The following is a 288,358-nucleotide window of genomic DNA, read 5'->3' as shown; positions in this document are numbered from 1 at the left end:
TGTCAGTGCAGAGCCTGACATGGGGCTTGAACTTGGGAACCGTGAGCCAAAGCCAAGACATTTAACCCATTGAGCCACCCCGGTGCCCCTAAATATTTTTAAACATACAAAAAAGTTGAAACACTGGTACATTGATCATAAGTATTGTCACTGCCTAAATTCAACAGTTAATATTTTTGTTAACATTCGAATATTAGAATATGTTAAAACTCAAATATTTGCTTTATCAGTGTGTGTACTGATATATCTACGTATGTACGTATGTATGTACATATATGTATGTACTGAACCGTTTGAAACTGAAAGCATGTTGCCAACATCCTGGCCCTTTATTCGTAATTACTTCAGCTTAACCTCTAATAGAAATTAAAATGTTCTCCTTAAAGCCTCCAATACCATCATACCTCAAAAAATGAAGAAACATTTTAATTTCATCTAATATCTAAATAATATTCAAATTACTTATATTGTCCAAAAACATATAATCAAGATCTAGTCTAAGTTCAACTTTGCACTCAGGTATTATATCACTTCATTTTATTTTATTTTTTTAATGTTTATTTATTTTTTTAATATAATTTATTGTTAAATTGACTAACATATAGTGTGTAAAGTGTGCTCTTGGTTTGGGGAATAGATTCCCATTGTTCATCGCTTACATACAACACCGAATGCTCATCCCAACAAGTGCCTTCCTCAATGCCCATCACCCATTTTCCCCTCTCCCCCACACCCCCATCAACCCTCAGTTTGTTCTTTGTATTTAAGGGTCTCTTAGGGTTTGCCTCCCTCCCTCTCTGTAACTTTTTTTCCCCTTCCCTTCCCCTATGATCTTCTGTTAAGTTTCTCAAGATGCACATATGAGTGAAAGTATACGGTATCTGTCTTTATCTGCCTGACTTATTTCACTCAGCATAATACCTTCCAGTTCTATCCACGCTGCTGCAAATGACATGATTTCATTCTTTCTCATTGGCCAAGTACTATTCCATTGTATATATAAGCCACATCTTCTTTATCCAATCATCAGTTGATGGACATTTAAGCTCTTTCCATAGTTTGGCTATTGTTGAAAGTGATGCTATAAACATTGGGGTACGTGTGCCCCTATGAATCAGCACTCCTGTATCCTTTGGATAAATTTCCAGTAGTGCTATTGCTGGGTCGTTCTATTTTTAATTTTTTGAGGAACCTCCACACTGTTTTCCGGAACGGCTGCACTAGTTTGCATTCCCACCAACAGTGCGAGAGGGTTCCCATTTCTCCACATCCTCACCAGCATCTGTTGTTTCCTGAGCTGTTAATTCATTGAAGAAATGGGCAGAAGACATGAATGCTTATTTATTTTTGAGAGAGAGACACACACACACAGAGTGTGAGTGAAGGAAGGGGAGAGAGAGAGAAAGACGCAGAATCTGAAGCAGGCTCCAGGCTCTGAGCTGTCAGCAGAGCCTGATGTGGGGCTCGAACTCATGAGCTGCGAGATAATGACCTGAGCCATAGTCAGACACTCAACTGACTGAGCCACCCAGACATCCCTATTTTTTTTTAATTTTCTTTTTATTGTAATATAACATGAATAGAAGAAAGAAACAAATTACAAACGCCCAGCTCAATTTTCACAAAGTGAAAACATATGTGTAACAGATCAAGAAATAAAATATTAGCAACATCTCAGAATCCTACCTTGTGTTCCCCACCACCACCAGTGTGCCTCTCCAAAGGTAACCACCACTCTGACATAAGTTACCATTAGTGATTTTTGCCTGGTTTTAAATTTTATATAAATGGACTCATACAGTTCACATTTTATTTTGTCTGCTTATGAAATACATCAATATTGTATATATGGTAGTAATTCCTGTATTCTCATCTTTTGTATACTGTTACATTTTATTAATAGTCTACAATTTATTTGCCCATTGTTGATTGGCCATTTGGATAGCCTCTGTTTTCAAATATATGTTAAGTCTATGCACATGTTTAAATGAGTTTGCCCATCATTTTCTTATTAATTTATGAGTTGTTTTTATACAGAGAACATAAGATCTTTGTTAAATATATATATTCCAAATATATGCTCTCACAATGTCTGGCCTTTCATTCTCTTAACTGTGTGTTTTTCTGAGGAGCTATTTATTTTAATGAGTTCCAGTCTTTCCCTTTATGGCTCGTGCGTTTTGTGTCTTTTTTTTTTTTAATGTTTATTTATTTTTGAGAGAGAGAGAGAGCATGGGCAGGGGAGGGGCAGAGAGAGAGGGAGACACAGAATGCGAAGCAGGCTCCAGGCTCTGAGCTGTCAGCACAGAGCCTGACGGGTGGGCTTGAACTCACAAACCATGAGATCATGACCTGAACTGAAGTTGGATGCTTAACCAACTGAGCCACCCAGGTGCCCCTTGTGTCCTTTTTAAGAACTTCCTACCCGGGGTGCCTCGGTGGCTTAGTCGGTTAAGCGACCGATTTCGGCTCAGGTGACAATCTCACACTCCGTGAGTTCGAGCCCCATGAGCCTGCTTCGCATTCTGTCTCCCTCTCTCTCTGCCCCTCCCCTGCTCAGACTCTGTGTCTCTCTCTCTCTCTCAAAAATAAATTTAAAAAACATTTAAAAAAAAAAAAGAATTTTCTACCCTAGTCCAAAGTCTTAAATATATTCTCCTTTGCTATCTCCTGTGAGCTTTACTGTTTTATCTTTTACACTTAGATGTACAACCCATCTGGATTTTATTTGTGTGTGTGAAATTAGGTAAGAGTAAGATTCACTTTTTTCCAAGTGGATATACAATTGAACCATTACATTTATTAAAACTACCATTCTTTTCACCCTTCGCTACTATGTCAATGTCATATATCAGGTCATCATATATTGATAGGTCTATTTCTAGACTTTCTACTATTTGATCTACTTGTTTATGCCCCAGAGAATACAATATTGTCTTAATTACTGTGACCTCATAGTAAATATTAAAATTTGCTAGTGCAAGTCTCCCAGCTTCTTCTTCCCTATTCCCATAACTATTCTTGATCCTCTGCATTTCTATACGTAATTAAGATTCAATTTTTTAATTTTTAGAAAAAATATCTTCCTGGGATTTTGATTATGCTTTCATTGAATCTATAGATCAATTGTAGAGAACTTATTTCTCTATAATATTGAGTCTTCTAATCCACAAACTTTGAATAATCTTTCATTTCTTTAAGTATGCTTTCATTTCTCTCAGTGTTGTATGTTTCTATATAAAGTTTGTGTGCATTTTTTGTTGGATTTAATTCTAGGCTTCTGATTTTTTTGGTATTGATGTAAATAAATCATATATTATTTTATTTCAAATTTTTGTGTTGCTTGTGTAGAGAAATACAATTGAATGTGTATATTCACTTTTTATCTAGAGACTTAGTTAAATTTACTTTTTCATCTAAGTTGTTTGATTGTAGATTCTTTTGTATTTTCTATAATTTTTGGATTTCTTTGTCATCTGAAAAAATAGTTCTATTTCATCCTTTCTAATACTGATAAACTTTTCTTGCTCTATTGCTCTGACTAAAAATGTCTAGTACAATGCTAAAGGGAAGAGGCAATAACATAATTTTTCCATAATTTCAATCTCAAGGGAATCTTCAGTATTTCACCATACAGTGGGAAATGTACTATATGTATTTGACAGACATCACTTATCAGATTAAAGTAGTTCCCCTTTAGTCCTAGTTTCCTAAGAGTTTTGTTCGTAATCATGAATCATTGTATTTAATCAAATACTTTTCTGCATCTATTGAGATGATCGTGTGATTTTTTTTTTTCATTGTTCTATTAATGTGGTTTATACACTGGTTATTATAGTGTGAAACCACCTTGCATTCCTGGAATAAACCCAATTTACCGTAATGTCTTACCCTTTTATTTACATTACTGATTCAAATTGCTAATTTTTTTTAAAATTTTTTTTTTTGTATCTATATTCTTGAGAGAGATTGACCTCTATTCTGGTAATATCTTTGTTGCATCTTGGTTATTAAAGTTATGCTAGCTTCATTCATAAGCTAGAAAGTGTTCCTTCTCATTCTGTTCTCTGAAAGAGATTGTTAAGATTGATGTTATTTCCTCTTTAAATGTTTCAATACTTTCATTGATGAAGCCTCTGGACATGGATAGTTTTGGGGGGGAACTCATTTATTTACAAATAGACATAGAACTATTTATAATTTTATATCTTTTTGTATAGTTTTGATAAATTCTGGATTTCAATGGATTTGTCCATTTCACATGTATATCAAATATAGTAATAATATATTATTGTTTTACTATCTTTTAACTATATTTAAAATACCTATAGGAAATGTAGTTATGTCTTCTCTTTAACACCTGCTTCTGGGAATTTGTACTTTTTTTTCTTGATCAATCTTACTTGGGTCTATTAATTTTATTAATCTTTCAAAGAACCAATTTTTAGTGATTTGCTCTATTTTATTTTATTAATGTCTAGTTTCATCTTTATTATTTTAATCTTTCTACTTTCTTTGGGTTTAATTTTATTTTTTTCTTCTAACTTTTGTGATGGATACTTAGATAATTGATTTTTAGCTTTCTTTTATAATAAAGCATGGATAGCTATAAATTCACCTCTTAGGATGGGGTTTAGCCATATCCCACAAGTTTTAAGATGCCATATTTTCAGTTCAAAATATTTTTTTGAATCATTCAATTCAAAATATTTCTAATTGCCCTCGTTATGTCCTTTTTTACCCATGTATTATTTTCAAACATTTGGGGATTTTTCATTTATATTTTTAATATTGATTTCAAACTTAATTATAGGGTGATCATATATCATACTCAATGATTTCAATTCCTTCAAACGTGTGGAGATTTATTTTATGACACAATATATGATCAGTTTTGATAAATGTTCCATATACACTTGAAATAATGTGTGCAGTTACATTGTTGAAGGCAGCGCTTCATATATGCTGATAGGAATGTCAAAGAAAGAAATGTGATCATAGAAGCAGAGAAGTTAGAGAGATGTGATTGCTGGAATGTGCCACAGCCAGGGAATGCAGGTGGCCTCTAGAAGCTACAAATGACAAGGAACAGATTTTCCCCTCGAGCCTCCAGAAGGAACTGCCATCAGCCCTGCTGATGCTTTGATTTTAGCCTCATAAGATCCATTTCAGACTTCTTGCCTCCAAAACTGTAAGATAATAAATTTATGCTGTTTGATACCATGTTTTTGGTAATTTGCTACAGCAGCAATAGCAAACTAATACACTCATCTTTTTGCCTTCTTTTACTTCCAGGCTTTGTGTATACTTATACTTAAGTTATGTCTCTTGCAAATAATGGTCTTTGTTGGTTTTTATCTTCTTACACATCTGACAATTTTTTGCCTTTTTAAAAATTTTTGTCTTTTAATTGGAGAGTTTAGATGCCTTTCATTTATTACTTATATACTTCAATTTGTAACTTTCATATAACCATTTGTTCTTTTTTTATTTATTCCATCTGTTTTTCTTCCCTTTCATTTTTTGTTTTTCTTTGGATATATCCAGTATTTGGTTTATAATTCCACTTATTGTCCTCTGTTAGCTTCTTATATATACTTTCTTTTATCCCTGAGATTATAACATGCATTTTGAGTTAAAAGAACCTAACATCAATTAGTACTATTTTCATTTCCTAGACCATGCGGAAGATTTTTATATTTCCTCCAGCTTTCTGAGCCATTTTCATTAGAAGTACTCATCTGCCACAAGCTGCTCTTTCTTGACCAGCCTTAGGATTGTTTTTCTATGACTCTCCTGCTGTGATGGTATTGCCGCTGGCCCTGTTTCAGCCCCAAGCATAAAGCCCACCTGGTTCCTATCTTTCCTCTTCCTCCAAAGAGCCAGTCCTCCTGGATGGGGAGAGGAAGAGGCAGCAGAAATGCCGCCCTTAAAGAGATTTAAGGCTACTTTCCACATACTAGCTCTGTTCTATATTCCCAAACTTCACATACTCACTCTATCTTCCTTCTGTGATAAGAATGTATTTAATCACACACCAAAAAATTAAGGTATTTGAATCCAATACTCCTTGGGCACTCATCCATCTCATTTTCTCTCTTACAAGGAAAAGCATTTAGCCACACTGAGTGAAATGGAGACAATAATCCGAAGCGTATTCACAGCTAACCCTGGGTATCTAATAACCGCAATCAGCTCCTGACCTAGGGAGAAAATTTGGGGAAGATCCCAACTGTCTTCATCTGTGGGATACTCCGCAAATAGGAACATGAACTGCAGTGGCCCGAGTGGGCTGAAGACCATCCATTGCTAATTTTTAATTATATGATCTTGGGCAAGTCGCACATACTCTCTAAACTCTGTTTCTTCTGTAAAGTGCTCAAAGCAATAATGCTCCCCCCTTTTGTTTGCCATAATGCTTAAATGTGATAAATCAGATAAAACAATACAGTGCCTGGCAAATTATGTATAATCAATAACTACTAGCAATATTTATCTTAACCCTAGCCCACTAACATGCTGGGAGTGACTCCTGCAGAGGCACTGAAAGATATAGAGGAACGAAATCACCAGGTAGGACAGTAACCAGTAAACTTTACTGCTTTTGACACTCTTGCTTTGAAAGCAGTTAAGAAATACGAGGTTAATTCGTGAAATTTTCCTGATTTTTTTTCCCTACCTACTGAGGGTAGGTAGGTGGTGGACACGGAAAAAAATGTATCTGCTGCATTAAGATAAAGAATCCCCTCTCCCCCACTCGCACTCTCTCTCTCTAAAATAAAAAAAAATTAAAGAATAAATTCATGTGTCTCCAGCCTGGTGTCTCTAGCATTTCTGGTGTCCCATGATTTGTACACATAAGAAATATAATCAGCTTGTGGCATCTGGGTGGCTCAGTCAATTAAGCATCCAACTTTGGCTCAAGTCATGATCTCCCATTTTGTGAGTTGGAGCCCCGTGACAGTCTCTGTGCTGACAGCTCAGAGCCACAGCTCAGAGCCAGAAGCCTGCTTCAGTTTCTGTGTCTCCCTCTCCTTTTGCCCCTCCCCCGCTCGCACTCTGCCTGTTTCTCTCTCTCAAAAATAAATAAACATTAAAAAAAATCTTTTAAAGGAAATATAATCAGTTCCTTGTCCAAGTAATTTTAATGGCCTTTTAGTGAATTAAGCTGAAATTCTTTCAAAATGCTATTAGGTATACTAATGTAACTCTGGTATAAAAAAATGTGAAGTGTGCAAGTATAAGTAGATTAACAGATAATTTTATTGCAAGTGGTGTTAAGAAAGCTGGAATAGGGGCGCCTGGGTGGCTCAGTCGGTTAAGCGTCTGACTTTGGCTCAGGTCATGATTTTATGGCTTGTGGGTTCAAGCCCCGTGTCGGGCTCTGTGCTGACAGCTCAGAGCCTGGAGCCTGCTTTAGATTCTGTGTCTCCCTCTCTCTGCCCCTTCCCCAGCTCACACTGTGTCTCTCTCTCAAAAATTAAAAAAAAAAAAAAATCGGGAATAATGCGTATTCACTTAGCAAGAAACTTGAAGCATAACTAAAGTTTAAGAATGACTAAGATATAAACCATAATATGTGAGAGGATATTTAACCACTATAAAATAAACTTAAAATTAAGTGCAGTGCCTAGAAACACATGATTCAGAATGTTGCTAATTAATGTGCAATCTTGTTAAGAACACTGTATTTTCAAGCATGTGTGTGGCATGATTTCCACATTGAGAATTTGATCATTGTTGATATAATGGGTGGGTCCAAGGAGACTACATCTGTCTTTGAACTTTAAAATGCCAGTACTACATTTTTAAGATGTAATATAAATATTGCTTTAAAGGAGATCATTCTTGAGAAACCACAGCCATGCATGAAGGAAATGTTGCTAGGAGCCTGGAGCTGGAGAATATAGCTTCCTAGAGTTACAAAGGACCTTGGAGTTTCCTCAGGATTTGGGGGTAGAGAGAGCTTAAATCAATAAATATTAATAAACTATGATCTGACTACCTACTCTGTAGGCAACTATGCTTCAGGCTTAGATGCCTCTTCATAACATTTTAAACATCGTGTTTGTGGTTGTGTTCTGTGTTTTCTCTTACTCCTGCCATTCCCTCCCAACACACACACACACACACACACACACACACACGCTAAAATATAAGGAAAAGATATGTTTTGTCATGCCTGTAGTACCTAGAAGAATGTCCGTAGTCTGTGATCAATACATAATTGATAGATGAATATATGAAACAAAAAGATGGATGAGTGAACACAAACCTGGTGGCTTAAAACAACAGAGGTGTATTCTTTCCTAGTCCTGGAGGTCAGAAGTCCTTAATCAAGATGTCAGCAGGGCCACACTCCCTCCAGTGGTTCAAGGGGAGGTTTCATTCAGCATATCTCCTGAAAATAAGCATCAACTAGACATCCCCCACTTCCCCTAAAGAAAGTTCATCAAATTCAATTGTATCCACACCTCAAAGTACACACGGCAGTCCTGACACCCCACCCAGCACCCTCCTCTTCTGGCTGACCTGCTCTGAGTCTCTCCGAGGCACTGGGCCAGATGCTGGGGCAGCTTGCCTAGGAAGTGGATGGGACAAGATAGGGAGGAAGGGCTGAGAAGAGGTGATGGTGCCCTCGGGGCCTGTGGACAAGAAAAGCAAAGGCTAAAAGTGTGTCTACACTTTATTAAGCTGCACACTATGTAGTAAATTTTGAAAAAACTTTTTTAACATTTATTTATTTATTTTTGAGAGAGAGAGAGAGAGAGACAGAGTGTGAGCTGGGGAGGGGCAGAAGGAGAAGGAGACACAGAATCCAAAGCAGGCTGTAGGCTCTGAGCTGACAGCAGCTAAATTTTGGACACGCTTATGTAATCCACTTCACTCATTAATCCTCTCGACTACAATATGTATACACATAAGAATCATCATTTCTACTGTAGAGATAAGGAAAATGAGGCTTGGGGAGGGCAAATAATTGACCCAAGTTAACAAGTTGATAAATGTTAGAAGTGAGATTTTAATACCAAGTCCCATGTTCTTTTTACCACGCTATATTTCTCATTTAAGATAATTGACTTTTTGTATCCCTTGCAAATCTAAAAGAGACTCCATGATCTCTATAAAATCACCATTTTCATAAATTTCAAAGAATATCTTTTCTTTGTCAGATTTCTTTATTTGAGTTGCTTTTAATTTCCCAATCTGTGCTCTTTCCAAGGGAATGTTTTCAGCTCATGCTTGAGAACCTTGCTTTCCACTGTGGTTCCTTGTTTTATACACCAAATGCTTTCCCTAGCTAAGCCAGGTTCCATAATATTATTCTCTCAATTATGCAGGGCTGCACACAGGGCACTACCCAATGGAGATACTAAAAGTGAGTGAAGGGGTGACTGGGTGGCTCAGTCAGTTAAGCATCCAACTTCTGCTCAGGTCATGATCTCACAGTTTGTGAGATCAAGCCCTGTGTCAGGCTCTGTGCTGACAACTCGGAGCCTGGAGCTTGCTTCCAATTCTGTATCTCCCTCCCTCTCTGCCCCGCCCCTGCTGTCACTCTGAATCCGTCTCTCTCAAAAATAAATAAACATTAAAAAACAAATCAAAAGTGAGTGAAGAGGTGAATTCAATATGAAGAGTTCAGGAAGCATGAGAAGCAAGTAGCATGGATAAAACAGACGGAGGAGACTGGTCTGTATGAGGAGAGCTTTGCCAGGCAGGATATGGTCAGTTTAGGAAGGGCACAGAAGGCCATGAAAATAGTTTAAATTTGATGTTTCAGACAAGTACAAGCCAATGAAAGCCTTTGGCTAGAGGTATAACAATGGTAAAGGCAACATTTCAGAAAGGTTCTCCCCTGCAGTGTGGTCTGGATACACTACAGCTAAAAAGAGAATGGAACCAGAGGTACCAGCCAATGATGGGTACAGAAATCCAAGCATGACAATCCAAGCTTAGACAGGGACGATAGAAATGGGAATGACATCTCAACACTGGACTTAGCTACCTTTCTTGTGTTTCCTTAGGACACTTAACCTGTTTAAGTTACTTGGCTTAAGTGGTGAAGTAGTTGCTGGTGCCTTTAATAATGAAAACGACCCTGATAAATTGCACTGAAAATTGCCTTCTTGATCCTTGCGGTCCTTTTCGTTTCATGTGCTGGAGTCATTATCTATTTGACACTTTCCCAAAATATATATTTAGGAAAAGCTAATACTTGGTAGACAATTCAAGTTTTCATTACAAGTTGATGAACAGGTGCAGCTGTTGTGGGGGGTGGGTGGCTGGCATAAGAAGGCCTGAGTTTTGATCTCATTCCTGCCAATTAGAAGCTGTGTGGCTTTAGGCAAGTCATTTCACCGTCTTGAGCTTCAATTTCCTCAGCTGTGAAATGAACATGGCAATACCTATCTACAGGAATATGATCGCATTTAAATGAAAAAAAAAGTACATGAAAGTACTTCATACATTTTAGAATGCAATATGAGCACAGAATTTTATTTTTGTGAGCAATTATACGTAAATCGAAACTAAATCTCTCACTCCTTCAAAAGGAAACATCATTAAAAGTCTCTACAGTTACTTAATTCCTGCAGGTTTTGGGGTGTGCCCACAGCAGCAAAAAACAAGAGAAAATGGCATGTTACCAGAGGCAGGTTACAAGAAAAGAATTGGGCATAAGAAACAAGGCCAACAATTTTGTTATTGAAACCAGTTATGGTGCTGAGCTGCCTGAGCTATGGGACTCAGGTTCTGGAAATTTCCCCTCTACTGGCGAGGTTGATAAGCTTTTAAACTTAAGTGCAGGAAGTTATATTTATACCTGTTAAATTTCATCTTGTTTCTTTTGGCCCACCAGTCCGGCCTGTCAGTATCTTTCTGAGTCTTGACTCTGTCATCCAAGTAATTAGTTGCTGCTCCCAGCTTCATGCCATCCTCAGATTTGATGAGTGAGCTTCCCATGCTCTGCCACCGGTTTGTTATAAGTTTGACTGAACCCTGTGACACACCCCTAAAGTCTCCCTCTAGGGGATAGCCAACTTCAAAAACACTGAAGACACTCTCAGCAAGCCCCCATTTCTTCGCCTTTCTACAAAAGCATCCAAAAAGGTACTGTCAGCTGTCTTGCTAAAAGCTCACAATGCTGGCAGTCATAGCTCTGCCCTAGGTTTTCCACTCTCCACTCCCCAGTCATGCAGTCAGCTACCTGTACACGCATGCTCACCTCCTCCTCCCACCTCGAAGTTACAGCTACTCCTTCTGCCACAGAAACCACCACCTGGGCCATGAGGAATCCCAGCACTTCCAATCTCCTGTGTGCCTCTTAATGCATCATTTTTCCTCTCTCTGTTTCCCACCTGCTCCTTTGTACCACCTCTTCCTGAGCCTGGCACAGTGGTTCTCAAAGTTTAGCAGGCATCAGAATCTCCTGGAAGTCTTGTTAAATCACAGGTTTCAGGGGCCCAAGATTTTGCATTTCTAAATTCCAGTGGTCCTAATGCATTCCTTGGACCAGCAGCATCAGCACCACCTGGGAACAGTTAGACATGCACATTCTCAGGCCCCACTCCAGACCTACTGAATCAGAGATTTGGAGGCTAGGGCCAAGCAGTCTATTACACACACACACACACACACACACACACACACACTAACATCTCAAAATCATTGGTCGGCATTTTGAGTAAAAACAGGGCTTTATAGCCAAGGAAATTTGAGTTTGATCCCTGTTGTGTCCCTTCTTGGGCACACAACTTGTCCCTTCTTGTCCCGTCTTGGTCACATGACTTACCATCCCTAAGCCTCAATATTTTAATCTATAAACTGGGAATGATAATACCTGCCTCTGTGGATGGTAATGAAGATTAAATGAGATAATATAAGTAAAGCTCTACTTACCATGCCTAAATATTCAATAAATGGAAGCTGTATTTAAATAAATGGAAGCTGGAAGAGAAGTCCCTCCCTTGTCCCACTCTCACCTTTACAGCCAAGCCCAGGAAAGTCTCCATTGCCTGTCTCCATTTTCTCACATCTCATCAGTCTTGAGATTGCTGCAATTGGCTTCTGTCCCCACACTCCACTAATGTGGCCTTGCTAAGATCATCAACGACTAAATTCCAAAAGTAGTGGACTCTGATTGTCTCATTGTTCTAGTCTCTGTATTCTTTCTTTAGGGACATTTCTCTTTTGGCTCTCTTGTGACTTGGCTTCCACATACCCCCCCTTTCATGATGTTCCTTTTACCTTCCTGCTAGTTCTGTCTCTGTATCTTTAACTGGTCCCTCCGTGCCACTACCTGCCTTTCAAGTGTCCTGCATAATTCACCTTCATTTGTTCTCACTCAAGACCACAGCTTTACTCACCACTTAACTACCTTTCCAGACAAGATCTCCCTGGACCTCCAGACATCTCCAAAGGGCAACTAGACATCCCAAAGTCAACACAACCCAAAGACCAAACTCACTGTGCTCTTCCAAATCTATTCCTCCTTCTGGATTCCTTTAGTTCCCAGATAGACTATGAGTTCTTAAGGTCAGAGTTGAGGCCTAATTATCTCTGACCTCCCATACCTGACCTCAGAGCCAGGCAAACACTTAATAATGTATTAGTGTATTGAATGCATGAATCAACAAAGTGAATTATGTCACATGGTCGAGTAACTTTCATAAAAATAGATTAAATACTCACACAAGAAAAAGAAAATGAATTATTTCCTAAATCCACACTGCTGGTAGGAGTCATCACCTCCCTTCTCTATCGTGATTTCAAATTCACCTTTAAATTAGTCTTTCATGTCTGAAATCCACTTTCTGTCCTTATTAATAATTAATAATATTTATCCAATCTGGACTTTGCATGCTTCTCTTCATAAATCCTCCAAAATCACCAAGAGTATTTTCATAATCACACAAGTAAGCACTTTAATTCTGCTAGAATGCAGTTTGCCCAGAGGCTTGAGCACCTTTAAGGGATCTAAGTGTTCTCTCACTATTCCTTCCCTTTTCTCAGGTTTCTGTTCCTTTTTAACTATGTTTGTTCTGCTCTTTTTAGTTTGAAGATCATTCTCCAGGTAAAAAAGACAGAGGTGAAATCAAAGTTTAGTAGGCATATCCTTTCAATCATTTAACCTTATGCCATCCATCCCCATTCCATCAAGCCTTTATCCTAACCCAATTATTTAGTTAGAAATATGGTTTTGACTGTCCTTTGCTATTATCTTTAGCATTTTTATCATGATAAGTTTTAGACTTGCTGATTTTATTCTTACATTTTTAGTCACTATAGGAATATTCACTTTTGGCAATGAGCTCCTCCTTCAATCTTTTGTGTTCTGGCCAAGGGAGACCAGAGTACCAATGGAAGAGGATAGGGAGCTGGGCTGAGAATGGAGCAGTTGCCCCCTGCCCTGGGGAGATCCCAGTAATACAAGCAGCACAGGTGACAGAAAGATACAAAAACTGACATTGGATCTCAGTAACCAGAAAAAACAAGGTCTGGGCTGGCCACATTGTCTCCTGTTGAACCAAATACTCAAGTATTTTAGCTTCTTATCTGAAAACATGAACATTTCAAATTTGTTGTTATTTTAATTTTAGATTTGCCTTATCTTAATTCCAGATTGCTATTTAATCAGCAGTGGTTTGGAACACTTCAGCTTTTAGTTTCTCACTAAGTTAAGTATTTAATGATCTGTAAACAAACACTTGAAAAGATGCTACTTAAAGGGACTCTGATCCCTCTGTACTTTGTTAAGGGAATGAATCCACTCTTAAATTTATCTTCCAGTTTTCAAGTAAGCATTCTGCTATTAATGTCAAAAAAAAATGGGCTGGGAATGAGGGGAGTTGAAGGGAAGGAAGCATCACTATAGAAAGCTTTTGGGCTTTTTAGCCCCAACCCCAACTGGAGGTACAGTCTTTTAATGAATCCTCTCTGGCCATTGTAACTGGGAGAGTGGACTAAGGAAGGGAAAAAGAAAGCAGGGAGAAGAAAGTATCAGACCAGGAGCACCCCAGGACTGTAAGGGAGAAAGAGGACACACGTAAGTGTAGGTTGAAATCCAAGAAGAGAAACCACAAGAAGAAATTACAGGAATGAGAGAGAGAGAGAAATTTAAAGACAAGGTGAATTCACAGGCAGAAGGAAATCAAAAGATGGAAGAAACATTAAAAAGCAAACATGGGAAACAGAGCAAAGTGAGTAGGGAATGTAACTCATTATTTATATCCACTTCAGATTCTAAAAATGGGATTGATGTTCTACAGGTTCTGATGCTTGGAGCACATCCTTCTGAAATACGCACTCACCTGATAGCTCCTTATTTCTTTGGATAACTAAAATTTATCCCTTGTAAGAATCATTTCTCACAGGACTGTCAGAATTTTTTTTTTTTGATAGTCACTTGTGCTTCTTGGGCTCTTCCAGAGTCTTGGATTGGGGGATTATGCTTTTTGAAAATCTGCCTTTCCCTAGAAATTAGGGTTCTCTCCTCTCCGGAGGATATTACATATTGAATATATCATATATTACATAGATGACAACATGGTCACTTGCACCTCAGCAGTTCATTTTTCCTTATTCATCAGAAATTGGTTCAGAGCAACAGTTCCCCTTTCCACTTCTAAGAAATGAAACGGTCAGGAGGGTGATTCCAGTATCCTCAGATGTTGTTCTCTGAATTTGTTATCATTGTCTGATCATATTTGAAAATCTGTCATGATGAGGTTTCAGCTACAATCCCCAAAAATGTTTCCACATAATTCCCCACCGAGATGGTAGAAAAAGAAACAACCCACATCACTTCCAATCAGCCTCTGTTATCACAGAAACCATTACCATTCAGGCAGGCAGCACGACAAGATTTCTTGGCCTCTAAGACTGCCAGGGCACAAAGAGATAGAAGTGGACAGGTTTCTTAGGACTAAGGTCACCAGCACTAAGTCCCAGCTTGAAGCAATGGGGAAAGCATAAGTCAAAGGGAAGAGCAAAACTGGAGAATATGAGGTGTGCCAAGATGCCAAATGCCTGGAAGGGAGTGTAAAAAGCATCAAACATGGTGTGTTGCCCAAATGACAAATGGTCAGAGCCCACATTTTGGTGTAGAGCCAAGAGTTCATTTAAAAAAAAAAAAAGCCAAATACAAAAACACTTGAAGCAAACCTATGGTTTATTTTATTTTATTTTTTACTTTTGGGACAGAGAGAGACAGAGCATGAACGGGGGAGGGGCAGAGAGAGAGGGAGACACAGAATCGGAAACAGGCTCCAGGCTCTGAGCCATCAGCCCAGAGCCTGACGCGGGGCTCGAACTCACGGACCGCGAGATGGTGACCTGGCTGAAGTCGGACGCTTAACCGACTGCGCCACCCAGGCGCCCCCCTATGGTTTATTTTGATCCTGGCTTTGATTCATCTAGTTGTGTTGTTTTACAAGTTCATGAGCTCAGAAACTCATCTGTTTAATTTTACTACTGTGTCCCTGGTGCCTAGGACAGCCTCTGGCATATAGTGAGTGCTCAAGAAATTAATAGTGCATCAATCAAACATCCATGTTTTCAACTCTTTTTGTTTGTTTTCTTAAATGGACCAGCATGGGTGTGTACACAGTGATTAGAAGTGATTTAAAGGGCAACTGCCAAAGTGAAGATTATGCTACAGCACTGAGTCAACCCATTTGGCCACAGTCTATCCTCTGTCAGAGTTACATCAGTTCATAATTCTCCTGCGGTTTCAATACACTAAGCAATCCCTACTACTAGAGATGAGAGAAAGAACTGCATTATGTATAAGTTTGCTTCTCACATGAAAAACCTAGCATTACTTAGGCTGCACGGGAATGCTAATGTCTTCTGTGCCACAGGTAAGGTTAAAAAAAAAATAGACAACCCCTTTGAAATTATAATAAAATACATTTTGAATTACCTAAAAGCTTCAAACAAACAATTACTCTTTTGAAAGGTCTTCCCTCAGAAAAATTAGTCCGAAGCCTTAGATCACAAAATTAAATATATTTTCACCTTGGTTAAAACTGTTAGTAGTGGGAGTCTTTAGGAAGGCATTAATGGGCTTTTTGTTTTGTTTTTCTTGGTTTTGTCCTGCAAAAATGAATGGATTCAATACCTATCTGAACTGTATAATAATTTAACAATTCTCAGATTCCAAGCTAAGATTTCTTTCAGAGCAGTGACCCCACTCTCATCATTTATGTTGAAGTCTGCCCAGTACATTCAAAAGATTTCTGCTTATTATAACACTGCAGAGCAAGACACTTCCATTTGGTAATCTTTGTGGCAATAGAATCTCAATATCTAACTCTTTGCAACTTTAAAATGTTCTGAATCTGGGGCGCCTGGGTGGCTTAGTCGGTTGAGCGACCAACTTCGGCTCAGGTCATGATCTCACGGCTTGTGAATTCGAGCCCCGGGTCGGGTTCTGTGCTGACAGCTCAGAGCCTGGAGCCTGCTTCGGATTCTGTGTCTCCCTCTCTCTCTGCCCCAACCCACTCACATTCTGTCTCTGTCTCTCTCAAAAATAAATAAACATTAAAAAAATTAAAATATTGTGGATCTTTGAGCCCCACTTTGTAAGGATGCTGAGCGCTTTCTGTGCTGGTTTGCCTGATCCTGACCTCCAGCTTTCTGTGCCTCTCAGGGGAGCATAACAGGCACCATGTAAATCTCCAGAACATGTGGCAAAGGGAGAGCGCTCAAGAGCATGGTTGCCACAGATGGATGGGCTCTCCCAAGTTCCTCTTCTGATTTTCACTTCCCTTCAGGATGGTAATTTGGTGGCCGTGTCCTTGTTGTTGAGAAAGCTGAACACAAGGAAAGGCCAAGGAAGGCAAATGGAGAGCAGCACCTTTGTTCAATGTTTCTCAAATCGTACACACAGAGGCTACATTTGAGTGGGTGATAATAAAAGATAAACACAAGATATGTGGAATGTTCTACTTTATAGAATGAAAGGAAAGAGGACTTGAAATGAGTCCTAGGTAAATGGATAAGAAAGCTCCTTTCTCTAAATCTCTTTCCCTCTGGGATATCCACAGAATGCTCACAGATACCCACGGCCATGACTGGAACAAAAGAAAGAAGAGAAAAAATGTTTTATTTTCTCCACTGATACCCCTTCCCTCAGATCTGACCCTGGTCGCAGTCTTGGGGCCATGGCTGGTTATAGGAGTAGGCAGCTGGCTGCTGGATGAGGAACAAAGAAAAGTAAACACTGATGCCAAGTAAATGTGTAGGTTTCCCATGAAGGCAAGACGTATGAGCAAAGAGGAGCAAGCATCCTAGATACGATACAATTCTGACCAGTTCTACTGTATGCGGGTTTTTCCCACACCATCAAGCAATTCTTGGGCACCAGCTGGGTTTCCTATAATTCAACTCAGTTCTGACACTATCTATCAGGCTCTTGGAATTAAGAAATTCCAAGGGTTTTCGGATCTCTGTGCCGGAAACAGGGATAAAGACCAAATGTATATTTATTATAACTCACAGTATCACATATGGACATTCTGGAAAGCAAGGGAACATCGAAAACATCAAGGCTAAAGCCAAACAGCAAAATGGAATCTGAAGTCGAAGTCTAAAAGAATGAGAACAGGCAAGACCAAGAGGGTGAGTTTAGGAGACTGAGCCCCCAAATGTCCTGCATACAATGCTACAGGACAGGGTGTGAGAATCTGCATTCATGTTTTCTCAGGCAGGTGGTTGGGAAAGAGAAGGGTATCATGCTAGTCAGGACATGTTCAGTATTGTATTCCCAGTTCTTTACATGTTTATATTAAGCATATAAAGTGTTTACATGTTTACATGTTTATATTAAGCATATAAAGTGTGTGTGTGTGTGTGTGTGTGTGTGTGTTGAGAAGTGTGTTTCTACCTGCTTCCTTAAGGATCACAATGGTACCCAACAGTCTCCGTAGGTAGCAAGTCACATTGAGCATAAAGTAAGGCCCAGAATTTGGCTAGAATAAGTGCTGTTCTTCTTACCAATAATCCATGCTCAGAGGATTTATTTTGTTCAGCAAGGAGAGACAAGTGAGCTAAATAAAGGCTTTTTTTTCTAAAGAGCTTACAACACTTGAAGAATGATGCAGGTTATTGTTAATGCCATGTAAGCACCCTCTAGAAGCACAAGAAAAGTTCTCGAGGAGACCTGAATTACACGTATGTGGAATGCCTCCCTATCTGCTTAACTGGTCTGTCATGGGGAAGGGATGATTGGGGAAATAGAACAGGAAACTTGAAACAAAACCATTTATAGCACATGAAAATGAGCGAGCAAGAAGGTTGGCATGCATGAGCTGTAGTTAAAGAGTGTGTCTGTGCCTCATGCTTCCAATGAATTGTTCAAGAACGCTTCATCCTTGAAGTAGGATTTCCTCTAATTCTGTCAAGGTTGGTGTCTGCATGGGTTATGTGCCAAGTAATTGTCCAGTAGCAAGTTAACAGTGTCGAGAGGCTATTTTAAAGATGAATGGGAACATAAAACATATTTTGTCCTATTCTCCACTTTGAATATGTCTCTGGAACAAAACTTGTACTTGAAATGAAATGGAGAAATGTGATTTTTATGAGTTACAGGGTTCTTTTTTTTTTTTCTTTCACACGACTGACAGAACAAAAACATTTAGAGGAAGACAGCCCAATGTCATGTAAGTATTTGTGTATTTGTTCTTGCCGTGGCTCACAAGGGACACAGCGAGCCCCCTCCCTGACTGAATGCTGGATATTATTTAAACTCTGCCATCACACTCCAATGCTTTCCAATAGCTAAAAGAATTTTGCATTTCTTCCCATAGGGACTGTAAACTCAAAAAGAAGGATTCTCCTGCAATAAATTGTATCTATTTTATTTTCTGAAATAGTTACTTTTAAAAAATATATGCTAAGAAAAAATGAAAGGGGAAAAATAGGGCCTCCATTTATGAATTGTGCTCTTTTTTATTCCTACTATTTCCAAGACCAGGCAAATTATCATAATTTTCCTACCAGAGATACACAATTCCACCTAAGAATTGCTGTTTTCCAAAACCAGTGAAAAGCAAAGTTTCCAATAGATGCTGAGATAAATCTTCTGTATGTACTTGTATGTGTACCCTAGCAATCCTTTTGAATTTCAAGGTTATAAATAATTCCCAAACTCAACTTTCTGTTGGTATTTTAATGTGGATTATTTGTACCCCTCTGTTGGTGTCATTTCTTTTTACTTAATGATCCCTTCCAAGCTGGCACCAGTACATTCAGTATTCTGATGGGACCAAGCCACCATCCCACCTAAGAATATCAATTATGTTTTGAAAGCAGACAATTTGATTTCATGCAGAAACCACTGTATATGCATGATGGTGTTTTCATAAAGACTCCCTTATTTACTCTAAACAGTGTCATGGCTTTCACTGTATGGCCACATAGTAACTGTTTAACCATCTTACAGTCTTTTCAAGAAATCTTAAACAAGAAAAAGGAAAGCTTGGTTTCAAGAATACATTTTCTGTTCTTATAAAAATCAGCTCCTCTATGAATAGCTGAAATGAGGCAAAGCTTCAAAGCTGCAGCCTAGAGTACCATAAATACTGTACTGGAGAAATGGCCTCTCAGCCATGTCTGAATGGGAAAGGAAAGGAACTTTCTGCCAGCTGAATGTGTGTTTCCCAACTTTTTCTTCTCATGCATATCTAAAAAGGACACTGGACTAGAATCCCTAGTAGATTTCGTATTTAAGGCTTGTTAGTGAGGGATTCCCACAGTAGAATCTGGAAACACACACAGCCACACACACAGGCACACACACACTCCACCCCATTCCTTTGCTCACTCAGGATTATCAGGACTTCACCCTGGGCCAGTTCTGCTACCTATGCTGCCTGTTTTCTAGAAGCACAAAGAGGCTCAAGTGAGCTTATCATCTGATCAAAAAAGCCATCAGAAACAAAAAAGCCTCTCTTTTTCTATCCCTATGAAATGAGATCCTGGTGGGCAAGATTCACCCACACTGCTCAAGCCCTTTGATCCTATAGACTGAACTACTTTCATCCTTTTCATACCGTGAGTGTACCCACAAGGCACAAACACATGCAGGTGCACATGCTCATGTGCACACATGCAGTGACATCAGGGGTGGCCACCTTTTCTTCCATATGTCCACTCACCATGTGACAGAGAGGGCAACAAGGAAATAAACATTACTTCACCTCCCCAAATCAATCCTGGTGTCCTTGTTCAGTAGGTATGGCACACATTTCTACATGGGGCCTCCTGTGTAGGAGCCAGAAACTCTGTGCTTCTCCAGACACATGCTCGTCTCAAAATAATGAGCACAACTGTACAGTGGAGAATGCATATAAACAATCACAGTACAGTTGAAAACTGCTCTGTGCAGGCTGATTATCCACAGTGTACCACGCTCTACCAGGATCAGTGTGGCGGAGGGGAGCTGTCTCCCCTCTGCCATTCTTCTAGGATCAGCTGTTCCAACTCACAGAGAACTCCTCATTAAAAATAGTCAGAAACAGAAACTGATATTGCACCTGAGAAGACTTGAGGAAATGCCATGCATATACTCATCCTTGGAGTTCTATAGCATAGTTCGCTCATAAATTGCTTACCATACTCCTTAGGATGGGTTTTGAAAGGTAGTAAGATGGTTTTAAACATTTTCCCTCACTTTAATTTCTTCAAAATAAACAAAAATTTTTGTGAATATTCCTCCAGTGTTTTTATAGGTACATCTATGAATTTTTTTTTATTAAGATCATACTATATAGACTTCTGTTAAACTTTTCACTTAAACATTTTATGCTCTCATTAAATTTTCTTTGGTAAGAGTTTTTGTAATTACTCTTTTTTAAAAATTTTTTATGCTTTTATTTTATTTTGAGAGAGAGAGAGAGTGCAAGTGGGGAAGGGGCAGAGAGAGAGGGAGACACAATCTGATGCAGGCTTTAGGCTCCGAGCTGTTGGCACAGAGCCCGACGCAGGGCTTGAACTCACGGACTTTAAGATCATGACCTCAGCTGAAGCCGGACGGCCAACTGACTGAGCCACCCAGGTGCCCCTGTAATTATTCTCTGACACAACTTTTTCGACATCTATTAATTTAATTAGACATTAAACATTTAGATGTAATTTGGGGACGAATTCATCTGTGGTGTAGATCTGATAAAGCCTGCAGAAGTCTAGCTCCCATTGAACACCCAGGAGAATTATTTTTCTCTGTTTTATAATCCATGTTTAAGAAATGGATTTGTGTGTTCTCACTGATGGTTTCCAATTCTTGCAAACTTGTGTATTGGGCTTTATTAATTTTAGGCATGATATTAGCTAGCTAGGTGTGAGATATTACCATCTCACTTGGGAAAAGAAAAAATTCTTTACTTCTCCACAGCTACAGCCACATTTGTTATTAAACCCTCCATATAACTCTTATGGCTATTCTAACTTTTAGGCTACAAGAGCATAAGCAGAGCTGATGGTCTACAGCATCCCCTCTCTCCTGTAGAACCCATTAAGCTCTAATCATCTTGTGAAAACATTTGTCAAGACAAAAGTACAATGCACTACTGGCCACGTGAGCAGTCATTCCGGTACAAATGAAAGATTGTTGACTGTCTTTGGCCTTTAATTCTGCAGAACAAAAGCAGTTACAGGTTAAGCTGTATATCCCCAAGCTGGTAAATCTTCTTTTTACCACCACCATGAGACTTGGGGTCTGTAGAAAACTTCCTATATGACCAAATCATAATCCAAATTTCTTTTAAACTTATACTTTAATAAAATAAAACCTATTTAGGATGATCTGAAGCACATTCTTCACTACAGAGAGAAAAATATCCCTCCTATATGCTAATGACATAGTTTTATTGTCATGAACTAATAGCAGCAATAGACAATTAATTGGTTCAGCTGTCTAATGATTGTTAGAAAGGATGGGTTATGACCAATAATTCTGAAGGTAAAAATCACTATTTTTGGCAGCTACTCCCTGGTTCAATTAGTTTATATTCAATAATTCCATGAAACAAATAATTCATGTGGTTACTTAGGACCTTGGCAGTTTCACTGGGAATCTCTCTTGCTCGGTTTTGCCAAACCAAATGTTTCTTGAGCAAACTACTAAGAGCTCTCTCTGATTGTGACAGGCTATTTGCAGCTCCTCCTTTGATAATATTCCAGGATATATTATACCCACCGCATTCTATAGTGTAGAGCTTTGGGGAATTGATCATTCATTTGTTTTTGTTAATGGTTCAGATAGAATGGTGTATATAGAGGAACTTTCTATAGAAAATTGTACGTTCCACCCATATATCTTCTTCTGAGCCATTTCAGTGGAATATTGAAATGACCATTCATCGAGGCGTGAGTTTTAGTTAGATCACAACAGGAGCATCAAAAATGAAACTGGCTGACAATGGAGGAAAATGGGGTCAAGAAAGATTTCTAGAGAGTATGACCCTTGATATGATCCTGAAGGACAAGTAGGCTGGGGCTTGATGGAGGAAGGGGAGGAATGGCATTCCAGGTAGAGGGAGTAGTGTGTGGAAACAGCTCTGCAGCGTGGGGCAGCATAATGTACTCAAGAACTTGCATGTTGCTGAGCAGGAATGAGGGCCAGAGGTGGGGAGGGTAGCATGAAATGAGGCTAATGTATGGTCAGGAGACAAACCATGAAGGACATTCTGTGTTAAACTGTTTTTACAGTTTGATCCTTATTCTGAAGTATATGGGAATGAATTCAAGGATTTTAAAAGCAGGCACATGACTTGATACGATTTGCCTTGTAGAAAGGTTACTCTGGCAACAGCGTGGAGAATTAGGGCAGGTAAGACCAGAGGCAGAGAGGGTAATTCTGAAGGTATTAAAGGAATTCCAACAAGAAAGCTAGTGACGATAAGACCAGAGAGCAAGAGAGGGATGTACAACAGTATTTGGGAAGTAGGATTAACAGCATAAATTGAAAATAAAAACGTAGAAAGAGTGGAATTAAGACCAGTATTCAGGTTTCTGGCTTGGGAGGTTATGCGAATAGTTGTGCCAGTCTCTGACATGGGGAATACTGGAGTAAACTGAGAATCTTACACCAAGATAATAGTCTGGCTACTGGTATGTTGAATTTGAAGTGCAGAAATGACATCCAGGTAAAGCTGTCTTATAAGCAACTGGGTTACATGAATATGGAGTTTGGGAGAGAGGTCTGGGCTGTGGGTATAGGTTTGGGAATCATCAACATCTAGGTGACAGATAAAGGCCAGTGGGTTGAAGGAAGTCACCCAGGGTAAATGAATAGTGATAAGGCAGGTCAGAGACAAAGATCATTGTCTATTAGAAAATCATCAATAACCTTAATGACAGCACTTGCTTTAGAGCCCTGGGGAACAAGAGGCCCAGAGCAGTGAGTTCAAAGTGAATGGTAGGTATAGAGGTTGTCAAACCTTTGGACTTTGGTACAAACAGCCAGTACAGAAGTTTGAGGACAAACATGTTCCTTATCAGGGATTTCAGTCATCATTAAGAAAACTAGGAATCTAGAATGAAGTCAATAAAATAACTGTTGCGATCATAGGCTGGATTAAGGAAGTGTTATGCCTAGAATAGAAAAGTTCTCACATGTAGTTTATTATACTCATTTCTGGGCACTGTGCCATAAATTCTAGCTTAATGGGGCTTTAAGTTCAAGGATTTGCTCCTCTTTTTCATCACTGTTGCAAAGGATGAAGACAAGATGTGAGGAATTAAGCCAAAGGAAAAACCAAAGAATTAGACTAATTAATTGTTATAACAAGTATTGGGCTCTTTAGAAAAATAGGAGAAAGTGGTGAGGCCTCCTCACTCTCACTTACTCTAAATTAAAAACAGCCATGTTTTACAGGGCATGGGTGACCTGACCTACTCACCCAGAAAGCAGGGAAATTAGAAATTAAAGCAATATCAAGGAATTTTTAGCTGCCTCTACAAGACAGGGTTGGTTTCTGCTTCAGTGTGCTCACTGCCTGGAAGCAAGAAGGGGAAAGTCAGGTCTTCTGTGATCTGTGAGTCTGAGACTGGCAGTGAAAGAGACAGAACCTGTTTATCACCTATGAGGTAAAGGAATCCTGGCCATTTTGAGAACCTTGTCCCAAAAGTTATGGTTCTCAACAATCAGATGAGCTGTGACTCTTCCTCTCAGTGGAATAGGAGGAAAAGTGGGTAGAGAAACAACAAAAGTGTTCCTACTTACCTTCTCCCCACCCACCCTTCCCCTGCATGGAGAGAGAAGTAAAATTCATCTCCTCTATGAAACACATGGATAGAAATGGGAAGTTCCTCCCTCAACAGAGGACCATACATTCTGAGGAGACCATGTGGAAAATGCAGTATCTAGAGCTATGCCAGCTGAGATTTTTGGAACAAGAGAAATATACCTGAAATGTGTCGGAATGGACATCATCTGAAGGAAATAATAGCACTTTTTTGCACAGCCAAAGATGGAGCAGAGGGCCAACATATGGCAACTGAAGATGGAGTGACCAACTGTCTCTGTTTGCCCAGGACAGAGGGGTCCTCCAGGATGCAGAATTTTCAGTTAAAACCAAGACATTTGTGGGCAAACAATAACAGTTGGTCACTTGGGATGACAGATTCAATGAAAGGAAGATACCTTTTAACAGAACTGTCCAATGGGAGGCAATGAGTTTGTTGTCTGGACATGTTCAAGCTCAGCTCAGCACGAGGCTGACACTCAAAGGGAGGTGGGTGTTGATGACTTTCAAAGAAAAGCCCATCTATGGAGTCTGGAACTTCATACACATAGAAGGCATATGTGAAATGAGATAAATTCTGTGAGCCGCCAAGGAAAAGAGTTTCTTTAATTCCAAACATGTCTTATAGTCTCAGTATTCATAGCTTTTTCTCATGGTTGACTGCTCACAACATAAAGCCAGTATGGAGAACAGTGCTGGTGCCCTTGCTCAGGGCCAGCCTTAGGGCTTCAGTTACAGGAGAATAACCAGGATCAGCTGACAGGAGTCACTCTGAAGGAGGGAGAGTGTTTCAGTGTCCCCACCTTTTAAAAATTTTATTGGAATATAAACATTAACAAATTATTGGTTTGGTTTTGGCATGTATATAATAACCTTTCTCTAAGAAATTCATGGTTTTTTTTCATGTGTTTCATATATATAGGGATAGAGATAGAGATAGAGATGTATGTATGTATGTATGTGTGTATCCGTCACACACACATTTTGCTTCTGTTAGAAATTGCAAATGCATTGAGGGTAAGATGCTGTCTGAAAATGACTCAATTTTATTTACCATAGCAGACTATGTGTTGAATTAAACAGTGGTTGGGCTGGGGAAAGGGAAGTTAGTTCATAGAAGCCTCTCTCTCAGTTCCTTCTTTCTCAAAGGCGTGTATTGAGGGCCTGCTTTATTTTTTGAGAGGTAGCGTAAGAAACACCAAAAAGGATATTGTCAGTGTGATCACAAACTTAGGAGATTATTTAAATGCATTTGTAACAGCTAAGTAAGTCCCTAGTTCATGACTAACAGTGCCTGTACACCTTTAAACCTGTGGACCAAGGGCAGCAATGAGTTGCAGCTGCAGACAGAGCCTCCATTTGGCTTGCAGGAGACTGGACTGGTCTACAGTCATCATAAGAGCTTATGGTTGGAATGACTATCTGTTCCCATTTTCTCAGGACAGCCCTGATTTGTTCCTGTTATTCCAGAATAATTATCAATAGTATTCCAGTTAGGGTGGTAAATTAAATTATTACCTTGGATATGGATCCTTTATTGGGTATGATCAAAGTAGGAGCTGAAGTTGAATAGCCAATGACACTTAATTGGCCTCGTGGTCCTTAGGTTTCTAAAATGCATCTATGCTGAGTCCAGGTATCAGGGAGATGATTATACCTGTGTGTATATGACAATATTTTTATCATCATTAAATTATGATTCAAAGGAATTTATGACCACTTGAAGAAAACTTTTAAAATTAGAATTCAAAATGTTTCTCAGTAATACCCTTTTGGGTGTTGTTTTGCTTTCATGTTTGTTTAACAATAGGAGAATGGAGAATAACATTGTGTGCCTGGAAGGTGGTGACTTTTTAAATTTCGTATTCTTTTTTGCACTGTAGGACTGGGCAAACTCACCCTACAAAAACCTCTAGGTTAGACATTGCTTCTAGTTTTCACTATCAATGTGCTCTACCAGGTGATCACAATAGCTTAGTAGCTGGATGAAAAAAACTCAAGTCTGCAACTAACTTTGACCCAGACACTTAGGATTTCAGAAGACTAGAGACAAGATCTGGAACTTAGCCAGCTGGCCCCAAACAGGGAAGTTTTCCAGATTTATAGAGCAAGTATAGGGCTGTGACACTCCCAAACTGGCTCAGAGATGCCCACCAATCACCACCAACACAGCCACCTGTGTTGTGAAGTTATTTTGGGAAGAATAAGTTTCTAAAACTGGGGATCCTATTGAAAAAGAAAAGAAGAGACTAGAAATGTGTGGCCAGAATGGTACAGATGGGTGGGAAGAAAAAGAGGAGGAGAAAGATGGGAAACACATGCCCAAAATAAAGCTGGTCCTACATGGATTCAGACCTGTCCAAGAAGGAAGGAACCCACCAGGAACTCTTTTGAGGGACTAGATGGTTACACCAATATTAGAGAGAGTTAGGCAGACAAACTTCATCCAGTTAATAATAGCTTAGTTGTTGGAGGGCAGAGAAGATTCTAAATACAGCATTGTGTCGATCACTCAACAAATACTCATTGAGCATCTGTGATGTGCCAGGCACTGTTCTAGGTGAGGACATGAGATGCACAGTCAACAAGTGAACAAATAAATGAACACTATAAATTCAGATAATAAATGCTATGAAGACAATAAAGCAGAGTGATGTCATGGCACCATTATGGGGGAAGGGAGGAACTATTTCAGCTTGAGTCATCAGAGCAGATCTCTCTAAAAAGATGCAATTTGAATGAAAAAAAAAAAAGCCATCCTGTGAGTGAGTAAACTAAAGAATGGATAGCATTCATTGGGTTTGACAGCATGGAACTCATTGGTGACCTTAGAAAAAGTTTCAGAGAAGTGGTGTAAGTGCCAGGTGGGAGCAGGCTGATAAGGTGAGGATACAGTGAATGTGAGATAGGGAAGCAGAGATAAAGATTGCAGACAGCAGTCCACTTCAGATCTAAGTTTCCAGGAATTGGAAGGGTGTGTGCAGCTGTAGGAGGGTTTCATCCTGGAACATTGCTGAGAGGGCTTTCGACATGCAGAAAAGAGCAGGAGGAGTAGGAAATCGGATCTGGCTGGCCTCTAACAATAAAGGTGACATTTCCTTTGTATTAATAGGGAGGGGGAAGAAAAGGACTAATGCAGGGGTGGTTTTATGGGTCTGACAATAGGAAGTTGAAGGAGTTTCCATCTTGTTATCTCTGTTTTCTTAATGAAGTAAGAAATAAGGTCATCAGTGAGAGTGAGAGGAGGTGTGCAAGAAGTGAAGGGGGGGAAAGTGTATAATACTTACCTCGACGGTGGTTCAGTTTACTAGGGAAACACTACACCATCGTGCAGTGCACTTAGATATGATGATGAATTCATTTAATGTCAAAATCAGGCAGCCTAGTTATTTATTTTTCTCTAGTCATACGCAATTGCTCAGATGTAGGAACAAAGAAGGAAAATAATCGTGCTCAACAAGTGCCTAAGTTCTGCCAAGTGAGTGCGAGAGGCAGAGAGGTAAATAAGGAGTTGAGCGTCTCCCCAAGGACATGGTTATGATTTGAGCCATGAAAACTAAACTGGGCAAAAGAAGAAGTGAAGGATCGTTGATGGATAATAGAAGTGTGGTAGCATTTATGGGGTAGGTGTCTCAGTGAAGATTCACTGTGTGTGGGGTGGTGGCGAGATAGTGAAATACACTAGTAGTGATTTCAGAAGAAGTGAGTTGCAGGATGTGTTGTGGCAGTGGGTGGCTGAGGTAATGTGAAGAATTAGATGCTAGAGATCTTGTTTGTAGTCTTCTGAAATCCTGACTATTTGAGTCAAAGTTATCTTCAGACTTGAGTTCTTGCATCTAGCCACTAAGCTATTGTGGTGACTTGGTGAAGCATACTGATGGTGAAAACTAGGAATGTCCCTGTGACACTGGGGTACTTTGGGGCAGAATGACAGAGCAAAGTGTCATCAGTGCAGATTTCCACATTCACTCTCACTGATGACCTCATTTCCTACTTTGTTAAGAAAATAGAGATAACAAGATGGAAACTCCTTCAACTTCCCATTGTCAGACCCATAAAACCACCTCTGCATTTAGCCCCTTTTTTTCCCTCTTAATAAAAAGGAAATGCCTCTCTTCTTGGTAAAGACAGATTCTAAATGTGTTCTGGATCTGATTCCCTGCTACGAGCTGCAGCAGAGGAGACAAAGGAAATAGGAGCAAGGGTGGAGTGAGCCAGCCCTTGCACTATGAAAAAGCCTAGGACAACTGAAGCAGAACTGGCTTTAAAGGCTGTGTCCCAAGGATATAACTATCAAATGAGGAATGGTCAGTAGAATGTCACCTTGCCATGCATAATGATCACTGATGTGTGTTCCAGAGTCAGACTGCCAGGGTCTGAATTCCAGTTCCCTCACTTTCTCACAGAGTTCCCTCGGGCAACAAAATAACAGAAAGCACTTGCAAGGTATTTACTGAGCACCTTACAAATAGAGATACCTCACAGCAACCCAATGAGTTAGGCATTCTCGTATCATAAAATGAGAACAAGTTCCTTGGCCTCTATAAACCTCATGATGGTTTGATAATGATAGATTCTACCTAAATGGTATTATTGTGAGTTTTCAGTGAAATGACCTAGGCAAATGATTAGCACACTCCCTGGCTCAGTGGAAATGTTCAGTAAATGTTAACCGAGAGGGTTAGATAGGAGGAAAAAGGTTAGCCTCAAAAGAGTAGGGTTTTAATGAGAAGGAGGTCTACGAGCAACATTCAGAAGCAAAAAGGACACTGGCCCAACTTCTGGCCTTGAAGAACACAGAGCATGAGGCAAACAAACAAAACACAACATCAAAGTTGGAAATTCTCTGTAAGTGATGTACAGAATTGTTGAATCAATATGTTGCACACCTAAAACTAATATATCATCATATGTTAATTGTACTCCAATTTAGAAAACACAATACAATCCGGTCCAATACAATAAAAGTCCTGGCTCAGAGTGCCCAGCTGGGAGTCAGGCAAGGAAAGGAACTGGAAAAAAAGAGAGAAAAAACTACAAATATTGAAGAGTTTGCTATTCATAAAAGAGGAGTTTTAAAGCAGGGAGCAAGGGTGGGGGTAACAAGATGGGTTGAGCTGAGCTGGGAAGAGAAAAACACAGAGGAGGGTGGTGGAGCTAAGAATTCGGTGGGGACTCATCATACGCACACACTTATCTCAGGCTGCCTAGATCTTAATCCTTGAGGAAGTTGTGATTCCACTTAAGGGTCATAAGACCAATACCCATGAAAGTGACACCTGTTCAGAGAGGAAAAGCAACTAGGAAAAACAGGAAACAGGTGGCCTGTTTCCAAAGAAGAGTGTATACATTAATCTGATCAAACAAAATTTAGCCTTGAATCCAACAAACATTTTTTTGAGCATGTACTGTATGCCAGAACCTGAGCTAGGTACATTCATGTATATTATCTCTCTTAATCCTTATACCACCACAAATCAAACAGTATGTGTGTGAAGACTGTAAAGGTTTAATATTGAAACATTGCAGATTAGTCAGCAGATAAACTGGCACACTTCAGAAACCTCCACCTGTTTACCACCAAGGATATAATGATTACCATGAAGGAGACAAGACCTATGTATTTCCCCTTTGTTCCTTCCTTTTGTTTACCTCAGTGGTTCTCAAAGAATTGCTGTATAGAACTATATCCTCAAAACCAAATGCACTATCCTGTGTGGGTAATTTAAAGGATTTTCAAGAGTAATCCTGATTTTGCCTTAAACACTACCTATATAACCCATATAACCCAACCCCCAAGTAGGATGTAGGTCCTCTGTACAAGAGTTTAGTGATACTTGGAGAGACTTGCATTTTGAGTGATAACCCATATAACAAGGATGACAGGCAAGATGGATTTTTTTTCTACCCCCATCTCCCATGGTCTAAGAGTTGGTTGCCTTAAAAGCCTCATTAAACACTGGACACAGGCAGTGGTAATTGGCAACTTTCTAACAGAATATTACATCAAAATAAAGAAAGGATGTCTCCTCAAACTGGCTTAAAGAAGACAAACTTTGGAAGGTAGAAGAGTGAAGGTGGGGCTACTCAGTAACTGATGAGTATGTGTGTATATAGGTCAGGACTTCCAGAAATTCTTGGGGAAATGGAATTTATTTTTTTAAGTTTTTATTTAAATTCTAGTTACTTAACATGTGGTGGAATATTGGTTTCAGGAATAGAATTTAGTGATTCATCACTTGCATATAACACCTAGTGCTACCCTGGGAAAGGGAATATATAAGAGACTAGAGTCCTACATAAGCAGGTAGGATATGGTTATTGATGGAAATTCTCAAAGGCAAGAGAAATGTTTGGGTGGTGGATTTCAGAAGGATTTGTGGGTTTTGTGGTAGTTGCTTATCTTTTCGTTAGTTGTTTACTTTTGACTTTTTAGATCAAAGAATCATTAGGCCTATCAGTTTATTAAAGTATTTTTCAGATTTACTTTGAATTATAAGAATTTTTTAACCATTCCACAGAGATGCAATAATGTCCAAAGAATAAACACATGAGTGCATACAACTGCAACACCTAACAACATGTTTTTATCCCCTAAAAATGATAGGGTATCAAAATTACTGGCTGATTTACTCATGATTCCAGGTAACACAGGCAAACATCAAACCCATTGTCTCAAGTTAAGTAGACCAAACATTTGAGTGACTTATTTTGTTTCCTTTTTAACCATTACATTTGTCAAGGTAGAGACATTACAATGGCAGTGGAAACTTGTCTGTGGTTGATAAACTTAAGGAATTTCAGAAAACTGAAAGTAAAAAGGGAGAATTTTCTTCCTTTGGATTTTGAAACTATATAGTTAAAAGATTGTCTTGCTTGCTTTTACGTACTTCACAACACTGAACATGCTTTAATAAGCAAGAATGGTTTCAAGAGTAATTGTCAGAGGATTTTGCATTTTGTCTTTTAACAATGCTTATATACTCGTATATTTATTGGACGTTATAAGATCTAAAATATGTGTGGCTAGTAGACACCACCTGAATTTTTAAGGCACATTCTGGTTCCAAAATTCTATACTTAGGAAATTCTATTGTCAAAACCTTTCAGAAGGAAAACTGGAAATCATCATCACAGTAGATTCTATCTCCTAGATAATAAAATTGAGTGGCTCTCTCAAATCTCAATATAAACTAGACCAGGATCTGAGTTCTTTATTTGGCTCTAACAAAACAGCTGATTTTCTTTCTATCTTCATTCATTCTTTTTCCATTTATTGAGCACCAACTCTATCACTTACTGTGTTTCCAGCCACTGAGATATCAGAGATATAGGTCCCTGACCTCTAGGAGTTTGAAGAGGAAAATAATTTCAATATAAATGAAAAAGTGCTATGAGCTAAGCACAGGACTTAATATGAGCTCACAAGACAGACAACTAAACTGCTGGAAAATTTCTCTGAGGAATCGATGATCAGGCTGGGTTTTGAAGGATACATGGGTGTAAAAGGGACAGGAAAGATGTACCAAACAGCAGTAAAAGGATTCACAAAGATACAAAGGTGGGAAGACACTTGGCCATTCCACAAACAGGAGACTTACCATGATATGAGTGAAGCATGCAAGAAATAAATGGCAGAGTGTGTTAAGAGGTGGATTTGGAGAGTCAGTTAGGATCCAAATAAAGGAATTTCTTTACTGTACTAATCAGTCAGGATTTTTTTTCTAAAGGCATTAAAGAACTATTAAAAGTGTTAAAGTGAGAATGACAAGATCTGATTCATATGTTAGAAAAATGGTTATTTTTTAAGATAAAGAATGGATTTTATGACATCAGGACTGGATTTAGAAAGATTAGTAGGGTGACTGTCTCTACCTAAGGATGAAAATGGTCAAAATTCAACCAGTGAGAAAAATTCAACCAGTGAGCAAAATTCAACCAGTGAGCAGAGAGGGGGGTGAATTCAGAAGATATTAAAAGCATAAGTTTAACAAGGCTCTTCCACTAACTGGCCATGACTTGAAAGGAGAAGGGAAAACATAGAGGGTCCCAGTTTATCTTGGGTAACTAGATATCTGCTGGTCCAGTAAACAAGAAAACACACAGAAGGGAACCAGATTCAGTGAGGAGACTCCACTTTTGACCACATTATGTTCGAGGTGCCTGTGACATGATCAAGGACAAAAATCCAGAAGAGAAATCTAAGATGTGATGTGTCTGAGATTCATCAGCATGTAGGACACAGCTAAAGCCAGCAAAGTAGAGAAGGCTTTTCATAGAACATGTGTAGATTCAGAAGCAAAGAGGTCTGTGCATAGACTATGAGGAAATACCAGTGTTTAGGGGAAAGATAAACAAAGAAAGGTGCCAAAAAGATATCCTGAAAACCATGAAAGCTTATTATAATGGAAAACAAGGTGAAAACGTTTCATAGACAAAATGGACAATAATGCTAAACATTGAAGAGTGATGCAGTAAGAAAAAGATAGAAATGTCTCAAATTTAGCAGTGAGGACCCTGATGACTTGTAAATAAAATTTTTAGTTAAATAATGGGAGTGGAATCTGCAATGGATTTAGGTACAAAAAAAAAAAAAAAGAATTGGAAACCAGTGTTATCTTCTTGGGAAATTTTCAGTTATAAATGAATTAGAAAAATAAGCTAGTAGATAGAGGGCGCTGTAGAGGTAATGGGGGACCTGAAGGGGGGTGAATTTTTCCCTTTGTTTTTATGTGATACAGACTTTAGTGTCTTTATAGACTGAGGAGGGGATCTTTAGAAGACAAAACACAGGAGAGAAGAGAGAATCAGCAGTGCAAAGAGGAATAGGACCAACAGAACAAATGGAGAATAAATTTGTGGCAAAATTTTTAAAATCAATTCCTCTAAAGTGGAGGGAATAAATTATATCCTGGTCTAGACAGAGCTATGTTAGTAGAAGGGGGTGAAGAAAGAAATGGGAAGTTGAGGAAGTTGCCTTCAGATAGATGCTCTGTGATTCAGGAGGTAAGAAAATCACCTGCTAGGAGCAATGGGGAAGCCATGGAATCTGGTCCAGGTAAGAATGTTAAAGGTCTGAAATAGCTGAACATATTATGGATGTGCTTGTTTGCTTGTTGTAAATAGCTTGCTGGGAAAACAACAAAAACAACAATTTGACAAATAAAAACATTTGTCAAAATGAGTTAAAAAAATATTCTTGTGAATATTTTCACTCCCTAACTCTTATTTCTGAATTCCATTTGGGTCCTTATTCCCTGCCAGTAAGTGGCACCACCACTGTAAGAATATTCTACACATTCAGCAATATGCTTTCTATTAGGCAAATTGCAACGCTATTGGAACAAATATTTTTTAAAAATCTTGTCCTAATATATTTACCTTGTGTTTACATTTACTGTAAATTCCATTCTTTTCCAAGACAGTGGAATTCTTTTGTAACGGTAGTGGTGGGAGACAGGTCTAAGTCTATGGTAATAGGAAAACTGTAAATTCATTTTTTTCAGGAAGGGAATACAGTGTAATCACAGTATACCTAAATCCTTAACACAGAGCTACATTATAATACACTTCTACTTGTAATTTTTTTCTTATCCTGTCATTTTGTTTTAATTCCACTTTCATTGCATTTTGATTATCTGAAAGGGAAGAATACAATAAATGACACAGTGATTTAGACACAGCACTAGTTTAGCTTGAATTGCAGTTCAGTGATATATAACTGAGGTAATTGAAATATGCTACATGAGTGAGATTTCAAGGAAAGAAAACAACAACAACCTGTATTTCATATGTGGTTAATAGTTGAATTCCTACAGACTCACATTCTTAAGCCAAAAGTAATGATCTAAATCTGAGCAAAAACTTTGGTGGAAGTCTCCCAATAATTCATTGGGAATGTAAATGCAATGAACTGTAAATTAGTATCACCTACAAAGATTGAGCTGGACATTTCTCTAAGTAATAAATTGATTCAATACATTTTTTAAAATCTGTTTCATTCCTATAAAAGACAAATGGCTACTGAAAATGACAAAAGATCACTCAATCGGAGTAATACTGATACAAAGTGATATGTGTGTGCCAAGTAAGCTTGCTGTTAGATAGATTGAATTCGGTGATACCCTTCCGAAGCACTTCTGTAACTGGACTATATTAACTTGAATTCAAACCATTTTCATTTTACAACAGTCAAGGATTAGTCATTGGCAAAAAAATTTTAAACATCTAACCCCATGCCTCTTTCTAGTGTTGACAAGAATTGCACTACATTGGTGAACAGAAAGCCCTACACAAACAATCCCCTAATTATAATTCAATGTCTGGTGATAGAATAGAATTTGTAATTTAACATGGGCAATCTGTTGATTAACTTTACCTAATAAATACTAATGCATAGTTTAAGCAAAATGGTTAATTTCAACTAAAATTCCTCTTTTTAAAAATGTTTATTTATTTAGAGAGAGAGAGAGGGTGTGGGAGCAGGGAAGAGAGAGAGAGAGAGAGAGAGAGAATCCTAACCAGGCTGTGCATTCATCACAGAGCTCACGAGATCATGACCTGAGCTGAAACCAAGAGTGAGATGCTCAATGCTCAACTGACTAGCCACCCGGGCTCCCCACCTTTTTAATTCCCTAGCTTTTATTATTTATAAATGTCAAGATACTTTTTTAAATGTCAGAACAATTACTTGAAATTTTTGAAAGCAGAAATGAAAGGAGAATGGGGAGTTTTGTTGTGTGTTTTCTCTTCTCAACCTTTAAACTTAAGAAAATTAAATAGTTGTGCTTTTGGCACAAATGACCTATCCTTTAGGTTTATAAAGTTGTCATAAAGGTACACCATTTAAATATTCAGCGTGATAGCAATGCCTTGAAACATTGGGCAAACATCCAGAAAATAGGTGTCCAAGCTAACCCATGTAGTATTAAAACATATAATAGACAAAATAGATGTACATAAGGGAAGGGAAACAAAAATAATATAAAAACAGGGAGGGGGACAAAACATAAGAGACTCTTAAATATGGAGAACAAACTGAGGGTTACTAGAAGGGTTGTGGGAGGGGTATGGGCTAAATGGATAAGGGGCATTAAGGAATCTACTCCTGAAATCATTGCTGCACTATATGCTAACTAATTTGGGTGTGAATTAAAAAAAATTTTTTTTAAATAATAAATAAAAATTTTAAAAATTAAAAAAAACATATAACAGAAGGAAAGCTAACTGGCTCAGAGAAAGACAATAACTGCTAAGTTTGGGATTAAAATTAAGTTTAAGGCCAGGGTTAACTTTATTGCCTGCTCTAACTAATTGAGCTAATCAGCCATTCTATAGTTTTTACTTTAAGATTTTAAAATTTAATTGTGATTAAAAAAACATTAAAATTTTACCATTTTGACCATTTTTAAGTGTACAGTTCAGCAGTGTTAAGTGTGTTCACATTATTGGGCAACAGATCTCTAGGACTTTTTCTTTTTGCAAACTGAAACTCTACCCATTGAATACCTCTTTCATGCACCTCTCCCTCATCCCAGCTACTGGCAACCACAACTCCACTCCGTTTCTATGAGTTTGACTAGATATCTCATGTAGATGGGAATCATACATTATCTGTCTTTTTGTCACTGGCTTATTTCACTTAGCATACTGTCCTTCATGTTCAACCATTATATAACATGAGACCTGACTTCTGTCTTTTTTAAGACTTACTCGTACTAGATTTAATGCATGTACCATGTTCTCTTTATCTTTCATCCCTTGGTGGACGTTTGGGTTGCTTCTACCTCTTGGCTATTGTAAATAATACTACAATGATCCTGCGTACACAAATCTCTCTCCCAGATCATGCTAGTGTTTACCTTTTTTTAACCAAATAACTGTAGACTACATAAAATCTGTAGTCTATAATAGAACTTTGTATTTATTCTTTAATAATCAGACAGATCTTTTATAGAGAAAGGGCCCAAACAGAATTGTGAATAACCACATACATAAACCATCTTCACCGTTTAACTGGGCAATAACATTAAAAACAAAAAGTACATCTCAGAGATCTGTGAAGTTTTGTTTGTTTATATCTTTTAGGCTCTTGTCCAGTTGTTTGACTCACTTTAGCAATCAAGATAATTAGTACAGTTCAGTTTGTTTCTCTGGCCCGTGTCCTGATGGAGCAGATGCCTGAATGCCATTCTGGGAGAGGTTTGGACGAGGCTTGCATTAAGGATAAGGGTGGTTATGAGCAGCAGGATGGAGAGGCTGCCCACCACCCTGCTTTGGAGGCAAATGAATCAGGAGGGAAACAGAAACGTGAGGTTCCCAAAAACTCATTCATAACATTTATCTTTGGGGTCCAATTTACAGGGCTATGACTTATTTTCTCATTACTCATTTAAAAACTTACTTATCAATGGGGTGCCTGGGTGGCTCAGTTGGTTAAGTGACCAACTCAGTCTCAGCTCAGGTCATGATCTCATGGTTCATGAGTATAAGGCCCACATCAGGCTTTGTGCTTATGGTGCGAAGCCTGCTTGGGATTCTCTCTCTCCCTCTCTGTCTGCCCCTCCTATACTCTCTCTCTCAAAATAAATAAATAAACTTTAAAAAATGTTTTTAACTTATCAAAAGACAGTAGGAAGTTCAGGGTTAAAATAATTTATTCTTAAAAAGAATGAACTCCATCCTAAAAGATTTTAATTTTAGGGGCACCTGAGTGGCTCAGTTGGTTGAGCGTCCAACTTCAGCTCAGGTCATGATCTCACGGCCAGTGAGTTCGAGCCCCAGGCTCAGAGCCTGGAGCCTGTTTCAGATTCTGTGTCTCCCTCTCTCTCTGACCCTCCCCCGTTCATACTCTGTCTCTCTCTCTGTCTCAAAAATAAATAAACGTTAAAAAAAAATTTTTTTTAAGATTTTAATTTTAAATAACCTCATACAATGAGAGAAAATCAGTAATGGTAAAATGTCTAAATTAATCATCTTGGTAATTAACTTCCAAAAATTCTTATTCATATGTTTGAATCAAAGATGAATGCTATATATTACAATCGCTCTAAATATTAAGTAAAATGGATTCACCAAAATTAAATTTCAAAAGGCATCAGAAAATTTGTCCAAAAATACATAGGTTTTTTTTTCCTCTAAATTTTCTGCCATGAAATCCTCTTATTTTCCTGTGAAGGAAAAAATGTAATAAATATTACTTTTAAAATACACAGGGAATCAGGCCAAACAGTCCATTGATCAGCAAGTGTCTAAGAATATGGATCAGGAAAATGCTTCATATTCATAGTTTGAGCTTGATATGGTCAGAACGAGTGGAATTTCAAGGCTTGACCTCAAAAAGCACTGCAGTCAGGTGAGCCAGGGGCTTTCAGGTGTCAGGTAGACTTTTCATCAGTGGAGTGCTGGCTGAAATTGTGTTCTGTGCAGTCATGAAAAGCTGTTTCTTTCTAATGGCTCTATGGTGAATTAGCCTCGATTAAATATTTAATGCTACAATCTTAGCACAACTAACACTAATTATCTTCATGTTCCCAGTCCCAACAAGATCCTCAAGAAGACAACAGTCCTGTCACCCTCGATCCAGGGCCTTTCCTTCCACAACCAGATTACCATGTGTTGGTAAAACTGTCTGGGAAGCTGAAGCAGTTTCCTGTCTTGAGGTTTGGAATATAAACTAAATATATATGCCTACAGGACTGTCAGCTAGCACTTCTCAAAAACCTATAAGTCATGGATGAGGATTCCATCTTTTCTGATTTGCCAGGGTGTTGACGGGATTGGAGGAAATGTTTGAAATTATGAGGGCAATATTACTCCTCTTAGTGGGTCTAATTAGTTAACAGATAGGGGGTGCATTGCCTCGACTTAATGAGAGATGAATAAAAATAAACATAAATAAATAATGCCAGAATGAACAAAGAAAGTGAGAATTCTTAAATCCACAATTTAGGCATATTTCCAAATAATTAACTTGGAAATAAGACAAAACTGCCTAATATATTTTACATAAAACATTTTTAATTATGAATGCATTTTCCGCACCCTACCCCCATTGAAATAAAAGCCAAGAATTCTGTTTTAAATCTTTCAACAAGCAAAGCTGCCCAAGAACCTGATGTCTTGACTCTCTCTCCCAGTGGTTCCTTGGCTTTGCAAACTTTGTGAAAGAATTAATTGGATGTTTTTAAAAATGCTGATTCAGAGGTCTTAGCCCTACTGGGTCTCATACAGTAGGAATCTGATTTATAATACATATACCAGGTGATTCTGAGGCAAATGGTCTAGGGAGGAGGTTCAGCTACAGAATTTGTGGAGCCCAGGGCAAAATGAAAATGTAAGCTCCTTGTTCACAAATAATTAGAAATTTCAAGATGGCAACAGCAGAGTGTTAGACCAAGAGCAAGGCCTTTCTAAGTATGGGCCCTGTGTAACTACATGGGCTGCATGCCCATGAAGCTGGCCCTGCTCAGGAGTTTATAAACACTACTCCAGATAACATTTAAACCAGAACTCGATGTCTCCAGAGTACTTTGAGACTGAAACAGAAACTACCCCCACTACACCTAAACCAGGTCTTCACCAGAAGAGACAGCCCAAAATGGTTTCTCTTTCTCAGAAATCTTTGAGGGATGATAACTTAGGACCATCTAGAATGAAAGGATACCTTTTAAAACCCAGTTTTGGGGGAAATTTAGGTAAGATTCAACTGTTATATCCCAATTTGGGGGCAAATCTGTTTATTTTCATTGTTTTCTTTAATAACTCTTCTATAATCCTGTCTCATCAATGAGACCATTTTGCAGTATAAACAGAGATGAAGGACTGAAAAATACAACATGGCATGAAGCTTTTCTCCAGCTGTTCACAGCACTGGCCATGAGCCTCAGCATGGTTTTAATGGGCCACATGTGGAAACATGGAGAAAGAAAAAGACTATGGACAAGGATGCCCGTGTTTCCTCAAATACTGTCTGTCCAGAGGCATTTCCTCCCCACCCAAAACTCAGGCACAGGAGAACAGCCCCTCCCTTTATGGTAAAGGGGAGTCCATGTGAATCACTGGACACAGTTCACAGTAGAACACCACAGAATAGTCTGAGCTAAAATGGTAGTGCCTGGCAACTAAATCAAGGAGGCCTCAGACCTTCTTTCTGAGCTCAGGAAGCTAAAGAGAATGTGTACACTTAGGTTACATAGCTCAGCACAAAACAAGCATGAGGGAAACCCAAGCCCAGCAAAGGGCTTGCAACACAGAGCCCAAAAGCTCAGAGCAGAAAGCAACAGCAAGTTGTTTAAACAGCAGACAGTTTATTTGAGGCAAGGTAGCAAGTCATCATACTAAACCAATCAGGAAGGAAAATGGCCCACAGGAAAACTGAAATTCTCTGTCAACGGTGAAAAGCATGTGAGGACCAAAGGAAAACAAAGAGACCCTGTCTAGTATTCAGAACTGGCCTTTAGTCCTAGGATGAGGAAGGGGAAGGGAAGAATGGAGATAGATATTAGATAGATAGATAGATAGATGGATAGATGATAGAAAATCCACATTATCTTGAGAAGGGAATAGTAATTAAATAAGGCCTTCTTTGTTATACCTACTACAATGAGTTCTCAAATAATTTCTTTGTTTTCTAATACCCTGAGTTTAAAAGACAGAGAGCCTTAAGCATTGTATATGAACATATTAAACCAAAATGAACCCCACAGACTATATCATGCTCTCAGCTCCTAATTGGGGAATTAAATTTTCCAGGTCACAAATTAATCCCTGCTACACTCTTAATTAACTCAAACCAGGTGTGGTCCTGACTGAACATTTCCAGATTATTTTGTTCTCTAAATTGTGTCAAAATAAAACATCCCAATTTGGTTTTATCAAAGCAAGCTTTTAGATATTGACATCAAGTAGTGCCTGGATGAAGTAGCCTATATGTGGTACAAGTTAATGAGACAAAAAGAGAGGGAGTGGCAGACAGAAGAAAGGAGAGAATAAAGCATTGGAGTTACATTGGAATGTGGACAGAAAAAAGAATTTGCAATAGAAAAAAATCTCATGTTTTTCTACTTGCTCATAGGCTTCAAAAACTCTACCTTACTACTTCATTAGAAGGAAGCGTTTCGTTAGAACGAGGCATTTGGGGGTTTTCACAAGATCACAATCAAGTCATGTAATTTTTCTGAATTGCCGTCTCACCAATAAAATGGGAATAACCTTTTGGAATTGTTGGATTAAATTAAGTAATATGTGCATTAAGTTATTTCAAGTAGCAAGGGAAAAGCGTGCATATTCTGGTAGCTTCACTCTCATCAGCTATAGTGCTAGGCCTCCTGGAGAGGGAGGCAGCTGACTCTCAAAAGTGAGTTCCCCTGCTCCTTCCTCCAGCATCTCTAGTCACTCTACTAGCATCTCTCTCTGTCTCTGCCTCCACAGCATTTTTCCCTCTGATCTGTGACTTTCTGTCTTTTCCTAATAGCCTCTACTATCTCATGACTTCTGCTTTTTCTTTTCTGGGTACACATGTGTTCTAAACTACTTCTACCTATCCTGGTAACCTACATTCAAACTCTCTCCAGAGAGAGATATTGTATGGGTTACTCAGACACGATCCAGAAAGAATATTCTTGCTGAACAGAGTTCTCTTGCCAGGCTCACTCAAGGTCACTGACATGCTATGGATGGTGCCTTCAGATCAGTCCTTTGTCCAATCAGCTGTTGAGCAAATCATGAGAAATCACCTGTAATAGCATTCCTCAGAATGCTAATCATTGGGCAGGCACTCAGAGCCTTCAGTCCTGTCCTTTGAATGGGTAAGCTCTTAGCTCAGTAAGGAGCAGAGTGTCGATTCTTAGCTGTGCCAAAAGTATAAAGTGAAGGGTCAGTGATGGAATCAGCCACTCTGTTGTCACCATTTTCAAATAGCACATACCAGATCTTGATAAATATCAATCTTGATAAATAGCAGGAGGCAAAAACAATGGTGTGGGTGGGCTTCAGGGGACAGGAGAATGTGAACAATAGAAAGTGATGAAGAAGGAGAAAAGAGAAACTATGTGTGTGCAAGGATACGGAAGTCAAAGAATAAAAACACCAGCAGAAAATGTGAGCAAAGAAATGAAGAGATAGACCCAGGGAAAAGTGGGGAGGAGGAGAGCAATCCTAAGGAAGGGGATGTGAAATAGGAATGCTTGATTCCAACATCCCAGAACACGGCTCACTGTGTAAGGTCAGCCTCCTAGACATTATGATCTCTCCATTTTCATCTTTACTCCCAGACAACCTCGGAGTCAAATGAAGGTAAAGACAGAAGGCAAGAGTCTGAGTCGGCTTCTCACTTCCTGCAGCTTAAAATGCTATTGCTCTTCATAGCTGAATCTATTTCTCTGATGTTAGAAACATCTCATCGGTCATACATTAATTAGAAGAAAACATAATAATTACTTCCCTTTTTGCTGTGCTCAGGAATCGAGGACATAATAAAGACATAGCTGACAGTGCAAAGAGAGATCGAAGACAAAAGGCTCCTTCTGTCTTCTACCTTTCTGTCCTTCTTACACTCATACTCTCACCTCAGTGCCCTTAAATTTAGGGATTATCAGAGGTGCATCTTCAGCCCACCCCCTTTAAGGATAGTTTCTATACCGTGTCCCATTCAGAAGATTCACCTATCTGCCCTCCAAACATAGATGAAAAGTAATTAAAACCTTTACTGCAGTCTTTCAAAGATGGCGAATAGTCATGACATTTATAATAGAGGGCAAAACTTAAATTACCCCTCACTCCATCCTTCTCCAATGCTTCAGATAGCACGAAGAGCCTTTTTCTTCCTACTCTCCTACTTCCCCTACTCCCAAACTCCCCAAAATATTTCCCCTCAAAACCAGTCCTTGTTGACTTCTTCTTTCTCCCTCCTTTCCCAGATCTAGTCTTTTTTTTTTTTTTTATCCTGAAGAAATTTTCGGCTCTATCCATTTTAAATCAAGAAAATCTAGGTCACTTCTATCTGCGACCTAAGACAATTACCTGTTGTCCCAATTCTACAAGAAAGCCCCGGGATGACCTAGCCAAGGCCACGTGGCAGAAAGGAAGGGGGAGAATTTGAGGATATTCAGACATCTGTTATATTCTCCATCGTAGTTACCATATTTTTTCATTTCTAATCCCTGACCTTACAACTATAGATGGCTTAGAGCATGAAAACGGTTCTTGTTCTGTCCCTTTAAGTGATACAGGCTCAGAGAACAAAGGTCACCACTAGCAAGTCAGCTCAAAAGAAGAAACTTCTTTAAAACCTGGCTTGGGAAACAGGAGATTTTTTTTCCACCCCAGCTTCAAATTTATGCACCCCAACAAAAATTATGGCTCAGGTTTTGTGTTTTGTTTATGTGTTTGAGAAATCTTCTTGTGCAAGTAGTTTATTTGAGAAACTGTCTTCTTTCTAGTGCATTTGTCCTGTCTACCAGGAAAAAGTAGCAGGCCTGGTCTCTTTGGTTGTCTTATGTAAGAACAAATAAGTCAGGAAAATGTAACTGCTCAAGTCTTTAACAAGCTTACCAAACAACCAGCTGGCCCAACTAAAAATTTTACCCAGATTTCAGGGAAGACAAACTAGATAAAGCAAAGCAAATAGGTTTATCAAATGTGTTGTAAAAGATAAAAAAAAAATTTCATGTTATTGTTTTTAATTTTTTTGTTTATTTATTTATTTTGGGAGAGAGAAAGAGAGAGAGAGTGAGCAGGGCAGGGGCAGTGAGAGAGGGAGAGACAGAATCTGAAGCAGGCTCCAGGCTCTGAGCTGTCAGCGCAGAGCCCAAGGTGGGGCTCGAACCAATGAACCGTGAGATCAGGACCTGAAGTCAGACATTGAACTGACTGAGCCACCCAGACACCCCTTCATGTTATTTTTTATTTGAAAATTTGAATCACTTAAATTCACTAAAACCATCAACTCATCATCTTTATTTTTTTCCCTATAAAATAGGAAATTTGCAAATTGTTCCTCTATCCTGTGGACCAAGTTTACTATAGATGAGAAACAAATCCATTATTAGAAGAGTAATAAGAATGTAGAGTAAAATTAACATATTTCAGCTATCTAGTGAAAAATCTACATAGTTTTCCACATCCATTCTTCTCTTTAGACAGGACAAGAAGTAAGCTCGTTACAGGCACGTGTGTAGGGACATCTCTCCTTCCAGTTCATTTTCAGAAACTCACAAGATTTGCAGATTCCCACGACACAGGACAGCAGGCACCATTCCATTCTCATCACGTCCTGTGTACTACTTCTGAGTATCGAAGAGACTGCATTTCTTCTCGGCTTCCTGGGCTCCCAGATCGTATTTCCCTGTCACAGAGGCACCATTGGCAGAAAACAAGACTGGTAGGGATTCCCAGAAACGTAGGCATTAAAATCACATGTAAGCCAAGGTCTTCCTGCTGGTGCAGGTGCCAACAGCTGTCCCGGTGCTCACCTGCCTTGTCCATATGCTGAGCTGGCCTCTGACCTGGGCACACACCCAGTCAGATCTGCCTGCTAGGCTGTGGGATTTAAAGGATGATGTTGCTGTCATGCTTGCAACAGAGAAAGTGATTTTTTTCTAGCTTATAATAACAAATCAGGATGTCCTGAAAGTCTTTTCAATAGCTTGTTTTGCCTTTTAAAAAAAAGGGGAAATTATAGTTTATTTTTAAAGTTTATCATATAAATACAACATACTCTAAGTTCAAATATACCAAATAAATAAATAAATAAATAAATAAAGTCAGAGAAAGACATCCTTAGTCTTTCTAGATTATCAAAAATTATAAAGCATGAGGAAATGTTTGTGATCAAAATTAGGTTAATTGGGGCGCCTGGGTGGCGCAGTCGGTTAGGCGTCCGACTTCAGCCAGGTCACGATCTTGCAGTCCGTGAGTTCGAGCCCCGCGTCAGGCTCTGGGCTGATGGCTCAGAGCCTGGAACCTGTTTCCGATTCTGTGTCTCCCTCTCTCTCTGCCCCTCCCCCGTTCATGCTCTGTCTCTCTCTGTCCCAAAAATAAATAAATGTTGAAAAAAAAATTAAAAAAAAAATTAGGTTAATTGACTAAAACAAGAAATAAAGTCACTGATCCTGTCCTTGCTGGTTTCCTGCACTTCACATTCAAATCAACAGAAATCAGACTGAAGTCACCCTCCAAATACAATTGGTAATATTTTGGTATAAGTCTTTCTAGCCTTCTCTGTTTTTAAAATCAAAGTGGCAAAGGGGCGCCTGGGTGGCTCAGTCAGTTGAGGGACCCACTCTTGGTTTCTTGGTTTCGGCTAGGGTCATGATCTCGCAGCTTCGTGGGTTCCAGCCCTGCATCCCCTGCTTGGAATTCTCTCTCACGCCCTCTCTCTCTGCCCCTCCCCCACTGGTGCTGTCTCTGTCTCTCCCAAGATAAATAAATAAACTTAAAAAAATTTTGTTAAATAAAGTAAAATAAAATCAAAGTGGCAACATGCCATGCTAACAATCTTGCACTCTTACCATTTGTTAGAAGTCCCTCCACCTTTCTCCTCAACTATGATATTCCTCATTCCTTGCTGTTCTTTATAGTTTTGCCCCATGGTAATGTATCACTAAACATAATATTGCTCAATTTTGCCTCGATTTTGAACTCTATTTAATGAAATCATATTTCCTGTATTCTTTTGTGGCTTCTGTTTTCCCACAACCTTTGTTTTTGAGATTCATCCATGTTGGTATATGTTATACTAATTCATTGTCACTGTTGTGACAATCTATGTTATCCATTCTACTTTTGATGGGATTGAAGTGGTCTTCTGTTTTGGGCCACTATGAATAATGCTGCTATGAATATTCTTGTACATGTCCTCTTCTCTCACATATTCTTTTTTACCCCTTTTTCCTCCCCCCCCCCTTTTTTACAGCCTTTAAAAATGTAAAAACCATCAGACAGACTATGCAAAACTTACCTCAGGCTAGGTTTAGCCCAGGTACCATAGTTTACCAGCCTCAGCTCTACTGGACATGGATAACCAGGTTTTCTATATCCCCTTGAGTCAACCTGATAGGTGTCATTTTCCTGGAAATGTGTTCATTTAAAAAGATTTTTCAATATATTTGAATAAAATTGTTCATAACATCCTCTTATTTTAATTCCTGCACACTGAAGTTATGTCCCCCTTTCCATCTCTAATATCGTTTATTTGCCTTTTGCCCATTTTTTTTCTGATCTTGGTGCCATAAGTTTATCAACTGTATTGATCTAACAAAGATCCAATTTTTGTCTTTGTTGGTCCTTTCTAAGTAATGTTTGTTTGGTACTTCACTAATTTCTACTATTACTTTCATTATGCATTTCCTTCTTTCTTGGGTTTACTCAGCGCTCTCTCTTTTTTTTTAATGTTTATTTATTTATTTGGAGAGAGAGAGAGTGCACACAAGTTGGGGAGGGGCAGAGAGAGAGGGAGAGAGAGAATCCCAAGCAAGTTCCAAGTTGTCAGCACAGAACCAGACATGGAGCTTGGTCTCATGAACGGTGAGATAATGACCTGAGCCAATATCAAGAGTTAGACGCTTAACTGACTAAGCCACCCAGGTGCCCCAGCTCTCTCTTTTCTAACTTCATCTTGATATAAATGCATAACTCCATAACTTCCAGTCTTTCTAAAGAAGTCCTTTAGGCTATATATTTTCCTTTAATAATGCTTTAGCCATTTCCCGTAAGTTTTTATAGACAGTGATTTTGTTACCATTTTGTTTTACTATCATTCAGTTTTACAAATTTTCTAATTTTATTTATGATTTCTTCTTTGGCATATGATTTATTTAAAAATGAATTTCTTGGGGCGCCTGGGTAGCTCAGTCTCTCATGACTTGTGAGTTGGAGCCCCACGTCAGGCTCTAAGCTGACAGCTCAGAGCCTTGAGCCTGCCTCGGATTCTGTGTCTCCTTCTCTCTCTGCCCCTCCCTCCCCCAAAGTAAATATACATTAATAAATAAATAAATAAATAAATAAATAAATAAATAAATAAAATAGAAATAGGTTTCTTCATTTCCTATCTACAGGATTTTTTTTTTTATTTTTCAGATAATCTTTTAATTAGAATTTCCTAGATTAATTTTATTGTGGTCCCAGAATATGGTCTGCAAAATGCCAATCTTTAGCAAGTTTCTCAAACTTACTTTAAGGCCTAGTATGTAGTAAGTTTTTTAAATGTTTCACGTGTGTTTAAAAAAAAAGTTGGGGGCGCCTGGGTGGCGCAGTCGGTTAAGGGTCCGACTTCAGCCAGGTCAGGATCTTGCAGTCCGTGAGTTTGAGCCCCGCGTCGGGCTCTGGGCTGATGGCTCAGAGCCTGGAGCCTGTTTCCGATTCTGTGTCTCCCTCTCTCTCTGCCCCTCGCCCGTTCATGCTCTGTCTCTCTCTGTCCCAAAAATAAATAAACGTTGAAAAAAAAAATTAAAAAAAAAAAAGTTGATGATTGGAGAGCCTGGGTGGCTCAGTCATTTAAGCATCCGACTTCGGCTCAGGTCATGATCTCACAGTTCATGAGTTCAAAACCCACACCAGGCTGTGTGCTAACAGCCTCTCTGTCCTCTCTCTCTATCCTTCTCCCTCTCACACTGTCCCTGTCTCTCAAAAAAGGAACAAATGTTAAAAAAAATTTTTTTTAAGTTGACGATTCAGTTGTGAGACACTTTGATCATTTTATTGTAAATCTGTTAGTCAACTCTTCTATATATTACTTTTTTTGCCATATTTGTCAGTTACTGAGACAGGTATATAAAAATATCTGAAAATAGTTGACCCTTTTTATTTATTTTTATGCTTTTTGACTTAAAATCTGTTTTGTATGATAAAAATAATAAAGCTACATCAGGTTTCTTTTGATTAGGTTTTGCCTGAAATAGGTTTCACTTTTGAGCCTTTTTTTTTTTTTTTTTTTTTTTTTTTTAGCTTTCAGTGTGTATCTTGTAAGCAGCCTATATCTCAATTTTACTTGGTTTTGTTTATAGTCTAGCCTAATTATCTTTGATTTTTTAACAGGTTCATATACTTGAATTTCTTTCTACCCCCAAATTTTAAAATGTATCCTGTCTTTTCTGTTTTTTTTTCTCTTTTTTCATCTTATTTTAGATTGCAGAATGTTTTATCATACTACTAACTTGAAAATTACATACACATTCTAGAAATTTTAGCAATGTTTAAAGTTAATCAATCTTTGCTTTCCATCTGAAAAATAAAAGGGTCTTAGAATACTTAATTCCATTTAATCCCCTCCTAATTTATATGCTATTATCAAACATTTTATTTCTTTCTTTTTTTGTGTGTTTTCTCAACACGGTAGGTTTTTTATTGGTACAAATATGGCTTTACAGGCTTAGATTTACTCATATTTACCACTTTGTCTGCCTTTATTTTTTTTCTTGCATCTCAAATCTTCCTTGTTTGTTTTATGCCTGGAGTAAAACTTTTCAGATTTCCTTTAGTTAGGCTCTGGTGGATGTAAACTTTTTCAGTTTGTGTTATCTAAAATGTCCTTCTTGCACCCCCACACAGAAGGTACAACCTATATTGTTCCTGCGTAATGAGAGATGCTTTCTATTTAATCCCACATCGTAGATAGGTCCTAGGCCCTGTTTCCTGGTCCCAGAGCCACAGTCCAAGATTACTACTCCAAATGCAGATTAAAGTCCAAGTTCACCAAATTAAAAATACCCCAGCTTCAATTCTTTGCTTACTTTCTGGGTTCCTGATCTTATTTTACTTACTTTCTAGCTTATGGATATTTTTCAAAGATTTAAAAATATATAGATAATCCAGTATTTTTTGGAATGTCAGTGAAGTTATTGAGTGTTAAGTTTTCATTTACTCATATACTTACTATGACTTGAAGAGACTTTTCCCATGTTATGTCCCAGCCTTTGTAAATATTGTTTATAAAGAATTTAGCTTACACAGAACAAATGTATTATAGTTTACATATCATTATTCTACTTTTGGGCATTGGTTTCCATTATTTACCACCATAAATAATGCAAAAAGAGAATCTGTCATAAAACATAAGCAACAAACAGCATAAAAAGATATGAACATTTTAAAGACTTTTGATACATATCTCATGATACATTGGCTTTTCTTCAATTATTCAAAAAGGTGAACATCTTTCTATATGTCTCATTTCTTCTTTTTTCTTTATGGATTTGTCTATTAATGTCTTTTTTTAAGTTATAAGTGAGATCTGCTTTTTAATGTTATTTTTTCTTGTAAACATATTGAGTAAGAGCAAGCTGAATTAAAATGATTTGTGCAAAACACTCTATTAAAGTTCAGTTTCTATATCCATCCTACCTCTTCACTCCTAAGCACAATGTACTATGGGTGACAGCATTGTCCTGAACTATTTTTGTCACAACTCTGTGAATGGATGGGTGACATTCTCACCTTGTTTCTCATGGTTGGCTAAAACTAAAGGCTGTGCATACAACAATTACAGAAAACAAAGTAATTGAATGTGCAAACATCTTTTTTTTTTAGACATCTTATTCTTATTCTGTGTCAATTCTTCTGTATGTAACTATATTATCAAGAAAATTATATGGGAAGAATCCTGGATTATATTGTATAAATTGGTATATATATACATATATATACACACAAAAAAGAATTAATCAGTAACTGTCCTCCTAAGCCTGTGCATTTCTAACTTTACAACCAGCCTCTCAAAGTCACATATGATTAGCATCAGAAGGTGCCTGGCTCACTTTGGGAGCCAAGCTAAAGATCATTTCGCTCCAACAGAGCTTGGCCTCTTCTCAAAATCTTGGGCCAGAAGAGACCATTGCAGGCAAAGAGGACACATCTGGGAGGCAAAATGCCTTACTTTGCCACCAATTCCACTGGAAAGAACTTTAAAGAAGAGCTAATGGGGGCACCTGGGTGGCTCAGTCCGTTAAGCATCAGACTTTGGCTCAGGTCATGAACTTGCTTTCGTGAGTTTGAGCCCCGTGTCAGGCTCTGTGCTGACAGCTCAGAGCCTGGAGCCTGTTTTGGGTTCTTTCTCCTCTCTCTCTCTCTCTCTCTCTCTCTCTCTCTCCCCCACTCTGTCTCTATCTCTCTCAAAAATAAAGATTTTAAAAAATTTTAAAAAGACGATTCTTTGTCTCCCTCTCTCTCTGCCCCTCCCCCGTTCATGCTCTGTCTCTCTCTGTCCCAAAAATAAATAAACGTTGAAAAAAAAAATTAAAGAAAAATTTTAAAAAAGATAAAGAGGAGCCAATATCTGAATAAAAAGGAAGAAAATGAGGTGAAATGACCAAATCTAGTTCAACTGGAAAAGAAGCCAGTTTTTCTGAGTGCTAGTCCAGGGCCCTGTTGCACACACTCGTGCTACCTTCTTTTTTTTTTTTTGTATTTTTTTTTCCAACGTTTTTGTATTTATTTTTGGGACAGAGAGAGACAGAGTATGAACGGGCGAGGGGCAGAGAGAGAGGGAGACACAGAATCGGAAACAGGCTCCAGGCTCCGAGCCATCAGCCCAGAGCCTGACGCGGGGCTCGAACTCCGCGGGGCTCGAACTCCGCGGGGCTCGAACTCCGCGGGGCTCGAACTCCGCGGGGCTCGAACTCCGCGGGGCTCGAACTCCGCGGGGCTCGAACTCCGCGGGGCTCGAACTCACGGACCGCAAGATCGTGACCTGGCTGAAGTCGAACGCTTAACCGACTGCGCCACCCAGGCGCCCCTCACTCTGCTACCTTCTTAAGCCTTAGATAATAACTATATTCCCTTTGAGCTACAAGATCTATGATACGCACACATTTATAAAATGAAATCTGTCTTCTTTTTTTTTTTAATTTTTTTTTCAACGTTTTTTATTTTATTTTGGGGACAGAGAGAGACAGAGCATGAACGGGGGAGGGGCACAGAGAGAGGGAGACACAGAATCGGAAACAGGCTCCAGGCTCCGAGCCATCAGCCCAGAGCCTGACACGGGGCTCGAACTCACGGACCGAGAGATCGTGACCTGGCTGAAGTCGGACGCTTAACCGACTGCGCCACCCAGGCGCTCCGAAATCTGTCTTCTTAAAGTAAGAATTATAAATTCACAAATCAACTACATTAAAGAGAAGTTGAAGGATGACTTCAACACACTCAGTCTCAAATTACTTTTATTAAAAACCTCCTAGTAGCTGGTGACTTTCAGAAAGTGTATTTGAAGGTAACATAATTCCTAATGGATCCACAAGTTGTACTAAAAAGATAAAAGTTGTACATATTTGTAAACTGAGAAATGAGCATATGTAAAAGGAAAAAGGTCTGTTCTCTTACAGACATTATGCTAATTTAAAATAACACCAGTCTAGGCCAAGTTGAATAGTTAGTTCAAAACTGGTCCATGAGACAGCACCTTTAAAGATTGCAATAATTTAACTTTTAAATAAATATTTCACAGGCTTCACTGTCATGATTTTAAGCATTTTAAAACCGTACACTGTATTAAAAATGCAAAGGTATATTTAGTAATATGTGATAAAATTTTACTACGATCGATGTTAAATGGTTTAAAACAATTTATCATTATCTCTCATAGTTCCAGGGGTTACCTGGGCTCAGGCGAATGATTCTCACTTGAAGTATTTTATGTAATTGCACTCAGTTGGTAACTGGGTCTAGAGGCAGCTGAAGGTTCAACCCAGTTAGCCATGATGGGTGGATGCCAACTGGGAACGCAGGGGGAGCTGTCAATGGGATTGTCTTCATGTGGTCTTCTCCATGCCTTCAGCTTCTCACAGAATGGCAGCTAATTTCCAAGAAGGTGTCCCAAAAACAAGCATTCCAAAGACAAAAAATGGAAGCTGCAGATTAATTAACGTTCTGCCCAGAACTGGTGCATCATCTTACTTCCACTTTAACCTGCAATTACAAGGCCAATTCAGATTCAAGGGGACAGAGAAATAGACTCTACTTCTGGATGTAGCAATAGAGAAAAGCATATGCATTAGGAAATATTATTTAAGGCATCTTTGGAAAACATAATCTGTAGCAACTTGATACTAAGTCTTGTAAAACAAAAAACAGCTGTATCATTTAGTAATAACTGACACTTACTATATATTGACTAAGTATCAGTCCGCGTTCTAAGTATGGATTTAGTATGGATTATATTTCATTTAATTTTCAAAAATAAGCTTAGGAGGAAATTCAACATGTCTAAAATCATGTCTGTAGCTTATGTGTATGGGTAGGACAAGAGGAATATATTACTAAGATAAATATTAAAAAATTTATGTTATTAGGTGGGGCGCCTGGGTGGCTCAGTCGGTTAAGCGTCTGACTTTGACTCAGGTCATGATCTTGCAGCTCGTGGGTTCAAGCCCCGTGTCAGGCTCTGGCCTGACAGCTCAGAGCCTGGAGTCTGCTTTGAATTCTGTGTCTCCCTCTCTCTCTCTGCCCTTCCCCTGCTCTCTCTCGCTCTCTCTCTCAAAAATAATAAATAAACATTAAAATATTTTTAACTTATGTTATTAGGTACTGAATTGAATCATGGTATTCATAATTAAAATGTTTTTAAGTAATAATTCAAGCCGATTTACCTAAAAATCAATAGGTTCCATGACAGAAAAATTATCAAATTGTTTTTTTGCTTTTGTAACTTATTATTCTTATAGAAGCAATATTCATTGTAAGCAGTGAAATGATGAAAAAATTATACTTTTTCATTCCCATCAACAACAATGTATGATGACAGTTGATATGAATCTTTCCACACCCTTCTCTATGATCACATATACAGTAATTTATTATGCATAAGGGTTTGTTGTTTGTTGCTATAGAAAATAGGATTCTATTATATCACCCTCAAATTTTCTTTTTTTGCAAGATTATAGTATAGATATTCTTCCAGGTCTATAATTATAGCCCTAATTAATTCTTTTTTAAGAATTATGTGATATTACAAAAAAAAAGAATTGTGTGATATAACATAGAGTAAATGTATCATATTTATTCAATTGATATATTAGATTATTTAAAACCAAAATTGAAAGTGAAATCATCTTTTCAAATAGGAGAAGCACATACAACAAAATGGTCATGATAGATGTAAAATGAAGTAATAGATCAAGTTTAACGTTTCAGTGAAAAAATTGTTAAAAATATAACTCTGCCTCCTATTTAACATTCAGGTAGAACAACTTACTTTACCCAGAAGGAACAAAAGTACATGTATCAGAGCTTTATTAAAATATATTTTAGGGGTACCTGGGTGGCTCAGTCAGTTGAGCATCAGACTCAATTTCGGCTCAGGTCAGGATCTCACAGTCTGTGGGTTCGAGCCCTGTATCAGGTTCAGGCTCTGCGATGAGAGTGCAGAGCCTGCCTAGGATTCTCTGTCTCCCTCTTTCTCTGCCTCTCTCTCTCTCTCTCTCTCTCTCTCTTTCTCTCTCAGAAATAAATAAACATTAAAAACTTTAATAATAAGATAAAGTATATTTTAATCCCTATATTGAAGCACAATTGGCATACAATAAACTGTATTAGTTAAAATGAACAATGTGATAAGTTTTAACACACGTATGCACTCAAAATATCATCACAATAAAGGTAATGAACATAACCATTTCTCCCAAAAGTTTCTTTATCTTTGTCCCTTTTGTAATTCCTTCATCTTGCCAGATTTATCCCTAAGTAATTCATATTTTTGATGCTATTATCAATGGTATTATCTAATGTCAATTTCTGATTATTATCTCCTAATGTATAGAGAAGTACATTGATTTTTATATCAATCTCATGTTCTGTAATTTTGCTAAGCTCGCTTATTACTCTCAGTATCTTTTTTTGTAGATTTCATAAGATTTTTTTACATGATGATCATGTAAATCATTTATCTGTGAATAAAGAGAGTTATTCTTCCTTTCCAATCTGGATAACTTTTGTTTTTCTTGCCTTATTGTCTGGTTAGAACCTCTAGTAGAATGTTGAATAGAAATGAGTGGTAAAAGCAAAAATCCTTGAGTTTTGGGGGGAATGCAAGCAGCCTTGCATCATTTTGCTGAGATTTTTTTTTCTTTTTTTAACCAGGAATGGATGTTGAATTTTGTGAAATGCTTTTCCGCATCAGTTGGGATGATCATATACTTTTTTCCTTTTTCATCTGTGTTATGAACTGGATGTTTGTGTCCCCTCAAAATTTATATGTTGAAGCCCTTCCCCCATCACAACATGACTGTAGTTGGAGGTAGAGCCTGTAAAGAGATCATGAAGGTTAAATGAGGTCATAAGAGTGGGGCCCTAACTTGGTAGGACTGGTGCCCTTATAAGAGGAAGAGATAACAGATAACAGACCTCTCTCTTTTTGCCACATAAGGACACAGAGAGAAGACATTATCCCCAACCCAGGAAGAAGGTCCTTACCGGAAACTGAATTGACTGGCACCTTGATCTTGAACTTCCTATCCTCTTGAACTGTGAGAAATAAATTTCTGTTGTGTAAGCCACGCAGTCTATGGTATTTTGTTATAGCAGCATAAGCCAACTAAAACAGTCTATTAATATGTTGAAATGCATTCATTAGTTTTCAAATGTTAAGGAATGAACACCACTTGGCCATAATGTATTTTAATTTTTATATATTTGTATGATCAAATTGGCTAAAATTTTCCTAAGAATATTTTCATCTTTGTTCATGATGGATATTAATCTATAGTTTTCTTATCTTGTAACATCTTTGCTCTTGGTTCCAGTATAATATTAGCCTCATTGAATAATTTAGGAACTATTCCTTCCCCTCCAGTTTTCTAAAACAATTTGTGTGGAATTTACATTATTCCTTCCTCAAGTATATAATTCATCAGTAAAGACATCTGGGCCAATAATTTTCCTTAAGGGAAATTTTAAACTACAAATTCATTTTGAAAGCAAATTTAGGAATATTGAGGTTGTCTCTTTTTTCTTCAGTGAACTTTGGTAGTTTGTGTCTTTCAGGGAATTTAAACATTTCATCGAAATAGTCAACTGTATTTTTATAAAGTTCTATATATAGAATCTATGGTGGTATCAGTTCTCATACTACAGTGAACTTTGGTAGTTTGTGTCTTTCAGGGAATTTAAACATTTCATTGAAATGTATTTTTATAAAGTTCTATATATAGAATCTATGGTGGTATCAGTTCTCATACTACTGGAGTTTAGATCTTCTATTATTACCTTAATCAGTCTAGCGGGAGGTTTATCAATTTTTTTATCTCAAAAAGTAACTTCGATACCATTGATCTTCTCTATTGATTCTCTATTTTCTAATTCATTGATTTCCACTCTAATCTTTATTATTTTCTTTCTTCTACTTAGTGTTTCATTTACTGTTAGCTGACGTCATTGATTCAAGACCTTTCTTTTGTCTAATATAAATGTTTTATACTAGAAATCTTCCCCTAATTACTAGATTAGATACATTCCACAATTTTTACTTGATATTTTAATTTTCATTCAATTCAAAATACTTTCTATTTTCTTTTTTTGATTTCTTCTTTGATCCACAGTTTATGTAGAAGAGTATTACTTTCTTTCCGAATATTTAGGGATTTTCACAGTATCTTTCTGTTTTTGCTTCTTACTTAGCTCTACTGTGGTCAGAAAACATACTGTGTATAATTCGAAATCTTTTAAATTTATTGAATTCAGTTGTTTAATCACACAGAATATGACCAATCTTAGTAAATATTCTCTGTACACTTGAAAAGAATGTATGTGCCGTTGTCTACTGGAATGTTATACACATGCACATGTCAGTTAGGCAAGTTGATAGTGCTGTTCTGGCCTTCTACATATTTTCTAATTCTCTATTTCTTTCTATTAGCTAATGAAAGAGGAGTTAAAATATCTCTGAATATAATTGTGGATTTGTCCATTTTGCATTGCAGTACTATCAGTTTTTGTTTTACGTATTTTGAAGTTTTGTAACTAGATACATAAACATTGAGGATTGTTATGTCCTCTTGATGAATTAACACTTCTTTGTTCTTCATAATACTTCTGGCTCTGAAATCTATCTGAAATAATATAGTCAGTCTAACTTTCTTTTGATTAGCCTTAGCATGATTTATCTTTTTCCATCCTTTTATGTTCAACCTATTTGTGTCTTTATATTTACAGTGGGTTTTTTATAAGCCATGTGTAACTGGGTCTTGCCTTTTTACCCGGTAACCTCTGCCTTTAAATTGGAATAATTAGACCATTTACATTTAATGATTATTGATGTGTTGGGTTTAATCTACAATATTGCTATTTGTTATCTGTCTTTCACATTTACAAGATTGTTCCCTTTCTCTTCTGAATTAATTAGGTTTTTTGTGGTTCCATTTTATCTCATTTGTTACTTATTAGCTATAACTTTTTGTTTTGTTATTTTAGTGGTTGTTTATGGCTAATAGTATACATTTTTAAATAATCAGTTTACATTCAATTACCATTTTACCACTTCACATATGATATAATAATCTTATAGTAGCACACTTTCATTTTTCCTATCCCTGTTTTTGTGCTATTGTTTATGCATATTTTTCTTATATGTTTATTATAAACTCCAAAGTTATTTTTGCTTTAAGCAATTTTTTCAAATTCTTAAATGTAAAGAAAATGAAGTTTTTTTATATGCAGCCACCTAGTTATCATTTCCAGTGCTCTTTGTTTCTTTACATAGATCTAAGTTTCTACCTGGTGTAATTTTTCTTCTGCCAGAAGGACTTCTTTTACTAGTGTAAATCTGATCACATCACTCTTTTCATAAAAACTCTTCAAAGGATTCCAATCACACTTAATGTAAAGCCCAAATTTCTAACCCATAACCTGCTGGATTCTACATCATCTGGTCCCAGGCCACCCTTCAGATTTCATTTTTTTCTCTCACTCATACCTTAAGTTTTCTTCAATCACACTGGTCCCCTGTCAAGTACATGTTTCTCAAAGCCTTGAAAGTTGCTCTACACTTTACCTGGGCAGCTCTTTCTGCAATTTATCACTTGTCGTGCTGTCTCATTTCATGGAAACCTCTCCTCCAGTATCACCTCATCAGAAAGGACACACACACACACATTTCATTTCTTATGTTTTATATTACTTTATTTCTTTTCAGAGCACATAGTGCTACTTGAAATCACAATATGTTTTTGTTGATTATCTCTTAATCTCCATCATTAGAATTAGGCTCCATGAAGATAAGAACTTTGTTCACCCACACATCTTCAGTGCCTTGAACAGTGGTGGCTGACACATAGAACTGGCTTAAGAAAAAATTGCCCTTCAACAACTGCCTGGATTAATTCTGATAACCATTACTACCTCATATCAAAAAAATTCTGAAAAAGAAGATTTAGAGTAGGCTGGATTCTGGAAAGAATTCAAGAATAACACACAAGTTTGGCAGTCTTGAAAGTACAGTTCCTTTTATATTAATCTAAACAAGCTAGCTTTTAATTTCAAAGCTATAATTAAGGTTCCACCTCAGGGCAATAGAGGGTAAAGAACAAAGGATAAGAGAGCCTTTTTCTTCTTAATTGCCCCTCATCCTCCCCAAACCCTGCCCATTTATTGAGTACACAAAGGCATTAGGAAGGAGGGAAGAGAGAGGAGGATGAAGCGCCAAACTTCCTTGGAAGGAGGAAGGAGTTGCCAACCCACCCCTACTCCTACCATCATAATCCAACAGCTTCCAACAGATTTGAGTCCAAGAATTTGGGAAGTGGTTAAAGTCTGTGAAGCTGCTCCATATTTGAGAGGCTTGTTCAATTATTTTATCCACTCAACTGACTATGAATTAAGTGATGACCCAGCCAAAGGACCCAGCACCAACATCCTCTGTATGAGGCATCTATACCCATCTATTCTGTGCTCTGGGTCTGCTGCTAAGACAAAGTGATCTTAATGTAGAGTTATCTGATAAGTCCCTAATTCATGCTTAATATTTTTGGCTTACACCATTCTCTGTCATCATTTTCTATGATTTATAGAGATGAGTTTATGCTGCATAAATTGTGTCTAATGCAAATAACTTCCTATTTTATGTTTTTCTTTTTACCCACAAAAATATCTATACTTAAAACTAGAGGAAAAACCATTATATACTACAATGGTAGTAAATTTGGGGTAGGCCTCCATAAGCAAGAATTATCTCCCAAATTCCTTTTACCATACCATGTTTTCATAATTTATATATGTCAGAAGTATTATGCAAAAATTACTGCAAGACATAAAGATAGCAGTTTTACATTGGAATCTATTTTTTTTTCCTATGCTACAGGAATATTCATGATTACAATAGAAGTTACATATTTTGACTACCCTATCCTTTGTTTATACAGAAATTGTCTAAAACTATTCCTATACAATCACAGTTTACTCATGAGATTATTTTGAAGACAAAAAATAATGTATATAATGAATTTAAATATAATAAGCATTAATAAATATTAGGTATTATTGACTAATAAGTGATGGTATTCCATGTACATAGATTTATCTTATGCAGAATATTGTAAAATGATTCTCAAGACACTTCTTTCAGTTTTCACAAACCTAAATTACAAGGAATGGCTGATCAAAACAATATACAATATGCAAAGGAGGACAATAGGGTAAAGTAACTCTTTTAGGTACAATAATAATTATTATATTATATTATAACAGTATTATTCTATAGTGAGAGAATAATAGAAACATCTTTCATTCACCCAACAAGAACATACTGAGCATCTAATATAGACCAGGTGCTAGAACATAGACAAAGCTTGGTTAAGAAGCATTTTGTTCACATTGATCAGTGGAGAGGAGAAGTTCTGCTGCTCATTTATGAAGCAAAGAGTGGGAATTTGGAGGGACATTGTCTGGACTCACTTTAGGTAACTGGGAGGCCATCTGTAATTCTTATTTAAGTCTCATGGGGAAGACTCCTTCTTTACCCTTCCATTTCCTCTTCTTCCCCAAGGTTCCTGAACTCACTCTCATCCTGAGCCAGCACACAACCCACCTCAAACAGGCTGGTCTCAGGGTAAAACTTTCTCTGAACCACCATCAGGTCATGCCCCTCATCCACTTCTCCCTTACCTAATTCTTTCCAGCCTTGCTTATTCCTCTCTATAAAATAAACGGATCCTTTCTGCCTCCCTCTTGAGATGCTTGCCTTCTCCATTTCACAATAATCCTTTCAAATTAAGTCCTTACTAATCCAGATTTGTTTTTTATTTGACACTACTCACTGGACACCAATACAGTATCTCTCAATAAGTATAATACAATCAGGTTTTACTCCAGCATTTGAAGAGTTTAATATTTTCTCAGTTGTTCAACAGCTAAAATATTTTGTCAGTAATGGGGCATAAAAGATACATGCCTCTGGACACTACAATCACAAAGCAAGATACTGGCATAATAAGAGCTCTGAGAGTATCTGAATTTGAAGTAGCAACATAAGCCTGTCTTCCCTCCCCTGCTGCTGCCAAAATATGTGCTCACTGAATGAATGGCTGGTAGAAAACCCACCAAGATTTTTTTCTTCTTTTTCTTTTCTTTCCTTTCTCTTTTTCTCTTCCTTTGGCCTGGATACATATAGTTGAATCCAGGTAAGTGAAATGCAAGTGGATACATCTTTTCCATACTCTAAAACACTACAATAGAGAGATAAAGGAAAGAAAATGTAATGAAATCTATCAGCACCCCTTAGAGGATGTGTCTCCCTGAAATGTTGAAGATTTACTCACTTAAATTTCTCTTTCTAGAAATCTTTCTGAATAACATCGCATATCTTTTTTTTTTAATTTTTTTTCAACGTTTATTTATTTGTGGGACAGAGAGAGACAGAGCATGAACGGGGGAGGGGCAGAGAGAGAGGGAGACACAGAATCGGAAACAGGCTCCAGGCTCTGAGCCATCAGCCCAGAGCCTGACGCGGGGCTCGAACCCACGGACCGCGAGATCGTGACCTGGCTGAAGTCGGACGCTTAAGGACACTCTTTCTCCTTCTTCCCCTTCTCCTCCTCCCTGACCCCTACCCCCTACTTCCCTTCCCCTCTTCCTCCTTCCTCCTCCTCCTCCCCACCCCCCACTTCTTCTTCTTTCTTCTTTTATGGCTATGGTCTCCTTTATATTAAGAAAGGCCCAAGAATTTTTTCACCTCTGTCATTTTATTTGCCTGTGACAGGAACTCTTACCCTATCAAATGCTCCTTTTTATATGCTTTAGATTTGGGGAGAGATGAAGGAATGAAAGAAACTTCCATATTTCTAGGACCTGTTCCAGAGTGTTCCAACTCTCAGGGAGAGCTCTACGAGCTTTTCTAGGTAAGAGACTATTGATCTATGAGTAAGTTGTATAAACGTTGGCATTTTGATCTTGTTCCCACCTTGGTTATGCAGATCTTTCTTTATTTTGACTTCTAGCCATGTTTCAAATGTCAAAAAAAAGTAAAGCATACAGAAAAGAACATCTTAGAAGAGCATGTTGATGATAGGGTGAAAGCTGTTTTTTGGAGAATTTGAAGGGGCAAGCTGACAAATTACGTGAAATGATTTGATTGAAATGATTCCCTCTTAGGTAATACAGTTTCTAAATCCATATTTTTTAATAGTTAGAAAGGCCTGAAAATGTGACTTAATGGAAAATAGCACTGTACTTGGGGCAAAGTACTAATACTTACACTAGCTGTGTAACCTTAAATAAGTGATTTACCTACACTAATTTTTAGTTTCTCAGCCATAAAATGGAAATAGGAAAATAGTTTTCTGTGACTCCAGCCTAGTATATACTCCAGTTTCCCTAAATTCCCTTGTGATACAAGCACCTAAAACAGTGCTTCTCAATTTTGATACAAATCATGTTAACATGCATTGTGAAATGCAGATTCAGATTTGGAGGGCTGGGGATCAAATGGAGATTTTCTTTTCTTTTTTTTAAATTTTTTTCAATGTTTTTTTTTTAATTTGATTATTTATTTTTATATTTTATTTTTTTTAATTTACATCCAAATTAGCGTATAGTGCAACAATGATTTCAGGAGTAGATTCCTTAGTGCCCATTGCCCATTTAGCCCATCCCCCCTCCCACAACCCCTCCCATAACCCTCAGTTTGTTCTCCATATTTGTGAATCTCTTATGTTTTGTCCCCCTCCCTGTTTTTATATTATTTTTGTTTCCCTTCCCTTATGTTCATCTGTTTTGTCTCTTAAAGTCCTCATATGAGTGAATTCATATGATTTTTGTCTTTCTCCAACTAATTTCACTTAGCATAATACCCTCCAGTTCCATCCATGTAGTTGCAAATGGCAAGATTTCATTCTTTTTGACTGCTGAGTTATACTCCATTGTATATATATACCACATCTTCTTTATCCATTCATCCATCAATGGACATTTGGGCTCTTTCCATACTTTGGCTATTATTGTTAGTGCTGCTATAAACATGGGGGTGCATGTGTCCCTTGGAAACAGCACACCTGTATCCTGTGGATAAATGCCTAGTAGTGCAATTGCTGGGTTGTAGGGTAGTTCTATTTTTAGTTATTTGAGCAACATCCATACTGTTTTCCAGAGTGGCTGCACCAGCTGGCATTCCCAAAATGGGGATTTTCTTAACAAGCTTCCAGATGATACAAATTGAACTCACCTGGAAGCAGTTTGCTACTTACCTGGTAGTTTCTTAGAACTGCAAACTCCCCAGCCTCACCCAGACCTATAGAATCAGACTCTACATTTAGCAAGATGACCTGGGATTTGCATGCACCTTAAAGTTTGAGATGCACTTTCATAGCTTATAGTAGTGATTCTCAAAGTTAGAAATGCAAATTCTCAAACCTCCTCCACCCAGACTGCTGAGGTCTGAGAGGGAAATGAGGAAAATAGGTTTCTGGAAACTGAAAGAAAGGCGGTCCTTATATAGTGGCAAAGAACTTAGCTGAATTATGTTCTAGTGTTTTGTGAGCAGTAAAATTGGACATCAGTGCAGGCTATTTCTGAGCAAAGTATTGAAGGTGCAGCTTGGGTTCTCCTTACTGCTTTAGTAAAATTCAAGAGGAGAGAGATGAATTGAAGAAGGCATTGTTAGGTATAACGGAACCAGAACTTGGAGATTTGGCACATTGTAAGCTTACTCATATTGCAAAAAAGTGAAAAAGTTTGTTCTGAAGAGAACACTAAGGGTATGACTGAGCAACCACTTGATAAAGAGATCATAGATGTGGCTTGTGGATCTCATCAGTCATCTCAGCAGAAACCAGGAATGGAGATAGGATTGTATGAGCAGAGATGCTGTCAGTTTGGACCAAAGGGGGCAGAGAAAGTGGAACAGAATGACGGAAGGCTGTCAGATTTCTTGGATTCTATAGGATGGCACCATAGAGGCATTTGACTGCAATCATGCTTTATCCTTCAAAAAAGGGGGAAAATTGTCCTAAAGGTGATTCAGGGATCATCAGGGTCGCTAACACAGTTTCAACAAGTCAGATCGCCTCTGCCTGACATGAGGATGTGACCCCTGATTAGGGTCCAGAAGGCAGGGAATCAAACCAGAGAGGATTACCCTCGAGCTTTAAGATCTAATGGAATTTGCCCTATGAGGTTTTGGAATTGCTTGGGATTCATCATCCCTCCCTTCTTTTTCTCCTTTTGGAATGAGAATGTCTATCCTTTGCCTGTCCTGACGGTACTTTGGAAGGACATAACTTCTCTGGTTTCACAGGTTCACAGCGGGAGAGGAATTCTGCCTCAGGATGAGTCATACCTCGTGTCTCACCCATATCTGATTTAGATGATATTTACGTGAGACTTCAGACTTTAGACTTTGGAAATGATGCTGGAATGAGTTAAGACTTTGGGGGCTGTTGGTATGGAATAAATGTGTTTTGCAAGCAATAAGGACATGAATTTTGGGGTGCAGGGAAAGAATGCTACAGACTGAATTGTGTCCCCCAAATTCGTTTGTTGAAGTCAGCCAATGTGACTATATTTGGAGATAGGGTCTTTCAGAGGTACTTAAGATTAAATGAGGTCTTAATAATGGGGCCCTAATCTGATAGGACTTGTGATCAGATGAAGAGAACCCGATGTATGTACATCAAAGAAAAACCACTTAAGGACATGATGAAAATTCAGCTGTCTGAAAACTAGGAAGGAGGACCTCACCAGGAATTGAATCAGCCAACACCTTGATCTTGGACTTCTCAGTTTCCAGAATTGTGAGAGATAAATACCTGTCTATGCTTAAGCTACCCAGGCTATGGAATTATGTCCTAGCAGCCTAAGATAGCAATCACCAAGAAAGGAGATGTGACAAGATGTGAAAGATGAGTAGGAGTTAACTATGGAAAGTCAATAGGAGAAGAAGAGAGTTCCAGGGAAAGGGAACAGCATGTGCAGAGACCTAGTGGTAAGAAGCAGCAAGACACATTCCCAGGGGACTGAAAGAAAGAGGAATTAGCTGGGTAGTGGAGTATTATATAACATGATCAGATTTTACATTTAGGAAAGAGTGGGTTAGAAGAAAGGAAAAGTAAAGGTAGACCAAAAATGTTGTAGTCCTGGTGAGATATAATGGTGGCTTAGGCTAGGGTGTTGATGTTGATGGTGATAAAGCTGGAGAGAAGTAGATAGACTCAAGGGATACTTAGGAAATAAAATCAATACAATTTATTGGTAGATTAGATGTTGGATAGAGAGGGAGGGATTGTCAAGGATATACTCTGGACTTTTGACTTGCTTAACTGGATAAATGATGTTGTTGTTCACCGAGCATTTAAGTTCTGTGTCTATTAAGATACAAGTAACATATGCAAGTTATATAAGTGAATTCTGGCTATCTGAGTGCAAGGAAATGGAGAGGAAATGCATCATGAATCCACCAAATCGAAGGATGCTAGAGCACAGGACCTGGAAACGAGGCAGGAATCCAAGCAAGTCCAGAAGTCCAAGAATCAGCAGTAATAAGAAGTGTCTTTTGACAAGAATCATCTGGCCAGAATACCCCTGACACTGCAAGAATCATGCCACTATAACCAAACATGAATCTTCATCCTATCTTCATTTATGTGGTCCATTTTCAAATTTTACAATCCAAGGGAGCAGTATCTAATTCACTAGGTCATATGCCTAAGCTTTGTCTTCCAAGAGCAGGTAAGAGAGGAGCTGACGTCTTCAATGTCATTAGTGGGAGGTGGGGCACTTATCCTTTCCAAGACTATATTCGTTGGGGACTGCCCCAAATAGCAATGTGGTAAAATGCTAGAGTCAGAAATGAAATGAAAATACATACACAATGGTGCACACCTTTGGCAGACCAATATTCACTCATATCCTTCTTCCTAAATTGTACTTCCCAAAAGACAGTTCCTCCTAACATAATGTATATTTTACTCATACCACAAAAACACACTTCTTTTCCAAATGAAATTAATCCCAACTCTTTCATCACTCTATCAAGTTACAAGCCTGAACTCCAGGAAATGTTCCTCACTCTTCTAGTTTCATTGTGATACATATTATTTACCCTGAAGACTAAATTTTAGAATTAACCATCACTGATAAGCCATATATATTATACTCTAGTATAGAGTATAGAGAAAAGAACTCTTCACCAGGCCAGTAGTTTTTGGTTGCAGAAAAAAAATGTGATCTTAAGGGACTAATCTTATATTTGAACCCCAAAGATTCTGTGATCAATTAGTCACTGGCAAAGATCCCTATAGTCACCCCCATTTCATATGCTGCTGCCATTATACTAATAGGCCCACCATTCCTCCAGAGATGAGTGACCTATCTGGCTTCTACCACCTTACAGACTCACTGTTCCTACTGAAATCAGAAAACCCATTTCCATTTCAGCTTCTCCCACAGCCTCTAAAGAACAACCACTACTCCTCTTTTGTAATATGCCAGAGCTTCAATCACAATGTATGTCTCAGAGCCCTAGAAAATGGAATGTCTTCTAGGACTGCTTGAGAAATGTATTCATTGGATGGGTGAACAGGACCAGGACACCTATGATAAATCAAATCCAGTATTCCAGTCTCCCTATCATTTGAGTTATTTTCTCTATGTTATTCTAAGACATTTCTGACGTGTCAAGTTCATCTGTAAGCCTAGCTTAGTGTTACTCAGCCCATCTTCTTTCCATCACATGGTATCGGGAATTAGGAATCTCCAATAGGTGAACTCATATCAATAATTATATTCAGCCTAATCTAAAACTGTTCCTCCATCTTTGGCCATATACACTAAAATTATGTGTTCTCCAAATTTTTAAGATTTTTTAATGTTTATTTTTGAGAGAGAGAGAGAGAGAGAAAAACAGTGTGTGTGTGTGTGTGTGTGTGTGTGTGTGTGTGAATGTGTGTGTGAGTGTGAGAGTGGGGGGAAGGGGCAGAGATAAAGGGAGAGAGAATCCCAAGGAGGCTCCACACTGTCAGCACAGAGCCCTTTGTGGGGCTCAAACTCATGAACCGTGATGAGATCATGACCTGAGCTGAAACCAGGAGTCAGATGCTTAACTGTCTGAGCCACCCAGACACTCCCAGATTTCATTTTTATAATTGGTGTCCTGGAGCTCTTGGTATTCTAACTGTGAATACAAGTCTGCAAATAATTCCAGTTCCCTCTAGCAACATAACCACTTTATATAAGGGAATAATAGTCACATGTTGTTTCCATAAACCCTATTTATCTTTCTAATAAATCCCGTTCTTCCTTTTATTGTTGGCTGAAGGAGACCAGTAATGCTTTCTGTTGTTTGCAATCAAAAGCATCTTCTAAAATCAAAGAATTTAGAACCAGGAAGTAGGGAGTTACAGAAAATCATGAAAGCCTCCTTGGTGTTACAGGAAGATAATCTAGAAGTTCATGGTATACAATAACTGAAAGGTAATTAAATTATCATCTTTGGTCACCTGCACTCCAGTACCCAACTGCTATAACAATCTGGGGGGACATTGTTGCCACCACCAGTAAATGATTTGACCAATTCAGTGACTATGTTAGTGTTAGTGTTTTTAATAGCATTAGAAATCTTTAAAAAAAAGAGATCATCAGGGGCGCCTAGGTTACCCAGTCAGTTAAGCATCCTACTCTTGATATCAGCTCACATCTTGATTTCAGGGTCATGAGTTCAACCCCATGTTGGTTCTACACTGGGTGTGGAGACTACCTTTAAAGAGAGAGAGAGAGAGAGAGAGAGAGAGAGAGAGAGAGAGAGAGAGAATTAAATTCAAATACCTAAATGTTTGGCTCACAGTATGAACTAAAACCTGGGAACATCTAGTGACTGTTCTGGAAGTGACTATTCCAGTTCTGACTAAAAGAAACTTTCATCTCTAGCAAAACCTAATCCCAAATCAGATTTTCATCACCCCTGGCATGGATTTTTTGGGGGTTTGTCATGGTTTAATGTCCAGTTAGCTAGTTCTCACATGGAAATAAGATTGCAAACAAGTGGTACCAAAAGAATTTGGATGAGAGCAGAGGGAAGGACCCCTTCCAAATAAGCACCCTTGTCCTCAAAAACAGGCTTGGGAAATCAACAGGAACGGAGATCCTTCTGGAGGTCCTAGAACCACGAAGGACTGTAAACATCTTTTAGGAGGAATAATCTGGCCCCAAGACTAAAACCACTGCATTAGAATACCATTATTGCCATCTAAGCTTGGAATAAATGCTAAAGACATTTTTGTGTTTTAATCAGTTACTTGAGAGGCAAGGAAGGAATAAGAAAAGACTTGATCATGTGCTATGAACTGGCTGCCTTGACATTGGAGAGAATGAAAAACAGGCTCTTCTAGATTCAGTAGTAGAGAGTTGAGAATTTCCCCCTCTTGGGACTGAGGAGTCTCCCCTAGATTGGAAAGGCAATGTTGGAAGGAGCAGGGTCTAAGAAAAGAGGCAGATGAAATTAGAGATATGTTGAGATTGACACGTTTTGAGACATACGATAAAAGAAGATCTGGATACACAGATCTAAAACTCTGAGAGGCCTGGACCAGAAGTATTAATTTGAACATTTTTTACATAGGTATGTTAAATGAAGCAGTGATCCTGAATGACATTAGTCAGGAAGAGAGTGAAAGTAAGAAGATAGGAAGTTCCAGAACTGAGCCTTAAGGAAATGCCTACATTTAAAGGTCAAGACGAGGCTGAATAAGCAAGAAACAAAATAGAAGAATTGGTCAGAGGTGTTGAAAACCAAGAGATTGTTGTGTCACAGAAATCAAGGGAAGAATGTTTCCAAAAGCAGGGAGTGATAAACATTGTTGAATGCGACTGAGAGGTGAAGTCAAATGAAAATTTGAAATTATCTCAGGAATTTATGATATGGAGGACATTGGACACCTTCATTAGAGCTTGTTTTCATGGAGTGACAAGGCTAGAAGCCAGACTGGAGTAGGTTGAGCAATGAGTGGGAGGTGAGGAATTGTGGACAGCTGGTGTCATTAACAACTATTGAGGAAATGTGGCTGCAAAGAGAGAGAAGGACAGGGTAGTACTGGACCTGGTTTTAAGTTTTGGGTTTGGGTTTTTTGTTTGTTTCTTTGGTTGGTTTTGTTTTGGTTTTTGTTTTTTTGTTTTGTCTTATTTTTTGTTTTGTGGGTTTTTGTTTTTTGTTTTGTTTTTTCTTTCTTTTTTTGTGTTTTTTGTTAGTTTGGTCTCTTTAGTTGAAGAAACTTTATCGCGTTTAAAATCAAAAGGAAGAATATAGAAGGCAAGATCAAAATACACAAAAGAAAACAAATAATAAGTAGTATAATGTTATGGAGAAAGTGAGAGGCTTTAAAGTCCAAAACACAGGTGGTGGGTTAGTCTCCGGCAGGAGGAGAGAGTCCCTCTGTTGTAATGACATGAGACCCTGTGCACAAGTGTATATTTTGTGTTTGAAATAGACAAGCTGAGGGAGATCTTAACAGTTGGCTGCTGTTTTCTCTGTAAACGAAGAATAGCATCTGCTGAACACGAAGGTGCTAGAGTCAAGTTTTTCAACCTCAGTATTATTGACATTTGGGACCAGACAATTCCATATTACGTGGACTTTTCCTGTGAATTATAGGATGTTGAGCGGCACTACCCCAGCCCTGCCCTTCCAGCTGTGACAATCAAAACTGTCTTCAGACACTGTCAAATGTCCCCTAGGGACTGGGGACCTGGGCAAAAGGATTGGGAGTTACCGAGCTAACGAAAGTAGAAGAAGATGGAGAAGGTCTGAAAGTGTTGTGTAGGGTGGGAAAGTAAATTGACCAAACAGACCAGAGAGGCTCGAAGGGCAGTTGGGAGGCCCACTTGAAGTTGGATATGGATCCTGGTGCAACCAGTCTGTCATACTGGAGTTTTTCTACCAAGGACTGGCAGCTGGGGCACAGGCACTGAAAAAGTAGATGTTTGTGTTCCCCGGGGATTGAGGTTTTTGCCAGAGAAAAGTTACAAAAAGACAGAAGGACAAAAGGTTTAGAATATTGGTAGGATATTTATTGAAATTATGAACCGCAGAATCTAAGCAGGTCGTGGGGAAAAGGGCAGATGAAAAAAATTCTCTTCTTAAAGAAGAATGTTGTAATAAGTTTAGGAGCTAGAAATGAAGTTTTGACCTAAACATCTTTAAGATGCACAGACACACACACACACACACACACACACACACACATTTTTTTCAAAAACAGTTTTACATCATCGCTTCTTCATGTACTAAATGAAGGAAATGAGAATAAATAGAAAATAATATGAGTTCTGGGGGTGCCTGGTTGGCTCAGTCAGTTAAACCTCTGACTCTTGGTTTTGGCTCTGGTCACAATCTCACGGTTTAGGTTCGAACCCTGAGTGGGGATCTGTGCTGACCATGTGGAGTCGGCTTGGGATTCTTCTCTGTCTCACTCTCTCTCTGCCTCTCTCCTCCTCAAAATAAATAAATAAACCTAAATTATCACCATCACCATCATCATCCTCATCATCATGAGTTCCATTTACTTTGTATCCCAATTTCAACATATTGTTTCTCTTTTCAGTTTCTCCTGAACTAGATCTGAAAACTGTTGCAATTTTACATTTGCATTTCAAGTTTCCAAATCCCTTGTTTTGCTACAGGTAATGTTCAAACAGTGAGGCACTTATGAAATGACTAAGGACTCTGTTTTTACTTAAAGATTGGTCACGAAAATGTCTTGAAAAGCTGTTGTAGAGCAGTGCCCAGAATTAAATCTTTATTTTCTAGAAAGCTCGGTAACACTGAAGGGAGAAATGAACAACGGCAAAGTCTATTTTGAGAGGTGGGAAGAACCAATGAGCCAGTTTCTTTTAACTGGATATAGCCTGTGAGGGGTAAAACAAAGCAAAACAAAACAACAACAGCCAAATAACAATAACCTATTTTGAATTGAACTAAAAACTTTCAAACAAAGAGGAAAGCAAATCATAACCAAAACTGAAATGTAGCTACATCTTTTAGTCAACCAAACAGGGTTTGGATCATTTGAAGCTACTAAAAAAAAAAAAAAAAAAAAAAGCAGAAGCGGCATGGCAGAACAGACCTCAGCTAAGAAAAGTCCTCTTTGATTAGTGCAGATAATTCTCTCTACATGCCAGTTTTCTGTAGCATGTATTCTCTCTACATGCCAGAAATTGCACCTGTTTTACATTTACGTGTTTACATTTTTTATGTTTGTTTATTTTTGAGAGAGACAGAGACAGAGACAGAACGCAAGTGGGGGAGGGGCAGAGAGAGAGGGAGACAGAATCCGAAGCAGGCTCCAGGCTCTGAGCTGTCAGCACAGAGCCCAAGGAGGGGCTGGAACTCAGCACTGCAAGATTATGACCTGAGCCGCTTAACCGACCAAGCCACCCAGGCGCCCCTACATCTAGGTGTTTAGAAATTTGTGCCTTTATGTGTGTTTTTTTAATGACAAGGAAAGATACAGAATATATTAAATTTGACTGTCTATGAGGAAGGAAGAATGATTTCTTATTTTCCTTAATATTTTTTCTTTTTTTTTCAAATTTTTACAAAAACATGTCTCTGTACTAAAATAAAATTATTACATTTTAATGATTTGGTATCAAAAGAAAGTAGAGAAACAGGTGGTCCACATAAACAGAAAATGATAGTGATTAGAAAGAGAAAATCAATGATAAAACCTCTTCCATTTTTCATTTGTTTCCATGTTTTTAAATGAGAAAATTTAGAGGTTTAACAAAAGCATTACACATCTGCCTTCAAGGTCAAGTAGGAAAGAGAGATATTACTCACTACACTACAAATAAAGTTTTTAAAGGCAAGACAGAGAAGGGAGGAAAACCAGGAAAAAATGTTTATTTGAACATATGAAAGAGAGCACAACTATGCTGCTGTATGAGATAGGTACAAACAGGCTGTTATTGGAAGAATTTTCAGTTTTCTTTTTTTTTATTGGTCCACATCTTCTATATTTTCTGTAGCATGTATTATATTTGTGCTAAGAATGTAAAATTATAAAAATACAAAAAGCAAAAATCAATTTAAGAGGGAAAAAAGTAAGTTTAATGGGAGTATGAATACTGTAAGAAAGCGGAAAAACAGAAAATTTCTTACTATGTCCTGCTTTTTATTATTTCTTGAAGGCGTGGAGCATAATGGTTTTTATTTTGGTAGGATTAAGTGAACATAAAGGAGTCATACATGGATTCTGCTATAAACTTGATAATATGTCCTATTAAATACCCATAATTTCTTTACAAAATAGAATAGTCAGTTCTTCAAAATATTTCAACTTTTTCAGTTAAAGATATTGGAGATGATAGGTAGGTGGATAGGTAGAATAGACAGATACAAATTCTATCTCTTTGGTCTTCCCGGTGATTACTGTATTGGAATTCTGATACCAGGTTCCCCAAGTGCTTAATAATAATAAACTAATATTAATAAATAATACTATATTAATACTTATTGTAATGACTGTACTTAATCTTGTATTGAATTTAATTAATGTAATATAATGTAATATTGGATTAATCATAACTAACATTTAAATAATATGACATAATTAATATTATTGATTATTAATAGTTGTTATACCTTACAGTGGTAGAGTATTCTCTTATATGCATATGATATATAATTTGATCCTCACAACATCTCTTTCAATTAGGAGTCGCCATGATTTTACAGAAGAAATTGAGGCTAAGTGTTTAAATAATCCACAGAAATCAGAGCTAGTTTTAAAAATAGGTCTTCTGATTCTTAATCCAAATCCTCTGCCCCTGCATCATTTTGCCTAGTTTAAGCTGTCTACTTGGAGCAAGTTAACTTCTCCCAGAAACGTTTTGGTCACTACAGTGCTGTGAGGTACATTTAACTTAATAGTAATTTTCCATATGTCAAAATATGAATGATATTACTTGTCTATGTTTTACTTAATAGGAAAGAGTGTATACAAGTGATTCATAACTCAAAAACATTCCCTTGGTTTGACTACTCAATAAAAATATGTATTTCTCAAGATGAGAAATTGTAGTATTTTCCTCTGTGGACTTGAAAATGTTTCTTGACATTATATTCTCTACTTACTACTTTTCAAACTTAAATATTTAATAATACTATTTAGTACCATGTCACTTCATCTTGCTATTTTTATTTTTATTTTTTGCTTAAGGTATTTCATGGTTCTTGAGAAATATTTTTTTATAAGCTAGTTCTGAAAGGAATACATTCTTTTTGTAATAGCCTTATTCACATATAATTCATATATCACAAAAATCACCCATTTAGAGTGTACAATCCAAAATTTTTTGAGACAGAGAGAGAGGGGGAGCATGAGCTGGGGAGGGGCAGAGGGAGAGGGTGAGAGAATCCTAAACAGCCTCCACGGCCAGCATACAGCTCTCCTTGGGGCTTGATCTCACTACTGTAAGATCATCACCTGAGCCGAAATCAAGACTTGGACGCTTAACCAACTGAACCACCCAGGCGCCCCAATTCAATATTTTTTAACGTATTCAGAGTCAAGCAACTGTCATGACAATTGACTTTAGAACCTTTTTATTACCCCCCAAAAGAAATCTAATACCCTTTAGTGGTGACCTTCCATTCCTCCAGGACCCCAGTTCAAGACAATCACCAATTTACTTTCTGTCCCTATAGATTTACATGTTCTAGACATTTCTGTAAACGCAACCATACCATATGTGGTCTTTTGTGAATGCAATCTTTAACTTAGCATAAAGTTTTCAGGTTTCATCCATGTTGTAGTATATGTCAGTACTTCGTTCCTTTTTATTGCTAAATCATATTTCATTGTATAGATAGATACACTGTATTCTATCAATTTATGGACATTTATATTGTTTATACCTTTGGCTATTATAAATAATGTAATGTTGCTGTGTATTATGAATAGTGCTGTTATGAACAGTTATGGACAGACTTTTATGTACACAGATACTTTCGTTTCTCTTGGGTATAGACTTTAGTGCTAGAATTGCTGGTTCATTTGGTAACTCTATATTTACCCTTTTAAAAAACTGCCAGACTACTTTCCAAAGCAACTGCACCATTTTACTTTCTCACTAGCCAGGTATGTGAATTCAAAATACTTTTGCAAGGAGAGGGAAATGATGATGCTACATACACTTAATAAAATGTACTTAATGGAACATTATATATAGCCTATTAGTTAATTGAAGTTTCACAAATTTACCTTTCCTAACTTTCTTCTTTCAGTGATTTATTCTACCCTATAAACACCTATGGAATAAAAGAAATTTACTTGAGAAAACTGAATTCCTTATAATGGCTACTTTTTTTTTTTTTAAGAAGGAGAGGTAGAGAGAATATGAGCAGGGGAGGGGCACTGGAAGAGTGGGGGGTGAAAGAGAAAGACAGAGAGAGAGAATCTTAAGAAGGCACCACAACCAACGTGGAGCCCGACTCGGGGCTCAATCTCACTACTCTGAGATCAGGACCTGAGCCGAAATCAAGAGTCAGATGCTTAACTGACTGAATCATCCAGGCGCCCCTAATGGCTACCTACTTTTAAGAATATTGAAATTAATTTTTTTAACTTATTTATTTTTGAGAGAGAGACAGACAGAGCACAAGCATGAGCAGGGAAGGGGCAGAGAGAGAGGGAGAGAGAGAATCCCAAGCAGGCTCTGCAATGTCAGCACAGAGCCTGATGAGGAGCTCAGACTCATGAACAATGAGATCATGACTTGAGCTGAAATCAAGAGTTGGGCATTTAACCAACTAAGCCACCCAGGCGCCCCGCAATTAATTTTTTGATAGAGATATATGTGGTTTTCGATATTAAGAATATAAAATGGGCCCTCTGCCCCGTCTACTGCAAGAATGAAGAACATTCTCAGCAATCAGACTGTTGATATTCCAGAAAATGTTGACATCGTGCTGAAGGGACACACTGTTATTGTGAAGGCCCCAGAGGAAACCTGCTAAGGGATGTCAACTACATCAATGTAGAACTCAGTCTCCTTAGAAAGAAAAAGAAGAGGCTCCAAGTTGACAAATGGTGGGGAAATAGGAAAGAACTGGCTACTGTTTGCACTATCCGTAGTCATGCACAGAACATGATCAAGGGTGTTAAACTGGGCTTCACTACAAGATGAAGTCTGTGTATGCTCACTTCCCCATCAATGTTGTAATTCAGGAGAATGGTTCTCGTTGAAATTCGAAATTTCCTGGGATGAAAAATATATCAGCAGGGTTCGGATGAGGCCAGGTGTTGCTTATTCAGTATCTGAGGCCCAGAAAGATGAGTTAATTCTTGAAGGAAATGACATCAAACTTGTATCAAACTCAGCTGCTTTGACACAGCAAGCCACAACAGTTACAAGCAAGGATATCAGAAAATTTTGGGATGGTGTCTCTGTTTCTAAAAAAAGGAACAGTCCAAAATGCTCATGAATAAGATCTGAGTTGTCCAGATGATTTTTCAGACTTATTTGTGATATGTTAAAGATGCAATAAAAGCTGTATTAATTTGAGGCTTTTTCTTAAACCCAATATTCTTTACAACTATTTGGCAAGCAAACCATTCAGAAGTAAATTGTAGTGTGCTAAGAACAGTAACAGAAGGAATAGTACAGGAATTTTTTTCCAGTAAAACTTCATGGGATAAGTGGTTTGAATGTGATTTTTGAAGGAATATTAGGAGTATTTCAAGCAAGAGGAATATGGTACCCATGACACTCAACACCACATGGCTGTTCATCGCTGGATATAGAACTTTTGGGGGAGATCCTGAAGCCATCTAATTTGCAGAGGCATGAATTTGAGTATTTGTGAGGTAGGTGTGCTTGAGTCACTTGTCTGCATACCAGTAATTTTTTGTGAAAAATCAGTTGAGGAGTGGAACAAAGTGATAGGCCTTAGTAAGGGTAATTTGTGTTCATGATAAATGTGGTTGTTGTGTCCAAAATCCTCTTACTCTCTACTTTACCTCAGCTATTTATTCCCATACGCTAGTCCTTGATATTTTTAGAAATTGATAACCCTTCATAATTGCTTAATTCCATGTGCCACACTTTATTTTTTCATAAAGTTTTCATGTAAGAAAACATTTTTTTATGTTTATTTGTTTTTGAGAGAGAGAGAGAGACAGAGTGCAAGTGGGGGAGGGGGAGAGAGAGAGGAAGACACAGAATCCTAGGCAGGCTCCAGGCTCTGAGCTATCAGCACTGAGCTTGATGTGGGGCTCGGACCCACCAACCATGAGATCATGACCTGAGCCAAAGTCAGATGCTTAACCGACTGAGCCACCCAGGCGCCCCACCGTGTGCCACACTTTAAATATGTTACCATGCTAGACTATTTTTAATTTAGCAGGGTTGCCCCCCCCCCCACCCAATTCCTGCAGTCTTCCGCATCTCACTCGATGGAAACCCTAACTCTCTGATTTCTCAGGCAAAATACAACACTACACATTCAATCCATCAGAAAAGTGCACATTCTGCTTTCAAAATAAGGTATGTTTAAAGATTTAAAGAAATTTAAGAAAAAGGGGTGCGTCGGTGGTTTGGTCGGTTACACTTCCCACTTCGGCTCAGGTCGTGATCTCATGTTTCATGAGTTTGAGCCCGGCATAATAAGGCTCTGTGCTGTTGGAGCCTGAGCCTTCTTCAGATTCTGTGTCTCCCTCTCTCTGCCACTCTACTGGTCATGCTCTGTCTCTGTCTCTTTCTCTCTCAAAATAAATCAACATTAAAATTTTTTAAATAAATAAACATTTAAAAAATTAAGAAAAACAGCAACCACTTGTAATATATAGATCTTACTGAGGATCTCAATTTAAAGTGAACCAACTAGATTGTTTATTTTAACGAATTGATCTTTGATTTGATGATAATGGTTAAGTTTTTAAGAAATATGAGTGAAATGGTCAACTATAGTTTGCTTTGAAATATTTGAAGTGGAATTGGGGAGGGCATTAGATGGAGTTCTAAATGAAACAGATTACCTATAAATTGATATTTGTTGAAACTGAAAAAAAAAGAATGGATGGCAAGTTTAGGCACTTGATATTTTAATTTCTTGTTCATTACTGTTCAAGTGACAATAGCATCATAATAGTGGAATTCATTATACACATTTAATATTTGAGAGAAACTGGAAAACCTAACAATCTCAGTGGATGTTCAATAACTATAATCTAAGAGCCAGATTAAGTATCTCAAACTCAACACATTTTAAGTTTAGTAATTTGTAGAAACCCTATCTGCCAGTTCCAGACCATTAAGTCTAACAGATATATGGGTCACTGATTTGGAATTCTTCCCTTCGTTTTTCCTATGTTAATTTCAATATGTCCCTCTCATTCCCACAGGCAGGACCAGCATTAATTGTGCTAAACAAATAGACTACCTGTTGTGCTTTCAGTAGAAGCAATTTGTTCAGATACAATCTGCAACAAAGATCTGCTTTTACCTTAGCCCCTCATGAATCTATTAATTGCAGAAGAATGCTCCAAGTGAACTTGAAAAATAAGTTCAGTGGACAAAGAACTGTAAGTGAATTCCTATCTGTTTACAGAAACCCAGGGCTAAGACAAAATTCTGCCTTGAAAGATAAAATGAAAAACTGAACACATAGTGCAAACAGCACAATTATTTTGCAATGAAATTGGGGAGCAAAGTGCTGTCGTGTCATAGTTGTAGATCATTTCTCCAAAACAGGAACAAGCACATGTGGTTTCATTTCATTTAATTTCATGAAAAAAATTTTCAATTGGGCAGAATAATGTATTATAACTTTTCTAAGTTTATTTGGCTTTTCTGGAAAAGTGTATGATCTTTTATGGGACAGAGAATGAAGAGGAAAAAATTTTTGAAGAAAAAGTGACTCCTTTTAAAAATGTACCTAATGAATTCAAAACTAAGGAAACATTTTGTATTTTCTCTCTCCATAGAAAGAAACTTTTTCCTTTCATTTCACTCAGTTGAAATAGTATATGCTCTTCAAGTCATAAAATTCAAACATTTTATATACAAGGACTTCTAAGGGTTATTGTTGGCCTTCTCTGCATAGCCTTTTTGCCCTGAATCTTTGGTTTCCTGATTCTTTGAGCACTAAGCAGTAATATTCTCCTCACTTGGAGACTTTGCCATCATTCACATTTTCTAAAGGCTTTAAAGAACTATAAAGTTAGTTAGTTGGCAAACTTTTTGGTCCTATTTATATAGAGAGTGGAGACACATTGTAGGACCCACTGCCTACCAAACCTGAGACTGTTCCCCCAGTTCCTCTAATGAGTATTATTTAAATAGAAGACGGAAGTTAAAAAGTGACAACCATGTGAAGAACCATATAATCCTAAATTTCTTGCTTGCCATGCTTTTCTGGTTTCTTCCTTTTAAGCATCCTCTAGACACTGTTCTTTGACTATCTTGAACATTAATTCCCTTTTTAGGGAAGGAGAAAAATTGAATTAAATTTCTCAAATACCTATTGTGCCAGACACATTAGTTATACCATTTAATCTAAGAGCCACAGCAATGTTACAGATGAAGAATGAGAGATGTAGGAGATAGGTAACTTATCACCCATGGTCATACAACCAAGGACATGCATGTCCTGTATAATAAATTATTCTCTCATTCAAACTTTTGCCAACTTAACTCAGAAAAATTTCTCCCTGTACTTATCTCTTTCAGTCCTTTTGTTAATCAGGTCAAAACAAAACAAAAACAAAAACATCATAAAGGTAATTCTAGTGATACACTTGAAACCAAAAGAAAGCTATATGTATGTAATGAAGGAAAACTCTACTTAAGATCTTCCATCAACCTTTGTGACCTTGAAAGTAGGCTTAGAATCTTTCTGAAATAATCATTCTATCTCCTCTTCTTCCAAATAAATGTTTGTCCTCAGGCTCCAACATTCAAGATAAATAAAACACTTTCTAATTTAATGCTGCTTTGATTACTAGCATTGCCACAGGACTTTTCCAACATTTTATTCTTCCCTAGGGTCTTAGATCTTTGTAGAGTAGACTAGCAACCCAAAGCACCATTTACAACTTTGTTTCTATGGAGAGAAGCGCTTTGAAAGTTCCAAAGAGCTAATGCACAAATACTTGGTGGAACACAATGTTTTTAAGTTGGGGACTGCTAATATTTATGAAATGAGTGTTCAAAACAAAAACAGATGTTTCAACAGGAACATGCAGGGACAGAGGGGTCTCATTGATTTAGCCTCTTACTGCCCCCTCCCACACATACACAAAGGTGATTGGAGTCCTATAAAAATAATCTATTATACAGATATAATATATAATCTACTATTTAATAATAATCTATTATACTCCAAAGTAAATTGAGGAGTGGGAGAAAAAGAATCAGGGTATAACTGTAGACCTTCACATGACCACAAATGTTACCGACACTTTACTTTAAAACTTTGGTTAGTTCCTATCTTAATAAACTTCATGTAAAATTCAGAGCTGCCCAATGAAGTATTGAAAATTAAAGATTAATATTAACAATGAACTATTTTTTTTTACATGTTACATTTTGTTTTTTTAGAAATAAAGGCCAAAACCTATTGTGACATGAAATTTGAAGATAATTAGAAAATCAGCAACAAGATTGTATCAGAAATCTAACATGTTGGACAATTTCAGTAGTTAAATGCTACCCGTATATATGAAGTGCATTTCTTTTGTCATATTACCTTTTATTTTTAAATCAAAGAAAAAATTTCAAAAGGATTCTTCCATAAACTTCTACATAGTACCTTCTGGAAACTCCCTACTAAGAAATACTTTTGCACTTTAATTTTCTGGGATTTGAAACTTTAAAAAAATATTCATTCACCACAGTTTTAATAAAAATATTATCACTTTTCCCCCCTATAGCCCTGTTTATAATTATTACTACATATAATTTTAGGCACGTTAATATAAGAGTTAAATGTACCCCTTGTTAAATATTATTTTAAAAACAGACAAATCCAAGCAGCCAAATAAATTGGGGATTTCTTTGTGCCTTGGGGGGATATCTCTAACCAAAACCAGGTTTTAAAAAATTAATTGTAAAGATTTTATCTTGACACACAAAAATTTACAATTTACAAAAAAAGATACAGAGATGTAAGCATTGAAAAAGGAAAAAGTAAGAATTAGGTTTGCAGGCAAACCTGAAAAAAGTACAAGAGACACATACTTCAGTACTAGCTCGTCAAATTGGAAAACACAGCAAGAATTTAAACAGAGAAACCACACAGAATCACTAAGGTTGCTAAGTTCCCATTAGACTACTCATAACAACAACAACAAAAAACAGCAACTTTATCACAATCATTGTACTCACAAAGATCATGACATATCTTCAGGTAGATGAGGTGGGCGAGTATGGATTTATTGGACACAGTCAAGGTTATATTATCTGGGGACCAGAACCATAACCTGTATTTTTACTTTTTGCCTTATCCCAACATATAAAACATTGTTTTCCACCTGTACAATGAGAAGTGTTTATGGTATTGAAATCAGAGCAAAGTGTCAGATTTTGCTTCAACAAAATGCAATTTCTAATTTATTGACCATCCTGCATTCCTCCTTTACCATGAATACACAGGACTTTGTGTGGTTATTTTAAAGGGTTTTACTAGGTTAGTTTCTATTTAAATTGGTATGTCTCTTTAAATACTGTCTGATTTTTTTTTTAACCTGCTGTAGCCCAAATATGAGCACTCCCACATATTTCTCATCCTACCTAACACAGACTGGCCCCATTTAAAACATATCCTATAATCAACCACTTATGCTACTTTCTTATTTAACAAATCATTAAAGCCAGGCTTCACTCATAATAAATCTCTGTTTTATAAGAAATACAGGTATTAATAAAGTAATCTTAAAGTAACCTTCATAAAGGGAAACAGAAATAAACAGAGCAGTCACTTCAAACACAATATAGATAAATCAAATTTAAAATTTTTAGGAAAAAAATAATCTTTAAGACCATATGCTAAATTTTGAATAGTTCCACAATTTCAATGGGTTAGTTGCCCAAATTGTTTGGTGTTGAAATTGAAGAACGCCAAAAGTAGAATTAAGTCTGTAACCCCCTTCCAGTACCATTTATTTTAAACATGCACTGAAAAGTAGTTTTTATTACCTTTCTGGAATATTTAATAATACTAATTTTAAATTAAAGTTTCTAAATATTTTTGTGGCTATAAGAAATAATTCCATTCCTAAAACATAATAATTAAAATAATAAGTCATTCCGGAAAAGATGATCACAAAGGGATTGGCGTTTAGGGTACTAACCCTAATTATTATCTATCTATCCATGAGGTACTGAACTTTAAAGCTGTTGAAAATAAGCAATATTATTTCACACTGATTCCAACTCTTCAGTCTATCCACAACTAGCAAATGTAGTTTGAAACAAAAATTACTATTCCATCACTTAATTTTTAAAACATCGTTGTTTTCTTTTTCAGTCCTTCTAAACTTTGTTACCCTGCTTGGATATGCTGCACTCTTCTGGGCATAGAATTTCACAGCAGTTATCAGAATAACTAAAGCCATAGGTCGGTTTTATCAAACAACAACCTCCCATCAACAGAAACAGTGGGCATGTCACTCATTTTACTCAAAATAAAGACACAACAAATAGTGATGGTTAAAATGAACAGTTAGATGAAAACTGTAATGAGACTTTTTATATTTTCTTATGCAGTCTAACACCTGAAACAACGGTACTGTGGGCACCTTCCTGTAAATTGCCAGCTGTTTCCTTTGTTTTTAGGCAAGCAGAAACAGAGCTAGTCACGCTTCCAGAAAAGGGCGAGGCATAGGATAAGGCTGCTTCAAACTAGCTTTCAGAAATGAGAAGTCAGTAGTCAACTTTTTCCTCTCTGATAACCCTTCGGTTGCAGAGTAACGGGGAAATTACAAACACATTTTGGAAAATAACGCTGTCTTGAAAACCATCTCTATTGGACCAAGTCCTTACTTCCCTGGAAGTAGTCACAGCCAAGACTTAATTTCAACACAGTGTTGAAATTTATTACTTGAAGCTATGGCATAAAACTGTCTTCTTTAAATGGAAAATTTGACTAACTTCTATGAGGTAAATGAATTTTGAAAGTGGGAGTGGGTGGAGGAGGTACACAACTTTTTTTCTTTAAGTGGGAGGGGGAAGGATGCAGACGAAGCATCCTGAGCAACCACAAAACGATGAGTCTCTTAGGACGCTAAAGGATGTTGGACCACAGAGCTCAAATGCTCTCGGATCACAGCTCCTCGGCGAGGGACTTTTGGTTTGACTGCCACCGGGCACCGGGGGAATCCCCGCCTTGGGTAAAAAGAGGGAACTGGAGAAAAGACACGTTCTGAACAACCCGGCGTCGGACGATTCTCCGCGAGACGTGGCCTTCCCGGGACCCCTCGGAGCGGGCCTGGCGTGGCCCGGGGGGGCGGGTCCGAGGGCCGGCAGGGAGGTCCTGCGTCAGTCCGGGCGCCTCCCCGGCCACTCGAGGCCAAGGAGCCCCTGCGACCCGGGCCCGAGGACCGCGCGGGATACACTCCCCGACCCCGAAACCCCTCTCTCCCCACCCGCTTCCCTGCGCCCCGGGCCTCCGGCGCGGGTCTGGACGGCCAGCCAGCCGCAACTCCCGCCAGCCTCGCGCCTCCCAGACCCGCGACCTCCCCGCCCCCGGCCGGGCCCCCGCGAGGCTGTGCTTCCCGTAAACTCCCCGCCCCGCGCGGCCCCCTCCCCGCCTCGGCCCCGCCCCCGCGGGACCCTGAGCGGTGCGTGATTGGCCCGGCCGCGCCATCACTCTCCGGACGCGTCACCGCCCTCGTTTCCGAAAGCCCGGAGACCGGCAGTGGTATTAGTGCTCGCGGGGCCGAGGTGGAGGGCGTCGTGCAGCCCTGCTCGCTCCTACTCGCCCGCGGGTCGGCGCGCTAGCCCTGCCGAGCCGCGACCGGGGCTGCGGGGTGGCCGGGCTGCGCGCTCAGCCGCCGCCGGGGAAGCAGAGGCAGCTCGTCCCAGCTCCGAGATGGGGAGCTGGCGAAGTTGACGAGCCCCCCGACCCGCGCTGCGTCCCTCCTGCCCAGAGGCGCGCTGCCCTCTCCAGGAGGTGCCCGCACGCGGCCCTGCTCCAGGTGTGCGCAGGACACCCCGCCCCCCGGGACCCGAAAACTTCCCCCCAAGTCCAAAGAGGGAGCTCTGAGGGCGGTGCCCGGAGCCGGACTCCCCACTCCGCGCTGGGGGAGCTGTCCCGGCGGTTCGCACGGCCGTCGGAGGGCGGAGACCCTCTGGAAACTTTATCACCATCATCGTAATTACCACATTTTACTGTTTCTCTCCCCGCAGGGGCTGCAGCCAGCGGTCTGTCGCGCGTGCTTGTTTGCCAAAGGAGCTGCCCCTGGGAGAAGACCCACGGAAGAGTTGCTTCCCCAGCGCATACCTGCAGCCCAGCCCAGGGGCTCGGGCGGCCTGGATGCTCAGGACCCAGCCCCGCAGCCGCTGACGCCGGGCGGCGGCGAAGTTTGGCTGCTGAGCGGCGCGGCGCAGGGCCACTGGACAGCGGGCACCCCGGCGGCCGCGGCGGCTGGAGGGATGCCGGTGGGGGGCCTGTTGCCGCTCTTCAGCAGCCCGGCGGGCGGCGGCCTGGGCGGCGGCCTGGGCGGGGGGCTCGGCGGCGGCGGCAGCGGCGGCAGGAAGGCATCCGGCCCCGCCGCCTTCCGCCTGACGGAGAAGTTCGTGCTGCTGCTGGTGTTCAGCGCCTTCATCACGCTCTGCTTCGGGGCGATCTTCTTCCTGCCCGACTCCTCCAAGCTGCTCAGCGGGGTCCTGTTCCACTCCAGCCCCGCCCTGCAGCCGGCCGCCGACCACAAGTCCGGGCCTGGGGCGCGCGCCGAGGACGCGGCAGATGGGCGAGCCAGGCGCGGCGAGGAGGGCGCGCCCGGTGACCCGGCGGCCGCCCTGGAGGACAACTTGGCCAGGATCCGCGAAAACCACGAGCGGGCTCTCAGGGAAGCCAAGGAGACCCTGCAAAAGCTGCCCGAGGAGATCCAAAGAGACATCCTGCTGGAGAAGGAGAAGGTGGCCCAGGACCAGCTGCGTGACAAGGCGGTGTTCAGGAGGCTGCCCCCGGTGGACTTCGTGCCCCCGATCGGGGCGGTTGGCCGGGAGCCGGCCGACGCAGCCATCCGCGAGAAGAGGGCAAAGATCAAAGAGGTGAGTGCACCGTACTGGGAACCCCTCCTGCCTGGCAGCGTTTTTCTGGGAGAAAAGACAAACCTTTGAAACTCTTAAGACTGTAACATTACAGTGTAAGGGTACATAGAGGTTTTTCGCTTCCACCAGGTGCAATGTCAAAGGCTCTTTCGTTTTCCTTTTTTCGTGATCGTAGTACAAGTAGCCAGTTACGATATGAGGTTGAATCCCGTTGCTTTTAACTTGCATGCTCTGGTAAGCATAAGCCACGAGAGGTACGTATTACATACATGGGCAGGTGGTGTGCAAACGTCGTCTTTTACTGGCCACTACACGGTTAATCGTCCCTGCGAACTGACAGCGAAGGTCCCAAACAGCCCCAAAATAAGGCTCGGACATGGCTTGAAATAAATGCAAAGCATCAATCGCGCAGGATAACAGAATTCTAACAGCAAGCCAGCACACCCTGGTGTGGCCTTATTCTGCCAGGTGGCATCCTGTGTATACTTACAGACTATAAAGGTGAAACTTGAGAACTCCCTATAACAGGGGACATGCTGTTGTTTACACTTTAAAAAATGAAACATTTAAAGAGCCAGCCTATTGTCTCTTCTTCCATTTTTAATGTAGCCAGAAAAAGAGTATTTTATGTGATGCAACAGGTTTGCCTCCACAGTAGCACAGAGATGACAAAGTTAATCCAGGACAAACATGGACTTTGATAAGTCTTTCATAATTTCTTTCTCCTACTTGTAACGTATGGTTACTTCACTGGCTTAAAGCTGAAGGGGACCTTAAAAGTCATTTAGGGCTGTCAATTTAAAGATGAAAGTTGAGAAGCCCAAAAGCCCCAGAACCAGTTAGTGACCAAGTCAGGACTTGAAGCCCCGTCACTGTCACCAGTCAGCAGGCTCTTTGTGGACATGCTTCCTTCCACGGCTACTCCCCTGTGTAAAACTGTGCCTGCCTGGATTCTTACACAATCCAAGAGCTGTAGGAACCATATTAAAAGCATTTCATCCCAAATCATTCTAAAACGCATTATGAGAGGAAGTAATATTGTTATTTAAAAAATTTCACAGTCTCTGAAAATAAATTTTGTGTTTTGATATTGTGTGGGTATTCAGGAAAGGAAGCATCCTCATTCCCCCACTTTCAGAGAATAAACAGAATGTTCGAGTTGGTGAAGAGGTATTTAGCGTGAGTGACTACAGAACAGAGGCAGCTGGATTGTCACAGGATTTACGACCTTAACTATAAGACCAGGTGAATTTGGTTAAGCTGTAATTGAGCAAGTTAAAGTGGATTTGAATCCCTTTCAGTTTACCCTAGGCACGAGGAGGGTGCCTTCTTCCTTTTGTGCAGGTAGCTTCCTTCAACAGCCCATCAGCGTTTCTACTTTGGGACTCTTCCTTAGGCATAGAACCCCAGACTTGAGGGAAAGGATTTTATGTACCTGGACAACTTCTGTCATGCAGATTCCCTTCTCTGGGAAGCCCTTCAATCCTGTCAGGGCTACCAAAGCAGGAAAATGGGGGAAAAAGCTCTACTTCTCACCAGTCTCCCTCTCCTCTTCATCTCCCATCCTCCTCAAAAATCTCCAAATGAAACCTGTATGTAAATTAACCCCAAATCTGTATGTTTACGTTTCCCTTAGGTTTAAAACAGTGTAATTCACATGTTTCACGCCTTTAAATTCCTATGAGCTGCCACTTAGTGCAGATCACAGTTGTCCAAAGAAATTATTTCAAATACTAAAGATGCATGGAAGTTAAAAAGCGATGGTACTGACCAATAGCGATTAAAAGTGCATTTAGAGCAGAAGCAGTGGGAATTCAGGACAGCATATTAACAGTATGGGTATCTGCCCGTATTAGATCCATGTTATCTGTCTCTCTAAATCAAAAGGTCTTAATTAGCCTTATAAGGAAAATTTATGTAGCCTTCTGTGTCTGTGTGGTGCTAACATCTTAGCAGTTAGATGTTTTGAAACTGCCCAGTCTTGCATAAAGTGGTGAAACTAAATGTGTTCTTTAAAATTCCATGTTGCCGTGAAAACCCAAAAAAGCTGACATAATTAGCTTCAGTGTTTAGTCAAAACTAATGGGAAGAAATGGATTATGGTTTTTCATCAGATTAGTTCAGGCAGATGTGCTCCTTTGTAAACCACTCCCCCCCGCCCCCCCAAAAAAGTAACTCATGCCATTCTGAAACTGTGCTGAAAATGTTCAGGTTTAGAGGGGAAAGAGTGGTTATCCGTTGTGAATAGAGTGAGTACCCTGCACTTTAACTTCACACTTTTAGAGTCTGTTTCTGGCACCACCGTGGACATTTGTCATGGACCAGTGGATCTTTGCCTTGGTTTTGATCTTTGTTGTTCGTGTATTTTCTAGTTTTCTTTATATACTTAGGTTCTCTATCACACCTGAATGTACTAACAGTTTTATAGCTAAAATTTAGAAGGTATAGGCAAGTCTAATATGTTGAGAGCGTAGACTGTAATTTCTGAGCCAAACATTTATTTTGTAAATTTGGTTTAAAGGCAGCGAATACTATTTTTATACTGCCAACACAATTGTTACTGGCACTTTGGTAAATTTTTAACAAATTTGTGCCACGTGCAGACAGCCATAATTTCAAATAGGATATTGCCTAGCACCCTTTACAAAAAGGCATTATATGCTGTTCAATACTAATTTGACTGATGGTAAATCTTTGACGTAAAACTTAAAATTGAAACCAAGATACCCTCCCCAAAACAACTTTGTAAACCAACTCTGGAATTTCCCTGAATTTTATAATACATAATACATATTTTCATGAGTTTGATCTTTTTAAAATTGTACTCAGGTTGTGCTTAATGTAAAAAGCAGTGTTAAAATAATGAAGTACAGAAGTTAAAATAGCACCATGGAATTTTTAGAAGAATAGTTTCTCTTCTACCTTGACCCTTTTTTTTTTTTAATCGGGAAGCTCTTTTCCTGTTTTGTTTTGTTTTGTTTTGTTGAGTCTATACAAAGAAGTTGCACTGTCCTTTAGGATTAGAGCCGTATTCCTAATTTAGAGGATGAATAATTTCATTTTTCATCTATTGGAATTATGGAGAGTCCTTGAGTAATAGGGGCTGAAGACAGTTAAGTTGTCAGAGGGATTCCTCCTTTCTCAGACTGGAATCTCCAGCTGGAATCTCCACCAACCTAAAAGGGGTAGGGATGAAGGGGCTGACAGTCAACTTTGGGTCTATCAGGTAAGGCTTTAGGACTGGTTAGCCATGGGTCACAGTTGTCTCTAGGCTTCTCAAAGCAGTCTTTAGTTTTTTATTCCAGACCTGTTTATATGATTGTAAGTTTAAAGAAAATGTTCATATTGATAGCTAATGGTTAAATACATATTTTTATGCCTTAGTCTAGTCTTACGCTGTTCTTGAGTCTATAAGTCAGCTATTGACGATCAACCCCTTTTTATTAAAGATCAGATGTAGGAATAATGTACCTTGACAGACTAATACTTTTATTTTGAAACTCAGCTTTACAGTTTATTTGTATGGGTAGTTCTGATGTGGAAAATAATATTTGCATAATACTAAAAGTCACAATTTGAAGACCTGACTCCAGAGGAACTGAAATACTCTCAGGTTACCTCACCTATCCTGCTCATCCTGGTCTGAAACACACTTGGTATAAACAATGGGCAAATGCCAGATTCCCCCACTCTTAGGTCTTTCCCCAGAGCAGGTAGGTCATAGAATGTTAATAAAATCTTTTTTTTCTCTTTAAATAATGAATAGATGAATAAATTCAAATTTCAATGGTCTAAGTACTAGAGTAGATGCTGACTGTTGAATATTAATACATGAAAGCAAGAAAAGACTGTGAATGGATAATCAATTACGTTCAGCTTAATTTTCTGGAAGCTGTTGATAATTTGAGAGGAGTATTCTGTCTTCCTCTTTAAACTAGGCCTGGGAACCTAGTTAACGGTATGAAAAGTGGTTAAAAAGTGCATTTTCAAGTCAATGCTTCTGTATGTCTTCGGTGAGCTGGTAAAATAAACCATCCTAAGAAATATATCTTAGTATTTCACATATGCCTTTGTATGACATCTGAATTTTTGGATTTCAGTGGAGAGCTTACATATTTGTATTGAATTATTCCATAAACTATGGTAGTACAAATTCTTCATTAAGGAGAGTTTAAAGCATGTGTCTCAATGTCAGAGAAGAGGAATACCCACAGACCAGTATGAGTGATGAGGGATAAATATACATGGGTAGATCAACACTACATTGGAACCTGATTATACCCTCTGGCCCAATAGAGAACCTGTGGCCTTTTAAGTTCTTTATGGTTCTACAAAACCATAAAAATGTATGTGTTTGTCAAAGATGAGTTTTGAATGGTCAAATAGGAGCATCTACCTGGTGGACTCCAGAGATAGTATGAAATGCTTGACCCTAAGCAGATCTACATGGTAAAGGAGAAACCAGCATTTAGTAGTTTAAGGAAGAGATTCTTTCTTTGGGGAAACTAAGTCATGACTTTTCCCTCAGTTCTTAGCCTACTGTCTTGTTTAGTGTTAAGTAATTGAACTACCTCTAGCTAACCACGCCCCCACCCCTTTACCCCCACTCCCAAACCTGTTTAAAGATCGTTTACGCAAACTATGCAAATTTTTTTTTCTGTTACTAACAATATGCCGTAAAAATGATAACTCTCTGATTTTTAAAAGTAAATATATTCTCTGAGCCATAAAGTGTTCATTCATCTGTATGAATCCTTAAAGATAGCTCAGCTTATTCATTTTACAGTAGATGAAACTGAGACGCAAAGATTCTTCTGGAAATCACATTAGAGTTGAGGATGGAAGAAGGCCTATCTCAACATGCTCACTGTCTTACCATGGTTTGCCTCCTAAATCAAATGCCACTGAAGTGTATAAACGGACTGGCCATATTCATTATTTGAGGGCCTTAATGTAGGATGAGTACAAAACACAATTCTGCAGTATTATAAATCTGAGTTTATATTAGTTAAGTTACATGAACTGTAGTCATTGTTTTTTTAATCTTATTAGTGGCATGATTTAGAAGACCTCTTCTTTTTAAAGCCACTCGGGAAAAGTTTGATGCGACATTTTTTTCTCTTTGTAAAGATCTGTGGGAAGCCGAGGCATTTGTAATCATTCAGTTGGACATTCTTTACAAAGAGAGGTGGGGAAGCAAAAGAGAAGAGAGACAGCTTAGAGAAAAGAAGTGTGACTGTGTGGGGGAGTGCTTTCAAACTATAAATGTGCATATTCTTTTGACATTGCATCATGTGTAACAGAAGAATTGATAGCTGGCCTGCAGGACTGTATTTTTCAAAAAGTAGACATACATGTAAACATTACACCACTATGGGTTCTATATTGTGGGAGCACAGTTCTCTTTACCCAAGTAGGTCCTGAAGAGTCTCCAGATGCCCTTGCCTGTTCCTGCTCTAACCACTTGCAGTGCTGTGGTGGTGAGAAGGGCTGGTCTGGAGGCAGATGACCTGAACCTGAATCTCTTCCATTTCCAGCTCTTTGACCTTAAAGGAGTTACAGTTTAATCTTTCTGAGCTTCACTTTTCTCATTTGTAAAATGAAGATAATAATGGCACCCATTTTGTTGGATCAGAGGTCTCAAATGAGATCATCCACACTGAACACTTCGAATGATATTCAGCGTGCCAGGTGTGTGTATGATAAATGCCACTTGCTATTATTATTATTAGTCGCTACCTAAAGCTATCAATCTAAGATTACATTGTTTCATACTGTTTAGTAAATCAGGAAGTGGATAATGAAGTTTCAAAAAGTTACCAAAAACAGTTCAAATTAAGTTTAGTGCTTAAAAGGATACATTTCCAGCTCATCAAGATGATCTTTCCAGACAGCTATGATTTTACTGTGTTACTGTCAACTCTGATTTTCTCAGATTCCTTCCGAATTCCAAAAAAACTTCAGGTATCTTTAAAATGATAGACTTCTTCAGCTTCTGTACTTCAAGTATTTGTTAAAGAATTAGTTTCTTTCTCATAGTCAAATGTGCTTATTGCTGAACTGCCATCTTCTCAGAGCCATCACAGTCCTTGAGTTACCTCTTAGGCATTGAAACTGTTCCCTGAAATAGATTGAGTTAAGTGTGTTTTAAACAGTTTTACCTTTGGAGGAATGTTTTTAAGAAATGAGAAGAAAATTAATTTAGACTTGACAGAAATTTACTTCATCATGATCAATGCTATAATCAGAGCTCAGTCTATCCCCTAACAATCAAAATTCACATAAAGCATTTATACTTTATAACTCAAAGGTTTTGCCCTTCTTTGAAAGCCATGAATTGAGATTTATTAGGGTTTCTGGCCCAGAAAGACCTCTGAGATCCTGAAGCCCAGTACTCATTTTCCATGAGACACAGGGCCCAGCAAGCTGTGACTTCCTGAAATTCCCCCCAGTGCACTAAAGTCAGAGCTGGGAACTGCGTCTTAGCCTGAAGGCCCCACTCCGCCTGTGATTTCTTGACTCTAATGAGATCATATGTTTTGGAGGCTGGCTGGCCTGGCCCTCCCTCCTCCTCATCCCTGAATGGCAGACCAGCAGTGAGAAGCCCCACTGAGACCATCTGAGAAGGACAGGAACATCTTTGCTTGGTAAGGTATTGCCTGAGAAAGCAATGCTGACTAATTCCTTTGCTCCAAAGAAGGGGGCAGCACTGCCCTACTCCCACTGGGTCCTGACACAGACTTCTGTGATCATTAGGTACTTGAAAGAAAACCAGATGAGATTAAGGCTTAAGAGCATTTAAAAGGCGCAGCCCTCCTTTCCATCTTGAATACTGTGGCAGTTGCTTTAGGTACGTTAATGCCCAGGAGTCGAGCAGATAATCCAGAACAGAGATAATAAAATTAAAAGGCCCGCTATCCTTTGTAGTCACTTGTCTTTTGTAACTAGAATGCCTGCCTCCATCAAGTCCTTTTTTTTCAGTCCATTTGTGTCCCGGTTCTTAAGCTTATCAAAGGCCCGGTTCCTGATTTGCCTCACTGCTTTCCCATCACTCTTGCTCTGCATCTGTTCATTTAGTGACAGGCCATACTATACTAACTTTCCTTTGCACTTCTTCACACTTTGGTATGTGGGTCCCCCACTGGGTTGTCCTGTCCCCAGTCCTTAGTTCGGTGAGGGCACTTGGTGTGAGAGGAGGCATGGAAGAGAGGGATGAGGACATGAAGAAGCACACCAGCTTCCTCCGGGGGGGTCTAATAACAGCATGCCATATGCTGACACCCTCTTTGCTACAGACTAGCAGGGATACCTGTTTGCCGAGGGTGTGGGTTTATGAGGAAGGGTGTGGCCAGGAGGCATGTAAACAGGCTGTGAACTGATGCAGAGGGAACTTAAGCCATGCAAAGTCCATGAGCTATTGCTGGAATCTATCTACCAAGTCCTTTCTCACTGAATGGTCTTTTCAAAGTCCTATGAGGAGCACTTGATTTTTCTAAGGGTCCAGAAGGTCCAGAGACAGGGGGCCAGGGCTCATGATCCCTGCTGGGGGTAGCCATGTCCAAATTCCCTGAGCTGATGTTTGGGCATGACTGTCTGACCCTAGTTCCCCTTTCACAACAGTATGTGCTGGAACTGGGTAAAGTGTGTGTTTCCTCACTGACTCTCTGTCAGGGCATAAGGCTAAAGGACAGCCCTGTGGAATGATTAAGGAAGTGCAGGGGTGTGTTCCCAGTCTCGAAATCTCATTCCCAGCTGCCTGAAATTTTGCCATCAGTGCCTCCCTTTCATAGATGTATTGCTTCTTAAAGGCCGCTGTTAAAAGTATATCACTCAAGTTGCCCAGCAGAAATTATTATACTTTGAGATTTGTCTTAGCAAGGGCGAGAACAGGTTTGTAGAAGAAGGAAATATCTTTCATTGTCTTATTTCATTACAAACTAATGCTGGCCAGGGGTGGGTGGTAGTGGGGAGAACATTTAGAAGTACACAGGAATAGAAAAAGGAAAAAAATATATCCTTCACAGTCCTATCATTTAGTCACAGGTAATATCAACACTACTTCACCCCAATATATAGGGTTTTTTTTCCCCCACAGTTATAACTGTGTCATTTTATGATAATATATGTAATTGAAGTATCATAGTTTGTTTAACCATTCCCTTGGATCTGAACATTTAGATTATTTCCAGTTTTTATTTTCATACAAAAAATGCCGAGATAAACACCTTTGTCCATTAAGTTTCCATATCATTTTTTATTGCTCTAACCCCCCATAAGTAGGATTTCCCCTTGAATTCCTAGAAGAGGAAATGAATGGATCAAGGGATCATAGTACATTTTGAGGGCTATTTTCCAAAAAGAATTTATGCTTCCACTTGTAATATAGTGACTGTAGTCTACTGAATCTTTGTAAATTTCATAGGTGATGAAACAGTATCTTTTATATTTAATTTGTGTTCCTTTGAACAACAATTTCTTCTGTATTGGTTGACTAGTTGCATTTCCTCATTGTGAGTTGGATAGAACAAGGAAGTTATTAAAGGGCAGGATTTAGGGAAAAGGCAAAGCCTGGAAGCCCAAGGAGTGGGGTATCCATCAGAGAAGGTGGATCTAACAAGCTGGCTGGTTAGACATGGGCTCCCAAAGGAGGCAAGGTCCTATAAGGTGATAGACAGCATTTTATTAAAAAAAACAAAAAACAAAACATACAAAAAAACTTACAATAATATTTGCTCCCTCCCTGAGTTGGACCCTTAGAATAAAAAAGTATTCTTTTTTTTTTATTTTTTTTTCAACGTTTTTATTTATTTTTGGGACAGAGAGAGACAGAGCATGAGCGGGGGAGGGGCAGAGAGAGAGGGAGACACAGAATTGGAAACAGGCTCCAGGCTCCGAGCCATCAGCCCAGAGCCTGACGCGGGGCTCGAACTCACGGACCGCGAGATCGTGACCTGGTTGAAGTCAGACGTTTAACCGACTGCACCACTCAGGCGCCCCTAAAAAAGTATTCTTTATCGATAGGGGTACTTACCAAGAACCTTGGAACAGTCTGCCTTTCCGCAGCTAAGACCCAGCCAGCTTCCATCAGCTCATCTTCATTGTTAAGTTCTAGTTGGGCTTTTGCATCAGATATTTGAGGAAAGTATTGGCCTCTTTAAAGATCTGGGGAAGGAGGGAGACATCCTTCTCCTTCTAGAATCATCAGGATGGTTTCTTAATATTTTAAGATTATAGTTGAAGATCAAAAATAGTCCAAATAGAATTTCAGAAGTGATTTTAGTGATGCCAGAAAATGGCAAGTCTTAACAAAGCTGATTTCTTACAGAAGAAAAATTATGCTATTTATTTTACAGGTATTTAATGTTTTAAATATGATAAATATGCATTTTGCGTAAGGTATTTTGAGAGTGCAAGAAAAGCATGATATGCTTATGAAATTTGGGCTTTTTGTTTTTTGCTACTCCTTCAAATAACGTGCTTTTAGTCATGCGTTTTTAAGATAGTGAGGAGCTGCACATTTCAAGATGTATTTTTACTCTGACCTTGGTTAATTCATAAAAGTCTGCCAAACGCCAGAACTGTTTCAATTTGGCTCTGAGACTGCGTTAACATGGTGAATAACGATTGACATAAATGTACTATATTATTTTTATAAATTGTGGTTTAAGATGATAGTAATTTTAGAATGTTTAGGATGCTGTTCTCTGAGACATGTTATTTTTGTAGTCAACTAGCAGTGTTGAATGTTATGATGTATCTAGTCAACTACAGGTTTTCATCTCATAATTAGAAATGTTTCAACAGTCCATACTGTGTCCTCAGGAGTTATTAGCCCGAGTCAGCAATTTTATAAGGCATTCTTATTAAGTATAAAAGGACCTCTACTTAGTAATTGGCGTGTATTTAATACATTGTGTATATTTACTCATATTAAGCATTTTGGTTAGTCTTCATTATTTAATCCTCCTAGGGATTACTTAACTTTGGATATGTGATGAAGAACTTACTAGCTTAAAAAAACAACAAAAAGGAAGCTGGGTGGGGTGGGCAATTTGAGGAGCATAAAAAATGAAGATGATTTATTAACTACTGCTTTAAGCTGTTTTAGCAGTTAGGGTGAATAAAAATTATGATTTAGTAAGTGGTCTATCAATAATAAGATAAAGCCATAGCATAGGTTAGAAGTACTTTCTCTTACTCCAAGAGAACTGTGATGTTGGCTCTTCATTGTTGTGAATTGGTTCCAGGACTAACATGTTGAGAGCGGGACAGAGCTTCCCCCTTATGTACCTAATGGGTCAGCTAACTCTGGGCCTTGCCCATAATAGGACTCCATAAATATTTGTTGAATGAATGTGCTTATTTAAGCAAACATACCAAGAGGAGTTACTCAAGTGTGACACACCTACCCCCACTTTAATTTTTTTTTTTTTTTTTACATTTATTTATTTTTGAGAGACAGAGCACAAGTGGGGGAGGGGCAGAGGGAGAAGGAGACACAGGATCCGAAGCAGGCTCCAGGCTCTGGGCTTGAACTCAGAAACTGTGAGATCACGACCTGAGCCGAAGTCGGATGCTTTACTGACTGAGCCACCCAGGCGCCCCTACCCCCACTTTATATAATCACATAATCCAAAAATGGTGTCCACTCATCTTTGAAGCCCCTTCTATGAATCATCATAGGCTACAAGCCATTGTCTTTTGAGGGAAAGCTTGATACTTTTTAACAGTCAAAAGTCATTCATAATCAGATCTAGTGAATAGAAATTAATCAATGTAGGAAATACCTTTAACCATTTTAAAGTTTTTTTCACAATCATTTATAAAACGAAAACCTGTATTCATTTTCTTATATGATTCATAAACTGGCTGTGAAGATTTTTCATAAAAAATCTTTTGACCGGATGTAACAGTGCTGAAATCAATGTAGGTACTTGTGAGATATTTTTGGAAGTCAACACTTAATTAAAAGTTTGTGTTTGTTTAAAAGTTAGTCTGCTTTATGTTCACATTCAGTATTTTATTTTTCAGGTATGTGACTTTTAAATTAGGTAGGGTCCTCATTCATTTCTATTCATTATTATCTAGAGTTGTGGACTACATTTATGAAGAGTTGTCATTTTTCTTAGATTTCAATTTTATACATGAGACACCTAATTAAAGTTGGTTTGGGTGTCCCCCTTCCTGCTGCTCCTGCCAGCAAATATTTTTGAGACAATGATGTTTTTATAAGTAATGTTTACAGTACCACCCTGAAATGAAAAGTAATAGGTTAGGGGTTATTTTCCACTAGAGAAATTAGAATTTAATAAAAATTTCTCTGTAAGAAGGTGTGATATTTTGCAAAAGAACCTTGGTCTCCTGTTTTCCAATTTAATATTTTGTAGCTCCTGAAAAGGGCCGTCTCATATAAATAATTGCACGGTAGAAGCTCTGTGAACTTTATGAATTTGCAAATGGTCCCTTTTCTAATTCATTCTGCAGCTCACTATTAGATGAATTTTCCTAAAACATCACTTCTCTTAAGTCACCTATCTCAGAGGTTTTAGTGGGTCTCCATTTCCTGTGGAGTAGCAATTCAAACTTTAGCCAGCCTCAGAATCCTTTGGAGGGCAAATTAACACAGATTGCTGGGCTCTGCCCCCAGAATTTCTGATTCAGTAGATCTGAGTAGGCCCTAGAATTTGCATTTTTAGCATGCTCCTGGTTGATGCTGATACCACTGGCCAAGTGACTAGAGTGTGAAAAATATTGCTCTAGGAGAAAGTCTCCATTCCTTGGGCTGGCATTCATAGTCTTCTATAAATCGGGCTCTGCTTCTTGAATCATACATAGCTCTTAAATTGGGAGAGACTTTAGCTTTAGTTAAACTAAACTAAACTGCCTTAGCTAAACTTGCATAGTTACTGTCTCCAAAACACTTGTTTTGCCTTGTTTAGTTTATTCCTCTCAGTTGGCATGTCCTCTTACTTGCCCCATGTTCCCCATGAAGCCCTTTCTCACATTCCCAGCCTTCGCTGCTCTTCCCTTCTCCAAATTCCCATGGCATTTGTTATCTCTGTCTTTGCCCTGTGGGTTGCTAATTCATGAGCATACATGTTATCTAACTAGATGTTAGACCCCTGAGTATGAAGAGACCTTTTTCTATTCCATCGGTTCGTGGTCCAGAATTAACAATGGAAAGAAATTTGTCTTAAATGTAACCAAATTGAGAAACAATTCAAGTCTATCACCAAAATTCTAGTCAGACAGTGAAGCACTGTGGCAGAGCAGAATCCCTTCTGAGCCTCCCTTTCTACACCCGTGAAATGGGGCTAACATTTCTCTTGTGCAGAGTCCTTGTGAGAATTAAAGTAGAAAATGTATGTGAATCTCTCTGTGTAATACCTGACACATAGCATTCATTATTAGTATTTATATTATTTATTTGTCAGTAACTAGGGATTGGTTGGAGTAGTAAGCTTGGACTTTTGTTAAGAAAGGGATTGTTGGTAAGTAAGTGGATTCGAGAAGTCATTTCCAGGAAAGAAGGGGAAGCTTTGGCCGCAGTATTGTTGAACTAACCAATGCTAGTCGCTTGTATTTTCTGCTGTTACCCCTGTACTTTGTTGTTGTTGCCAAAATTCCTGCTTCCTGTGGCAGGAAAGTAAGCATTGTTTTGCCTTGTTTCAATTGTTATCTCACAGAAGTGATGTTCATCCTTGGGAAGACCATAGAGGGGGTGACTATTTATCAGTGTCCAGTTACCTCTAGCTTCCTGGCCTGGTATGTCACACAATGCTCAAACTGAGGGAGGAGAAAAAAAGCAGGGGAGAATGAAATCTGGAGAAATACCTTAAAGGCATGAAAAGAAATATTTTGTGAGCTGCAAGGCTGAAAATGTTTCATTCAGAGATAGCTACATGTATAAATTTAGCTCAATAATTAGGCATATGGCGCTTTCATTTAGGAAGTATCTACACCCTTTGTGATAAGATCCGCTGATTATTAGAGCCGCTGCAGCTTTAACCACGTCTGCGGCTGAGATTCCTAGTGCATTTAAAACAAGAATTGAAGAGTGAAATGGAAAACGGAACTAATAATTTGTTCTTGGTTGGTTTTAATCTGCTCTTTATTAACTTTGTAGCTTATGCCTGGAGGATTAGATTTGGAAACAGAACATCACTAATGTTCTAAAAGTTTACTTCCTTTTATTGGAACATTATATTCTTCAAGGTTTTCTGAAGAACATTTTAACTGAATTTAATCTTAACCTAAGAAACAAGACATAAGTTCTTATGATTCAACCTAAAATAATAGAAGGCTTTTGACTTATGGTATTATTTTAATTTTTAAGTCATGTCACGTTAGATTTCAAAGTAGGATTCATTTGATTAAAACTGATTAGTGTAGAGAGCTAAAGGTATTCTTTGCTGACCGTATGTTTTAGTCTCCTTTTTTTCTAGCTGTTTTTTGTTTGTTTGTTTGTTTGTTTGTTTAACGCCCCGCTCCCAATCTATTTGTTTCAGTCTTAGAATTTTAAATCTACTTGACTGACATTGGTGGTAAGGAAATAGGAAAAGCTAAATTCAAAAGAATCTTGCATTTCCTATGCCTTGACAGTGTTTCTAAAGTTGATTGAAATTGAGTAGACAATAATTTTATAAATAGGAGAGAGTCCTATTCCAAGATATAGCATAGTGTGATGAACTAAAACACAAAAAGTTGCCCTTGGGGGAGATGCTGTGCATCTATTTCTTTCTTGATGCTTCTTTAATGTAGTTCCATTAGAATATGCCTGTAAATCTGGGATTCAGTGTAGTTGCTTCTGTGGTTGTAGTTCTCCACCCACCTGTGATCTGTAGAATTACACTCTAGGTTTTCATAAAGTAAAGGCACTAGAATTTAGGCATTTTGAAGGGACTTCTTTGGGGACTAGAAGTTTTAACAAACTATATTACCAGGTTTGAGTTAACTGACTATGGATTTCTCATTAGGAAAACGTATGTATTCTTGATAAGTAAAAGCTCTGACCTAATTCCTCTAACTTGTCTTTGATGTTGTAATAGAGGTTTAGAATTTTAGAGCTGAATATGCCGTAGATAATTAACTATTAATTTTAGCTGAATTAGTTTAGCTTAATTTAGCCATATTTTTTCTTTCATACTTTTTTAGTGTTCATTTAGTTTTGAGAGAGAGAGAAAGAGAGATAGCACGAGTGAGGGAGGGGCAGAGAGAGAGGGAGACACAGAATCCTAAACAGGCTCCAAGCTTGGGGCTGTCAGCACAGAGCCCCACGTAGGGCTCGAACCCATGAACCATGAGATCATGACCTGAGGCGAAGTCGTACGCTTAACCAACTGAGCCATCCAGGCACCCCTTTTTTTTTCATACTTTTTAACCCATGCTATTAGTCATCTTTGATCCTTTTGTGTTTTCTCTCACAGAGAGGTGGTGCTAATGACACAAAGGTAGATAACAGTAACAGAAGTGGGATGTTAACTAGTCACCTTAATCATCAAGAAGGGACTATGTTATCAGCGGGGACTCTTGCTTTCCTGGAAGTTTAAGAGGTGAATTCCAGACGTTAGCACTGGTAGATCACCTTTTTCCTGACCTGTGGGGCACTTGCTGCAAGGTTTTAGAATTCCTTATGGAGAAAGCTGTCTAGTTACATGATTGGTTGGCGTATCTGTGGGCCTTTGGCTCTCAGTGGAATTGCTGGAAGGCTGTCTCAGGAAGGAATGCCTTTGAGTCAAAATCTCAGGCATCATCACCATAGGGTTGTTAGGGCTTTCCAAAGCACTGGGGGATTTTTGCAGTCAGCACTTTCAAGAGCTGATCTGAAGGTGGTAAACTAAACTGGTAAGGAGGGAAATCCCTCTTCCATCTCTAGGTGAGACCACTGCTCTTGTACTTCACTCTGGAGTACCCGGTCTTCACAAACCCCAGAGGCACAGAACACATTAGTGATCATAAAAGAGAATGTCTGTATATAATGCATTCTAGAGTTTTCCATCATTATATAAGAAGCCCCCCATTAGCTGTTTCTTTCTTAAACAGAATTTTGCCTGCATATTTGAGATAACGCATTTATTCCTTAAATGACTCTTAAACTTCAGCTATTAATTTGCAGATATATTTAATTTATGAACAACAACAACGATAGCCATTAATTTTCTCTTTTTCTCTAGGTTTAAAACAGTGGTAGCAGTTAGGACCACACATTTAATAAAAAAATATACTTTCTCAGTTACACTCTATAACATGCTTCCTTCTTTCTCCCAATAGAATGCATGTTATTCTTCTTGTTCTGAGAATAGCCCCTTTAAGTGATTTTCTCTGTAGCTTGATCTATAGATAATTAAAACAACGAATAACTAGATTTTTGCAATCTCATCTTTGTATGGATTTTGTCTCTTTTATCTGTAATTTTAATTCTAGAGGGATGAAAAATATGAAAGTAATTATAGCATACCATTGTTGAGTGTTTACTTCTTATTAGGCACTGTGCTAACCACTTTACATACATAAACTTGCTTAATTCTCAGAACAGCCCTGTGACTTCAGTCTTATTTTCCCCATTTTACACATGAGAAATTGGGGTCAAGAAGGGTGGTGAAAACTGCCTGGGGTTACAGAGCTTCTGGGTGGTTCACCTGGGATTTGACATTGGCTCTATCTGGCCCTGGCACAAATCTTCCCAAGACTGCATTCACTCCTGGTGAATGCACCTCCCTCCCCTTGCCTTGGCGTCCTTGAGGATCTTACCTGTTTTGACTAAGGAACTGGGAGTCACTGGAGTCACTCCTTTGCCTGAGAAGTAAGGGGGAAACAGGAGCATGAGGGTTGATATTCCATCTCAGCTTGTGGCAAACAACCTGCTGGGTTTTTGTTTTTGTTTGTTTTCATTTTAGTTTTCAGTTTGTGCTGTTGTGTCTTGTTTTTACACTTAATTCTGAAAGTAAAACCCATGATCAGTTTGTTTGCAAAGGCTTCTCTTAATGATATTGTGGTCCACATTAAGCACATGTTTATTAGTGTATATTAATGTAAGCATATACACCTTAATGATATGTTTATACATAATGTATACATGATTATGTGTATGTATATAATTATCTCAAATTATACGTTAAGCATTAATGAAAATAATTGGAAGTCCTGGAAAGTTGTTTAAGTCAAAATGGAGAAAAAGAGGACAGTCTCTGAAAAAAGTCTAAATTTGTTTCCTTTCTGGGGCACCTGGGTTCATTGGACTGTAGATTTCAGCTCGGGTCGTGATGTCACAGTTCATGAATTTGAGCCCCACATTAGGCTCCACATCGTCAGTGTGCAGACTGCTTGGGATTGTCTCTCTCCCTATCTCTCTGTCCCTCCCCTGCACACACACACACACACACACACACACACACACACTCTCTCTCTCTCTCTCTCGTTCTCTCGCTCTCTCTCTCTTTCTCAAAGTAAATTTAAAAAAAAAGTTGCTTCCTTTTCTCCCCTTAGTCTTGGGGCAACTATGACTCCTAAATTTTAGAATGAATAATCTTGCAATTATTTAATTTTTAAGGGAGACATTTCATAAAGTATGACCATAGTAACACAAGTGAAATATTAATTTTAAAATTCATGACGAGGTATATTGCCAAAAAAGATTTGAGTCAAAGTAAGCATCATTACTGACTTGACGCTCAGATTTTACATAGAAGTAACAACAAAGCATGTTTAATTGGTCCTTGATGATGATACATTGGACAGTATAACTCCTTCTAAAGTATATTCAGGTGGAGCAGTACAGTAATCATTCATATCCAAATGTTTTTAAAAAACAACTTTAATATTAATTTTCTAAAATAAGCCAAATGAAGAAACATTTCCAACAGTGCTCTTTCCAGAAATATTTAGGAGTACTTCCTTGTACAGAGCACTGGAAAGACAACAGTAAGCAAGGTATATGAGACCAGTGCCAATCTGGAATCCACAAGGCTAGGGAGGAGAAGTGTGATAAGTGTTCCAGTAGGGGAAGTTTGGGGTGCAGTGGGGGAGTGTGATAGGGACCAGTAGCTCAGGTTTAGGAGTTTCAGGAATACTTTCTAAAAGTAGTAGAGCATTAGAGGTGAGTAGAGATTAGCCACTTGAAGAACAGGAGGAAGGGGGCACAGAATAGGGAGAGGCCTGTGTGAAGGCCCTGAGGGTAAGCCAAAAACTGAACCAGCTAACTGAGCAATGAACCAGCAATTGAGAAGCCAGTGCTAATAAATAAGCCAGAGAAGTAAAGCAGAGAAGGGATCTCACAAGGTGTGTGGACTTTATCTTGAGATCTCTGGGAGCAATGAAAGGGTTTTAAATTGAGGAAGTAATCTCAAATTTGTATTTTGGGATAAGGTTGGAGTCAGGCACGTGTTGGGCTTTGCAGTAATCCAGGTGAGAGGTGATGATGGCTTGTTTAACATGGGGGCAGTGGGGATAGCCAAAGTGGACAGATTGTTGAGATATTTAAAAGATAACATTTACAGAACTTTGTGAACACTTACACGGAGACAGATGAAGGAAGTAGAATCAAAGACAGTGCTTGGGTTCCTGGTTTTTGTGCATGGGGTAATGGTGGGGACCTAGGCAAAGCAGAGGAATGGAGAGGCATGATGGATTTGGTTTGGCGTGCTTTGCATTAAATGAGAAAGATGTCCAAGTGTGGAAGGTCTCTCACAGGCAAGTGGAAATAAAGAGCAAGCACTGCAAAGACAGGACTGAACTAGAGATACCAATCTTAAGACCGTCAAGCTGCAGAAGTAGATAAGCTCTCTCAGGGACACAGTATCCTACTATGAGAGTTCAAGACCTAAGGCCCGAGGAACATCAACATTTAAGGGATGCACAGGGTAAGAGACACCAGGGAAGGAGCCATCAGAAGCACAGAAAGAAAACTAGCAGAATATGGCACCCTGGGTCATTTTTGGATATTTAACATTTTAAGTAGTGAGTGTCAGCAGTGTCAAATGATGCTGAGAAACAAGATAAGGACTAAGAATTGGCCTGCAGATATGGTAACAGGCAGGCAGAAATAGATCCCTACTAGAACATATTCAGTGGTGTATTTGGAGTGGAATCCGTAGTGCAGGGGAGGGAAGGAAGTACAGAGACCTTTCTTCCAAGAAGGCCAAAGTGGTTGGAACTGGAGGGGTGGGATGGTAGCTGCAAGATGAGTAGGGGCAGTGCAAACATTAAGTACAGAAACAGTCAGCTTGCTGGGCACTGCCAAGCACACATTTGGGGCTGGCGGCCGTGGATTTGTGATGGCTCCATCTGCTCACTTGTTTGGTTCTTCTTTAGCAGGATTCAGCCACTCTGACATAGTTGAAGAAGGCAGACAAGTAGATTGACGTAGTCTTGGGGTTTTCCCAAGTTTTGTTTGTTTTGTTTTGTTTTGTTTTGTTTTGTTTTGTTTTGTTTGAGAATTTGATGCAAGGATCATTTTTTTTGTAAGAATATAAATCCACTCAGTTTAGGTTAAAGAAAGTGGGTAGGGATATTTATTGCAAGATAAGAGAGATTATGTCATGGATTCAAGTCAAGAAGTGCAGCAAGATGCTACAGGGCCTAGAACTATCAAGGGATCTGGAACCAAGACTGCTATGCCTCTAGTTTCTTATCCTGGGTTACTTGATCTTTTGTCTGTAGACATATCTGTTTTATTCTTTCCTCTGCAAACAAATGGTTTCTTTAGTTTCCACGGCCAATGAGTTAAAGTACTAATATTCCAAAAAGTGTCTCAGAGACTAAATTCTAAATTACCAGAATGGAGAATCTGACCCAGCTGTAGTTAGGTGTCTAATCCACTATGGCCAAGTGGTAGAGTATTGATTTTTAATACCAATATAGCCGTGACACGGAGCCCCTTGAGTGTTGGAGAAGACAGGGTTGCCTGGATACACAGAGGTCTCCCTCCATCTCTGCTGCATCCAGCTGCTTTTCTTTTATTGGAGGTTCCTTTGTCATGGGACTACTTGTTAGAGGCGGATTGTCTGGGGTTCTGCTATATATATTCACTACAGAAAATTCTGCCTCCTTGAAATGACAGTTTACCAGCATTTTCATGTTGTTGTTCCACTAACTATGATACAAACATGCCTGCAAAACACTAGTTCATGAATCAAACATACCTGCCCAGAGATGTTCTCTATTTAACAGCCTCTCATAGTGCTGCTTCATAATGGGATAAAGTTCAAATATTTTAACCTTAATGGTGGCCAATTCACACACACACACACACACACACACACACACACACACGAATTTGATTCCATGTTTCTAAAAAAAATATCAGGTCTTAGCATTCTTTGGAAATTCTACCTGTCCATCCAGACCCAACTTAAATCTTATTAGTTCCACAAATTCTTACCTGTTTCCCTTCAGCAGAAAATCGTTTGTCTTTCAGCGCTTTTATGGCTTGCTTTGTTTAATCCTTTGTATTTACTACACATTCACTGTTAAAGGCAGCACATGCAAAGGCAAAGAGATAAAAGATCTCATGGCTTTGTCACTTATTAACAGTCTAACCCTGTGTAAGTACACAATGTCTTTGAGCCTTTCTCATCTGTAAAATGCTTTCATGGCTGTTGTGAGGAGCCTGCGAGTAAACGGATGCAAAACCATTTGCTTCCAGGATGGTGCAGATATTTATTATTTAAAGAAATAGTTTGGGGGTTGAAAGACTGGGTTTCTAAATCTTTGTCTGCCACTTGATAATTTATGCTGTGGCAGTGGGTAAGTTACTGTTCTTCCTTGTTCAGGCATGTTGCATGCTCTGTTAGTTTTCTGTAGTTGCTGTAACAAATTACACAAACTTAGAAGCTGAAAACTATATAACATTAATGTCTCACAGTTCCTTAGGTCAGAGTGAGTGGGCTTCTTTGATGTCTCTGCACTGGGTGGCCTGGTCTCTTACCTGGAGGCTCTGGTTGAGAATCCACTTAGAGGTTCATTCAGCTTGTTGGCAAAATTCAGTTCCTTGCAACAGCAGGGCTGAGGTCCCAGTGCCCTTACTGGCTGTTAGCTGGGAGCCTCTCAGCTCTTCAAGGCTGCCTGTATTCATGTTCACAGTGCCTCTCCCATTTTCAAACCAACAACACCTCACTGAGTGCTGCTCAGCTAAATCTCTCAGTCTCCCTTCTGCTGCCTCTCTTCTGCCTCCAGTTAAAGAACTTTGTCTGTTTTCAAGGCCTCAGGTGAGTAGATTGGCTCCACCTTGATAATCCAGGCTTCTCTCTGTGTCTTAAGGTTACCTTACCTGTCCTTGGATAATTAGGTGTAACTTTCGTTACATCTGCAAACTCCTTTTGCCTTGTAAAATTACATTTCACAGGTACCTAGATTAGGGAGCGGACATCTTTGGGGGGATTTCTACCTACTACTTGTGGATACTATGTGTGTGCGGTCTGGGAAGCCTGGTGCAGCCCATATACAAGAGCTACTCAACAGCCACTGGCGAATCATGTGGCCTGTTGCTATGGTTTATGATCAACCAATCAGGCTGTTACCCAGGAGGTACTTCGTGCTTCAGATTACTGGTAGGGATAACCCAAAGCAGAAGCAGCATTTTATAGTAGTTTCTCTGTGTAACCGATTCTAATTGCTATATGCATATAAACAGGGAAGAGACACCAAAGACACATCCACATGTAAAGAGTATGAATAAATAAGAATATTCTATTCATTATTCTTAGAACTTTTTTTTTGAGGCTTTCCTAACTGCTTTTGATAAATTATCTTATTTTATCTCATTATTGTTCCTGTTTTACCAATCACTATTCTGAACTCACTAGGGGTATGTAAGGTATCTGATATTATAAGACTACTAAAAATCTTGAATGAGAAATAATTGTAAGTTGTGTTTGTTCTCCCTATGTCATCGCAGCTATCGTGTGGAAATTAGGAGCCAGATTCCTTAGATTTGACTTCCCTCTCTGCCACTTATGTGTCCAGTGACCTTGGGCAGTGACTTCACCTTTCTGTACTTCAGTTTCCTCATCTGCAAAATAGGGGTTAAAATAGGCTCTACCTCAGAAGAATTGTTATTGAGGATTAAGTTGAATTGTGCCTAGTTCATAGTGCTAAAAAAGTATTAGGATGATTATTTTAATTTAACCATTTGTTTCAACCATTGTTTCTCAACTGGGGCTATTTTGCCCTCCCGCAGCCTTTGTCAGGAGACAGTTGGCAATGTCTGGAGATATTGGCTATCGCATCTGGGGGTATGTGCTACAGAGCATCTGATGCGTAGAGACTAGGGATACTGATAAACTTCCAGCAGAGCACAGGACAACTCCTACAGCAAAGAATTATCTACCCAAAATGTCAACAGTGCTGAGGTCAAGAAACCATGTTTTAAACCAGTGCCCTTTTATGGTTTTAGTAGCAACTTCATTTGCAAATAAGATAATCACGTTTAATTAGTGACTTTTAACACTGAAGATACTCATGCCTGACAGACATGGGGCTCTGGGTTTACAGTAAAATAGAGAAAACATTTTCTGGTGTTAAAAAGACAAACCTTTGTGTATCTATTTTTATATGTAACAGATTCTACAAGGGTGTGCTTAACCCCTACAATACACAATTAGGGGTTAGAAATACTCGGTTCCTGTGAAAAATTGGGTGAAATTTTTAATTTTCTTCATTTCCTAATTTTCCAGTGAGCTTTCTTCTGGAGATCTTAGGAAGGAAATTATTTGAGTTTGGGGATTTGCTGTTGCAATTTACATTGAAACTCAGTAATAGGCAAGATAAGTACCCATTGTAGTTACCTATTTTGAATTTACCTTTATTGTAGTGTATTGTTTGGAAACCCTGAAATGATTTTACCAGTGTCATTTTTATTTCTATTATATAAGGCTTGTGTATTTGCTGTTTTCATTCCCTCCCATTCCCTTCTTATACATAAGTAATGATTTAGAATATTCTCCAATTACTTTTTTCTCGCTATCATCCCTCTCCCCTGTCACCTCGGTCTCAAGTTTAGCTAATTGAGTTGTCTTTCTCATTATCCATTTGTCTCAGAATTTGTCCTTCTGATGTTTGGGTCAGTTAGTCATCAATACCTGAATTACCACTGGGTACAGAGAGCTGATTAGCCTGACATCCTGGGAGGGAAAGAAAAGAATCTGGGTACATTCCCATATCTTCCACTGTGTTTTGTACGTGGAGAAACATAACCAGAAGACACAAACACAGCAATAGCTTGCAGATCTGAATTGTTGTGGCTAAAGCAGAAGGAAACTGACATGCTGAGCACCAATTAGGTACTCAAAAATACTTAATAATGGATTTCATGTTACATGAGACAGTTGCTAAGTATTGGTAAAATACATGATTGCGATCATGTTATAATGGAAATATATTTTTCTTGTAGCTAACAAATTCTTGGTTTTTACAAATGTCAGCAAAAAGGAAGTGTTTGCTGAAGTGAGGATGACATCTACTCCATCCTTTTTGGGTCATTATATTACAACTTTGAATCTACAGGTACAAAGAGAAACACCCAGGCACTTCATTTAAAAGGAGCAAACAAAACATTTTCCATACAAACCATATCGGCCGTACTTTGTCGTCAGGGCTAGAAACTGGGAAAAACAGATAACAACAGAATTACATTTTTTAATGTGGTCTTTTGTTAAACTTCACAGGTTCATTTTTGTGGCACTTTCTAGAAGTGGTGGAACAGTGATAACTACTTCTTCACAGACTTCATGATTAAGAGGAATTCGATTTAAGTATAATTGGCATCTTTCAAGGGTTTGGACAAAGTCCAGCTTGTTTCCTATGATCTCAGGCTGTTAGAATAGAGACCCTTATCTGTCAGCAGCTACCTCACTGTAGACTTGGTTACACCCTTGAGCACCGTGTTAAAAATCAAGCTACATAATAGTTGAAAACTAGTTAAAGCCCCCCTTCAATTTTGAAATGACTGTCACCCAAATCTTATTTTGCCACTTCATTATTTAAAGTCTTGTGCTGAAGACATTTTGGAAAAACTCTTAGCTTTACTTTGCTACTTCATTATAGCAAAACTATTAGCTTTACTAGTGAAATGTGGAGGGATGCCTAAGTTTCTCTATCAGGAATGACTTGAATTAGGGGAGGATACCTTGAATTATAATGAATCAGCATTTAAATATGTTACTCTATAGAAAAAACTTGTAAATTGGATTATCTCAGTGGCAACCATCACAGCATTGTGCTTCTAGTCTTGTGGAACTGTACATGTATCGTGGCATTTTATTTGGTGGACCAGGCCAATGGCTAATGGGGCCCACAGACTAGAGACCATGCATGCTAGGAAGGCAGTTCCTTTACAAAGGATGGTTACCAATAATCCTGAGAATGGAGTTGAGGCATGAGTCTGGGTTGCAAAGAATATCAGCAAAGTATGTCGTGTTAGTCATGGATCTGAGTGGAACAGAGCCCAGTACCCAAAGATCCAAGTCAGAGAAAGGAGAAAAAGCAGAAGTGGAATCAGAATTGAAGCGCTTAGTAACACCGATAAGAGTCATGGACATACAGCTGTGTAAAGTTTAGCCACTGGTGGATAGGAATGGAATGTAGTGTTGACCACGTAGCTATAGGTGCTCAGATGTTTGTGGAAGGAATGAACAGTTCAGCTGGGCACAGAGCAACAGGTGGGAATGGAGTTGGAATTGGAGTCTGTAAAGTCCAGTACTGGAACAGGCAGGCAGTCGCACCCGAGGCCACTCTGACACCCTCACCTTTGCCCAGCTTCTTTCCTGGGCAAACAAAGATAAACATTTACAGGCCATGCATTTGATCCATTAGATCAGGACCTTGGATCTTTGTCGGTGAATTCAAAGGTGAGTAATTAGTTGCTGGAAGGGCATCCATCTTCTAAGACAGGGCTAAGGAAGCAGGTAGGGTGGACAGATTCCTCTTAAATACTGACAGAGCATCCTGGGAGAAGGCAAAATATTCTGCTAGTTCTGAGGAACATTTTAAACAAGGATATTTTAAATCAAGTTAAAGAGTCCTAAGCCAAGGACAGTATTTTATATTCAGTGCTTGGAAGGTATTTTCTGTCAACTGTAGAAGGTCATACTTCTCTATTTGGAACAACAGTCTCGTTTCCAGAAACGAAGGATATGGAATTCTAATATTGTACAAACAATGAGAAGAAAATACATGGTAGAAGAGAGTCAGTTTATATGGAAATTGATAGTTGAAGATCACAAGTATACTGACCTTTTAAACCAGATTTGGTGTCGTTATAATAAAACATAGGAAAAATTGTATTCTTGTACATATAAATATATAGACATATTTGAGGAAGAGCAATTTTACATTGAGAAAAAGAAATTGTAACTCAGCTGTGTAACTCTATAAAAGTAGACAACAAATATTTCAACTAGTGTGACTGGTTTTACTAACAGGAAGCATAGTATTAAGTAAAAATACCTTTTACATGTTTTTTTTTTTTTTTTTTTTAACCAGAGGCCTTTTCAGATAGCTTAAGCTATGTAATATAGTTAACGATAACGGGATGCAAATATTAGAGTAATTCAGTTTTTACCAGCACTGTGGATAAATTCTATTATAGAAGATACCTTAACTAATATTTGAGATTTTCATTCAAAAATATAACATAGTTATCTTTAATGGCACTACTTACTTGAATAATTTATTCCACTTAGAAGAAATATTTTCCTTTTTTCGAGCAAGGTGGAGGAAAAAATCTCACATTCTTCAATAAAGTTACTGTTTTCTAGGTGAATCCAGAAACCCTGATTACATACCTATTATTTTTTTAACCACTTATGGCTCTCCCCATAAACCCTGCAACACACCATCCATTTAAAGCTTGGACAGAGGACTCCGGTACCATAATTTCTTTGATAAATTGTATTATTTATTATTTTGCAACTATTTGGATCAAACCTTTGGAGTAGTTTCAGCTAGCAAACAATATTGTGAAAGTAAATAATGCAAAGAAAAACTTCCTGTTTCCCCTAATTGGAGGTATGGCGTAAGTCCAGTTCTGATCTGATTACTCAAAAAACAACCAAAGGAGAGCTACTCAAATGTCAAATTCATTAGTGGTGTTTGGTCTATGAGTTAAGTAGCAATAACCTTAGTTTCAACTTATAGCTGAGGGGCAGGCCATGGTTGTCCATTCCATCAGAATGATGCCTCTGCGGTGCTTCTGAGTTCACACTCATTTATGGTAGCAGAATGGCCACTCTGACAGCTCATCTACCCACATCTTGCCTTCATTTAGGGCAGAAAGAAGAGGTAAAGCAGAACTACCAACAGACGTCGGCGAATATCTCACTTGTCAGAACTTTGTCACATAGCCACCTCTAGCTGTGGAGAGGCTAGGAAAGCACACATTTGGCTTTCATATCTTATGTTCTAGAGACAAGCAAGAGAGAAGGAGACTTGGGTGTGGTTAAACCAACCTATGTTATCTGCAATATGTAGAATATATATTCATTTTTCCCCATTTTTATTATTGTTTTTCATCTTTGTGTCATCTTTTTAAACAGTAAAATAATTTGACTTCTGCTAATAAACTTGGCATCTTTTTTTCCCTTCTTCTTAGATTTATAAAGGTCTTTGCCTGCTTTTTAAGCTGTAAAACAGCTGAAGAAAATTGGAAGTCATTTGTACCCAAAGCTAATACTAAGCAATGCAGTCTACTTTAACAGGTCACTGAATTTGGCATATATTTAATTCTGGGCACTTGCCATCCTGCAACAGAAAGAATGATTATTATCTTTTTCTACCATTCGGGGGAAAAAAAAAAAACCAACCAAACCCAGGCTTTGTCAGATTTTCAAGCTTTCACAGAATGGTTAGAGTATGCATTTTCAAGCCCAGGAAATACTTGCCATCACTTACAAAACATTTCAGATGATCTTCTGCCCATAGAGAATCATAGTTTATAGACTGGTGATAATACAAGCGTATGAGATGTTAATGCTTACTTTAAAAATCATATCACTTACAGGCCAAGATAATTGTTTTCCATCTTCAGTAATAGTAAAACTCTAAAAGAAGCTAGTAGAAAGAGCATTGAAAAATAATCAGTATCTCTTTACTTTTTTTTTTTAATGAAGGTGTTTAGTGAGAACTCTGATGCTGCCAATTTAGGAGCAATTTATAGAGTGCAACTGACATTTAAATACATTTTGAGCAAGATGTCTTTTTTCAGTAGCCACAAAACAAAATTATTAGGGTGTTCGGTCGGTGATAAAATGTCATCTACTGTGAAACCAAGAACAAAATGAGCTAACACTATAGGGTGTCCAAATAAACACAAACTAACATTTTTCAAAGGAAGGAAATTTTAGATGTTAAAATTAATGTAAAGCAAAATTCTTTTTCATTGTACGTAAGACATCTTTATCCTACAGGGCACTAGAAGCAAGAGGTAGTCTCATTTTCATTTCAATTCCTTAATCTACCAATATATTTAATGTTTCTCCTCTATACCAGCAAGGTTTTCAAAAATAGAAAAATTAAAAGGTGGTTTTGCATGTCATGTTTCTGAAAATCTTTATTAAAAAGTTTAATTTCTCTAGAGTAATTAAATAGGTAATAGAAAACATACAAAGATGTCTATCAGTGACACATGAGTTAATAGTTTTTTGGAAGTTTATTTGGAAGGCAAAGTCCCCAGATTGCATGGGTCATATGTTTACCTCAGGACAGTGTACAAGTCAGTATGTCATAGGCTTCAGAGTCAGCCCAAATTGAGAGCCAACCTCTACCACTCATCAGAGGCCTGACCCTGCAAAAATTACATAACCTATTGATTTCTTCATCTGTGCAATGAGAATCTCAGTCAGGAGACTGACTATCTTCTTGCAGGGTTGTTATGAGGCACTGAGAGAGTATGTAGGTGCTTCACATATTTCCTGACATAGAAGTGTTCAGTAAATGCTGGTTCTATTATTAAGGATGATAACAAAGTGCCTTACGTGACACACCAATTATGGATAATGTCTTATAGAATCACTAGTTGCTACCCCAAGAGTATATTAGGAACCAGCACTTCTGATATTTAGTATATATAAATATTACTTTTCACAAGTAACTTATAATACCTTTTTTTTTTTTAATTTTATTTTATTTTTGAGACAGAGAGAGACAGAGCATGAACGGGGGAGGGGCAGAGAGAGAGGGAGACACAGAATCGGAAACAGGCTCCAGGCTCTGAGCCATCAGCCCAGAGCCCGACGCGGGGCTCGAACTCACGGACCGCGAGATCGTGACCTGGCTGAAGTCGGACGCTTAACCGACTGCGCCACCCAGGCACCCCATAATACCTTTTAATACAACATTTTTATTATTGCTGTGCCCAGATAGTAGTGTCTAAAACTATTACCTCCAGAATATAGAAGAATTACTTTCAGAATCATATGAAATCATGGATTCTGGAATGGTAATGGGCATCCCAAGTATTAACAATGGTCAAATTTTAAGGATAATTTAAAAATTATTTTCTTATACCATGTGACACTTATAACTAATACACTTTTTATGAATTCTACCTTCAAATAATAGTAACTTACAAAATTACAGTTTGTAATGCTTTAGCTGGTTTTAATTTGAAAACAACTGTGCCCTGCCACTTTCTTTTTGATGGCAACTTTATTTGTAATTGCCAAAACTTGGAAGCAATCAAGATATCCTTCAGAAGGTGAATGGATAAATAAACTATGGTACATCTAGACAATGGAATATTATTCAGTCTAAAATGAAATAAGCTATGAAGCCATGAAAATTCAGATATGGAAGAACCTTAAATATATATTTACCAAGTGAAAGAGGCCAATCTGAAAAGGCTTATACTATATAATTCCAACTATGTGAAATTTTGGACAAGGAAAAACTGGGGAGACAGTAAAACGATAAGTGGTTTTCAGGAGTTGGGTGGAGGGTAGGGATGAATGGCGGGAGCACAGAGGATTTAACGGCAGTGAAACTCTTCTGTATGACACTAGAGCAGGGGATACAAGTCATTATGCATTTGTCAAAACCCATGGAATGTACAACAACAATGAACCCTAATGTAAACTGTGGACTTTGGGTAATTATGCTATGTCTTGTAGGTTCATTGATACAGCAGATGTCCCATGCTGGCACGTGATGTTGATAGTGGGCATGGTTGTATGGTGTTCAGGCAAGGGAGGTATATGGAAAATCTCTGTACTTTCTGCTCAATCTCACCGTGAATCTAAAACTGCTCTAAAAAATAAACTCTCAAGGCTCCTGGGTGGCTCAGTTGGCTAGGTGTCCAACTTCATCTCGGGTCAGGATATCGCAGTCTGTGGGTTCGAGCCCTGCGTCTGGCTCTGTGCTGACCACTTGCTCAGAGCCTGGAGCCTGCTCCAGATTCTGTATCTCCCTCTCTCTCTGCCCTTCCCCTGCTCGTGCTCTGTGTCTGTCTGTCTGTTTGTCTCTCTCTCTCTCTCTCTCTCTCTCTCTGTCACTCAAAAATAAACATTAAAAAAATTTTTAGAGATAAAGTCTCTTTAAAGAATATACACACAAAAGAAAAAAAAGGAAACACCTGTGCCCTGTAACCCTCTTGCTAGCTGAAGCAGAACAGGGTTTGCCATCTAGGGCTAGTTTGTTTACTTAAAAAATAATAAGAAAATAATATACTAAAAAAATAAATATCTGATTTTTGCCCATTTTTATATAAAATTAAAGCTAATTTTTTTCATTTATCATTAATTATGTTCTAACTCATGGTATTTGTAAAGTTTAAAAAAGGAATATTAAATAACAAATAAAAGGTTATCTGTCTTTATGAACTTGACAAACCCATAAACAAATCCCTTGAAGAGAGTGTATGTCAGTTTGAAAAAATCATTGTGTCACTAATGCAAAAAGGTAAATGCAGTGAAAATTTGAAACTGTAGAATGACATGCATGAGTTAAAAAGATGTTTGGACTTGCTTTTTTATTACAAATATTGAAATTTTGGGGCGCCTGGGTGGCTCAGTCGGTTGAGCGTCCGACTTCGGCTCAGGTCATGATCTCGCGGTCCATGAGTTCAAGCCCCGCGTCGGGCTCTGTGCTGACAGCTCAGAGCCTGGAGCCTGTTTCAGATTCTGTGTCTCCCTCTCTCTCTGACCCTCCCCTGTTCATGCTTTGTCTGTCTCTGTCTCAAAAATAAATAAATGTTAAAAAAATTAAAAAAAAAAACAACAAATATTGAAACTTTAAAAAATCTTTTGAGATGAGACACTCCATGAGAATAGTATTTGTTTTCTATGGAATAATATTTCAGATCTCCATCTTAGAATAAAGAGAGCTTCGTGATATCCCAGCAGGGGATACCAGTTTGTCTTGATGGCTAGCAAAGTTCTGTAGCTGCTGATGCTTCCCAGTTTGGAAAACCCTTACCAACTCTTTGCCTGGGGACCATGCAGGGAAGATCGGCTGGTGTCCCATTGACCACAGAGGTCTTAGCAGGGGTAATCTAATGAATGCAATTTTAGGTCAATTAAAAACCAATCAGACAGACCCAAAACCCTGAGGTTGAACCTTTGAACTTGAGTGACAACTTCCGTGTTAAGAGACCATAGACATTAACCACAAGACAGATATTTTTGATGAGGAAATAACTGCAAGTGATAGGCCCTGGGCTGATGCAGAGCTCATTGATGTAGAAAACCTTCTCAGTAATCTCAGTAATACTGCTTCTTTCCAGAAAAGGAAGGTGCTAGATATTCACATATCAACAAACCTTTTCTTAGCCTCCAACTTTTTTTTATAAGTTTTTTTTTCCGTCTATTTATTTTTGAGAGACAGAGATGGAGCAAGATCAGGGGAAGGGCAGAGAGAGGGAGACACAGAATCCAAAGCAGGCTCCAGGCTCTGAGCTGTCTGCACAGAGCCTGAGGTGTGGCTTGAACCCAAGAACCTGACCTGAGCCAAAGTCAGATGCTCAACCAAATGACCCACCCAGGCACCCCCTAACCTCTAACTTTTGAGATGCTAACCTACTATCCCTTAGAATATTTTAGAGACATGTATTGAACTTTTAGTCAAGTTTGGGGGTTCTTTTTTTTGGCTTGAGGGTTTTTGTTTCTTTGTTTGCCCTGTACCCTCTTCCACTCGATAACTGCACAGAAGTTTTATAAAATAATGTAGAATTTTGGTCACAAAGAAAGAGAACCATTAAAAAGCATATGATCGAGTTCCCTGAGCTGGATCTAGAAAAACTGGCTCTTTCTTAGGGAATGGGATACTTCTTAGAAAAAGGACAATCCATCCTCACAAGTAGCGATTAACTTGAATTCTCATTTTTTAAAACTGGCTTTATCAGGCATTCTGACTCTTTCTAAAGAGATTGCTACTGCTAACCACTCTTTCAGTTCACTGGGGAATTAATGCTCAGTGGCCCACTGGGGTTCATACAATAGCATTAAATAATTACTCCTCCTTTATGTATCTCCTGCTGTCTTAAAAAAATAAGTATACTAAAATTGGCTGTGGGAGAACTCAGGACATCTAACTGTGAAGAAAATATGCACACATATATATCCACTCGGTGGTTAAGAGGCAGCTTCAAGTATCTGTAACAAGCAAATTGTTCACACAGAGACAAGAAAGAAAAGGAGCGAAGAAAAACTGGCCACAGTAGCCCAAGTGGTGGTGATAAAGCTCAGGAACTAGTGGAGCTGAAGGGAGCAGGTGAAGGTACAGCCTGCAGCTTGGTGTGAAGGAGAGGGATCCACAGTTCTCCCTAAATCCAGTGACAAGCATGGCGGCCATCTTCTCTGCGCAGGTAGCCCCCAGCACTAGGAGGACAAGAGCAGGGATAAGGTGGAGGAAGCCCTGATATGGAGGGGAAGGAAGGTCATGAAGGATGCAAGGCAGGCGGGGAGAGGCGGTGCTTTAAGCTTCTTTCCTTGAGCTGACTCACAAACCCGGTTTGATTTGGTGAATGCCATTTGGTGCCAGGCCTGGCCTTGTCTCCTTAGCAGATAGGGCCGCCCTGTGTGCCTGGAGCAGTGGGAGAGTTGTCTTAAGGTTGACAAGCAGAAAAAAAAAAAAAAAAAGTTGAGGCTCTCTTAAATGTTGTAGTGGCAAGAATGAGAACTGGAGAGTTTGTAGCCTTGCTGCTCCTCTGCGCTGTGCTTGGCCTCAGCTTTCTCATCTGTAAAATGGGGTACTTGTACCCCAGAGGGACATTGTGAGGTAAATTGTTATCAAGTTCCCCTCAAGGTGCCTTGTGGTAGATGATTGACAAAGTTAAGCCACTTTCTCCTTTGCAGCTCCTGCAGTTTCATTTGTAAAACAGAGCATTTAGAATTCTAAATGCTTTCTAAAATGTGAAATCCGGCAGAAGAGAATTGCTGAGAAGTGTATGCATTATGGTTTACACATCTCAGGTCTCAAGACCTCGCTAATTCCACTAATTCTTGGCAAAGAGTCGGCAGCGAAGGTGAGGTCAGGACAGTCCAAGAGCAGGCAGTGAGGGCAGCCTGTGCCATGGAGCTGCCCATTGAGGGCATGTGGGTAAACAACATGCCCACAGACCTAAACACAGAGCGGTGTTTAGACATGTGCCTACAAACCAGGGACTGCGTTGCAAACTGCTGTCTGTGGGCTATCTGTGCCTCACAGATTTTTTTTTCCCTTAGCTAGCATACTATTTTTTTTTTTTTTTCTAGAGCTCTGGAAAACCTGGCTCAAAACCTTAAAAGCAAGCTTAGTTTTTTTTTTTTTAGAGTAATTTTTATAAATGGCTTTAGTTAGGGCCTTCACTCTTGTTTTACCACATTCCCTGTCATTTCCAGTTGCTCTAGACATGGCCATTCTGTTTCTATCTGGCCCATGAGTGTTTAGTCCCTCTTTCAGGGCCAAGGCAAGGCAGGACACAAGCGAGGGACCTGGCCCTGGACACAGAAGCAGCCATTGAATGGTTCTCTCCCTCTATCTCAGGGTTTCTGGATGAAATACAGGACTCTGTTAAATTTGCATGTCAGGTAAACCTAAGTATATATATTTTATGTAAGTATGTCGCATGGAATCTTCTTATTTCCTAAATCTGGCGTCCTACTCTATCCTCACTTATAATTCACATCATGGCACCAAAAGTACTCCGTAAGTAGTAATTGTCATTGTAACATTTGGAAGAGGAATCTTGGAAACAGAACACCTTAGCAGCCTTGGAGAAAGGGAGAGAGAACTAATATATTTCAGCATTTGAAAGAGATAAATTGAGCAAGGCTCATGAGTGAATGTTTTAATTTGATATGGGGTAAAATTGGAAACTGTCATAGCTAGGAGGGTTTTTCTTCATGCTGGGCAATGACAGATAGAAGGTTACTGGACTCGGGCCTTGCTCAGTGAAGAACTGTGTCAGGAGGAGCATCATTCCGAGGACTGTCTTCAGTGCATCTTGATGCCTGTTAGTGAGAGGATGCTAAACACTGTAATTGTGTTAGACTCCAGGCCTTCAGTCTCTGTGAATCCTGTCATACATACCAAGCTCTGCATTCTGTCACCTCTAGGTGACATTGGCCTCTTTCCTTTTCTATCCTGTTAATTCACTTCTCCCTCAGTTGCCTTGCCTACTCCGAGTGTAGCTGAGTTTCCTCTTTTTTCAGGCTGTTCTCCCTTATCTCTAATTCTTGTGGCCTGGGAGGGCAATGAGGAGGTAGTGTGGCTAGAGGCCAGCAATATTCATTGGACGTCTCCTATCAGACAGGTGCATTATCCAATTTGATCTCTTGACATGCTGTAAGGAAGGTAACGTTATTCTTTTCTTAAATATATGCTTTATTTTTTAGAGCAGTTTTTTTTTCAGAGCAAAATAGAGTGGAAAATATAGAGAGTTCCCATTTATCCGTGCCCCAACATACCCTACTATTAACGTCCTGTACCACAGTGGTACCTTTGTTACAACTGACTATTGTTATTTAAAGATGAGAAAACAGGGTTTGTGAGGTCAGAGTCAGGTAGCAGGGCTCTGTCTTTGCCGGTGGAAGCCTGCCTGCTTTGCTTCCACAGCTGCCTCAGCACCAAGTCTCTCCCTGGTCTGGTGCTCCTTCTGGTCCTTTCAGCCTTCATTCTCACAGGGAAATGTAGGCAGGTGTAGCTTTAGATAAGAGGAAGGTGTGGGTAGATTGTTGTCTCGTGTTCCCACATCTAGAGATTCTTCTCCAGTGGATAAGAATGGGTTTTCGAGAAGCTATGACTTAATTCCCTGAAGTTACTTTTTATCTTTTCCTCCTTCCACTTTCCAGTCCACAAAGATTAAAAGAAGGAAGGTGGATAAAGTGATCCCCAAAATTTTCTGTGTTGAGATTTTATCTGAAAGTTCCAGAAGTTACTTTCATGGGACAATCAAGTTATTTCAGGCAAAGTTTGGTGGAATCTACTGTCCAGCTTTAAAATCCATGTTTTTCAAAACATCAACTGTAAGTATAATCTTAAGAGCTAACAATCAGTGAGGTTGATTGACCTCACACCCTAGACCTCACCTCAACCAAACATAGCCCTCCGTGTCCTCTAGAACAGGGGGAATGTGAGTGTCACTGGATTACAGTTTCTTCCCTTAAGTACCACATGGCAAGCTGTCACATAAATGAGCCAGAGATGGCCTCTGAGTTATTCATGTGTCCACTGTAGTCTGAAATATTGTTAGCTCAATAGCCCACTGACACTAAATTCAGGTTTTTACACATGCTATTATTTAAAACAAACAAGCAGAGTTTTAGCCATTTAGAGCCTGCCTGCTTTATATACTCTATGAAACCTTACCCAGCATCTGTTGACCATTGATAAGAGAGGGCCTTGTGGTTTTAATACCCCAGGCTACTACTGCCTTCTGAAGTTCTTTCACCCACAGACTTCCTCCCATGCTTCTGAGTGAAGTCACTTAGCACGTAAGCTCCCTTTCTCCTGGGAGTTCCCTTGCCGTCCTTCCTTTCAGGAGGCTGGCCTCTTTTCCTTAAGCCTCTGGACAGTCTCTTGCTGTCAGGGACTTCCATCTTCCATGAGCCCAGTCCAGGCAGCACGCAGGAAAGCTTATTGTGCATTACTGTTTATTGTGGGCATATCGATGCCCTAGATTAGCCCCCACATCCCTCAAGAAAACCCCCTACACAAGCAGACCTGGCACAACTAACATTTCAAGAAACCAGGCACAAGAACCTTCAGAACTAAAATTGACCCATACTGCCTACATCTGGAAAAGACCCTTTGTAGAAAAGGTTCTCATTGTCTCTTCTACCTTTTGGATATCAAATAGTTATATATATTTTTAAGTGTGTATATTTATAGTTTGTGTACTAAATAAATTTGCCTGGCTTTATGTATATTTGCCCCCTCCTATTTGTATATGTTACTAGGAAAAAGTATGATGCTTTTTCAGATTACAATGATCAGAGACATACTTAGGTTTTTAATAAAAATAAGTATAGTGCCTACAATTTATCATGTACTTACTGTGTGTCAGGCAATATATTAAGCTCTTTCCATGCATTATTTTACTTAATCATGAGAGTAACCAGTGAGGCTAGTACTTGTATTTCTTTATATTTTATGGGTGTGGAAAGTGGGTTCAGAGAGATTAGTTGCCTCATTTAGAGTCACATTAATGATGCTGCCATTGGATATGAAGCCAGTTTGTCAGATGCCTACACCTGTGGCCCGCTCTCTTACATATGTCTTCAGTAAGTGAGAGGGTTTTCTATAAGGACACATGGGAAAGTAAGTAAACAGCCTCGGTGGGCAGAGCCACACCTCATGGAGTGGAGGAAAACAATTCATCAACATTCAGGATTCAACAGCACTGTTTGTAGTTCTGCAGTGGCTCAAGGACCTAACCTAATTCCCCTGGGGCATCCTGTCTGCCTCCCAGCCTCTTCTTGCTTTTCTCTCCTCACCTTCCATCTCCCTCATGGTTTCATCTGCCTCAGAGCTCCTTTTTCATGGCTTTTCTTTGTATTTTTGTACTTCTCTGTTTCTCCCTCACTCTGGCCTCTGGATTCTCTGTGAATATTTCTGTTACACTTTCATAGGTAGAGTAGATGATTGGGTTGGTCCAGCCATTACAGAGAGCTTCATATCTGGACACCTCACCTCCAGGGCTCATGGCCAGCCCTTAGTTGTCTGCCTTTGGGTCAGGCACCAGGCCCTGGATCAGTCAGCTGAGACCAGGGACTTACTTCAATCACACTGTACAAATGATGGAAATTTTGTGTAAGACCACACAGGACAAAGCTACAAGTGAGACTTGAACTTGCAGACTTTTGTAAGGAGGCAGCAAAAGCCCAAGTCTTCATAAGATCTGTCTGGCAAAAACAGTGAGATATTCAAAAAGATTTTTAATATATCTATTTTGAACAACCTAAGATTATATGGTGAAAGCATCAGCAAATAAAAACATTTTCGAGGGTAGTTCCTAGCAACAAAAATGTAAGCTGTGAAATCTATATTTACCTGGGGAAATTCAAGCATATTTTTGTTTATTTGTGGCTTCTCGTGTCACTGATTAGGTCAGGACATAAAATGGAAAACAGATCATTGGTTGTGATAGCAGAGTTACATACAATGTTAGTTCTCTTCTTCTGATACATTTATAAACATCTATGAGTATGTACGAATGGATAATGTTAAGGTTCCATACATTATCTATTAGATTATAAGTGTGATAGAGTCATGTACACTTCCCCTTCTAGTGCTTTAGCATCTTATTACTCATTTATTGAGCAGACACTCAATAAATGACATTGCCTAATTACTTCACTCTGTTGCCAATTGAAAAGAAAGTGCTAGTGGAAGAATCTTCCATAAGAGTAGAGTTGAGGAGAAATAAAGCTACTTTTATGGATATTTTATGTCTTAATTCCAGTTTCTCTGGGTCAAGATAATAAATTGCTGTAATGGAATTTTGTATCGTTCTCTTCTGTTTGTTCCCATTCACACCATGTGTTAGCTGTGCCTCTCACTAATGCAAATATAAACATTCGGGAAAATATAAATCTTTGGTATGCTTTCATTTTTTTTTCATGAGGGCTTCAGTACTGTGTTTGAAGTCCTAATCAACTTCTAGTTTAGGCCTATTTTAATCCTTCTACTTGGGATGTCAAGCTGTAGAACTCTAATTAAATTGATGAAAGACTACAAAACAAAATTAAGGAACATGTGAAGATGGAGATTAATCCTGTCCATGGACTTCTTTGTTAATAGTTGAATTTTGGAAGTGACCTTCTGTCCTGTCAGCTCACAAGCTCACTGAGTCTAGAGAGATTAAATGCCTTCATCCCCAAGATCCCTCAGCTGACTAATGGCTTAATACTATAAAATTAGAAGCTATAGCATTTTGATGTTTCCAGATATTTGTATAAGTCATAGCCTTAGTTACAAAGTTGACTTTATATATGACTTGTGAATTCAGTCTCACTATTATACACACACACACACACACGCACACACACGCGTGTTGTCTTCTGTTTGGCTTTAACTTGGTAAATCATTTCCAGAGGTGATCAAACACTGGGATCATTTAACAATATGGTGTTTCCTCTTCATTTCATAAGTTCCTGGAGAAGCCACTCTTTATGCTCCATTCAAGGCATTTTGACCATAGAGTTTTCTTTTTTTCCCTCTCTCTTTAACTCCTCAAAATCCCATGGGATGAGGAACCCATTCTGAGAAATATGTCACAGCAACTTTTGAAAAATAGAAAGCCAAGCAATTAGTGTCAGATTTTCCCTTGGGGATAAAAGATTTTATATATATATATATGTATGTGTGTGTGTGTGTGTGTGTATGTGTGTATATATATGTATATATATATATGTATATGTATATATATGTATATATGTATATATATGTATATATATATATACATACACACACATATATATATACACATATACACACACACACACATATACACATACATACACACACACATATATATATGTGTGTATATATATATATATATATACATACACACACACACACACTACAGAGGTAACTCAAGGAAGTTCTGTACTAGTGGTACATTGTATAAATGATAACTTTTGATAAAGCAACAATCTATCTTCTCTGGGAGAGATTTATGCCATCTTTGAGTCATTAATAGTATATGACACTGGTTTCCACTCAGAGCTGAAACAAATCATCGTAAGAGTTTTTTGTTGTTCTTGTATCAGGTATATTTCAAAAGCTTTTGAATTTATAAAATGTCTGGAAATTTACAGGAATGAAGTTGACCAAATGTACATTTAATGGGAAAACCAAATCAAACTCAGATGTAATCTCAAGGTGTTTTTGTGGACTTCATATTCCTAGTATTTTCAGAGGGGCATTGGTTTCTTTTTCTGTGATGTGAATTTAATTGGTTCCAGTATAAGTTTAAATTCAATAAACAGGTGATTACCCACCATGTGCAAAGCCATACACTAGGTGCAATCATGGGCTGTGCTCATGTAATCCTTACATATACCCAGTGAGGAATATGATCCTATTACTTCAAAGAAAGTCTTGTAAAAACTATGACTCATCCATGATTATGTGACTAATCAGTGGTATTATAGGAATCATAAATCATGTTATTTTATCCTTAAATCGATTATACCTTCCAATAAAATTATAAGGAGAAAAGTCTTGAAAATACTTCCTTGTCCACATTCTATTGATTGTTGCAGGATCAACAATCTGATTCATCAAAGGAAGATTCTGTTGCTGACTCATTAAAGGAAGATGATATTGGTTAATGCCATGACTTTGGAGTCAGGCCAACATGGGGATGAACCCTGGCTCTTCAGCTGTGGAGAAATGTCATGACTTTGAATAAAGTTGTTTGGGTTTTAACTTGCAAGCCTCAATTTCTTTACCAAACAATAGTAATACAACATTTCATAAGGTTGTAATGAGAATCGAGTACAATACTGAACATAGAGTATTTATCAGAGCACCCAGCAAATTGTACAGATTCTTAGTAGTTATTATTCATAGAGATAGTGGTGGGATAAGAAGATAGTATACGAATTGGCTAACAAAAGATATTTATTGTGTTCAGGGACTTATGAAGAATTTTCTTATTAATAAAATTGTATTGATCTCACTGAAGATGTTGGTGATAAACAGCCCGCATAAAGTATTTGTCAACTTTAGGTGATGCTTTTTTAAGATATTTTAAAATATGGAACCAGAATAGAACATTTTTAGGTTATGTCCGTATTTTAATTATTTTGCTAATGGATTGGGAATAATGGCATGAATAAATTCTGACAGGTGAAGAGTTCCCAGCCCTCTTTAAGAAATGCATACAAAACTAATTATATATATTCTTTGAGTCATTAAAAAAAATTCTACAGCTGTTATACAGTGGTTATACAACTATTTTGACAGGCTCTTAGAACAATTTCTCTCCTTAAAAATCATTCACTTTCTACTAAAATTAATGTCTAGCACAATAGGTCAGAACTTTATCTGTAAGCCAGGAGAAATTAATTTGGTTTTCATTATATGTAGATAAATTAATTTTGTTACAATTAATAAAAAATAATTTATATAACGTATGACAGAGAAGTTTGGCTTTAAAAATACTCCTGGTACAAGGAATCTAGATTGGGAATATACAGAATCAGTCTTTATTATACAGGTACACAGACATCTATACAATTCAAGATTGATTATATTAAAACAAGCTGAAGTTTCCCCAGATTTAAATATAACCATAGAGTTTCATTTATTTCCTGTAGACTTCTCCACATTAACTTGGTCAACATACATCAAAGTGTTTAAAGTGATAACCTTGGATATTTGTCTATATACTATGAGGTTGACAAAGTACAAAGAACCTTGTGCAAGAATCAGAATCTTAAATATAGTCTTTGCAGATTTAATCTTTCATGAGAATAAAATAGATAAATGTAAGAATGGTTCATCCTTTAAGGGCAAGTTAAATTTTGTTACTGGGAAATGACTTTTGAAAATGATATCTGTGGATTCAAAAAAGAAATCTCCATTTGTAAATATAAAGGGACAATGTGTGTGTGTGTGTGTGTGTGTGTGTGTGTGTATTCTAGTTTATTCATACCATTGTCACCCTTTTAATTAATCATCATCTTTTTAACTAAACGATAAGTTTTAAGGCTTTAACCTTTAGGTCCTCAGTGAATGATCTATTTCATAGCAAAAACATCTTAAATTCAAATTATAATCCTATTTTCATTTCTTTTTCTCAGATGATGAAACATGCTTGGAATAATTATAAACGTTATGCCTGGGGATTAAATGAACTGAAACCTATATCAAAAGAAGGCCATTCGAGCAGTTTGTTTGGTGAGTAGAATGTGCTTTGGTTTCTTAGTGACAGTAACTTTTCTCCGATTGATGGAACTTGTGGGTGGTAAAGTTTGTGTGCCCCTCCAGGCCATGTTGCTAGGAAACTTGCATACCTGCTGCAATTATCTGCAAGGACTGGGCATAGTGTGTCCTTCAGACAGAGCACTCTACATTGGAATCACTTGAGTACCTTTAAAAAAAAATACTGATGCCTGGGGAACAGTCCCAAAGATTATCATTTAATGGCTATGGGTGCAGCATCAAGATTTTTTAGCTCCTGGGGTGATACCCAGCAGAGGAGCATTTGGTCGGCTGCATTAACTGCTTCTTGTCAGGTAAAAGTTGTGTCTTTATCGATAAGCTTTATTGATCACCAGCCTGCCATGGTGATCTTCACTGTATCTTGGTGACTCTCAACTTTAGCTCTGGGTTTCTCCTGTTTGTGCTATGGAAGAGAAAGTGAGAATGGATGGTCAGTTATTTGAATGTCCATTTATCTGCGTTGGCATGCTTCATTGCATTTTGTCCTCACGGCATCCTTTCATGTTTGGTACTGTGGGTATTAATAGCAATCCCATTGTGACGTGAGGAAGCTAGGGAACAGAAGTGTTAGGTGGATTCCTTGGGTCACAGAGCTACCATTGCCATTCTCCTCACACTTGATTCTTTTTTATCCTGCACAATTTTGCCTATAAGTAATAGGATGAAGGGGATAGAGTCTTATTCCAACACTTCTTAATTCCGCATAGAAAATGTGACTTTTTATACTTTAACTGAAGGTGTTAAATAGTATCAAATCATATAACAAACAACAGAATCAACTGATATTTATTATGCATTAAGTACCATTTGTGTGTCATCTCCCTTAACCTCATTATTATACACATTTTATAGATGAGAAAGATGCAGCTCAGAGCATCCCTTGCCCATGTGAGCCACCTACTAACAGGCTGAGCTAGGGCAGAACCCAGGTGTGTCTAAGGTCAGAGTCTGTGATCCTCTTTTCCATTTATTCAGGATCTTCCATGTATTTGGCTCTCCTTCCAGTACTGGTGTTAACACAATACAAATCTTTGCAGAGTTCATGGCCTTGGGCAGAAGAGCTGTGTGTAAACAGTGAGTTGTCAGAGCATTAGAAGGGTCAGTAGATATTCATCTGAAGTTCAGATATTCATATGAAGTTGATTCCAGGTGGGGAGAAGAGAATTGTAAGAACAGTTAGGGAGAGCTGGCAGAGTAGAAGAAAGACTGGTTGGTCCATCACAGTGATACAGACCTGGAAGAGAGCCCAAACCTGGAGTAGTGACAGAAGTGCTTTCAGATGTTTTTATAAAGTGGTGTTTTCAGGACACAGTGACCAGTTAACATGAGTGTTGAGAGTTAGGAATTGAAGACAAATTTAGAAGCTTCAGTCAGACTCAGAGGCCTTTGTTTTTTCATTGTTTCCTATAACTTTTTAAAATCTAATTCTGTTTTTGCTTTTATCCCTATAAAAGTTGCTTGTATAATTAATAACCCGGTTTTGTGTAAATTTGTCAAAATCTTTGTCAGAGAGATTATTTTGTTCTTTGTTAACATGTTGATGATTTTTTAAATTATTCTTAAGCATCGAAACATACTAAGTCTCTTAGTATGGAATGTGCATATGAAGAAGACAGGTCTTTTCCATTCTGAGGAAGTTTATAGGCTAAAAGAGATGCGTACAAGTAATTATAATGGAAGGCAGAAAGTGATGAACGCAAGACCAGTGTAAAGTCTTCATGTCAAGGGAGTTCGAAGGAAATGAATCATAAAGTCAAGATGTAGTGGGTGGGTGGAAGGGGAGGTTAGGATCAGTCAGGCCTTCAAAGAGAGTGAATTCCATTTTAGAATAATGGCTTCTTAGAGCTATCATAATTTTAGATCTAACTATATTTAAAAATTTTGCACAGGTGCACTTTGATGTGATTACATTCAAATTAATATGTGTGTTGCTCCTTTGTTTCAGATCTACTTTTTGTTGCTGGAGAATTCAGTCACAAATGAAATGTCTAAGAGATTATTTTCTACAAGTTCAGAAGAAACTTTAAAGATTAGTGTATCAGTTCATAGCCTGTGATTATTGTTAGTTTGGTTTTGATGCAGCTTTTACACTCTCTTTTACTGAAAGAAGTTTAGACTGTGTTCATTATTACTATTATTAATAAATTCTGTATTCTCCTTTTCCAAGGATGGTCAATTTGCTTGTATGTGTGTCAGATATTTTAATCAATAAATGTTTTTCTGATATTTTCAGGTAGTATTAAAGGAGCAACAATAGTAGATGCCCTGGATACACTTTTTATAATGGAAATGAAAGATGAATTTGAAGAGGCAAAATCATGGGTTGAAGAAAATCTAGATTTTAATGTGGTGAGTTAAACAAAAATTGCCAATTCAGTTTTTAAATCTCAGTTTAACATGGACAGATTCTGTTGTGGGGCCAATTATTGTGCTATATACCATAGCAGAAACAAAGAATGCATGTTTAAATAGTACCATACTATATTCTTGCCCCCGTTACTGTGGAAGTACATGTTTTTGTTTTTTAGCAAATTAGGAGTAAGGAAAAAGAAATTCAAATCTGTCAAGGCCAACATGTGCCAAGTGTTGGTGTTCAAGTCCCATAACCACCCTATGAGATGGCCATTATTTTCACACTTGTACAGGCTATAAATTGGAGCCTCAGAGGCTTATCCAGATCACACAGCTAGTTGTGTGTCAGAGCTGTGAGTCTAGCAGAAATCTGTGTGGCTCCATGCTCATGCTTTTGCACCGTGGGCCATGGCACATTGTTTTCATTTTATTAAATTAACTTTTGTTAATTGGAGTACAGGGTACCAGGTGGTGAGCTGCAGTCCAACAAAAGACCACAAGAGAAACTCCAGTAGAGAAGCTTATTACTCACGGGTCCTGAGGAGGTACGCAGCAGGCCTCCAGGGGCCACACAGGGAGGTCAGACAGAGTATAGACAGAACCTGGGGCACATGCCTTTAGTAGGGTGGGTATAGTGCTTTGGAGTCAAATTGGTCAATTTGTACTGGAAAGAGCTACGTTTTGGTAAGGTCCACAGGAGTCTTTTCTAAGGTGTGCACAAGGGGAAGGCCCTGAGGGGCTAGGGAGACGATTGATCACAAGGGCGATTGGGGGAGTCATGCCAGGAACTTGGATTTGCTTGTGACTGCGTGGGCTTAAGGCCCCCCCCCCAGGCTATGTGGCTGCCAAGGCTGCAATACCAAGGAGACCTCCACTAAACTCTCAATATGCATCCACTGTCACATAAATAAGGCTTCAAAATTTGTTAGTTCTATACCCTTGTCTGCATAAAATGTTGTCAATATGTATTTGAAGCCTTTAAAAATCTTTGCGCATGTACTATCATTCTTAACAAATACATCAAAATCTATTGTATACCAAGGAAAAGGTTCAGAATTAAAGAGAGCGGACACTTCAGAACTTCTTGATAATTTTGATTTGGGAGGACAGCATCTTGTCAGAGCTCCTCTAATTCCATAATCAGTATTTTTCCTCATGATGAGATTGGCAAAAAACTTGTTTAAAAAAGCAGAAGAGGGGCGCCTGGGTGGCTCAGTCGGTTAAGCGTCCGACTTCAGCTCAGGTCATGATCTCGCGGTCCGTGAGTTCGAGCCCCGCGTCGGGCTCTGTGCTGACCACTCAGAGCCTGGAGCCTGTTTCTGATTCTGTGTCTCCCTCTCTCTCTGACCCTCCCCCATTCATGCTCTGTCTCTCTCTGTCTCAAAAATAAGTAAACATTAAAAAAAATTTTTTTAATTAAAAACATAAAAAAAAAAAAACGGAAGACTGTTGGCCCAGCTGTGTTCTAGTCATTCATTTACGTTTGCATTATTAGTATTTTTAATCAGAGATTGTTTCACAGAAAGCCTTATAAGCTTCTTGGCTATCTGGTAAGCATTCGATAGTATCTGTAAATCTCCATAACCAGGCACAAGCAACATGCTGTATGTTCCCTCTCAACACCTCCACTTTGTGGAGCTCTTGTTCTCTCACAGACCCAGTGAGGACAACAGTGTCAGAATATTAAAGATCAATAAAACTAAATCTTTTTCCTAACTCTTTGCATTAAAAACCTATATAAATTAAAAGTTTGAATATTTTGTTTCAAGGCTGCATGCTGAGCTTAAGATCCTCTCCCTCCATCTGTACTCTCTCCCTCTCTCTAAAATAAATATATATATATATATATATTTTTTTAAAGAATGAATATTTTGTTCCAGCCTTCTTATTAATTGCCTTGTATGCCCCATTTTGGAGATCACTGCCTTAAAGGACATTTAGATAAGTCTGTGTTTAATCTGCCTTATAATTGAATTTGGAATATAAAGGAGACATATTCCAACATAAAAGGACCTTGGAGATCAATGTGTTCGGCTCTTTCATTTTAAAAATGAGAAAACAGGGGGCGCCTGGGTGGCTCAGTCAGTTAAGCGTCTGACTTTGACTCAGGTCATGATGTCACGGTTTGTGAGTTCCAGCCCTGTGTCGGGCTCTGTGCTGACAGCTCAGAGCCTGGAGCCTGCTTCAGATTCTGTGTCTCCTCCTCTCTCTGCCCCTCCCCAACTTGTGCTCTGTCTTTTTATGTCTCTCAAAAAATAAATAAATGTAAAAAAAAAATTTTTTTTTTAAATGAGAAAACAGACCCAGGGAGCTGGTGATTTGCTCAAGGTTCTATACCCATTTGATTGGAATGACTTGTGATAGCTCTAATATTATCAATAGAACTGAGAATGAAAAATCAAAGCAGTGAAAAAAAATTGTTTCTTCTTGAGGGTTTGTCGTCTCTTACTAATATCTCTGTCCCATCTTGTTATTTATAAGTTAAATTAAAATACCTACCTTTAAATAGGGCTTGTCATCAGCTATCTATGGGAGAGAAAATGGTTAATGTATTCCCTCCCCCAACCCCTCTCAAGAAAGGTTGGGAGAATAGGAACTGGATTCCGTCAAAATCAAATGATTTTTTTTTCCTCCTGTTATCCAGTGTTTTTTCTTTCTTGTTTCTTTAATTCAAGTATAATTAACATAATGTTATATTCGTTTTGGACATATAATATAGTGATTCAGCAATTCTATATATTTCTCAGTGCTCAACAAGATAAATATATTCCTAATTCCCTTTATCTATTTCACCTCCCCTTCCCCTTTGTTAAAAGGATATTTATATTTTTCAGTTTTAGAGGAACCTTTGTACTGTTTTCCACAGTGGCTGCACCAATTTGCATTCCCACTGACAGTGCTCAAAGGTTTTTTTTCTCCATATCCTCACCAACACCTGTTATTTCTTATGTATTGTGCCATTCTGACAGGTGTAAAGTGATATCTTGTGTGATTTTAATTTGCATTTCCTTGATGATTAGTGATGTTAAGCATCTTTTCATATATTTGTTGGCCAGTTGTATGTCTTTGGAAAAATGTCTATTCAGGTCTTCTGCCCATATTTTAATTAGATTGGGGTTTTTTGGTCTAAAATTGTGTAAGTTCTTTATATTTTTTAGATATTAACCCCTTATCAGATATATCTTGCAAACATCTTCTCCCATTCAGTAGGTTGCCTTTTTGTTTTGTTGATGGTTTGCTTTGCTGTGTAAAAGCTTTTTATTTTGGTGTGGTCCTAATAGTTTAACTTTGCTTTTGTTTCCCCGTCTGAGGAGATATATCAAGAAAAATGTTTCTACAGCCAATGTCAAAGACATTACTGCCTATCCTTTCTTCTAGGAATTTTATGATTTCAGATCTCACATTTAGGTCTTTAATCCATTTTGAATTTATTTTTGTGTATGGTATAAGTGGTCCAGTTTCATTCTTTTGCATGTAGCTGTCCAGTTTGCCCGGCACCATTTGATGAAGAGACTATCTTTTCTCCATTGTATGTTCTTGACTAGTCATACATTAATTGACCAAATAAATGTGTATTTCTGGACTCTATTATGTTTTCTTGATCTCTGTGTCTGTTTTTGTGCAAGTAACATACTGTTTTGATTACTACAGCTTTGTAGTGTATCTTGAAATCTGGGGTTGTTGATACCACCAACTTTGTTCTTTTTCAAGATTGCTTTGGCTGTTTGGGGGCTTTTGTGGTTCCATACATATTTTAGGATTATTGTGCTAGTTCTGTGAAAAATGTTAATATTCTTATAGGGATTTCATTCAATCTGTATATTACTTTGATGATATGGACATTTTAGCAATATTAGCTTTTCTAATCCATGAGCATGGAATATCCTTCCATTTATTTGTGACTTCTTCAATTTCTTTCATCAGGGTTTTAGTTCTTAGAGTACTCCTCTTTGGTGGTGTTTATTCCCAGATATTTTATTATTTTTGGTATAGTTGTAAATGGGATTGTTTTCTTAATTTCTCTTTCTGCTGCTTCATTGTTAGTGTATAGAGATATGGGGCACTTGGGTGGCTCAGTCGGTTGGATGTCCAGCTTCGGCTCAGGTCATGATCTCACGGTTTTTGAGTTTGAGCCCCAAGTCAGGCTCTGTGCTAACAGCTCAGAGCCTGGAGCCTGCTTTTCATTCTGTGTCTCATTCTCTCTCTGCCCCTCCCCACTTGTGCTCTGTCTCTCTCTGTCTCTCAAAAATAAATAAATGCAAAGAAAAGAAAATAAATGCAACATATTTCTGTAATTAATTTTGCAGTTTTACCATATTCATTTATCCAAGATCGAATGATTGAAGACAGGAAAGTAGATGTCAGTGATGCTAGACCTGAATAGTATCCAGGTCCCTTGTCTTTTTTTTTTTTTTTTTTAATTTTTTTTTTCAACATTTATTTATTTTGGGGACAGAGAGAGACAGAGCATGAACGGGGGAGGGGCAGAGAGAGAGGGAGACACAGAATCGGAAACAAGCTCCAGGCTCTGAGCCATCAGCCCAGAGCCTGACGCGGGGCTCGAACTCACGGACCGCGAGATCGTGACCTGGCTGAAGTCGGATGCTTAACTGACTGCGCCACCCAGGCGCCCCAGGTCCCTTGTCTTTTAATTACAAAATTGCTCCCCAAAACTCCCCAAATCCTGCAATAATTCTTTGCTTTCATGACCCAGCAGTAGTCTGAGAAACTGTGGAATCATTTATTTAAAAGAACGAAGCGTAAAGGCCTCTCAAGCTAACAGACAAGGTAACAGAAGGTGGTTGGCTGACCTCAGACCACTACCAGGTGACATGAATGTGTTCCTTGGGCGGTGGGGACCTGTGAGGAAGCAGAGGGAATCTAATAGGGGATATTAGGCTGTGGAGAAGAGCCAATGTTTGTGCTTCCTTACTTGCAGGATAAAGCAGTCGGACTGTTCTTGAGTGGTTGCTTAAATGCTGACCTTTAACGTTGTTTATTTAAAGCTATATTTTTGTTTTTTAACAAGATTTTATCCAAATAATTGACAGACTTGTGTTAAATACCATTTTAGAACTGTTATTGATAATCTTGGCCTATGTCTTTCAAAATATACTTTAAAATCACAGCCACAGGTCTCAAATTTCTGTTTCTTATAATACTATTCCTAATGTGAGAGATCTTGAAACATATTTGTTATAGTTCTCTCTGGGTGTTGCCATATTTTCCCTTAAAAAAGCATTTATCAATAACATCCAAGTGATAGTACTTCTCATCTTAAAATTAGTAAATAAAATTCAGGAAAGCTGTATTGTTTTACTCTACTAATCATTGTTTTATAAAATTCTTCAGCTTCCAATTTTCTGGTTGGTTTTAATATGTCTTATATGAGAATTCATTTTATATTTGTTCAATTTACCCAGAGGCTCAGGTGATTATATCAATAATTACACAGCTTTCTTTTTGAAAATGCAAACTTTTTCCGTTTATCTGAAGGATGGAGACATTGGAGAAGCTTATTAAACAAAGAGAGAGAGAGGTTGCGGCAAGAGAGAAAATTTGTTTTGTTTTTATGGATAACATGTAATATGATTCCAGCTTGGATAAATTATTGCTTGTTTTTAAATTAACTTTTTTTCCTGATAAAGTATTAATTATAATTGACGGCGTCAGGGTATTGCAGAAAAGTTAATGCATCCAAATTTATTGCAAGGGAAAAATCAGAATGAAACTGAAACAAACACTACTGTTGAGGGTTGGTTTATCCTGTGGTGCTCTTGAGCATCAAGAATAAATGTGTTTGTATGTGAAATATTCAATTTGCAACACTTACAGGTGTAAAGTAAATGTTTTTTTATTGGTTTATACTATCATTAACTAAAACTCATTTTCTTTTAATTAAGGCATAGCAAGTTGATTCCATTTGCATACTTGGTAGCACAGAGTTCAAGTGGCTCTAATAACGGGCTTAAAATAAATCACTGAGATAATATATAGGAGCAAGGGCTTCCCAGGTGGAGCTTTGTATTCCATTCAAGCATCTGTAGAGGAACACAGATCTGGGCAGACCTCTAAAGGTAGATTCCAATGCATGAGTTTTCTGGTTTTAATTCAAAGTAATCCTAAAACCAAGAATCTGAAACACATCCTTGGTTACTCATTATTTATTTCATTCATATGTTATTTACTAAACACGTTTTAAGGTCAGTTACCCTCCTGGAGCTTATAGTCTAGCAGGAAAAATAGAGTACTTAGCTGGGGCCAAGTTCTCTTGAGGGAGGAAGAAAGGAAAGAGGAAACCACCATTTAAAGAGTACAGAGACATGCCAAGTATTATGCTAGGTGATTTTTTTCCATAGGTTATCTCATTTAGTGTTTGTGACAAACTTACAGGGTAAGTGGTATTGTCCCTGTTTTTATAGATGAAGAGGTGATTAACTAATTTCCAAATCACACAGCAAGTAAAAGCTGTGGGTGAACAAGATCTGCCTAACGCAGCGACCCTGTTTTTATTAGAGAGGAAGTGCAGAGAGTTGTGAAATACATATAGGCAGCCAGAGAATTTGAATCCTCCCAGGTTAGGCATGTAATCTTCATATCACAGCACACATTAAAAGGTATTGTTCCACAGGTATTCAATAAATTCTAATTAAATGAACAAGAAGTTATCTTGTCCTACTTCTCAACAGACTATGCTAGACTCAGAGAACAAGATGACAGGGCTCAAGGATAACTGTACTGTGTCATATTTTGAAATAGTTAGAGATGATCTGGACTTCAAGTGCAGTTGATCTACTTGTTTTTTATCTAGCCTACTTCCAGAAGAGATTTGCAGTGACTCCTGCTACTGGAAAGTCTTTAACATAAGAACAAATGATCAAGAGTTTCATATTTAGGCATTTCTAAGTTCAGTTCTGAGTGCTGCCTATTCTTTACTGTCACCTCAAAGAAGTATTGATTACCTAGATCCTTGCAGGAGAAATATTGAAAACTGTGTTCAGTATTAATATTATAGAATATGTAGAACTTTTCTCCAGATAATAATTTTATATAAAACCTCAGTAAATGCCAAAGTTATATTAACTATTAAAAAGCATTTTTCTTCATTGAGGTAAAGTGGTATCTCTATGACAGGGGGAGCTTTGAGAATGACAAAGGATAGATGATTAGCCTATTCCAGACACTTACCTAGCAACACACTAAGATGGTGGTCTTTGGCAAGCACATGGGTTGTACTTTTTTTCTTTAATTTTTCTTATTGCAGTAAAATACACTGGTACCATAAACTGGTACCATCATAACCATTTTTAAGGGTACAATTCAGTAGTATTAAGTACTATAATATTAATAGTATCATATTGCTGTGCAACCATCACCACCATCCATATCCAATTCTTTTAATCTTGCAAAACTGAAACTCAGTTCCCATTAAACACTAAGTTCCCAAACTTTATCCATCCAGCCCCTGACAACCACCATTCTACTTTCTGTCTGTATGATTATGACTACTCTAGCACCTCCTATAAAGGGTATTCATAAGGTATTTGTCATTTTGTGACTGCCTTATTTCACTTAGCATAATGTCTTCAAGGTTCATTCATATCAGAGCATATGTCAGAATTTCCTGCCTTTTTAAGGTTGAGTAATATTTTCATCAGATGTATATTCCACGTTTTGCTTTTTTACTCAGCTGTCAGTGGCAGTTGGATTACTTCCATGTCTTAGCTATTGTGAATGTTTCTAGGAACACAGGTATCCAAATGTCTCTTTGAGATCCTACAATTGAGATACAATTGTTTTTTGTATACACCCAGATGTGGGATTGCTGGATTGTATGGCAATTCTATTTACAATTTTTGGAGGAACCACCTTGCTGCTTTCCACAGTTGCTGCATAGTTTTACCTTCCCACCAATAGTGTGCAAGTGTTCCAGTTTCTCCACATTCTCACCAACACTGTTATTTTCTGATTTTGTTTTTTACAGTAGCCATCAGTAGCAGATGTGAAGTGGTATCTCACTGTAGTCTTGATTTGCATGAATTGTACTTTTTATCCTAACGAGTACTGTATGTTTAAGATAACAGGCGAACTTAATCTCTTCCCTTTTTTTTTAAGTTAAAGTACAATGTTGACATGCAATGTTATTTAAGTTTCAAGTGTACAATATACTGATTTCACAATTCTCTACATTATGCAATGCTTACGACATTAAGTGTGGTTGCCCTCTGTCACCATACAGTGTTACTACAATATTATTGACTGTATTCCCTATGCTGTACTTTAATTCCTGTGATTTATTTATTTCGTAACTGGAAGTTTGCACTTCTCAATCCCCTCTGCCGGTTTCCCCCACCCCTTCGGCTCTGGCAACCAAAAGTTTGTTCTCTGTATTTATGAAGCTATTTCTGTTTTGTTTGTTCCTTTGTTTTGTCTTTTAGATTCCACATATAAATGACATCATATATGATATTTGTAAAGTTTTATGGTATTCATCTGACTTCTTTCACTTAGGCTAATACCCTTTTGGTCCATCCATATTATCTCAAATGACTTATCCTTTTTCATGGCTGAGTAATATTTATGTGTGTGTGCACGGGCATGCATATATCTTTTTGAATTAGTGTTTTCATTTTCTTTCATTAAATACTCAAAAGTGGAATTACTGGATCATATGGTATTTTTTTTTTTTACTTTTTTAACGTTTATTCATTCTTGAGAGACAGAAAGAGACACAGTGTGAGTGGGTGAGGGGCAGAGAGAGGGAGGCAGAATCTGAAGCGGGCTCTGGGCTCTGAGTTGTCAGCACAGAGCCTGACGTGAGGCCCGAACCCACAAACCCCGAGATCGTGGCCTGAGCCGAAGTCAGATGTTCAACCAACTGAGCCACTCAGGCGCTTCAATATGATATTTTATTTTTAATTTTTTGAGGAACCTCCATACTGTTTTCCACAGTGGCTGCACCAATTTTATTCCCACCAACAGTTTAATAATCCAGACTGTGATTTTACCCTACTTTTCAAGAAAATAAGCTATAAGGTTCCCTGTTGGAAGGACGTAAATAAGTTAACCTCACAAAGCAATTTTTGGATCATCTCAAATACCTGAATGCGTACTTGACATAGGTCCAGAGTTCTATGCCATAGACCATGAAAGAAGTGACTTCTGCTTTAGTATTTGCCTTAGTCTATTTTAGAATAGCATTATGTCTCTATGGAGGCAAATAAGTTAATTATCTGTTGAATGGAGTTATTCAGTATTTTTATCTGAATGCAAATCAGTGCCTGCCAAGCGTGATGATTTAAGTTTTGGCTTTAAAAGGATACTGAGATGTTCTGTCAATAATTAGTGATAGATTGGACTACTAGTTGAGGGTCCTTCTGGGTCTGCATAGTAAAATCTATTCACATAGAGAAGATGGTCTACCTTTGTGGCCTAACGCTTTGTTCCTCTTAAGAGGCTTATCATGTTACTTAAACATGAAACTAAAAGCTGCTAGGACATATGTTACACTAAGTTACATTGTTTAATATTTCAATTTAATCTGTTAAAAGGAGTTTTATACTTTTAATCCTCAAAATAATAATACAAAACACACTTTGAAATACTACTTATAATCCAAGGTGTCTGCTAAGCTTAAACATAGGCAAGGTGTATGGGCAGTTACCACTCTTTAATCAATGTCTTTGAAAAGTCTCATCTTGTTTCCAACGTACTTTTCAGTAAGGCAAAGCATAGTTATCATATATGTTAGGAGTGGAGCAGTTATTATTAAACATAGTTACTGCATTGGATTGTGGTAGGGCAGTTATTAATGCTTGCTTTTCACTTACAGTTCACTGAGTAGAAAGCTGGTGGGGAGTTTGGAGGAATAGCTAGCAAAGAAGTAGTCTCTGATTTGAGGGCTCAGAGAATTACCCTTAAAAAAAGAAGCCTAAACATTTATCCACGGGATACAGGTGTGCTGTTTCGAAGAGACACATGCACCCCCATGTTTATAGCAGCACTATCAACAATAGCCAAAGTATGGAAAGAGCCCAAATGTCCATCGATGGATGAATGGATAAAGAAGATGTGGTATATATACAATGGAGTATTACTCAGCAATCAAAAAGAATGAAATCTTCCCATTTACAACTACGTGGATGGAACTGGAGGGTATTATGCTACGTGAAATTAGTCAGAGAAAGACAAAAATCATATGACTTCACTCATATGAAGACTTTAAGAGACAAAACAGATGAACATAAGGGAAAGGAAACAAGTTATATAAAAATAGGGAGGAGGACAAAACGTAAGAGACTCATAAATATGGAGAACAAACTGAGAGTTGCTGGAGGGGTTGTGGGAGGGGGGATGGGCTAAATGGGCAAGGGGCATTATGGAATCTACTCTTGAAATCATGGTTTCACTATATGCTAACTAATTTGGAAGTAAATTTTTAAAAATAAAAAATTAAATTAAAAAAAAAGAAGCCTAAGAATTTGGACCAAATACTCAGAATATTATTAAAATATTTTTTAAAATTTTGAAAATAAAATTCCTCTTCCCAAGAGGCCTTTTTCAATTAAATACAATTAATCAGATCTGTCATGCCATGTAGAATCATAAGAATTAAGAATTCCTTTAGTATAAGTTTGAGTCTATGTCTGTTCTTTAGGGAAAGGCTGTGCCTCTATAGTTCCTCAATCAAAAGAAAACTGTGGCTAAATCTGTGCTATAAACTAAATTTGTTATTCTAATGGTGAAGCCCATTTCATTCACTGAGATTAATTAAAATCTATCATTTTACAGAAAATTTTGGTGAATAAATTGCTTATAAAAATATCAAATAAATCCCTAATAAAGTTTTCTTACTTGTTTAAAATTCTATCTTGCCTAGCGGGAGAAAGTTAATCCTTCAGACATTAATTCTGAAACAAGGATTTTGAAGTGTTCACTTTTCCTCTTGCCCAGATGGAGTTAGGTTCTTTGTGCTCATAAATCAAATCTGTTGACTTGAAGGGAGGGAGTCAGTAGAAATATGGAGCATAGTATTAAGAATTAGGAGAGGGAGACATGCAAAATGGTATGTTGAATTAAACTCTTTTATCCATTTTAGCATTCTTTATCAGTTTATTTCGTAATTCACATAAATGTATAGTGAACTAGATGACAGAAATGTTAAGGGATAAACTTACAGAAATTATAAGTCTAAGACAACCAGTATAAAAGATTAGTACTGTGGCCTAATTTTTCCATAATTTGTCATACTCACCTCTTGATTCTAGGTGTGGCCTTAGTTATACAATATATTTTACTCAATCTATATATGAATGTGGTTAAGTGTGCCCTTCAATTCAAAGACCATTGGTAGAGGAAAGTCAAAATGAAGGAGGCATTTCTCCAAGCCACATTTTTTGATGGTTAGGCTTTCAGCCAAAAATGTCCACTTCCACTTGTTTATCAGTTGTGATATTAACTAATAGGTGCATGCAATTTAGCCAGAAGACTGGATCAACTTCTCAACCTGGCAGCCACATATGACAGTGCACTAGAAGCCGTAGAATATTGGAGCATATCCCTGCGATGTAACCTTACTTAAAGATTTAAGGAAGGTAACTTTATTTTAAAACAAACACAGATCAAGGAGATTGCAAAATAAATAAATCACACAAGATTTTAGTGTTACAGGCTCTTTGCGACTCCCCTCCTCCACATACTATCTTCTCCCTGTTCTAATCCCTCTCTGTCATTAGAGTAAGTCACTGGAAAAGTTTTAGAACATCTTAAAAGATACTGCATGAATATTGGTGGGATGAATATATTCACTTTAATTTAATAATATTTTTTAATGGAAATCATAATCAGAAATTAATAAAGATAGCCTACAACCCTGATTGTAGAAATTCCCTTTTGAAAATCCCGATACCTTATATGAAGTATATCAAACCCAAAAGGAAGTTTGGTCAAAATACAGTATTTCAAAAGAGGATTTTTTAGACATTGAGAAAGAGGACTCCCATGAGGGTCAGAGAAGATGTGTCAGTTTGCATTCTAGAATTTAGAATATTAGGATTCTGGAGTTTCTGATATTCCAGTAACCCCTGAAGAAATAAACTAAGATAGGCCTTGGTTTATGTCACCTGAGTTACTGTGCTGTGGGTAATGGCAGCCGTTCTCTGCTGAGTGCATTATGCCAGGCACCATACACAGTGCTTTACATTCACAGACTCCTAGTGCCTTGTAAGGAATGCATTGTCCCTTTTTACAAACAAGAAAACAGAGACTCAAAGAGAGTAACTGACTTGCCCGGGATCTCACCCTCAGCCTTCAAGCCCAGGTCTTTCTGACTCTAAGGTAGTCTTTTTATGGTCTGATGTTTCCAATATAGAAAACCAGTTTGCTATGGTGGGAGAATTTTTATTTTCTTCGTCCTTTTCATCTAAGGATCTGTAAAGTGAACAAAAGTATCTAAATCTCAGTCTTTTGACCTAATCACATAATACAGCCCAGAATGTTGAAAGATCTCTCAAATTAAGCTTTATAAATAATTTAGATTTAACTATGATAAAAAGAAGTAGAAAAAATAATGTTTGGAGTTCTAATGTCATTCCAGTTTTCAAAAGGGGGAAAATATGATGATTCTTGAGTAGTCCTAATGGTGATGTGACATTCCTGAACAAGGCTTTTAAAGACAAGGACACAGCAGTCACTGGAAAGCTGCATGGGTTCACTAACAAGCCAGATTTGCTTCTTGGACAGGCTCACTAGACTGTTAGATCCATGAAATTCAAAAGGCAAAGCAACTGACTTTGAGCATGGTGTTTTGCAAGGTCATTTCTCAATATTTTATAGAGCAAGATCAACAGAATTTAGGTTCTAGAATACATTGCTGGATCAATATCTGGTTGAACAGCTGTACCCAATAAGTGATTGATGTCTAGCTGAAGATATATTCTGATGATATTTGACATGGCTCAGTCTTCTACCTTGCAGTAATTTTTATCAGATGTCTATATCAAAGTCCTCATAACCAAAATTTTCATAGGAGGAAGAGAATGCATATCTAATAAACCCATAGCCAGAATAAGAATATAAAAATCACTTTCACAGATTTTAGTAGGTAGAAATGCAGAGGACTGCTCTCAGACTTAAAAACTGAAAAACACAAGTAAAATACAAGAGTTTAAATTCCTTTGATTTTACTATAAGACACTGTTACCTTTAGACATAAGAAATATAGCGTGTGAACCAAAGTAAATTAGTGAACTCCCTTCCTTTTTCCTTATCAGTGATTTTGTGGAATAAAGAAGCTTTTACCAATATGCCAACAATGCTCATTCTGAATGATGCACCTCAATGATAAATTGCACCTCTATAGAGTCAAATCATATCAGGTGCATGTTGCAGATTATGAAATACTGTTAAACGAGCCCACTAAAGAGTCTTATGATGCTTTTGCCTACCTCTGGCCCACTAATTCTCATAAGTTGTTTTCATCCTTTACAGGAAATTTTTTGAAAAATTTTTAACCATAAGTAGTTGGCTAGCTTTCATTGTTAGATCCTTATAACTTTTTAGCAAGAGCATGGGGCAATTAAATGAAAATCTATGTGTATTTGTCTTTTCTGGAATTGTTTCCTCCCACTAAAGCGTAGATTCCATGAGTCTGAGGACCTTGTCAGTCTTCATTACCTTGACCCTAGGGCTTATGACAGTGCCTGGCACATAGTAGTTGCTCGATAAATATTTGTTAAAAGAAATAATGTCTTGGATGATTTTAACTAAGCTCATCTGCAAGACATTGACTCCATATAATATAGTTTGCTGTTAGCCCCTGTGATTATCAGTGAATGGTTGGACCTTATGTAAAAGGGAACAACTACTGAGTAGGCCAATGAACATGAAGGGAAGCAACCAAAGATTAAAGAGGATCTTACCCCTATTGTAGGTTAGCTGTGTGAAATTTTCTAGTAACAGCATGTAGGACAGGTCTATTTAGTAGTCAAGTCTTGTAAAATAATACAAGTATTGGTGATAATTACTAATTATATGCCACAACGGTATGACCGTTAATAAAGGGACTTGGTGCATTATCATGGAGGTGATAATAGGAGTCAGGACAGCGCAGAGCCATGGGCCAGGAATCGGAGTACTCCAGTCAAATTCTGATTCAACCACTTATTTGTTGTCCGACCTTAAAAATGTCACAATAACCACTCTACATCTCAGTGTCTCCATTTGTAAAATAGACATGAGACTAGTAATTATTTCACAAGGCTGGTGTGAGTATTAAAGGATGTAGTTCAGGTAAAGAGACTAGCACAGGATCTGGCACACTGTGGATAATAAAAGCAGGCTCCTTTATGCAGATAAAATTTCTTCCCAGGAAGATGTCCATCCTAGGCCCCAGGCAGGAATTTGGGAACAAGCACTGGGAACCCAGGTCCCCCCAACTTCAAATTCTATTTGCATTCTAGCTCTGCTACTTTAACATGGTGGGAGAAGAACGCTAGAATAATGTTCAACCACCAGCCAAAGTACAGAGTCTGAATGGCCTTTCAGGAAGAAAAAGCAGGCAGATGAATAAGATAAAGGGGAACACAACAGAACAGAAAAATAAAATGTCCTGGCCCTGCGGCATCTGAACAAATAGAGAATACCATCTAAGTACCGTATCTGTTGTTGAGCAGAGGGCGCATAACTTAATTTTAGAAATATTTTATAATTGTTAAGAGTCAAAATTATTTTTGTTTACATATATTTTGACATTGTTAAAAGAGAGGAACATTTTCTCTTGTATATAAATTGCTCTGGGCAAACATAAGATGGAGTAAAATTTAAATATTTGGCACATTTTATCATGATGGCATTTTTCTCAATTGTGTGCTATCATTTATGTATGAACCTTCTTTATTCTATTTCCACAGAATGCTGAAGTTTCTGTTTTTGAAGTAAATATACGCTTCGTTGGTGGACTACTCTCAGCCTACTATCTGTCTGGAGAAGAGGTAAGATGAAACAATAAAATTACATTTTTTGGAGTAAAATGTGCTTTCTATGGTACCTATTTTCATATTTTGATGGGCCTCAAGCATACAATGAATTGTCATATAATATATACTAATTAGACCAGCACACTGGGAGATTTGGGCACAAGTTGTAAGGAAATGTTAAGCAATGCCTTTAAAAAAGCCTGCCTCCATTCCGTTAGGTGTGGTGTGGTTACAACCATAAATCGCATATGCCTGTTGACCAATTAAAGAGGCTTAGTGCAATGGCAGGCCTGTGAATGATTGTTTTTTCCTTAAAAATTATTTTAATGTTAGCATAATGTTAGCTTAATAAAAACCTTTTTTGAAGGTAGAGACATTTTGACAGGTAAGATATAAAAATTACAGTGTTTAAGAAATTGAGGGGGTGAGTGAGATACTCAGCCTTGCAGTGAGAAGCCCTGTAGGCCAGTGTGTCCCTGTGTAAAGTGCTTTGGAGCTCTTCCTAGAGCAAAGCTCAATTAATTATCCGTTCCGAGGAAAGCAGGAATTTTTCATTTAGCTGCCTTTTATTGACAGATTAAGAAAGGATTTTTGTATCATGCTTGTATAGAGTATGAATGCTATTTTCTTGAAAGGTTTTGGACAACTTTATGAATATCTTAAGTTTCCACTAAGTTGTTGGAGCGGACTTCGTCTTTAATGTTGACAGTATTAAAAGCTGACGTCAAGGCAAAACAGTCAGATATTTCAATTTCATGTCAGTCAGATTTGTGTGAGCCTCAGCATTCTGGCTAGAGTGGATCTTACCTAGTGTAGTATTTCATGTATTTCTATGCTCCTTCAAACAGATTTAAGCAGAGCAATAAATGTTTAATGAGAAAAGCTGCTTGACTTTGTTCCTGTCTCTCGGGTACTTTCCTAGCCATAACAAAGCAGCTTGCGCAATCTTAACGTTCTCTCCGTCTTTAGATTTTATTCTACCGTAGATATTTTTAAAGTATATAAATGGCTTCTATATTCCCCTATATCTGTCCTGTTGAAGTGTTAAATTCTTTTCTTCGTTATAGATTCTGTCGCCTTCTCAGCCAGGGTGAAGAGACTTTCTGGCACATCATGCCTCTTCTTCCTTTTTTCCAGTCCCACATAACTTCATGTGTTCAGTTTAGTTTAAGATGTTCTAAGCATTAAGCCAGAGAATCCATATTTTTAAAAAGACATACTGAAAATTAATGTTATTTTAGTTAGCAAGTATCTGCTTTTAGAATATTTGTCTTTGAGTGTCTAGTGCCTGGTATTCTCATTGTTTTTGACATGACATACTTACACTGAACTTGGTTTTAACTTTGTTCATCATTTATGTGGAGGTGAGACAATTTGGAGGTAGTAAGAATGGCATGCTAGCATATATCTGGGCTCAAATAGGATAATTGAGCATATAAAGAGAAACAAGTAACATTTCTTTTAAATTTGCATCATATTTAATTGGGATATTTTTTTCACCTGTAACAGTGACAAGTTTATATACATATATATTTCATATGTGTGTGTGCTTATTATAGACGTATATTTATGTACTTTATATAACTATAATACCCACAAATATTTTTCCTATAGATAAAATCATTTGCCTCAGATCTTGTAAAGGTACTTTTTTATTCCATACTTAGATAACTTTAGTAAACTAAAGACTACAAAGAACACCTCCATTGAAAATAATTCTTTTAGTGTATTTGTTTTATGCTTATCCCCATGCAAAACATTGTTTTCATTACATCTAGATTGTCTACATTTTAATTTTATAAAAATTACTTAAGGTATTTTCTTTCCTACATACATTTCTGTTTCTATAGAATATACTTTTAGTACATAAGGATTCATCTTCTCAGCATAGTTTTTGCATAACCAGTCTCTAAATGTTGGATAATTGGTTTTTTTCTGGTATTCCTGTATTTTGGATAATGTAGCTAATAAATATTTATTCTCTAAAGTGGGATTTCTTGGTGAGAAGTGATAAATACTAGACTTTTGTAACACCATCTCCTCTTTTTTCCTCTCAGTTACCTCATCACTGACAATTTCATTTGACCAATGCACTCAGGGGAGTTGTCCATCAGGAATGTGGTCAAGAAAAATTATTTTACCCCAAACACTCAGGGAATAGGCTATCAGGAATGTGGTCAAGAAAAATTACTTTACTTCAAATCTGTGCTTAAGCTATTTGTCTCCATATCAAAACAAAACAAAAAAAAATAATTGAGCATTCATTAATAGAAAGAACATCAATATGGCCAAATTATGAATTAGTTTCAGATTGTTGATAATGTTCTATACTGTATTTTTTATGTAAACTAAGGTATTTACTTATCTTGTCTAGGAAAATTCATCTTCCTAAATCATCTCATAGAGGGGTTCTAAGTCACAATAATTTAACATTCCCATTTCATTGCTGAGGCTCAGCAGTATTTTGAGAACATCTTATAAATCACCATCAGAAGTATATAGCTCCACATTGGTATAAACACAAGATTCTTAAACTTATATTGCAAAAACAGAAGAGGAAGAACCAATTGTTTGTGTTACATGCTTCAGGAAAATTACAATTAGAAACACTAAATAGTAATCAAGAATGCCAATGGAATTCTAAACCCTACCAAAATTACAACGGGAATATGACATACCTGTTGATAAATAGTTGGATTGTAGGGACATATTCAAAACTTTTAAAACACCCCAGCTCATTTAAAATATTTTGTCGTGCCATTAAAAACAGTCAAGCCAGGGGCGCCTGGGTGGCACAGTCGGTTAACCGTTCGACTTCAGCCAGGTCATGATCTCACGGTCCGTGAGTTCGAGCCCCGCGTCAGGCTCTGGGCTGATGGCTCAGAGCCTGGAGCCTGTTTCCGATTCTGTGTCTCCCTCTCTCTCTTCCCCTCCGCCGTTCATGCTCTGTCTCTCTCTGTCCCAAAAATAAATAAACGTTGAAAAAAAAAAAATTAAAAAAAAAAAAAAAAAGTCAAGCCATGGGGCGCCTGGGTGGCTCAGTCGGTTAAGTGGCTGACTTCAGCTCAGCTCGTGATCTCATGGTTCGTGGGTTCCAGGCGATGTTGGGCTCTGTGCTGACAGCTCAGGCCTGGAGCCTGCTTCAGATTCTGTGTCTCCCTCTCTCTCTGCCCCTCACCCACTTGCTCTCTCTCTCTGTCTCTGTCTCTCTCTTTCTCAAAAATAAATAAATATTGAAAAACTTAAAAAAAAAAACAGTCAAGCCACAAGATTTTCAGTCTATATACGAAATGCAAATAATCACAAGAATTACAAACAGGCTAGAGATCAGATGAATAGTAAATAGGAATGAGTAGTATTAAATATAAATAACATAGATAGTATTGCTCCATTATAAGCTCAAGGGAAACTAAAATCCTCATTGGAGATAGTAAATAGCAGTATCTAGAATATCATTACCCAAAATGTGTTCTACAGAGCACTAGTTTCTTTTTTAGACATGTCAGGATAAGTTTGTATCTGTATACATACTAAAAATAAGTTCAGAAAAAGCTACATCTTATATTCTGTCTTAGAAATTCACAATGTACAGAAAAAGAAACTAATTGAATTTTATTTATCCCTGTGTTTTCCATACTTAACTATAACCTCTCTCCTTTTTTCCTAGTGTAACATTTGCTGAGTTACAAATAATGTTTCCCAGAACAAATTTTAGGAAATCTCACTGTAGAGTAAGAGTAACCTAAGCAAAAATGATATTGAAAGTTGGAAAATGCAAAAAAAAGAGAGTACAAGAGAAGAAGATACATGTGGGAAGTAGCATGCATAAATATATCACATATTATTTGTTTTACAGGAGCAACCAATGGCTTTCTTGAGCAGAAAGAGAATTTAACAGGATATAGTAATGCCACAGACTCATAGTGAGGGCTGAAAACAAGTTGGAAGTAAGTCTCAAGTTGCCACAGAGAATCTCTGTGGCTGGATAATCACTCTGGGACATCTTAGAATTAATAAACATGCCCTATTTTTTCTACCTTTGTTAAGACACAAAGGCCCAGGAGAATGACATCAGTTGGCATGTGGCCCCTTAGGGATCTTGGGGAATGAAAGAGAGGATATGACAGAAAAAAATCTTCCATAGGGTTTGAATTCAGTATCCCTTGAAGACTGAGTAAAGATCATTCCTGAAGAGGAAACTGAGGCCCTATTCAAAGAGTGGAAAGAGTAGATATTTTGAAGCCCCCCCCCCCCGCAAAAAAAAAAAAAAAAAAGACACAACGTCACTATGATGAGTAAAGGTGTCACAGGAAATAGAAAAACCACATAGAAACTGATAAATTTAATGATACGCTTGAAAAAACTTTTCCTGATTTGCAAAACTACTTTATTCTGTAAATTAAGAGAGAACATTTAGAACTACCAAGATCAGAGGAAACATTTGACTAGTATGTTTTATGTATGTGAACTAGAAAAACAAAAAAACAACTCCTGGGTGCTAAAACCATTGAAGAACTAGCTGTCAATGAATAAAGGTCACAAAGACATCTGATCTAACACAGGGGAAACACACATAATGGATCCTTATATTAAATCAGTTTACTCCGCCAAGATACCCTTCATTTCAAAGGTGGCAAAAGTATTGTTACCCAAATTCACCAAAAGAAATCAACCGCTCCATACACCACTACAGAAGATTGCTGAAGGACTTCCTGAGAAGAGAAGTAGCTAATGCCACTAAGTTTAGGAATGTCAAGGGGAAAAACATATAGGAAACTGATAGGATTATGGAGTGGAGAAGAGAGAAATAAGATTGAGAATATGAGTTTAGTGCTAGAAAGATTCACTCTTTTCTCATAATAGGATTCAGACATTTGGGGTACTAGGGTTCTAGCCATTAATTTTGTAGAGTTTGATTAGTGACTAATAATTATAAAAATGTTTAGAAATCCCTTGGAAACTCAGGATGCATTGATGGGGTTCCCTTTCAAACTCAATATCTGCCACCATCTATGAGAATAAAGTCGTCTTCCAGACCATTCACCCGTCTCCTGCCTTATTCTGCAAAGAAATTAAAGTGACTTACAGTAAATGTGCATAATACACACAGAGCTGTTGAAAACAGAGAATGAATTCAGAATATTTTTTAATTAATGTTTTTATTTCCATTCCAGTTAATTAACATACAATGTTATATTAGTTTCAGGTGTACAGTGTAGTAATTCAACACTTCCATACATCACCCAGTGCTCATCATGATAAGTGCTGTTCTTAATTCCTATCATCTATTTCACCCATCCCCCACCCCTCCCCTCTGCTAACTATCATTGTTCTCTATAATTAAGAGTTCTTTTTTGTATCTCTCTCTCTTACCACTTTTTTATAAACACTAAAAATTGGATAATATAAAATAACCCACATGTCACCTTATACATACTAAATTTTCCATAAAATGTAGAACTATCTGGTATAAACAGGAAAAAAAATCCAGCAGAAACACATTAATACCCATCTCCCCAAGTCCTGCCTAAATTGTAAAAATTGGGTTTAGATTTATATCCTCCTCTCTGGATAGTAATTTAATTATGGTCTCTAATAAAGTTGATTTGAATCCAGAAAGCAGAAATATCAATAGAAGGCATAATTGCAAAAAGACACACACAAAAAGGATTGAAAAAAAGTCATAAAACTATAAGATCAAAATATATTAAGCCTATGCAATTAATAAATAACAGATGTGAGCAGTACAGTTTAAAAGGAGACCTGAAATAATGGCATAATGAAATAGAAAAATTAAGTAATTGAATTCTTGAAGAATATTTATTATATGTTACAGACCATAAAATTTTTTTAGTAAGATATATGTGTAATGCCACAGTCAAACTGTAACACTGGGGGGCACCTGGGTGACTCAGTCGGTTAAGTGTCCAACTTCAGCTCAGGTCATGCTCTCATGATTTGAGAGTTCAAGTCCCACGTGGGTCTCCCTGCTGACAGCACAGAGCCTGCTTTGGATCCTCTACCTTCCTCTCTATCCTTCCCCTGCTGGTTCTCTTTCTGTCTCAAAATCAATAAAACTTTTAAAAAATATATAAGATTGAGCATAAATGATACACATATTTAAAATGGTGAAACCGCTTGAAAATTTTTAAATCTCTTAACTGGATCAGGGAATGAATCTATAATATTAAAATAGACTACTCAACAAACAACTAAAGTATAAGCATCCCTTTAAATTCGGTGGAAAGTAACCAAGGTTGTTCTTAGAAAAACACCTCATTTTAAATGTCTATAGAAGAAAAAAAATACTACATGGTTAACTAAGTCTATATTAGTTAGCAGAAAAGAAAGGGAAATAGCAAAAGTAAGAATACTAAATACATTGTAAGATGAGAAAAGGGTTGGATTTCCAAAACTCCTTTTCATCAATATTCTGAGAAAAAGTTTTGGGGGAAGAACTTGGTAACAGAAAGACCCATGTTGGAGGAGGAGGAGTCAGGGAGGCTAACAGGGAAGTGTTGGATTGTTAGATGAGTTAGGGTGCCAGCAGGAGAGCTCTCGTGGGTGTGTGTTTGAGTAGAGCTGCACCCTGAAGTGGTGTGGGATTGGACGGCGATGCAGATAAAGCGGGGAGTCACAACATGAGAGAAGTCGTGTTATCTCTTCAGTGATGCCGGTCGCATTCCTGCCAGGCACTGCACACTGTTCCTTGCCTTGAGACATACCTGAGAATAAAAGCACCTCAAATCCCTGCCCTGTGGATTTTATCTTCTGGCGAGGAAATGTAGCTCTTCTAAACCAAAACAGTGACACTTGAACAGACCTGTAAGAAGAAAGGTTTGTGTTTTTGGTTTGTTAGTTTTGTTTTTGCAATGATAGGATAACAAGGCAGAAAACGGACTTAAGGATATCCACATGACCCGACCATAGCTCCAGCTTCTTAGCCTTTCCGTCAGTCTTGCACTTGCACACCATATAAGGATGTAACCATGCCACACAGCCCTTCCGGCAAACCTCCACTGGTCCTTGTGACTTTGTAAGTTGAGTCTTTTTGATTCCGCCTACAGAGCCTTTAATAATCTGGCCTCAGCTTATCTTTTCTAGTTCTGTTCATTGTGCCCCTCACACACCTTCCTCTGTAACTACAATGTGCTTTTTTTTTTCCTTCCTAAAATACTCCAAGCACATCTGTGCACTTTTTATATCCACACTTGCTATCCCCAGAATGGCTCTCCCACCTCCCCCAGCCTAGATATGGCCCTTCAGTGAGGCCCTCCCTGACCCGACTGCTGGTACCACTTCCACTCCTACAAGGAGGAGTCCAAGACTCCCTTCCTGCATCCACTGCACATGCTGTTACCACTTGTTGTTCCTGGTCCTCTTACTCCTCCACCGTCCCTTTCCCCAGTAGAATCTGTGTAACTCAAAAATAAGGATTAAGTTTCTGCTGTTTTTATATCCCTTTGCTGAACACTGTGTGTCTAGCACTAGAAAATATTTAGTAAATGTTTCTGACTAAACCTTTATCAGGCCTTCTGTGACTTTTATTTTTTTTAAACCCAACAGAAAATTCTTCTAATTTTAAAGCAAAATCTGTGCATTGATAATGTAAATAAGCAAATGGCCTGGAAGATTGAGGCAGTGTGTTGAGACAGAAAGAATATATAACAAGGTGGCTGAAAATATGCACAATCTCTGATCCCCTGTGTAAGCCCCCACAGCTGTACCCCACTCCCCACCTCAACCTCTCCCACTGATCCTGGCAGAACAGCTTGCTTTTTTTTTTTTTAAGTCTGTTTTGTAATTCCTGGTTCTGTGAAGGAGAAAGTTTTGAAAACCAGTGAGCTAGAGACTACATCGAAATTTAATTACTAAGTATCGTTAGTCATTTGTGGTGGACCTTTAAAACAGAATAGACATTAGAACATTTTGTGAAATTGTAAACATAAAGAAGAAATTATAAAAGGTAAATGGGAAAGGAATTGTGCAATGTATACTTGCTTTAGTTTGAGGAAACGATCCAGCTAAAACTTTCTTAGCCATTTAATGGTACACTTATGCTACTTTTCTGAAAAAGAACAATTTTAATCATGTTTACTAAAGGCTATTGATTGTTTCCTTATGTTATTTTGTACTGATGTATTTAACCTTATGCTTCTTAGTTTAGGTTGATATTTACATATACTTTAGGTATTAAATTTACTGTTTAGCATTTATTATTGAATTTTTTACAAAAGAAAGGAATATGATATAGTGAACATCAGTTTTCACTTAAAAAGTTTCAATGTGACATTAGAGTATAGTAATTTCACTTATTTGTTAATTAGATTTCCATGGTTAATGAGTTATAATCATCTCTCATTGAGTATTTTATTATGATTGGAACTTTAATATGTACTTTAAAAGAGCTAGGAGTGGGGCACCTGGGTGGCTCAGTTAAACATCCGACTTCGGCTCAGGTCATGATCTCACAGTCTGTGAGTTAGAGCCCCGTGTCAGGGTCTATGCTGTCAGAGAGAGCCTGGAGCTCTGGAGCCTGCTTGGGATTCTTATCTCCCTCTCTCTCTGCCCCTCCCCCATTCATGCTCTGTCTCTCTCTGTCTTGCAAAAAATGAATAAACGTTAAAAAAATTATAAAACAGCTAGGAGTATATGGAATTGATTATAAACAATATACATTTTAGTTAAATGAAGTGACTACATTTTTTGTCCTAGAATGAATTGCTGAAATCATATATACTCCTTAACTCAGGTTTGCTATATGTGTTTATCTCTGTATAAAAATCTATCCTATGTTTATAGTGGTTTGCAAAAGCACAGAAATTTTATCAGTAAGCACTTTCTCTCTACAATTCCTGAAAGTAGTTCTACAGTTTGCTAATAATTCCAGCTCTAAAACTTATTCATACTAATGTATAAGTGGCAGAAGCTGGTCTGATTTCTCTGATTGTAAACCAAACAAGAAAGGTTGGCACCCAAAGAAAAGGGAAAGTCAGAAAAGTAACTTGTTTCTTTTTTGTGTTTTAAGTAAACTCTACCCCGAAGGAGGGGCTCAAACTCATGACCTCAAGATCGAGGTGCACTCCCTACCATCTGAGCCAGTCAGGCACCCCTAACTTATTTCTTAATGAAATATCTGTATCCCTTTTAGTTTAGGTCAGTACTTTGCACACAGTAAGAAAACTGCAAATTCACATCAGTGAGTGTAGACCCAGGCTCTGATGTAGTGACAGCCTCAAAATCTCAGTGATTTAAGACAGTATGCTCTGTATGTTCCACTGTTCTTCCCATGCTATATGCTGTGCCCATGACTCTGTGTCTCATCATCCACCCCCCCACCCCCCCCCCCCAGAGCCCAGACTGATGGAGCAACTGCCATCTAATCATTTCCATTTGCCAAGATGGGAGTCAGGAAGTTGTGTCTCATCATCCACCCTCCAGAGCCCAGACTGATGGAGCAACTGCCATCTAATCATTTCCATTTGCCAAGATAGGAGTCAGGAAGTTGGAGGGTGGAGTTGGCAAAAGAGAATCTAGAAAATGCACACTGGCTTGTAATGCATCTATTGGAAAGACACCTGTTATTTCAGCCCACATCTCATTGGCCAGAGCAAGTCACATGGCCACTGTAACTTAAAAGGTTGGGGGAGGGGATGCATAGTATCACTGTATCCCCAGGAGGAAAATTTAGTGAACAGTGTTAATGACTGCCACAGTGGCCACTGACTTGAGTTAAAATGTATAGCCTTCCTGACCACCAGGAGTAGCAGAAGACAGGGATTTGTGAGAAGAGAGGAACTTTTCCAAGGATCCCCAAACCATAATCCATCTGTACTGCTAGGAAGAAACTTCCCCCCTGTGGCATCAAGGTAGTAAGTGGAGGGTTGTGCCTTGGGATAGGAATTCTCATCTTCAGGAACTTTTCAAGTAAAAGGCTACCTGTTAGCATTAGTCTACAAAGATCTGCTTCTCCAAGAAGTATCTTCTATTGTAGACCTCTCGCCTAACTTTCCAGATTTTAAAAATAAAGTTGACAAACAGACATAAAGTACTCTATCAAAAAGGAATGTCTGTCACCACTATTGTCGTTGTCTGATGTGAGAGTGAATCGTTGCTTTTTGGCAGCACCCTATTGTGTTGACCAGACGTCGAGGACCTGGTGCTCTTCCTTCAACTGCTTTCTCTTTGACTTAAGTGTTCCCAGGCCAGTCGTTTCTGGTTTTACAAAAGTCTAATAAAAGAGATGAGGTAATATATTGATATTTATGTTGAATCATTTCATAATTCACAATGTCTGTTAAAACCAGTATTCCAAGTCATTTTTACTGTATGAATCACATCAACCCGGATTTCTAGTACCAGGGTGTGTGTGTGTGTGTGTGTGTGTGTGTGTGTGTGTGTGTGTATGTTTGAACAGAAGTTGTATTTTTCCAGGATATCCTTTGTATTCTTTCTCTTTGAAATTGTGGTGTCCTTTAGAAGGGTACCAAGAGGTAGCTGTAGCAAGGAATTTAAAATTTAATAGGGCTAGTAGAAAATTCCTCAGAATTGTAGTAATTTGCCATCTGGTAAGTTCACTTATTTACTGAATCAGCAGATGCATATGGAATACCTGCTTTGAGGCACTGCACTTGGTGCTGCAGAAACAACAAACAAGGGAAAGACAGTCTCTGTTGACAAATATTAATCATTTAGATTTCACAACCCTATAAAATAAGAATAGGTATTGTTTTTATTCTCATTTTATGAAGGAAGAAACAGAGCATAGGCTGTTAAGTAACTTGCTCAAAAGCATGCAAAGTGGCAGAGCTGGGCTTCAAACTCAGACATTCTGGCTACAAGATACCAAGTAACAGCAAGACATTAGGGATCTCAAACATACAAGATAGATGTAGTAGGCTATAGCCTGAACAGATGAGTCATCAACAGCTAAATGACCGTAGAAGGAATAGAAGGGGAAGGGGTTGCCCATAGCATATAATAGGTTGAGAAAAGGAGGCCTTAACATTTAAGCATTAGTGAGAAGGACTAGAGAAGGAGACTGAGATGCGGTGGGCCCAGAAGTAGGAGGAAAACCAGTACAATGTGATTAGCCAAGACAAAATAGTATTTTGAAAAAATAAGTCTTCAGCTGTGTCAAAGGCTGCTGCTAGGGCAAATTGTTACAAGGACTGAAAAGTATCTTTGTTACATAGCAATACAGAGGTCATAGGTGACTTTACTGAGAGTATTTTGATAGAGTAATAGCGTAGAATCGAAATTATCTTTCATTTAAGAGGAGACAGTCTTTAAGAAGGTGGAGGAAGATAGGATTCAGAGGACAGATGACCTTAGGAAGGGGTCCTTCCTCCATTGCAGTCTGAGAGTAGTGGAGAAAACATGTCAGTGACTATGTAGATTTGATGGGCCATCTGATGGCCCCTGTTAACTATACGAAGAAGTAGAAGACAAGGACATCTGCCTAGACTTGAAGAGAGAACGTATGTTGAGTGTATATAATATAGAATTGTCATTCTAGAGACAGTTGACTAGAAACATGGTAGAGTGTCTAGGTTGGTGACCATGAATTCACGATGGCATCAGTCTTCCTAGGTTCCCAGGTATATATTGCTCAGTAGCTCATATACAAGGAGGAGAAGGTAGGTGGTTGGTTTTAGTTGGGTTTTACCAGGCAGAAGTGACAGAGAAAAAGAAATGCATGGGTTCTGTGCTATTGGCAAAAATATTATTGAAATTACAGACTACACTGTCCAAAACGAGTATAAGACAGTATGAAAAAAAGCAGGTGAGTGATGGTTAGAAAATGGACTGGATGAATTGCCCAAAGTTTAGTTACAGTAGAACAGGAGTAGCAGTAATTTACAGGTGACTGAACGGTCTGAAAGTAAAGGCTATATAGTGGGATGGGTGAATAAGGGATTTTAAAAATGAAGGGGTTTTGAGTGATGTCATGATCTAGGATAATATCACGAGACTAAGTGGTTAAGGTAAGGATTTGCCAGAGTCTATCTGCATGCCTGACTATGCAATACATTTTGACTGAAAAAGTATAATGTAAAAATCGGTCTTTAAAAAAAACTGCCAAGCATCAGTGAATTTATTTTTAAATTTGATAAAGTGTAAACACTGTTTACATGATATTCATAAATGTGTATGAAAATATGCACTGAACAAAGGTCACTGTTTAAACAAAAAATGAGGGAAGTATTCACACAGTCTGAAATTTAAATATAAGATTGTTGGACAAATATTCATGACTCTAGAGCCTTAAGAAGTTAGTACAGATGATTAGATTTGGCAGTAGATATGTAAACAACACATATTAGCTAATTACTTGGGTTTAACGCATCTGTATACCTATGCAGAGCTGTTTCTTTTAAGCTACAACTAGATGAAATTTTACCTGTGATAAACACAGTAAATTTGATTGTGTGATGTGAATTTGTTTTGGGTTTTCTTTAAAAATTACATCTTACCGGGGCGCCTGGGTGGCGCAGTCGGCTAAGCGTCCGACTTCAGCCAGGTCACGATCTCGCGGTCCGGGAGTTCGAGCCCCGTGTCAGGCTCTGGGCTGATGGCTCAGAGCCTGGAGCCTGTTTCTGATTCTGTGTCTCCCTCTCTCTCTGCCCCTCCCTCGTTCATGCTCTTTCGCTCTCTGTCCCAAAAATAAAAAATAAACGTTGGAAAAAAAAAATTTTTTAATTACATCTTACCTAGTATATGAAACTATTTTATTTACAAAAATTTGCTTTGGCAAAAATTTTGTGGTTTGGGATTTAAGTATTATCCTAGTCCATTTGGGCTGCTGCAACAGAATACCATAGACACATAGCTTACAAACAACAAACATTTATTTCTCCAAGTTCTGGAGACTCAGAAGTCCAAGGTCAAGGTCCTGGAAGATTTACTGTCTGGTGAGAACCAATTTTCAGGTTCACGGGTAGCTATCTTTTCCATGTGTCCTCACATGGCAAAAGGGATGAAAAAGCTTTTGGGGGTCTCTTTTAGAAGGTCACTAATTCCATTCATGGGGACTCTATCCTCAAGACCTAACCACCTCCCAAGTCCCTACTTCTAAACACCATTACATTGGGTATTAGGACTTCACAAATGAATTTTGGGAGGACACAAACATTCAGTTTGTAGTAGGTGCCTTTTCAATAACTCCTCTGAAGACTTCATTTGTAAAGCTTTCTTGTGTTACCTTTTTATGATATAGGTTTATAGATTATGTATTTTTTTCAGTTTTTTCTTTAAGACATTTTTGAAAATAGTTCATTGGCAAGTCTTAGGGTTAGCCATTGTAGTAACTGAATCCATTTCTACTACATTACAAATTGTTTCTAAGAGAGATCTGCTATATCTGAATATGCTACCATTAATTGTATGCTCGGAAGCAAACAGTTCATCTTATAACTTAACTGAAAATTCTTTTACAATGATGATAAAATAAATGTAAGTCTTGAGGGTAATGTTTATTTTTAACTTAATAATTGATCTTTATTTTAATTTGAGTTTTCCAATTCCTCTAAAGCAGTACAAATAGCGATTGATTCCAGGGTCCTGCAAAATGAGGAAGTCGAAGAGCTTTAATGGTATAGGCATAGAATACAAGAATTTTTTTCATAGCACATTATTCTAAGCACTTTTGTTCTATTTTATTCTTGCCATTAGGTAGAAGTTTAGAGTTAGACCAGATAAGCAGAATAGATTGTCACATTTAAGTTCCATGTGGTTGATGCATTTACTTGTTTAATCTTGTTTTAATAGATTATTTTAAGTTCTTGATATAATAATAGACACTGTTTTTCTAATTTATAAATCACTGTTAATTTTTGTGTTTCAATTCTTATGGCTAACATAGTATATAATTATTAAATAGGGGCTTCTTACTTTAGTCTTCTCTCACAGACTTCCTCTGGTCAGGTAGAAGTACACTTACTACTCAATTTAGACTTAACCACTAATTTTGGAAAACGACTATAGCATTTATGTTGAGCTTCCACTGTCCAATCTTTATGACTATCTAATGCTTTATGACTGGGGTTAGAATAATACTAACTCATTTAACTCTGAAGATTTAGTTGTAGAGGACCTTAAAGCTCTATCATCTTGTCAGGCATGCAACTGTCAACACGTTTAACCACTTATGATTCACACCTTTATTCAGAAAATATTATGGGCCATCTGTGATTACTTTGAGCATCTATTATGTGCCAGTCTATGTTCTTATCTCTGGAAGATTCAGCAAGGAGCAAATTTGACAAACTCCCAGTTTCAGGAAATGTACATGCAATGAAATAGTATGATAAATAAGTTCACAGGATAATTTCAGACAGCAATAAGTGCTGTGAAGAAAATACAAGACAATCGTGTGATAAAATGTGATAGAGGAGTAGGAAGATGAGGTCTACTTTAGGTCGAATTGGAGCCAGGACCAAAATGACACCACTGAGGATTTGGAGAAAAGAACATTCCAGAGGAACTTGGGAGTTGAGTTTATGACAGATTTTTCTCTTAACTTTGGAATGAAGATGAAGAGGAGGAGGATGGTGGTGGTGATGATAATAGTGGTATTAAGATGATTTTTTGAGGGTTTCTTGGGTGTCATAGTCCACACTGGAGAAATTGCATAATCTCCATGTTGCAGATACACTGAAACCTGTGCACCTGATTCCTGATTCACACAGTAGGTGTTAGGGCTGCCCACACAGTATTCCCAAAGCCAGAGATACCAGGGTTAGTACCACAATCTTTTTTCTTCTTTGCTTGCTCATCTTTCCAACTTCTCAACTTCATATAATGAGCTAGCAGCAATCTTCCATAACCTGTGAAATCTTACACTTCCTGAGCAGCAAAAAATAATTGAGGTATGAAAACTAAATTGTGTGATACATGCATAACACTTGTGACATTATAACAGATTTGTACTCAAGTTGTATTTGAAATTATTTATTCACTGCATTCATGTCATTTTCCAAAACAGAGACAAAGTTCTTGAATTTCTTTTCAGATAATTTTTTAGTTGCATTCTTATTTTCCTTCTCCATTTTTTTATTCTTCATTCCCTCACCTTCTTCATCAGTAGAATAAAATGCTTCTCATTGTCCAGTGAATACATGTAGCAAAAACCTTGCAATGTGTCTAACACATCTATGTGATTTTAGCATCAATCTTTCTTTTTATCTGTATCAGATACAGTTCAAAATGTTAATAAAATCTCTGTACATTTAAGTGTGACACTGTAATGATTAAGGTATATATTCAACTTTTTTATAAGTAAGGCACATATTGAAGATGGCAGCAATTGAGAGCACAGAATGATGTAAGTGTACATAATTTAGAAAAGAATAGTATTTTCAATTTTGAATCATATTTTCTGATAAAGAAATATGAAGGAAAAAAGTAGTACCTTATCATTTCAAATGACACTAAAATATTTTGGCTTTATTAACAGACATAAATTGTGAAGGTTTACCAATACAATTGGAATGCTTTTATATAATTAGAGAATTCCAAAAAGGATTTAGAAATAGCTCATAAATCTACCATATGTCAACAGCACTTTAATAAATTCCTCCTGACTATGAATAAAAATTTGAAATCCTGTTGCCTATTTGCTTTTTCTATCATATTCACTCAACAAAGAGAGGTTGGAAAACTCAGATTTATCGTCATACGTCATAAAAGTCACTGCAAAAAATGATTAAAAATATACTTATTAAAGATTTGCAGTGAGGCAGCATTTAATAGAATGTTTTCCCTTAATTATGCTGTTGTCAAAAGACAAGACTCAAAACTGGGACGCCTAATGTTTAACTAAGATTACATCCAGTGACCTGGAATTCTGCCAGGAGTTTTTTCCTAGGGGTCCATACATTGTGGAATTCCAAGGTACCACCCCAAATAATAGAGTTTGATTAGTCTGTAGATAAATGAGCAGTTCTCACACTTCCAAGTAGTGCCAGTCTCATCTCACCAGTGCCTGTTGTTGCATTTTCCATGAGTTTTACTTCAGTGCTTCTCCTCTGTGTTCAGACAGATGCAGAATAATAATTTACACATACTCAAAGTAAAATACCAACACTTCAACTCCTCTGCCCCCTCCCCTTTTTGCCATCAAACTAGCAAAGACTAAAAACTATGTTAATACCCAGTTGGGTGAGAGTAGGGCAAAAGTTCACTCAGGCATTGCTGAAGGGAATGTAATTTGATGTGATTGCTCTGAAAAGCTATTAAGTATATGCATATAAGAAGATCCTTAATAAAGATATTTACTTAGCTTCTGTTATTCTACGTTGGGGAATCTATCCAAAGAAAATAATCCAAAATGTAATCATATTATGCCTAAAGCAGCTAATGAATATATTTTATGTACTCATTATTAGGAGGACACATCTCAAATATCCAACAATAAGAGAATGATGGAACAGATCATGAAATTCCCATACAATGGTTTACTGTGTGACCATTAAAATTTATTCTTATTCATGTATTTAATGGCATGGATAATTATTGATATAATAAAACAAGATACAAAATTTCCTGTATAACGATTTCAGCTATGGAAAATAGAATAATTACATAAGAAACTTCTTAAATATAAATAATATTTCCCTCTACCTTTTTGGGGTTTTTTTTTGGTACTTATCAAAGTTTCAGTGATGAGCTAGTTAGTAATAATCTTATGATCAGAAAAATATTAAAGGAAAATTAAAATAGACTTGGGGAAAAATGATTACCAAACTTTTGTCCCTAGACTTACTCAGGATTCAGTTGTTCTAGCCTCTCTTGAGATTTAAATTTTTTTTTGACTTTTCTTACAAGAATCCAGCCTGTAGAGTCTTGAAAGTCACCTTTTTCCCTTTCTGACATCTGTTTCATAAAGAGAATGACTTTACTCAGTGATAATTGAATTTCCCTCTTTATAGTCAATTTATAGATTTCCATTTCAGATGGTGGTTTATTTAAAACACCATCTTTTCGATGTTAATATTATCCTCAGTTCACATGGAAATAGAGGTGACACAAAGCTTAAGTAAACAGATTGGTCATAAACTCTTGCATCGTCTCAGATCAACTCCTTAGTCTTTGTATTACCAAAATCAGTTTAAAAAGACAAGGGCTAATTATAGTAATGAGATTTTTTTGTTACACACATATACAAAACAACTTGATGTAGGATACAAAATTATTGAGTATTCCATATCTAAAAACATGTGAATGGGAAATCTCTGCATTTTCCATCGTCAACCACTTGAAAGGCAAAAGAGTAGAATTATTTTTGTTAAATGTATAGATTCATTAATAAAGTTTATGTTCATTGCTAACATAGAAAGAAATCTAGGAACACTGAAGCACTGGGTACAATCTGTGTCTTTGTTTTTCTCTACAAGATCTAATTGAAAGAAGGTATTAGGGAGGACATAGCAGAGAGCCTTTCTCCGGTTGTTACAGCAGTAAATATCCCTTAAGAAACTTCAAAAGCAATGCATGCTTATTTGAGGAAGAAGAAAGCAAAAGGCTGTTCAGTAATGAGCCAGGGAAAAAAGAAAACCTTGTCTGAGAGAAAAAGGACGTGACTATAAAGAGGGAAGCATATAATCTACCAGACACTCTGAGGCTTCTCAAATCAAAATCTAGATTCACTTTATGATGCAAACCCAAGGTAACTAGAAACTGTATTTTTAAAACTTGTACTATTTTGCTTTATCTTTTTTTTTTAATCCAAAACAATTATGACTATATGACTGTGATACAAATTGATAGAGCTTAGGGGCGCCTGGGTGGCGCAGTCGGTTAAGCGTCCGACTTCAGCCAGGTCACGATCTTGCAGTCCGTGAGTTCGAGCCCCGCGTCGGGCTCTGGGCTGATGGCTCAGAGCCTGGAGCCTGTTTCCGATTCTGTGTCTCCCTCTCTCTCTGCCCCTCGCCCGTTCATGCTCTGTCTCTCTTTGTCCCAAAAATAAATAAATGTTGAAAAAAAAAAAAAAACCAAATTGATAGAGCTTAGTTATGGGTGTTCAGGTACTGGAAATTTCTATATTTATGAAATATAATTTTTAAAAATGTTTGAGGGCATATCTACAGATGCAATAAAAAGCCAACAATGTCTTTTTTCACTTCATTTTCTCCTCGCCTGAAAACTCTGCCTTGCCTTCGAGCTATGAGATATTTACTTGTCTGAGATCCTGTAATGGAAATAGATTTTTGTGTAGTGATCCTGAGCCTCTCATGACTTAAAATTGTATTTCTGAGGGAAATCGCCAGATTTTGAGCCTATAGATAAACAATTTGTAAATGGGCTACTTGACATATTCATTGTATTGGAGTTGTCCACCTAATAAACTTAAGAAGTAGCTCTTAGGGAGTGGAAAGAAGATTGTTTTTAGAATCTGGGATCCTGTTTCGATGTTGACTTTACCTTGAGCAAGCCCTTTCATCACTTTCAGATTTTTTCATTGATTTAAAATAAATGTGGAATAAATGTCTTCAAAGTATCATCTAAATCCAGTGTTCTAGAACAACGATACACTGCTTTTCAAGTTTACAGAATGTTGTAAACTGGAGGAGGGGTGTGGTGGGAGAAATTTTCTTCCTATAACTCAGATCTTCCTAACTCATTTTCGGGTGTAAACACACTGACTGCTTCTGGTGTAATGTGGATTTATGCTTCTTGCTGTACAATGCTTAGGCAGTGCAGATATGTAAATCCCTGGCATTGAAAAAGAGGTAGGAAAGTTGGTCATCTTTACACCCTGGAAAAATCTTGTGTTCCATGGAAGAGAAATGTTAAGAAGCAGAGAGAAGAACTGCAAAGAAAACAAACTGCTATGGACACAGAGAGGATTAGGACCATGCGCTGATTCTTTTCTTATGGAATAAGTTACAGTCTTAACTCCTTCCTTATCCAAAACTTGAATGCAAATTTTCCATTATAAATAGATCTCCCATTTTAATGATAAACTCAGGGGAAATTCTGGAAGCTGCAGAGGATGCCGGCAAATTATTATCACCATGTAGGAAATTAGAGAATATCTTTTCCAGGAGCCCTTCCTGGTGAATCTAGCATAGAACAAGCTTGAATCAACCAAAATCCTGCATAGTATGATTCCATTTTTATGAAATGTCCTAAAGAAGCAAATCTGTAGAGACAGAAAGAAAGTAGATTAGAGGTTGGGGGGAAATGGGCAGTGACTGCTAATGGATTTGGTGTTTCTTTATTAGATGTGATAAAAATGTTCTAAAATTTATTGTGGTGAATCAATTTAGTGTGACTATACTAAAACCACTGAAACGTACACTTATGTGGGTGAATTATATGATGAAAGTGTTAAAAGGAAAAACATTGTAGTTCTGAGTTTTAATTGGAAATACTAGTATTAATTTATGAGATATTTTATCTTAAAATATTAATATTCATTAATGTGGGTATATGTGTATTTGGATAACACATACACACACACACATTTTTAGGCCTGAAGAAGTCTAAAAACAATGATGACTTCAGTGGTCACGAGCATCTCCAACACCCAGATTCAGTTTTGAATTCCTGTTTCTTACTAATCAGGGCTTCCTGCAGAAATGGCTGAAATACAAAATGTACAAGACTAGTCTGAAACATCTCATTAAACTGGATAACAAAGACTACTAATGTAATGTAATGTCAGAAGAACTTAAGAGCCAACTTAAAAAGGCTGCCCCTGATTGACAAATATGAGAATTTTGTTTTAGTAAAACTAAGAAATGTAACATTAAAACCCATTAGGTATGTTTAAATAGATGAGTTCATAATGATATTAAAAAACAAAAAGAATTGATCACCTGCAAAGCAGTGATGAGGCAATTTAGACCTTGAAAATCAATAGAGAAAAAGAAAGCATTTATCTTGCCCTCTCTATATGAACTGTATCACTGGTAACCAAGTAGTAGATAAGCCAAGTGTCTCTTAATAAAATTATTTCTGTTAATAAATGAATGTAAAATGATCAAAGTAGAAAATCACCCATTTTTACAAACCCTGAGGAATTAATGAATCTAGGCCATGATCATCAACAGCTGCTAATTTCTCAAAAGGAGAGCAAACTATGTATGTGCCTCCTGATAAAAGAACATATCACCTTGATTCTTGCCAAAGGGATCAAGTCTCTGAATCCAGCTTCCAATCTGTCAAAAATACATAGGAAAAAATGTGTTGAACTACACTACACATGCATGTGCATAATGTGGCTGCTGTTGTTCAAATAATTCAAATTTGTCCTGGTAAATTATAAGGAAAAGAAAGGGGAAAAGGGAGAATTGTGGTTTAAAATAGGCATAAAAGTGGTAGCATTTTGTTTTTTGTTTTTTAATGTTTATTTTTGAGAGAGAGAAAGCATAAGTGGGGGAGGAGTGTAGAGAGAGAGAGAGAGGGAGACACAGGATCTGAAGCAGGCTCCAGGCTCTGAGCTGTCAGCACAGAGCCAGACATGGGGCTTGAACCAATGAACCATGAGATCATGACCTGAGCCAGAGCCAGAGGTTTAACCGACTGAACCACCCAGGTGCCCCAAAAGTTGTAGTTTGTTTTTTAAGTGTAAGGGTGAACAGTTGGTTGATTAATAGAAGGGAATAAGTGCCAGGATATGGTTAGTTGGAGAGAAGGAAGGAGCTGTCTCAGCTGGGACACACAGGGGCCTCTGATGGGGCTGGCAAAAACTGGTTTCTTGACCTGGATGGTAATTACTAGGATATGTGCCTTATGATACTACACTAGGCAGTACATGTTGTATATGTGTGTGTTGGGGGAGGGGGTGTCTGTATCTCTGTGCATCTTTAGAATTTAAGTTTTAAGGGGCGCCTGGGTGGCGCAGTCGGTTAAGCGTCCGACTTCAGCCAGGTCACGATCTCGCAGTCCGTGAGTTCGAGCCCAGCGTCAGGCTCTGGGCTGATGGCTCAGAGCCTGGAGCCTGTTTCCGATTCTGTGTCTCCCTCTCTCTCTGCCCCTCCCCCGTTCATGCTCTGTCTCTCTCTGTCCCAAAAATAAATAAACGTTGAAAAAAAAAATTAAAACAACAAAAAAAAAGAATTTAAGTTTTAAAATAAATTAACAGCAAAAAAATTTCCCAGAAGGGGATTCAAGCTTGGGTGGAATCAATTTTGGATCTTGGGATCTATTTTGGATCTTGGGATCTTCTCTCTAAAGGAATGTTTAATGTATTTGAGTTAACTTGATACATACAAATTATAGATTATATATCAGATATAAAGCAAGCATAATTCAAATATACAGTATATATATAAATATTCTACATGTCTTAAAGTGCTGGCTGAAGAGGTATTTTGGTAAATGGCATTCATCTTTTTACTTTATAAAATAGATCATCCAAATAACTTGAAACAGTTTATTTACCACCTAGGTGTGGTAGTAAATTCTCAAGTTATAAACAGCTGTATACTTAATAGCATATATGGTGATTAACATTTATTATATGGAGAACAATAAGCAATCCTTTCATTAATTCAGTCTTGTCTTACAACACATGTTGAATTTTGTTCAGAGTTAACTCTGAAACTTGGTTTCAGTAGCATGGAGTAATGGTCAATCCTAGACTCGAGCATCAGACTTGGGCATTCAAATCACAGATCTACCTTTTCATAGCTTTGTGTGAACATAATGAGGGATGTTAACCTTTCCCACCCTCTGAAGTTTCTTTAAAGGCTTAAGCGACTTAGATGTAGACACGCAGAAAAGTCACGGCAGTGTACTGAATGCTATATAAGCATCAGCTATTATTATTATTACTTGGCCAAAATCATTTATGCAGTTCAGTCTTTGGGAAGTTATATGGCTGAAAACCTACTTAAATATCCTCATTCCTGGCATCCCTGAACTTGGGCATTCCCACTAAATGATTGTGTTTTCACAGAGGTTGTCATCCTAGTGTGGACAGTAATAAAAGAAGGAAGGCAAGAAATGAAAGAAGGAAAGAAATGAAAGAAAGAAAGAAAGAAAGAAAGAAAGAAAGAAAGAAAGAAAGAAAGAAAGAAAGAAAGAAAGAAAGAAAGAAATGAAAGAAAGAAACTCATGGGGAGAAAAGGATTTGCCTCAAAATATTTGATTTGTGGTCCACGTTACTGAAATGCATGTGGTCTGTCATAATTAGTTGTGTGATTACTTTATTTAAATACATTTGCATTCCTTACTGTAAAATCTTTATTATGAATTTTTTAAATGTAGAAATTTATTCAACCAGCACAAAATCAGTATGTTGATCCCTGCCCCCCCTCCCCCACAGTTTTGGATTCTAATCAGTCATTGATAAATGAAGTTTAGCCGATAAGAGTTTGGAAAGGCCTCAGGAAACTTTTTTAAATGTTTATGTATTTAGATTTTCCAAATTTCCTGAGGGATCTAGACCTCAAGAAATATTTACATATATTCACTAGTTTCCATTTCTTTCCTGCTGATTTCCTTGTTAAGAACTTTAATGAAAAGAAGCCCAAAATATCTCTTAAGAAAGTTGTACATAAATCTTCTTCCTACTATTAATATGAGACATGCCTAATTTTACAAATGTTTCTCAATTACATTATTCCTGGTCTATAATATTGGCATAGCTCTCACTGTTGAAAATAATTGTTGTTGTTATTGTTTTTAACTTTGTATTATCAGTCCTATGCTGAAACAGGGTTATTTTACCTGTCAACTACCACAATTAGATACAAGAGCTACTTTACATACAAATGTCCCTTCAAAACTGAATACTATTGTGTGCTGATTTGCTACAGAGTCTGTGTGAAGGGAGAAAAAACTAATAAATGCTGTGTTGCCAACCAGTAATTAGATTCTCAATGTGGTATAAAGTACTCACGGGAGGTTTGTTCTCAGCCTCATAAATTTGACCGTATCTTTCCATTCTAATGCTATTAAGTGACTTAGAGACATGACTAACAGTAAAATAAGCCCCTAAACCACAGTGGCAAGCACATAAGACTGAAATTATGCAGTGATGACTGCCATTCATTTAGGAATTGGCTGTCCCATTTGCTCTTATATATCAGGCGAACAGCAAATGGAGAGTTGGCTATTAAACGGTGAATTCAGGGTCATGTGGCTTAATACCTCTTGTGCAATTTGCTAAACTTAAAGATTATTAAAGATTTTTGCTTGGTTCACCGCAGAAACCATGTAATACTCATGGTGTTATATAAATATTTGGATGAAAGTATTGTTTCCAATCAATTTATTTCTCATTCTTATCGAATTATCTAAGTCCACTCACATTCAGTGCTTCTCAAACTAGTGTATATCCAAAACCCAGCAAAGGCTTATTAAACACCGATTTATGGGCCCCCCTCAGAGTTTCTGATTCTGTAGATGTGGATGGGAGTCTGATAATTCGCACTTCTTACAAGTCCCCATGTGACGCTGATGCCACTAGCCTGAAAGCCGTCCACACTTTGAGAACCACTGACTTAATGCCATAAACTCTCCTCTTGCAACCAATAGGATTCCTTTAAAAAAAAAATGAACTAAAAAAATAGACATCTAGACTTGGCTGTCACCATTGTTTAGGAAACCCTGTCCTAATTTACTACATCAGAAAAATTGAGGGAAACATTTCCTCTATTGGGAACCATGATGATTCCTTTCCTAAAACCTAATAAACATTGTATCAAATGGAGCATACATTATTTGGGGTTTCATTTATATGAAGGGAAGCTCTAGTAAATAAAGTAAATAGAAGAGCTATCTCATTATCCCAGAAGAATATGTGGCACAAATTTTTGTCATTGTTCTAATATTTAATGGAGATTTTTTAAGTGTTTTAAAATCTTATTTCCTTCAAAGTCCAAGATCCATGCTGGAATTTGCCAGAATTTTTGTGTTTATTTTTCTATCACAACCCCTAAAAAAAAAGATACTTGCTATTTCCCATGGTTCTCAGTCAGTTATCTTCAACAATACTGCCCTGTAGTGACTAAAATTAGGGCCAAAGTTACAGTACTCCACTCTTACTCTATTTTTTAAAAGGTGAGATTTTCAGCATTCATATCAAGTTTTTATCCTGTGCATTGCTCCTTGTTTTATGTTAGAAGAACTTGACTCTGTTTCTATGTCATCTTGACCTATGGGTCTGCTGCCTGGGCTTAGACTGGCCTTAGGACTACCAGGCGTCTTCTATCACCTCTCTTTTACTCCTCTTTTATCCTTGAATGCCATGTTTTCTCCACCATGCATTATCTCAGAACTTTGAGTCATACTTCCCCCCTTCCCAGCTTCATTGAGACATAACTGACTTACAGCATTGTGTAAGTAAAATTTACAACATGATGATTTGGTGCCCTTATATATTGTGATATGATTACCACAGTAGCATTAGTTAATACCTCCATCACCTCACATAATTGTGGAGAGAATTTGAGGTCTATTCTTTTAGCAGCTTTTAAGTATATAATACACCATTGTCAACTGCAGTCACCATGTAGTATATTAGATAGCCAGAACTTCTTCATCTTATAACTGGAAGTATGTATGTCCCCTTTGACCAGCATCTCCCCATTTTCCCAACCCCTTTTCCCCCTTAGCCCCTGGGCAACCACCATTCTGCTGTCTGTTTCTATGAGTTCGGCCTTTATAGATTCTACATATAATGATAGCATATAGTATTTGTCTTTCTTTGTGACTTTTACTTTTTTAAACACACAGTGCTACTATCCCATTCTTTCTATTAGAGTTAGCCCTTCTGAACAGATCTAATCAGTTTTTTAGCTATTTAGGGTGATTCCCATCAGAATAACCTTCAAGACATTGACCAGTCACTGAATAAAAGACGTATATATAGTGTACATAGATCATGCTGGGGGAAGTCTGCTTTGTGTAAAACTGAGTTTAAGATCTTTAAAAATCTAAATGATAACTTTCTCTATAGTTTTATACAGTTGTCTTTCTATATATCTCTGATACTTTTGCTGATTTTAGATGGTCTGTCTGATGGCAAGGATTTGTCTAATACTTTGTGCAGTAGTCACAAAAATATAATTTTCTTCTTCACTTTCTTTTTGGAGAAGAAATAGAAGTTATTACTTGATCCTTTCCTGTGCATCATCAAATACTACTTACTCTGTGGACATTTTTCTAGAGTGACACTTCAAAAACAAGTGTTACTATGAGTCATTGACCACAGCTGTCTTATTTACTTATGTATTCCAAGTGCCTTTTGCAACTTGGCATGTAGTACATAGGCACTCAATAAATATTTGTTGAATAAATGAATTGACATTTTTAAAGGTCAGAATTATAGAAGAGGTCTCTTTCTGAAAGTTTGTAATTTAGAAAGTTTCAGCTATGTTGAAGTGTGTGTGTGCATGTGTGTGTGTATGTAATAGCTTTACAAAGCATTCAGATAGTGCAAGAGTAGCCACAATGTACAAGGTAAATCATATTTTCTGTTAGTTATTATATATTTATATTTTAGAGGAAATGCCTCCCATATTCATTCTTTTTTTTTCCAAGTGATAACTCTAAATTTATTTTTTTTAACTTTATTTATTTTGAGAAAAAGAGTATCATCAGGGGAGGGGCAGAGGGAAAGGGAGAGAGAGAGAATCTCAAGCAGGCTCCACACTGTCAGAATAGAGCCCAACAGAAGACTCGAACTCACGAATCATGAGATCATGACCTTAGCCGAAACCAAACTTAGAAACTTTACCAACTGAGCCACCCGGGTACCCCCAGAATATTTCAGTTTGGTATTTTTGAAGCTCTACTAATAGAAAAGCATTGAGTTATATAACATTTTGATATTCTGATGACAATTATTAATACAAGGCATTGAATTATTTAGTGCAAGAATAGAACACTGGTCTATTAAAAACATGTAGTGTTGTCATGAATAGGATATATGAAAAAAATTTTAAACCTCTTACTGTAAATAAGAAATATTTAAGGTGCTCTCAGGAAAGTTAACATAATACGGGGTGGCAGGCTACAGACACACCCATTCATTTACATTTTGTCTATGCTCTGAATCTACATCTCCAGTTAGTGAGTGAATGGATGAAGAAATGCCCTATGACCAAAAATTCTGCTTCCAACCATTTACCCTGAGGAAATAGTCATATATATAAATAAGTGTGTACAGCAATGTCCATCCCACTGCTCTTTGTAATATCAAGACAGTGGAAACCTCAGTGTCAAGTAATAGGAATCTGGCTAAGTTCTGGCACATCTGGCATACATTGGTATATTATATAACTTTTTTAAGAGAGATACTACAGAAATGTATGCTTTAATGTAAAACAGGTCAGCAAACTACAGCACTCTGGCCAGATTCATCCTGAGACCTGTTTTTTACTACAAGAGCTAAGAATGGCTTTTACATTTTAAAGGATTATAAAAGAAAAACAAAAACAAAAACAAAAACCCATGAGAGATAGAGAGTATGTAACTGGCACTTACCATCTGACCCTTTACAGAAAATGTTTGCTGACCTCTGGTATGCAGTGTTGTTTTTGATGTAGATTGAGTTGCTGGGGATGGATTTAAAACATTACATATGGAAGACTGCCATTTTTCAAAAAAAAAAAAAAATGCAATCAATACCATTTAGAAGAATAGGCACTTAAGATGTTAACAATAGTTTGTATCTAGATGGATAGGATTAACGGGACCCTATTTTTTTGTCTGTATAATTTTGTGATTTTTCAATAATGAGAATATATTCATTGTAAGATAGGAAAAATTAAAAATTTACTTTTGGTGTTAGGTAAAAAGAATGGGGGATGAGAAGGAACTTGTGAGTTCTCAGGTGCAAAGGTATAGTCCGTTTTGTAGATGAGGCAGAGGCTAAGGGAGGTTAATCAACTTGCTGAGGGAGGCATAAACATAAAAGAAAAATAGCACTGTGCCAATTTTTTTTGTCCAGCAACATCACCATTTGATAACTTAAAATGTTCATCCATCAGTTGACTTGGTTAATTATGAACTCTGTGCCCAGGGGCAATTTAGAGGTGTCCTTTATCTGATAAAAGAGGGTTATGCAGAAATCAAAACCACCAAATTAATGGGATTAGATGTAGAATCAGATGGGTTTACATTTGCTTAGACTGAAAAAGGAGTCGCTTACATTTTGCATTTTTTTAGAAAAAGCAAACAGAACCTGTGTAGATGTAGGTATTTAGTTGACTTTGCAAATTTGCAAGCTACTATTGCTAAATACCATACTAATTCACTGCTGTTTCATTCATGTAGAGTTAATACTTCATATTCAGTCACCTGACACAAAATTAGGGCACATTTCCTGAAGCTCATGCCCTTCAACAGAAGACAAACATGCAAGAGACATTTGACATCCTCAGGCTCTGGTACAGACGACTGTTTACAAAATTAGTCAGCAATTTAGAAGGAGAGCAAATATACTACAACAGTAAGAAATCTTCACTATAATGAACTGATAGCTAATAACCAAAAGAAACATTACAACTACAGAAAACAGACATAAAAGCTCAGCAGTTTTTGGACCATTTGGTGTATGGACAAAAAGCCTAATATCCTCCAATTATTCCTGAGGGAACCGTGATCTTATAGCAAAGAACAATGAGGATGGTAACTATTATGGCTCTTTACAAAGCACATGGACATTTAATAACATTTAATCATCTTGTGGGGAAAATGATTCCCTGTTCACATATTTAAAAACTGAGGCACAGAGGGGGTTGAGTGAGTGCTCAAGATCTTACAGCTCCATTAGCAGATGGCAAGGAGCTAGATCTCTTAGTCCCAAGCCAGTGTCTGCATGTGATACAGATGCTGAGTCAGCAAGACGGGATAGCTGTACATTTCACTAGATCGAAAGAACAGATAAACATGTTTCTAAAACCAATACGAATAACAAGGTTAAACTACAGATATTTTGATGTGCTTTAGAGATGAGGTTCGGCATCTGGAAAAATCCCTAGCATAGAATGTCTTAAAACTCAAAAATGCCAAGGAATCATAATATACTTGGATAGATGATGCTGTCATTTTATTCTTATCTTTCTATTGGACAAAGGTTTCCAAGCCTGGATTCTGTGTATTTCAAATGATTTGTGATATTTACCTGTAAATGTAATAATAAACAGAACATTCCCTGTTTTAGCACTGCGATAGCACATATTAACAAGCTTTATGTGGTGGATTCCACAAATTCTATTAAAAATCATAGATAGGGTACAGAGTTTCATAATTTCCTGTCTCTTTAGCAGGGACTATGTTTTCTTTAAAAAGGTGTTTTCTTTTTGATGTGAAATGTGTGTTCAGGCACTATCTGGCATACTTAAGTAATATTAAGTATCGTTAGCAATATACTGCATATTTTTCAAATTTCATGTTGGTGAATTGCCCATGTTTTAAGACCAAAATTGAGACAGAATGAGCAGCTCAACAGCCCATCTCTGAGCACTGTATAATGGCTTGGACTATTATGCTGTTATTTATTGTTCTTTTGGCCAGTGTTTTTTAGAACATCTAAGGTAACACAGTGTATGGTACACCTAAGGATAATTCTCAGTGCAAGAGCTACATAACCATTGGTTCTGTTCACTTTTTTGTGCATTTTGGATATATGTTAGAACTTCCATATTAAATGTATGTTAGAAGAGGGACACATAGCTTTCTGTCATCATACTATTTACCTTCTCTAAACCCCGCACTGCCCCATTTATCTCTACAATAAACACATACTTTCCCCTTGAGAAAGTTTTTTAAAGGACTCTAATTATTTCTCAGGATCTTTTCTCTATCACAAAACCATTGTAATATTTCTTGGCATTGTCATTTATGTACCTTTGCCCCTTACAACTAAGAAAAGTTGCATAACCAATGAGAACTCCTGCCTTTCTCCTGCCCCATTCCTCAGAGTCCTGATTCAGAAATTCCTACATTTGTTGTGAATGGGAGGCACTAAGGTGGTAAGTGTTGGGACTTGCTTGACCCATGATATGCTCTTTTAACCAACCCTTTAACTTCTCTCCCTGATATTGAAGGTTAATGAACTTGTCTTATTTCATTTGGGCCCTATAAATCTACCTCTCTACTCTGCTCTCTGTCCGGCTCCTTCCTCTCCCCTTCTGTTTGATCTCCTGTCCTCCACCACATTAATGCAGAGTGTGCACAAACAGGTGCATACCTACCCCCAAATAAACACCCACCTACACCCACATAAGTGCCACCTCTCCAATCTTACCTCACCCCCAGGACCTAACTCAATCTCTTTCTTTGTTTTATTCCCATAGTTACAGCCTATATTGCACAATTTAGTCTCTATTTATGTGCTACTCTTGTTTTATGGTGTATATTTTATGTTTATATAGTTCTATATGCCTGACTTGCCTTCCTGGTTGTTAGCTCCTTGAGATCAGGGATCTTTGTTTTCTCACGGATCTCTCTTATAGTCCTTATCACATTGAGAAACATGCAGTAAGTGCTTCCTAAGTCTTAAAACCAGATCGTATAGAGCAGAAAAGTATTCAGAAAGTGTCTTGTCTAGTGCCCTTCATGAAGGCACTGGATGAAAATGAAGGCCGTCTTCATTGTGACAGAACTGAAAAGTAGCAGACCCTGAACTAGAACCCAGGTCTCTTGACCGCCTGTTCAGTGTACCTATTACTAGGCCACCTTGACTCTGGCTTATCTATGCTCAGGGAAATCGTAGGACCAGTTCCAGGAGGAGATGGCCATGGTTTCTGCCCACATGGATACTGGTGATGTTGACCCTAAACAGCCTGAAATTCTATCTAGTATTTCTCCCCATTTTTCATCCTGCTCGCTTAATTTTATAAGATCTTCCCTGTTCAGGAGCTAGGGAATGAAATTAGAGCCCCCAGGAAAAAAAACTAAGAAGCTAGGGAATAGAATTGGAACCCTCAAGGAAGAATCAGTACCAAGATGCAATTTTATTAATTCATTTATCAACATTTATTCGTTTTGACTAGGAGATACTATAAAAGCAAACTTTAAAAAAAACTTTTCACTGTTAATTTTTTCATGAGAAATATTTTTAAAAAGCTAGCTAAGTCAAAAATGCCTATTCTCTAGGGTATTCTATATCCAGATTTTAAAATTATACCTATCAGAAGTTTTTTTCCTTTCACTTAAACTTTGTGGTTTTCATACATTGGAAAAAAATAGTCTAAGGCACAGTTACATTGACTCTTCTTGGTTATGACTCATGGTTACTGGCAGATTAACATGCATATTCTTTTTATTCCGAATAATCAAGTTCAGGGGGATCTTACTGCTTTACTTTTGCAGGGAAAGGAAGGACACTTGCTTCATCTAATTGCCTAAAGACTAAAAATCGAATTATACTGAATCATAGAGAAGAAAAACAAAACAATTGACAAAAGAATTCATCTAATCAAATTTATAAATTCATAAAAAATGAAGTTCATAATGCAACTTGACAAATACAACAAATAGTTCTTATTTAGAAAAATGTCAGTTTTGGGGTTTAATGAATTACAGAGAGAATGCAAAATTTGAAAAAGGCAGTGTAAGATGTGTGCACACATACATACATAGAACTCACAGGGGAGTTTCTGTGAGTCAGAAGAATTACTTGTATCTGGGGTAGAATGAAGCTGGCATTCACTTGACCACAGCTACTATTGAACTGTCCCACATCAGAGCATTTAATTGGGGGAATAGGGCCTCTCTGAGCATCAGTTTCATCTGTACACTAAGATTATAGAACTAGATGACCTCTGACATCCCTTCCAGCTCTAAATTTCTTCTGGATTAACTATTTTTATATATCTTTATTTAAATACTTAAACCTTTAGCAATTCTACTCTAAATTATAAAGCCACAGTAGCTCAATAACTACTTATTGGTTGAATGATTAAATTTGGCCGTGTCATGTGTGTTAATCAACTCAGCTAACGATATATAGGTTATTTTAGTTGTTTTCAGCCAAAGATATTTATCATATCTATGGCATCTTGTGCTGAAAGCTTTATGTAGCAAAAATGAGTAATAGGTAAACACTGCTTATACTAATGGGGAATTAGTGTTTGATCTTTTAACAGTGAAGTTTTCAGCTCAGCATTAAGCATTTGAAGAAAGGCTTTGATATTGATTGCGCACTTCAAACTGAAGCATGTCTGAACTGAAACTGGTTCTTTCCAGTGCCAGAGCCTTCTGTTCTTATTCATTTCCTCTTTCCTTACTCTTTGCTCTGGCGTGTAAATATTCCTGTACAGTTCTTCGGGGATCTGCAAACTAGAAAGGCAAAAAAAGCCATACATCTTGTTTACAGCCTTGTCTAATCCTATCTGTAAGGGAAAAGTAAAAAGATAAATGTTTTTATTTGATACATTCTACAATCTGAAGTTTTTAAAACACTGATCAAAAACAGCAGTAAGACTATGATGATGTTCCTTAAAAGTAATGAAAAGATACAGGTTTGGTGCAGTTATTTTGAAATTCTTAACTTGAGACCATAAAAGTTTTTATTTAAACCTATTTGTTAGATACATGCTTGAAAGATTATTTTAGAAGCTATTTCATCATATTTTACTACCCTTCTTTCAGCAGATTACATTAGTTTTAATTTTTTGCTATGGATATCACCAGAATCTCTATGATGCAGGATCTTTTTGAAGTTTCCTTGTGGGTCGTAAGTGTCTGCCCATCTCAAATTGATTGGTACATGTTGTACAAAAACTATTTGATTTTAATGGTCATTTAAAAAAAAAAGAAAATATCTTCTATTATCAGCATGGATTGCATTTTATTAACTGTCATTTTTCTTTTTGCTATCTTTATAAAATCCTCCCTACCAAACATAAGTACCAGTAAATCCTGGAAACCAAGGTTGACTAAGAATTTGATGGCAAATTAACACTTCCTATCTTTATAAAAATGATAATAGGTTTGCTTTTTTGCGAGTCCCATTTTAGTACTAGCTTTATGACTTTAGAGTACTTGCTTTTCTATAAGCCCATTTAACTGGGGAAACCAAGAACCAGAAAAGTTAAGTGATGCACCCAGGTGCCTCTTGAAGTCATGGTAGAGCCAGTCCTAGGATGCAAGTGCTGGCTAGTCCAGTGCAACCTTCATCCTGCTTGCCCCATTTGAAAGAGCACAGAAGCACCATTTAAGTGTGCTCTTTGTGATCATTTGCCTTTCAGCACATTGTCCAGCATGTGCTAGTTAAAACTTAACTGTTCTTTAGAATGATTTGTGACATTTTTCCTTCATTCTTATAACAGCATTAACTTAACAAACTAGTTTCAAATTTTATTGCATAGTCACTATTTTAAGGAGAAAGACATTATCTTTGAGAATCTGGATTCCTCCTCCAAGTAACTTATCTTAATATCTCAGGAGGAGATAACAAATCAAACATTAAGAATTAGAATTGACTCAGGCTCATATATGATTTCATTTAAAGCATGAATATGTTAATTAATGTTTTTACCCAAAACTATTTTGTAATTGTGCCCAAGGGTTGAGACTCCACAATATTTGACATAATTCATTATTTTCCAACAGCAGAAACTAGTAGAATAGGATAGAGCACTTCACAAACACTAGAATATCAATGGTTTCTGATTACAGAGCCCAAGGTATATTTATTAATATTGGATTAATTCATTTATTAAATGAACATTTACTGAGTACCAGCTACATTATAGGATACTAGATGTATGTATACCTCAACAAAGAAAACAGTCCATGCCCTTGTGAAGCTTATGCCTGCTGGGATTGTCAAACAATAAACAATACATTAATTAGGGACGTGATAAATGGTGGGACAGAAATAAACAAGATGATATGATGAACAGTAAATGGAATGGCTAACTTTACATGGTGTTGTTAAGAAAGACCTCCAAAAGGGTCATGAAAGTGGATTCCTAAAGCTAAGCATGAACTAGGCATGCAGAGAGCTAGGGAGCCAGCAAAGGTGGACTAGGGAATCTCAAGACACAGGGTTGTGATTTTTCTCTCTGTTAACTGAGAATACAAATATTCTCCCACCCACTACTCATAGGAATATTGTGGTGATATCAATAAATTTAAACACAAAATGACCTGGGGCACCTGGGTGGCTCAGTTGATTAAGCATCGGACTTCGGCTCAGGTCATGATCTCAGGGTTCATGGGTGTGAGCTCCATGTTGGGCTCTGTGCTGGCAGCTCAGAGCCTGGAGCCTGGTTTGGATTCATCTCCCTCTCTGTTTCTATGCCCCTCTCCTACTCATGCTCGCTCTCTCTCTCTCTCTCAAAAATAAACATTTAAAAATCTTAAATAAACACAAAATGACTTAATCTGAGTTGGATATGTATAATAGGCAGTGAGGAGAAATGGAGGTGTTTTTCTCTACTTGTAGAAAGAAAAGAAAGTTACTCGGGGGTACAAGAGAGTCACACAAGAAAGCATTAGAGATCTATATCTTGATTTCTGTAATCAAATGCTACATTATGTGATGCCAGTTGTCAGTGTAGGAGTTCACATAAGGCAAAGATCTTGGTCTGGAGTTGCGATTTAGACTGGGCCTTGAGCAATGGATGAATTTGGATTGGTCACCAGGAGGCAGAAAAGGGTGTTTCAAGGTGAGAGACTCTACAAATAAGTATACAAAGGTTGCACCACCCCCCCCCCAAAAAAAGGAATTATGCAAAAATATAGAGATGTTAACTAAGCTTATTGTAGTAATCATTTCACAGTGTATGCATGCATCAGATCATCATGGTATATACAATTTTACATGCCAATTGTATCTCAGTAAAGTTGGGAGGAAAATCACTTAAGAAAAAAAAAAGATACTAAAGTGGATGGACCTTGAATGAGTGACTAAGACCGTGAAGACTCAAGCTGGAGCCAGAGTGGTCTTAGAGAGAAGGAAGACAATAAATTGGTCTCATTCATAGAGGTCATTGAAAAGTCAGCAGATCAGTTTTAACCTGATGTTTTAGACAAGAGGGAATCATTATTGTTTCTTGAAGAAGAAAGTCGTATAGTAAAAAGATTCGGTAATACAGATACAGACTAATGGAAACAGGAAGGGAAATCCTGGAGAATGGGAGACTTCCTTTTTTTTTTTTTAATGTTTATTTTTGAGACAGAGAGAAGGAGAGAGCGCGCTCACTGAGGGACATAGAGAGAGGGAGACACAGAATCTGAAGCAGGCTCTAGGCTCTGAACTGTTAGCACAGAACCTGATGCAGGACTCAAACTTACAAACCACAAGATCATGACCTGAGCCAAATTTAGACGCCTAACTGACTGAGTCACCCAGGCGCCCCAAGAGGGCCTTCTTTTTTTTTATCATGCCATTTCATTGTACCTGGTGATGAAAATGAGGACTATGCTCATATCACAGAAAGGGAATGAATTGGATATGAGACATTTCGGGGAAATGAACATTGACATTTGATGACTAAAGAGTGATAAATCAATAGTCAAATGCTTCCTCTCTTGGGACCCACGGACTGGTTGAACAGTGTCAGTGATGGAACTGGGGAAGTTTGCCTGGAATATTAAGTGATTATTTCATCTTGGACATGTTGTTTCAGAAGACAACAAGATACCCAAATTGTGATGTGAGTACACAAGTAGAAGTATAGCACTAGAGCTGACATGGAAGGTTGAATTAGAAAATGCAAACAGGTGATGAGAACTGAGGGCTTAGCTCTTGAGAATGAATGCTGATAATAAGAGTATGTGTAATGGGGTCATAGCACACACACACACAACCTGAGGAGAAGGTACCAAAACAGCAGTGGGATAAAAGCCAAGACAAGAAAGAATTTTAAGCATTTCCTTCTAGGGAAAGTTCTTAGGGAAATACCATTATCACTATCACCATAATGATACAGCTAACCTTTTAATGTGATTGCTGCGTGTCCTAAGATCCTTCAATATAGAAACAGTCATTTCTTTCCACAATCTTTAAAATAGTAAATGCAACTGTGGGCTTTTTTTTTTTTTGAGAGGGGGGTGAGGCAGAAGAAGAGGGAGACAAAGAATCCTAAGGAGGCTCCATGCTCAGCGTGTAGCCCAAAGCAGGGCTTGATGCAGGGCTTGATCTCAAGACTGTGAGATCATGACCAGAGATTAAATCAAGAGTTGGATGTTTGACTGAATCACCCAGGCACACCAGTAAATACTATTGTTATCCCCACTTTATAGATGTGGAAGCTTAGCATAGAGGGATTAAGCAATTTGTCCAAGAATACCCAATTTGAAGAAGTTGAAACTAATATTCAAGTATAGGCATTGTGTTTTCAAAGCCTGCATCCTTAACCTCCCACGCCATATGGTTATAATATCCATGATGGTATTTTAATTGCATCGTTTGACTTCCATCTTATGTAAGTTTCTTGAAAAAGGAGTTAATTAACTAACAGTTTAAAAAGTGAAACTAGGAAGTCAACAGATGGCTGGGCGGTGATTGGATAATCCCTTTCAGCAGAAAAGAATGTAGAATTCTATAGAGTAAGGCAGAGAAAGAGAAGAATATATCTTTGGGTCTGTTGTTTTTTGTTTGTTTTTTTTTTTCTCCTCTCCTTCGATATACTGTTAGTGATTGAAATGGGAAATTGTCCACTTTAAAGAGAGTTATAGTAATTTGTGGGGGAAAAAAAACCCTCTGTTTTCTAGTGCTTTCTATGTATTACAAATGTCTGTGTCCTCATTTCTATACCAGGAATGTTAGTTTATCTAAACTGATTGTCAACCAAAACTTTACAGTAAAACTCATTACTTCCTTAATTTTCGTTAATGAGAGTCTGCAAAAGAGTAGGGTTTTCAAAATAGCATCAACATTAGTATTACTGGAGTACATTCATTCTGGGAGCCCAAGTGTATGCCAGGATTTCTCTGTGGGGGGGCTCAGGACTTACAGCAGGAATTACGGACTGGAACCGCTCCCTCTGGAGATGCTACACAAGACCTCTTTGACAGGGGGTTTAAAGAATGCTTTTCCACTGTCTGGGAGAGGACTTTTTTCCATTTTTTCCATGCTTTTCAGGGTTTCCCCAGCCTTTCTCACATCTCCGTTGTTTGAGCAAGAGGCAAAGGGAAATAGTTAAGTTCCCATCCCACCATGCTCAGTCCTATACAGTATAGGAAGGAGAAGGGGCGAGGCACCTGCTTGCTGCTTCAACTGTCACAGGGAAAGCTGTAGCATGCCTTCCTTCAGTGAGACTGAATGGATGTCATCTCATTACCCTTCCTAAGGCACAATGTGCTCAAGTGAACTGGCTGCTTAAAAACTTTTGATATTTTCCCATTTTAACAGAATAGAATTCTTAGACTTACGTTTATGACACTCCACAGTTTGGGCCCATGTTGTATACACCTGACCTTGTTTACCAGTATTCCCTCTTTTTTAGTTAGGCAAGCTGACCTATTCCATTTCTGCTACAGGTCCCCACTTGCCTGTGTCTGTGTTTATTACACTGACGGCCCCCAGGGATACCGCTTCCACTTCCTGCCTTAATTTCTAGTATTCCTAGTCCCATTACATGCTGAGTACAGCCCTCATCTAAATGCTGTCTTCACCATAGAGCATTACAGAGTGCATCTGAACTCCCAGATGATTTTATCTCCAGTTGTCGTTCTATCTGTGTTCTAGATATTTATGTGCATATATCATATTCCTTATAAATTCTGGGCATAACTTGTACCTAATTTAACTTTGTGTCTTCCATTTCACCTACACTTAACATCAGAGGAAGTTAAAACTGCAAAGAACTGAGAGGACATATAGGTTACTTGTAATAATATGTTTTTAAAACTTCTCCTTTCTCTGTGCTCTACTGAATCAGTAAAGATGGGACAGGACCAGATCTCCTGATTTTCAGTCCAGGACTTACCCTCCAGCAGCCCTGGTTCTGCCTCTGGTTTGCATGTTGGAATCATCTGATGTCACCTGTGGTGCTTAAAAAAAATTGTGTTCCGGGAGCCTCAAACCATAGAATTTAGAATCTTGAGAGTGCGATCCAGACATCCATATTATTCAGATCTCCCAACATGATGCTAATGTGCAACCAAGATTAGTAATAGATTCCCCACAGCACGGTGGCCCCTGGACCATTCTTGCTTGACTAGGTAATTCTATTAATTTGAGAAACTTATTTTTTCATATAAAGAAAATTTTAAAGTAGAAAGTACTAAATGTGAGACGATAATATAACACTTTTTTGTTTTGCTTACAATAGTAGCTTACGTAACTGTTTAACTTTTCAGATATTTCGAAAGAAAGCAGTGGAACTTGGGGTAAAATTGCTACCTGCGTTTCATACTCCCTCTGGAATACCTTGGGCATTGCTGAATATAAAAAGGTAAAATTCTTCATTTTCACAACATATTTTAAGTTGGAATATTCAATTGTGGTTTAACTGGATGGATAATTTCTTGTATGATGTCAGTGACTGATACCACTGGGAGTCTTGGCATCTGTCCTAGTGTTGGAAGCCAGCAGTTTTCCAAGCCTTAGATGGGTCCCTATCATGGGATGGTGTGACCCCAACAGAATCATCCAAGCCAAACGTGATTTGAGGTTTTAACTATTCATGGTGATGTTGAATATTGTCTCCCTGTAGATACCAAGAACATCCCATTATCTTTAAAATCATTGTCAAAGCATTTCACTTCCAAAGAATCCAAGTCCTAAGAGCACTTACTTCAATTAGGCTGCTGGCAGAGATACTGCAGAGCCAGAACCTTGGACCAATCAGATCTCCCATGTAAGGAACTGGTGTGACAGGTGGGGAGCACTTGGGGCTGGCCTGCCCACAGTTGTAAGGAGGGAATGGAACTGCTCCACTGACCCAGATCAGCCCAACCTTCTCATCTCATTTGGGTGGAGAATCTTGTTATGCCAAGTCCATGGGAATTTGGCTCCAAGAAAACCTGGGCTAAACAGACTTTCTGGTATTTTCCCAGGGAGTAGTTTGAATTTTTATGATAGTTGAATAGTTTGCCAATAAACAGTCTTATCTTAAGCTTCCTTCTTAACCCCTTCTCCCCCATAAGTAATTAGTTACATACGTACCTCCTTGTGGTGGTGGTGTTGGTGGTGATGATGATAGCTATTTTATTATCATAAAATGTCAAGCTTTGTTCTAGGGTCTTTGAGTGTTATCACCATATTCAATCCCACAGTGACCCAAAAAGGTCAATACCATTGTTATCTCCATTTTACTAGTGGGACTTGCACCGCAGAGAAATTAAGTAATTTGCCTAACATCATTTGTATATAAATGGTAGAGATAGAATATGTACTTAGACATTTATACACACATCAATACATTAAAAAGTTTTCTTGTTTTTAGAAATGCCAAGAGGATGTGCAGGGTGATTTGGCAGGATTAATGCACATTTATTCTAAATTACTTATTTTAGTGACTTTCTTTCCTGAAATTAATCTTAAATAGTCAGTGAAATTAATTATTTGGTTAATAAATCAGTTAAATGTGACGCTTTGTTTTCATTTGTATGTTATATATCGATACCTGACATCACACTGTACCTGTTTATAATTGTGTGTGTGTGTGTGTGTGTGTGTGTGTGTGTGTGTGTGTGTGTGTGTGTTTGAGGCGGGGATGTTAAGTCAGTAAGGCAGGGAGAGGGAGAGTCCACCAAAGTAGGCCATGTTAACTTGAGTTCTCTATTGTATGATGTGATATCTCAGGATCCGCTTTTCCCTTTAGAGGTCCGACAGCTCTCTCTGCCACCTTGAAGGTCATAGCATACACTGCAGGGACTCAAAGCAAGAGTGGGTGTGTGCTTGGCCTGGAGGCAGTATGGTGTTTGTTTGGAGGTCTGTGAGTTTTTTATTTGGCTCATGTAGATCACCTATAATAGGCTTCTATATCTTTGGACTTTGTATTTATAGAAAATACTCTGACCTAGAAACGACTCTGCCACCTGAAATAAGACCTGGTTATGAAAACACTTTGCACATTTAACACTTTTTTTTTTCCTACTTACCCTCTGAGAAAAAAATGGTATAAGCATAATAATACACTGAGTTAAGTGGTTATCAGGAGACCTGGTTCCAGGTATTTTACAGCCACTCTGAGCGTCTTTCGAGCAATCATTTCAGCTCCCCAGGATTATTTGTAAACTGGAAGTTAGGTCACTTCAGTAGTTGCTTCGTGCACCTTTTCAGGTTTATAGGCCATTTGGAAATTCTGATGGAACATGGCCCTCTCCTCATAAAATGCACATTCCTGACTACACATATTTTTACACAATTTCCAAAAGCTAACAGCACCATCGGAGCCCAGCTAGAACCTAAGAACCCTAAGTTTAAAATACTGATGTGAATGATCTCTCCAACTTCTACTCTAAGATTCTGCGGAACTAATTTGCATTGTTTCCTGGAAGGTAATTAAATAAGGCCCTGCTGAAACTAGCAGAGAGAGGTGTGCACCTCCATCATTGCCCAAGTTCAGTCAATTATTGTAAGGTGCACGTATCATTCAGTTAGTTCTAGCCTCTCTCAAAATAAGCATAAGAAATTAGATTCTTTTCAAGCATATTTAATTTTACTTAGTGTTTGCTTCCAACAGCCAAGAGGCTTTTTCCTTAGTTAAAACTATCCTTCGTGTATAGTGGAGGTAGTTTTCAGTACACAAAGGAATACTTCTAAAAACTTAAACACTGAGGAATCCTCTATTATCCTCTGTTGTCTATACCTCTTGAAAATTCATCAACTGGGGCATGGAGTTTTTTATAAAAGCTTATTTTGAATGTATAGTATTTTACATTAGAATTTTTTAATTTCAAAGATTACAGGAAAATTATATATGTTAAAAACTAATGTGTCATTTTATTGTATTCTCTAATGTTTTCCCGTAAAACTAGAGGAAATTAGGTGACCACTCAAGAGCTGATGGGAACACTTTTAATTTCTTCCTGGGCAATTTGTATGAAATTTTTTATTATACATTTTTTCCATTCTCAATCCCATTTACTAAATAGCACTGACTTGCCCAAATTCACAAAATAAGCCATGGCAGAATTAATAGTGATATCAATCCACTGAAATTCCTCATATCCCTTTGCGTAATCAAGTATACTCATAGAATTCATTCTCCGTCCAGCTGTGAGGCTTGTTTATTACCTTAAAGAATATCCTCTAGGAAAAGAAGCCAGAGTTTCATATTTATCTGTAATAAGTGCCTTTCAGGATGTGCGGTTCATGTCAACCTGTGTATATGTGCTGTTTCCTCTGAGTATCTGTATTTTTACAGTATGTGCCAGAGGATAAGGGACAGCTGGCATGGAGCTTCTTTTCTAGTTTTTTGACGGCTGTCACCAGTAAAATTTTCAAAGGAGAGGGGAAAAATATGTCTGACAAAAACATATTTTCTTAATTATCTTCTCAGAATAAGGGAGTGTCTGTGGAATGATTCCCACAAGAAAAAAAGTGCTTGAGGGTGCTTTTTAGAATACAGTAGCTACATACTCACTGTTGACTGGCTTTGAAAATTTTGGCAATAATTACGATGGGAGAGGTATAGAATATTCTGTCTGTAATATCATAGTTCTCTTGCTTCTCAATTTTAAAAATAGGGATGCTGCTCTTTGCCAACACCTATATGCTAACAAAAAATGTGAACTTATTGGTGTTATCTATTCACATCCCTCTAGTATTCAGATTATTGCCTGAAGATAATTGGTTTCTTTACCTTTCTGTTGTAAGAAATAAGCATTTATTTTAGTCCCTGCTATGATAAAGTTTCTGTACTGGGTCCTGGGAAGATTTTCTGTTTCTCTTCACTTTAGTTAAAAAGACAACCGACATGATCTTTCCCTCAGGGTATTCACGGCCTGGTTGGTAAAGCAGAATATATTTTTTATATGTTACTATATTATACACTCACTCAAGTAACTGATGAATGTAAACTGGTCTGTGCCAAGGAGAGATAATAAGTACTCACCGAGTTGAATTTAAAGCAAGCAGTAGTTTGAATTGAGGAGGTTTATGCATTTGGAGCCAAAACACCAATAAGCCAAATTGGTTTTCAGCATTTGTGCAAACTGAGAATAGCAGAGAATCTAAATAATTTACTCATGTTCCACATTAGGAATTCTGTCCCAAAAATCTGTTCAGAAAAAATAGATATATAATTATCTCTTTTGCTACATCCGTAATAATTCTTAATTCAAGAGCTGCTATATTATCTTGTAAGTTAATCGGAATTGATTTAATAGCAAGCGGTAATTTGAACAGATACCTGGGTGTCATACACAGGACCTGATTTGACTAACATACCAGCTTCACCAATACAATAGCAGAATGAAGATGTGTGTATTATATAACACCTCTGCTAAAAGGAAAGCATGGCCTTTTTAGTAGATTAGATTTTTGGTAGAACTCAATTTCTCTAATGTGCAAATGTCAAAATTTGATGTCTGATCTTATTACTGTGAACAGGAGGCCCTATGCATTCTTTTTCTCCACCCTACAGAAGAAAAATCACCTCTGTGGTTTGTAAAATCAAGCATTTGACTATTTCCATATTTCTAGGTGTCATTCAAGCCTAGATAGAGTAAACTTACTAGATTTGGAGTTTTCTCCAGTGTGTTCTTAATTTAAAATAATATAGTTAATGTTCCCCTTACTCATTTCTATCACAGGGCCTACAATCTGGGCATTCCTAATAATTATTCTGTCTTTCTTGATAAATGAGTTAGTTTTAGCTATATACTATTTTATCACTTGTTTCTCTTTGTGGATTTTTCCAAACTGACACTTGCCTGGTGGTTATATTAGGTTAGTGGAACTGTCTATAGCGTGTGCTTTTGTGGCGCATATCAAGGGATGTGCTGGGAAGTGACTGATCTCCGTTCCAGCTCTCGTTAGTCAGCAAGGTGATGAATGAGCACAACTCCTTCACCTATTCTTATTTCCTGCTTTGTAAAACCTTATTTACTGACTGCTCTAATTATGCAACACAACAGCATATTGTATCATTAGTTACGTTGCAATTTGTATTATTATTATAATTAAATTGCAAATTGCTTTACTTTAACTGAAATGGGGCCTTAATTAAGAATACTACATAGCTTAAGGTTTTCTAATAGTGAAAGATTATCCTGTGTGAAGCATGTACTATAGTAACAAAAGGCAGTAGCCCCCTTATTGGGTTTTACTTTGGGGTGTAAATGCTTAAGTATTATTGTAGCTGGTTTCAGTAGACACAAACTATGAAAGACCATCTAATTAAGCTAAATATTTTTAAAAATATTTTCCATATATCTCCCTGTGTTTTATTTGAGAGTTGAAATATAAATGTTCATATTATTAAACTTATTAAATTTTAAGATGAAGCAAATACAATCTTAGACTTTAAGTCACAAGAATAATATTTTAAAAATCAAGAAACAAATTTTTTGAACATGAACAGATCAGACTTATTTAATGATTCTCTAATATTCTGATGCAAAATGCTGAAAAAGGTTCTGTAGCAGTGATACAACCTGAGTGTAAAATCAGTGTTGTGTCTTATCTTTATCTTTTATTTATGTATTTTGTGGATCTGCTAAAAATTCAAAGTTCAAGCAACCCTAGAAAAGAAGGAAGTTCCACTTTTTCCAAGCATCTTAAGCTAACCTACTGTTTTTATTTTTCCTGATTGAATGTTTTAATAATAACTATATTTTAAGGTTTTCATACTGACATGCACAAAGTTATCAATGTCAAACATTAGAATATCAGTACCATAGTTAAAGCTGCTGTTTATGAACATTGTCAATATAGCTCTTGGCCTTGGATAAGTCACTAAACTGAATTACCTTCTCATAAAGTAAAATAATAATAGTAATTTTACTTATCCTGATGACCTCATAAAGTTTTTTGTGGAAATCTAATGGTTTAATTATAAAATATCATTTCGAAGTGGTGTGAAATAAATGTAAATTGAAATTATTATTAATTTTTGTTCTTCTCAATTTTCATTATAAAATTATGTGGTGTGTATAGTATTTTATATTATAGAAAATAGCACATAACTAAAACTAATTTGGTCTTGATACTTCTTTTATAGCAGTTTTTAAGTTTTTAAGCTACTCAGTGCTTATAACCCATTCTCAAGTTTCATTTTTGAGGTCAGGAAGAGAGATGGTATTTGTAGAACCAGCTGGAAATATAGAAAGAATGTCTCCATGTAGTACATGTAGGATTGTGCTGGTTCCATACTCAAATATTTGTTATTTTTTAGAATATTTTGGAATTAGCCTATAGGTTCCAATCTCAGTTTCCTCTCTAAAATTATATTTATTGGTGAATTGTCTCCTCTAGAAATAAGAACTGCTCCATCCATAAGATTTAAGAAGTGTGTGAGGCAATAAAAGGCAATGGTCTTTTTCCATGTCCCACATATTAGATAGTGTTTAATTAATATGGCATAAACCTGGTCCATAAGAAGGTATGTGCACTCTTGCTGTAAATATCTGTAGAGCCCTCCTTCCTAGTTCTTAGGCTGTCTGGCTTCTACTGAGGGTCTGACTGCTATGGTTACTTTCTGTCAGTGATTCTCAACCTTTCCAGTGCTTTAGAATAACTAGGGCATTTAAAAATACATATTTTTTGCTGCCTCCCTGTCCCTAGGTCTGTTTCATTTGGCTTGGAGTATGGTCTTGGCATTTTCAAATCTCCTCAGCTATTCCAATGTTCACCTGGGGTTGAAAATCACTGCATTAAGTCTAGTGTTTATATGCTGAGAATAGCTTCATTTCTCTTCTCAATTACCTTTGAAAACATTTCCCTGCCCAACTGATGGTCAGTTTAACTTTTGAAATATAGAAATATTAGAAAATTGGTATGAAAATACCCAGATTTAATAGAATAGTAGTTCTCAAATTTTAGAGTGTATAAGAATTGCATGGAGAGTTTGTGAAAAACAAATATTGTTGGCTGCCCCCTAAGAGTTTCTGACTGGACAGGTTTTTGGTAAGTCTCAATAATTTGCATTTCTACCCAGATCCAGCTGACGCAGAGGCTGATGCTACCAATGCTGCTGATGCTCAAGGACCATACTTTGAGAACCATCGTAATATAAGAAATGAGCCATAAGAGCTAGTTAGTTTCTTAAATCTCAGAGCTGCTCAGTGAAGCCCCCAACTCCAAACATCCTTGAGGGGTGAGGAGTGGCGGAGGAGAGGGGAGGGAGGATTCTGTTTCTATGACTAGTTTATTTTGTTAATAATTACCCAACTCTTTCAATTAATTCTAAGCAGTTTATTGCCTCTTCTGGAAAGCATTGATTCCAGACATTAATTACCCCCCAAAAAAGTTTACATGTTTTTCCCTTGCACTATTATTTTTTTTTTAATTCAGTAAGACTAGAAAGTAAATGTTGGTCCATTTTAGCATAGAGGGGAACAAAAAAACATTTTCAATGAAGGACTTTGGGGTAACATAGAAACGAGAGTCATTTGTGTAAAAGCCATTCCTATGGCTTAGGCAAAGCCACTTTATTTTAAGCAGCTGGTGACTGGTCCTATACCTGAGGGCATTCCAGAGCCCAAGAAGCTATGATCATCCTCCCATCAGAAGAGGAGGAGGGAACCCAGGCTTCTTCTGGATCATTTAATTCTCTCGCCAAGCGTCAGATCACTATATCTGTGCCAAGCACTCCATAGCTTGACCAAACTAAAGGCATTTATTTATTGCAAGTGGAAAATAAGGATAGCAACACTTAATTTAAAGGTACTTTGTGTATATCCTCCTTTATTGGGACATAAGGGACAAGAAATTCTGAATAAAGGATGCTTTGCTATTCCTTAGTCATGCGTTGTGAGGCAGTAAGAATTTCAAGAACCTAATGGTGTCTGAACTGTTCCATTTCTTCCCACTCCTCTGGCCATAATTGAAGTTAATACCCAGGTAAATGAGGTTTTCAGTGTCTTTTATTCCCTGGAGGAAGGAGCAGACCATGTCTGTCTTTGCACACAGCCTCTAACAGTCCTCATTACTTCTCTACACCACCCCACCCTCTTGCTTCATGAATTCCCGTCTGCCACAGACCACTTCTGCTGCGCTTCGGTGGGGCAGTGGCAGAAAGTTGACATGTGAATGGAGTAAACTGGCTGATGTTTTATTCAACCATGGATTAGATGCTGAAAAAAGGTGTGGGGGTTTTTTTTTTCTGTGTTTCCTAAAGTGCCCACACTTAAAGCTAAATTACAGCATATGAGTAATTAAAGTGCAAAAGTTTATCAAAGGTGATGTGTAGGCAATTGAGAGACAATCTACCCCAAGAGGGCTGCTTAAATCCCTTAAAAAATGGCTTGTGGTATGTGGGAAGGCTGGTAAGAGGCCTTCCTCACTATTCAGTTCTTGGCAGATAGATCCTTGGTACAAAATGCATGGAACTGAGTTGTTAAATATGACCATTACTTTCCCCCACCGCATCCCACTGTTGAAGCAGTTAACTCCCCAGGACAATTTTAAGGACAATTATAGTTATTTGAATGCAACAAACTCAAAGTGGCTTTCATCTCAAGTTTTTCAAATGCTCAGAACTAGTATTTTAGGGATTCAGCTTTGTTCACTGTATTCACACAATTGGTGGCAAATCAGACTTGGCAATTGGAAATGTATTCTGTGTACAGGACTTAAATTAGGAACAAGTCAGAACACATAATTCATACAGTGCCTTTACAGGTCAGCAGTGGAATAATCTTTTCAAGGAGCCTGCTATCCCAGATTTTTAATGAAGCAGCAATCAATTTTCCTGTGATTAATCTCAAGACCAGGCTCATGTTTTTAGTGTGGGGCAAACCTTTCAAATATCTAATTAATAAAGTTTAATTTAAAAGTTTATGAAATCATTTGATTATATGTTTGGAAATCAGCCTAGGTATCAAAGCAATTTCTCAGCCCTTATTATTGTTAATCATTGTAAATATTCAACTAACTATATTGAATCTTTGGGAATTGGAAGGTCAATATAAAATATTTATACTACAGCCAATAATTTTTAAAAGTCTTACACTCTCAGTGGGTATATTAACCACTCCATGTTTTCTGCTCATGCAGTAGTGGTTGTAGTTGATCTGTTCTAAAAAGTGGGATGAACAGGAATTGATTGCTGTCTCTTTTATTAACTAGAAAAAGAAAAGTGATGGAGCAATAATAAGAATTAATTGTAATTTACTAATCTGGAAATTAATGTGCAGCTGGGCATGAGTACAAGCAATGCAATTTGGTGATTTAGCAATCATGACAAATTATCTTCATCTGTAAGGTAGAGAGTTGCTAGCATTTCTTTATTTGATTTTTAGTAACAGACCTAGTTTTAGGAAGACCTTATATGAGGGCTCATATTGCCCTTTTATCCTGGAAATGTCGGTTGGAGTTTAGCATTATTAATTAGGTCTCACTTTCCCTCTTTGTCATGTCATGCTATAGTTTTTATGGAACATTTGTACAAAACAGTGATTACTGGTAATTGACCTGCATATGTTGAATAATCTTAAGATGCTACTGAGGGTTTAATGTACCTTGTAAATTGAGAGGCTTCCAATTAAGTTGAGTTCTTAAGATAATCACTTTCAAAACTAATCAAGTAATAGGACATTAGTAAAGCTCTTATTGACTTAATTGTGACAAATTAATAAACAGACCCAGTGCAATTACTATAATGGTTCTGTCAGTGAGCAGTTTTCCAAAACTTAAGCGTAAATCTATCCTACCCCCTGGAAGTACAATACAAGTTACATAAACCATTTTAAGGTGGATATCATTTCTAATAGCTGTGTGTGAGTACAGTGTAGTGTTGTGTCACTTCCTTTTTAAATATGACTGCATTTATTGCAGAGGCCAGTGAATCTGCTTGCTAAACCCTTAAAGCATATGATTTTATAAGAGATCTTCTGTATGCCTTGAACAAAATGATTACACGCTCTTGGGTTCTCCCATCTTTAGTTTTCTATGCCTGTGCCCTTGGGGTTGGTGCCCTCTCTCCTTGGAGAGCCATAGAATGTCCTGTCCTAATCTCAGTCCCCAAGAGCTGTCAGCATAGTGCCTTTTTATACCTACTTGGCACTCTGCAAATGGACTTTGGGAAATAAATGAATTATGAATTACAGATTTGCCATAATTTTTTAATATCTGACAGTGCCAATTTCTATGACTTTGCTGATTGCATTTAAGAAAATGGCATCAGAAAGAACGGGAATAGAAGTCCTGCTTCCACTAATTTAAGAATAGTATGACAAATATAAATATTTCTCCAAGAGCACCAAACTATGTGTTTAAAATGCTGCATTTTACTGAATATGACTCTATTAAAAAATAACATGATCACATATCTTCTTTCTCCAAGCTTTGATTTTCTCATTTGTTAAAGTAGAATTAATAAATTGTATCAGTTTTCCTGAGATGATGTTTATGACAGAATGCAGAAATTCAAGAAATCAGGCGTCTTTTAGATCCATAAGTGTGGATCACTATGGAATTTCAGGATCCTGAAATCATCATGGTAGACATCCATACCACCCATCCATACTACCTGTGTTTAAGTTAGACCTTAGCACAGAAGAATGGACTTTCATGTAAAGAAGGGTGTGCATACGTGCGTGTGTGTATAATAGGTATACACACATTTGTAATTCTAACATGACTCTCGTGTTCAGTTTGTAACTCATGGTCTTCCTCAAACAAGGAGAGACCTCATAGTAATTGTCATTATCTGGAACAACAAAGGGAAGTCAAGTACCCAATTTAACTACATGGCTGAAGAAGGATTGTTTTTAAATTATTGTAATAACCTAAAATAAGGATTGCAGTAAGGACTAAAATTGCGGTGATTTCATTAATTGTGAGGCATTAAAATAGTGGTTCCGGAACTTAATAGGAAAAAATTCATGTTAACATCGTATAAATGCAGCACTTTTAACCATTTGTTTACATGCAATTACTGTAGCTAATCACATGATGGAATTTGCAGCCCACTATTATATCAGCACCATAAGCCCATGGTTTTTAAGCTTTTTTGCCCTCTTATCAATGAGATATTTTTGAGCACTCACCCAGAACATGTACTCTTATTTGTAAATTATGTATATATGGACCGCTGTATTAATATGTCCTATACATTTGCAAACACTCAAAAAGTAGAATTGTAAAGGATAAGAAATAGATGAAGAAATAAAGTATTTTAGTAAGAAATGAGTGTTGGGGCACCTGGGTGGCTCAGTCAGTTAAGCATTCGACTCTTGATTTTGGCTCAGGTCGTGATCTCACGGATTCATGAGTTCAAGCCTCACCACACTACCTCCATTAGGCTATACACTGACAGCTTGAAGCCTGCTGGGGATTCCCTGTCTCCCTCTGTCTATCCCTCGCCTGCTCACACTCATTGGCGCACTCACACATGCGTACCCTGCCTCAAATATAAATAAACATTTTTTTAAAAAGGAGTACATGAATGATCATTTTAGACAGTGTCGTGTGATTTTATTTTTCATTTCAGTTTAAGGCTTATGATACAGTGAGTGTTTCAAAGGTCCCATTCTGTTTTCCTTATTTCAAAATTTGGTTTTAACTCTGTCCAGAAGGAAAAGGTAGCAAAGTTGTATTGGTGAGAGAAGTGTGGCACTGGCTGACTTTCCTAAAACATGATGTTTGCATTAAATCCCATCCTTTGGTTATGCAAAGAATATTCTTGTAATTGTGCCAGGAAATACCAGTCTTTCCTGATATCATCCTTTGTTCTTGCAAAGTAAAAGAAACGAAAACCTCTGGAACTCTTCCTTTAGAAGATTTTAAAGCAGAATAGAAACTTCCATTCTTAAGTTCGATACAAATATGAGTTGTGAGGTGACCCACTTTCAGAAATATTTTCAGGAATGTCCAATTTCAAAATAATCTTTCCTTAGAGTTCTTTTCAAATTCAGAGTTGATCCATGTTAACTTGTTACTTTTATTTTCAAGTTGTAGAATAAGTGTGTTGTTTTCTTCCTGTTTCTTCTTCTTTTTCTTGTAGTTCTTCTTTCTCCTGCTCCTCCTCCTTCTCCTCCTTGGCTTCTTTAAATCATCTCATAGGTAGCATACTACTGACAGGTAGTATGTCCCAGTAAACATCAGCAAATAAAGACCATTTTCTTTTTCTGAAAGGTCAACTCTTGATTAAATTCTTTGCTTCAAGATAATCATAAAATCTCTGTTTGTTGCAAAATATTTTCGTGGTCACTCCCCATCTCTTTACGAAGTATTGTAATAGAATTACTCTGCTGTGTAAGGTCTTGGATGTTAAAATTAACTGCATCAGTGACATTCTATAGCTCATAAACCATAATACATCAGAAGTCACTGACTGCTGTAAAACAAGTGAGGTACCCTGCTGACCTCTTCTCACTGTGTAGTCTCTGCAGAATCATCACGGGGCTATCTTGTATGGAGCTTTTTACAAGAAGCACCAAGGGAGGGGAGCAGTGAATATCTGAATATTTAATTTGATAAAGCTTTTTTTTTTTTCCTTTCAGATAAAAAATTTAGAAATAGCAGCTTTGATAGTTTCTTCCTGCACTCTAATTAAGAGTCTTGCATTCTGCTTCAAAGGCTGCTGCCATAAACAATAAATATCTGAATGTCATTTACCTTTGTCAAGCCCAGACCAGTGTCTTATCGTTTGGCAGTTTATAATGGGCATATTGTCTCATTATATTAAGTGGACTTTGATCCTGTGTAGGTTACTCTTGAGAATATTTTTTAAATTGGTTTCAAGGGAAGTTCTAAATTACTTTTAACCAGCTCTAAATATTATAAGGGTAAATAATCCTGTGGCACATTCTCCTTTATTTGTATTAATTTTCTCCACTTTAAAGTGGGTCAGCTGTGGAAGTGTGCCTGAAAAGATTGTTAATTATATCAAGAACTTTTCTAAGGTGAGTTATTGGTCTTAATATGAAATAGGTCAGAAAGTGCTTGAAGACATTAATATTTAATATTGATTGAGTAAGCAATAAAATGGCTGACGGTACCAGTCTGCACTGGAAGAGTCATATTTTTAAATGGATGGCATATTTGGCGCTAATATCCAAAACTTTTGTTAGATTCAAAAGGTTTCAGATTACAGAATTTGCTAATTTGAGTTTCTGAGGCCCATGACCAAGAGAGTACTGATTTCATATTTATAGTTGAAAAAGAAGTTTCAAAAACTGGGATTTGTAGGGTAAGTATAAGCTCTATATAGAATAATCTATAAAAATAATAAATTTGTGTTTTGAGTTTTTCTGAAAACAGTAAAACCTAGGTCTCTTAAATAAAAGGTGCTACAAAATATATTTATTATTGTGTTCATCCTGAGGAAAAGAGTGTAAAGGGGAGGAAATGGGAAGCAAGAAGAATTATGCGTGTACAAGCTGTAGGTAAACAGACAAGCAAATATCAATGCCTTATGCTTCTGCCATTCTCTATAGTCTACAGAGGAATTCCAAATATAGGTATGTTTTAAAGTTTTGTTGGGGCGCCTGGGTGGCGCAGTCGGTTAAGCGTCCAACTTCAGCCAGGTCACGATCTCGCGGTCTGTGAGTTCAAGCCCCGCGTCAGGCTCTGGGCTGATGGCTCAGAGCCTGGAGCCTGTTTCCGATTCTGTGTCTCCCTCTCTCTCTGCCCCTCCCCCGTTCATGCTCTGTCTCTCTCTGTCCCCAAAATAAATAAACGTTGAAAAAAAAATTTTTTTAAGTTTTGTTAATTTGATTTAATCTAGTCTGGCACAGATATAAATATCCAATTCTGTAATTTGAATTTCCTTTTGAAATCATTTGGAGCTATTTGAACTAAAGAAAACTTTTATGCTCTGACATAAAAACATCTCGGTATTCTGTTATTAAGTCCTAAATTTGTACCTGAATCATTGGAATCCCATTCTTTCCCCTTTCCTCAAAAAAGAGTCTTCAGGGGCGCCTGGGTGGCTCGGTTGGTTAAATATCCCACTTCGGCTCAGGTCATGATCTCATGACTTCTGAGTTCCAGCCCCACATCGGGCTCTGTGCTGACAGCTCAGAGCCTGGAGCCTGCTTTGCATTCTGTGTTTCCCTCTCTCTCTGCCTCTCCCTCACTCATGCTCTGTCTCTGTCTCTGAAAAATAAATGAACATTAAAAAAAAAATTTTTTTAAAGAGTCTTCAGTGGTAGCACTTGTATTCTTGAATGTACCCCCTTGTCCTTCTCCCAGGACCTTCTTTCCTGGGCCCCTTCCCCTCTCCGGCCCTTCCATCCTTTTTCTTTTTTGCTGATACTTCATCCATAATGTTTCCCTTCTTTATTTATTTCTGGTCCTTCTCTTCCTTCTTCCACTCGGGCCCAAACCATCACTTATTTCAACCATTGCAATAACTTTTAACATTGTCTTGCCACCAGTTTCCCAAGACATCTTCCAAAGTTCCACACTGTTGGAATGTTTTTAAAATGGAAATTTTAGGGACGCCTGGGTGGCTCAGTTGGTTAAGTGGCTGACTTCAGCTCAGGTCATGATTTCGCAGTCCATGAGTTCGAGCCCTGCGTCGGGCTCTGTGCTGACCGCTCAGAGCCTGGAGCCTGTTTCAGATTCTGTGTCTCCCTCTTTCTGACCCTCCCCCATTCATGCTCTGTCTCTCTCTGTCTCAAAAATAAACGTTAAATAAATAAATAAATAAATAAATAAATAAATAAATAAATAAAATGGAAATGTTATCATGTCACTTCCTTGTGTCTTCTTCTTTAGTGGTTATTCATTACCTTAAGTATAAAATCAAAATTAGCCAAAAAGATGCTCTATGATCTATATTTCTGTTCTACAAGCTGTAGAATTTCTCAACTGTGTCATGACTATTCTTTCCTCTGTGTATTTACATTATCTCTGTCTGGAACAAGTTTCCCTTTGTCCCTTCCCCTTTAAGACATGGCAGGGACAGCACCACTTGCAGGAAGCTTTCCTCATTTCTCCCTGCATCTGTGGGACTGTCCTAGTGTTGCCCAGCACCCCACGCTGCCCTGATGGAATAGCCTTACTTGTCTCTGTCATCCCAGGCTGGAAATGCTCTTGTGGTGACAGCTGAGTGGCAAGTGTCCAGGTTCTTCTTCAGGGCACAGATGAAGAGTTCCAAAAGATGCTGGGAAACATAATTACCTTTAGGCAAGCAGTAAAGAGTGCAGCTATAAGCAAAACAAGGGTGCTAGAGACACACAGTTTGGTGTGAGCCTGACTACATGACACAGACAGTTCACATGGGGAGTAGCTGTTTTCGTCTTTGCCTTCTAGTCTTCACTGTCTGCACAGAGGTAGGTGTAGGTATATATGAGTGGATCAACAATTAAGGCTAACTCTGTTGCCTTTTTCAAACCCTTTGCATGCAGATACGTCCAGAGTCCCCCTAGATTTTAAAAGGCAGTAGCCGCCCCTTAATCCAGATCTGTAGCCCAGCCTTCACTACAGAATTTAATCCCTATATCCTACTGAGTGCCAGATAGTTCCTCAGCTAATCTGTGAAAAGTTGTCTGCAGTATTTTAATCCCCAAAGGAGTTCCCCTTCCAGACCTCTTGTTCTACCAATAAACTCATTCCAAACATCCTGAAGTCTTTAAATACTTATCCCTGATGGCTAGTCTGTCATCAGATCATGTTTACTTCATTTCCATAGTGTTATTGACACCTCTTACAACCAAGTTTCTTTCCCATTCTCTTCATCACCCAGTTCTAGGCCCCCAATGGTTCCATTCTGAGATAGAACAGTAGCTTTGGAAAAAGCCTCCCTGCAGACAATTTCTCTTCCAACTTGACTGTATTCATAGATGTATGAATATGTGATATATATGTGAGATATATATGTGATATATATGTGATACATATATGATATATATCACAAATAGGTGAGATAGATATATATCTATTACAACTAGAGTCATCTCCTCAAAATATATTATCCTTCTGCTCTTCACACATTCTCCCTTAATCTAGAATCTTTAATAGCTTCCCCAAAGCTGTAGTGCTTTTCTTCAAACAGGCACTGTGCTCTCAAACCCCCACATTCATGCATATATAGCCCTTGTCCTAAGCAGACCCTTTAACCACCAAAAAATTCTGCTATCTTCAAAGGTCCAATTGTGTCACCTGTTCTCAAAGATTTCTTCAATTTCTTTCTCTCTGCCTTGTCCCTTCCCCACCCTGGGCAAGTTTAATGACTTTCCTTTTCTTGTTCTCTTAACACTTTGTTTCCTATTGCAGATAAAAGCTATTTCATTGAGTTGTGGGACTTCAAAAAATTCTGCATAACTGTGTTGAATGCATGGAGATGAAAGCTTCTGGGTGAATTAAAAAAATAGTATCAATTATTTTTCCACTACAACAAAAAACAATGCATTCAGGTACAAGTGGAAATAGTATCTTTTTGGTAAATCTCTATTCTGTAAATAAGGCATTAATTATTTAGTGAAAATAATGAGGCATGCTTTTACAAATGGGTATTTCACCATTTGCTGTTTTTCTGTTTTACATAGCTAGATAAGAGATTAAGGCTTTCCCATTATCTCAACCTTAAAAACTGGTGTACCAAGTCCCATTATTTATCTAAATACTGTTTAGATTCTTTTCTTCTGGCATGATAAAAAAAAAAAAAAAAAACAAGACTTCCAAATATATGAATCATAAGAAAGATTTAAATTAGAGGCACCTAGGTTGCTCAGTGGTTAAGCATCAGTCTTTGGCTCAAGTCATCATGTCTCACAGTTTGTGAGTTCGAGCCCCACATCAGGCTCCACGCTGATGGTGCAAAGTCTGCTTGGGATTCTCTCTCCCTCCTTCTCTCACTGCCACCTCCATGCTTGCTCTCTCTTAAACTAAAGAAATTTTAAAAAAAGATTTAAATTATATCTGGATACTTTAAGGAGTGGAAGAAGAATGGAATGAAAGAGGATGTTTTGTTCAGGTAGGCTTATTTTCAAAGTGGAGATACCACTTTGGAACAACATGCTTCACAATTCTGTAGTATGAAAGCATTGTAATTAGAGGATGAAGTGGAAAATAAGTCCTATTAAGAATGTATGCATGAGATCTTTAGTCCAGTGAGTCTGGAATGATAAAAGTGGAATATCACAGTGCACTGCGGCAAATATTCCCCATTAATCACTGACCTGCTGCCCAGACAGTGATCCAGAAATTCAGTTCTCTTGTCTTTGCCTTTTAAACTCTAGGTAGATCCCTTCGTGTGAAAATCTTTCTAGACTCAGGAAGATAGTTCTAACACTCAGGGAACTTTACCCAGTCATAGTCTACTTCTCCAACATTTTGATAAGCGGTTTCAAGGGTTAATGACAGGGTAAAATAAGTTTCAGTAATGCTTTGGCAAGACAAGAAAGCAGCATGCTCACGTATAGAACAACATAGAATGGTATAATCAGCAGAAAGACCCTGTGGTCCAAGATACATTCTTGCCATTATTACCTGAGATCCAGTTTTATATTTTATATATAACTGTAGTTACAGTTATATAAAACTGGGGTGAGCACTGGACAGAGAAACTGCTCAGGGAAAGTAGTTGGGTGAATTAGACCAGTGTTCTGATTGCAACGGCTAAAAGAAACCTGCCCATTTATTAAAGGAACCTGTTCATTTATTCAGCAGACAACAGACAAACATATACAGATTCTCTTCCTCATGATTTTCTTAGAAACATTTTCTCTAGCTTGGTTTATTGTGAGAGTACAGTATATAGTACATGTAACATGCAAAATATGTGTTAACCAATTGCTTATGTTATCGGTGAAGCTTCTAGTCAACAGCAGGTTAAGTTTTTGAGGAGTCAAAAGTTATATGAGGATTTTCAACTGTGTTGTGGAGGTCAGTGCTCCTAACCCCCATGTTGTTCAAGGGTCAGCTGTATATTAAAGAAAACCCTAAGTCAATATCACAATATCATGATATTATTAGTGTGACTTTTTTTTACCAAAGCTTTGGATTCATTGTAAACACATGAAACACCTGTAGGGTTAGAATGAAGTTAATCAGATTCTTTGCTCTTGCACTAAAGGTAAAACTGTCTTCGATTAAGTTATCAAGGAATAAGTATGCTGGAGAAGAATCAATAAATAATTACCACAAAGCTGCATGACAGGAGTCTCTCCAAACTAGGTCACTTTCACAAGTCTGATAAATTTAATATTCCAACGTTGTTCAACTTTCCACTGAATATGTTAAACTAAAAGCTAGAAAATCGAGCATGTTTTTCTAGTCTCCTTTTTCACTCCAATAGTTATTTTCACATATCTAGAAAAGCTTTGGTTTGCTAAGGATTTAAAAGTGTAGAGCAATGAATCCTATGGGTGTATATCTCAATAATGACAAGTTTTCTTATAATTCCAATAAATAAATTAATCTTTCTTAAATACTTTCAGTAAATGTTAGTTTTTTCTGATTGTAGAATTTTAATCCAGTATAAACAATTCTCATTTTTTTTAAATTTTTTTTTTCAACGTTTATTTATTTTTGGGACAGAGAGAGACAGAGCATGAACGGGGGAGGGGCAGAGAGAGAGGGAGACACAGAATCGGAAACAGGCTCCAGGCTCCGAGCCGTCAGCCCAGAGCCCGACGCGGGGCTCGAACTCACGGACCGTGAGATCGTGACCCGGCTGAAGTCGGCCGCTTAACCGACTGCGCCACCCAGGCGCCCCTAAACAATTCTCATTTTTAAAGAGACAACAATGAAATAAATTTTTGTGCTATCTTTTTCTTTCATCAAATTTGTTGAGGCATAATTTACATGCAAAAATGCATAAATTTTGAAGGTAAATTTCAATGAATCTTGACAAACATACACCCATGTATCCAGCACTACAATCAAGATGTATAACACATCATCACCCACAAGACTTTCCATGTGACACTTGCAGTCATTCACTCACCCCTGACCTGACCCCCAGGCAATCAATCACTGACATGTTGCTGTCACTATAAATAGGTTTGGCCCTTGCTAGAATTTTATACAAAGGGAATCGTATCGTATTTGCTTTTTTCTGCCTGGTTTCTTTCATACCACTGAGTAGTATTTCATTGTATGGATATACCATAGTTTTTCCATTCTCCTGTTTATGGACATTTGTGTTATTTCCAATTTTGGGTGATCATGAACAAAGCTGCTTTTGAAAGTTCACGAGCAAGTCTTTATGTGAACATTTTATGTATTAATTTGAAAGTTCATGAGCAAGTCTTTATGTGAGCATTTTATGTATTAATTTCTCTGAGGTGAGTACTTACAAGTAGAATTGTTGAGTCTCATCAACTTTTTTCCAGTCTTTCCAAGGGTGTTTTATACAGCCTCAGAAGATAAAGTGTCTAACATGTTTTCTTCTAGGGAAGTGGACAGTGTGGGTTTGTATTATTTTGTTTTGTTGCCATCCAAGTTAATAAAGATAATATCCCCTTCTGGATCAAAAGTTGGGCACGTTTGTCAGCAGTTCCTTTAAAAGGTTAAGGTTTCCTAGACTGTAATGCAAACCAACTGCATGTGCAGTGTCTACCCAGGCCACCATTCCTCGTCCCTGTGTGAAAGGGGACAAGAGGAACTGATGCAAATATGGAGCTCATGCTGCCTGCTCTTCCTTTTTTTCTCCTTGTCTGTATTACTATATATATTTTTAAATTTTCTTTTTATTTTGGTCTAGGTAACATACAGTATTAGTTTCAGATGTACAATGTAGTGTTACATATATGTGCATATATATAGGTATATATGCATATATATGTAATAGATTTAGGTATGTATATAGATATATAGATTTGCTCTAAGGATTGTAATCTACTTAGAATTTATATTGCATTTCAGGTAAAATACAGAAATTTTTCAACAGTATCATTCTTTTTGAAAAAATGCAGATAGATATAGACAGACATAGATAGATAGATATATAGATAGACTGACTGACCTTACATGTACCTCCATAATTTGCCATTTCCAATGCCCTTAATTCCTTCTTCTAGATCTCAGTTTCCATTCACAATCATTCCCTTCAGCCTGAGTAGATTCTTCTAGTATTTCTTTTACTGCAGTTCAGCTGGCAACAAATGAACTCAGTCTTTTGCTTATCTGAAAATACCTATTTCCCTTTCCTCTTTGGAGTAAGGTTTCATCAGATATGGAATTTTTAGTTTTCAGATTTTTTTACTAACGTTTTGACTATGTAATTCTTCTATGTTATGGCCTAGATTGTTTCTGTAAGAAGGCAGTCGTTGTGTTATTGCTGTTTCTGTGTAAATGATTTGTTCATTTTCTGCCTGCTTTCAAAATGTTTTCATTATCTTTGGCCAGCAGAAATTTGACTCTGATGTACCTAACAAGGAACAGTTTTCTTCGTATTTATCCTGGAGTTTACTGAGTTTTTAAGATTAATACCTCCATGCTTTTCACAAAATTTGGGAAGTTTTCAGCTGTTGTTTCTTCAGATATTTTTTTCTTTTCTTCTTTCTCTCTTTCTAGGACTACAGTTACATTCTGTTGGACTTCTAAATGTTAGTCTACAGGACTCCAAAGCTCTGTTCATTTATATTTATCCTATTTTTGCTCTGTTCTTCAGATATGATAATTTTATTGATATCTTCAAGTTTGCTGTTCCTTCTGCCCATCCTGTTGGCAAGTTTCCCTTTAATTTTTTTTTCAAGTTAAGTTTCGATTCTGTTTTGTTTTTTTGTGTGTGTTTGTTTTTTTTTTAATCCAGGTTAGTTAATATATAGTATAAAAATGATTTCAGGAATAGAATTAAGTGATTAATCACTTATATATAACACCCTGTGCTCATCCCAACAAGTGCCCTCCTTAATGTCCATCACCCATTTAGCCCATCCCCCCACTCACCTCCCCTCTATCAACCCCGAGTTTGTTCTCTATATTTAAGAGTCTCTTGTGGTTTGCTTCCCTCTCTGTTTTGATCTTATTTTTGCTTCCTTTCCCCTATGTTCATCTGTTTTGTTTCTTAAATTCCACATGAGTGAAATCATATGATATTTGTCTTTCTGTGACTGACATTTCACTTAGCATAATACACTCTAGTTCCATCTATGTTGTTGCAAATGGCAAGATTTCATCCTTTTTTTTTTTAACGTGTGTTTTTTTTTTTTTTTTTGAGAGAGAGAGAGACAGAGACAGAGAGACAGAGAGTGAGCAGAGAGGGGCAGAGAAAGAGGGAGGCACATATTCTGAAGCAGGTTCCAGGCTCTGAGCTGTCAGCACAGAGCCCAGTGCAGGGCTCGAACCCACCAGCTGCTAGATCATGATCCAAGCCAAAGTCGGTCAGACACTTAACCGAGCCACCCAGGCACCCCGAGATTTCATTCTTTTTGATCACTGAGTAATATTTCATTGTATGTACATCTTCTTTATCCATTCATCAATCAATGGACATTTGGGCCCTTTCCATAACTTTGGCTATTGTTGATAGTGCTGCTATAAACATTGGGGTACCTGTGCCCCCTTCAAATCAGCCTTTTTGTATCCTTTGGATAAATACCTAGTAGTGCAGTTTCTGGGTTGTAGGGTAGTTCTATTTTTAATTTTTGAGGAATCTCCAAGCTCATGTTTTCCAGAGTGGCTGCACTAGTTTGCATTCTCACCAGCAGTACAAAAAGTTGTTCCCCTTTCTCTGCATCCTCCCCAACATCTGTTGTTGCCTGAGTTGTTAATGTTAGCCATTATGACTGGTGTGAGGTGGTATCTCATTGTGTGGTTTTGATTTGTGTTTCCCTGATTATGAGTGATGTTGAGCATCTTTTCATGTGTCTGTTAGCCATCTGGATGTCTTCTTTGGAAAAGTATTTATTCATGTCTTTTTCCCGTTTCTTCACTGGATTATTTGTTTTTGGATGTGGAGTTTGATAAGTTCTTTATAGATTTTGGATACGAAACCTTTATCTGATAATGTCATTTGCAAATATCTTCTCCCATTCCATCGTTGCCTTTTAGTTTTTCTTCACTATGCAGAAGCTTTTTATCTTGATAAGGTCCCAGTGGTTCATTTTTGCTTTTGTTTCTCTTGCCTCTGGAGACATGTCAAGTAAGAAGTTGCTATGGCCAAGGTCAAAAAGGTGGTTGCCTGTTCTCTCCTCTAGGATCTTGATGGTTTTATGTCTTATGTTTAGGTCTTTCATCCATTTTGAGTTTATTTTTGCATGTGGTATAAGAAAATGGTCCAGGTTCATTCTTCCAGATTTCCCAGCACCATTTGCTGAAGATAGTCTTTTTTCCATTGGATGTTCTTTCCTGCTTTGTCAAAGATTAGTTGGCCCATGTTTGTGGGTCCATTTCTGGGTTCTCTATTCTATTCCATTGATTATGTGGCTGTTTTTGTGCCAGTACCATACTGTCTTGATGATTACAGCTTTGGAATATAGCTTGAAGTCTAGAATTGTGATGCCTCCAGCTTTGGTTTTCTTTTTCAACATTACTTTGACTATTTGGGGTCTCTTCTGGTTCCATACAAACTTTAGGATTGTTTGTTCTAGTTCTGTGAAGAATGCTAGTGTTGTTTTGATAGGGATTGCCTTTTAATTCTTTGAATGTATTTAAATAGTTGTTTTGAAGTCATGATAAATCCAGCATCTAGACCCACTCAGAGTCTGTTTCTGTTAACTGTCCGTCTTCTGGAGTATAGGTCACGTTTTCCTGTTTCTTTATATGTCCAGTAATTTTTGGCTAAATACTAGATATTGTGGATATGTTTACCAAAACCAGATGTGTTACATTCTTCTGAAAATTATTTTGTTGTCGTTGCTTAGCAAGCTGCTAACTCTCTTAGAGTCAAACCATAAACTCTGTCTCCCCTGCAGTGTGCAACAGCTGAAATTTCTGTTCAGTTTTTCAGTTTCAAGCTGTTTTTGTTTTTGTTTTTGTTTTTTTTAATTTGGTCTCCTGGGGATCTTCTCTGCATCTGTGCAATTCACCATTTGATCAAGGATTTGGGCAAAGTTTGTGGTAAGCCATCACCAAGCTCTGTCCTCTGATACGTCAAATCATTAAGCCTTTCGCCTTCTGCCTCCTAGTTAAACATGTATACAGGAGTACCTGAGTCAGAAAACACAGTAGAACTCACAAGGTCCTTCTGGTTTCTGCCAGCTGTTTTCCTGTTGATCGACTAAATAAGTGGCCCTCCAGGGATTTGGGCAGAGATTATACTCAGATTTTTGGTCCTACCCCTTCCATGGCTCACAGATTTCTAGGACTACCCCCACCCTGCCTTCCTCCCCTCAGTAAATTGTCAGCTGCTCTGCCAACCTTTAACTCTGCCTAAAGTAAGACTGCAATTTTGTGAGATCAGGAAAAAAAGCACTCACTCAAGTTCTAACTCATTGCAGTTGCTGTCTTTCAGTGGTTAATACTCCTTTAGTTTATGCTTGATTTGGGTCACTCTCTAGTGCCTTTAAAACAGTTGTATTAAATAGATAGATAGATAGATAGATAGATAGATAGATAGATAGATGACATATAAATAATATATTAAATACACACACACACACACACACACACACACACACACACACACACAAAGAGAAGGGAGCAGCCAGATTATATATTGTAACTTACTGGAGTATTTGCCAGCCAATACCCTTCATCATTACTGGAAGCCAGAAGTCCCTCCACTTTTACAATAATGTTATAAAGAATTCTCCATGTTTTTAAGCACTGTCTTACAACATGATCTTTAATGGCTACATACTATTGGATCTTTTCAATGGTCTGTAAGTTTTCAACCTTTCTCTTGTTAGATAGCCAAGTTCTTTTCAGTCTTATACTAGTATAAATAGTATTTGAATGAACAGGCCATGGATTTACTTGAGGATATAAATATTTATACTTGGGGATAAAATTATTAATATGTCTTTAGGGTAAATTTCTGGAGCTGAAATTTTTAAATTAGTGTGTGTCAATATTATTAATACTTCTGATGCATTTTGCCAAACTTCCCTACAGAATGCTTGTACCAGTTGTCAGTACCACCTAGGGAACAAGATTATTTATTTCCTTTCAAGTCACATAACTTTAAATATATTATGAGATTTTCTTTTTGCTAAGAGAGTTAGTTCTGATTTATCCTTTTTTTAAAATAACTGTCTCCACATGCTATGCTTATGTTAACAAAAGTCAGAGTTGTAATACGGTCACATAATCAAAATAGTAGAATAGTAGGAGCTTTATTTAGTTTAATTATTAGGCTTTTATTTTAGTAATAAGAATACTTGGAAACATTTTAAATTCTACTTTAGGGAGCTAACTTTATTCAGATACTACTTAAGAATGAGTTTTTATTTATTACCTCCCCCCTTTTTTTTAAAGCTGCTTTATTGAGATATAATTTACATCCCATACAGTTCACCCACTTAAAGTGTACAACTCAGTGGTTTTAGTATATTCACAGAGATGCACAACCATGATTTCCTTTCCTTTTGAATAATAAGATGAGGATAGAATCCTGGCAATTTTATACATGTAAAAGTGTGGAAGACTAGTCATGATGAAGAAAGTTTCCTAGGCAAATGTCAAAATGGAGTCCAGATGGTTGGTGTTTGTTTTTATTTTTGAATAGAGGTGAAAGGCACTAATAAAAATAAAAGGACAACAACCAAAATTTAAAAATAAACATTGTAAACTTTTCATATTAAAGGCTATAATATTTCTCTTATGCTAGCAATACTACAGCCAAAGGAGCTCTGTAAAAAGTAATAATTCTTGGGGCGCCTGGGTGGCGCAGTCGGTTAAGCGTCCAACTTCAACCAGGTCACGATCTCGCGCTCCGTGAGTTCGAGCCCCGCGTCGGGCTCTGGGCTGATGGCTCAGAGCCTGGAGCCTGTTTCCGATTCTGTGTCTCCCTCTCTCTCTGCCCCTCCCCCGTTCGTGCTCTGTCTCTCTCTGTCCCAAAAATAAATAAACGTTGAAAAAAAAATTAAAAAAAAAAATAAATCTCTTCTCTTTAAAAAAAAAAAAAAAGTAATAATTCTTCATATTCTGAGGTTAGTTGCTGAAACTTGAGTAAAGACTAGGCATTAGACCATTTGAAGAAATTAATGTTCTTCGGTACAATATAATATCATGGTTGTATAGGAAAAATTTTCTGCTTTTTGGAGATGAATGCTGAAATATTTAATAGCTTGATGTCTATGATTTCTTGAAAATAATTCCCCCCGATAGGTGAAGCAAATATGGCAATGTAAATATTAATAGTGGTTAAATCTAGGTGGCAGCTATGTGAGTAAATCTAAATGCTTATTGAACTTTTGCTTATTTTACATGTTTGAATGTTTTGATTAAAAGTAAAGTTTTAAAAGATGAGTCTGTGAGCATTCTACATATGAAACAAGAATTAGTTTTAACAGTGTTTAGTCTGCTATTGTTTATGTTAAAAGATTATATATGATATTTATTCATATTGGTTAGTATACACAAAAAATTTTCTTTGGAATGAAAATCAAGAAACAAATAATAGTGACCATCTGTGAAAAAGAAAGAAAATATGTAAACAGTGGATGGGATAGGAATCAGAAGTAAAATTTTACCTTTTTGTGCTTTTAATTTGAAATATTTTATATCTAATAAAAATATATATTAAGAGAGAGCATGATTTTTAAGAATTGGACCCTTAAAAAATAGAAAAATAATTTTTTCTTGTTCCAAAGGCTTTCAGCTTTTGATAAAATATTGGGCTTGTGGACGTAGTAACTGTTATTGACCTAGACATTTAGAGTTCATCACTGGCATTAAAAACCAAAACTGTTTTACTTAGTCACAACTTATCAGAATTATTTTTCTTTTTACCTCTTTATAGCACATTTGCACCAGGGAGTTTTATTATCAAGAAACAAGTTTATTAGGAGTCTATTCTGTGTATATTATTCTTCTTTAAACTATCATATTGCTTCAAATAAACACTGAATCGTAATCTCAGTTTTACTGCTAATAAATTCCCTTTGCTCTACTAGTCTCCTAGACTCTGCAAATTAGCTGATTAACCCCTAACATATATAGGAACATGAAAAATAACATGATGTAGTATGTGAAAAGTGTAGCCCACACATAGCAAAAATAATCAACCTAATATGGAATCCCATCCTGTCCCTGTCAGTTAACTAAAAACTGGATGAGTCACTTAACCTTGCTAAGTGTCAGTTTCTTTTTGGTAAACAGTAAGATAATAATACTACCTAAATGGTTATTGAAAAAAGGTTAATTGAATTATATAAACAATCTCCTACCTGTCATGCCCTCATTTAAAAGAGGTACCCAATGGCTATCTATGTTTAAAGTATGGTTTACTAGTTAAGTCTATCAAGAACTGTTATTTTTGACATTGGTTTCATTGCTTCATTTATGTACAGGTAATTCTAACAAGAATGAAATGTAAACAATTTTACCCGCAAACAAGACATTATATGAAAATAATTTTAATTAAATTTAAAGTTTAGATCAGTTTTTAAGAAAATTATTTTGCACGTCTCTTCAAACTTGCCAAGTAAAATAAATTTTTGAGTTATCAAATCTTTACCATTTCTTTAAACTTCCTATTGGGTTTAACCCACTGTTGCACAGTTGATTGGATCAGCAGCTATGGAAATCACAATGTCCTTTGTGAGCATTACATATTATCTATAGTAAAGTAGTTAATATAATGAGCAAGTCTGGGCCAAGAAAGATTTCTGTGGTAGGCTTTTAAAAATCATTCTAAAATTAATATTGTGGCAAAAGTCCCCTTTTGGCAGGAGATAATTTGAGAGAATAATCTTTGCTAATTTCCTATGCATATGAATATTCATACATAGATGGATTTTTTTAAATGATGATTCATTAGGGACTCATAATTAATTGTTTAGCTACCTTACAGAAGGGATATGCTGCACCTGTCCAAAACAGATTAAGATTTTGTGCCTTTGGACAGGAAAAAAATCACTGGACAGGAATTTTGTGCTCTTCCTAATTAATGCATATAAAATGACATTGGTCTGTGCAGCTGTCTCTTACTACTAGAAATATTTTTCAAATTACCTTTTTTCTAGAAGACTTGTAAGACATGTAAGAGGTTTCTTGAAGTGCTACATATTTGGTAGTTGAACAGCAATTAAATTGCTGTAAGAAAGTTGGCTGTTAACAGTAGCAATTTGTTACATTTTTAACTCCTGGGAATGCCTTACGCTGTTTCATTATTACTTGTGTTATAATTTCTATCTCCAAGTGAACATTTGGTGAATTTATTTTTATTGAGTAGACATCTCTAAAATTGAAGAGAAAAACCCAAAACCAGATTTCTTTTGGTTAGCTAAATGTCAGTTGCTTAATGCAAGAGATAAAAATACTTTTCTGGGCTAAACTCTCTATAGTTTCAAAGCACATTCATGTGTATTATTCCATTTGATCCTGTGCAAATCCTACAAGGTGGGTTGCACAGGTATTACTTTGTTTTAAATATCAAGAAATTGCTGCCTTACAGAGTTTAAGGGACTTGCCCAAGGTCACACCTGAAAATTCTCTAAGTGCATAAATAATGCTTAAAGATGATCTGGCCCATTCTCTCATTTACCTACAGCCTCTCTGTTGTCTAAGTTCTTCTGGATAAAATGTTCTCCATTTTTAATTAAATACAACCTTTTTTCCCCCATCTCTTAATTAGGAAATACTGATGAAACTACTAAATCTCTATAGGAAAGAAATAAATCAGTAAACTTTTGCTGTAAGTTCAAAAAAAGAGAGAAAAATACTAACAGAACTTAACTTTAAGCTACTTAAATATTCATTAGCTGTAATGAGCTAAGCTACTGAATAGAAGAGCCTAATACAACTTTTTAAAAAGTGTTAAATGATGTGAGAAACAAAAATATTTATAGTTAAAAAATATACTTAAATATAATAATACTATGATTTTCACTGTTAAATCAATTTAAGGAAGATATTGCTAAGATGTTCATGATTTTTAAAACATAATCTTGGATAAGGGGAGGAGACTTTTTAAACAGAGCACAGAAACCAGAACATATATGGGGGTGGGGGGGAATGCAAAATGTTTACCAAATAAATATTAGCAGAGGGAGAAAAAAAAATGACTGAAGTCAAAAGACAAATAGCACCTTGGGAAAAAATTGCAAAACACATGATGAATAAAAGGCAAGTTTTCTTAATATATAAAAACCTCATTCTAAGAGCTTTACTATAACTAAGGATGGCTAATGTGGCATGATTATAGTATTTAAACATTAGAGAGGTCTACCTGTTTGTCAATAGAGGATTGGTTTAATTAAATGTGATTATCTTTTTATGAAATATTATTTTGCAGCTGTTAAAAATTATTATCCTAGAAAGGTGTCTGTGATGAGCTACTAATTGAGGCAAGTACCTTGCAAAGTAAAGTGTATAATGTAATCCCGTTTTATTGAGAAGAACAAATCCTCGATACCTGCACATACCCATATGCTTGTATGCATGTAGATGAGAACATTGGCTAACTAGGCAGGCAGGAGACATTCTAGGAGGGTAGGAATACAGTATGAGCTTCTTCTCCATTCATCATTGCATTGTTTCACTCATAATAGTACACATTTCTTAAAATTTAATTTTGAAATTTGTATAATTTTTAACTGTGTATTTTTTTAATTTATAAAAAATAATAGAAGTGGGAGAGACAGTGACACCAATACATAAATGAGACAAGTTTGTAAACATATACTTCTTAGAAAAAGATTGCGCATTGGCCATTGACCATCAGAAGCTCAAAAAGAGAAATGCAAATTAAAATAGCATTAAAATGTTATTTTTCTACCTAGATTGATCAAGTTCTTAATTTTTTCTTTATATGTTTCATATTTTTATTGAAGTCTAATTAACATACAATTTTATATTCGTTTCAAGTGTATAATATAATGTTTCACCATTTCTGTGCCCATCCTCATCTGTCACCAAACATGTTTACAGTCTTATTAACTATTTTCCCTATGCTGTACTTTTCACCTCCATGACTTACTTATATTGTAAGGGGAAGTGTGTATCTCTTTAATCCCCTTTATCTATTTCACTCATCCTCCTACCCCTAATATTTAAAAAAATTGATGAGTGCCCAGAGTTAGCAGCTAGGATATTCTCATGCGTACTCAGAGGGACTATGTATAGGGACAAACCTTTTAGAATATAATTGGGAGGTGTTTGTTAAATTTAAATATATACTTTATCACCTGGAAATTCCACTTGTAGGATTTTATTCTGGAGACCTACTCATGAATGTGCACCATTGTTTAGAAATAGCGAAACTTGAGACCAAAAAAATGATTAAATAAGTTACTCTACACCCACACACTGGAGTACTGTGCAACTGGAATGAGGCAGAACAACTAAATACTTCACTTTTTCATGAAACACAGGACATAGTAACATGTATAGTATACTTCCATTTATATTTTTAACAAGTTTGTCTAGTGACCATGTTACTAGGAAGTTTTGGGAGAGATTCCAGTAAATTGGTGATTGATGTTTATTCAGAGATAATAGTAGGATCTGAAGGAAGAGGCAAATTCATTTCCACTGCATAATCTGTTGTTGTTTTTTTTTTTTTACTTTTTTGCTATATGCATGTTATTTTCATGATTTTAAATAATTTCAGGATTACCATTGCAAAAGAGAAGTTTCTCACATTGAATAAATTGATCTTTATAAAAAACTAAAAAAATAAAAGGAAAATTAAAATGATCAGACCTGGCCTTTTCCTTGTAATTGTGAACAGTGTGGTTATTATAGACAAATCAGAAAAACAGAGCTCATGTTTTTCTTTGTCTTGCCCTCTTCTGCCTCAGTCTTTGCCATCTTCTTAAAAATAGCATCCGTACCCACCCAGCTGCTAAAGCCAAACAACAACAGCAACAACTAGAAATCATCCTTGATTCCTGTCTTCCCTCTTATCCAAATCCAATACTTCTGACAACTCTTCCCTCCAGACAGAGCCCAAATCCCTCCACATCTGTCCATCTATTGGCACCTAGTCCAGACCACCATCTGTTTTTTGCCTGAATACCTGTTTGCTTGCTTACTTCCAGTCTTGCTCTCGTATAGTCTATTCTTCCCACAGTATCAAGAATGAACTCTAAAAATGCAAGTGAGAGATCATCACCTCCTTTGTAAAACCCTAGTGACTTTCCATTGCACTTAGAATAAATCCAAACGCTTGCTCTGGCCTTACAGTTGCCTTTATCAGCTTGCTAGTGTCCCTGTCACTAGAGTCCCCTAACTGATTATCCTTCAGCTACACACCCAGCCTCTTTCTCACACACTTTACAGCATCCTGCCTACCTTAGGGTACTTTCAGGAGCCACTTCCCAGTCTTTGCTGATACGTTCATTTTTATCTCACTGGTCTCAGCTTGAAAATCTTCCCTCCAACATAGTCTTTCCAATAAGCCCATCAAAAGAAGCTTCCGTGTCAGACTCTGTCACATCGTACTGTTTTATTTTCTTCTTAGTGCTTAACATTACAGGAGAATCATGCCATTTTTCACACTGACATTTCACGCTGACTGCTATTAACTGAAGTAGGTAATCTTAAATTCCAAGAATGTGCATTTTCCCCATGGGATACAAGAGAACATTTTCATTTTGAATGGAGAGATGGGGATAGCCCATAAACATTGTTATTGTTCTTAAATTGGCATTCAAGAAACAAGAAGGCACTCATCAAAGCTGTAAGATTTATTTTGTAGCAAGAGTAGCCTCAATCCATAAATCCTTGGAATGCTTCTTCTAGTTCATTGCTTTATCTCACAGCAGTTCATTTCAGACCAGATCTATCTGGAAAGTCTGGTCTTAGTCTGACTTAGTCTTAGATGAATTTGTCCTAATTGACACCTCTTTCCTTCCATTCAGGATTCCTCTATTTCTCAGAGATTCTTTTAATGACATCACCAAACCCCATCCTCAGTGACTTAAGAACACTAGTGTTTGGGGCCTAATTACTACACAGAACTTTCTGGGCCAGCCCTGTACCCTTACTGCAATGTAAAGCTCAGAGTCCATTAGCCATAAGGTAAAAAAGGAAGGTATTTTTTCCTCTCTTTTTCGTTCTTCCTTTCTTTTTTATTTTTATTTCTTTAATTTTTAATTAAAAAAATTTAATATTTATATTTATTTTTGAGACAGAGGGAGACAGAGCATGAGTGGGGGAGGGGTAGAGAGAGAGGGAGACACAGAACCTGAAGCAGGCTCCAGGTTCTGAGCTGTCAGCACAGAGCCAACGTGGGGCTTGAATTCACAAACCATGAAATTATGACCTGAGCCTAAGTTGGACACTCAACCAACTGAGCAATCCAGGCGCCCCTCTAACTTTTTCTTATAGGTGAAATGGATGATTATCATTTTCAATTTCAAAGCACTATTTTGATGTTTTCATTTTAGCATTTTATAATGTTCTCTAAGAATTTACCAAAAGCTACAGTTTTTTGTGTCAGCACTCCTTTACTTCCTTAAAGGTAAAATAAGAATGATTGTATGGCCTCAAGATGCTAGACTGATGTTTTCATTTTTGCATTTTACATAGGTAGTGCACATTAAACAAAGATTTTTAAAAGCTACAGATATATCTGCCAACACTCATATATCTTCAATAGTTCTTCTAGATAATAGGTAGTTTTACTACCAAAGCTCCTCCAACTATTTACTCAATATTTTGAAACATTTTTAAATTTCAATATTAGCATCAGGAGGCTACCAAAAGTTCAGACTATGTAAACTACCCACTTTGATTATTCTCACTTTGTAAAAGTTAGTGTTGTTATATGTTTCAGTATCTTTTTCCTATAACATAAAGAATCTTAATTGCTTGAATATATATGAACACGTGAGTTAAAGTGACACATAAGAGTATCTATCAATATATATAAAATATTTTAATTATGAATAATAAACCTTGCTTAAAGTAATTCCTGAATTTTGTAGGGAACATATTGATTACAGTAATGTTAGAAATGGACTTGCTGCTGAAATATATAAATAAAACAATCATCAAATTATTGTACCTGTGTGAATATCTGTAGGGGTGGTGGGAGGAAGGCAGTAAAGAAACAGAATTGTATTTATTGTCTTTAGGTCTTATTCTCCGGTTAGGAAGATACACTAAAGCATGTAAAAAGTTAAATAACAGAGAAGATGTCACAAGGCAGCAGATAGCTAATTATACACAGATGATCCTTTAGCACTGACTGCATTTATATAAGGATATCATTGAGGGCCACACAGAACAGACGCGGATTTCAACCACAGTGGCTCCTGTTCCGTTGAGAAGGATACCTGCCTTTATTGCTGAGTCTTCTTCAACCTTGTACTCTTCCTCCTTATTCTTACTCACCTCTTAGTTCTCTTGTCATAAGACAAGAGAATTTTTCCTAATCTTTATGTTCTTAAAACCTGAGTTGCCAAACTGTTTCGTAACACAGTATTCTACAGCCTCTAAACCATAAGTTGTAGGCAGAAGGCAGGGAAATGAGAATGAAGTCGTTTGATAGTTTTATTCTCCAGCATCTGTTCAGAGTAATCTCTGAATCTGTTTGTTCTTACCACAAGTTATGCATACTTGTTTGTGATAATTCTTTATGTAAAAGTTCAAAACCCAGAAAAACTACTATTTTAAATTATAAAGTGGTTTAATTGCCTACCTAGTTTCTTTTGGTTGGTTAGAGTTCTATTCGATGTTAAAAGAAGTAATTTGAATTTACATAATGCCTCTTAAAAGAACACATTAATTATTGGCCCTGATCACCTAGACTCACCTATTTTCTTGAACTTTCTCACTGTTAACTCATCATTTGGGTATTTGAATAGTACTTGTAGTATTTAGCTACATTTTGCCAATACAGGCTCCTTAACTTAGCATTTATTTTATTTATTTTCCTTTAAAAAGAATCTATTGCCCACCCTGAAGTATGGTGATAAGTAATTTATTAAGCATCAGAGAATGAATCTTTCCCAATTACTCTCAAGTAGTTTAATATCTGGAAAAAACATACAGCGAGGATCTGTTGAACTTGGTAATGAAATATCAATGTGCTTTATATACCATACTAGTCAGAGGAAGCTCACTTTCTTTCATAAAAATTTAATTAGACCCACTTGATTTCTTTGCCAAAGACCTCTGAAGAATGCCCAAAGGAAAACCGGAATGGTTCTCCAAAAACTGTTTTGCTTCTACTCAGGTAACTGGACAAAAAGTTAATTGAGTTGCAGCTGATAACCCAGCCCTCCAAAATTTCAGAACAAACCATCTTGACCAGTAAGATGCTGGAAGGATAAGTAAATCTAATCAATCTCCAAGTAAAGCCAGACCCTCCCATACATGCTTACTGAGAAACCCCATTAATTTTGTTCAACTCCAGGGGAGCCTGGGTGGTTCAGTCAGTTGAGCGTCTGACTCTTGATTTCAGCTCAGGTCATGATCCCAGGGTTGTGGGCCGAGCCCTGAGTCAGACTCCATGCGCTTGATGCTTGAGATTCTCTCTCCCTCTTTCTCCCTCCCCCTCTCACAGTCTCTTGCTCCATCTAAAAACAAAAAAAGAAAGAAAAAGAAAAAAAGTATTTCAACTCCAAAGTCAGGTTGTTCTTTAGTAAATTGAGGATTTTTATTTCAATGATCCTTTTCTAAGCCTGTATTCCAGATGAAATCATTATCATTCCCAAAACTCTTGCTTATATATACTGTGCTTACAGAGAAAAGTTATCTGAAATTTGAAAATAAGGCAAAAAGGTGGGTATGCTATCATGTCATGTTAGGGTAAAAGATTATCTAGAAGATGGTATTGAATTCAAAGCACTATATACTATTGATTAAAGGTCCTAGGGTTAGTGAAGTTACATGTTCAATTGTAGAATTTTGATGAAATATAGATTTTGTAGAGATGCAAATATTTTGTCTGGTGGAAAAGATAATCCAAGAGTTACCGTTTATGATGCTGTTGTACATGACCTAGCATTGTGGGTAGACTAGAGGGGCTCTCCTAGCATTGCCTAAAAACAACCAGTTTCTCAAATGCTCCTTGATTGTTTTGTTATCTTACTGGTTCCTTTATTGAACCAATAAAATATTTGTCATCTGAAAAAACAGAAAACCTTAGCATGTTTCCTATAGTGTTTCATGTTTACGTTGTACATGTGCCACGCTCTCAATAAATTATGGTCGACTTACTGGCTCATTCTTACTTGACTTTGGCAAGATGTACCCCCAGAGTACTTATGGTTTAACCTGTTGAGCAAAATCATTTAATATTATCCTCTTATACTTCAGAATTTCTGCCAAAAACTAACGTTAGTTTTGGCATAATTGATAGTGAACTGTTCTTTCCCAATAGTAATTGCTCCATAGCTTCTGCTGTACCTTAAGATCAGTGGTGGCAGACTTGTAGCTTTCATGGGCCACATGAAATTTCCCTAATAATTGAGAGGCTGGCTTTAGGTTGCCAGTGTTTTTATTTCATAAAAAAAAAAAATACCAAAACATAACCCTGCCTATTATCATCATTATTTCATTGATAAAGGAAAAGCTTAGCATCACAAAAGTGAGAAGGACATTAAAGTGGAATAAAAGACAATCATTTAAATTGAGTAAAATTTAGCTTTCATAATAATTTACTGCCCTGTCCTTATTTTTCTCATTTCACCATATCTCAGCTCTTAGAAATCACAACTTCAGATTACTTCAAGTTTGTGGTAGAAAACTTGTATCCAGACTAGAAAGGATATTTTTTTTCTTAAATTGTCTGTAAAAGGGCTTGTATGTGGTAACTCTAAATATAGGATTTTATTATTTAGCTACAAGTTAGGGGTAGGAGCCAAAGACATAGACCCTTCATTATTTTTTAAATTTCATTAAATGAAGCATATATTAAATACCTTTGTTTCTTGGCACTGACCTAGACTTTGGAATTAGACTTTGGGTGCTTTATGAATAAAGCATCTTAGAATATAGAAGGGAACAATCCTGGCCGTCCTGGTTACAGAAAGAGACTGAAGAACAGAATTTGAAGAATTAAAAGCCGGAATCTGCACTGATTTCATTTATCTTGATCCAGAGATGATCCATAGACCCATAGAATGAAAGGCAAATAAATAAACATAGCCAAATTTCACTGTATTATGAAACTGTATCCACTGTATTATGGATTAGATCTTAATGGATCTTAAATTATGTCTTAGAATGATGATATCTGTTAAACTCCTACAGTAATGAAACAGTTGTTTCTAAATCTCTGGCAAACTAATATTCGTTGCCATTTCTGAAGATGGAATATAGTATCCCCTATTCCATCCTGAGGTTTATTAGAAAGGTGTCTGGCTATAAATGTTTATTTGTGGTTCTTCCATCCCCAGCTTTAAAGGACTTGATATAATGATTTACAGCAGATGAATTTAAGATATCCCAAGAGCTCTAGAGACTACCAAATGTGGCAAGATATAATAGGTCCACACTTTTAAGAAATAACTCTGTAAACAGTAGACATTTATACCTCCAATACGTATTCCCAAATCCATCTTCATTATCGGTTTCAACAATTAAATTAACATCTTCCAGCTGGAATCTGTGTAGACATTTTTGCGTGAAAATTAGTTAGCTTTAAAAAGAACTAGACCTACCACCAAATTATTTATAGTGACAAAAGTAAAATGAAAATAAAGTGGTTTCAATGTCTATCAATAAATGTATGTTTAAATAGACTAGAGTATAACTGACCCTCAAACAACATGGGTTTGACCTGCGTGGGTCTATGTATATGTGGATCTTTTTCCAATAAATACAGTATTGTAAATGTATTTTCTCCTTATGATTTTCTTAACATTTTCTTGTCTCTAGCTAACTTTATCACAAGTAAACAGTGTATAATACACATAACATACAAAATATGTTAATTAACTGCTTATATTATCAATAAGACTTCCAGTCAATAGTAGGCTATTAGTAGTTACATTTTAGAGGAGTCAAAAGTTATACATGGATTTTCAACTGAACAGGAGGTCAACCTAACCCCTGTGTTGTTAGAGGTTCACCTATATGTCCATTCAGTCAGGTACTATTCACTCAAAAACAATGTACATTGATGGGTATGGGAAAAGTCCATGAAGAATGTGATGTATGTTTAAAAGAACATGTAGAATATGATTTTTTTAAGTACAGTAAAGTAAATGTATGTGCATGCTCACACATCCTAAATGCACTACAATGCTTTCTAATCAGTATTACTAGCCTTTTAGGAGTGTTCCCCAAACCTAATGATAGGTTGCCCCAGTTTACCCAATAAGTGGATAGAAACTGCATTCAACTTATTTGCAATCTCTTGATAATGTTTAGCAAGGAGATCTTACTGAAAGGACAGCTGGAAAACAGAATTTTAGCATCTTTGGACATGTGGAGCAGATTATTTATGGAACTAGAGAGGCCTTCTCATCATTTACATTTTTTTTATTTTTTTTAATGTTTTATTTATTTTTGAGAGAGAGAGAGAGAGAGAGAGAGAGAGAGAGAGAGAGAGAGAGATAATTAGCAAGGGAGGCACAGAGAGGGAGGGAGACACAGAATCCGAAGCAGGCTCCAGACTCTGAGCTGTCAGCACAGAGCCCACCACAGGGCTCGAACCCATGAACCATGAGATCATGACCTGAGCCAAGTCAGATGCCCTACCGACTGAGCCACCCAGGCGCCCCTCACCATTTATATTTTTTGCAAACCCCAACCTCTGCTCCAATCCTACATAGTCAAATACAAGGACAGCAGTATTGACAGTCAGAATAAACTAAAATAATAAGTATTTAGTTTCAATTCTGTCAAAAGTAACTACCCATAAGAGGGAGCAAGGTGACTAATTTTAAAACATTGTTTTGGTCTTTGGTTAAGAAATTTAATGTGCATATTCTTTGGAGATTTAACCCACATGCTGCTGTTCAGAGGCAGTAAAGCATGAATAGTGAATTAATTCAATCAAATGGCTGCCCTTTATTAGCCATCATTTCCCTGTGGGTAGCCTTGAGGGAAGTAGTCCTCCCCAGCTGAATTTTGTATGGATGAGCTATAGTAGAACCTTGCCTAGTCCTAGAATGCCAGTCCCCTGGGATTATTAGTGCAACTCTCAGTGAGGTCTTAGATGACAAACTTGAAAGATCAGCATTGTGTGAATCTGTTCAGGAAGGAGGCATTTGTAATAAGTGAAGCTGAAATTGCTTAATCTCAAAATCAATTAGCTTTGGGAATACAGTTAAATGAAACAATCGTTCATGAACTTTTCTAATTATTCTTTCCTAATTTGTGCTAAAATCCAAAAGGAATAATATTGGATTATCTGCCCTTTTGAATTAAATATCCCTGTGTGCCTCTCTATTTGCATGCATAAGTAACGCTTTACCATAATATACAGAATGTGGGGAATTTTTTTTCTTCCAAAACTTGCTAACTCCATAGCCCAAAGGAATAACCCATATTCTGGACTTTGAACTTGAAGGGCATTTGTTTACTGATCAGCTAATCAGAAATTATTCAGGCAAGAGTCCTCAAGACAATAGTTTATTGGCCCATTTCCCATTGTGCATAGAACAGCAAGCAGTAAGGAAGAGTAGATTGAAAGTCATAGCTAATCAAGACTATAACTATGTAATGCTTTGTTTATATATTCATCTGGCAATTTTTTAGAATCATCTCAGTTCTGTAAATGCTTTATTTGTTTCATTTGATTATAGTAAATAGCCAAATGTATTTTTTTAATGATCTAAACTATATCCGGGCAAACATATCACTTTGGGTACCTCAATTTAAGATTACTTTGAAGAGATATGCCATCAATCCAGAACAACCCTCCAGCTACTTGATTCATTACAAGCTCTAGGAGGAGTCAGCAGCACTCCCTGGGATTCAAGTGTGAATAGATTAGCAATATTAGAATGATAGTTCCTTTCTCTGGATATTAGCCATTCCCAGGAGAGAGGGGAAAAAAGCATAATGTCCACTGCTTATGAGAGCTATGAGGTCAGTAAATAATTATACCTTCTTGTTTTTTATTGCAATAGGATGTGGGAGTATATTAACACTGTTTAATAAACTACACTCAAGTTGTACTCTCTAAAACAACAGAATAGTATTTCACATTTTCAAAAGAATCATAGTGACTCAGCTTTTAAAGACATGTTTCTAGTTGTGATTGCCAAAATCAGTTATTTTTTGTTGTGATGTTTTATCTTTAAGGAATTATTACCTTTGTAGAATACTGAAAATTTTAATTAAAAAGAATTTTTTTCAATACATTGAAAGATATGTATTAAATAATACTCCAATTTAAAATAGAAGAACTGGGGCTTGGAAGAAACAGAAGTAAGTAAAATTAGAGTAGTACAAAAGTTTGAAGTTCTGTTCCAGGATTCTTTGAACCACATACTTGGCAGCTTCCCAAATCACGTTAATTGCCTTTTTGTGTATACATTTCCATATGCTGACTCATCATTTGGCTTATAATGGTTATAATGCAATCATTATAACAAGATTGGGAATATTTAAATATTCTTCCCTTTTATGCTTACCTGATGGAACTAATAGTTTCTGAACACAAACTGTTATTTTGTTTTTAAATATTTTTCTAAAGTATTATTAGTGTTTAGAAAATAGATAAAGATAAAATAAAGAACACCATGACTGCCTTTAAAATACTGTGATAACAGAACTGAAATTAAAGACATTTTAAATCCCCTACTCTCTCAGATGAGACTGATCTTGACCCAGAGGTCTAGAAAGCTTTAGTGTTTGGAATCATGGGATGCCCAGGGTATCCTGACCCCCAGATCAAAGGAGCAGAACTCTCAGAGCCTGGAGCCTGTTTCCGATTCTGTGTCTCCCTCTCTCTCTGACCCTCCCCCGTTCATGCTCTGTCTCTCTCTGTCCCAAAATAAATAAACGTTGAAAAAAAAAATTAAAAAAAAAAAAAAAGGGGCGCCTGGGTGGCGCAGTTGGTTAAGCGTCCGATTTCAGCCAGGTCACAATCTCACGGTCCAGGAGTGTTCTATGAGTGTCCAAAACTGGTTCTGATTCAGTACACATTTGCGGTACAAACAGGCAGCCAGTACACACATTTTTTAGCTGTTGTGTTTTTTAGCTGTACCCCGTACACACATTTTTTAGCCGTTATGGCTTATGTTGTGTGCCCCACACTCTTCCCCAGACCAATCTCTAGTCATTGCGGGTTTGCCTAAGAAAAGGTAAGTGACCTTATTAAATATCTAGATAAAACGATACTCTCTCTGGCTTCCTGAAATCCCTCTCTCACTTATATTCAACAGCCAGCACAACTATTGATCTTACAGTTTTACTGAAATACATTAATTCTGTAGGTTGAAAGAATGGTAATCAAAGCCATTCTTTCATATAAACATACCATGTATTCTAAGCCCAGCTTTCTTCCTGTTAGCGTGACATATCCTTTGCTAATGCTTTTACTGTTCTTGCTTCCTATATAATTAAACAGTGATAGAGAAGTGTGCTGATTTCCTTCTGATATGAATGTGCAAAGGAGAAAGAGGGAAGATATATAATCCTTTTTAAATCTTAACTTTTTTTAACATACTGAAATTTTTTCAGTGTGTCTCTGATTTTCTCTTAACCACATTAATAGCAGGGAACAAACACATGGAAACAAAAGTAATTTGAATTTTAGATTAGTACATATATACTACTTGAGTTTCCCAGGTGAGAGTGCTGCCACACCCTCATACCCTGAACTGAAAAGAACCAGTCTTTGAAGATCTGGAAACTGGGCTGCATTCCTAGCACATTGTCTTTTTCCCCCTCTAGGACAAAGTCCTCATTCACTCTTACCTTGATATTGTGGCTTTGATTTTAATAGTTTCTATAGAACATAGAAACTTTTGCTTTTGCTTCATTAGGCTTATTGACTCTGGTCAGTGATGGAATGGTTGGAATTTAAAAACATATGACAACAAACTAATGACCAATTACTATGTGCACTTGCCATATGTTAATAAAATTTGAAAGTAGTTGTTCATCCTATTTGGATGATTGGCTATTGCTTTCGTCTAAGCCAGCCATGAAAATAGAAACTGATTTACATTCCTAGAACTTAATAAATGTAAGGCATTTTAAAAAATAAATAAATGTGTGATTTTCAGACCTCTTTTATTTCTGTTTACTTTTTTATTATGTTTACTATAAACCTGTGTTAGAAGATAAAATCTAGGTTTTGCTCTAAAAAGAAACAGAGCAGGGAGGAAATCTAGGGGACACCAAGAGCAGTATTCAGATGGAGTCAACTTGGAAAGGGAGGAAAGTGAGAAATCCATAAGCCTCCAAGACCTGGCCCAGATTGAACTTCGTAGCCTTCTCTTCCTTTCCCTCTACTCACCAGTATCAGGAGCTTCTTCCAGTTCCTGGCTAGCCCTTCTGTGTACTCTCAATATGCGGATGCTCCCTCTCACCATTCTTCCTCACTAAATCTCATTCATTCTTCAAGAATGACTGGGGAGTCTCCTGCTTAAGAAGTCTTCTATGCCCCTCTGCCATGTAGGATTATATGTCCTGGCTCTCAGGTCTCAGAGACCTTTTCACACAACTATCCTGGCACTTACCATATTTAATTGGAATTATCTATGCCTAGGTCATTCTTTCATATTATACTATAAGGTCTTTAAGGAAAGATTGATCATAATCATCCTTTAACCCAATGCCATACATAGTCCCTGGCAAATGGTAGGCATGTAATAAATCCACATTTGAACAACAACCAAAACGTGGGTTTTCAGCTTTCTCCAAGGGGATTTATTGGTAAAATCCTTGACTTGACTCTTTATTTCAAATATCATGTAAGTCTTGATGTTTTAAATGGTGCCGCAAAAATACACTGTGCCCAAGAGTCTGACCATGTCTCCAAAGTTATTTTATGTGTATTTGTATGTATGTTTATTTAGGATTAACTCTTTTTAGAAACCATTTCTCCCAGATGAGCCATGAGGCAATAATTTGGGGAGCTCATGCCTTTTGACCTCTTTCAGACTTGAATTTCATAATTGTGTTGAACACAGATTAAATGGGTCAGAGAATAAGTGAGTGCTCTGGAAAATATACTTAGAAAATAAGTAAAATAGTGTAAGGGAAAACAAAAGAAAGTAGTAAGTGGAGGGAGGGTTTGGGGAAAGATTCAGTGAGTTTATAACCAATGAATCAATGAAATGTATATCAAAGAAAAACTTTAAATATAATGTGAATGTCTATAATAGTCCATGGAATCTTAGGCTGAAATTAATTAAAATGTTGGAAGGCTTTATGTGGGATTTGGGATATGTTTATATTCCACTTGGAATGGGTATGTATCTCTATATGGCACCTGTTCCTTCCAAAATATTTGTCTGTTCATCAACAGCAAGGACATAGCAACTTTTTTCTGACTGAAGTCTACATTGATTTTCAATTTGTAGGTAAGAGTCAAAGCCTGAAACCAATAGCCAAAGCCAACAATGCTGGATATTTTTAAATATCCAGAGTGGACTATCAGCTGAGATGCCATTATTCAAAAGCTGTCTCTTTCACTTCTGTTATTTAGAGCTGCAAAAATTGGCATTAGTCTGACCCATAACTCTTCAATCTCCTCTCTTCTTTAGTGGGATTGGAAGGAACTGGCCCTGGGCCTCAGGAGGCAGCAGTATTTTGGCAGAATTCGGAACTCTGCATTTGGAGTTTCTACACTTGAGCCACTTATCAGGAAACCCCATCTTTGCCGAAAAGGTGAGATCCTCCAATACACCTTGCATTGCAAAGCTGCACTTGTGAGAAACAATATCCTCTCCTGGATGATTTAGTAATTTTGGATGTGGAAAAGAACAACCAAGTTTAATATAGTTCTTTATGATGTTTTGTTACATGCGGCATTTCATTTTACCAAACAGTAATCCTGCAGCCTTTTTATGGCATCTTCTAACTCTGTGTGAGGCAGCCTGTGATACATGTCTGCTTCTCTATACCTCAAGCAAGTCTCTTCACCTCTCTGAATTTTTTCCTTATCTAAAAATATATAGGTGTTGTGTGGGACTATATGAACCACGTATGTGACTTTTTAAACTCAAAATATAAATTAAATTTGAGGTAGCAATTGAATCTATTTCTAATTTGCCAGAAACAAACGCATAGATATTTGGGTAAATTTATATTCAGCCCAACACTTCTGCCCTAAGCTTTCACCCCATCTCTCAACTCCCCTTTACAGCAAGATTCCTTGGGAGGGTTGTCTCTGTTATCCCCTCTTCTTGTGTCCCACTATCTTGAACACTTTCCAGTCAGCTTTTCTCCCTGCCACACCCATCTCAGTGACCAGTGAGCTCCACATTACCAGGTCTGGTAATTATTCTCACCTCCTAATTTCATCACCCTCTCAGCATCTGATGCACTTGCTCACTTCTCCATGAGACACTGATGGGGCTGCAAGCTTATGGTGTTATCCTGGTTTGCCTCCTTCCTCAGTGGAGTGCTCCTTCTCAGCCTCCTTTGTTGGATCTTCCTCAGCACCCCAATCTCTAAATATCCGAAAGCCCCAGGACTCAAGCCTGGGCCTTTTTATGTTCACTCTCTACATTATTTCATCCAGTCTCATGGGTCTACATGCTATCTATGTGCTGTTGACTCCAAATTTGTAATTCCAGTCCCAACATGTCCCAGACTCTCCAGCATTTCCACTGAAAGATCTAAAAAAGAGCTACTACTTAAAAAATGCCTCAGACTCAACCCCCAGACCTGTTTCTACCTCAGTCTTCACTATCTGAATAAATGAACACCTCCGTTTACCCAGTGGTTCAGACCACTAATCGGAGGTCATCCAGGCTCAGGCTCCTCTCTTTTTAATAGACCTTAGGTCGAATCCATCAGGAAATGCTTTGGCCCTGTTCTGTGACTCTGCTGCTACCCTGTTCCAGGGATCTGTCTTCTCTCACCTGAACTCCGCCATACCCTCAGTCACGCCCATCCTGCAAGAGCACCAGACTTAAATGGCTTCCCGTCACGCTCGAAATAAAATAAGCCCTCATTTTGGCCCACAAGGCTTGCATGTGGCCCTGGTTACCTTTCTCCTCTGCTTTCTGACATTCTCCCCTTTTCTTCTTCACCTCCAGCCTCAGTGGTCTTGCCAAACCCACTTTCTCCTCAGGGCATTTGTACTTGCACCTCCCTCTGCCTAGGTTGCTCTTCCTCCAACTTCCCGCATGGTTGTTCATTTGATTCTTTAAGTTCCTGCTCAAATCCCCTCACGTCAGCCTCCCCGGCCATCCCTGACTCAGCGTGCAGCCTCACCACCTCACATCAGTCTGTCTCACTACTCTCTATAATTTTTTCACAGCCTTTATCACCACCTTGACATATTTATGTGTTTATTATCTGTCTCCTCCCACAAGAATGCAAATTCCAAGAGGGTAATGACTTTGTTTATCCACTGATATATCCCTAGTTCCTTCTATGGTGTCTGGCAGATCAGTGTGACTGTATTCACTTACTGAGATTATTTTTGTAAGCCAGTGGCGACTTTGTGCTAATTCTAAATTCTTTCCTAACATGGAAAAATGTAATGAAGAAAGAGAAGAATGGCACCAGAATTGTTTTTTAGATTTTCATAGTAACATTTCATTTTCTGTTGTAGGTAATGAATATTCGAACAGTGCTGAACAACCTGGAAAAACCACAAGGCCTTTATCCTAACTATCTGAATCCCAGTAGTGGACAGTGGGGTCAATGTAAGTCAAAAGATTAGACTTGTTTTAGCTCTTTATGGTATCCAGCACTGTTCTAGTAACAGAGAGAAGGAGCACAAAAAAGCACAAATCTTTTTGAGGAATGTTTCAAAAAGGGGAAAGTGGGCATGGTTCCTTTCATGAGTCTGTTGTAAGACAGACTGTGTTACCAGGGAACTAGGTGGCTTATTTTTCCTGGGTAACTGTGAGCATGATGACATTGTAAGCACATTTAAATTATTAATCAAGAAGGGAAGATCTGATCAGGTTGTGTGGGGATGTTAGCCTATAACAAGCTGGTCATGTGGATAGAAGAAAAAATTGTTCCTTTGCGCTATTAACTATTAACGTTTTGTACAAGAGTAGCTGGATCATTCTACTTTGTAGCGTTTTCTTTTTTTCTTTTTTGGCTACAAGATGAGAGAGGAACCTGAATCTTTAAAGGTTAGGAAATTGAAAGAGCAAACAGGGTGTTTTCTCTACTTAATTTTAAGCCAGCAGATAAAGGTTTCTTCCCAGTAGAATTATCTTCAGATTAGGAGAAAGTATTATGCAAGAAGCCTTCACTTCAGATCCCTTAAGGACTTTGATCAGTGTTACGAAGACTCAGAGTAGTTGAAAGAAATGTTCTTAAGTTGATTTGGAGAAAAAAACCTGGTAGATTAACGCGGCAACTAAGAGCAAGTGCAGAATACTAAGTGAGGTGCCTAACTGTGCTGGGGATATTAGCAATGCCTTACAATTTAATTCTAATTTGAGTATTTTCTTTATATTGAAAATTATATTTTTAGATGATTATGCCTCACTGTTACTTTAGAAGTACTTTTCTCAAAGAATAATTTAGTAGGGGAAAAAATGTGCTAAAGTCTGTGTTTGTAATGCCTATGGAAGACAGGCATCTCAATGCTGTTGAGACCACAAGACCATAATCATGGTTGCCACTTAACCTAAGTGTGGTCTACATATACTGGACCTTTCAGGAGGTCCACAAGGTCAGAGCTATTTTTATGTTAATACTAAGGCTTTCTGCCACCTTCACTGTGCTGATATTTGCACTTCTGTTGCAAAAGCAACGGTGGGTAAAACCACTGAAGCCACAGAGAGAACCATGGTAGAGGAGCCAGAGAGTACTAATCATGGTATTCCTCATCGACAATAAGAAATAAAAATATGCCAGAGGCACTTATGAATAGTTTTAATGAAAAAAATTACCTGTTAAGTTTATTTATTTATTTTGAAAGAGATGGAGACAGTGCAAGTGGGGGAGGGGCAGAGAGAGTGGGAGACAGAGAATCCCAAGCAGGCCCCCTCACTGTCAGCACAGAACCCATGGGGGACTTGAACTCATGAACCGTGAGATCATGACCTGAGCCAAAATCACAAGTCAAAAAAAAATTATTGAGTCTGGTAAATCTCAGCCATTGAGTACACTTCTTTGCTGCATAATAGAAAATAGTGTTTGCCGCATAGAAACGCACTTGTGTGATTGTTCGAGTTGCAGGCTGAACCAGCCATCGATTGCTCCGTGCAGTACCATTTTTACTTGAAAGAACAACTGAAGACACACTTTGGTTGTTCAGAATTGGGTAACTCGTAGACATGTTCTCAAAAACGAGCCTGTCACTTCAAAGAAAACTGATGGTGTCGGTGCCATGACAGAATTTGAGTTTCTAAACGAAAATTAGAATTTCAGGAAATGTGTATATGCCGCCATGACCTTGATGCCTTTAACCAATACTTAGAGACATTTATGATGAGATTGGTGTTCATATTAATAAATACAGTTTTTGGATACTGTATAGTGAACTGTGTCAGCATTCAGAAGATCCACATAATTCAGTGAACCACTATTTTCCAAATGACTAATGCATGCAATTACAAAATCATGTCAGAAAGAAGATCCATTCAAAGTGCAAGATAGACCAATGGATTTTAATGTAACAGTACAAAAATTCATTGATGTGATTTCTAATTCCACCTTACAACCAACCTTTAAAACATTTTTAACCTTTGGGGCACCTGGGCGGCTCAGTTAAGCGTCCAACTTCGGCTCAGGTCGTGATCTCACAGTTTGTGAGTTCAAGCCCCACATCAGGATCTGTGCTGACAGCTGGAGGCCTGGAGCCTGCTCCGGATTCTGTATCTCCCACTCTCTCTGCTCCTCCCTGCTTACACACTCTCTCTCTCAAAAATAAATAAAGATTAAAAAAAATTTTTTTGACATTTTTAACCTTTAAAAAACGATTTGTCAAGTTTTATTTTAGTGTCAGAGAAAAAGATCCATACTTATCTAGAAAGATTCTTTAAATACCTTTCCCTTTTCCAACTATGTAACTGTGTGAGGCTAAACTTTCTTTGTGTATTTCCACCAGAATGACATACAGTAGTGGACTGAATATACAGCAGATATGAAAATCCAACTGTCTTCTGGTATAGCAAAAATTTAAAAGATTTTCAAAAATGTAAATCAGTGTCAGTCTTTTCACTGATTTTTTTCTTTTGTAAAATATAACATGTTTATGAAAAAAACTTTGTTAATATAATGGTTGTATTATTATTTTAAATGAATAAAATATTTTTAATTTAAATATTTTAAATCTAGTTTCCAATATGGTAGATATTTATAGATATTACATAAACAAGTTATTTGGAGTATTTCTTAATTTTTAAGAGTGTAAAAGGGTGCTGAGACTAAAAGTTTGAGGACCAGTAGAGTATTTGAAATAAAATAGAATTTGAGTTGCTTTCTAAGTACAAGGACCAGAGAAGATTCTCTAAAAGGACAGGTAGTTTTAGCATTTTCCTTCTCATGAATGATTTTAAAAATTGAAAAAAAAATTATCTTTGATTGAGTCTTTTCTTCCTGTGATTTTGAAGAGGGACAAAAAGTATCAGTTGTACTGGAATATTCCAGCTTCACTTTCTGCGTTACCAGTATATTGTGTATTTGGCCATGTTTCCCGGTACAAAGGGCCCTTTATATTTGGATTGCTTATGGGCCAATTTCCTGATGGCAGACAAATAGGGTTGATGAGTCTCATGTCCGTTTCGCCTCCTGCACCTCCATCCTGTGTTCCAGCCACAAGGGAGACCCATTTGTTTTTTTCATTCTTTAATCAAGGCCTGCTTGGGCATATCCAGGTCCTGGTTTGTGCTGTTTCCTCGGCCCTTTTACCTCTCTTCTGACTTTGCCAACATCCAGCTCAATTGCCCTTTCTTCTGGGGGACCTTCTTCTTCAAGACCCTGGTTGTTATTTGTTAGCACCCACTTGCCTTCTACTCGCCATCTTCTTCCCCTGCCCCAACACTTTGAGTGCTTTCCTATCATTGTCTTTTTCAAAATGATTTGTATACATCCCTGTTCCTAGGGACCCAGAACTTTTGAGGCCAGTGACTTTGCCTTAGTGATGTTTGTTAGCCCACCACACTATATCTTGCACCTAGTAGGTGTTTGCTTACTTGAATTTTGTGAATCCTCATGAACTGTGTATCCAGTCTGTCTTTCTGTCTCTGCTTTTAATAATGGTTCTATTTATTCTCCTTTAACAGTTGCCCCTGCTCCTCAGTTGTGGCTGAGAGACAGCATCAGGTCCTGGTCACTGATAATACAAAGAGATCTTGCAACTGTTGGGACTCTGTGTCTATAGACGGAAAATTATCGTTCTCTCTTGATTAATATGCATATAGTGTCACTTCCATCATTGGGGGAATGCTTTGAGAAGTTCAGATTCAGATGAAGTGTACAAATTATTAAACATTAAAGATACTGAGTATTTAATCCTTTTTGTCTTGATTCTTTTGCTACTCGTTTTATCTCTTTAAGTATTATGAATCCTTTTATGGGACCTATTCCTCTCAGGAAGGAAAGAGTAAATTGCCTTCCATAGAGAAGAGCATAATATTTGAGTGACCGTAGTACACATTACGTTTAGAACATTTGGGAATAAAAATACCATATATGTTCTTTCTAGAAGTGGGCGGTCCCTTCCTGCTGATAAAATCGAGCATGTTCTGTCCCACACCCACTAAATATTTACACAGAATTCTGTTGCCAACACAAACAGTCCTCCAGACTGGGGGAAACTTAGTGAGTGATATTCTAAGTTATCAAAAAAGCTTGCTCTTGTTTCTCCTCTATGTTCCTTTATTTTGATTCTTTCCAAATATGAAAAACCTATAGGCAAGAAATAAAAATATAGAAAATGATCTGGTGTTTACCAAAATTAATTAAAGCAAATATATTGTTATGTAACCCTTTTTCCTTTTTTAAAAATCATCAAATGCCCAAACTTCTTCTTCCGTCCATTATAGAATCATAACCCGAGGGGGAAGAAAATGAAGCTGCTTCTGGCTGTTAGCTTTCAACTCTCAGTGCTTGAACTCTGAAGGGCATGTCTGGATCATGGCCATCATTTCCTATTACTTCATCTAGACCTTGTTATTTTGACAGTAACCAGACAGTGATTTTCTTTACCATGCATCACTTGCATTTGTCTCCTGCAATCATGTTTATAACAACAGGGCTTGTTATTGATGAGATAGTACTTAGTGTATTTAGTTTGTAAATGTCAGAGGTTTCTGTGGTAATTTATTTAGGAAATTGCAAAGGTCACTTCAAACACTGCTGTTTCAAGAATCTGCCTTACAATTGTAAAAACACTAATTTTACATCAGAATTAAAACTGTAAATCTGGACATTCTTACAATAATAAAAATCACATATTTCACTACTTACAAATATAGCCCTGATTGGGTATAGTCCTTACAAGAATTTTGCTTTGTTCCTCAATTGTTTACTGAGTACCTGCTATATGCAAGCTACTTTCAGGGGCTGATTATGGACCAGGCAACATGGTAGATCTAGTCCCTGTCCTCCTGGATCATGATCTTGTAGAGAAGACAGAGAAGAAATTCCACCATCTTTTGAAATTGCCAAGTGTAGTAAACACGTGTTATCAAAAAGTGTATAGTGAGGGAACCCAATGAGTGAGGGTCAGGGAAAGTAAGCATCTTTGAGGAAGCAACATTTGATCCTAGACATGAAATATGAGTAAGAGTTACTACTGAAAGGGAAAGGAGTCAGGGAATGCACATCAGGCCCAGAGAACAACGCCTTTAGAATTCCTGCAGTAGAGCCTGCTGGTTTCAAGGGAACAAAAGAAGAGCCATATGGCAAGAGGATAGAAAGCAATCAGAGCAGAATTGATGGTAATATGGGGAAGATGGAGACCACGCAGGGCCTCTCAGTCTCCGAACACCCAGGATTTGAGTCTTTGCCATTGAAAGCTTCCAATTAGGGATGATCCAGTTCACATGTCAAAAGGGTTATTCTGGTATTGATGGGGGAATAGTTTGGAGTGGCACTACCATTAGAACTCGGTGTGATGATGGAAATGTTCTGTATCTTTCCTGTGCAGTACAGTAACCAAGGACCACATGTAGCTGTTGGGCACGAGTATGGCTGAGGAACTGAATTATTTTATTTTCTTTTAATTAATTTAAATGTAAACAGCTGCATGCTATCGGAGTAAAAAGGCCAAATAATTGGGCACTGAAGCCTTGGAAGCAGGGGCTATTGGTAGCTTCATCCAGGATCATATTGGTGAGGACAGAGGAGTGGATGGATTCAGGAAATATATAAGAGGTGAAATTAGTAGAGTTCCGTAGCTCACTGGATATAGGGAAGAGAGAGAGAAGTGAAGAATGACTCTGATGTCTAACTTACACAGTTGGGAGGATGATGGTGCCATGTTAGTGAGACAGGCACCAACAGCAGAAGGTAAGGTTGAGAAGGACAAGAGAATAAATTCAGTTTTAACCTGTTTAATCCTGTCCCCACATAAGCCTCCAAGTGGAGTTGTCAGGTAGGTGTTAGGAGAAAATTGTCTTGTTAGCTGTGTAAAAACGGGTTCACTTTTATATGACAAAGTCAACACAAAGGTCTTATTTTAAAAAATAGTTATGTTGGGGTGCCTGAGTGGCTCAGTCGATTAAGCATCCAACTTTGGCTCGGGTCTTGATCTTATGGTTTGTGAGTTTAAGCCCTGCGCTGAGCTCTGTACTGATAGCTCGGAGCCTGGAGCCTGCTTCGGATTCTGTGTCTCCCTCTCTCTCTGCCCCTCCCCCACTCTCGTCTGTCTCTGTCTCTCTCTCTCTCTCTCACTCAGAAATAAACATTTAAAAACATTTTTTTAAATAGTTATGTAAAACTAGGTGTGAGTTATGAAACTTAAAATGCGTATTTCCAAAATAAGGCTGTTTTATTAGTGCTCAAATTCTCTATGAATTCTAGAAATGATATTTCAAATAGATTATGTCTCTGTTTTTGTTGGTAGATATGCTTGAAAAATTAAAGTATTAATTCAAGCAGTAGGCAAAAGAATACATTCAGTGTCACAAGGTAGAGAGCAAGACGTTCCAAGTGCGAGACCGTGCATGGGCTGTGGAGTCAGATGGCACTTACCAGTGATGCAATCTCATTTAGCCTCACTAAGCCTTAATTTTTTTCACTTTTAATGAGGATACTTACCCTATAAGTTGCAAAATTGTGGTACTACATGTAGTAGATGTGGCATAATAAGTGGCAGTAGGGAAGGATTGTAGGAATGGAGTGTTAGGAAGAACATCTCCTGCCCTGTCTTCTTTGTTACTGGCCTCCCTCAAAGGATTTTGACCTTATAGGTTGAAAACACTAGAAACTTTAATCATCATCATCATCATCACCATCATCATCATCAAAGAGTCTGAGGAGCTTCATTTTATCACATGCCAGTCCTTTTTAAGATTTGTTAATACTCATAGTATTTGACATACTTTAGTTATGTTAGTGAAAGCTAAAGCAATTAAAAATTTATTTGAATATATACCATGAAACATTTTAATTTGGTAGTTTTAACTAGAAAAACAGATTTTAGGAATTGAGGTTGATTATGTATTTTTTATCTTCATGTTTACAAAACTACCCTGGTAATTATTTAGAGTATATCACATTAGTTAACAGCACATCTGCTCGGTTCAGAATATCTTTCTGAAAACAAGAGATTTGTTGGAATTTAAATGTAACATCAAGTTGCAGTTGACGTAGGCTTTTGCATCCTAGTTACTAATGTGATTTTGCTGCATTATCTGAGTTAAAGCCTGAATCACTCTAAAATTCATTTTCCTCTCTTTGCAGATCATGTATCAGTTGGAGGACTCGGAGACAGCTTTTATGAATATTTGCTAAAGGCGTGGTTAATGTCTGACAAGACAGATCTAGAAGCTAAGAAGATGTATTTTGATGCTGTTCAGGTAAGCCCAATATTTAAATCATCTTTGCCACTAAAATAACTTACAACTTGCATATTAATCAGCATTTAATGGGAAATGGAATACCACATGAGTGAATTACAAAGTATTTCCAGTTAGGCTGAGTTCAGTGTCTGCTAATATAACAATAGTAATCACACTTGGGTTTCATTCTAATGGGGCAGTTGAAAGTGTTTTATTTTGCATGAGTCACAAAATCATGAGGAGGAATAAATCCTAAATTGTATTCTGAAAATTGACAAAGTTAAAATTGCCCAAGGAGTGTCTGGGTGGCTAAGTCGGTTAAGTGTCCAATTCTTGATTTGGGCTTGGGTACAGATCTCGTGAGATCAAGTCCTGCATCAGGCTCCACGCTGGCAGTGCAGTCTGTTTGGGATTCTCTCTGTCTCTGTCTCTGTCTCTCTCTTTATCAAAATAAATAAATACACATTAAAAAAGAAAGAAAAAATAAAATTTCCCATGATTACAGCATCCCTAATGGCTACTTCCATTTCAAATAAACTTATCTCCAGAGCACTCTCATATAAAAATCCGAACTAATTAATAGTTTCCTATGATCCTTGTAATGGAGGAGCAATGAGAGGGAAAAAATATTTGTTGAAATGCCTACTGTGTGCTAAGTAGTATGTTAGGCAGATACTTTAAATTTTTTTTTATCGTTTATTTATTTTTGAGACAGAGACAGCATGAACAGGGGAGGGGCAGAGAGAGAGGGAGACACAGAATCTGAAACAGGCTCCAGGCTCTGAGCGGTCAGCACAGAGCCCGACGCAGGGCTCGAACTCACGGACCATGAGATCATGACCTGAGCTGAAGTCGGATGCTTAACTGACCAAGCCACCCAGGCGCCCCTAGGCAGATACTTTAAATGAAGGATTTGTTTGTTTCCTCACAGTAGTTTAGATATTATTTACCTGGTTTTACAGATAAGAGAACTGAACCTTGGAAAAGGTTGATTGTGGAACCAAAAGTCAAACTAAAATTTGTGTCAACACATGTCTCTTTTTACCTCACCACTATGGATTTATTTGTGAAAAAGAATTTCCATAGTACATTTAAGTATGTGCAGTAAGTTAGTTAAGTTCGAAACTGCTCTGCAAAGTCTATAGGAGGTAGCCAGTGTAAGAGTGAACGAAGCCTCAAGCAAATGTAAGCTTCAGTCAAAACTGAAAATAAAATTTGAAAGTATAAAAAGCTTTAAAAGAAGAATATTGTTTTATATAAAATGCTTGAACTCATACCCAACTTTTCAGGAACAAAGTTTTTTAGCAGAACTCAGTACATTTGTGATTGATAAGTATTTTATGTGGTAACCCATTTTCTTAATATTAATTATTATCAAGTCATCTCAGTGTTATAAACTTATGGCTAAATCCTCAGAAAAATGACTTTTTTATTGACTCTTCAGAAACTTTTTTATAATCAAGAATATTAATTCATAGGGGAGAAAAGTGGAAGTTTATAATTCCAATAATGTAGCCACTGTTCTAAAATTAGTCTCCCTGAGAAGGAGGTCTGGGTAATTTAGACATAGTCCAATTTATTCATTGAAATATAAATGCAACTTACTTTGCTCTGGTTGTCCAGATTCAATATTACTGTGGTTCCCTCCCAAGATCAATAAGAAGCATCTCTAAGTACAGCAGATATGACTCTTTACTGCCTGAACATACAGGAACCAGAATGCCTTAGTACATTGGCTTTTGTTTAGCACACTTTTAATTAAGGGGCATGATGAACATAAAAAGCAAAGTAGGATATGGTTCACATGGCCTCTTCCAGGTTTGTTTCTCATCATTCCTATGAGGTTTCAGGTTTTAAGCTAGGGAATTCTTCTCCATACCGTATAGTTTCCAGTGTGTCATTTTTTTTTCTTGTTATCCTGGCAGATATTTTAATTATTCTAATCTTAAAAAGGCCCCCTAAGATCTTGAAAGGTAACTTTAAAATGTTCTTTGAAATATTTTCCCCGAGTTTCTAGACTATACCCACACAGTTTTTAATATATTGTATTTAGACAAACCATGGACAGGAAAATCCATTAAGAACAAATGAAGTAAAGTGTTTCCTGTTTCTCTTAATAGTAAAAACATTTCCAATTCATTGTATTTTCAACATAGAAAGCAAAGCTAGAACAATTACATTTCTGATTTTGAGAAGTAACCATGTCTCATATAGCAAAGTTTCTTTCTGCTAAACTGTAGTTTAAAAAAGCGTTATTATTAAGGAGAGAGTCCTTTACGTTATTGTTCTGGACAGTTGAGTTACTGCGGATATAGTTCTTCGATTTTAGCCTCAAGTGGATTTTGGAAAGCACTGAATCCCAGCATGGTCTGTTTTCTTTGGTTGTTTTAATAACAAAATACTTTGTGCTTTCAGCTGGCTGTTAAGTTCTTCTCTAGAGACCACACTAAGAATGCACAGTGGTGGATGTTCATTCTTCCAGAGGTCCATTAGAATGAATGGTAGCTGGGCTGATGATGTGTTAGACATTTAAGTTTCTAAAGGTTTCATCACACTAATTCTTTTCAAATATGGAAGGCTGAAATCACAACATATGTAATATTCTTTTTTCCTAAGCAATTCTCTGTAGATTTGACACTTTTTTTTAGAGCCACTAAAGACTGTTTTTTCCTCTTTTATATTTATTTACATTTACCCACTGTCACACAAACATTGCTTCAAAAGTCTTGGAACTTCATTGTAGTTTATTTAAGAGGTAGCAGCTTGGTCAGAAACCATGCCAAAAAAAAAGAATATAGTACTTTATTCAGGATCTGTAACAGGGTAATAATGTTTCACTAATCCATGATCCAAAGCTATAACTTTTGCCATGTAGAAAGAATAATTTCTTGGGTGATGAACAAATATCTGCTTTAAGACCTTTACTGTAATTTGTGCTATAAGAAGTGTAAATAGTTAAGATGTTCAGTTGCATGAATAAGAATGAATGTTAATATAACTAGACCATCAATAAAACTAGCTAACCACAGTTAATGAGCACAGTACTATGTTCATTTATTTCTTACCATCTTGGTTTCATGTATTTATTTCCAATAAAAATAGGAAAGGTTTTATCTGTCTGTATATTCACTTTCATTCATTCTTATCAATCTCAAGTTTCATCTGTGTGTACTGTTCCCAAATGTGCTTCCTAAAAAACTCTCTTTTTTTTTATATAATAGTGTAACAGGTATAGACATAGTCTTAGCTCTTTTTCTTCTATGAAGTAATTGAAAGGGGAAAAAAAAAACACATTTCCTGTTACAGTAGTTGGAAGTTAGTGATTTCAAACAGTTATATTTCATTTTTGCTTTTTAGAATATAAGGCTTATTTGAAAGGCTTATCTATTTGAAAAGAATATCAACAATCCTGCAGCAGAAATAAGAGATATTTTACAGATCATATTTGTAAACATCATTTCCCCCCAATTTACAGATCTTTATTCCTTTTCTTAAGTTTTATTTTAATTCCAGTTAGTTAACACACAGTGTTATATTTGTTTCAGGTGTACATTATAATAATTCAACACTTCCATATATCACCTTGTGCTCTTCACAATAAGTGCCCTCCATCCCCATCACCTATTTCACCCATCTCCCCCCTCTGGTAACCATCCCTCCCCTCTGGTAACCATCAGTTTGTTCTCTATAATTAAGACTTTGTTTCGTGATTTGTCTATTTTTCCCTGTATTTATTTTGTTTCTTAAATTCCACATATGAGTGATATCACCTCTGGTATTTGTCTTTCCCTGACTGACTTATTTCGCTTAGCATTATACTCTCTAGCTCCATCCATGTCATTGCAAATGGCAAGATTTCATTTGTTTTTGTGGCTAAATAATATTTTATTATTGCCACATCTTCTTTATCCATTCACCAATCGATGGACACTTGGGCTGCTTCCATATCTTGGCTATTGTAAATAATGCTTCTATAAACATAGGGGTGCATGTATCCCTTTGAATCAATGTTCTTGTATTCTTTGGATAAATACCTAGTAGTGTGATTGCTGGATCGTATGATAGTTCCATTATTACCTGAGAAACCTCATACTATTTTCCATCACAGCTGCCCCAGTTTGCATTCCCACCAACAGTGTGTGAGTGTTCCTTTTTCTCCACATCCTCACCAACACCTGTTGTTTCTTGTGTTGTTGAGCTTAGCCATTCTGACAGGTGTGAGGTGGTATTTCATCATGGTTTTCATTGGCATTTACTTGATGGTAAGTGATGATGAGCATTTTTTCATGTGTCTTTTTTGTTTTCCATTGTACACGAATGTGCTTTTTTAATAGAATTATTAGGGAGGAATTTAATTCAAATGTTACCACAATGGAGATGTGAATGAGGATGATAAATGAACTTTATCAAGTGCTAGAGACAGTACTGACTGCTTCATAAACTAAATGTTGCTTAATTTTCTCAGTAAATACTACTTATTCTCCTTTTATGGATAAGGATACTGAGATTTGGGGATACAGTAAGCAAATTACCCACAAAATTCACAGATAGTAAATGTCAGAGCTGGAATTTTGAGGCCAAGCAAACTGATTCAAGAACAGCACATCTTTCCCACTCAGTTTTGCCACTCTCTGAGCCTAAGAAAGCAAAAGGAAGGGTAATACCACCAGCCTGATTTTATATACAGATACGCTCTGTTCTTCATCCACAGTAGGGCCTGTGCTTTGTGCTGTTTCTTCATTGTGAAAATGGAAATGCATTAAGCATTACGTCTACACCAGTGGCCTATCATTGATAAGCAGACCATTTTTGTTGTATGAGGACTAAAAGTGTTTGATCATGGACTCAGGCAAAACCAACTGGACTGGCCCAACAGTGATAATTCTAACTAACCAAACTAATAAGGCATATACTAGAAGAAGATACAGAAAGCAAGAGCATAAAATTTCAGGTTGAATCAGATTTATAACAAACTCAAACCGTGAGTGAGGTTATATCCTTTTTCTCTCTTAGTCTTGAGAGTGTTTTTAGTATAAATTTGAGAGGAGATTTAAAAATGTTGAAAATAATTACTATTTTCAGGCAATTGAGACTCACTTGATCCGCAAGTCTAGTAGGGGACTGACTTACATCGCGGAGTGGAAAGGGGGCCTCCTGGAACACAAGATGGGCCACCTGACCTGCTTTGCTGGAGGCATGTTTGCACTCGGGGCGGACGATGCTCCCACAGGCCTGACCCAACACTACCTTCAACTCGGGGCTGAAATTGCCCGGACCTGTTATGAATCTTACAATCGCACATGTGAGTACATGTTACTCTTCATTTTCTATCTATTCCCACATGCTTTTATTTCATTCCTAAGGAACATTGACATTGCTGCCATCAAAAGAATATCCACTGTGCCTCATGAAATAGGAAGCTCATGATTAATATTTTAAAGGAATTTATATTTTTTACTTTAGGAAGTACTGCTTTCTACATAAAAATATCTACTCTTAGTTTACTAGGGAACAAAATTGGAGGCCGTAAAGGGTTAAGCCAGTCTCATTTATTGACCCTGCTTTAAGCAAATTACATTGGGTAAGACTCTCTATCCCAAGTGCAAAAGAAATTTAGTATTTTATAAACCATTATTAATCTTCTCAGTGTCTCTATGAAATAGAGTCTGGGTCCCTTCTTATGAAATAGGAGTTTGAAGCACAAAGATTAACATAATTTATGACATAATGACTTAGAATTAGTTTTCCAGCTAACTAATAAGGGTGTTGTAGTGCCTTGTATTTACCTGGGGGGCACTCAGTAAATGATGGTTAAATGAAAGAAAATAAAAGATCATTGCCATTTTCTAAAAAGGACTCTTAGATGACTATATTCTCAAAGTTGAGACATTATTATTTTGAACATTATTTATTATGTGATGTTTATAACCATTTCTATTTTTCTTTTTTTTAAATATAATTTATTGTCAAATTGGTTTCCATACAACACCTAGTGCTCATCCCAATAAGTGCCCTCCCTCCTGCCCATCACCCACTTTCCCCTCTCCCCCACCCCCACCTACCCTTAATTTGTTCTCAGTCCTTAGGAGTCTCTTATGGTATAACCATTTCTTAAAATGATTGTTTTGGCATATCTCTTGAATGTTGTAAAGTACTTTCTAGTTTCATTTAAGTTATAGAACTAAGCAGTGTCCAAGGCAATAACCCTTGTCACCGTGCATACTCTTTAGTTATGAAGCTGGGACCAGAAGCTTTCAGATTCGATGGTGGTGTTGAAGCCATTGCTACAAGGCAAAATGAAAAATACTACATCCTGCGACCAGAGGTTGTTGAGACTTACATGTACATGTGGCGACTGACTCATGATCCAAAGTACAGGAAATGGGCCTGGGAAGCGGTAGAGGTGATATTTTAATCTGCTGATATTTCTTGTTCATAAATGTCTCAGGAAAAATGTTCAATGATTTCTATCAATCTAGCATATCAACTTTCCTATGGTTTTGAAAGCTTTAATCAGACTTTTTCCCAACTTAGGAATGAGTGTTGTCAGTTGTCATCCTATATCCCTGGCTTTGCTTCATGTGACAATGATATTAATATACGAATTGTGAGATTGAAGGAAGTATGTAGAAAGGCATATTATGAAATTAAGTTCCCACAGCCATAGAAATGATGATCATTTAATTCCACAAGGACTTGTTGACAACTTGGGGAAAATCACCCCTGCCTGTTGTCTGTTTAAAGAAGCCGCTCTGTGGTTTGTTGTTATTGTTGTTGTTGTTGTTAGTCTTTGGGCATTGAAATGAAAATATATGCTTGTACTTAGAGTTCCAACCTAAATAAAGAGGTAAATTGAGGCAAACTCAAAATTATATTAAAAAAAAAAGTTGATTCCAGAAGAGCAGAGGAATTGCAATTCAGGACACACAGAATGTAGCAAGCTACAGGTGAGTCAGTTGAGGGTTTGAAGTAGGCTGTATTTATGGACAGGGAATGTAAAGAAGAAAGAATTCAGTTAGAGTCTATTCAAGCAAAAAACAAATGGAGACCAGCTTTGAAAATTCCCTGAGCAGACAAAACCAGTCCAGTCCTACAAATACAGCTCAATGGAGCTCTTCTGTGAGACCAGCCAGGCCTGTGTCATTTCATGTTCATTCCTCTGAAAACCATAAGTAAAACTTCCCAAAGTTGATATAAGGCACCCCCTGACCAACTCCCTGTCATTCCAATATTATCAGTTTTCTATAAATCCAGCATATGTAGGAAATCAGTCTCTCTGTCCTCAAGTTTTGTTTTCCCGAGGGCACATGCATAAGATTTTCCATTTTCTACCTTCCAGTTCCATTTTAGATTGAAATTCTTTCACAGAATAAATTAACTACTTAGATCTAACTTTTAGAAAGAACCTATAGAACTACTTTGTGCAATAGTATTCATTCACTGATCTCAGGCTTATATAGACTTTCCATCTGTCCAATACACTATTTTAATTGTCTTTGTCACCCCTTGGGTCTCTCCTGCCGAATATGGCATATCATCTTCCTAAACTAATCTGGTGAACACTGTGTGCCGGTGCCCACGGACGTTGCCTCCAGAACATGCATCAAATGGTGTCTAATTTTAAGAGCTGTTATTCTGGAAGGAGTTGTGATGGGGCACCCAGGCAATAAGAGCAAGCCAAAGCTTGAGTTACACTCACTTACTCTTTAACACTCTGTTACAAAGTTAGCTGTCTTTAAAAACTGACCATCAGAAATAACTTCTGTCAGGGCACCTGGGTGGCTCAGTCGGGTAAGTGCTTAACTCTTGATTTTGACTCAGGTCATGACCTCACGGTTTATGAGATCAAGCCCCCTGTTGGGCTCTGTGCTGACAGCAGGGTGCCTGCTTGGGATTCTCTCTCTCTCTCTCTGCCTCTCTCCCATTCTCTTTCTCTATATATAACAAACAAACAAACAGACTTTAAAAAAATAAAAGAACTTCTCTCAGGAAATCTAAAATGAATATATTGCCTTTGTGTAAATCGTTAACTAATATCTTAGGAAGCCATTGATGAATATTGCTTTTTACCCACTCCGTGTAGAATATGTCTTATCACTGGTCATTAATCATTTTAAGTAATAATGATTCTTTAGGTCCCTTTTTTTCTTTTTTTTTCTTGCAAAGTTTTCTCGTTAATGTTTAGCCAGTAGTAGTTCCAGTTTCTTTAAATGTGTGTTGTTTTCCCTCTGAAAAACTGTATAAAAATGGAGGTTCGTGTAAACTTTGGTGATAGGAAATGATTTTGGTTTTCAACACTCCAGCAAAAGAATTAAGGCTAAGAGTCACCTTGTGAATATCAGTTTAAATGGATATATCTCATTAAATGTAAAACACCCTAATTGATAAGGGTATTTGATAACAGTGTGATTTTATGTACCACTAAGAGAATAAAACACTACCAATTAAATTATGACATGCCAATTTTAGAGATGGCAAAGTGTGAAAAGCATATGGCCAGGGACTGATATAAAAACAGAAATAAGTAAACCACTATTGTCATGTGGTCGAAGAGCTTTGGTTTGCTTGGTTCTTCAGGGGCGTGTGTGTGTTTGTGGGGTAATAAATTGGTTTCAGATGTTAGGATTTTTGTCTGTTGTCAAATTTTAGCATAGCGTATGATGTAAGATTGTTTCCCTCTGCCAGGACTCCTGGGTGGTTCAGTTGGTTAAGTGTCCAGCTTCGGCTCAGGTCATGATCTCACGGTTTGTGGGTTTAAGCCCCGCGTCAGGCTCTGTGCTGACAGCTCAGAGCCTGGAGCCTGCTTGGGATTCTGTGTCTCCTCTCTCTGCCCCTCCCCAACTTGCACGCGCGCACATGCGCGCGCGCTCTCTCTCTCTCTCTCTCTCTCTCTCTCTCTCTCAAAAGTAAACATTAAAAAAATGTTTTTAATAAAAAAAATAAAGATCACTTCCCTGTGCCACAAAACAGATGTACCCCCAACCCCACCCTTGTTTTTTGCCACTAGTGCTTCTGCTAGAACTTGAGGTGTAGTGGGGACAGAGGAGTGCTGGGACACTTGCCTTTTGTAAAGCACAAATCATAGACTTAGATCGTGTGGCGGTACTTTTTTCCCTTGTGTCACACCCCCCAGCCCTCCTTTGTTTCAGCTGCAGCTGCAGTGGGCAGTATCACTGTGGGCTCCCTGGTGTTTCTCAGCTGCTCTGACTCTGGGCTTCCTCCCAGGCTGTGGTCTGGGAAGCGGGAGAGTTAAAGTCTCCAGGGACAACTCTGAAGCAGTGAGGCTTCAGAGTTGATGGACAACTATGTCAGTCTTCCCTCTTTGAAGAATAACTCTGAGATTCCTTCTGCATGGTTCCTCAGATGGTTTCCAGTGGGACGGAGCCCTTGCAGCCCACAGCTGTAACCTAGTCAACATATTTCACTGGCTATTCTCCCTTGCTCCGTTCACTTTTCCCATTCACCACCTAAAAACTTCTTGCATCCAACCCTGTCTCATGCTCTGTTTTTAGGGGAAGCCAAACTAAAACATAGGAGTATACCTTCAAAATAACCTAGTCTATCTAGCCTTCCACTCAAAGAAAGGATGTGTCTTCGTCTTTGCCAAATGGATATTCCTCATCAATCCAAGGACTTTGTAGCAAAAGGAATATGGTACTAATAAAGTAATTCATTCCAATTTTTTAATGTTTGAAAGTGTTAGAAAGTTACTTTTTGAAAGCAGAATTTACAGTGTTTTGTGTTCTGGGGGTCCTGAGGAAAAATCCCTTCTCTCTTCTACATTTTAGCTCCTCATTTATCTGAAAACAGGTTCTGCCACCTGTTCCTTCCCCACCCAACACTTCCCTCCATTTGCGTCCTCATGACATGTGCCTTTCAGGGCTGGAGCTGTGCGAATCAATAACCTCTCTTCTGAGTATCATCTCCCACAGCCTATGGCCCACCTTGTTCTTTTAGTAGATTGTAAAATTCCTGGCTTACACTGAAATTGTGGTCAAATGGTATTAGCTACTACATAGCCACTGTTGTGACGGTTCTTTTGTTCCATATCTGTTTTCACCCATACTTGCTATTTGTAAAGTATTTGTCAGCCCTGCTGTCTTCTAATGAAATTCTCCCTTTCCAGCCTTCTTTCACTGATACACTCATTAAACCTGCTTTCCATGTCTTAACCAAATTCCTGAATGGTAATGCCAAACACAATAATAATGTCGAACAAGATATGAGATTATATAATCCAGCATACAGCACTAGAAGCTTCTCCGTAAATTACCAACAATCCATTAATACCAGATATTCATGCATTTGTGAATCTACGTAGCAGAAATAACATTTACTGATAGTTCTTTTGCTTTTTCTCAATAATGTCATGAAAACTTTATTAAATTCCTCCCAGTTAAGTTGGTATAATATTCTGATAAAGGTCTACTACAAATTATACATATACATTCACATATGTGTTGGTAAATATAGATTTGACAACATCTATAATTATAGGTATGTATAAATTATATGAGGTCTCCTCTGGTCCCATAGCAGATAAGCCTTATATAGGGATTTTAAATTTCTTCTTTTTACGCACAGACATTTTTTTCTGGTCTCCTAAGTCAGACCTTTTCCATATTGTCTTCTCAGTCCCTTCTTGTCCCTTCTCAGGCTGGAACCCTGTTTCCAGACTCTCTGATATGTCTGTTTTGCTAGGTTCCAAACTCAACCATTCAGGTTTATTATTAGCATTGTTGCCTGGGATCCACTCTAGGAAATCTCCATGGATCAGCTGTTTATCTAACCTGTTTAACCTAAAGATAAGAGAATGCTTTTCTTTATCTTTCTGACTTAGGATTTTAACTCATGCTGCTCCCTATTCTCTTACCTATCTTACCCCTAAAAAGGTACAGTTACTTGGTGTCTGGGTTGTACTTCATCCTTTGTTTAGACTTCCAGTAACTGTAAACATTTTCCTATTTTCTATTCTCTGCTATTAGCACATCCCAGCCACATAGGGTCACTAATAATGTAACCATTTACATAAAATCGAGGTGACCCCTATGCCTAGAGTCTGAGAGTCCCAAGAACAGATTGTAGTAAAATGATGTTCTAATCAGACTGTGCAGCATAAATACGTGACTACTTCCACTGTTGAGTTACTGTGAAACCAGGGCCTGTTATGGGTGCCCAGGAGGCTCCATATTCCTAAAGTTTCAAAGTTTAGACTTGACAGAAAGGTTTTTCATTTTTTGAAAGTTAAAAAAAAAAAAAAAAAGCCTGTGGCAGTTCCCTTTTTTTTTCTCTTTAATTTGCCAAAAGCCTCTGAAAGGTCCCTGTCACTATGGTAAGCGTGTCTTCATCTTGTTTTATTATCATGACAGCCCCATGTTGAGCAAAGGGACACTGCCTAGGTCCAGAAACGTCTGAGGTCACAGGGAGTCTAGGGCTGGGATTTGGCCCCCTCTTCTAAGATTTTAGAATGTGTTCTGGACCACTACGGCTCACCACATTAGGACAGAGAGAGAAGAAGAATGGGGGTGAACTGAAAAGAAGAAAAAAGATTGGGCATTGTCTACCCCACAGAACGACTCTTTTCCTATAATGAAAGAGGGAACTTAACAGAAATTTCCATGGGAGAGAGGAGTGGCAGTTGATCATGCCTGGTCCTCTCATTAGCTTATCACCAAAGAACTTCAAGGGGGGAAAAAAGTTTCATTGTTAAAATCTTTTTTAGGAAATGTCTGGAAGTAGGGTTTAATTATGTTCCATAACAAGCTTCTCCATTTCTTCCAAATCCTGTTTTTTTTTTCTTTTTTACAAATAATCTCTGGTCTACTCCAGTGTATCTGGTATTTGACTTTTTAATCAAAAAGAACTTCTGTCAAAAAAGGAAGGAAGGAAAAAAATATTAGGACCTGAAAGTTCCTTTCCACAGGCTTTCCCTGCTTGGTTTGTTTGTCTGCAACAGAGAATATAATCAAAGCATTTTTTTAAGTTGATCTTATTTTCCCAGTGGCTTTTAAAAAGTACCAAATCATGAAGTATTTTCTTTATTCATGTAGCCTGCAAATTGTGTTAGGTTGTTACCTAAATTTTCATTTCCACACTGCCCAACCCATCTCTTTTCCAAATACTCGTTATAGTCAGAGAACTTCAGAAATGTAGCATCATTTCTCTCTAGACAGTTAAGAAATGGACTCATCCTATTTTCTTCCATCCCAGAGCAAAACAAAAACAACAACAACAACAACAACAACAAAAACCCACTTTTTTTAGAAGTAGATATCAGCCACATTTTTTCACTGCTTTGCATTTTCTTCTTTTATATCTGTTACCAATGTCACTAATTAGTACTCTGCAATCAGTTTTTATAAAATAAGATGTTTTGAGTGTAGTAGTAGCAGCTGTTTTTGGTCCAGTATATGTTCTAAGTTTTTGGGTTTATAATCCCAATTGACAATAACAGTCTCTCTAGGTCAGGGGTCAGCAAACTTTTTCTATAAGAGCCAGAGAAAATTAGGCATAGGGACCAAGTACAACTAAAAGCGTACCTCATTTTATTGTGCATTGCTTTATTGTGCCGTGTGGATATTGTGTTTTTGTTTTTGTTTTTGTTTTTTTACAAATTGAAGGTTTGTGGCTACCTGTGTCAACCAAGTCTAATTGGTGCCATTTTCCCAACAATATTTGCTGCTTGCTTTATGTCTCTGTGTCACATTTTTGTAATTCTCACAATATTTACAACTTTTTCATTGTTACATTTATTATGGTGAATGTGTAATCAGTGATCTTTGATGTTATTGTTGTAATTGTTTTGGCATGCTACAAACTGCTCCTTTATAAGACAGAACTTTATCGATAAATGTTACGTGTTCTGATTGCTCCACCAACTAGCCGTCCCCCAACTCTCTCCCCCTCCTGGGGCCTCCCTCTTTCCTGAGATATGACAATACTGGAATTAGGCCAATTAATAGCCCTATAAAGGCCTCTAAGTGTTCAGATGAAAGGAAGAGTCACATATCTTTCGATTTAAATCAAAAGCTAGAAATGATTAGGTTTAATGAGGAAGGCTTCTCATGCCAAACAGCCACATTGTGAGTGCAAAGGAAAAGTTCTTGAAGGAAATTAAAAGTGCTACTTCAGTGAACACATGGATGATAAGACAGTGCAATGCTAATAGGGAGAAAGTTTAGTGGTCTGGATAGAAGATCAAACCAGCCACAACATTCCCTTAAGCCAAAGCCTAATCCAGAGCAAGGTCCTAACTCTCCTCAATTATGTGAAGGCTGAGAGAGGTGAGGAATCTGCAGAAGAAGAGATGGGAGCTGGCAGAGGTTGGTTCATGAGATTTAAGGAAAGAAGCTATCTCCATAACATCAAAGGACAAGGTGAGGCAGCGGGTGCTGATGTAGAAACTGCAGCAAGTTCTCCAGCAGATCCAGCCCAGATCATTAATGAAGGTGACTACACTACACAACAGATTTTTAATGTAGATGAAACAGCCTTCTATTGAAAGAAGATGCCCACTAAGACTTTCATAGCTGGAGAGGAGAAGAAGCCTGGCTTCAAAACTTCAAAGGACAGGCTGACTCTTTTGTTAGGGGCTAATGCAACTGGTAACTTGAAATTGAAGCCAGTGCTCACTTATCATTTCAAAAATCCTAGGGCCCTTAAGAATTAGGCTAAATCTACTCTGGCGCTCTAAAATGGAACAGCAAAGCCTGGATAATAGCTCATCTGTTTACAGAATGGTCTACTGAATATTTCAAGCCCATTGTTGAGACCTACTGCTCAGAAAAAAAAGATTCCTATCAAAATATTACTGCTTATTGACAGTGTACCTGGTAGCCCAAGAGCTAAAAGGAAGACAATGAGATTAATGTTTTCATGCCTGCTAACACAGCATCCATTCTGCGGGTCGTGGATCAAGGAACATTTTGACTTTAAGCATTTAAGAAATACATTTCATAATTTCATAGCTGCCATAGACAGTGATCACTCTGGATCTGGGCAAACTAAATTGAAAACCTTCTGGAACAGATTCACCATTCTAGATGCCATTAAGAACATTCGTCATTTATGGAAGAGGTCAAAATATCAACATTAATAGGAATTTGAAAGAAGTTGGTTCCGGCCCTCATGGATGACTTTGAGGAGTTCAAGACTTCATTGGAAGAACTAACTGCACTTGTGATAGAAATATCAAGAGAACTGGAATTGAAAGTGGAGCCTGAAGATGTGACCAAATTGCCAAATTTCACGATAAAACTTGAACAGATGAGGAGTTGCTCTTTATGGATGTGCAAAGAAAGTAGCTTCTTGAGATAGAATCTACTCCTGGTGAAGATTGTTGAAATGACCACAAAGGATTTAGAATATGACATAAACATGTTTGATAGAGCAGTGGCAGGGGACTGACTCCAATTTTGAAAGAAGTTCCGCTATGGGTAAAATGCTGTCAAACAGCATTGCGTGCTGCAGAGAAATCATTTGCGAAAGAAACTGTCAAGTGATGCGGCAGTCTTCATTTTGTCTTACTCTAAGCATTTGCCACGGCCACCCCAGCCTTCACCAACCACCAGCCTGATCAGTCAGCAGCCATCCACATGAAGGCAAGACCCTCCACCAGCAAAAACAGTACAACCCACTGAACACTCAGATGAGGTTTAGCATTTTTTAGCAACAGAGTATTTTTTTAATTAAGGTGCATATGCTGTTTTTAGACATAATGCTACTGCACACTTAATAGATTTTGGGTAAACATAACTTTTATATGCACTGGGAAATCAAGAAATTCACTTGATTCACTTAATCGCAATATTCACTTATTGTAGTGGTCGGGAACCAAACTCACAAAAATCACTCAAAATTGTCTCAAAGTTAAATGTAGAAGTGTTTCAAATTAGGTGAGATGTATTGTCCATGTGCCCTTTAACTTTTCATACTTTATATGCATTTACATTTTGTGGCCTTTTAAATTGTCACCTGAAACTCTTCCAATGCATCATTCAACTTGAATCCTTATTTTATTGAATTTGGCAATTTCACAATAAAAATTGGTGGCAATTTATTGAAATGTGACCATCTTTTTCCCTCTTCCTTGTAATGTAGGCCCTGGAAAATCACTGCAGAGTGAATGGAGGCTATTCAGGCCTAAGAGATGTTTACCTCAGACATGAGAGTTATGACGATGTGCAACAGAGTTTCTTCCTGGCAGAGACACTAAAGTAAGTAAAATGTGTTCGAAACGTATGTGGCAGAGGTACCTGGTCAGATCTTCTTTGGCGATGTCTTCATCATGGACACATTCAAATAATATCAAGTACGGCTGCTTCCGAATGCCATCCTTACATGCCTGGCAATAATTGCAGGCGTGTCTCCAGTCGTCACCTAAGTTTGATGACTTGGAATTGCTTTGTGGGTTTTCACACACTACTACCCAAACACAAAGCAGCTTCTCTGTTCCACATTAGTGACGGCATTGCCTCAGGGTTTTGCAGTGCTTGACTGTTGTCCGTGATTCTCCGTAAGATGAATGGAGACATTGATGTGGTTTTTGCTGTGTGTTTCTGCTTTCCCTGCCTGACACAGTCTCTTGGGTCTCATATGCTTACGTTTCTCCCTCCAGGTATTTGTACTTAATATTTTCTGATGACGATCTACTTCCACTGGAACACTGGATCTTCAATACCGAGGCACATCTTCTCCCTGTACTCTCTACGAATAAAAAGGAAGTTGAAGTCAATGAAAAATAAAAAGACATTTCATATTTTACTCTGCTCCATTCCCTTCACTGCATACCTTAATGATTCCTTTTCTGGTGTTCAGGCACATGATGAATTTTTATCAATAGGTCTGTGATTATTCTAAGTTCTGAAATTGTTTTGCAGTCTTTTAGGTTTATTATCAGAAGCATAGATGGACCTAAATTCCTTATCCTATCCTTTATTATTCAGTCAGTGGATCATAGGTTTTTACATTTTTTTAAGTAATCTGGAGTTCATGAAGGTGTATCATTTTTATTAAACTGAATAGAATGGTATACCAGTGACCTCTTAATTATAATTTTGATTTGACTGCAAAACTTTTTCCTCCTCTATGAGGAGATGATGTCTGCTTTAAGCTGTAATGTTTTGCCATGTTGCAAAAAGCCATAATAATAAATTAAATATTAAAAAAGCTTTTTCCTTTTCAATTTTATGTTAATCTGGTTTGTCTATCCACCAGAGACAGATCTTATAACTGTGACAGACAGCTTCTTTATGCGGGTCTATCATTATTTGATAGAATGTCTTCTAAAATACTTCACTCACATTGTAATTCAAATTAGAATGTCATCCCAAAAGGATCATCTCATGTTGACCTCATTTCATTGGAACCATGGTATATTTTTGTTAGTTAATTATATTAGTGTTTCCTAATTTGTGAATTAGTTCTCAAATTTTACTTTAAATGTCCTGTGTCATTTCTGGATCATGCCCTGGTTAATTTCTTCCATTCCCTACCACACAATGGGTTGATCATTCAGGTTTTGCAGAGCTCTGTTATTACGGAATTATATTTTTTAAAGGAAACAATATAACTTTTAGTGCATTAGTTTTTGCTTTTAACTGAGTATATGAAGAAATTGAGTCTCTCTAAAAAAAGGGTATTTCACATGGTTTTTAGTTTGTATTTCATCTTTAAGGTTTTTTTTTCTTGTTATCAAAAAAAAAAAAGCATTACATTTGGCTCAGATTTTTCAGATTTGAAAAAGACCCTTTCTCAAATGTAGTAAGTTATTTCATTTCAGTTTACGAAAGCAGAATTGAACTCTGAAAGAAGCTCTGCTAATGTATCTATCTATTCTTGGTCAATTGAAGAAAATCTAATAAACTTTTAGGCCAAATAAGAATATAGTACATTTTGTGTGGTCAAATTCAACATAGAGATCCCAGCTTAAAAGCAATATATAGGAATGGACATTCCTAATTCCCCACAGTCCTATCGCAGATCAAAATAATGATATGATTCTTCTTTAAGAACAAGCATTATTTGGAGATATGAGTGGCTTTCCCAAGAATAAATTTGGTGGCACCCCATGTCATATTTCCCATGAAAGGGCTAATAATGATGATGCATTTACTGAGGAACAGAGACTCTGAGCACCTGCATTTTCAACCTGGAGGGGTCAGATAGGTCAGTGCAACCTCATGAATTAGGCTGAACCATATGAAATTGCTGCACTTGTAGTTTAAAAACTATCCTATATCAGCAATTTCACATGGTTCAACATACTGTTTTTTAATTATTTTATTGGCTCTCAGACTCCATTGTTTTAGCTGTTTCAGCTTTTGAAAGTGTTTCAAGATTTCCTTTGTCTGAAAGGACCACCTGTGTGACCTGCTCTTTTTTCAGTACTGTACATTGGTTTATGTCAAAGAATAAATTAATAAAGTTAGTAAATGAAAAAGATCCTTTAGTACATCATTATTGCCATGTTAATGAGTTCCTGTGACCCAGAATAATTCCTTCCACTCATATCTTCAGCTCACTTTATGAAATGAATAGATAGCTGAGAGTCCTTTCTTCCCAGGACTTCAAAGCAAAGTGTGAAAGATTATTGCAAAAATTGGGCCATATGTATTTAGATGATAATTCTCACGTGAATGTCCTAGGACTAGCAACTTAGATTAATTTATTTTCTTTGATTTTCAGTTTGATTTGTAAGAGCACAAAGGTGATCTGCATTTCTGCAGCAGAGAGGATATTAAAATCAGGTCATGTGTACATGCTGCACTATAATGTACCTTTTGTATCCTGATATAAATAGGCAAGATGATTGTACTACCTTTTGCTCTGCCAATGGCAAGAACAAAGTTTTTCAATTCCAAAACTTGGATTTTTTAACGTAAGTCCCCAAAACACCAAAAACGTAAACAAGATGAGAGATGATTATTATGGTGATGTAATCTGAAGTTGTACTTTGTGTTAATTATTTTAAACAATTTAAGTCCTTAGGTAGACACTCTCATTTTCAGCAAAACTGTGCAGTTAAGTTTACATATGTATTCACATCCTGAAAGGTGAATAATTAAAATAGCACTTAATTTTGTGTTTCTGCATATGTTTTTGGTATACTGTGCACAATTAATATTACACATATAAGTTGTATGGAAATTTACAGAACTCAAAGATGTTTGTCATGACTCCTTCATATGTAGTACCCATTCTTTTCATTGATTGTTTTTAATTTGTACATAAGTCTATTCTGCCATATCCAACTTTATATAAATCTCTAATGTTATGGGAAACATAATAGATTGACACATAATTTTTAAAAACTATATTTGTAAAATTTCTCTATTGTGAATAAAGCCTTTTAATATATCTCCTCATTTGTTGTTTTTCTCCTTTTAAGTAAGCTTTTGTATATGTCGGTGTGAGTGCATACAATTGCAAGTTGAAATAATAGTCATTATTATTAATCCTGATAGTAATTCCATACCACACCCAGGGAATCTGGACAAGGAAACATTTCTCATTACAAACTTAAAATTGCAAAAAATTTTGCATATACATTTTTGATTAATCAAATATCATATTAAGACTCCAAAATATGTTCAACACCGGGCATATAGAGTAGAGATGGGGAGTTAGTGGAAGAAATAGCATGAAGTACGATCCTTGTTCTTAAGTTTGCAATCCAGTTGAGGAAATGAGATTCACCCTACCACCAAAACAAAACAAAACAGCATTTAGGCGCCAGTTAAATTCTGTAGAAGTCGAGGGAGGAGAGGAGCAGGGGGTCACTAGGGTTTGAGCAGTCAAAGAAGCTTAGTAGAAAAGGGAGAACTTCAGTTACAGGACAGCCTGCAATATTTATGAAAAAGCCTAGGTTTTTCAAGTTCATGTTGGACTTTTTAGAATGTCTCATCAGACATTCTGGTTGTTGTTATCTCTGCCTAGAAATCTTTCCCCAATGTTTTTGTTTGTTTGTTTTTAATTTTTGTTAACTGAAGTATAGTTAACACAGTCTTACATTAGTTTCAGGTGTGTGACATAGTGAGTGGACAAGTCTACACATTGTGCTATGCTCTCCACAACTGTAGCTACCATCTGCCACCGTACAACGCTATTACAACACCACTGACTGACTGTATTCCCTGTGCTGTACCTTTCATTCCCGTGACTTATTCCAAAACTGGAAGCCTATAGCTCCCACTCCCCTTCACCCATTTCAATCATCCCTCTTACCCCCCTCCCCTCTGGCAACCAGAAGTTAGTTCTCTGTTTTCATAGGTCTGTTCCTGCTTTGTTTGTTCATTTGTTTTATTTTTTAGATTCTGCACATAAGTGAAATCTTACAGTGTTTGCCTTTCTCTGATGTATTTCACTTAGCAAATACCCCTAGGTCCATCTCTTTCCCCAGTGTTTTTCTGGCACATTCCTCACTTCACTCAGGTCTCTGCTCAGTTGTCACCTTATCAGAATAGCTTCCTTGACAAATTCGTATAAAATTCCCCATCACTCTTTGTTCCTTGCTCTATTTTATTTTCTCCTTAGCATTCAAGGGCTCACACTTGAAAATTAGTCTAAGGCTTTTTCTCAAGGTGTGGGTTACAAATTTCTTTACTTATTTGCTTATTGTCTCTCTAATCCCTTAAAATTTAACCCCCATGAGAACCGAAAGTTACTTTGTTTGGCTTTCCTCCGCCCCAGGCGGCCCATCTTAAGTAGCACATAGCACTTGGTGGCACATGGTGAATGTCGTGACTGAATGAATGCATGAGCCTTATATTCCTAACTTTTGCTATGGCTATTTTCAAATGGTATTTTTTTTAATTTTTTTTAACGTTTATTTATTTTTGAGACAGAGAGAGACAGAGCATGAACGGGGGAGGATCAGAGAGAGGGAGACACAGAATCCGAAACAGGCTCCGGGCTCTGAGCTGTCAGCACAGAGCCCGACGCGGGGCTCGAACTCACGGACTGCGATATCATGACCTGAGCCGAAGTCAGCCGCTTAACCGTCTGAGCCACCCAGGCGCCCCTCAAATGGTTTTTAACAAGCAGCAATTTTTGAGAGGGGAGAGGGGCGGGGTGGGGACAGAGAATCTCAAGCAGGCTCCAGGCTCAGCACAGCTCAATCCCATGACCCCAGGATCATGGCCTGAACCAAAATCAAGAGTCAGATGCTCAACCACCTGGGCCACCCAGGTGCCCCAATAAGCAGTAACTTCTTTTTTAATATTAGGTATCAGTATTATATAACATGCTGTTGTTTTAAACAAATCATCATAAAGATGGCCATTTTTTATTGCTACCTGTAGTTGTTTTAAGGAAATATGGAGTAAATATGTGTTTGTGGCTAGAATCAACTCTCCACCAACCAAATTTTTAAAAACTTATGTGTGGCCCTCTGTAAAATACACAGCAGAAAAATGTAAGTCATGATTTTCTAATATAGAGTTTTTTCAGTGTTATTATTTGAAGAGCCTACTATTTCTATGATTTAATCTCATAATCCCTGTCTCATAAGAAAACTATTTCTGCAGCATCAAGCAAAGGAATTGGTTTTTCACTTAACATATAGCTACTCAAATGGGAACCTTCTGAGTTATTTGTAACACACATAATGCCTGCTCTGCTCATTGCTGACAGAATTATTAAAGGATATTGTAAACATGATTCTTATTATACTAACCATCAACCATCCACAGAGATGGCAGCTTGGCACTCAATACATCTAATTTCTGATAATTATATATAGACACTTGCTAAACATTTTAAGAAAACATAGATAAATCTTTTCTCATTTGAGCATAGAGTTTGTATATCTAATTGCCATTCCAGCTCCCTCAGTTGGACTAAAATGGGGGGGTGGGGTGGGGTTCTTATTTAATCTTTTTAATTGATTTAATGTCCCAAAGACTGATTTCTGTTTTTTCCTGGCTCATTCTATCCACACTGGCCAACACATGAGTCATAATCTTCAAGAAATATTTGCCAGGCATCAGGTATGCATATAAAGGATCAGAACTACATAGAGTCTAGACAGCCTTTAGTCTAACTCTTATTTTAAATATGAGAAAACTGGGGGATTTTCCCAAGGACAGGAACTGTTTTTGTCCTGTGCTTCCAGACACAGGGATTCGGTAAGATTTATGGTAATAAAAAACAAACAATATATTGTATTCATCCAGCCACTCCAAAATAAAGGTGTAAATTCAGAGCTCACCCTTGAAAACTGGTCTAAGGCTCTTTTTCAAGATAGAACTATTCACCTATATCAGAGTTTCTTGGAAGTCCTATTGAAATGCAGATTTTACAGACTTTCCCTAAACTTAGCAGATCAAAATTGTGGTGAAGTCCACCACTAGCTCTTTTTGTTCTTACCGAGCATGCTAAAGTTGGAAACCACAATTGTAAGCTATACAATTGTATAAATTGGGAATTATAAGTCCCAACCCTCCCAGAAGAAATAATGAATAAGTTAGCAAGTCATGACAAGCATATTTTGTTTCTACTCCGAGATTTAAGCACAACTTGAAACGCATTTTGCATCGTTTTGGAAACAGAGATTTGTCCTTTTACAGAAAGCATTTCTGAGCAAAAAGCCATACCCCTAAATGTTTTGGAAACAGATTCACATTGGATTTTCAAATATAATTCTTCTTATTGAGGGACTCTCAAAAGTATTAACTTCAATCACTGCTCTTTTTTTATTCAGTCAGTTTCCTTTGCTTTCTTTCCCAATAGCTGCTTCTAAAGGCAGTTCTCAAATCTTATCTTTGGATCTTGCTGAGTTTTAACACGACTATCACTTGCACAAACTACACAGAATTCCTAGTTTTGCCCTGTGCCATGTAAATATATAAGATGTTCTTGGAAACAACCTCTGAAGAGCACCTTCATTTCTCATTTCTATCCCCTGTGCCTTGTGTTTTTGCATTCATTGCAATGCTAATCGTCAGATTTGTTGGCTCACCATTATGATGATCACTTTGAACCCCCTAAAACATGCCATTACTTACTGAATAAATTAATGTAAATTTGTGTCACAGATCCATTTAATTCTCCAGTGAATGCAAATTACCACGAAACCTTGGAAAACAGTAATAAATGTGTATAGCTTTTTTCAAAAAAAAAAAAAAACTTCTCCACATACTGGGGTATTTTGGCCTTAGGCTATGAACGCACATTAATTCATAATTCTGCAAATAGGGCCATAAATGTACTGCTTTCAGACAGCATTTTCCAAAACTACTGGCACCTGAGAGTTTTGTTTTCTTTTGCTTTTTAACTCTCCCAGGAGAAACAAGTGAAAGATCCTCCTTCACAGAATCATTGGGAACTTTGTTCCTGACTTTGCAACTCCTTTGGAGTTTTTTGTACAAAGTAGAGGCACGTGGCTTAAAAGCGGGATGGGAGACCACCATATCAACTTAAGGTAGGCACAGTGTTATTGGTCCCATCTCATGGATATGACTTTGGCTCATTGTAACCCCAAGCCTCTATTTAGTGACAAAAAACAAACACTCTCCCTTCTGGGTGCAAAATCTCATCACAATACACACTTTAACCTTACTGAGTATATAACCCTGAGTACATTTTACTGCCACTCATATTCCTCTTCTGTCTTGCTATTGCCAAACTGATAACTTTGTGTCTTACATAATCTTAACCAGAACCCCCAAATTATATACATTTTAAGTTCTGCCATATAACAAATTAAGTCCCTCTGGTCTCTCTTCTTTATATGATACAGTATAGAAGGAATAGTAGAAAGTAAATGCAGTTAGGCCAATGGGAAGTTGACTTCCCTAGGAATCAAGACAACTGAATTCTAAACTTAGCTCTGTTACCAACTTCCTGTTTGATTTGGAACAAGCACCAAAGTCTTCACATCTCAGTTCCCTCATCTGTAAAGTGAGAGGAGCAATTAGCCTATGTGTAGCAATTAAGTTATGCCTTGAATGATGTCTGTTGTGAATGCTGGACCAGGAAACAGCAGGACCTTTCTGTGTATGGACTAGAGTCCTCTCCACCCAGATAACAAGCATCAAAACCTTAGTTTTCTATAAAATGGGAGTAACAGTACCTACTTCCTGAGAATTAAAATAACTAATATATGTACAAGTTCTTGGCTCTATACCTGGCTGGATGATACCTTTAATCCATAAGTTCCAGCCCCTATTTTCAGCTTTTACATCCAATGAAAGAATCATCTCTACCTTGAGAAGCCTCCTGCTTGTTTTGTTATGACAACACATTTGCTATTACTTTGCCTGCTGTTTCCAGCTACCCTAGGCTTTTTTTGGATGCCATTCTTCAATCAGGCTGTGTCAAACACATGTTATTGCTTATCTTCCAAGGTCAGAATTTAGCATTTATTTTCTGACATGAGAAGACAAAGAAATAGAGATCACCCTGCATGATTGTTGCACTGGTAAGAACACCATATCGGTTGTGTCATTGATGTATTCAACTAATCCCTTGAAAATAAAACAGTGGCTACAACTTAAGTACTCCTTTTAAACTGAACTGTTAGTTTTGTCTTCATCCCAGAGAAGCTTTGAAAACCAACGAACTCAATTTTATGAATTAGGCAGGATTACTGAGATAACTCTTCTGAAAGAACAGTATTGCTCCCCAAATCAGCTTATATATTTGAAAATCACTTATAGTAACTTAAAACTAATCACATCCAAAGAAAAGTGCATAGTTATTTTGATTGAGAATTGATTTGTCTGCTCAGCCCACCTAAAAGAAGGAGGGGGAGAAGGAGGAGGTGGCAAAAGAAGAGGAGGAGAAGAGGGAGGGGAAGGAGAAAGGAAGGGAAGGAAGGAAGGAGACAAAGTAGAGAGAGGGAGGAAGGAAGAAGGAAAGACTTTCCGCCACAAGAACATAAGAGTGTTAGCCTCTAACAAGGGGCTCGTGGTTCTGCTTCCAGATTCTGCTTAAGAAAATGCTCAAAGTTCCCCTTGCCTCTCCTGGCCTGTCACACTCTCACCACATTTCTATTCACATGCATCATACTATGGTGTCATTATTTTCTTTCTTTCTTTCTTTCTTTCTTTCTTTCCACAAATAATAAGCACCAAGAATGTTCCAGACACTGTCCTAGGTCCTAGGAAATCACCAGGGAGCAGCAAGTTAGATTGCTTCCTGTTTTCATAGAGCTAAAGACTAGGAAAAAGGCAAATATGCACAAAAAAATAAAATAAATAAAACTTAAAAAGGAAGATTCCAGGGCTTGTTCATTAATATAAATGCAGGACTTAATATGGCACCTGTCACATCTGTTTCCAACCCAACTGCGCCCTTCCATCCTGCACATAGGAGACACTAAGAGAGCATTTGGTAAAGAGTGAAAAAAAAATGTTAAGAAATGGATAAAAAGTCTCAAACTTCTGTTCAAAATATATAAACATAATTTTCATCTTAAGTTTGCCTCCAACAGAACACAGCTCCTGCTGGGCCCTACTAACTCAAAGTTGAATGTAGATTCTATTTTTAGTGGATAATCTAGTGTTTATCTTAACTGTGAGATACCTAATTATAAGCTGTCATTAGAAAATTTGCATCACTGTACTTGCAAAAGCAAACTCACCGAAAATAGGACAGGTTTCTCATCTTTCAGTATGCTCAAATTATATCAATTGTCTCAGGGAAAACCCATAGGAGCCCAAGCTGTGTTCCTCCATTTTAATTGCTCTGGAATACTCGCTGTCATTAAGATGAACAAACCCAACACATAGTTTCAACGCCATTAGGGTTTGGCTTGTTTAGTTTATTTTGTTTTGGGGGTATGGGGTTGTCATTTCAGTCATCATAGATAAAGCCTTCTCAACAGCATGCCCACACATCTGGGACTGGCTTCCTCAGGTCGGTGAAACACTCAAGGGACACTGTGATATAAATGATAAAGAGCTCCTTCTCTAGTGTCTGCAGCCTTTTTGTAGTCCTCTCCAATAATAGGACAAAGAATTCTAGTTAGGTCTGAAGTAAATCTGTTAATAATTATATGATTATATTTTTCTAATAAGTTCCGCTTCTTTTCCCCAAGCTTGTCTTTCTTTAACCATTCTAACAGGTGACTAACTGATTCGAATTTTCACCTCATTAACCTTATCTTGTCTCTCGCTTCTAGGGGTCTCACTTCTAGTGTTCATATAAATGAACAAATAACAGAGAAGGAGAAAAACAAAGAATCTTACAGAGATTAATCGATCCCTGAAAATCTGAAAGTGACTTTTGTCACTATTATAAATCAATATACAGGATTTTCTTAATCACTGGATAAAAACCATACATCAAAACCATGATTAAAAGGTAAATAAATATAATGAATTTTAATAAGAACTTGGACTTATTTTGCCACTTTAAAAAAAGTATAGGATAGATTGTTTTTTTTCCTTTAGTCTCCTTCATACAATGATGATTGCATTAAGGAGAAGTTTCAAATTTTCCACATTGTATATCTGGGCTTTTAACCTCTCACAAAGATCAGATAAAGACTGCCAAACCAAAAAGCATTCTTGGCTCCTGTGCACAGCTCAATCTTTAAATAGGAGTTTCAGCACGTACAGGCAGGAGCAAAGACTTCTCCAGAGTCTTTATCTATTGATTAACTGTAGAGTATATTCTGTTTAAAATGAATCTTGATACTCTCTAAAATAAATGTTTTATTCTATTTTGGAGTAAAAGGTGTAAATGAAAAAATGAGACATATGTACCCCTCCCCCACCCTGCAAATATGCTACATTACATTTTTTCCCATGATATTTCTATAAAAAGCTGGAAGCAGAAGGAAAAATCCATTTGACAATAAGAAAAATCCAAGATCAAGTGCCAGTTACTGCTCTAATGGGCAGAAGTCACTTGGTGAGTGACTCCCTACTACGCATTAGGAACTGCCCCAATACCTTTGGTTAAACTACTGATGTACCCCACACCTCAAAAGGAGTCAGGGAGACCCTCCTTTTCCTGTGATTTTGATGGTTAAAATACCAAAATTCCTAGACAGAGGCCTCAGGAGTAGACATGACATTGTCAAGAGATCAGTTTAAAGTGAGATTTCCAGTGTTCTTGCATGGTCATTATCTTTGTAATTATTACAAGTAGTGTATCAGCCAGGAAACAGAAACCACTCTGTCTCAAAAAGAAGTTTAACACAAGGAATTTGTTGCATACGTGATAAGAGCGCTGAGAAGCCAAATGGGATGGTGAATTCTGATGTCAATTCAGGAATTAGCAATGGCAGGGTGCCACTGTCTTTGGCAGGAGATGGAAAGAAACAAGGTGGAATTAACGTCATCAAAGATGAGAAATGGTCAAAGCATGAGCTAGATCTACAACAGAGGACTTTCTGGTGGGAACCAAAACTACAGAGGGAAGCAACCGTCCCAACAGGAGCTAGAATCATGAAGGTGATTTAGCACTGCCAGAGACACCCTTAAAAACAATGAATGGAAGAAACACCTTTGCTTCTCTCTGTCTCCTACCTTCCAGTCTTTACCAATGCTTTCAATTGGTCAAGACTATCAGGAAAACATGGCAAAGGAATCTGGGAAATGTAGTTCACTAAAATGCAGAGCCAAGCTGAGGATGTTCAGGAAATAGATATGAGAGAAAACAGGTAAATATCTGGCAAAAGTGACTAAGTAGACTCACCATTTGGGATCTCTGCTTATCTTGAGGGTTCTTCATAGAAAAACAAAAAACAAAAAACAAAAAAAACAAAAAAAAACAAAAAAAAAAAACAAAAAAACACAAACAAGCCCTAAGACTGCAAGCTGCTAGAAACTGATAGCTTGAGAGCTTTGACTGCAATGATCAATGCACCCTCCCGGGCTACACAGCAAAAATATTGCACACACTTTTGATCCTTCATATCTCAGTAGTCAACTTGCTACTGAGAAGACACATCTGCCCATCCATGAAAGTTCAAAAAAATATTAACAAGTGCTTTCAATCAAAGAATAGACTCAGGGGAAGAAATCTGTGAGTCCATGAAGCACTTGTTCTCAGAGAATAGAAGGGCAGATTGGCTTAGAATAAAACCTGCAGAAAGCATGGCCATCAAAATGATTGTCTAAGAAGTCAGTGATTAAACTTTGGCCACCCTGCTTTAGATCGCAATTGATCTTAAGTCCAAATTTTCATATGACTGATAGCACTTTTTTAAGCCTTTATCTGCCAACCCAAATACATCAGGCTAGTTTTATATCCTACTTTGTGGAGCATAAAATGATGAAAGCTAAATGATCATGCAAGAGAGAGAACTTAGATTTTTTTTTAAGACACTGACTCTATTAGTTTAATAGTCCTCACCAGCATAGAATCCTGTGATTTAAAAAAAAAATTACCTAGAGAAAAGACATTTTGGAGCATTTTGCTCTTCATTCCTCACTTGGTTTAGATGGCAATGCTTTCTCTTCCAAGCCCAGTTCAAATGGTTACCTCTGAACCGTTCTCTGTCTTGCTCCGTTTTGTTCTGGTAGCACCTTGTACAAACCTAAATGGGTGTACTTACTATATTATATTGGAAGTATTTGTTGCCAGTCTAACTCTCTCTAGTAGTGATTTAGATCAAAACAACCTGTCAAAACCAATTTAACTTTACAAATTGGACAAATATAAGTCCAGTTTGCACTACAATTTGGTCAAAAATTAATCCCCCAGTCCCCATTGCCAAGTTTGACCATTTGGTTGCAGAATGGGGTTGTTTGGCAATGCTTTGTGAGTCCTGAATTTAAGAATTTTTTGTCATTTTCTTTTTTTCCAGAATTGGGACTGGAGCTTTTCTTATTTTTGCTTCTGTATTTTCAGCTAGTTGTTGCTACTCTGTGTTATTTGTAAAAGTTGAAACAACCAAACTATCCAATTTAGGAGATTGGTTGAAACAAATTTGCAGTATTTGGAGGCAAATTGGAACAACTTCAAAGTCCAAAATTGATTGGCTGGAAGACAATATGTAAGTAATGTTTTCCTTTTTATAGAAGAATATTATAATGGTGCCTATTCATCCTTGATGCTAGCTCACAATATATAATAGGTATCTAATAAATGAGTGTGTGCTGTAGCCTAAATGCATTCCTCTGAGAGTCACATTTTGAAACCTAATTCTTGGTGTGATGGTATTTGGAGATGTAGCATTGGGGAGGTGATAGGTCATTAGAGTGGATCCCTCGTGAATGGGTCTGGTGCCCTTATTGAAGAGAACCCAGAGGGTCCCCTCACCCCTTCTACTACATGAGGACATGGCAAAAATACTCTGAACCAGGAATTAGGCCCTCGCACGACACCAAATGTTCTGGCACCCTGGTGTCAGACTTCCCAGTCTCCAGAACTGTGAGAAATAAATGTTTATAAGCCACCCAGTTTATGGTATTTTGTTATAGCAGCCTGAATGTACTGAAACAGTATGAATATAATTTTTGTTCTTTTTTATTGAGTTCAATCCATATGGATGAGTGGCATTCATTCTTTCAGTATACTGAAAGGTGTGTATGCTCAAAGGTCTTTCTTTATCGAAGATTTTGCATGAATGCATTAGTTCAAATGTGATTCTACTGAGTTAAGAAATAGGGAATAAACAATGCTTCTTTCCCTCCTCTTCCCTCAGACAGTCTGTGTCTCCAATTCCCAGCTTCTCCATTCCCTACTCCTCCTCCCCAAATGTTAAGCAAAAGTCTCACTATCCATAAACCATATGCTGGAACAAAGTTATTCCTTTCATAAGTTATTTTCTGCCCAACTCTAAGAATTTCATTTAGACAACACTCTTGAGGGCTTTCCATACCAGAGTTGTATATTACCGCCAAAGGCACAGGGGGGAAAAAAAGAATTAGCAATCTCATAAATTGTTCCTGAGTGGTTATCTGCTTCCAAAGGCTGAATGAGAGGGTGATTGCCACATACATCCTTTATAATCAATCCTAGCAAAGTGTTGACTGGTTTTATTTCCAGTTTATGGTACAGGAGATGTAAAATCTAATGTGGTATATTAATAAACAGTAATGGTCTATAATCATTTCATAACAAGAAATCAGCTAAACAAACAAGTAATTAGGTTGCTTAAAATGTAATTAATAAAATTATTAATTCATGTCAGGACTTAATTGCTTTTGGCAAGACCTTTTTTGGACTTACAGTAAGTTACCAGCCCATCAGAGTACTGCAGAGGAGTGGTCATTTTATAGAACACAAATGGCCTTCCATATGGTATATACTCAAATGTACCCATCCCATAAATGGTGGAGGGTAGGCATGCTGTGGGTTTTTTTTTAATGAATCACTAAAAGGAAATAAGAATAAAGAGACATTTGGATTATGAGAATGAAAAGGTCGTATTTTAGAGCAGTTCAAACAAAATAAATTATTTATTGTAATGTCAACCAACAGTTTTAGTGCTGAATTTTTAAATTCCCAGTGCAAATAATATTATCAACATTCTCATATTTGGCTTTTTATGGCATATCATCACATACATTATTTCATTTCACCATTCTAATGGAGAAAATGTCATTCATATATGTCTGTAGTATGTATACATGTTTCACTGTAAACAATGCATTTTGGCACATTTCGAAAGTGCACAACAAGTAACATAAACACAAGAAATTCCTGGTATGGTGTCAGGTGAGCAGTTGTTGATGTAGGGATCCATGGATGGGGCCTGTGAGTGTGTGTGCATTTTTCAGGAATGAGGATCTAAAATTTTAATCAGACTCTCAAAGGGGAAAGAAGATGAAAAATATTGGAAAGCACTCTTATAAACAGATGCTACAGTCACCAAGTAAATATAGGTGGTCGAGTTAACCCAGGAGCTCCCCAAATGTAAGTTCCTTGCACTATTTGTATCCAGAGAATTTTGCTAAAATTGCTCATTTTTATTCCATGATCCCAGTTAATGTATGATGAAGAATGTGAGCCCCTTTTTTTCCATTTGGGAGCCTTTATGATAATACCAAGGAAGAGACGCACAGGTGAAAAAGGAAGTTGCTACTGTGTGTGACACCCTATGTATTTTCTGCTAGACCAGGTAAGCTCGGCCAGGGGCAAGTGCATCCTGATAAACTATACACTTTGGGAAGGTAAGTATAGTCTCTCAAGTCATCAAGGTGCTGTTTAAAAGATGTGTTTTATTCATTTGTTAGGTGATCAAAAAGAGACCATCTGAATCCTGAGACATACTTTGAAAAGAGTCTGTTACAAAATTTTTCATAAGGAGAAAATGTATATCCAGTGGGAGCAAAACTGAATCAGCCAGGATCATCTGGAATTAATTACAACAATGCCATGGCCATTCCAAATACTGAGATATCTACAGATGTCAACTTCTTGCAATGGGAAATTATATAGAAGTGATTTATTTTCATTAAGTCCATTTTCTAAGTGCTGTTCCCGAGAACATGCATTGGTTTCCTGTATGTCATAAGCCAAGGCCTGATTTGTGATTGTGTTCCAATTTTCCTCATCATATTATTTCCCCAAATACTCCATTTTATGGTTATATGTGCAATCGATCTCTATATAGAGATTTATGTTTAAATGGATGCTACAAGCTACGAAATGCTAAATTAATCCCATTACTCTCTTTTGTGGGAAAGAAATGCTTGTTGTTGACCAAATACCAGCCTAACTGGCTGCTCTCTGACTGGATTAATATGTTCCAGAATGGTATTCCTGAGCAGTAGGGGTGTTCATTAAAACATTAATTCCCGAGCTATCCTAGAAACACTAACACTGAGCCGCTAAATATGACAATAAATATAAACGTTTCCTTTCACTCAGAATCCATACAATGCCTAAATTTCTATTACCAAGCTATTGAGATTATGATGAAAATTGTCCTTAATGCCAACATAATAATAACAGGAACAAAAACAAGAAAAACAAAACGGAAACCAAAACCACCAGCATAACAATAGCAAAGGATCAGGTGAATGGGAGTTCAGGGAAGATCTGTTCTGAGGAAACTGATGAAGCATTGGCCCAATTCTCCCTTCACATTACAGTTTCTTCACAGTAAAACACCTCCATTCTAGACGCCAATTAAAAGCAAAAAAGAGAAAACCATCACAGCAACCCAACCCTCAGGGGCTCAGCTGCATTTCTGCCCAGAGAACAGCCACCCAGACAGTGCCTGGTACCCCTGCTCCCCTGGCTCCTTCTCATGCCCTCTCAGGCTCTGTCCTGCCCTGACACCTCCAGCTCATGCCTTAGCCCCAGCTGTTTCCCTCCATCATTTCCTAGAGAGCAAATCCTTCAAGCAAGGCCAGGAGCCAATTCTGGATTTGACAGGTGTCTGACTTGGAGGGAGCTCAGGCATGTTTCTTGAGCCCTCAGCATGGGCCCAACAGCTTGTGTTGTCTCCAGAAAGCCCATTCAGGACACTGCCAAGGAGGAGAGAGCTTGGTGCACTGTGACCAGAAGCATGCCATCTCATCAGGACATGCAGGATGCCAGCAAACCTGTTCCTCAGGAAAAACAAAGCAAAGCACTGTGCTCATGGATATGTTTGGTATCCCTGCATGAGGGAGCAGTCTGATGGAAAAATCTAATTAACAGGCATCTCTTGAATGGCCAATAACGTGCTCTCCACCAGAACAGGCCATGGTTTCTGAGGTTAGCTTGGGAGCTCGAATCCAGCTCTCCTCTTGCTAGATTGAGTGAGCTCAGCTGTTGATTGAGAGCCTACCATATGCCAGTCATTATTCCAGGTGCTTTGGAGACATCGAACAAACAGACAAAGCTTCCTGTTCCTGAGCAGCTTACATTTCAGCAGAAGACAATAAACTTCATAAATAAGGAAACCTTAAAAACAATAAGAGACGAGAACTATAGGAAAATTTAAAAGTAGAACAGGGTAAGACAATCAGGAGTGTGGGGATAGTACCCGCTGCACATGTTGCAGAATGAAGATGAAGTGGTCAGGGTGGACTTCATTGAGAACAAGAGACTGGAACAAAGGCATGAAGGGTATGAATAATTAGCCAAGGAGCTATTTGGGTTATCCAGGGGAAGAGTGCTCCAGACAGAGGGGCTGGGTAGAACAAAGGACTTAAGACACAATGGGACAAGGGGATGGGGCATGGAAGGTCAAGGAATGACAAGGAGAAGGAACAAGAGTGAAGTGCTTGAGGGCATGAGTGAGAAAAAAAAGGGGGGGTGGCACTGATGCCACTGTCAGGGGCAAGCCCCTCTTCTCAGCCCTCCTTTCCTGGTGGGCACAATGTATATCACAAAGCTTTTTGTGAGGTCTGGTGAGGATGTGGTAATAAGCATAAAGTTCCACGTAGTACAAAGTGAGCCTCCACAAACATCAGAAGTTCTCCTTTCCACCTCTTCCACCTCCGATGGCACAGCTTGTACAAATGAGCCCAAACTTAGGTCTGGAAAACAGGAGCTATGCCCCACATCAAAGTAGCAGAGGGCAAGTATTTTAAAATATTCGAAGGGGGGGCGGGGTTTCTAACAAATTTGAACCTTCTCACTACCCTCAACCAGCAGTCCAAGCTTGCAGCCACCACAGTCCCCTGGCAGCAGGTGGACAGTGGACCACCCTAGAGACCCAAGGTCAAGGGTGAAATCTTGCTCCCAAGGGGTTTCCCTTTCCCTCCCTGTATCCCCTCCCTGTTCTCACACCCATGCTTGACCAAGCTCTAAACTGGGTGGTGGGGTTTTATCCAGATGTACAGTATCATGTGAGCCCCCTGGTTGTATGCCACTGGGTATAACTAAGAGCTCCACACTTACTTCTGTGAGGAGTGAAGTGCGTGTGGACCAGCAGGTTCTTGGACAGGAAGGGGGCACACTGGAGAAGGGACAGAGAGCAGGAAGCGGCCTTCCCTGGAGAGGAATGCTTAGCACCAAGGAATCTGGGTTGCTGCCCCTTTCTGGGATTCCTTGGTGGTAGGAGAAGCTAGTTGCAACTGCCCTGGCTGGGGCTTCTCTCACCTCTTTTATGGCCAGTGAGACGAAGTCAAATGCTGACATCAAAAGGGAGAAGTCTCCCCTTCCTACGTCAGAGATGCAGAGGCTTAGATGGACATCTGCTGCAGCCAGATTTCCAAAAGCAGGATCTTATTCCTTCACAGAGACCTCCCCAAGCAGGGAGGAGCCCAGCACACTGAGGTGGTATGGATTCCTTCCCCACAGACCATACATAATGGTTTCTCTCCAGCCCTCCCCTACAGCCTAGAGGGAAAAGAGAAGATGAGTAATGACAAGAAGGGGCAGGAGCCCAAGTGGCCAACCCAGGACCTATTCCACTTGCATGTAAATGAGTTCCAGGAATTATTCATCCAGGTTGTCATCCAGCAGCTCCCCATTCCTCCTGCACTTCCAGGACCTAGCTGCCTGGTCCCTCCCTGTTCCACAGCACATCACAGCTAAAAGTGTTGGGTCCCAGGGAGGAGACCCAATTCCTGAACCCCAGGGAAGTGCCACCCTTACCTGTATTTACCGAGAGGGCTTCCGGGAAGAATTAGGCAGTGACTCTGACCTCAGTGCATTTTTAGATGAGTTGGGGGAGACAAAATTGGCATGAGAGACCAGGGGAAGCTTTGAGAGAGAGAGAGAGAGAGAGAGAGAGAGAGAGAATTAATGTGTGATAAGCACCACCAGTGATTAGAGAAGAGAGCCAGGCGACCTGGAAGATGAGAAATTTAAGAATAAGGCCAGCGAGGCAACCAGACTCAAGAGGGGATGTTGAAAAGCAAGTGAAAAACAAGTTGCATAAGCAGGGTGGGGCCAGACTAAGGAGGGTGTTGAAAGCAAGGGGAAAACTTTCAAATTCTCCAGGAAGAAATACAGGGTCACTGAAGGTTTCCCGTGTTGGGCTGATGTTGATGACGGAAGCACAGCTGCACGGCCCCTCTCAGCTTCACACCAGGCCTGAGACTCCTCCAGACACAATTCACACACTCGATTCATCACCAGGAGCAAGTGCTGCTCAGGTCCCAGGGAGTGGGCAGCCACAGAGGATGTTCTTCTTGAATGGATCGGATCTCTGGGGAAGCTTCTCGACCCTGATACTCTTATTTCTGGCAGCCAAAGAAGGCTGCCAGGATATGGAAAGCTCTGCATATGAAAATAATGTCAGCCGCCTCTGGAGAGGAGGTTGGAAGCAAAATCACTCTGAAAACTCGCAGATGGCAAGCGCAGACTGCACTGTTTTGGCATCGTCCATTTTTGTTCTTTTATTTTGCATTTCCAGGTTCCAACCACAGTGGCCGGGGAAGCATTTCATGACAGAGAGCTGGGGTGGGTGAGGAGAGGGGGACAGTGAGAAGGGGCTTCAGGGTCCATGACGGTGTAACAGAACCTACCCTTCCGCCTGTTGCCGACACCTCACCTAGCCACAGCAGATGGTCACCAGGACATTCACAGCTGACCCCTGACCTTCCACTTCATGCCCCCTCCCACTTTTATATCCACCTATGAAGGAAGGAGCAGTCACCTCTCCTTTTTCCATCTGGCAAGGACTTCCCATAGGTCAAGTCCTCTTCCTTCCCTACTCAGTCATCATAACTTAGTCTTAATAGCAGAAAAACAGCAGGGGAGGAAAGGAAAAGGCAAATGTAGCCTCATTACATATTCTGGATCATCCTTCCTTCAGAGGGTGGAGGTTGGGCTGGGGAGCGTGGTGGCTGCCTGGAAAAGGACTAGTTATCTACATTTTCTAGTATAAAAAACAGTTCCTCTTTCCATCTCTCACAGTGTTTCCTGTGGCAGAAATCCTTGGTCTCTTCATTCAGTCAACAGTTATGGCACACTTGCCCACGCTCCGTGGCAAGTGCACATGCTTACATTGATGGTCTGCATAGCTGCTGCTCCCCAGTAACTCTCAATGCCTTCGCTCAGCAGCACATACACCTCTCCGGTTGCACTGTGGGAGATGGTGTGCTACATGAGGCAAGAGCCAGCTGTGTGGAGAACCTCAGGAAAAAGCCAGATGTGAGTAACCCGCCTGCCCACATGGCAGCCTCTCAGCTCTAATCTGGTTTGGTTACCAGCCAAACCTTAGCCAAACTCCAGGGCCTCTGCCTCTCCTAGTACTGAAGTGCAGCCTGAACCACAGCTGCCTAATCGTGAAATTTGGCTAAATGTCAGGGAACTAAGAGGAGCCTCAGTGAGGCAGGAAGGAAGCCGCACCGGGAGGGCTGGGAAGCAGTGCTGCTCCGGAAGGGGACAGGGGGCACAGCTATTAATTAAGGCAGGTAGCAGCCTGGCCTGGCACAGATGCAGGAAGCGTCTGGTGGATGCTGGGCCTGTTTTAAGGTTGATGATCTCAAGGAGACCTGCTCCAGGCTCCTGAAAGCTGAGCTCCAGCCAGTGTTGAGATTGGCTCTTGGAAAAGATCACTGGCACTTTACAGGGCAGCATGCACTCAGGCAAAGTTAGGCTGGGAGAAGTTCCCAGCTCTAGTTAGGAGATATATTCTTGGGGTTTTGAAAGACAAACCCAGGTCTGGGCTTTCCTGCCTCCAAATGCGATGTCCCACTCAACCGAACTCTATGCCCTGAGCCATCAGAGGTACAGAGGAGAAACCCTCGGCACTAAGAGGCTGGCTCCCACCGATGTATTCTGGCTCTTGCTGACACGTTCATGAACTATATGGATTGTTCCCCTGGCATCTCCAGTCTTTCACAAAAACATGGTGTTGTGCCTGTACCACAATATTCCAGGGTAATTTGGCTCAACATTGCAGAGTGTTGGCAGTATTTAACAGCCTTGTAAAAATATATTGGCAAGGGTTGTTGGCCATGTGATATTCTTTTAAACCGCAGTGTTTGGGCTACAGTTAAGTGTGTGTATCATTTATTTAGAGTTCATGCTATTAATTAATACATGTATACTTTAATCCTGCCTGTCATTGACTTCCAGAAAAAGTGGGAGGGGAGTTGTTTGTTTTCAAACAAAAAGTCTCAGAGTAGCAGAATGAACTACTGGTTGGCTATGAACTTGGGCATATTAATGGTGACCTACACCCTCTGTCTGCCAACATTCTTACCCTGTCTTTGGCTCTGTGCTCAACTCATACCTGGGATATGCAGCTTCCCAACACATGACTTCAATTACCCTGACTTCCTAAAGATTTTCTTTCTTCTGGACCAGCCGACCTCTCAGAGAACTGTAACCCATAAAATTTCTAAAAACAGAAGTGGGCCCTTGGCATTCTGTCCCTCTCGACCCTCTTCTGAGCCATGTGACCATGCTGAGTGCCATCCTGAGCCATTAGCTCTGGTTTATTATGCAGACCACTCAGCCTGTATCCCAGTGCAGGTAGAGATCATAGGGCAGCAGCACAAGGATTTACACAGGAGCCTTCCTAGTGCAGAGCTCATAACCAGGACCAGGTCTGTGTCTTTAGCCTCACAATTTCTATTCAGCCCATTTTAAAATCTACTATAGCTACTTAGGTCCTGGCCACAAAAAGAACTGCCTCTGGACAGTCAAGATAAGCTATTCCTCCTGCTATAGAAGCTGGCATTCATTAGGTAGTGTACTGGGCTAAAGTACACCCATCTCCTCCTCTAATGAGATATTTTAGGCAGAAAGAGGAAAGGATGACGTACTGCCACATGCTGTGTTTATAGACTCAGCATGTCCTTGAGTTTGTGTGAGTTCAGAGTACTCTTCAGAGGGTTACAAGGGGCATAAACTCAGGGGGTTGGTTAGGTCGATAGGTGTTCAGGATGACTGAAAGCTATCATAAAAATGCACTTACCTTTTATTCTTTCCACCTAAAGAGCATACTCCTAAATGGACCCCATCAATCTCCCTTCTCAAAACCCTTCTTTGGATGTCAAAGAAATGTCCAGAGCACCCAGACCGTCCTGGAGAGGGGGCGGGCATCGCAAGATTGGCTGAAATAACAGTGCAATACCTGAGGTCACAAGGCTAGAATGGTAGAAATTATTGGGTCACTATCTTGAAAAAGGGACAATTGGTAAGCTAATACGTGGTAACCGTGTTTACCTTTACCCAGGGTCACTAATGGAAAGCAGAATGTACCAGTATACTGCCCTGGACAACTTGGGAGAAAAAGAAGATTTTTAGTAATCTATTCTAAGTACACAGAAACATAGTCAGAAATTTATATTCAGTTTTCACTGCAATATTATTTATAACAGTGAAAACTCAAAATCAGCCTACATTAGAATTAATTAGGCCACATCAATAAGTCAGAATATTGCATTGCCATTAAAAAAGATGTTAACCAAAAAGATTTAATGATGTTGAAAAATATTCATGATCAAGTAAAAAGCACATAAAAAGTTGCATGTGCATTATGAGTGGGGTAATATTAACAGTTAATAATTTCATTTTTATTTTCTGCTGTTTTCTGGATTTTCTTCAAGGCACATGCATAACTTGTATAATCAGAAAAGCCTAAGGGCAGAACTAGAGATTTTAAGTGATAAGATAATCACTTTACACTGTACATATTAAATGTTTCTCAAGATAGTTAACTCCCCAATTGCATAAAAGATTTAATTTCCACGTACAATTCATTAATTGAACAAATACTCAGTGCCTACAATCTGCTGGCTAATTTATTTATTCCTGTAACAAATACTTATTAGAGATTGAGCATGAGGTACAGAAAATAACAAAATGGATTTTCTGCCCTTTTGGAACTAAGAATCTGCTAGGAATTGGTGATACTGAGATAAAAGACAAAAATCCCTTCCCTCAAGCAACTGTAGAACCCAGAAAGAGAGACAGACAAACTAATAAAAGATGATGATGCTTAGCACAAGGCTTAATACTCTGCTGAGGATCTGTGGGGTGCAGTTTGAGGAGGTCTGCAAAGGAAGGAGGGAAGAAACCATAGCAGGCTATTGGTCAGCAGTCTATTCCTCAGCCCAAATGCAGGTAAACTCATGGTTTCTTAGCTCCCTAACTTTGCATTATCCTTCCTACTCAAGGAACTTTAGCTGTGTTCAAAATAGGCAACTTAAAAAGGAGTCCAATTTTTGGCACAAAAACAGACACATAGACCAATGGAATAGAATAGAAACCCCAGAACTAGACCCACAAACGTATGGCCAACTCATCTTTGACAAAGCAGGAAAGAACATCCAATGGAAAAAAGACAGTCTCTTTAACAAATGGTGCTGGGAGAACTGGACAGCAACATGCAGAAGGTTGAAACTAGACCACTTTCTCACACCATCCACAAAAATAAACTCAAAATGGATAAAGGACCTAAATGTGAGACAGGAAACCATCAAAACCTTAGAGGAGAAAGCAGGAAAAGACCTCTCTGACCTCAGCCGTAGCAATCTCTTACTCGACACATCCCCAAAGGCAAGGGAATTAAAAGCAAAAGTGAATTACTGGGACCTTATGAAGATAAAAAGCTTCTGCACAGCAAAGGAAACAACCAACAAAACTAAAAGGCAACCAACGGAATGGGAAAAGATATTCGCAAATGACATATCGGACAAAGGGCTAGTATCCAAAATCTATAAAGAGCTCACCAAACTCCACACCCGAAAAACAAATAACCCAGTGAAGAAATGGGCAGAAAACATGAATAGACACTTCTCTAAAGAAGACATCCGGATGGCCAACAGGCACATGAAAAGATGTTCAGCGTCGCTCCTTATCAGGGAAATACAAATCAAAACCACACTCAGGTATCACCTCACGCCAGTCAGAGTGGCCAAAATGAACAAATCAGGAGACTATAGATGCTGGAGAGGATGTGGAGAAACGGGAACCCTCTTGCACTGTTGGTGGGAATGCAAATTGGTGCAGCCACTCTGGAAAGCAGTGTGGAGGTTCCTCAAAAAATTAAAAATAGACCTACCCTATGACCCAGCAATAGCACTGCTAGGAATTTACCCAAGGGATACAGGAGTACTGATGCATAGGGCCACTTGTACCCCAATGTTCATAGCAGCACTCTCAACAATAGCCAAATTATGGAAAGAGCCTAAATGTCCATCAACTGATGAATGGATAAAGAAATTGTGGTTTATATACACAATGGAATATTACGTGGCAATGAGAAAAAATGAAATATGGCCTTTTGTAGCAACGTGGATGGAACTGGAGAGTGTGATGCTAAGTGAAATAAGCCATACAGAGAAAGACAGATACCATATGGTTTCACTCTTATGTGGATCCTGAGAAACTTAACGGGAACCCATGGGGGAGGGGAAGGAAAAAAAAAAAAGAGGTTAGAATGGGAGCGAGCCAAAGCATAAGAGGCTGTTAAAAACTGAGAACAAACTGAGGGTTGATGGGGGGTGGGAGGGAGGAGAGGGTGGGTGATGGGTATTGAGGAGGGCACCTTTTGGGATGAGCACTGGGTGTTGTATGGAAACCAATTTGTCAATAAATTTCATAAAAAATAAATAAATAAAAATAAAAAAAAATTAAAAAAAATAATGTGAAATAAATGCAATGATATATTAAAAAAAAAAAAAAAAGGAGTCCAATTTGAACAAAAAAGATCTGAGCTCCCCATGTCCATACCCACCCCACTGCGCAGGAGAGGAATCTTCCACTGCTATAGACTGAGTGTGCCCTCAGATTCATGTGTTGAAATTTATGTGATGGTATTCAGAGTTGGGGCCTTTGGAAGGTGCTTAGGTCCTGAGGGTAGAGACTTCATGAATGGGATTAGTGCCCTTATAAGAGACTTTAGAAAGTGCTCTCATTCCTTCTGCCATGTGAGGTACACAGCAAGATGGCTATCTATGAACCAGGAAGTGGGTTCTCACCAGATATCAGATCTGCCAGCAGAGAAGTAAATAAGAAATAAATGTCATTTATAAGCCACCCAATCTATGGTATTCTGCTAAGCAGCCTAAGTGGACTAAGACAAGCCACCTTTATTTGTTAAGAACACTAAGGAAACCTTGGTTTCACAATGGCAAAAAAAGCCTAGAGCCAAGGCAAAGCTGGGGAAGGGGCCACATTTCCACCTTTTAAATGGTTTCTTATTAGTGACACATGGATGCAATCCTACACTTTCCACAGGAGAGCCTAAATGGGATCCCAAATCTCATTTCATCTAATTAGCAGGAGATGGGTGACTGTCTGCACAGACATCCACGGGCAATCGTTCTTGTCTGGTGGTTGCCATTGTTACTGTTTGTGAGGCTGACTAAAGGAAATATAAAGATATAGAGCAGTGGAGAAGAGCAGTAAGTGAAAGATACGGTGCCAAGACTGACAAGTGGGGGCCAGAAGTTAGAGGAAAGTATATTATTAATGGAAAAGTCATTCACTGTGCCCACATCTGGTGGGACTAAGGGCATTCAAGTTCCACACATCATGTCTTACAGGACTTACTCTTTTCTCTGATGGTGAAAACCATGTAACTGACCTTTGGCCTTTGACCTCTCAAGGATCTCAGAATCATATTCAAAGCTTAATTACGGAAACTATTTGTCCACCCCACCCCCAATACCTGCACATGTTTTTCCTGACTTAGTCTTTACTTTCTGTTATTGTGTATAATATTCGTGTTCCTGATTCCCTAATTTTGTTTTACCATTGTTTGTATCTGCAGTTAGCAGATAAAAATCTTGCCTGGTGGGAAGCTGTTAATAAATACATGAAAAATTGATTCCCAGCAATAGCCTTGTGCAATAGCCCTGTGGTATGTCTCAGTTTTCCAGATGAGGAACTGACATGAAGAGGTACCGGGCTGTGTACTATGTACCTTGAGTGTTTGCATATGGAAAGAGGGTGGTGCTTTCAGAAAGAGGTGGATCACAGGGTAGAATTTCTAACATCAGTGGAGGAAAGTTATTGTTTTCATAAAGCGATAAGTATAGTCCTGTCAACTGATGTCATACACTTCTTACTAAAACATTACCTATCTGCCTAGGTCATAAATATATATATTATAATTATAAATAATGGGAAATATATATATAGTGGAATATATATACATATATATACACATATATCAATGTAATATGTACACACATATATAAATATAAATATATATATACATATATTGAGAAAAGAATCCTCAGATCATGTAGAAAACAGTGTTTTGTCTCCAAAGGAAGTCCCAGGGACACAGACAGGAGAACCAGCTGCTAGAAAAAAAAAAGAGAGAGAGAAGGGGCTGAGAGAAAGCTGAGCCACTTGAAATGAAAAATTAAATTAATTTTAAAATCTAATTTAAAGCAAAATAGAGCAGCAGATGTGGAGGGAGTTGAAACTCCTCCCTGGATTGTATCCCCTAAACTTTCCTGTTCTTTCATTCAGCCTGAACATCATCCTATTTATACCAAATAGCAAAACTGGATTAATTAAGAAATAAAATACTCCAGACAGTTCATTTCTAGGGATTGTTTGTACACAGCATGTATGAGAGGAAGGGACTGCTTGTAATTTTAATTTCTCCAGAAAGGAAGACCACCAACACTTCCTACCTCAAGCTTTTATTTTCCTGTGCAACTGTCCTAATGATCTTTAAGGCCCAGAATCAAGTATGAGTAAAATACATATTTCTTTTTGCCACTCATTTAGTCTTACTGCACATATGTATTATTGAACACCTTCTGGGAGTCAGAAGCTGTGTGAACTTCTCTGTTGTGTAGGTAATTTCAGAGTCAGTCCGGATGTCAAGATCCAAAATCAAGTCACAGGCCAGATCAGTCAAGAGTTCTGCCTCATTGTCACCAGCGAGACAGGTTATATCAAGAAATGAGAAAGAAAACTGCTTCCTTTGTGCTGTCACGGGACAAGCATAAAATAAAGCAGCCACAAGGAGCCCTGCTAGGAATCTTGTGCTTTTCATGAGATGAACGTCCACTCCCTGGAGGTCTGTGAATAGCAAAACAGGATGCCACTTCCCTTCCTCGGCACTGCCAGCTCTCTCCTGCTAGCCACGGGCAGGACACCTGCCAGTACACCCCGCAATTTAATTACACAAGTTGTTTCGTTCCACCCTTACCTTGCATAAAATTGTTCTTTATACACCAGGCTTTCTGTTTAGTGATGCTCTGCTCAAAGTGTTTAGATTTTTAAAAAATCTAAACAGCTTGGTTGAAATCTGCTCTTATAGATTCCTTTCTGCATGTATTTAAGCATCACAATAAAATGTAGGTTCTAGTAACCAAGCAGGAGAAAACAGCTGGGAATATTCCTCTGCAAAGGAACTGATTTTAGAAAAGGTGAGATACTTTACTGGCCAACAGCAACAGCAATAATATCTAACATGTATCGAATGCTTACTAGGTGCACTGGGTTAGTGCATCCATGTATTAGTTTCTTGGGGCTGCTGTAACAAAGTGCCACAAACTGGGTGGCTTAACGGAAATGTGTTGTCTCACATTTCGGGAGGCTACAAGTTTAAGATCAAGGTGTCTGCAGATTTGGTCACTTGTGAGGCCTGTGAGGGAGAATCTGTTTCGTAGGTCCTGGTGCTTTGGTGGCAATCTTTGGCTTCTAGATGCATCAACCCGATCTCTGCCTTCACCTTCATATGTTGTACTCCTCATGTGTGTGTGTGTCTCTGTGTCTAAATTTCCTCTGTTTAAGGACACTAGTTGCATTGGATTAGGGCCCATCCCAATGACCTCATGTTAACTTGACCATCTGCAAAGACCCTATTACTAAATAAGGTCCCCTTCATTGGCTACTGGTATCAGGACTTCAACATCTTTTTGAGGGGGGACAAAATTCTTTCCTTAACACCTGCATTGCTTAATGTTGAGGAAAGGAATATGGTTATCACCATGACAAACTGGGATACCAAAGCTTGGAAAGCTTATCTTCCCTTCTCTGAATTCACCTGCTGCAAAAATGGCAAACCAAGGGTTTGAGTCCAGACAGTTTGACTCAAGAGACCATACTACCAATCGCCACATGGGGTCTCCAAAAGAGCATCAGGAAGTTTCCTGATCTTTCAGTTGTTCAACCATAGGTTATGCTCTGTGATCATTGCATCTACACAGAGCACCAGTGATTGAGCCCCTACTATGCAGACTTGTATTATCTTATTTAATCTCCCAAACAACTTTAGAAGTCAAAAACTCTTTACTTCAGTTCACAGATAAGCATATTAAAAGCCAAAGAAGTTGAGAACATTTGACCAAGGTCACAAATAAAGTAAGAGTTGAGCCAGGATTCAGACCACCCCCGCCCCTCCACCTTGATCCTGAAGATGTATTTCTCCCCACTTTGCTGTCCTTCACACAGAGCTCAGAGACTATCAGGCTATCATTCATGACATTAAAAAAAAAAAAGAAGAAGAAGAAGTCCAAGAAAATCTCACCGGTGCTGTTTTTAAAGGCATGCACAAAACATACTTCATTTCCTAAGAATCTGAATCAGCCAGGGAAGGTATAGGAAAATATCAAATGTTTGTATGATTACCTGGGCAACTTTGCCTGTGCTATGTAAATATGTAGTGACTAATCAGCCAGAGCAGCTGAGGGATTTTTCTAGATGTGGGCAGTTTTCATTCGTGCATGTGATTTGCCCAGCTATGCATATAGAAAGGGAAAAGTCTTCTATTTACTTAGCATAACGATAGACCAAAACAAAAGGAGAAATCATTTCACTCATGCTTAGCTAAGACATTTTAATCTTTCTTAAATCTCTGTGTGTGTATTTTCGGGTTCATGGCAACTGACAGACTATTTGGGATGGAAAGTGCATGTGTTGGTGCAAAGAGAAGAGGGCCTTGGGCGGTGGGGATGTGTGCAGAGGAAGGATAGCTGATTGATGTCTGGCGAGTGTCAAACACCAACGGCCATTGATTAGGAAGAGTTCTTGGCAAAATAATATTAAGATTTTTCTGGAGGTTGTTGACCATCATCATTTTTCAGTTTTCTGACATTCACAAAAACAGAGAAATACAGATCTGGACTCCCTAGAGACTCTAGTTTGCCAACTCTCTGAGAGCATTGGCAGCTGTCTAGTGCCATCATGTGGTCACTTCTCAATCTGTTCAAAAATTTGGCTAGAGCCAAGCCTGGCAGGGAGACTTGGAATGATTCAGATAGGATTGTGCTGGGCAGCTTGCAACAACAGAACTGGCTAGTCTGCATCTGATACAGGCGGCAGTAGTGTGTGTGCTGGCAAAGGGTGAAAGAAAGGGCTTTGAGGATCCCTGAAAGCAGAGCAAAGGTGGGACAAGGGGAAGCCAAGCAGCTGGACTTGGCCCTAAAGACAGACAGCTGGCAGACAGGAAATATAGCCACTGGGGATGAGGGCCACTCTAGTGGGTTTGCGTTCACAAAACAGACTTTACTCCTTGAGAAGTAGGAATTGGCAAAAGTAAGGCTAGACCCCAACCCTCATGGGGTAGGTAGAACCTGGAAATAAAGAAACAGAGCTAAACCCCGGTTACAGTCTTGCCTGGTCACTGGCTCGTAAAAGAAGCAAGGCAACCCACACGTGTTCCTCGGGAGTCCAGCCAAGCCCTGCCTGGGTTTTCCCGAGAAAAGTGCTCATCCTGGGTGCCTGGTTGGCTCAGGTGGTTGAGTGTCCGGCTCTTGGTTTCAACTCAGGTCATGATCTCATGGTTTGTGAATTCGAGCCCCACGTCTCTGCACTAGTCCAGAGCCTGCTTGGAATTCTCACTCTCTCCCTCTCTCTCTGCTCCTCCCCCTTCTCTCTCTCTCTCTGTCTGTCTCTGTCTGTCTCTCTCTGTCTGTCTCTCTCTCTCAAGATAAATACACTTAAAAAAGAAAGGAAGAAAAGTGCTAATGCTGACACACTCTGCTGGCCATACTCTTCTCCCCAGAAGATGATGGGAATCTTGTCCACAGAGGAGACTCTAGGATCTGGAGTCTCATCATCAGGCAGGGTGCTAGAGGCATGGGGGTTGCTCTGTGGAAATAAACAAAGCCCAACCAGATGAGAAAAGCAAATGCTATTTATTCTGAGCTGGCTATTAACAAGGGAGTCAGCCACCACCACCCTCCTTTTGGCATAGACTCCAGACAGAGGGTGGGAGGCTTTAGACTGGAACGAAGTGAAGACCTCAGGCATGCCCTTATTGGAGGCTGTTGGTCTGGGGAAGCTGTAGGCAGGCTAACTAGAAGTAGAGCTTCCTATATGACTGGTGAGGGGTACGTATTTGGCTTTCCGTGGTTGGTTCTAAGTTAAAAACAAGGGCAAAAATTAGGGAAGCTGTCAGTTATTAATCAAGTCCTGGTCATCTGGGGCCAATTGTACAGAAGGTATTGTTCAGCTTCCTGGATTGTCACTGGAGATAGCAATCTGGCTTCCTAGAAGTCTGACGAAGAGCCGGCTGGCTTCCTGCATTCACTATTGTAGATGAGGCTTTCTGGGCAGGTTGCTACAGATTTTTATATATGGTCTGGTCTGTTGCTACATTCAGTCTCTCAGCTCTCAGGGGCTATGCCCCAAGGATCAGCCTAGGAGTAAACAATCTGTGCTGAAGGCCTCCTCTTGAGTCAGACAATGAGGACTTGGAATTGGAAGAAAAAAACAAAAACAAAAACAAAAACCTCACCCCACCCTACCCCCCCCCCCATCAGAACCAAGTCTTCAGGGGACAGAACTATTTAGAAGCCCAGTGGCCAGTATGGGGTATATAATGGCTCAGACCAGCAGCACAGATGGGCTCATGCTGAACACCCTCCTTCCTGCCACTATTATGTAGCCACTAACATGTGGCCTGGTTATTTGCTGCCTGAGTCAGGACTAGATGAGGAACTTGGAAGAGACTTCAGCTTCAGGAGGGGAAAGTGGTGTTAGTGGTGGTGACAGTGGTGGTGACGGTGGCAGTGATGGTGGCACATTTTGTGGGCAGTTTCTTACCTCTGGGGTAGGTATGAAACATGAATCAGAGCCTGACGTTGTCTTACGGGGTATCTTAATGCCCCTAATGAGGGCTTGGGGACCTTGCCTTATCCTGGTGAGAAACTATTTGATTTCCTAGAAAGGCAGTGGCCATGATTTGGAGAGGGCAGGGGTGCTGCAAATACAAGGCTGGGGAGCTCCTACTTAAATTCAAGTAGAGCACAAAGAACCCCAGTCTATGCAACAGGGGATCTACGGACTTTTCTGGTCCTATTAGTGATTATAACATACTCACACTTGTACATCATTCCTCAGCTAGGAAGTTACTCATGAACCAACACAACTGCCATATAATACTGACATTATTCCGTTCGCTGTCAACTCCACATGACCCAACTGGTGGCACAGACACATTAGCTGTGGCAAAAGTGTATTCAAACAGTCTCTAGTAATAGGCAAAATATGGGTATGTTAATCAGAAAAGGCATTTGGGAGCAGATGGACAGATATTTAATTTTTTACTTTCTAGCAGAGTTTTGTTTTGTGTCGACACTTGGAGCTCACTGAGGGCCAGTGTGGAGTGACACAGTGTTCCCCAAGCTTCAGTCATCATTTTGGTCATATCCAGACTCAGCCTACATAATTCCGTAATATTTTTCTTTAAATTTATGTAGTCTTTCCCTTTACATTGGAAAGGGAAACTAATTCAGTATTGAAAATGGGAAACCATTATCACTTGTCATAAATAGGAAGTAATCCTGGGGCGCCTGGGTGGCGCAGTCGGTTAAGCGTCCTACTTCAGCCAGGTCACGATCTCGCGGTCTGGGAGTTCGAGCCCCGCATCAGGCTCTGGGCTGATGGCTCAGAGCCTGGAGCCTGTTTCTGATTCTGTGTCTCCCTCTCCCTCTGCCCCTCCCCCGTTCATGCTCTGTCTCTCTCTGTCCCAAAAATAAACGTTGAAAAAAAAAATTAAAAAAAAAAAATAGGAAGTAATCCTAAACAAAAGCACATAACTAATCATATCAAACTCTTCACTCAACACACTGCCCCCAAATTGTCTCCTACACCAGCAGGGGTATAAGGGCCATGTTTGGGGAAAATCGTGCGGTCAGTAACAATTTGGCTCTTGTATCAGGCTGCCTGTGTTTGAAATCTAACTATAAAATCTAAAGCAAATGTCTCTAAATTTGGTTTTCTCATCTGTAAATGAGGGTGTTTGCTTCACAGAGCTGTTGTGGGGATTCAGTGAGATGCTACATAAAAGATTGAGCACAATTCGCAGCATATGATAAATAATAAATGTTAGCTGTCTCTCTTAATGTCACTATTATTGTTCTTAATATTATCCTTTTGGACAAGGTTGCTAGTTTGTAGCTCCCCCCTCATAGCTGGTCCTTAAAACATTCACACTTATCTGTGGACAGGAATCATGGTCAGCATATACAGAGGGTGGAAGTCTTGAAAGATTTTAAGACTACCAAAAATAAAAAGCCACAGAATCAACAGTAGAACTGTTGGGCCTTTTATGTTAAAACTTCCAGTCAGTGAATCAGAGAACCTCAGTATATCCATCAACTTTTGATTTGTATTTTTTTTTATATTACCTATCCTTTCCCAGCTCCTTGGCTCTGTGTGATAATATTTTTTTCTCCTGGTACTCACCATATATCAGTGTCTCAGCAGGATTCAGATGGTACTCAAAGGAGTAATTGAAGGGCTTAGTAATAGAGCTATTTATAGAGGTGTTGGCAAGAATTAAAGAGCCAGCAAAAGACAATGAAACACCCAGGGCCTAGCACCAACAGTAAGCTGTTACACCCCAAAGCCTAAAGGGCAAAAGGAGTGTTCAAGTTTTTCTAGACCCAAGATGAAACTGCTTCTTCCCAGGGTGCTATGTCAGCAAACAGAACTTTTCTGTTGCCATAAATGTTCCACTTAACCAGGAACCCAGTATACCCAGGCAGCCAGTCCCCAAACTCTAAGCCAACTCTGGGCTCTATGCTTATTTCCTTGTTCCTTGATCTTTCTCAGTAAGGTCAGATATGCAGCCCCAGCCAATCCTGCCCAGCTTCCATGTTGCCACTTCTAATACTGTATAAAACTCACCCTGGCCCAGACTCCTTTGGAAGAGTACTCCACTGTTTGTGAGGCACTGTGCTCCCCCAACCCATGGATTGTTTTCCCTTGAACAAAGGACACCAAACTCATTACTACTAAATCATTTTCATTTTGTCATTTGTCAAGAGGAAGCTACTGCTGAAACCCTGGAAAAGCCAAAGCCATGAGACGTCACCCCACTCTATACCCACAGAAGCTGTGGCCTCACCAGAGGAATGCAGTCATAGGCCAGCAGGGAGGGAGCAGAGGGAGTACCTACCGTGAATGCCTGCTCTCCCCTGCCAGGGTCTTCCAGGGGCTGAACCCAATTGGAAGCCAGAGAGAAAGGGGAGCCCTGGACATGTCATTTTCAGAGGTCAGCAGAGAAGGGCAGAGAGTGGATCTAAAGGGCCAGATGGAGAGGAACCAACACATTCATATAACACTATGATGTTTATATACCTGTGGAGCCCCTTTGCACCCTTTAAATTCTCAGTGGAAGGAATTGTAAACGTCAGGTGAATCAGACTATAAATGTGTGTCAGCAGCACAAAGAGAAGCAAAGCAAACAAAATGGAGGCATGCACCACCCACCTAGAGTGCTGACAGAGCACCCCAGCAGGCCAGGGGCCGCTGCCCGGGAGCTCACAGCATCTCAGCACTCAGATCCCACCCAGGAAGTAGAGGACTGAAGCCATGTCTCAGTTGGTGAGCCATAGCTCTGCTACCAACAAGCGTGGGATTGGAGGTGAAGGGAATAGTCCATGGAAGGGACCCTCATGACTCTCCTCTTCACCTCAAGCTAGCAAAATCAGGAAGTGCTGTGATTAAAATCACTCTTCTAGTAACAAATAAACGGGTGTTTTCCTCAAATCTTTTGAGAGAAGGACATAGCTAAATCTCAAGGGCAGATGCTAAGCCTCTGAGCCAAGCTGCCTCTCACAGCATTTGGAGTAACAGTGGCTGAGCGTATACTGGTGTGAAGGGCAAAGCTGGCAACTCTCGGTGTGTGGGCTTCCAGACCTCCTACAGAAAGGCAGGTGACCTTCCTTCTTTGAAAGCTTCCATTGGATGCAAGTCGCAGGCAGGCAGCACACTATTTTCTGGTGTGAGGAAACCAGCCTGTGCAGTCTGGCTGCCCTCTCGTAGCTAGGCCAAGCTAACCCTCCTATTATCAGAACAAGCCCCATCCACATCTCTCTCTTTTTAAAACTATGGCAAAATACACATGAAATTTACCATTTTTAAGGGTACAGTTTAGTAGTACTAAGTACATTTATATTGTTGAAGAGTTCTGGAAATTGGGTATACTTCATAAAACCGAATTCTATCTCCATTAAACAACCCCCCATTGCCCCCCCTCCGCAGTCCCTGACAACCAGCCCTTCTACTTCCTGTCTCTACAGATTTGACTACTCTAGATACCTCATGCAAGTGGGATCGTACAGTATTTGTCTTTTTATAACTGGCTTATTCCAGTGACCAAACTGCCCTCCGGTTTTTCATTCCATGTTGTAGCATGTGTGATATTTCCTTCCTTTTTAAGGCTGCATGTATGCCGTTGCATGTGTGTTCCACATTTTCGTCATGCATTCATTCATCCATCCATGGGCATTGGGTTGCTTCTACCTTTTGGCCATTGTGAATAATGCTTCTATAAATATGGGGGTATGAATTTTCTAATTTCAATTCTTTTGAGTATATACTCAGAATGAAATTGCTGCACATCTCTTTTTTATTCACCTCCATGTCAACTACTTTCAGAGGTGGTGTGGGGAGAAGGGCCCGGGATTTGAAGACACAGCTCTGGGTTTTCTTAAGACTCCATGTTAACCTTTTATTGGCTATGCAATCTTGGGTGACTTCCTTAACATCTCTGAAACTTGTGTTCTTCTATAAAACAAAAATATAATACCCACAGTATTAGTTTCTTGGGGATGCTGTAACAAAATACTGCAAACTAACATGGCTTAAAACAAAAGAAATGTTTCTGTAACAATTCTGAAGGCTAAAAGCCCCAAATCAAAATGTCAGCAAGATTGGTTCCTTCTTGGCAGCCCACGGGGAGAATCTGTTCCATGCTTCTCTCCTAGTTTCTAGTGGTTTCTGGCAATCCTTGGCATCTTTGGCTTATAGCAGCATAACTCCAATGTCTTCCTCCATTGTTCCATGGCTGTCTTCCTTGGTGTATCTGTATCTTCACATGGCATTCTTCTCTCTGTGTGCATCTAAATTCTCCTCATTTTCTAGGGACACCAGTCATTGGATTAGAGCCCATTCTAATTCAGTATCATCTCATTTTAGCTTGATTACATATGCAAAGACTCTACTTTCAAATAAGATCATGTTTATAGGCATTGGGGTTAGGACTTCAACATTACTTACAGGGAGATACACTTCAACCTGTAACTCCCACCCTGCAGGATCTCTGTGAGCAGCAGATGTATTTTGTAAATGCTGTAGCATCATGTTGGAAGGGAGTGATGATTATGGCTAGCCTGACAGTTTGTGTGCCTTGTAATCGCAGTCAACTCCTTCTCTCTGTGCTGCTTGGTTTAGAGTGTTAAGTCCATTCTTGTTTACTGAGTGGCCCTCTGGTTTCCTGCAGGGACTGCATTCGCTGTGTGTTGTTAAATGTTCAATGTCGTTTTTGTCCCTGAGAGGAGGAAGAACATTAAGTGCGGGCTTCAGTAGATAAAGTCGGCTCCTTACCCTTTGTATTTTTTGTTGCTTTTGGTCTCTGAAGAACATGTCCTCTGCTGCTTTTCATTACCCTCTTTTCCCGGAGGACAGGCAGGAACGATGTGCCTGGGACACTGTCGGGAAGTGAAACCATCAGGCCTACAAGGTCACTGCGTCCTTCCCCGGCCCATTCAATAGTCCCCACATCCACAAATACCGCACCCCAGGGAGGCCCGTGCTGCCTCACTGATATATTGTCTTCAGATGTTCCTCCGTGTCCTCCATAACGTTCCAAGCTGGGACACACAAAACAGATTTAGTGGGAGTAGGAAGAGAAATGATTAACTCTCCACACTTTAACTATATTGCTGCTAAATGGCTCACTCACCCATGTGCCCTGTTCCTCTGGAGGAATAATCATTTTCCAACATATGAAAATCTGCACTTCTAGAAGAGATAAAATTAGGGGATGATTGTATTTAAAAAGGATTCGTGAACATGGGTCTTTAAAGGAGATGGCCTAATAACGATAATAGAAGATTTTACTTAAAATTGTTCTGAGCTCCTCTATTGGAAAATGTCACCTGATCATCTATCACACAGCCTCCTTCCAGGACTTGTAACTCTGGGGGCCCTGAGATGGACTTTATTTAAAGGAGTCCAGCTGATCCGTATTCAACGGCTCAGCAGCTCAGCAACCAGACTGCTTAGATTTGCACCAGCGCTGCACCCAACTGTCAAAACTGCAGGCAGCCAGAGGGAGAAGTGACAGACTGGTGACACAGACCGCTCAGAGACTTGGACGGGGCCACCTGGTGATTTATTGACAGAGGCAGATTTGCTTTAAGATCAACACCAGGGCAATTTGAGTAGGCAGGCCACTGAACCCTAAGGCAAAGTCATAGTTTAAAAGTGTTGTTATTTTTTGTCCTCTGTATCTAGTCAGTTTTAATGAGCTATTGCTTTCTAGTGAACGCATTAAAGATTGATTCATCATAGGAACAAATCTAAGTAAGGGACTCGCAAAAGTCCACATTCTCCTCTGGTCCTGCCACCTATTCGCAGCCACGAAACGTAGCCCTGGATTTCACGCATCCAGACAGACAGGACTTCAGGAGAGCTTATCTCCACTTGTAAAAGCCTGTGTAATGCTACTAATAGCATAAGTAATTTTGCTGGAAAGCCTGGGGAGGATTCTTCAATTTATTACCTAGTGAATCAATTCTAGCTTTAATAGAAAGACATTGGCCCTAGACCGCAATGCACCATGAAGCTCCACGCAGAAATCCCAGCAGGGTGTTGATGCCAGGATTCTGAAAGGGAGAGAAAGACCCTCCCCCCCCCCCCACCCTTCTCGCATGTTCCTGCTTGGAGTGTGGGAAAGGAGACTCAACTTCTGGCAAAAGGAGCCTCTCTGTTCTTCTGCTAGTGCCCTTGAGACTTGAGACTGCAGCACAGAGAACAGGGGGAAGGAACCAGGTTTCAGGCATTGTGTTGCAAACGGAGGAGAGGTGCGGAGGAGATGGTGCTGATTACAGGCACTGATGGAAAGCAGAGAGCACAGTCCTGAAAATGGCTGAGAAAGGAAGAAAGAGATGCCCTGTGAGTCCGGGAAAGTGGATATTGCGTATTGGGTGCCACAGGCATTTGTCCTTCAAAGATGAGGCCCACCCTGCCTGAAGTTCATTGGCTGCTTCCCCCAAGGGCCTTCTCACCAGGCGGCTAGGGGGTTGGGGGGAGGAATGGAGAATCATTTTTCCTGAAGAAGCAAATTTGACCAGACGACCCATTAGTGTGGCATATGGCAAACAATAAAGACACTTAGCCAGAAAGTTAATTCTTCTGTCCCTTTTGTCAGCATACCTTTTTATTGTCAACTCCTGTCCCTATCACACAGAAGGCAACTCACGAGGGCAGACTGCACCATTTTCCTTTCGGATATGGCCTTGTGTTCTTAAACATTCCAGTATCCACCCTCCTCCTCCTCAAGCCCGTTCTCACCACACAGCTTAGAGCACCCCCACCGCCAGTCCTTAACCTCTGTCACTTGCTGGGGCTTGACACCCAAACCAAACCTGGCAGTCTTAGCAAAGTGAGGCCACCACAGACTCACACATGTCTCACACAACCGTGCCTCTGAAGGGAGTAAGTTTTCACTTGCCATGACTAAATGGTCACTTTTTCACCTGGAATCAGGAAACCCTAGTCATTTGCTTGAAGGGAAAAAAAGAACTTGAACACAACCCTTAATTGCCTTTTCAGAACTCCTCCAGAGCCGCCACTGGAGAGACTTCCAAAACTACATCCTGCCAATTAATTTAGTTTTAAGTGGATCACTAACAATCCCCAGTGGTGTTTTTTCTCATACCTTCATAGCAGCAGTATGGGAAAGTATAATACGTTAAGGAATTGCTCAGTGTCTTTTCCCCCATAAGGAAACAAGGTCCCTATCTTCTCTTATTTACATGAATCTTTTCCTACCTCTGCTCTAAAAGGTGTCAGGGCATATTCTTTAAAGCGTTCCCCACCCCTCCCACGAGTAACCCTGTAGGGAGGAAATCTTGTTCAACAGAGCACTCATAGTTAAAGATTTCCAGATACTGACTGGAATAGTCTGAGAACAGTGAGTCAGCTGTGAGAGTCAGAAACAACCTGCTGAGCTCTTCTGCATAGCAGCTGAGAGAAGGCTGTGGTTTTGACACCTGACCCTCTCATAAAGAGGAAGCTCTCTGGGATTCTCTTGAAATCTCTCAGATACAAGGAAAACAAACAAACAAAAGACTGATCCAACTTTGGATGTCCCCTGTGTTTCACTTTACTGTTCAGTAACACACTGAGAACAAAACCGAAAAGAGAGAAGAGAAAACAATTCCATCCATTTTTTGGACATGGTAAAGCTACACTAGGGAGTGGGAGGCAAAATAATGCCCCCCACCCTAGGTGTCTATGTCCTAACCCCCAGAACCTGTGGGTGTGTTGCCCTACGTGGCAAAAAGGACTTTGCAGATGTGATTAAGCAAAAGATCTGATGGGGAGAGTTTCCTGGATTACCCACGTGGACCCAATGTAATCACACGAATCCTCGTAAGTGAGAGATGAAGGAGAGTATCAGAGTGTGACAGGAAACGAGGAAGGTTTGACTGGATGTTTCTGGCTTTGGAGATGGAAGGGCCATGAGCCAAAAAGGTGGTCTCTAGAAGCTGGAGAAGGCAAGGAAACAGATCCTCCCTAAGATCCTCCAGAAGAGACGCAGCCCTGCCTACACTTTGATTTTCACCTGGTGAGACCTGTTTTGGACTTCTGACCTCCAGAATGGAAGGTAATACATTGTAGTGTTTTAAGTTCGTGGTGATTTGTTACAGCAGCCATATAAAAACTAATACAGGAAGGAAGTTGAAAAATCATATTCTCTAGTAATCAGGGAACTAGAGATCCCAAGTAACCATACACACATGATTAGTTTATATATCTCATTTGACCCTACACCAAACCCAATAGAATCACCAGTCCAAATGATCTTTTGAAAACACATATTGGAACTTGCCTTTCCCCTACTCCCACCTTAGGTCCTGGGACAGAGAAAAAAATCTTTTTTTTTTTTTTTTTAGTTTATTTACTTATTTTGAGAGTGAGAGAGTGTGAGTGGGAGAGGGGCAGAGAGAGAGGGAGAGAGAGAGAATCCCAAGCAGGCCCCATGCTATGAGCACAGACTCCGACTCAAGGCTCAATCTCACGAACCATGAGATCATGACCTCAGCCGAAATACTGAACCACCCAGGCGCCGAACAGAACACAATCTTTGACAGGGCTAATGGCTGTATGCTTTTACGTCTGCCTTCCTACCCACCTTCTCCTTACATGCATGACTCTTGCCACACCTCTCTTTGATCCAGGCAAAGCTCAATGTGCCAGGTCCCTCCCACTTCAGGGCCTGGACACATGCTGTTCCCTCTGCCTTGTGTGTTCCCCCACCCCTACCCCTCACTGCCCCCTCCCCTGCTCCCAGGCCACTCCTGCTCCTCCTTCATCTTTCTTATCCAAGATCATTTCCTCAGGAAAGACTTTAGTGACCTACGCTATCAGATTAGTTGGTAGCTGCCCACCCTCCCCACATGTTCTATAGCATCCTACACTTTTTCTTCATAGCACAGATCACCAGCTTCTCAACACCTAGCCCTGAATTTGTAAGACAGCAACACACTTTTGTGGCATCCGTGAGCTTACTGAAGTTAAGTGATTTCCTTAAAGTCACACAGCTTGTAAATGCTAGAGCTGGGAATAGAACACAGGTGCTCTGACTTTCACATCTTCACAATTCCACATGGCCTCTCTTAGTAATTTCTGGTGGGGTGTCAGAAAAACAGAAGAGGAGACACTACCAAGATTGGAGCAGTGCCTGCCATAGAGCTGAACTGCAAAAAAGTAGTAGAGTCAGATGAGCCATCAGAGGCAGAGCCTCTCACATTGGGGGCTCACTCTTGGTCCAGGAGTAGAGGAAGGGCTCTCCACAGAGCCTGGCAAACCCTGACAGATTGCTCAGGAAATGGTGCTCACTCAGCAGACATTGCAATCAAATTTGTGCATGAGGACAAGAGGACTATCAAAGTGAGTTATTTGGCAAATTGTGAGCCCCATAGTGGGTACCTGCCAAGAACTGAATTATGTCCCCACAAAATACATATTTTGAGGCCCTAACCCTCAATATGACTATATCTGAAGATGGGAATTTTAAGACATAATTAAGGTTAATGAAGTCATAAGGGTGGGGTCCTAATCCTATAGGATTTGTGGCCTTATAAGAGGAAGAGAGAGACAGGAGATCCCTTGTGAGGACACAAGGAGAAGGTGACCATCGATAAACAGGAAGAGGGCTCCCACCAGGACCCAACCGTGCTGGTACCATGATCTCAGACTTCCAGGCTCCAAAACTGTGAGAAAATAAATTTCTCCTGTGCAAGCCACCCAATTTTTGGTATTTTGTTATAGCAGCCCAAGCAGACTAAGGCCCAAACGTTTATAGCATTCATTTAAATTGTACAGTGGTTCTAGGTAAGAATACAGCAAAATTAATTTCTGATCAAAGGGTTCTAGTGGATATCTGCTATTTTTCTAGCCCAACATCAATGCCCATATTCTTTAGGAACGACCCTTGATTTTCCTTTGGAAAACACGGGATCTCTTCCCATCCCATCCCAAACCTATCACTGTAGCAAACCTAGGTCAAATTTTCCATCGCAGCATAACTTCGTCTTGTCAAGAAGAATCCTATGACCCAAACCAGGCCAGACTATAACAGGAATTTGAAAGTTAAGCACAGTGATACAAGAACTGAGAAATACTGAGGTGAATTTATTTTTATGATAGTACCTAGGAAAAAAATACTGTCTAGGCCCCACTATCTAGATTCCTGGATCTACCCTAATTCCTGCCCTTTCCAAAGTCTGATGGGTCAATTATTTCTTCACTTCAATTAGGTACCCCAAGTCCTTCCAGTAAATTCTTTTATAGTTTCAATCAGTCAGATTTGGTTTTGGTAGCTCACATCCATTGTCACTTATCTGCTGGCTCACCTCCTGGGTGTAAAGCAACAGCCAGATCTGCTACTATCCACCTTCCCATAATCCCTCAGCCTCTTAGACTCCTGGGCCAGGTGTGTATGTTTAGCTCCAAGATGTAGTTGCCTTGTTTTTCAGGATACTCACGTTAAGAAGTGCTCAAGGCCGATCTTAGATGTTTTATGGCTTTCACACTACTGCGTGGTCATATGCAGCACTTACTGCCTGAACCAAAGGAAGTAAAAGATAGCTTTCAACACTTGGGTTTTCTATAGTTCTGGTTTCCTCACCACAACTCTGGAAGGAGTAATGTAAGAGACAGGAACTAAACATGAATTCCTGTATGCCTGTCAATGGGCACTGCCACCACAAATGGATCAGGAAACAGAGGCTTGTGTGATGACACCCCTGTCTGGTGATCTGTAGCTCTACTCTGAATGTCATTGTTAACGGACAAATCAAGTAAAATATGAACTGTCAAATGCAAAAACAAAAAAACCAAAAAAACCCCAAAAAAACAAGAACCCAAAACCCTGCTGATAGTCCAGTCTATCAAATCTGTGCTGATTTTTTTAATGCCAATGAATTGTTTTTGATAAAATTATGCAGCTAAAATGAATATACATTACTGAAAACTGTCTGCAACTTGGAATGAATTTAAAAATATTTTTAGTGATTAACATACACGTTAGAAAAATTGTACTGTATTTCTGGAAATATTTTTTCTGTTGATTCTTTTATCAACAGGAGAACCCTAATATTTAGGGCCATCTGGGTAACTCATCTGGAGATGATGAGATTTCTACGCTGAAACATTTGCAGAACATTAAGAAGAATAAAGAGAGTAATACATATTTTAATATTAAAATGGCATGGATGCCACAGACCTGAAAAGGAGTAGGATTCACACAGTGAATCAATTTCAATGAAATTCTAATCTTTCTTTTGCATGAGGGTTAGGTTTGGGCTTATTATTCTCAGTCTATTTTAGCTATTCTCCTGAAAATACACATCAAAGATCTGGAGCCAGACAATGAATCAAAAGGAGCTCTGAGGGCAAATTACCATGACTTTTGTGGTAACATTTGTGAATTGAGGAAACTCCGCTCCCTTTTTCAGGCTTCATATATTTATACTTTTCTGTTTTGATGAAGGAGAATGGAGGTTGGATAGATACTTGATGTGTAATGATGAATATTTTAGAACAGTTTGCTCGCTGAAATAATTTAAAATGCCAGGGCTATGTCTCTTTTTAAGAATACTTTAATTTGCAATTTTTTTGTTGTGAAGCATATCATCTTTACAAAAAAAGCTGTACCAAATGTATCTGTAGAGTTTAAAGAATCATAGTAAACTTGCATGGCATTGAGAAACAGAACATTATCAGTGCCCCTCCCTTACCCAGGAGTATCCCTCTCCCACAGAAGTAGCTACCATCCGATATTTTGTATTGATCATTCTTGTCTTTACAGTTTTATCTCCCATACATAGATCTCTAAAGAATAAATTGTGCATTTTCCTTTGTGACTTTTGTGTTTTGTTCAGCATTGTCTTTGAGATTATCTAAGATGATGCATATACTTAGTTCATTCATTGTGTATTACAATATAGTATTCCACTTGAGGAAATATACCATAATTAGTTTATTTGCTAATGGATTATTTATGAATTTTTGCTATTTAGAGCAAGGCTTTTGTGAACATCTTTTCTAGGACACATGTGTACAACTATCTTTAACATATATACCAGGAGTGAAGTTGCTGGATCACAGGTTGTTCAAATGAGTTCAACTCATAATGAGTTCAAATCACCCAGGAAATGCAAATATTCCTTAACATGGTTGTGCCTGTTTATATTTGCACATGCAGATGACAGAGTTTCTATTGCTCTAGCCTCTTGGGTTAAGGAGAGACAACATGTCTTAATGGTCCTTGTTCCTCTCTGTTGCCAGAAAAATAGTAAGAAAGGGGGCCTATAGAACACAATAACTCTCCTGCCTTGAGTTTTTCCCATGTGGTCCTAGTGAGTATAATTTTGTCCCTTTCATGACAGGGAGTGGTGGACGTCTAAGTTCTTGCATTCTGTTAGATGTGCAATTATGCCTGAGGTAGCTAGCACCCAAGATGGTTCTCAGTGAATCTTGCCTCTTGATATTCCTCTCCTTCCAGACTGTGCTCCCACAATAAATACCACTGACCTACATAAACAATAAGACGTTGTAGAAATGAAAGACTCTTATTTCTGAGGTGAGCTCATAAAGGGCATCACAGCTTTGCCAGACTTTCTTTTGGATCACTTGCTCTGGGACAAGCCAGCTGCCATGTTAAAAGGACACTAAGCTATTTCTCCACAAGGGTCACTTGCATGGCTAGCAAGTTGATGTTGGTTATTGCTATCTTGGAAGCAGATCTTCCAGTCCCAGTGAAGCTTTTAGAAGATTACAGCCCAGCTAACCTCTTGACTGCAAGCGCAGAAGATACCCCCAGGCAACAACTACCCAGCTAAGCCACTTGCAAATTCTGGACCCACAGAAAGTATGTGAGGTGATAAATGCTTATTGTAGTTTTAAGCTGTTGAGTTCTGGAGCAAAAGATAACTGATAACTTATACTGCTCATTTTTAGTTTAGTTTGAAGTTCCCTGATTACTCATGAGGTTGACATCTTTTCCTCTGGTTATAGACTGTGTTCCTTTCTTGTAAATATCTAGCTCATATGTTTTCTTCATTTTAATTTGGTTTCTTTGCCTTTCCTATATTGATCTAAGTTTTTATATTCTAGATATTAATCTTTTGTTAATAATAGGAGTTGTAAATAATTTCTCCCAATTTTTGAGTTTTTTTTTTTACTCTCGTTACTGTGTCTTTTATCACCTGAATGCTTAATTTTAAGATAGTTGAGTGTGTTAATGTATTCCTGCGTAATTCGCATTTCTGTGTCTTCTTTAAGAAACTGTTCCTTGGGGCGCCTGGGTGGCGCAGTCGGTTAAGCGTCCGACTTCAGCCAGGTCACGATCTCGCGGTGCGTGAGTTCGAGCCTGCGTCAGGCTCTGGGCTGATGGCTCAGAGCCTGGAGCCTGTTTCCGATTCTGTGTCTCCCTCTCTCTCTGCCCCTCCCCCGTTCATGCTCTGTCTCTCTCTGTCCCAAAAATAAATAAACGTTGAAAAAAAAATTAAAAAAATAAAAAAATAAAAAAAAAAAGAAACTGTTCCTTATTCAAGAATTTGAAGATATTTCCTATATGCTATTCTAAAAGTGTATGGTTGTGCCTTTCACATTAGGTATCTAACCACCTAGACTGATTTTTAAGATAAAAATCTATCTTCAGATTTTTAAAAAATATATGGATAACAAATTGTCCTTAAGCCATTTATGAAATAATCTGCTCTTTCCCACAGATCTATACAAATCAAGTTTCTATATATGCACAGATTTCTTTCTGGACTCTATTTCCTGTTCTGTTCCATTTATCTGTCTCATCCTGTATCAACATTATATTCTTAATTATGTAGTCTGATAATAAGTCATTATATCCAGTAATGCAAGTTTTCCCATATTTCTTCTTCCTCCCTGGTATTATATTCTTCCATATAAATTTTCAGATCAGCCTGTTAAATTTCACAAAACCACAGCAGTATTTTTGCTTTATTGGAATTTCATCAAATCTATAAATCAATTTAGAGAGAACTAATATAGTTATTTAAGAGTCTTCTAGGAGTGCCTAGGTGGCTCGGTTGGTTACACGTCTGACTCTTGATTTTGGCTCAAGTCATAATTTCACAGTTCCTGGGATCCGTCCCACATCTGGCTCTGTGCTGACAGCTCTGGGCCTGCTTGGGATTCTCTCTCTCCCTCTCTCTCTCTGCCCCTCCGCTGCTTGTACTCTCTCGCACACACTCTCTCTCTCTCAAAATAAATAAAAAATTTTACAAAGTCTTATATCCATAAATATTATATATCTTTCTATTTATTTACACATTTTCTAACATCTCTTGATAAAGCTTTATCATTTTCTCCATGAAGGTATTACATATTTTTGATAGATTTATTTCCAGTTATTTTTATGCCATTGTAAATTGTATTTTTAAATAAGGTTTTCTAAATTATTTCTTGAATATAGAAATGCAGCCGACACACATACATGCAGATACCTACATATATTTACTTTGCATCCAAAAACTCAAACTCTTTTTTATTATAATTATTTGTAGATTGTGATGAAAGTAGCATCACCTGCAATTCACATTCATTTTGTTTATCTTTTAATCCTTAAACCTTTTTCTTTTTTCATGCCTCCCCACACAATGCTGAATAGAAATGGTGATAATGAACCTCCTTGTCTTGATTTTCTAATCTTAAAGGGAATCTCTCAACATTTTACCATTAAATATGACATCTGCTATACGCTTTTTGTATGTACTTGTAAAGGACACTGTGTGTGCTTCTGAGGTTCCCCTTCTGAGCTGAAGTAATTCTCCCAGCAGGTAGGAGTCCTGCTAGCAGATAATCCTCAGCTGTCTGCCTTCTTCAGCTGAGAAGAGTCCCCTCACCTATGTCACACCTACTTCCTGGAGCAGCCCACCTCAGGTGATTGGCTGACATGAGGTAAGGCCCAACCTACTCATTCCAAATCAGGGCAATTCCAAAGGGCCAGCCTCATTTCAGAGCTGTCTTTAGGGTTGGCTGAGGCTTTCCCTGAGGCTACACTACAACCCAACTTCTCCTCCCTCTGTGTACCTCTACGTTTTTTCTTTTCCCTCAAGAGGTACTGATACCAAGAACAATCCCTAACAAACTTCCTGTATGTTAATCTCCATCTCAGACTCTTCTTACTGAGGAACCCAAGCTGTGATAATAACTGTCAGTTTGCCAAGAATTTTTCTAAATCTGAATAAATGTTGAGGTTTTTCTAGTGTTTTTCTTCTGCACAATGTTGAAATAATCTCATCATTTTTTTTCTCAATTTATGAGATAGTAAACAAATTAAAAGTGAACCAATATTACACTCATGGGATAAATGTAATTAATCATAAAATACAATCTTTTTATGCCTTTTTGGATTCAGTTTGCTAATATGAATTTTTTTAAGGATTTGTATCTATGGTCATGATTGAGAGTATTTTGCTTGTTCATTTCAGTTGTAATGTCCTTGTCTAGATCTGGCATCAAGGTAATGTTGACTGCATGAAATAAGTTGGGGAATATTCCCTCAGTTTCTATTCTCTGTAAGTGTGTAAGATTAGAACTATCTGAAGAACAAAATTTCTTTGTGCAAAGATTTTTAGCTAATTTATGTCTTTAATGGTTATAGGAATTTTCAGATTCTATTTTTTCCTGGGATAGATTTAGCAAGTCATATTTTCATATGAATGTATTCATTCGATTGAGGTTTATAATTTATTGATTTTTCTTATAATGACTTTTTGATATCTTTAGTTTTGTCCTTCTTTTCATTCATGATATACTTTGAGAATATTGTCCCTTTTTTCCCTAGTTTTTCCAGAGGTTTGCTATGTTTGTAGTCTTTTCAAGGAATCAAATTTGAAATATGTTGATCCTCTCTATTGTGTTTTATATTTCATTGTTTCTACTCTGCAATTGCATTTTTTTCTCCCTTTTACTTTCTTTGTGTTTATTCCATTGTTCTAATTTCTTCAGTTAGATATTTAACTCATTGATTTT

At 38.1% G+C, this 288,358-nt stretch overlaps 1 protein-coding gene and 1 pseudogene across 1 annotated transcript; both read left to right on the top strand.

Annotated features, from left to right (window-relative positions):
* The first annotated feature begins 72,484 nt into the window (after nt 1–72,484).
* On the top strand, nt 72,485–73,140 carry LOC122490527 (annotated as a pseudogene).
* Nucleotides 73,141–80,575: 7,435 nt separating this feature from the next.
* Nucleotides 80,576–244,968, top strand: MAN1A1 (mannosidase alpha class 1A member 1). Its single transcript, XM_043592220.1, has 13 exons — nt 80,576–80,851; nt 81,063–81,929; nt 121,148–121,244; nt 123,523–123,638; nt 138,551–138,631; nt 175,838–175,932; nt 217,220–217,343; nt 219,241–219,334; nt 226,506–226,621; nt 231,686–231,905; nt 232,834–233,006; nt 241,703–241,818; nt 242,220–244,968. The coding sequence occupies exons 2-13, from the start codon at nt 81,309–81,311 to the stop codon at nt 242,344–242,346; spliced, it is 1,980 nt and encodes a 659-aa protein (XP_043448155.1). The 5' UTR covers nt 80,576–80,851; nt 81,063–81,308; the 3' UTR covers nt 242,347–244,968.
* Nucleotides 244,969–288,358: the final 43,390 nt, after the last annotated feature.

Source organism: Prionailurus bengalensis, chromosome B2 (assembly GCF_016509475.1).
Source record: "Prionailurus bengalensis isolate Pbe53 chromosome B2, Fcat_Pben_1.1_paternal_pri, whole genome shotgun sequence".
Classification (NCBI taxonomy): Eukaryota; Metazoa; Chordata; class Mammalia; order Carnivora; family Felidae; genus Prionailurus; species Prionailurus bengalensis.
This window is presented reverse-complemented; position numbering and strand designations above follow the sequence as displayed.

Excerpts from the sequence above, each read along its gene's own strand:
- MAN1A1 (XM_043592220.1), top strand. The coding sequence starts at position 81,309 with ATGCCGGTGGGGGGCCTGTTGCCGCTCTTCAGCAGCCCGGCGGGCGGC. Across the intron at positions 121,245-123,522 it reads CCATTCGAGCAGTTTGTTTG|GTAGTATTAAAGGAGCAACA; the intron begins GTGAGTAGAATG and ends TGATATTTTCAG. Across the intron at positions 219,335-226,505 it reads TAGTGGACAGTGGGGTCAAT|ATCATGTATCAGTTGGAGGA; the intron begins GTAAGTCAAAAG and ends CTCTCTTTGCAG.